Source organism: Schistocerca americana, chromosome 1 (genome assembly GCF_021461395.2).
Source record: "Schistocerca americana isolate TAMUIC-IGC-003095 chromosome 1, iqSchAmer2.1, whole genome shotgun sequence".
NCBI lineage: Eukaryota > Metazoa > Arthropoda > Insecta > Orthoptera > Acrididae > Schistocerca > Schistocerca americana.
This window is the reverse complement of record NC_060119.1, coordinates 339,255,701-339,544,058: the sequence shown is the minus strand read 5'-3', so window position 1 is coordinate 339,544,058 and position 288,358 is coordinate 339,255,701. Positions and strand designations below refer to the sequence as shown.

At 42.2% G+C, this 288,358-nt stretch overlaps 1 protein-coding gene across 1 annotated transcript; it reads left to right on the top strand.

Moving 5' to 3' along the window:
- The first annotated feature begins 50,380 nt into the window (after positions 1 to 50,380).
- LOC124548219 (transcription factor Ken 1-like) lies at positions 50,381 to 256,492 on the top strand. Its single transcript, XM_047125162.1, has 4 exons — positions 50,381 to 50,810; positions 234,659 to 234,984; positions 246,057 to 246,776; positions 254,569 to 256,492. Exons 2-4 carry the CDS (start codon positions 234,688 to 234,690, stop codon positions 255,838 to 255,840), a joined length of 2,289 nt encoding a protein of 762 aa, XP_046981118.1. The 5' UTR covers positions 50,381 to 50,810; positions 234,659 to 234,687; the 3' UTR covers positions 255,841 to 256,492.
- The last annotated feature ends 31,866 nt before the right edge of the window (positions 256,493 to 288,358 follow it).

The following is a 288,358-nucleotide window of genomic DNA, read 5'->3' as shown; positions in this document are numbered from 1 at the left end:
GTCTATACAAGGGCAATGTACTAGAGGGTAATATTATGGAAATGGAACAGGACGAAGATGAAGATGAAATGGGAGATATGATACTGCGTGATGAGTTTGACAGAGCACTAAAAGACCTGAGTCGAAACAAGGCCCCGGGCGTAGACAACAATCCATTAATGACAGCTTTGGGAGAACCATATGGTGGGCAAGATGTATGAGACCGGCGAAATACCCTCAGACTTCAAGAAGAATATAATAATTCTAATCCCAAAGAAAGTTGGTGTTCACATGTGTTAAAATTAACGAACTATCGGTTTAATATGTCACGGCTGCAAAATACACTACTGACCATTAAAATTGTTACACCACGAATATTACGTGCTACCGACGCGAAATTTAACCGACAGGAAGAAGATGCTGTGGTATGATTAGCTTTTCAGAGCATTCACACAAGGTTGGCTCCGGTGTCGACACCTACAACGTGCTGATGTGAGGAAAGTTTCCAACCGATTGCTCACACAAAAACAGCAGTTGACCGGCGTTGCCTGGTGAAACGTTGTTGTGATGCCTCGTGTAAGGAGGAGAAATGCGCACCATCACGTTTCCGACTTTGATAAAGGTCGGATTGTAGCCTATCACGATTGCGATTTATCGTATCGTGGCATTGCTGCTCGCGTTGGTCGAGATCCAATGACTGTTAGCAGAATATGAAATCTGTGGGTTCAGGAGGGTAATACGAAACGCCGTGCTCCATCCCAACGGCCTCGTATCACTAGCAGTCGAGATGACAGGCATCTTATCCGCATGGCTGAAACGGATCGTGCAGCCACGTCTCGATCCCTGAGTCAACAGATGAGGACGTTTGCAAGACAACAACCATATGCACGAACAGTTCGACGACGTTTGCAGCAGCAGAGACTATCAGCTCGGAGACCATGGCTGCGGTTACCCTTGACGCTGCATCACAGACAGGAGCGCCTGCGCTGGTGTACTCAACGACGAACCTGGGCGCACAAAAGGCAAAACGTCATTTATTCGGATGAATCCACGTTCTGTTTACAGCATCATGATGGTCGCATCCGTGTTTGGCGACATCGTGGTGAACGCACATTGGAAGCGTGTATTCGTCATCGCCATACTGGCGTATCACCCGGCGTGATGGTACGGGGTGCCATTGGTTACACGTCTCGGTCACCTCTTGTTCGCATTGACGTCTCTTTGAACAGTGGACGTTACATTTCATATGTGGTACGACCCGTGGCTCTATCCTTCATTCGATCCCTGCGAAAGGCTACATTTCAGCAGGATAATGCACGACCGCATGTTGCAGCTCCTGTACGGGCCTTTCTGGTTACAGAAAATGTTCGACTGATGCCCTGGCCAATACATTCTCCAGATCTCTCACCAACTGAAAACGTCTCGTCAATGGTGGCCGAGTTGGCTCGTCACAATACGCCAGTCACTACTCATGATGAACTATGGTATCGTGTTGAAACTGCATGGGCACCTGTACCTGTATCAAGGCCGTTATTACGGCCAGAGGTGGTTGTTCTGGGTACTGATTTCTCAGGATCTATGCACCCAAATTGGGTGAAAATGTAATCATATGTCAGTTCTAGTATAATATATTTGTCCAATGAATACCTGTTTATCATCTGCATTTCTTCTTAGTGTAGCAATTTTAATGGCCAGTAGTGTACTAACACGAATACTAACGCGATGGAGAATCTTGAAAACCTAAATTTATCTGTTTAACAACAAGAATGCTCAGCCGATATAAAATTCTGGAAAGCCAAAGTAAAAAAAAAAATTGGAAATTTTGGCTATCTACGAAGTTTCATTGCTTAGCGTTCAGAGCAGAGAAGGTGTAAAGGGCAGAAAAATAAAGCTTTTTACATTTAAATAAATCCCTATGTATTTTGAAATTCTCTGCCTTGTGCATGACAGTGTAGTCAGTATAAGCGAATACCCACCCGCAATGGTTAAGTATTGCTTTGCAGGGAGAATCGCCGTGCAAATTGATACTTCCTCGCTCAAGTGACTGGTTTTCTTGAATTCTGTAGAATGATGGAGACAAATCTAATCGCGGTTTTTTAAATTATAGAATTTGGCTAATAACAGACAACGTAGAATCTTATTATCTTTCCAGAACTTCTTCATGCGTTGGCTGATGGCCTACCTCTGTTCATTTGACATTACCCTGTTAGGTCGTGAATTTCGTTGTTGGACAGCACAGTTTGCAGTATTGATCAGCAGCCTGAAACTTTCACTGTTCTGTATGGTGATTTCTAAGACGTTAAGTTTTCTCAAGTCCTTTGTTGTCTCTTCCAGTCATCCCGTGGTGTTGTTTCTTTAATTTGGAAATGAACTGAAAAATTTTCTTCGCTAGCCTATTGTCAATCATTTCCTACGTACACTGAAGAGCCAAAGAAACAGGTACCCCTCCTTAATACCGTGTAAGGCCCCCACGGGTACGCAGAAGTGCTGCAGCATTACGTGGAATGGGCTCGACTAATGTCTAAATTAGTGCTGGAGGCAATTGGCACCATGAATCCTGCAGGGCTGTCCACAAATCCGTAAGAGTACGAGGAGGTGAAGATCTCTTCTGAAGAGCACATTGCAAGGCATCCCAGATATGCTCAATAATGTTAAAGCCTGGGGAGTTTAAAGGCCAGTGGACGTGTTTAAACTGAGAAGAGTGTTCCTGGAACTACCCTGTAGCAATCTCGACGTGTGGTGTGTCGCACTGACATGCTGGAATTGCCCAAGTCCGTCGTGATGCACAAACTCGATGCTTACGTACGTGTCGCCTGTCACAGTCGTATCTAAATGTATCAGGGGCCCGTATCACTCCAACTGCACACACCACACGTCGTTACAGAGCCTCCACCAGCTTGACAGTCCCCTGCTCACATGCAAGGTCCGTGGATTCATGATGTTGTCTCCATACCCGTACACGTCCATTCACTCGATACAATTCGAAACGAGACTCGTCCGACCAGGCAATATGTTCCCAGTCATCAACAGTCCAATGTCGATATTGACGGGTGCAGGCGAGGCGTAAAGCTTTGTGTCGTGCAGTCATCAAGGGAACAAGAGGGAACCTTCGGCTCCGAAAGCCGATATCGATGATGTTTCGTTGACCTGTTCGCATGCTGGCACTTGTTGATGTCCCAGCACTGAAATCTGCAGCAGATTGTGCAAGGGTTGCACTTCCGTCACATTGAACAATTCTCTTCAGTCGTCGTTGGTCCCGTTCTTGCAGGATATTTTCTGGCCCCAGGAATGTCGTAGATTTGATATTTTACCGGATTCCTGATATTCACGGTACACTCGTGAAATAGTTGTACGGGAAAATCCCCACTTCATCGATATCTCGGAGATGCCGAGTCCATCGCTCGTGCACCGACTATAACACCACGTTCAAACTCACATAAATCTTGATAACCTACCATTGTAGCAGCAGTAACCGAACAACTGCGCCAGACACTTGTCTTACACTGGCGTTGCCGACCGCAGCGCCGTATTCTGCCTGTTTATATATCTCTGTATTTGAATACGCATGCCTGTACCAGTTTCTTTGGCACTTCAGTGTATGACCATAAAACTTTAATCTCCTCTTTCTTCTTGTGTCTGTGATTGTTTCTATGTGTCTGTATAGATTTTCATTTCTTCTCTTCGTTCAGTTTCATCTTTGTTCTTTTGTGGTCCTAAAATTTTTCTGAGTATTTTCCTTTCTTTCGTTTCGAGCTCTTCTTGTTCACCTCTTTTATTCAGTGTTAGGTATTCAGATCTATAAAGTACTTCTGGTTTAATTACTGTTGCGTAGTGCTTATTTTTTTCCTGGAATGGTACTCATCTTTTATTATATCGGTTTTGGGTATGTTTGTAAGCTAATTCCATTTTCTTCGGTTTTCCTTTATTTGTAGTGTTATCTAACCCATTAACTTACCAACGCTTGATGTTTCCGTGTCGTATTTGTACATATGAATCCCGTTTTAGCTGAAGATTCGGGAAATGTTTCCATCATTATCTTTGCATCTATTTTGTCCTTATAAATCTCTGCAACATCGTCACCAAAGGCGAGACGTTTCACCTCAGGTCTACTTCCTCCTTGCCCTTCTTGTAGTGCTGTATCCCACTCTGCCACGCGGGGTAGCCGCGACTTGCCACGGTTCGCGCGGCTCCCCTCGTGGGAGGTTCGGGTCCTTCCTCGGGCACGGGCGTGTGTGTTGTCCTTAGAGTAAGTTAGTCTACGTTAGATTAAGTAGTGTGTAAGGCTAGGAACCGATGACCTCAGCAGTTTGGTCTCACAGGAACTTACCACAAATTTCCAATTTCCTATGCCACTCTCTATTGACCTTGTCTAAAACCAAACTGAAGACAGTCGGTGAGAGCGCATCGCCCTGTCGAGCATCTGTTTTAGTTCTGAAGTATTCAGAAACTGCTCTTAGAAATTTACCTTTTGAAGTGGTGTCTATGGGTGTCTGTTCTACTAACCGTCTGATGGTTTTATCGATACTTGCTTCTTCCACTGTTAGGCATACTGTCTGTCTGCAGAATCATAGGTTTTTTTAAAGTCAATCAATGTAATGACTTTGTTAGAGTTCCATATTGTTCTGACCCTGAGGATAGTTTTCAAGTTAAAAATCTGCTCTGAGCACGACCTATTTTTTTCTGAAATCTGCTTCGTAATCGCCAGTTGTGTGTTCCGCTTTGTCTTCTATCTTATAAACACAGTAGAGCTTTGGATATAATTTTGTAGGTGACCGGAAGCAGAGATACGCCTCGGTTTATACGACGTTCCCACGTATACATATGCAGTACCTCTCAGTCCCCGACACTATCACCATCGCAGCAGATATCGATGTTTCGCGTCTATCACGTCAGTTAGACGTAGATATGCCTTGGTATTTTCCCGTTTAGTTCACAAGTGTTCTGTTTCTTATGATCTACATTGCAGGTGAGAATTAAAACACTAATTTATAGAGGAAAACAGTAGTTGCGTCAGATTCCGTTATTTTACTGTTTCAAAGCAAGGACGAAAAGTGGAAAGATCTGTGGCTTCCTATATGCTTATGTATGTGCCCTAAATGCAGTTGTTACCCATTACGACAACTGTACGCCAGCGTGATGTTTGTCAGCACAGACATTGTAAACAAGTCCGTGGGATATCGTTAGTAGTTTCCTGCTGCAATAACGGCGGCTTCCTGCGATTCTTCCACAGAATAAAACTAGCGACAGTAAAAACATCATCAGCTTTAGTATTTCGACCTGACATCAGCGGTAACGTATTCAGTGGACACATTTTCCTAATTTCTCTATTATTTTCGTGTACATCCTCGCACTATACTATGATGACGAGGAGTATCAGAGAATGGAATTTGTGTAAACTGCCAAAATCGTTTCGTGTGCGCAGAAGTAAGTGATACCTTCAGTCGACTATTTCTATGTATTTGCATAACGCAGAGAAATGAAAATGGACAACAGTTAATCGTTTCGTTCCGACATTGTCAAACGAGGTGATGCAGTGATTAGAAGACTGCGAAGTGTTGCTGCCTTCAACGTGGCCGAAGAAATGTTTGTTTTTCACTGATCTTTTCAGCCGTATCCTAGCGATCTGTCGGGAGACATGTGAACGGAGACGGGGAAGCACGTGGGCAACGGGGATCTTTCTCATTATAAATATTTAAGAAGGTTTGCATTACAACTGAGGGTAACAGCCTTACAGATTAGTTCGAAACTGGAGAATTGGAAATACGCTAGTTTGTTGATATGAGAGCACTGCCCCATTCAAAACAACGTTATTTTGTGTGTGTGTGTGTGTGTGTGTCTGTGTGTGTGTGCAGCTTTTCGTGTGAATCAAAGTGAAGGCGACGACTTGCTCGAGGCGCACTGTGCCAAAAATCTCCTGGAACCGCGCGACCGCTACGGTCGCAGGTTAGAATCCTGTCTCGGGCATGGATGTCTGTGATGTCCTTAGGTTACTTAGGTTTAAGTAGTTCTAAGTTCTAGGGGACTGATGACGAAGTTAAGCCCCATAGTGCTCGGAGCCATTTGAACCATTTTGAACCAAAAATCTCAAATCTACCCTCTCCAGTGACCACCCATATCCGCTGGTCATGGAATCGGTGATTTTGGCATAACGCTCTGCCACCTGCTTTTTTTACTCCTCTCATGCCTCCATTGTTACTTCGGTCACGTACTTCGTGATGCTGGTCCACAGCGACACTCTCCCTGCCATGGAAGAGAAAGGTGTTGATTCGCGCCCTGCATTGTAACATAGACTTGTTTCTAGTTCCCTTTTCCAGTAAGAAAATAGTAAAATTAAAGCCAACGCCATTCACTTCCCAATCAAAAAAGGTAAAATGCTATGTTGGTGCTGAAATGAAAATCAGTGAATGCAACAACTCCATGTAGTGTTTCAGTTCAAACTGAACGTAACATCACAATCTTCCTAACGTTAGTCCTAAAATCCACATACTTTTTACAACCGCCAAAGTAACTTGACCAGATTCTGGTTTCAGAAATGAGTACGTCAAAAACACGACCAAAGTGCGAAAGATTAAGACGACGCCCTACATATGATATACTTTTACCAATTCTGGTCACCATCTAACAGGCTACAGATTCCGGTAAATGTTTTCTTTCTACTACCGAGTAACAAATCTAGTCAACTATCTTCTTAATCTCCTTAAATTCCATCAACGTTATTGTCTTCCAACTTATTCATTTGGAAGAGGAGAGAATATTCGCAATCAGTTAAATTTTGACTTCGATTGTACCTAATTTGATCTATTTTGCGCGCTAAAGAGAAGCCGGAAATCTCAGGCGTCACTCTATGACGCCTGACCTAGGGGTGACCTGTTGCTACCCTTGGTTTCCAACGCCGCCCTTTCAATGCTGACCCCGGCGGATATAGACTGAGAAGTTCCATAGCTCTCTACATTTCCTACGGAAATATACAATGTCCAAGAAAGTGTCCTGCAGAGATAACACTGGTCATACCTAGAAGAAAGCTGTCTGAACATCGAGAAACAAGTACGTTTTGACACATGGTCCATCCTACTTATGACGGCATCTATCTGTTGGCACTACAGAAGGGGCTCAATGTGGTGACCGCTCAATCTGACACCGCCTTCACCTCTCCTTCTCAAAAAATAACGTTCACGTGCGGATACCACTTGCTGCTCTCGGATCTCTTAATATGCACGTACTCTTTTCCAATGGGTGTGGTATACACCAATGTTTTTAACTAACCTCTTAGCCAGAAATCGAACGGATTACGGTCAGGTGAACGGAATAACCATGCTACTGGAACTTCTAGATCGATCACTAAACGTACGAGGCGTACAAAGTTGGTGATAAACAGCACCTATTAAATGTTATGTCCCCATAAAATGTAGACTGGCAGTGGAAAGAAAAGCTTTTTTGAAGAAGAGAAATTTGTTAACATCTAATATTGATTACAGTGACAGCAAGTATTTTCTAAAGGTACAGTATTTGTTTTGAGGGTAGCCACCTATGGAAGTGAAACATGGACGGTAACAGGTCAGACAAGAAGAGAATACCAGCTTTTGAAATGTGGTGCGTGCGGAAGATTAGATTGGTAGAACAAGTTCCTAATGAAGAGGTACTTAATAGAATTGGGGAGATAAGAAATTTGTGGTATAACTTGTCTAAAAGGAGGACTCGGTTGATACGACACTGTCTGAAACATCAAGGGAGGACGAATTTACTTTTTGAGGGAAATGTGTGGGGTAAGAAATGCAGAACGAGACCAACAGACGAATACTTTACGCAGGCTCTAAAGGATGTAAATTGCAGTAGTCATTCGTATGTGAAGAGTCTCGGACAAGGCCGACTAGCGTAGAGAGGTGCATCAAACCACTCTTCGGGCTAAAGACCACAAGAACAACACAACACTGTTACTAAAGCGAAACAAAACCATTACTTCCAGGACCGTAACTTCACTCGTGGTTATTGTTGTAATTTATTATCCAGTCTGAGCGAATCCCGATTCATCCGTACACAAAAGTAAATTGCTGACTGCAGATATTCAACATTCCGCCTTAGAATCTACTCGCAGAAATGTAACCTGGCATGGTACGCTTGTGAGTTGAAACGCTATGCACACTGTAAGTCATACGAGAATGTAACGGAACTAAACACGCTAGAACGTGCTCTATGCCTTCAGTAGCTCCATTTTAGCGCAGATTTATTTCAGGATTAGCTTCTGATCATGACATCGTCTCCTCCATAGCCGCGGTGCGACCTCTGGGAATTCTACCTTAGTATTTTGTTCTTGTTACGAAAGATGCGTGTCTGAAACTCGCTGGAACACCGAACTGAACATTTTTGTCACATGGAATGGCGCGTGCATGGCACATGCCCGTCAATTAACGGCCTTAGCTAAACATTAGCGGAATATCATGTCTCGCAGTTCCTGCGTGGAACAATAGAGCATAATTTCACTTTTTGCGTAGCTTACTATCCGCGGAATCACTAATTTTGTTCTGATGACAGCACAAGTTCAAAGCAATGCGTACGAAGTGGCTAATGTGGGAGAGAGTTGCAAGTGTTATGTCTGCCAACCGCAGCACAGTCACTTTTTAAACACCTTGAGTAACATTTGATCTGTTCTATCTTCTGTAAGATGACAGCACACTTTTTCTAAACATCTTGTGTAACCTATCGAGTTGTGAGATTGAGAAGCTCTTCTTATTCTGGGCACTGTTCAAATGTCTCGCAAAAGTGTATGGGTCCTGCCAGGATAGAGTATCATGAGCAGAACTGTTCGACACCCCATTTACACATGCGACTTCGCGTCCACGTGAAAGAAAAGTCGAAAGTGTAATGAGGAAGCGCAGGCAATAAAGTCATGTCTTGAAGCATGCCCAGCAACTTTTGAATTGAACCTTGCTACACGAATTTTATCTATATAGGCAACAACATGGAGCTTAAAAAATCATACGGCTTCTAGTATTTTATTTCTTTAGCGACAATAAATTGCAGAACTGTAGACTCCGAAGGCAGAGTAGTGGAGAGTGAAGAAGAGACAAATGAGATCAAATGGGAAAGATTATGGTTATCAGAAATGTCGCAAAAAAAAAGAAAAGTATTTAAAATCAGTCCACGTTTTTTACAAGAAAGGAACAGAGTAGGCAGAAAATTTTCATATGAATGCCTTATTGAAAACAATAAAACTGCTTTTGTCAGCCTGCGTTTTACATACTATCTATCATAAGTAATTTTACTGCACAAATAGCAGTACTCATCAACTTCTTTTAGAGTCTCCTCACCATCTTCTGATATAAATCGACAACATTCCGTTACCCCTGTTTTGCTGTTCTTCTTATAATCTCCTTTCAAGACACTGATCATTCCATTCAACTGTTCGTCCAAGTCCTTCGTCGTCTCTGACAGAAGCACAATGTCATCAATAAACCTCAAGGTTTTCATTTCTTCCCTCAGAAGTTTAATTCTCTTTCCTAATTTCTTCGTGCTTTCCTTTACTGATTGCACAATGTACAGATTGAATATGCATCTGTAATGTCTCATTGCACAACCAAGTTGCTGTTACTCAAGTCGCCCTCTAAAATTTGGGGAAAATAGATAAAACAATATAATAATTTTTAGCTGGACCTGAGTATTTTAGCAGCAGGATATTGTCATGTGAGGCATCTGACAACATACTTTGAATATGTAAATAATTTGTCGCCACACACACCTAAAAACTAAACTGTGCAGACTGTAGTAATAGTGAATTCTCGAGTAACAAAAGAAATTCTTCACTCCCACTCCATGCCACACTTATTTTTCTCTACTGAAGTTTTGACACGAGACGTAATGTCCTTGTTTCCGTACTGTACAAGAAAATACACCCCCGATCCCAATGAACATTTCATCGTAGACACCAGATTCACATGTTGGACACAAGCTCTATCTCACAGAGCTTCCATTTCCTTTCTTTGCCCTGGCTAGTACTATGGTTCCAGCATTTGCATAGTATAATTCATTCTCAGACGGGAGCGCTAGTTCTCATAGAGCGGCGCTGGCAGAACGCCACACTGTCGCTGAACGTGTCGCAATACTCCTGGTAATATGCACCACAATATTAAGTAACGGGGTTATTTGACTAGCGGCCTTTTGCTCTCTGCTGAGGGTTAAGCAATCCGACTCCTCACAAGGCTGCTTCGAAAGGCAAAGCGGCCTCGATACAATTACCAAATGTCGCGGGCGCTGCTATTTCACGCCCCAGGTCAGTGAGCTCGCTAGCAGGAGGAACCTTGAAAACCGAGGTGCACTCGCAAACAAATATGAGTCAGTGAAAATAATGACAAAAACGGTGGACATTCTGCAGGTGTGTGTTATTATAGGATCTTCTCTGTAATGCATACAAAGACAATGAGCTCCGCAGTATATTACCTAGTAAATGAAAATGTTTTTAGTTTCATTCAACGTATTATACCCATATTTTGGATTTTGCTTCGTGTTCGAGGATGTATTTGGTCTTCTGGTACCGTTATATTAAATTATACTCATGAGTTGGAAAAAAAGTAGGAAATTTGGGTTTAACGTGTCATCCACGACAAAATCGGTAGACAAGGACCACATCTTAGCTTTTCCCATAGCTATGTGCCATCTATGATCACGCAGTGCCATTCGGAATATCCCGCTATTCATAGAAACTAAGAACCATTACCTCGTAACTGTTTAGTAAAGAAAAGAGAGATAAAATAGACTTATGTTCTAATTACTGACGCGATGGATACAGAAAAGTTACCGTTGTTACGTATAGAAATTCAAAACATGCATGTCAATTCTGTAAGCCGAAATGACATATAAACAAAAACGCAGATATACAGTAACGACAGGTCACAGAGAACGTACAATCTATGAATACAAGGTTGTGCAGGATTCATCAGAAATACCATGGCAAACTTTGGATGCTTTGTCCTAGATTAAAAACAAAGAAAAATTAATAAAATGTATGACCGACAATAGTTTTGAAGCTATTTATGGGTAAATATTTTACTAATGTTTCAGGTCAAAACATATAACAAATATTCAAAATTTCTTGGATTTGCTTCCGAAAAAGCATGCTCTCGCCATATTATGGACTATCGCCTGCTTTGTAACACTTCTGGTTACTTTCGAAAGGTTTCTCATCGTGCTATAACATATCGTTGCTTCCCTGCATTTGGAATGTCTGATCTGTTGTTTTACCTGATCCCAGGGACAATAATCAAAAGGACTGAGTCGGAGAACGCGCAGGCCATGACTGATCCATCCTTATCCACGTGTCTTGCTAGATATGTCCAATGCATCTTTAGCGACGTTTCTGAAATACCCACCCTACAGGAACCAAATAGTTCCTCTTGTTAGTGAGAGAATATAATGTAATAATTCTGAAAGAGTATTATCAATAAAATCTTTGCAGACATTCTGAATGAATTCAGTTACAATAAGCCTAGCTCACAAATTAATTTTAGACTATTGCTGATGTCTATCCTGTATAATACTGTCGAGGATTTTCATCCACTCACAAATTAGTGGCTCTAAAATTTACTAATCCATCTCTTCCAAATGTTGCTTTATCTGCATTCATCACTGAAAAAACAAACAACTGATTTTCACTTTGCTCAACACACCAGTGGTATAAGTTCTCCCAAGGTGACAAATGGAGGACTCAGATACGGATACATTAACTGCCATTGAAATGTACTACGTGCAGTGCTGTCTGATAAATCAATGCTGCTCTTACTGCCCGTCAGGAAACAGAAGAAAGTGCTGCAATGACGTCTCGTCAACCTAAACTGGCGCTCTCGTCTTGTACATCAGATGTATCGTGCAGACAAGACTGGTCTTATATCAAAGGACTACGCCCAGGGAGCTTACACTGGTCGTATCGAGCAACTAAATCAAGCCTGGCTATTTTTTTTAATGCGTTTCATTTCCTTCCCCGAAGCGTAAATTGGATTATTTGAAATTTGGCTACTTTCCGAAAATCTTGATTTTTTTTGTTTCTAAAACAATATGTCCCAGACGAAAGTATGAACGCCTAGTGTGTGCAAGGTAGTACCGTCGATTGTTTGTTCGACACGTGCAGGGTAAGTGTCGCCAACACAGACAGTTATTCAGTGAAATATCTGTATTTCATTTTCTACATCTAAAGGTGCCAGGGTCCCTTCAGCCTAGAACCAGATAAGCTGGCAATGTTTTAGAGGGAGTTCCGAATGGGAAGATCTCCAAGTATTTCAGAGACAAGTCCTTGGCTGAAAAACTTCGACAATCACCTATTAGGGAACGACAGAGCCCCAGAATCTCTACTATATTCCATTTTCTGAAGCATAAAAATATAAACGTATACAACCATTCTTGCAAACCGGTTAATATTAAAGCATCATACGCAACATAAATAAAATAAATACGATAAATCCTCTTCGACAAGTAGAAAAAAATGTTCTTCCTGGTCAGTTCCTCGTTCCGTCGTTCCTGACGCTAAAGATCCCAACACAGCAACTCTATATTCCGTGCAGCCTGACATCGATTACTATCCAAGTAACAGTACATAAAAATCATTTCTGCCTTCTCATGCTATTAATATTTGCCTTGGTTAAATACAACATATGTCACAACTTATACACTGGTGAACCATCCGCAAATGTCTGTAAATTTTAAATGCAAACATGTCTCTATAGCAACAGATAAACATCGAGTGCACAGTGAATGCATATGCAGGTTAGTTTGTATCGATATCATCATCAGAATATAAGTTCCAGTTATTTAAATTTATTAAGTTACACTTCATTTGTTGGATATAAATACAAGTAACAGCAAAAAGTCAGCTTTTGAAATTTTGTTTATTCCCATCCACTGGTTATCGAGCCTCTTCAGGCTCAGCTTCAGATGGGGCGCGGAGAAGTAATAACATTGCTTCCATGCCGTGATTCTCGTCACTGGCTCTGTGATAGGACAATAAATAAAAAGACATTAACTTGTCTCCATGACTATATCAACCATGACAGGTGCCGACAAACTTTATACTTATTGCGACAATATGGGCGTCATTGTAATTAGCATCCACCTGGTAACTTCTATTTTAATTGTCTATTGGCCACAGGTTAATCACTTTACACAAGGAGTGTTAATACTGATTGACACAATAAATCAACGCGTATCCTTGCTTAGAAAATATTATTTCGTTTTTGTGCATGTGACACAATCGAAGTGTGGGCTGATAGATTGTTCTAAACTGGTGTTAACGTTTTCTTACAGTAATTACGGGTGCACAAAATTGCAGTTGTTTATATACACAAGCTGTAAACTGGTGTTAACGTTTTCTTACAGTAATTACGGGTTCACAAAATTGCAGTTGTTTATATACACAAGCTGTGCCATTTATATTAACCAGCCCAAATTTTTTTTGGCCACAAGTAAAACGAAAATTGTATCAAGAAAATGCAGTTTATCTACCACAGGGGAATTAAACAGCATGACTGCCTTTCTTGTAGCTAATTACGAAGATACTAACAGAAGTACAGCTTTTTTAAAAACTTTTTTAATTCAGGAATCCACTTTTTGAAGACCTGTTCAAAAACTTATCACAGTGTACCATTCGCGTAATCGTGACGTTATTACAAATGTAACACAAAACTGACTGTCTTTCCCGAATTAACACACAGTGCAGGTACCTGGTGAAACGAACCGCTATATTTCACTAAGGTTAGCGATGTAATTCTTTTTCGGAATGCAAGGTTTACTCTTATGTTAGAATTAATACCTCTTTTTAGTTTCGCACATTGTTTTTAAAAAGTGAACTATGCAGAGTCCGCTTCTTCCTTTTTCTTGCTCGGACAGCCGTACGAGAAGTTATACATAGGATTGTAGTGCAATTTAAGATGAAATAATAATCGATTTCAGCTTAAAAAGTTCTTATTTCATAGTATTTTGTCTAATCAGATGCACTAATAATGTTCAAACCGTCTATATTGTTCAACCTGTTAAATATGTTGGAAATGCTCGGTTTGGTGACGCAACGGTCAGCACCATCAGCGCGCTATCTTTTATAATTAATTTATTTATTTATTTAACCTGATGTCTTACATCGGGTCAGCGTTCATACATGCAGTATCTTTTTTACTCACAGTTATCTAAGAAAAAACAATTTCAGTATGACAAATATTACAGTATTAAAATGATTTGAGTGTATATAGCGACAGTATGAGTTTAAGTGATACCGACTATGAACTAATAAAGTTAAGACTGTCAATATTTGTACTACTGCTGCTGCTGTGCTCACAAATAGTGATGGTAGTAATACTAATGCCAATAATAACAATCACGATAGTGTAAAATATAAAAAGTATTTATAGGCGTACTAGATGTTTTCTGATATAGCGAGTTGTGGGGGAAAGAAATTTAAGGAGACTGCACTAGCTAAGGATACTGAGAAATAAGGAAAATCTAGTTGGAAAGGGCAGTGTACAACGGTAACGAGTGCGTACAGGGAGAATGGTAATTATTACAGTTGCTGTAGTCTATATGTCATTAACTGTATCTTGAAGCTGGAGACGTTGTTTAGTTCCCTAATATAATGCGGGAGGTTATTCCATAGTCGGGTTCCAGTTACTATAAGGACTTCAAGAAGTGGCTGAACGACGGAAAGGATTTTGCTTTGGTGGAAAGAGGTATTTTGCCATGTTGCTCAGACAAAAGCGTTAAGACGGACAGTTTAGTTTGGTAAGACAGTAGAGAAGACAGAGGGTATGGTAATCTCTGCGTCTGTCTGCATGCATTCATCATGATGGTTAAATATGAACAAAGAGTCAATGATCACAGGTATAGCTAACACGGATGTTCACAACCAGCACCGGGTGTCATGAGCCTTCCTGATAAAGGTCTTGCAGAATAACATCGCTGTGATCAATAATTGGAAATGTAAGTTTATTTTCCAGGTCGAGAAGGAAGAGATTCTTAAAACCATTTTTGTAGGATATGGAGAGATGCTGGCGCCTTCTTGCACACTGCAGTTACGTGCTCAGCCCAATTTTGATTTTCATCTGTTATTACTCAAGACTCTTTGCGAAAATAGAGAAGTTGATATTTGTCCCATTTAAGGTTAAAAAGATTGCAGGTAATTTGGGTTAATGATCCTGGAATCACCAACCAATACCGCTTGGGTTTGTATGCGTTGAGCTTTAACACTGTATCGTGTGCCCATTTTGAAAGTACACACTGGCCGGTATTAAGATTCTTCAGGTTTATTGATTTTGCACTCGGACACAACTGGAGGTAACAAGCGTACATGTGGTATTTGCAGTAGGACAAAACTGATGACACATCACTGACATACAGTGAAAAGAGTATAGGACCTAATACCAATCCAGGAGGAAGACTGATACTACCTGCCTCCATTGTGACTTCATGGTGCTGGACTCGACGCACTGCTGGCGAGACGTCAGGTACTACCGAAACTATTGTACTGCACTTGGTGAGAAATTTAGGCTGCTAAATTTGGCAACTAAAATGAAGTCGACGGTATCAAAACTTTGTCAAAGTCCAGAAAGCACATAATAGTCGCCTCTTCCGCATTTGCGGTAAGCTTCAGCTCATCTGTTACCTTTATAAAGGCAGAATTTCTGCTGTGATGTTTACGGAAAACTGACTGGTATTCGTCTAGTAGGTTGTTAACGCATTTTAACATTTGCAGGTCCATTCTGCAATCTCTGTCTTTAACGAAGCCCGATTATTATCATCACGCAAGTCATTTCATTGCATTAAAACTCAACAGTAACACAGTTATGTGTCGCCAAGTTCCCTGCTTACCAACGACGACTCCTGGCATAGAACTACACATCAGCATGGAGAGAAAATTGTTCCATGTACTAAAATCAGGAAGGCTGTAGAGGATAAATTTCATTTAAAGATACCATGCATTATATCTGTACTGCACCGCAAACTGCGGTTGTTTGCTGACGATACCGCGGTGTACAATGTGAAGTAGAATCGGAGCTGTAAAAGCGATATTTTTTTCAATTTTACAATGTCATCGAAAGTGTGAGTGACCTGAAAAATAGAATTGATAATGCCAAAACTCTTAGCGACTGTGAAGCAGTCACGAAGGAAATGTTAACTCGGATTTAAAGCAAACTTTGCAGAAGCACGATTGCTTGTAGAAAAAAGTTGTTACGAAATTGAGTCTCAGTTACAAGAAAAAAGAATAGCATAGAAAAAATGTATGTTCGGTTATGAACAAATTGATGACCCTATGCAGTCTGCTGAAATGCAGTACAGAGTTAGCTTTTTTAACACAATGATAGACACTGTAATAATCGACACTGAATATCGATTCAAAGCACTCAACGAATATTTTGAACCATTTGGTTTTATTTTTATTTACGATATGAATTATTTGAAATCGTTTTCCAAGGACGGCCTTCACAAACACTGTAATGATTTAGGTCCATACTTCGAGAAGTCGAAAATAGTGACATACAGTCCTTCAAACTTTTAAAATCCAACCTACAGGACTCAATCAAAGACGCAAAACAACTTATTCACAACATAAAAGAAAATAATTTGGAAGAAGTATATCCAAATCTTTACATAATAATCAGAATAATGCTCACAGTTCCGATCAGTATAGTTTCTGCCGAGAGACGTTTCTCAAAGTTAACACTGATTAAGACATACTTAAGAAACACGGCGTGCCAAGAAACACTATCTGCGTCGTCAGTCCTATCCGGTTAGAGGCGCCATGTCACTGACTGTGCGGCCCCGCCCGCCGGAGGCTCGAGTCCTCCCTCGGGCATGGGTGTGCGTGTTGTTCTTACCGTTAGCATAAGTTAGTTTAAGCTAGTTTAAGTAGCGTGTAAGTCTGGGGACCAATGACCTAAGCAGTTTGGTCCCTCATAAATTCACACACACACACACACACACACACACACACACACACACACACACGCAGTACAATCAATTGAAGCGGAAATAGCGGCTGGCATTAACTACGACGTAATCTCAAAAAATTTCAGTGGGGCGAAAAGCCGGAAGTTTCGTTTATGTGTGTTTTTTTAATGTAATTTTTGTCATTGGAATAATCCTTGTACATTATAATAATAAAATTTGTATCTAATCATTATTATTACATAATTCAGCTCGTTTAATTTAACATTTTCTTTCTGACTTAAAAATGAAAGGGGCCTCTCAAAGCTGGTTCGTCGCCGACGTTCAGTTTTCGCCTAGCGCCCCCACTGGCAGGTCAGATACCGCATTGACGTCTCAGAGAAACGAAAACAACAAATAAACGTGTGTGAACTATGTTACAAGAGTCAAGACATCCAAAACGTAACGCAGCCTCAAAAAGTTAAAAACATATGTTTTGAAAAAGCACAGAGAAACTGTGTGACTTTGAAACTGTTGCGTTCATTTGTTGCAGCTTATGTGACAAATCATCATTTCCTTGGGAGTGATCCCATTAACATTCATACGAACACCTATATCAGGCAAGAAGGCATATCTCACTGACTTACCAGCCGCACAAATTAGGTGCGTTGATAGGAGATTTCCATCATAGACACACGTACTATCACTAATGCCACGTATGACACACCAGACGCGTTTTCCAGTGGAGGATTAGGTTGACTTGTCGCCTTTCATCAAACGTTTGCGGTTCCCATTCGAAGGCCACTTCCTTTCGGCTACTAATAGAGTAGTTGTGCAACACCGTCTGTCGTTATATGTCCCTACCTTGCACTTACACTTCGCCGTTGCAGCTGGACGTTACACCACGACACAGACACAAATTTGAATACAACGGAAAAAGAGGCACGAGGGAGATTTTAACACGTTTCGCCCGCTAGGCAATCCTACACCGTAATGACGTAACTACGCCGCCATTTGTTTCCCTGCCTGCTGTATAGTGCACTTCCTTTTCTTCTACCGTTCACTGTTTCTCTGTTGCCTTTTTTTCACAGTTCAATGCACTTTATTTCTGTTTTCAAGCTGGATCTATGTTCAGTTTTTGACGGATTGTCCACTGGGCCCTCTTACCATTAAATATGAGGGGGTTTTCCTTGTAGGAAGCCGATTACACAATGTTGCCGAAGCAAGTAGGTATATTGGAAGCAGTTCAACACAGACAACAAGTTTTCCTCAGCAAGTGTACTCAATTCTGTATTATACTGAAGCGAACTCTGAGGAAGAAATTTCTAAGATAATACGTCTGGGGCATGGGTCTGCACGGAAATAAAACGTGACTGCCGAGGAATCTGAAGACGAAAAAACCGAAAGCTTCCGATTTGTAACGAAACAGAAGGACGTTGAAAGGAAGAAAATGTGAGGTAATAGAAACTATGGCTACAGGAAGAAATCGACGCAATCATGCTTGCTAGAAGCAGAAGTACGTAGTGAAGAGACGTGATAACTTCTGTAGGAACAGTTAGCCTACGAGTGGAAGAAGATCCAGGGAAAAGTTTTATATGAGAGAATGATTATAAAATTGAAACCATACTATCCAGTACATTGTGTGTAAGTGATCAGCAGAGATGAAAATCATGTTAACAGACTCTTCCGTCACTTCTTGGTAGAACAACTTCATAATTATAAAAGAAAAGAGGAGCACTTTGAATTTTCTACAGTGCTGTCAGTTAAAGTCTGATGCTGGACTTGTAAGCCGAAAATCTGATAATGAAATAAGTTAACACTGTGGAACATGTACAATTTTGTGCTTTTCAGCTATAAGATATAAAAACATTAGTAAAGAAGTTCAGTTTAACACGGAGAGCTGCATCAAACCAGTCTCAGGACTGAAGACCTCAACAACAACAACAGTAACGAAGAGAAGCCGGCCTCTGTGGCCGAGCGGTTCTAGGCTCTTCAGTCTGGCACCGTGCTGCTGCTACGGTCGCAGGTTCAAATCCTGCCTCGGGCATTGATGTGCGTGATGTCCTTAGGTTAGTTAGGTGTAAATAGTTCTAAGTCTAGGGGACTGGTGACCTCATATGTTAAGCCCCATAGTGCTTAGAGCCATTTGAACCATTTTTGAAAGAAGAGAAATGACAGAAGGTAGAATAAAAACGGAGTCGAAAACTGATCATTCAAAACAATTAATAAATGCTATCGTTCATTTATCATACAGATGTCATCTTGCATGAAAGAATTTAGGAAAAAAAACTGGCTAGCTTTCCATGTCTGTGGTTGTGTTGCTTCTTCAATCAAACATAATTTTCATCTCTGGCAGTAGTACGCGCAATCAGAATGGCTCTGAGCACTATGGAACTTAACATCTGAGGTCATCAGGCCCCTATAACTTAGAACTACTTAAACCTAACTAACCTAAGGACAACACACACATCCATGCCCGAGGTAGGATTCGAACCTGCGACTGTAGCGGTCGCGCGGTTCCGGACTGTAGCGCGCAATCAGAAAAATTAAAAAAAAATAGTTGGAGTCTGACACGGTACTGTTCGTGGTGCGTTTAATATTAGTTGAGACTTTTGACCGTCTGGTACAGACCGAGTGGAGGGAAGCGTAGCAGCCAGCGTGTGCTGAGTGCGTGAGGAGGTAACGATAGTGCCAGGCCTACTCCGCGCGGAACCTGGCAGGCTCGATTGAATGCTTGAACAGCTAGCTGGCCGATCTGCAATCTTTCTCAAACGATTTTAAAGAAACTATTCGATAATAAACTCCGAGTCCCGCACATATTATAACTTCATTTCTCATTCCAGCTCATCTTATAGCTCCATGCGTCAGCTTCTTGATGAATTGGCTATTATTTCGTTAATGGTCATAGCTATTGTGATATTTCGATATTAGGTAAACTACTGCAAAAAAATTTTAAAGTTTACAGTGAAAAAGAGGAGTCACTATGAATTTGCGTTCGGTGCATGTTAGGTCATACATCGCTGCGTATAAAGTTTAGATATCACATGAATTATTCTTCAAAGTTTGAAGGATATCGCTATCTGTCCCCAATGTCGATAAAATTGAATGCTCTGTCACGAAGGCACGTCCCAGTGAGAAAGCCAGAATGAAATATTTATAGATGCCCTGTATCTCAAAACGGTCTGATATATCGAAACAAGCTTTTGGCAAATGGTAGCATGCAAATAAAAAAGTATTTTTCCATATGAGTAACATGTGAAACTTCCATATCAACAACGATATTCAAGCAATTACCATTTTTTTAATGAAATAATCTTACTTTTAAGGATCACCATTAGCTGGTGAAACGAGAGTTGCCGTGGGTCTTGCAGCAATATAAGTGAAAAAGTTACACGTTTATATTTATACTGAGAATGGGCTTTCTCATAACTACTGAGCTGCCTTTACCTCAGCTGCTAGTTTAATAATGCACTTTTACGATTCTGTCGCAATTTCAACCGCATTAGAATGTTCGTGAGATGAACATTTGTGAACACTGCTCTATTAGGCAGAAGAATTAGAGTTTAATAAGGCAATAAAAGAAGTTACGTATTACTCACAACTCGTCACAGTCTTTCAGGAATCCACGTGTCCTCAACTGCCTTCTTGGTAAGCTGACAACCCGAGACCAATCCTATGGTGCAACGCTTGCAGTGGCTTCTCTTGTCAGCATTTCAACCTCAATGAGCGTAAATTTCTTGTTGTTTTTCTGCCACAATACTTTTCACCTATACCCATATATTCTCAGTCGAATTTAAATGAGCATTATACGGAGGAAGCATGATTCAACTATGCCTTTTGCGCTAGCCAATTTGTCGACCTGCTAGCATGGAGTTTTTGTCTTGTAAAGCACTAAGTTCCGTAACTCCGCCTTACATAAGCAAGGTTCAGATTTATCCAGTGAAACATTTCTTTGTACCCACAGCAAAATAATCGCCTTCCTCCACTGCATTGTTGGAGCCAGTCTCTCCAGATTGGGAAAAAAAATTATTGTGTGGAACGTTTGGGGAAACGAAAGCCTTGGAAAAATTTTTTGGGGAAAAAATTTCAGTATTGTGGAAATTGTGGAAGTTTTTTTTGCATAACCATACTACTAACGCCATCTCTGATATTTTAGTGCAAATAACACATATTTAGTTCTATAGATAGGCTCTCTGTCTCGCTCTGTCATGTCTCCAGATCAGTCGATACATCTCTCCTTTTTTGATCTTTGGTGTTTGCTGTCAGTTTCATGTCGATGGCCGCTGGATATACATGCAAGTGTAACACATGTCGATGTCATGGCGTGTTCAAACATTGCTAGCTGAAGCCACCAGCCCATGCAGTACCTGATATGAGTTTTTCTTTCTGTCGTAAGGGACTAAACAGACATTTATGATTATGGTCTATACTTTTGTAGGTGTGAAAGATAGTAAGCAATGATTTCGATCGACATTTGACAAGTGGTTGCCATTTCTCCATACTAAGTACAACAATGCAGTCCTCATTGCAACACATAGCGTCTGTCTCTGGCTACTTCTTAGTGGTTTTTGGGTGTTTTGTTTGTTGTTGTGTTCGCTGATGTGATTTTTTGGTATATAAACTGAAAGAAGGGAAGTAGCTATCTATTACCTAAACTATTTACCATGCAAAGATATCTGCGTGCATGGGGAGCCAAGCCACAATTTTCTGTTAATTTTATGAATTTCCGCGGTTCTGCAAAACACGTTGTACGATGTCACATCATTCCGATACAGCTTATTGAGTGAGATCAGTGTGTACTTAGTGGAGTGCTGAAATATGGAAGGTTGGATTTTTCTTTATTTATTTGTTTATACTGAGTTGGTTCTGTGGGTTTTCGTGTTGTTTTGTACGCCATTAAAATAAGAAGTAACCTAGTATTAATGGTAACTAGTTTTCTGGCGTTATGGGTTTATTTCCGTGTTGATGGACTAATCTGATTCGCTCCCTAATGCGCCTGCAGACGATAAGACCAGCTGATGCCGACCGGCGGATCAAACCACACACCATGGACAGACCAAAAGTACACATAAATCTCTTTCCTGGTTTAGTCTGTGGTCCAGACTTCGCTGTTGTCGTTTGAGAGCCTTTTTACTTGCTTGGCTTTGCCATTAGGGTGTCTCAAGACATAAGCGGCATTTTTTCACGAAATTAAACACATACGCCCTCTAATTTTTTGCTGTTTCATCTTAATAAATCACATAATAAAGATTACTGCGATATTATGATGGTACGAGCTGACTCGATCCCAAACACGAGACATGAAAATTAGTACTAACTTTAGAAGGATTCTAAATTTTAATGTTTATTTGATAAGTGAAACACTAACATCCCCTTTTTTTACTGTTTTGCTTTTTAACATGTAATAAACTTTATTTTTTACAGTTTCTTTTCATACTTGACTTTCTGCGGTCAGGACAAATATTCTGATGGTATTGTACTGCTTTTGTTTCTCCCAAACATTATTAAACGGTGAAAATTTTGCACAGGGCCTAGTTTCGGACAGCACATCCCTCAGAATTTATTTTGAAGGCGATCGAACAAGTTCACTCCGTAAATTTAAAATAGTACACGTGTATTAAATCGCAATGTAACTATAATTTGTCACTGCGCCGGCGCCAGTGACTGTGACAATGGGCGACGAACGTGATATGATGAAATATCTTCACTATGATACATCAATAAATGTTTTATTAATTAAAACTGGACACACGTTCACCGAGTAGCTACAAAGCAACTGATTGAACGTTGCGGCTGGCAGTAGCTGAAAATATGATCTCGTAGTCACGAAGACTACCGACTTGGGCCGATATATCCAGCAGAAGTGGGGAGCAAAGTGGGACTGCTATGGGGATTATGCTAAATCTTGTGTTTTAAAACCTGGAATTCTGAACAGTCTTCAATAAACAACGATTTCTCATTGTAAGTATTTTTCAAAAGTTTTCAAACATCGAAACATGTGATTTTTATGTCTGGGTGGGAGAGAGCGGGTAGGGTGGGGGGAGAGGGTTGTATGGTTGAAAAGGTACGTTCGGCGCTTCCGGCACCGGAAATTTTAGAGGAGGAGGAGGAGGAGGAGGAGGATATTAGTGTTTAACGTCTCGTCGACAGCGAGGTCATTAGAGACGGAGCGCAAGCTCGGGTGAGGGAAGGATGGGGAAGGAAATCGGCCGTGCCCTTTCAAAGGAACCATCCTGGCATTTGCCTGAAGCGATTTAGGGAAATCACGGAAAACCTAAATCAGGATGGCCGGAGACGGGATTGAACCGTCGTCCTCCCGAATGCGAGTCCAGTGTGGAAATTTTAGAATTAAGCACTGGTGTTGCTTCAGCTTTCCTCTTTAGCTGCATCGTTCACTGCCCACAGCGATGAAACCTTCCCTTGGCTTCTTGAAAAAAAACCTTTATTTGGTCGCATAGCAAAGCGTCAGTGGAGAAAAACTGTCATAAATTTTCAGACGATCGAACAATGACTTGCTTCCAACTGGAATGAATTTGTAGAAGTTTCTTTCTAAAATAAAAAAAAGAGGAAGTCATTTGACAAAATGGTGATCTACATAGAAAACTGAAGAGGCATCTTCTGTATTTACTTATTTAACTTATAGTAGAATGGAACTCAGAGTTTTTCCCTCGATGGGATGCAATGTTTACCATGGCCTGATAAATTATCTTTCGTTAATTTTCAATCCTTTTTATTTTATTGTTGATTTACATATCGTCAAACAATGTCAAGACAGAAACTTTAATAGTCAAATACCACAAGTACTGGCTTTTCTTCTGTAAAACCGCTTTTGAGACGCTTTTATCAATTTTTATGTAAGCCAACCATCGACTTCAAAAAGCACAAGTCTTGGTGAGTTGCTTTCACTGCCGGAATAAATTGAATCCATGATTTGATATAGGGTGTCACGATGAACAGGCAAACGTCTAACAGCGCTGCTGCCTTATCCTTGCTAGTAATTTCGTACTGAACACAAACTAATAATATTTCTACAGTGTAAATAGCGTCGTCTTCCGTCGCGCTCGGTTTATTGCACCTGGAGGTCGAATCTTAAATTTTCTGTGTAACTCTGCATAAAAATATCACAGAAATTTCTGTCAACTCTCGATAATCATCTTTGAATAATTCTTTAGTCAGTTAAGTAAAACTCAAGGAGATCGTCAATTTCGGACACCGTCAGGTTGTCTCCGAGTTTTTTTTTTTTTTTATAAGATTATATTTTATCTTGGTCTGTACTTTTCCAGTAATCTCGGAACTTTTTGAAGATTGGAATATCAGGATTTGTTGTCACTTGACCGATTTTGACTTCGAGCAAGCTTTTTAACACCAACACATAGGCCGGCCGGTGTGGCCCAGCGGTTCTAGGCGCTACAGCTGCAGGTTCGAATCCTGCCTCGGGCATGGATGTGTGTGATGTCCTTGGGTTAATTAGGTTTAAGTAGTCCTAAGTTCTAGGGGACTGATGACCTCAGAAGTTAAGTCCCATAGTGCTCAGAACCATTTGAATAAATTCATACACTTGAAGGCGACAAGCAAAAATAACGTCTCTGTCAAATTTTTGTCCAAGAAGCACACACGTACAACTGATTATTCGGTTTGACCAATATTTGAAGCTTTAGTATCACAACAAAGAATTTGCACTTTACCTTCGAGATGTCAGTCTACAACCGCGTTACAAACAGCTTGCTCCTGTTGGCATTGTGAAGAGCTTTCGAGCCTTGGCACAGCCATAAGTTTTCTTTATTCAAATATGAAGTAACTATTGGAAGATATTCTTCTTTTGATTTTCGATCATGTAAAGCAGGCAACAGTTTTCCATCCCAGTGAACAGTTACATCTAGTAACATGTTCTGAAAGTTAGCAAACGCTTCCGCACCCTCTTTCTGTTATTTTGTACGACCTCTTTGAATCGAGAACTTACTTGTGGAAAATTCATCAGTATCGTATCCAAGTGCCTAAATGTAGCTTGAAGTATAAACATGCAATCCTTCGTACTTAACTAGCACCTATCTACTGCTACTAATCTTGCACTAACGATTTTTTCTCGCATAGTTGTTTTACCGGTGCCGAGATGTATGTTCTCGAACAGAGTTGGAAAATCTTCTTGTAGATACATGTCATTTTCGTTAGAACCAGAAGATGAGTCTGTTGTACGTTTTCATAAGATGATGTCGAAGGAATTCGCTTGGAAAACTACTTAACGCGTCATTTTACTTAACAGTTCTGAGCAAGCCCTTTCTTCTTTATTAGCCTGTTTTTCGTCCACTCCAACTACGTGATCAGGCCGACCTGTCTTCGTTAAGCGGCATCGGCTTATGCAGTGTCAAACAAATTGACTAAGTTGTTGACAAACTCTTGTCCGTGCTGCTTAAATGCGTTTTGGGTTTTTTGTGCATTTTTTTTGTAATGCCCTACAAGCTTCACACAATTAGGCAAGGATTTGATTGGCATACTGTGAGATTTGCAGTTTCATTGATAGTTAAAGTCGCTTCACTGATATCATAAAACAAAACTGCCAAAACTTGTCTAGAGAGGCCAAGAGATGGAAAAGAGCCACTGTGGTACAACAACCGAGTTAGAAAACTGCTGCGGAAGCAAAGCGAACTTCACAGCAAACATAAACATAGCCAAAGCCTTGCAGACAAACAAAAATTACGCGAAGCGAAATGTAGTGTGAGGAGGGCTATGCGAGAGGCGTTCAATGAATTCGAAAGTAAAGTTCTATGTACTGACTTGGCAGAAAATCCTAGGAAATTTTGGTCTTATGGCAAAGCGGTAGATAGATCAAAACAAAATGTCCAGATACTCTGTGACCAAAATGGTAATGAAACAGAGGATGATAGACTAAAGGCCGAAATACTAAATGTCTTTTTCCAAAGCTGTTTCACAGAGGAAGATTGCACTGTAGTTCCTTCTCTAGATTGTCGCACAGATGAAAAAAATGGTAGATATCGAAATAGACGACAGAGGGATAGAGAAGCAATTAAAATCGCTCAAAAGACGAAAGGCCGCCGGACCTGATGGGATACCAGTTCGATTTTACACAGAGTACGCGAAGGAACTTGCCCCATTCTTGCAGCGGTGTGCTGTAGGTCTCTAGAAGAGCGTAGCGTTCCAAAGGATTGGAAATGGGCACAGGACATCCCCGTTTTCCAGAAGGGACGTCGAACAGATGTGCAGAACTATAGACCTATATCTCTAACGTCGATCAGTTGTAGAATTTTGGAACATGTATTATGTTCGAGTATAATGACTTTTCTGGAGACTAGAAATCTACTCTGTAGGAATCAGCATGGGTTTCGAAAAAGACGGTCGTGTGAAACCCAGCTCGCGCTATTCGTCCACGAGACTCATAGGGCCATAGACACGGGTTCACAGGTAGATGCTGTGTTTCTTGACTTCCGCAAGGCGTTCGATACAGTTCCCCACAGTTGTTTAATGAACAAAGTAAGAGCATATGGACCATCAGACAAATTGTGTGATTGGATTGAAGAGTTCCTAGATAACAGAACGCAGCATGTCATTCTCAATGGAGAGAAGTCTTCCGAAGTAAGAGCGTTTTCAAGTGTGCCGCAGGGGAGTGTCGTACGGCCGTTGCTATTCACAAGATACGTAAATGACCTTGTGGATTACATCGGAAGTTCCCTGAGGCTTTTTGCGGATGATGCTGTAGTATATCGAGCGGTTGTAACAATGGAAAATTGTACTGAAACGCAGGAGGAATTGCAACGAATTGACGCATGGTGCAGGGAATGGCAATTGAATCTCAATGTAGACAAGTGTAATGTGCTGCGAATACATAGAAAGTAAGATCCTTTATCATTTAGCTACAATATAGCAGGTCAGCAACTGGAAGCAATTAATTCCATAAATTATCTGGGAGTAGGCATTAGGAGTGATTTAAAATGGAATGATCAAATAAAGTTGATCGTCGGTAAAGCAGGTGCCTGACTGAGATTCATTGGAAGAATCCTAAGGAAATGCAATCCGAAAACAAAGGAAGTAGGTTATAGTACACTTGTTCGCCCACTGCTTGAATACTGCTCAGCAGTGTGGGATCCGTACCAGATAGGGTTGATAGAAGAGATAGAGAAGATCCAACGGAGAGCAGCGCGCTTCGTTACAGGATCATTTAGTAATCGCGAAAGCGTTACGGAGATGATAGATAAACTCCAGTGGAAGACTCTGCAGGAGAGACGCGCAGTAGCTCGGTACGGGCTTTTGTCAAAGTTTCGAGAACATACCTTCACCGAAGAGTCAAGCGGTATATTGCTCCCTCCTACGTATATCTCGCGAAGAGACCATGAGGGTAAAATCAGAGAGATTAGAGCCCACACAGAGGCATACCGACAATCTTTCTTTCCACGAACAATACAAGACTGGAATAGAAGGGAGAACCGATAGAGGTACTCAAAGTACAATCCACCACACACCGTCAGGTGGCTTGTGGAGTATGGATGTAGATGTAGATAGATATTGAGCCTTTTATGTGATGTTCTACGCCTCCTATTTAAAACATACACTTTTTAGAACTATTACAACAGCGTGTTAACTTTTAAATGGCAGACTACTCTCTAGTCTTGAATCGGCAGAAGTTGGTAAAAGTCGAACGGCTTTGGCGGATAGTGATTCGTTTTTGGCTGCAGCCAACGTTAGCTATACTCTGTCCATCAAAAGAATAAACCTGATGCAAACATTACGCCATGTATTCTTCCGCGTTTGCTTTCATGTTATTGGATTTCGCTTCACATGGTGTGGAAGCCAAGCTGTGTCCAGTGCAGTTAAGTGTGATCATAAGGATACGTTTTATGCTGTGTTATACGCACATAGGCTGAGCGATAATACGGGACTACAATTTTATTGGCGCATTAAACATGTACAGCATGGCCAGCCAGCTGATCACCTGCAATGAGGTCAGCAGTTGCAGTTCACACGTAAAAGAGACGAGCAAAGGAACAATATAGCTTCGGATGTCATTTAATTTTTAAAGACAATGAAATGATATTCGGCAAAACCGTACTCCTAGGCGACGAGACGGAAAACATAAAATACCCTCTTACTCATCTAACATAGTACCCTAACTACAAACAAGAGTGATGAAAATTATTAAAGTAAGCACAGGGTAATTTTTGTGAGCGAGCTATGTGTGATGCAAAAGCATACTGCACGGATTTCATAGTACTGTTGAATACTGAAGTCACTGCAGGTATTAATTACAGTCATTCGTCTGGTAATTTCTTATCTCCTTCCTTATCCGAGAAATACATTTCAGTTCAGGATTTGTGATCTGCTACATTTATAACTAGTCGATCGACAACAGAATCCACGAAGCCTCCTAAGCGCCGCATTTTCTCCTCTTCTTTTATGACGTGCCTTTCTATATCGCGCCAGCGTTCGGCATTGACGTGTGAAGGAGCTGCGGGCTTAAGTCGCTGTACGTCTTGGAGCGTAACAGTCTTGTAACTTCTCGGATCAAATTCCTTAACTTGGCTTCAGATCAGTGTTTGGGTTCATATTGTAACGGTACAGTGGCAAATGTAAAAATGCTGCATTTGTATGGTGTGCTCGATGCTGTGAAAATGATTGTTTTTCGTGTTTCCACGACACTTATGGCTCTGATTCGTGTGAGACTACATCCGTGGTATAAAACAATGGACATAGTCCAAATAAAGAGTGTTTGGGTTTTTCATTTTTGCCCTAAAAATTAAACTGTTATGCTTTCTTAATTTAAGCAATCTTTCATAAAATATCGATAATTAAGAATTTATATTTGAAATGAAAAGAGGAATTTCGAGTACAATATGTAATTACAAATACGAAAACGTGCGTTATTCATAAAAAGTGATGATGAATTGTAGGTATTTAAAAAAAAAAAATTAAGGCGACATTTGAACCAAAGATCCATGTACTACACTAGGTTATCAATCCAATACGCAACCGGTTCTGCTTTACGCGCAACTTGCTTTTGTTATCTCACCTGTATCAAATACAGTCTCTTGGAAAACTTCAAAGCCGAATTTTTCTGTAAATTTATGAGAAATATTAAGAACAACCTATTTTTCGGCAATTTTTAAGTGTTCCCCTACGGGAACCAGCCACAACCATTTTCATATAGCGTATTAAGAGCGCGACAATCGCAGCACAGCAGTACAGAGACTGTAACTGTACACGATTTTTGAAATAAAAACTAAATAGATTAAGTGTGATTAAGAGCCGGCCGGGGTGGCCGAGCGGTTCTAGGCGCTTCAGTCTGGAACCGCGCGACCGCTACGGTCGCAGGTTCGCATCCTGCCTCGGGCATGGATGTGTGTGATGACCTTAGGTTAGTTAGGTTTAAGTAGTTCTAAGTTCTAGGGGACTGATGACCTCAGACGTTAAGTCCCATAGTGCTCAGAACCATTTGAACTATTTTTTTTTTTGTGATTAAGAAAAGCGGTGATGGCCGTTAATACACTCCTGGAAATTGAAATAAGAACACCGTGAATTCATTGTCCCAGGAAGGGGAAACTTTATTGACACATTCCTGGGGTCAGATACATCACATGATCACACTGACAGAACCACAGGCACATAGACACAGGCAACAGAGCATGCACAATGTCGGCACTACTACAGTGTATATCCACCTTTCGCAGCAATGCAGGCTGCTATTCTCCCATGGAGACGATCGTAGAGATGCTGGATGTAGTCCTGTGGAACGGCTTGCCATGCCATTTCCACCTGGCGCCTCAGTTGGACCAGCGTTCGTGCTGGACGTGCAGACCGCGTGAGACGACGCTTCATCCAGTGCCAAACATGCTCAATGGGGGACAGATCCGGAGATCTTGCTGGCCAGGGTAGTTGACTTACACCTTCTAGAGCACGTTGGGTGGCACGGGATACATGCGGACGTGCATTGTCCTGTTGGAACAGCAAGCTCCCTTGCCGGTCTAGGAATGGTAGAACGATGGGTTCGATGACGGTTTGGATGTACCGTGCACTATTCAGTGTCCCCTCGACGATCACCAGTGGTGTACGGCCAGTGTAGGAGATCGCTCCCCACACCGTGATGCCGGGCGTTGGCCCTGTGTGCCTCGGTCGTATGCAGTCCTGATTGTGGCGCTCACCTGCACGGCGCCAAACACGCATACGACCATCATTGGCACCAAGGCAGAAGCGACTCTCATCGCTGAAGACGACACGTCTCCATTCGTCCCTCCATTCACGCCTGTCGCGACACCACTGGAGGCGGGCTGCACGATGTTGGGGCGTGAGCGGAAGACGGCCTAACGGTGTGCGGGACCGTAGCCCAGCTCCATGGAGACGGTTGCGAATGGTCCTCGCCGGTACCCCAGGAGCAACAGTGTCCCTAATTTGCTGGGAAGTGGCGGTGCGGTCCCCTACGGCACTGCGTAGGATCCTACGGTCTTGGCGTGCATCCGTGCGTCGCTGCGGTCCGGTCCCAGGTCGACGGGCACGTGCACCTTCCGCCGACCACTGGCGACAACATCGATGTACTGTGGAGACCTCACGCCCCACGTGTTGAGCAATTCGGCGGTACGTCCACCCGGCCTCCCGCATGCCCACTATACGCCCTCGCTCAAAGTCCGTCAACTGCACATACGGTTCACGTCCACGCTGTCGCGGCATGCTACCAGTGTTAAAGACTGTGATGGAGCTCCGTATGCCACGGCAAACTGGCTGACACTGACGGCGGCGGTGCACAAATGCTGCGCAGCTAGCGCCATTCGACGGCCAACACCGCGGTTCCTGGTGTGTCCGCTGTGCCGTGCGTGTGATCATTGCTTGTACAGCCCTCTCGCAGTGTCCGGAGCAAGTATGGTGGGTCTGACACACCGGTGTCAATGTGTTCTTTTTTCCATTTCCAGGAGTGTACATTAGAATGTCTTCAAGTTTCATTTACCTTAACTTCATAATAATACATCTAATACAGAAGTAAGACCTACTTCCAAGCGCGTAACGCCACCAGTGTACGTGAGCTGCGCCTTCTGACCAATCAACGCTTTTGTGTTCGTTCACATCATGTTTATTCTTATGATGAACCGAGTATAGCTGACAGTACTGTGTGAGGTATCCATTATTGCCTGCTGTGTTACTTTGTTGCAGTTCAGTGTATTTAGTGTTGTTTCCTTTCTTTGCAATAAGTGCACTAATTGCTGTAGCTGGAATCTGTATTTAACATGTCAATGCATACGATGGTTTCATTTCCGTTTACGAACAGGAATTCAGCGATATTTTACTTCCATGCATAACTTCTGCTTTCACAGAAGCATGTAGTGTAGTTTACGGTGACAGCACTGCAGGGGTAACTTACAGTTAACGCACCGCCATTCCACTGACATGTTTAGTGATTAATAACAATCCGTTTACTAACAATGTTAAAAATGTTTACAACCACGTCAACGTAATACTGTGCGTTCTCCTTACTTACCAAGTACTGAGGTCTTGCAGTACGTCGGCACGAGTTCCGAGGTCCTAGGTTTACGAATTTTATTTACAATTGTTTTTCAAATCGTATCAATGAATTATGAGGATATGCTTTCAACAAAAACGACTTCGACTTTTTTGGAACACCCTAGTTGGCATTAAATATAAATTGCCCTTTCTGGGTAATTACTATTATGTCAATTTGAATATTTGTTTCAGGCTAGTTCACATGTTCAAAAGGCGATGGAACCAAAGAGTTTTGCAAACTGTGGAAATGCACATACAAGCACATAAAAAAGATTTGTCTAACCATGAAAATCGCAAGACGCATTTACAGGCCCTCAAATTTTCGCAAGTCGTTTGCAGCAACTCAAATTTAACAACATTTTATGGTGCCAATACATCTAGAAAAAGAAAAATTGCAGATCTGGAAGTGGTGGTATTCATTGCAGAGCATTGTTTAGCATCAGCAGTAGACCATCTAGGAGATAGTTTCCTGCTTTTGACAAGTCATCTATTGTTCTCTGTGGAATGAAGTTGCATCACAAAAATGTACAGGGCTGATTACTAATGTGATTTCACCATGTTTGCTTGACGATCTCCTGGAAGACACTGGCGATAGTCCTTATTCGATGGTAGCATAGTATGTCCACTGACACCAAGAAAATGTTGTCCATCATCGTGCATTATTTAAGTCAAAACACGAGAAAGATAATAACAAAGTTTTATAGACTGTTGGAAATATAAGGTGGTGATACTGACTCTTTAGCTAATGTGTTCAAAAACACGCAAGCGACAGATGGCCTTGATTTAAATAAGTTAATACGTATAGGTGTGGACGGAGCTAATGTATTGGCAGAGAGCACTATTCAATCTCTTCAATTTTGAAGGAATGTTTGCCTCTTCTCACTACTGTCAAATGCGTGTCACACTCATTGCATCTTGCCGCAGAAAAAAGCTTGCAAAGTATTACCTTCGCATTAGAACACAGTTACAAAAGTTCAGAACTGGTTTCCGTGCAGTACGAAGCGGCAAACAATATACTCTGCTGCATGCAACACTGGCCGAAAAGAAATTGCTCAAAATAGACAAGTTGTCAGGATCGCGCTGGCTGGCTCGCATAGGAGCCTTTACTAAAATTTTAGATCAGTGAGATGCTATAGAGCTTCACTTTAAATTGGCCAAGGGTAAAGAGAGACGCTATCCTGCTGGTCAGTTGCATCTTATGTTATTATCAAAACCCAATAAATTATATCTTATATTTTTGAAACACTTACCATAATCAATCACTGATAATGTTGGTCATCTTACTAAATTATATCTTATATTTTTGAAACACTTACCATAATCAATCACCGATTGTAATCGCATGTTTTAGGCTGATAATGTTGGTCATCTTACGCTGTTATCAGAATTACATACTTTGCTGCTGAACTATCTGTCAATTTTAGTTCTCCTCAATTTAGGATTTAGTTACAATGAAGCGACTGGTGGTATTGACCAAAAAGATTTAAGAGTTATGAACAAGCTGTGTGCATCATTTTTTTTTTTTTCAATTATGCCAAGAAATTCAGAGGAGAATTCCAAAAACATCTAAGGCTTACGGGAAAAATTGCCTGTTTCACACCTGACTCCGCTACGAGCCAAGTCCTACTTGATGTGTGGGATCTAATGGTCAGTTTTAAAGAATTGCTTGGAGATGACATGTTGACAGCGCTTTGGATTAATGGTGAGTTCTCCCTTTCCAGCAATGGAACGATGTTAATTTCACAGCAGAGCCTTTTGGGCGAAGTGTCAGTCTTTGAAGATGCCGCTGGTGAGCAGAAATTCCCGACTATCTGCAAGCTGGTGGCAGGAGTTTTGATTCTGCCGTTCTCTATTGCTAGTGTGGAGAGAGGATTCTCCATAATGAATGTGGTAAAAGACATATTGAAAAACAAAATGCATACAGGCACAGCAGATCACATAATTAATGTGTGGTACACACTAAGCGAGTAATAAATTCGAACCAAACACTAAAATGCTTACCATATTTAAGTCAGAATATGTATATAATACTCACTTCTGACATAAAAATATGGTCCTACTGGTTTTATTGTTGTTGTACTCCAATGCAAATGATAATAAGCAGTGTTTGCACTAGTACAATAATTATAGTAGGCAAACTGCCTATTGGCTTCTGTCTCGGGTTCTTCGGCCGACGTTCATCTAATGATTTTTCTGACGTTTCGCCAGCACGAGTGGCTGGCATTGTCAAAGCTTCACCCTCCATTGCCGGTGGTGAACTGGAGCCGAGCTCGCGGCCGCAGACTATATGTACCTGGCGCGCCAACGTCCGACGGCTTCTCCGCGGTCATTTCCGGTGCGATTCTCCTCTTGCTACCTGCGACGGTCGTTCGCTGCAGTACGGGAAGCCAGGATCCGTTTACCTTAAGGCTTTCCTCTTTCTTGTTCAAACTGTTCGCGTGTTTTTGTATTTCTACAGCTTCTCTGAACAAGCGCGTGTGATAGTGCTTCTCTACAGCCAGAACTTCCGTGTCGGCGAATTTTATTACGTGGTCGGTCTCATTGAGTGCGTGCTCTGCCACGGCCGATTTCTCCACCTGCCCCAACCTACAATGTCGCTTATGCTCGTTGATCCTGGTGTTGATGGATCGTCCAGTCATTCCGACATAAACTTTTCCGCATGTGCGTGGTATACGGTATATTCCCAACATTGCAAGTGGGTCTCTTTTCTCCTTCGCCGATCTAAGACGCTCTTTGATCTTCCTTGTCGGTTTGAAAATCGTCTTTACGCCATGTTTACGCAATATACGGCCGATTCTGTCCGTCACTCTGGGAATGTATGGCAGAAAGGCCGTACCCGACATTTCTTTTTCTGGTTCCTTACTTCGCCGAGTGTTTGGCTCTGTTACACTTCTAATATAATTTTTGGAGTACCCATTGCTCCTCAGGACAGTTTCCAGGTGTTGCATTTCTCGTTTGAGGTGTTGCGGCTCACATATTCGTCCTGCTCTCGTTACGAGCGCACTAATCATGCCTCTTTTCTGGCTCGGGTGGTGGTTTGACAGTTTGTGCAGGTATCGGTCCGTGTGTGTCGGTTTTCGATACACGCTGTGCCCCAGATTTTCGCCGTCCCTTGTGACCAGCACATCTAGAAATGGCAGTTTCTTGTCCTTTTCTACTTCCATGGTAAATGTTATGTTGGCATGGAGGCTGTTCAAGTGTCTTAGGAAGTCACCGAGCTGTTCTTCACCATGGCTCCACACCACGAAAGTATCATCGACGCATCTGTACCACATCTTAGGTTTGCAAGTCGCCGAGTCCAGTGCCTGTGCTTCGAATTGTTCCATGAAGAAGTTGGCCACCACTGGACTGAGAGGACTACCCATGGCGACGCCTTCCAGCTGTTCGTAGAAATCACCATTCCACGTGAAATAGCTCGTGGTGAGACATGCATGGAAGAGCTTTCTGATGTCCTGCGGGAAAATGGAACCGATGTGCTCCAGAGCGTCACTGAGTGGCACTTTCGTAAATAACGAAACAACATCAAAGCTGACCAAGATGCCGTTTGGTGCAAGTTTCAGTTTCTTCAGCTTCTCAATGAAATATCCTGAGTCCTTAATGTATGTGTCGGTCTTCCCACGTGTGGCTGGAGCAGAGAGGCCAAGTGTTTTGCCAGTTTATATGTCGGTGATCCAGGAGCGCTAACGATCGGTCTCAGTGGAACGTTGTTCTTATGGATCTTAGGTAATCCATACAGCCGAGGTGGTAGGGCTTCTGTGTTGCGCAGGTTTCTCTGTATGTCGGCCGTGGCAGAGCACGCACTCAATGAGATCGACCACGTAATAAAATTCGCCGACACGGAAGTTCTGGCTGTAGAGAGTCACTATCACACGCGCTTGTTCAGAGAAGCTGTAGAAATACAAAAACACGCGAACAGTTTGAACAAGAAAGAGGAAAGCCTTAAGGTAAACGGATCCTGGCTTCCCGTACTGCAGCGAACGACCGTCGCAGGTAGCAAGAGGAGAACCGCACCGGAAATGACCGCGGCAATGGAGGGTGAAGCTTTGACAATGCCAGCCACTCGTGCTGGCGAAACGTCAGAAAAATCATTAGATGAACGTCGGCCGAAGAACCCGAGACAGAAGCCAATAGGCAGTTTGTCAACAAGTGGCCACGAAAGCCTTAACAATTTTGAATTATAGTAGGACCACATGTCACATAATTTCATTCATTGCACCACGTAACATGATATCTTTTTGATAGTACATCAAGTACTATAATTTTCAGGCCAATGAAAATTTGTATTTCGATTAGTAAATGTTTAAGAGATTAAAAAATTTTAAATTATGCTGCCGTAATTGTATTTTTGCCACTCACTAAGCCACAGAATAGCTCTTTTATCTATTCCTAAAGTTTCTGTAACTTCTAATGGTAAGCCAATAGCAAAATCAAAAAACATGAAGAAAGCAAATGTGGCGCACATAAGCCATGCTTTATATTTTTTTGGTCAGGCTATCTGTTTTTATTTACAAATTAAAAATTTTAGTTTATGAAGTACTTTTTTTTATATGTGCGATAATTTTACGGTCCTTGACACAATTCTGTCTCTTCATGCTGCCAATACTGATGATAAACATACCTATTCCTTTTAACTATTATTTACGATATTTGGGGAAAAAATGCCAAAATGGCATCATTTTGGGGATTTTTTTGCCTGCTGTGGGGAAATTTAGAAAACTCAATCTGCAAACGCTGGTTGGAGCTTTATCCGTCACAGTGGAGTGGTATGGAGCCATATCCATTACTACTGTCGAATGCGGAGGTATATTTTGCAGCAGAACATTATCTTCACAATCGGTGACTGCTGCAGAACACTTCAACGACGAAAAGTATCACTTTACAACGAGAGATAATGAGCGTAGTTGCATCTAGTGCGCGACACTTCGTGCTACTGTTTATCCAGGAGTGGCAACAGGGCGCTCCGAACTGCTGGCGGCGTGGTAGGGAAAGCTGGCTCGCCATTGGTGTTACCTGGGCAACGGCGTCATGTCCCTTGCAGTGAGCCAAACGTCAAAACTCGATACTAATTTTAAACACACTGCAAGACCCTCTTCCGTCTACCTGACATGTCTCCGAAGGTCTCAGTTGCATACTGCAACAGTTCCGATAACCATGCCGTGGCTGTTTATTTCCCCGATCCTTGTCAAGTGCGACGCAGTTCTTCACTTCTACAGATCTCAATATCGACGGTATGTGAAGCTCTAAATTTCCTCCCCCTCTTCCTTCATAAAATAAAGTTAAAAAATGGATAATTCCTACGCGAAGTTCAGCTGTATTCTTACATATCACCGAAGAATCATACAATCAATGTAACATGCCGCACCATCGTGAAAGTAGTGTAGTATCTCAAATAAACATTAAAAAAAAAAGATTCATAACCTTGAGGAAAGCAGATCTCCAATCAAATGTCCCGACATGAACACGTGTATTCATGACCAATGTGTTAATTACGTTACGCATTCGGTAATACATGCCTAAATTTCCGACTTTTTTTATTTTGCTGTCTACCTATTACCTAAAGACCGACGATTAACATTGTTTCAACGTACTACTTAAGAATACAAACCATTCATCACTGTTGAAACAGGTTACGATTAACGGCACAAATGACTGACATAACGTTTTCTTTTGTAAGGAAGCTCAGAACTAGATCTCCAGTCGCCACTGTGGCAAGATGTGAAGTAGGTAGACAGCATATTACAGCACACTCTATAGTTACAGTAAATTCTGCAGTAAGCATAGAGAGAATTGCAATATTACGCTGTACATTTAATTTCCTTGCGAATACCAGATCTTTTTATTTGAAAATCTCGAAATCTTCTTTCAAATACAAGAATCGTAAAATTGAAATCAATTTTGTTTCTCCCTGGAAACTCCACTCACGAATAAATTCATTGCTATAAATGATTATTAGTCTAGGACACTGAACTTATTAATGGCGCACAACTGGTATTTAGTTACAATATTTATTTTTCCCCACAGTGTGTACGTATTGCCAACCACTCTACTTCTACGTCTACCTCTACTTCTTCTTCTTTCTTCTTCGGGCTTGTGCCGTGCTTACGTCGTTCCCATTTCTGTCCATGATTTGGAACGTCTTTTTCTTTTTCTCTCGCATCATGTGCTCGATAACCCTCATTATCGACACAGTCGTCAGTTAAATTAAGGAAGGAAAGTTACGTGCGTCTCGTATCTATGAATCGTGTAACCTTCATTCTATGTGTTATCACGTTTTAGCTATTTGTGTTCTGTGTTTTCTGAGGCGAAGATCAGGGACTAGCCCAGCATTTGTCTAACGAACGTGGGAAGCTGCCTAACTGTCTAAAAACAACATTCCGACGGGCCAGTGAAACAGGTCAAAGGTCATTAATCCAGCGCGCGTATTCTTTTCGGGTCTAATTCAACTATCAGTATCGCAAGTTAACACAACAGGGCGTTCAGCTTACGAGCAGATATTTATTGCCAAGAAATTCGTAGGTGCCTGTACTTCTGGGTGTGTATGTTAGGTCAGGGAATTACAAGAGCACACCACCTCAAGTAAGGGCATAAAAAATGTTATGTTAAGGCCTCTGCATTAGAGCATCTTTAGTTATGATGTTGTGAGATTAACGTATGGAATGTAAATTAGCGAATTCGTTGTGCATAAAATTCACTGCACTACGTTCCGAATAGGAAAAATGAAATCGAGCTGAAACTAACGTTACTTTCATCACTGCATTTTGGTCTCATCCTGAGAATGTGGGTACTTTATTATTGCGTGAGAAATAGAGGGAATAGAGGAAAGAAACTCAGCCACCATAGCTACAGACAAGAAGCTACTCAAGTTATCTGTTTGACCATATCATTTTAGCAGTCGCGGATAACAAGTACTGATAGAGTGTAATGAGCTGCTGACGATTACTTCATTTGGCACAGACTGCTGCCTGAATGGTAAGTGAATAGAGTACCGAATCGACACTGCCCCACATTGATGCTGACAGAGATACAAACTACAGAGTCCGCCAGAAAAATGTATACACTCTTTGTCAGGCTCTATCGAGATATCGATATTGTCGTTCGATTTGAGTTAAGAGTGTATTATAGTATGGTCTTTGGCTCAACAGATGTACTTTCGTCTCGGTATTGAGAAAACATGATGACTGGAGCACGCTTGACATTCGAGCAACAAAGATGTATTGTGAAGTGGTTTTTCAAGTTTGATAATGCCGTTGAAGTGCATCGTCAGTGGAGGTAGGAGTTTGAAACAGAACTGCCAACCCGCCTAACAATTAACTGCACAATTGACAAGTTTAAACTGCATGGAACGATTTGTGATATTTACAAAGGAATATCAGGAAGACAGCGTACAGCTACAAGTCCTGCTCCGTCGGCTCTCGTCTTGGAAACATTTGTTAATTCTCCGCGGAAGTCTGCTGCGCATTGTGCACGTGAAATAGGGGTTAGCAGCACAACTGTACGAAGAATTCTGAGAGCTGCCAAGTCGAAAGTTTACATTCCACGATTATTGCACGCGATTAATGATGACGATCCTGATCGCCGAATGCAGTTTTGCGAATGGTATCATCAAATGGTAACTGATGACGAACAATTCTTGAGAAAGATAGTGTGGGGTGACGAGGCACAACTTAAACTTAATAGAGCAGTGAATCAGCATAACAGCGTGTATGGGGACCGGGAAATCCGCATGTTTATGTGGATAAAGCGGTCAATCTACCAAGGGTCCATATGTGGCCCGTTTTATTTGATGCTACTGTCACTGGAGAAGTGTACCTGGAAATGTTACGCACATCAATTTTGCCAGGTATACGTGCGCTATGTGGAGCTGCTGAAGAGGTCATCTACCAACAGGACGGGGCTCCACCACACTACCACCTGCGGCCGAGTGCACCAACCCCAGTCAAAAAGCATGATAACCAAGGTCCCGCGATCATGGCTAAAAGTAAATCGCGTTTAAAATGTTTCTGCAGTGCACCAACGTTAATCGCTGGTCAGCAAACCGTCGTCAGACAACTGTGCATTTGACCGCGGTAAACTCTCTATATTGCAATGGAACGTGCCCTGGCGACGCAAAGATGTTAGTAAACATGAAATTGCACAGATAATCTCTGGTACCAAGTTCTGTCTTTGCTGTTTTTTCCGTCGACAAGCAGAAGTGTGTGTACGTACCTCGGTACCTATGTCTGATCTGTTGGTTTCTTTTTTGGAGAACAATGGAGAATAAAAGAAGAACACCGAATTTCTCGAAGTACGAGATAGATGTACTTCTTGAACTGGTGGGTGCAAATGCATCCGTTCTTGAAAATAAGAAAACCGACGGCTGCAGCTTAAAAGAAAAACAGGCTATGTGGTCCCATGTGGAGGCGCAATTTAATTCTACTCCTGGTAAGTTTACTCATAAATGAATAACTTTTCTAGGTTCATCGTAAGCGTAGGATATGGCACACACTGGCTTTTAGTTTGAAATTTGAAACTGTTATTGGCGTACCACTGAAATACGTGATAGGACTATGTACATTTACGATTGTAATTGTTTTGTTAGTTTTAAATTTAAAATCCAATGCCGTGCTACTGTTAACTAAATATTATGTGACTAACGGAAGCTTTTATGTTGAAAATTGTGAACATACGTTTCTCACTTAGCCCTGTGCCGTATTCTTCATATATGCCTATACCACTTTCTTTTTAATGAACTGATATGTAAACAAAAGCCATATACAGATCTTAGATTTTTATTGCAGTTATAAGTTAAGAGCCTCAGAATGCAAAATGGACTTATGAATGTAAATAATATAAGAATTAATTTATGGTACTACAAACTACATTTATTTAATTTCAAGTGTGACAAAAAGATCCTGTGACAGGCTGAAAACCTGTTATGAAAACATGAAAAGAAGACTTCGAAAAGACCTTGCAGAAGAAAACGTGGAAGTGTATAAAACAGGTGGGGGGAAGCCTACCCAAAAAACCAAGATCCATGATCGGGCTAAACTATTAGAAATTGTTGGTTCCTCAGTGAAACCGTTAACAAATGCATATGATTCCGATGCACAGTTTAGCATGATTCTGGATGTTGTCAGCAGGGAGTGCAGTGCAGTGCAGTGCAGTGAGAACACGCCACCTGCTTCAGTTGTCGAGTTAGCAGAGTGCACACAACCTAGCACTTCCCACACACCTGTCGTAATACTAAGTAAAGAGACACCAAATAATGTTCTGGTGGATGTCACCCAGCTGCAGTCTGTTTCACAGTCTCCTGATCAACCCAATGAAAACATCTGCACGCTGAAAAATACATGGCATCGTCGCAGGATGCCTACAAAACCAAGGCCATCAGGTTCGGGAACAGTGATTGAAAATGTGTGCAAGAAGGGAGTGGAACTACTGGAGGCCCAATTACTCATGATGAAGGCAGAGCACCAAAAGGAGCTGAGGATAAAAAATTTAGAGATTCTGGCCCTGAAAGAAAAACTAAAATACTGGAAGAAGAAAAATGCCGGTGACACGTGACTTTTTTTTCCTGTGACAGTGAAATTTTTGTGCTGTGTTGTATTCTGTCTAATGTATTAAAGTTGTCTCACAGTTCAAATTGTTTCTCTGTGTTTGTCCTGTTAGTGATACTGCTACTATCCTAGTTGTTGTCTGTCTAATATCTGCTTACAGCTTATTTGGTCTCGACTAAGTTTCATCCAATCACTTAAAATTAGAATTACTTCATATATAAAAACAGATTAGCAACACTGCAGTTTACACAAGTAAGCTATATGTCAGTTGCAGGCCTGCAGCCATAGCGTCGGGTGCCAATTTCTACTTAAATGACTTAACAATGAGGTAGACTGTTAATGAAACAAAATAATAGTAATAATGCATCCTTGTTACTCTAACTTTGAAATGAACATATGTGCTGTAACAGTTATATACATGAGGCCCAATGTTATCATGTTTTGCATTGTTTGTACCAGAATATCCTAACATTAAATTATGAGGGAAACTGCTCCAAATCATAATTTTGTGTGTGCCATTTTCCGTGCAATACTCTGCACCGGGTAATGTTTATAATGGGAACATATATCTTTTATGACAATACAATTTGAAGTCAGGCATGTTGAGAAATACATTGCTGTGGTGGGTTCTCTTTTCTGCAAAAGTAAGCATAGCATATGTGGCTTTCCTAGCCACACCACTTGGTAATGTGTGTGGTGGAAACCTGTAACATTTATCGTAACAGTATTTGTAGAGAGGCATTATTGAATAATACATTGCTAATATGGACAGTAGTGAGATTAGCATTGTGTGGCTTTTCTAGCAATACTCTGCACCTGTTAATGTTTACAATGTCAGCCCATAACTTTTATCACAACAAAATTTGTAGCAAGATGTTTTCAGAAATGCATTCCTATGAATGTTCAATGTTTTCTGCTATAGTAATCATAGCATGTGTGGCTTTCTTAGCAATACTCTGCACCTGCTAATGTTTATGATGGCAACCTATAACTTCTGCCACAACTGTATTTGTAGTGAGGCATTTTTCTGTGGCACTATGCAATGACAAGGAATTCCCTTCTGTACAGGTGAGCATTAAATATGTGAAAAAACTGCATCAATATCAGTGACAGAGTGAGGGAGGGAGTTTCCCTCAGTAATAACTTAAAGTATGATACTTCGTACCGTCAACCCACAGCATTACGGTTCTGCTTTCATATCTTCCGAAGTAGCACACTCCTTAACTAATTATTGCTCTTGCTCTGATCCCCAAAGTATTAGACATTGCTGACAAAATTCCATTGCCTTTTGTAGCAATGATAACTTTATGGCGGCAATTTCTAAACACAAATTTGTCTTCAGTTTCATGTATTTTTTTTATACCATACAGTTGTACATAATATTGTGTAAAGTGCTGCTACACGCATGACTGACTAGAATTAACAACGTAATTCAATTCTTTGCACAACCTTATAGCCACACACACTTATGTTTAAGAAAATCATATTGTAAATAAAGAGTAGTGATTAATATGGAAACAATTTAACAAATAAACAATCCCAAGCTGACATTTTATGTTATTATACAAACGATTATTTATTTTGTGCCTATGTGTTTACTGCATATTCACAAGTTTAAGCTAATCTAGGTGATAAGACTGCATTAATACTGAGCAGAAGTGCAGTAAAATAATCTCTAAACTGAAAGGTTCTAATAATAAAGAATGTGCTCTTTTAATATTGCAAAACTGTTGGACATTGACATATTTGTTGTTACAGTAGAAAATTTAAGAGATGTTTAGGATCTATAAAGAACATAATACAGAAATATCCATTATATTTTATTCCACTCGCTTTTACTCTCACACTCTCTAAATGTAATGGAGTCATTTGTTGTCAAATTTAAGTACATACCCAGAAACTGAACATGTATATAAATAACAGAGTACTGCATTGCTTTCACAACCAATGAGTTGCAAGAAATATATCTTTAATAATGAATTATCAACAGTTCCACACTAAAAAAATATCTCAGAAAAGCAGCAGCTGGGTAATTGTCTGTAGGCAGCACATCCTGTCCCTGGCACAACAGAACCTCAAATTTCGCATCACACACCCAGTTCAGTGAGTACTTTTATGTTCGCTAGACAGCAGAAACAAAATAGATTACATGCTGAAATAATCTGAAAAATTGAAAATACGGCGAAATCCCATAACTATAATCATAATTTTTCATTACGAACAATGTCTGAATTTATGTTAGATTATCGGAAATGTTCATTAATTATAGCACGGCGAACTGCTCTTCCAGGTAATGTATCATCACGATACATCTGCTGTCCAGGTAGCACTGGTTCGTTGTCTTCAATGTTGGGGCCTCTCTCATCACGTAACTGATTTAAAAGTCGAGAAATTTCAGGATCTTCTGGTGGTTCTTCACTGCCTGTACTCCTCGCAATATTATGCAAGACAGCCGTACCCACAATGATTGACATTGCTTCCTGTGGATTACATCTTATTCCTACAGGTAATATGGGAAATCTTCTCTTCCACATACCGTATTTTCTCTCAACAGTGTTTCTAGTTTTAAAATGAGACCTGTTATATCGATGCTCTGCTTCATTTTGCGGATTTAAAAGTGGAGTTAACAAGTAGGATTTACATGCATAGCCACTATCTCCCAATAAGTGACCTTTTGGTATTTCTCCGTTTTCAAATTGAGCTCTGCGAGCGCAGTTGAGAAATATGGTACTGTCGTGCACAGAGCCCGGCCATCGAGCGACAATATCTCTTATTAACAAATTGTGGTCACTAATGGTTTGACAGTTAAAGGAAAAATATGATTTCCTATTTCGGAAAAGTTCAGCATTATGTCCTCCAGGAGACTGAATTCTTATATGGGTACAATCCAAGGTACCAAGAATGCCAGGAAATCGGTCCAATTGACTATCTTATATGAGTACAATCCAAGGTACCAAGAATGCCAGGAAATCGGTCCAATTGACTAAAACCATACATCACAGAGCGCACTTCTTCTCTCGTAGGCAATTTTATAAAGCGAGGAGACAGTGATGCTATGATGTCTGATACATCACTGATGATTCGTTGTGCTGTTGTACGATGTATATTACTGTTGTCCCTAATAAGAATGTTGAATGCACCTGTTGCATATGCCCTTAAAGTAATCAAAAGTCTGTTTATCGGAGAAACAGGGTTATTCCGATCAGTAGGAAAGTCTAACCTATCATTAATTTGATTTAATAACCACCACACTGTTTCTTTTGACAGACGAAATCTCTCCTCAAACTTCCTGTCACCATAATCTTCAAAAGGGTTTCCCCATTCCACAATCAGTACAACACGATTTCGGTCACGATTTAAATGGTCAAGGTATAACAAATCTTCCTCAATGCCATCCATAACATCAAAACGCGCCGCCATCTTAATATCGTATGCTTCTAAAACTGTGGTTATGTCGAGAAAACCGGGAAAGAGCCCCGGTTAAATATAACCGCAGTCGATTCCTTCGCTTAACTTAGATCGATGATGGTGCACCAGAATACTGTGCTGAACAGGATTATATATCGACGTAACCGCGGTTAACTGTTAATCGAGATTGGTGCACTCGGCCACTAGCGCACGAGCTTTCCTGGATGACAGTTTTCTGAGGCATTGGAAAGGACGAAGAGAACCCATTGAGTTCCCTCCACGGTCGCCAGATCTAACACCTGTGGACTTTTACTTGTGGGGAACTGTGAAAGAAACGTCTGTCGACTTAAGCCACACACGCTGGAGGAACTTCGCCAGGAGATTACAGCGACATGTGCAGCGGTCTCCACAGTAACGTTGACTAACGTAGTTGCGGCGGTATGTGTATAGCCGCCAACGGTGAACATTTTGAACATTTAAAGTAATCATGTGCTAAACTGAAGGTTGTACCACAAGCGTGATCAGTTATTAAATGGAAAACAAACACATAAGTAATACTTTTCGTTCCTTAAAGTGTGTATACATTTTTCTGGCAGACTCTGTACTTGCAGTACCATAGTGTAGAGAATTGTTCTGCTGACAATATGACGCCTGCAGCCGCTGCTTTGATTAATTAAATGAAGACGCAGTAATAAAATTCACGTTGTCTCTACATAGCCGACAAATGCAGGGACGGATTCCTGGCTAGTAATAGACGATAAAGCGTTCTATGAACATGTGTCCGGAAATGGACGGTGTGCGTGCAACAAGAAATCGTCTTGGAACACACTACAGAGTTGCATCGTATCCACCTCAACACATTTGTTCAAAGTGGCCTCCATGGGATGCAATGCAAGCAGTAATCATACAGGACATACATAATCGTACTTCAGGTTACATCATGTTGGCAGGTCACTTGCCTGGAGCTTGTACTAGGGTTCGTCTCGATATCTGTTGACTCCGGTCCTCCAAATCATATGTACGCACAGTCCGCCGCACCTCTGCTTGTTCATTTGTCTGGAGGGACACATGATCACAAAACGCCCAAAAAGGGCTTGAAATGTTGTGTGATGTGGTTGGTGTCTGTAATGGTACTTGTTTTGGTATAGTCGTGCTGCCTCTCGACCATTCCCATCTACTGGGCCGTACACAAACACGTCTCGGCTTGTTCCCGACATGAATACCAGACCATTTTGCTGCTTACAGTACGCTGCGTGAAACACACAGCACCTGGTCAGAGGAGCTTTCGTTCGTCGGTGCCATCTACCGTGGCAACGATGCAACTCCGGACACATGTTTATAGGATCTCTCTTCTTCAATTATCAGTCAGGAATCCAACTCTGTAGTTTGTCGGTTTTATTAATGTTCACCCTGTATAAAAGCCTATGTCCCGACTGATTCATTCACCTGTGATGCCTGACTCTATCGCCCAGCCCAAATCACTTAGGATAGAAACTTGAAATTTGCAGAGGGTGTTGATCTTACACTGTGGGCGGTAAACTGTGGGCGCCGTTTAAGAAGAGATTTTTCAATAGTCAACCCCTAAGGAGGTGAAATGAGGGATGAGAGGTTTTTTGAAAATATGTCGTTTTCAATGCAATTTTGAAGCTAGATCTACGACAATTGGTATTCGGTTTCTCGGTATGAAATAAAGATACATAAATGCAAAACAAACACCATATGTTTTGAAGGTCCAACAATACCGACCGGCCGCCGTGTCATCATCAGGCCTGAGGCGTCGCCGCATGCAGATACGGAGGGGCATGTGGTCAGCACAACGCTCTCCCGGCCGTTGTCACTTTTCGGGACTGGTGCCAGCATTTCTCAATCAAGTATCTCCTCAACTGGCCTAACAGGGGTTGAGTGCAGCCCGTATGCCAACAGCACTGGGCAGATCTAGGCGGCCGGCCGATGTCGCCGACCGGTTCTACGCGCTTCAGTCCGGAACCGCGCTGCTGCTACGGTCGCAGGTTCGAATCCTGCCTTGGGCATGGATATGCGTGATGTCCTTAGTTTAGTTAGGTTTAAGTAGTTCTAAGTTCTAGGGGACTGATGACCTCAGATGTTAAGTCCCATAGTGCACAGAGCCATTTTTTTTTAGATCTAGACGGTTACTCATCCAAGTGTTAGCCAAGCCCGACAGCGCTTAACTTCGGTGTTCTGACGGGAACCGGTGTTACCACTGCGACAATATCGTTGGCAAGAAAGAAATATGTGCTTCAAATTGTTGGAAATTTAATCACAGTGAGGATGAAACTGTAGCTGACAGTTTTTTTGGAAATAAATCATTATTAAAGAACTACTGAAGTATTTTTAAAGCTACGTCTATGCAAACTGGTTTGTGTCTTCTTGGTTACAAGTAAAAAACAGACATGTTCCATTGTTTTTATAAGTTCAACACCTAAGCGGTCAAATTGGGGAAGAAAATTTTTAAGAAAATTTTTAGTTATATTGAAAAAAATTTAAAGCTAAATCTATATTTAGTGTTACACTTCTCGGTTAAATGCAAGGAAATACGCATTAGAGGAGTAAAGTTTCTATGGAAATATCACCACAAGAACAAAAAGGTATGATTAACAAAAACTCCAGACTGCAGCTAACAGAATCGCTTTTTCGTCAGATGTACATTTGTACAAGAGCTTTCTTCTACAAGATTATATAGCGTGAAAACTTCATAAGGTGCTGCAGTTTTTGAAGAATGTAAAAATTTGATTAAAGAAAAACAGAAAAAAATCTGTCGCGAACCACAGAGTCTACGAGAACGAAGCTGTCCGCGCCAGACTAGTTTGGTATATAGAAAGAAGTTTCCTGCTTCGCACTAATATATTTATGATGATCTGTAAATTCAGATATCCGTGAGACACATTGGAAGTCTTGCACTGCGGGAAGCTACACTATGAAATCTGCTGCCTTCCAGAGGCTGCCGAAGATGAGCCAGCAACAGAATAGAAGGGAAAGAAGGAAGGTCAGAAATAGAAGACCCATCGATTAAGGAGGCTAGGACGTCAAACGGGTCGACTTGGAGCAGGAGGGGCATCACAGGACATTTTAATTTCCAGTGTCTATACTCTTACAAATAAATTCATAAAACTTTGTCAGCATCACCAGGAAGGATTCAGGATTCACACTCGTTGCAGTGGAAGTTCGAAAACATAACAAAATAATTTTTTTTACGTGTGAAATTTCATCATTTTTTCACTTACTAATGGCTGCATTTGTTGCTATAGATACACTTTTCTTCATAAGTTACAGAGATCCTTCGATCAATTCTGCACAGTATACATACCATACTTACAGGTGTATGAAACTCTAGAAATTATTTAATTTATGAAAAAACGAATGATCTGTTGTATTTTAAACTTCATGTTTAGAAAAAACACTAATTTTGTAGTTAATTACTTCAATTTTTACCACAGCTTTTAATAGATTTGGAAAATTTTAGAGTTTCATACACCTTTAAGTATGGTTTGTATGCTGTGCAAAATTCATCGAACCATCTCTCTTGATTATGACGGAAAGTGTACCTATAGCAACAAATGCTGACATCAGTAAGTGAAAAAAATGATGAAATTTTACATGTAAAAAAAATTACTTCGTTACGTTTTCGAACTTCCGCTGCTGTGAGTGTGAATTCTGAATCCTTCCTGGTCATGCTGACAAAAGTTTTAAGAATTTATTTGTAAAAGTATAGACAGTGGAGATTAAAATGTCCTGTGGGGCCTCTCCTGCTCCAAGTCGGCCCGTTTGACGTCCTACCTCCCTTAAGTCCATTAGAGAGGGAGGGTAAGCTCATGTTCGACAAGCGAAGTGAAATTATTTGTCCGTGGCGCCGTCATTGTGAAGTGATTTAGTGAAGCTACGCAAAACAAAACCTACATGAGGTTGGCTGGAACGAGATCTGAACCACGGTACTCCCAAAATTAGTCCCAATGTGAGAACCATTACGTCGCTGCGGACTTATTTCATCACGTTTCCTTCGAGTCCTCAGCTTGTTGCTTCGCAGCAGAAGATTCGCCTACTGCCTGTTTACGTCGTACGTCCGCCTGGCGTCCTGACGCGTGACGGAAAAAGAAGTAAAAGGAAAAAAAAAGTCACATTTCCCTAAGCCTTTCAGTGTCGCAATATTCGCACCAAGGACACTTCCAATGAGGCAGTTATAATTTATACGGTCCGCATTACGTAACAGGCTTTTCCTCCGGTCTGGCGGCGGCGTGCAAGTAGATGTTTTCTGCACCGATGATATCACTCGTGTGCGCAGCTCTCCCCTTTTCGCCTTGGTATATTGTGAAAGTGGGCTCCCCTTCCCCTCCGGCGGGCGCCCCTCCCGCCGCTGCGGTCCCCCTCCCGCTGCCCCGGCTGAGCGCTCTCACGCTGCCTCAGGAGGGCCCCCACTCTCCCTCACTCAGTGTCTCCTTCCCCCCCGTCCCCTAGCCCCCCACGGGCCCCCCGCCCCCACCCCGTTTACCGGATCCATGTTAGTGAAAGCAAAGACCGAGCGGAGCAGGCCGTGCTGGACTGTTTGAAGTTTTGCTTCGGCCCCCATTAAGACAACATTTTAACACACACACAGACTCACGCGCGCCAAGTCCAGAACACACACGCACAACAACAGGGGGAGAAGCAGAAGCGGCAGTTCCGTCCAACATCCGGCGGGAAAGAAGAAGGAGGAGGAAGAGGAGGAACAGAAGAAGAAGAAATACGGGCGAAGAGGAAGAGGAGAGTCTGGAGCAGCAGGAAGAAGAACGGCGGCGGCAAGTGTGTGTCTGTGTGTGTGTGTGTGTGTGTGTGTGTGTGTGTGGTGTGGACGAAGAGGGGAACGACGACCGGCCAGCAGACAGACCACAGACGGACTGACGTTGCAGCACAGCGACGAGACCGAGGAGGCGGGTTGACAGCGAGTGCGGAAGCCGGTACGGGAGGGCGCGAGGAAGCGGCGAGCAGTCCAGCACAGCGGCGCGCCGGCACGGTCAGACGTACACGGGGAAGCGTGCGGGCCGCGCTGCAGTCGGCATGAAATGTCACCGGCGGAAGGAGGAAAACAGCCGAGGAAAGCACCAGGACAGCAGCAGCAGCAGCGGCGGCGCCACTAGCGGCCGCACCGCCCCTCAGACAGCAGACGACACACAGGTGGCCAGCCGGTGGTGATGCTCGGCTGCGGGGGTGACCGACCGACGACGCTAAGGACGTAAACATCGCGCCACGCCGAGGGAAATAAACTCACGCGCCACAAGTAACTCGCGGAAAGAAGTGGATCAGTGAACGACAACCCTGTCTCCGAGACGGAACAGCTCTGCACCACCGACACAGCAACTTTCATTATTTTTTTCCTTTTCTTTTCATTTTGACCAGACAGACTGTGCCTGTCTTTCTTGCTCGCAGTTCCAGTTAACGAGTCGCACCGGCACATAGCGCACCTCTGCCAAGAGTGAAAGTGTTTCCTCCAGAGTCGAGCAAACTGCGATTTTGTCCGGCCAGTTCGCTTCTTCTCCCACCTGTTTGTGGAACGCAAAGACCCTTCAAATAAAGTAACCGAAACCAAAGAGCTATCTGTGAATGTGCGTGTTCGTGGATCGTGTGTGCCTCGCCTCGCCGCAAAGTAGGAACGAGAAGAAAACGAAAGCCTGCGCCTCATTTTGGTGACAAGCCTGGCAAGCGGCAGCGACGAGCGGCGGTTTGTCAGCAACGCGGCGAGCCGAGCAGCCAGCGCTCGCTGAAAGCGAAAGTGTTGATCTCGTTTTTCCGTTCTCTCTTCCCTCTCGCCCCGCGCTAAAGTGTGTTTCGCCGTCTGCGCCAGCCGGCAGTGCTGTGGTGTTAACCAAACTTGCTCTCACTCTCGCAAGGGAAGGTAAAAAGAAAAAAAAATTGCGTACCGAAACGCAGTAAACCATATCTGAAGAATAGCACAATTGTGAAACTGTGTGCCTTTAAAAGAAACGAGTGTACCTGTCTCTGTGTTCCCGTAGACTGTTGTTTCCTTTTTTTTGTCTTACGCTTTTTTTTTTTTTTTTTGTTTTGTTTAAGCCGGCTACCGACAGTCGGCAGTGTGCTCTCCTCGCCGTCAAAGTGAAAGTGAGAGGATTTGATAAGATTCCTGCAATGTGAAAACAGATTTTCGATCCAGCTGGATATTGGCCGTGTGTGTTTGTGTGTGTGTGTGTAAAAATATGCTATACATTGGGAAGTGAGAGTACGTTATTACAGGAAGCTTTTTTTTTCCACCCTTCTTTTCGAGACGACTCCCTGTACAGTGCGCCTTGGGTGCCAGTATGGCCACGAGGCGGGTTTTCGAAAGTGGCGTATACGCTAACGATGTTGTCCCGGATGAGTGCTCCGCCCACGCCAACAGCTGCCGCTGCTGCTGCGAAACCTCGCGAGGATTTTGAAACTCTGCCGTACCAGCCCGTGCTGCCTTCTGTAGGATATTTCGGAAGACTGCAGCTGCCCTGATTGCTTCACGTCGCTTCGGTGAGTAAAAAGGCTTTTCTTGGTTGTCGTAAAAGTGAGTACCAACGGCGTTGCCTCATCCGAGACGTATGTGACGGTCTCTGACCTTGTCAGACGCTACTGAAATGTTGACGTTCAGAGGTGCAGTTCCATTTGCGCATGTGTTCTGCATGACTTATAATGGCTTCTGTTGAGATAGAATCAGGCGACGAGTATGGGGTAATGAGACTTTTGGTTGCTGTGACAATTTTGTGGTGGTAGACGTAGATATTGTCTATGGTTGCATCGGTGCAATTGAGTTGGCCACGCAGCGTGAGCGAGTGGCAAACTCGGAATCCGAGCGACTCTGCGTGCAGGGGTGAGCCGCGGGTGGCTGCCTGGTAGGGGTCCGCGCGTTTTTCTTCCTATTGTGGCCCCCTCGCTCGGCGTGTTTTGTTGCGATGCTACCGAGGATCGGCGGGGAGGTCAAGCCGGGGCCTGTGGAGTAGGTTGTCCAGCTGCTGACCTTGAACAGGCTCAAGGCCCTGCCCCCTCCCCCCTCCCGCCACCACGCCCCATCCCGTCCTATCGCGTCCCCGCCCATGCAGGACGCGCGAGCTCTGGGGCCTGCACTCACCCCAACGGCCCGGCTCCCCGGAGTGCAGACAGTGAAAGTGATGGAGGGGCGCGCTTCCCCTCTGCTGTCGGCCACCCCAACCGGCAAGCCACCCTGCTGCCCCGACCGTCTCTCCCCTAAATCGAAATCCCTCTGTAGTCCAGCTTAATAAGCGACTGCCTTTCATAAAAAAGAAGGTCTGAGCCACCAGCGAGAATGTGCTTCCCTCCGTACTGCGTGCTATATCAGCGGCCTTTGACCACTGGTCGTGGCACAAAGAAAGAACAAAAAAAACAGGGGGAGTTGCCAGTGCTTACGACACTCGAAATGTTTGTTCCAGTGGCCTAGTGACCCAGTGATTTCCTGAAGGGAACGTCTCGTCTCTTATCTCGCCGCGATAAGGCATTGTTGTCACACATTCCCAAGGATCACTCAGAGATGTAAACTAGCAACGTCAGTCAGCAGCCAAGGATCATGTTCTTCGGGCGGAACTATACTGTTATCTGCAACAGCGGTATTAACTGAACTTATTACTAGCAGGCTAAAGATAAACAAATCTGTCAGTTCGCATTTTATGCCACTACAACGGCATATTTTGTTATGATCTTGGACCTTCCCCTTTCTGTTTCCCACATTTTTATACACCGATACAACAGAATGCATTTAAACAGTAATTAGTTAATGACCAAAGTTTCTACTATCATCGATTTCTCACGATCCGAACTATAAATTGCATGACAGAAATTGTGCATGCAAGGTAGTGCCAGCTAATTTCTAGAGACAGATTCTCATCTATATACATATTCTATAAATCATTGTAGTGCGTGGCTAACGGTGCTTTACACCATGTATTGAAGTTTATTCCCATCCATTTCCCAAACGAATCGTGGAAAGAACACTTGATTATAATCGATGTAATTATTTGCCATTATTAGGCTTCCTTTTCCTGCAGCCCCCGCACGAGGGATATGTTAAGAAGCTGAAAAAGAAGTTGAAAACCTCCTCTAAAAATTTTCGAGATGCCATAGATTTTACGAAAATAAACATCTTCTTCGAGAACTTTGAACATAGCTGCTAAGGTTCAGTGACCGTGTCGGAATTATATTAGAACAAATAAGTCCTCGGTCACAAATATTAAGTCAAAATTGACCATGTTTCGACGCTACTATGAGCGTCGTCTTCAGAATTAAATTAACTGTTCTAAAACATATTAGGTATATAATACATTAATAAAATTAAAGTTACTCTTGTTGCAACCCTTGTTCACTCAAGTACGAGCAGCCCCTAGCTACTCGCCATCTTATTTGCAACTATTCATGACGTCGCCTTTCCGGCTTAGATTTTTTTTAAATGTGACTTGTAAGTACTGCATCTCTTCCCAGTCAGTACAAACTTTAATTTTATTAATGTATTATATACCTAATATGTTTTAGAACAGTTAATTTAATTCTGAAGACGACGCTCATAGTAGCGTCGAAACCTGATCAATTTTGACTTAATATTTGTGACCGAGGGCTTATTTGTTCTAATATATATCTTCTTCGAGCATTTATTTTACATTCTCCTGTAACTCAACCACACGTGGTCCATTATCGATACTTTTCATTGTATACACCCGGTGCCACCTGTTGCTCCAACCAGATGCGAATTCCACAAACGTTTGCAGTAATCCAGAAGGAGGTTGCAAAAGTGTACTCTAAGGCTAGAAGTGGATAGAATCTCTTCCGTAGATAATCTACTTACTGTACACGCAATTGAGTCTACACTTCACACCCCCAGTCCTCAAAATCTAAATGACACGTTCTGATCTAACCAAAATAGACAATGTACGATAATAGTGGTATACTGTGGCCTAAAATAATGACAAATCACTTCCTATAGATTTTCGAAACGGATTTCTAAATAGTTTTCAAAATGGACGTTCTTATTCGCAGAAATTAAACTACATATACCGAGACTGAACACTTGACAAATTTTTATGGTGGAGAAAGTTCCTATCGTCAAACTCCCCATTATATTTTAGATGTCGTAGCCGCGTTTACGGAAATACAAATGCAGTTGTTCCACCCTACTTACAGCTATTCTCGTCATGCTTTGTCTTTTTGAAACCTCCTTTCAGGTATTTTCGTATTCATAACTCATGGCTCGTAACGATTTCGTTAACTGCTCTCTTTGAGCCTCTCTTGAGTGCTCTTCGTCGGAAAATAAATAGCTAAGCTGTAATTTACATCGTGACAAACAAGCGTTATCATTTTCTCTATCAAATGTAAACGTCTAGCGTAGAGGTTTGGAAATGTAATACCTGTATACATGTAAAAATCGAAGTAAATAGTAATAAACTACAACATCCAGCCAAAAATAATTAATCTTTGGATTGCGACGCTATCTGAAGTGGCTATTAACCTGAAAATATTGAGGTTGGAAACATAATCAGTATGCGGAAATACTTATCTTGGTTGTCCCCACTTCTCTTAGTACATATGGCTAACGTACCGGTGGAGAAGAAATCTCTGTGGAAGAATTTTTTTCTGTGGCTTCATTTTTGCCTGCGTAAAGAGTCACAAAATACACTGAAGCAAAGTCAAACGTTCTATCTTTGCTTGCGTTTCGCATGAGATGTAAGTGCTGTGAAATGTTCACGAACATTATGATTCCTTTTCAAATCCCTTAAAAAGAGGACGTGTGTTGTACGGCATTAAGGAAGCTTGTTATAAAACAGTTAATGTGATAAACAACGTAGTATTAGACAACTGACTTCAAGGCAATTAATTAGCGTCCAGTACCTTCATCCCAAGATATCTACGACTTTTAAAAACATTTTTCTTTCTTGTCTGTGTTTGCGGAAATCAGTGAAATTTGTACAAAGAGACAGACTTACTACGTTCGTTGAAAACGGATTGCGAAACTCGAATGTGTTCAAATAGTCACACTAATAGACATGTAGTCAATAACAGGAGTGTTGCAATGGTTCCAAGAATAGTTATAGAAATACAAAAAAATAATTCCCATGAAACTAAATTACGTGCTCAAAAATCTATGTTCCCACTTCGCCGAATTTATAGCACGTTTCAGTGGTTAAGATGACCATAATGAATTCGAATGCTACCAGCCACCAAGAATAGTGCTATTAATGTCATTTATTTTGGGTCATGGAGTAAAAAGGTGGACGAGTATCTTCTGGAGAACTTCAGCATACGAATTTGCATTCAGCAACCTTGGATGCACACCTGAAGATAATTATTGGTCGAAACAAGTAATTCACAGTGCGAATAAAATTATTTCCCATTACTGAGACAGCTCTTCCGATACTATTAATACGCTCCAAGAAGCATGCCTTACAACAATACATATCAGTTTTCCTAATGTTTTCAGTTGGATCTGAGGCCTTGACCAATGCCCCGGAAACGACTATCGTTCGTGCAAAGGCTTGCCCACGCACTGAAACTAAAAGCTATTACGGAATTCCAGTCGCAGTATTTACTCTTGTCGCAAAATGCCTTCCAAAGAATATATGTAGAGAATGAAAACGTACAAAGCTTCGGAGAGTTAGTCGTCATAAATGAGGAAATCCTCGCGCTGACAGCTGAAAACCATTTAGAGACTCATTGTATGCGCGTAACATGCGTGAAATAATGGGAATTGCTTCCACTATTAAGTCATGGCAACCTGCAGACCGTAGACGACTACATGTGTGTGTGTGTGTGTGGTTTTTTTTTTTTTTTTTTTTTTTTCCTGGCCGTCTTCTTAAGATTCCAGCGGCGTAGCACTCCGCATGCATATGTGATACAGTCAGTATAACTCCCGCACTATGTGCCAAAATGTGAAAAATATTTTTATCTCAATTCTGAACATGTGAATTTTAGTTCTGAATGACTGTGAAAGTACTACTTTACATTTCATTAAAAAATGAAAGGGTTTTAGTCGCCACCACAGTAAACTGAACGGTCAAACAGTCGTGCATGTTCTTGCTTGTGAACTGGAAAGCATTATCAGCCATTAACAAGTATTTCTAGGAGGAGTAATGCATTTTCTAGAATGTTGTCCTAAAGGGGGTTCTCAATGAAAATTTGTAGCGTTTCCAGAGATTCATCACTTGTCATGCTGTTTTGCTACGGTTCTAAAAAAGAAACCAGAGCTGTAGGCAAGCTTCACACAACGAAGAAAACAAAGACGAGGGAGAATATGAAGAGATTAGTACCTAAATGAAACTTGGGCATCTGATTTTACCAAGACGTACCTGCATTCGCTGTTAGCGCGAAGCCAAGCAATCGCTCCCATCGTTTTTAAACCGAGCCCTCCTAGTATCTTCATGATACGTTATCGTCCTAAGTAATCACGAACAAGTTGCTCACGAATGTGCATTGTATTTTTCAGAAATATCAATATAAGTTATGCTGTAAATAGTCTGTTAGAAATTGTTTTGTCAGTAGACAGTGGAACATGCGTCATCTAGAACTGAGAATCTCTTTTAAGTCGAAGTACCGAAAGAAAACTGGAAAGAAATGTTTGAATCATAATGGTATAAATCTCGTAAAAGCAAAAATATTTATTTTTTCACAATAGCGAACAATTATTGACCCTTTTCAGTGTTTTTAAGGAATAGTTTAAAAGGTAAAAGTGCCGGTAAATCGGCTCTTCATTAATCGGCCTTGGAAATGGTGTACTGGGGGTTAAAAAGTCGGACAAACGGTCACAGGAATTAACCAAAAACAGAGCCGGAAGATTCGTAAATGGAATAAGGATGAATCTATGTATCTTACAAACTTGCTCGAGAAACTGGATAAAGCACTGTGCAAATTTTAGTTAAAATACTTTACAGTTGTTTTTGGCCTTGTTGCAGATCTTGTTATTTTGGTTCTGAATACCCAACGACACTATTCTTTTTATCAGTTTCTCCTTGAACACACTATGTCTCGACTGGCGTAACGCTGTCCTTGCTGTTTGGTGCTAATCCCTTCAACTCTTGATAATTTGTTTCACATATTTTAATTTTTCTTTGGCCCTACAATTTTTGCATCTACATCATTCCTTATATCGCTTACCATTCCTTATAAGTTAGTGTACCCCACTAAGGTCTTACATATTCTTTTCACGTCATTTCTCTCAGGTACTTTCGTTTTTTGTTTTACTAGTCTGGCTAATCATTAATGTAATACCCTGCTTTAGCACCATATTTGAAACGCTGTCAGTTCCTTGTTACTCCGTTCTAACATAGTTCGCTTTTCACTTCCTTAGAAATCCTGTGTTTCAGAATCAAAATTCCGGGAACGTTCCGTGTGAATATTTGATATCGAGAGACGTCTTTTATTACGGGAAACGGAAATTACTTGCTTCAAACTATGTACGATTTCTGCTCGCACTTCTCAGCTTAATTTCTGGCATCTTTACATATATACAGATACGTAAAATTAAAGTAAACCAAACTGCTGGCTTGAACGCCAGATTGCCGACAAGAAAAGTGTCAGATAAGAATTACCTATTACCTGACAGTTACAGCAAGCAGTCGATACTGTCAGTTTTAGAGTAGGCCTATCCATGCCTACATCAGAATCGACCAAAATTATGATTACGGAATGCCACATACCTATTACGGAATGTCATTCCCCTGCCGGAAAAAAATTGCGAAAAGCGTTCACCTAATGTATGATTCAAGGTGGACAAGGATAAGAGAGGACTCGGCCACGTATTTAGTCGGACACACACCTGAAGTGCTTAGGTTAAAACGTGGGAAGATTAAATCATGAATATGATTACTTTGATCTAAGCTCTGCAAAACCCAGTACCCCACTCTGTTTCCTTTAAACAGGAGGGAAACTTGGGAACTGGAACAGGAATGTCGCCCGATTACTGTGGTAAACCTCTTAAATTGTCTCGTATATCCGCTTTTATGCAAATGTTCGGGTTCTACACCCCGTCTTCGAATTATGTACTGTGCTCCTCAAACACAAGGTGGTACACTGTTTATACAGTGATAGAGTCATCGATGTTTTCATTTTGTAATTGTATACCAGTTACTTGACAACACACGATGTCGATTACATTTCGGAAGTTACCTTGGACATGTACGTTATGATGTTAAATAAGTTATCATCTGTTGCTTGATGTTAAATAAGTTATCATCTGTTGCTTAATAACAAGAGACATGGTCGGCTAGGGCGTAGGGCTGTTTCGTTAGAAAATCCCTAATCGAGAGTTTGATGGGCCGCTCGTAGCGTAGATAACTCGCTCTTTGATCTCGGCTGGGGCGCTTATCTGTCCGCGAGCCGAGAATGAATAGGAGCGATGCGAGGCGCGGGGAAAGTGGGTCAGTGTGCCCACTCAGCCAACGAAGTCGCTATCAAAAGCCAGGCGCACGCAAAAATATACAGACCTTGACCCGATAAAAGTTTACCAAAGCGTCATCTCCTCCTTATCTGACAGCGTGTGCCGGCTCGTCTGTGCGTACATGATGCGTGTGTGTGTGTGTGTGTGTGTGTGTGTGTGTGTGTGTGGTGCTGACAGAGCGTAGCGCAGAGATAGACGAGCGAGCTCAAGGACGGCACAGATACTCTCCCAACAGCTTGTCCGGCGAAAGCGAAAGTGTGCAGCACAAAAACATAAACCAGCGTAGAACCGTCTACTCGTGCTGCTTCCCTCTCTCATCCAACGAATTCTAAACTGTACTACAAATTGGTGGGATGTAAACCAGTCGATTGACGGAAAATGTCTTACAAGGAAAAAGAAACCTGAAAGACCTGAAGCATTACAGATCAGATAGATATATTACTGATAACAAATAATTTTGAAATGTCACGAAATTGTCGAGATCGTATAGGAAAATTTCATGTACTCTATGTCATTCTAAAAGAAAAGGAACGTACGAATGTAAAAGTAACTTCGTGAGTATCCCAAAGGACTGTTATCGCACCACTACTGTTCGCAGTATATGTAAATGATCTATTGGTTAACTTCGGAAGTGCTGTGAGGCTTTTCGCCAGAGATATTGTTGTATACAAGGTATTCCAGGACACATTTTAAGTATTCAGGGATATGAAAGGATATTATTCGAAGCAAAATGGTCTAGTAAACATGGGGTGTAAAATGCGTAACTTAAGAGCTATGAGTTTGTTTTCATCTTCGCTACTGTGAAATATCTCTCTTCTACTAATCAAGTGCTCACAGCTCTTAATTAAGATATGCATTTTAGAGCCCGCATTTACTTTTTTTTTTGCTTCGAATGACCTTTCCTTTCACATCCCTGAATACTGGCCATTCCTCCTGGAACACACTGTATAAAAATGTCACAGCTCTAGATAACTGTAACGAAATGCAGAGAGACCTCCGGACGATCGACGTTTGGGGTGGAGTTATCAGCTAACTCTCTCAACACAAACAAATGTAACGTGGCGGAAAGACCCGTTATTCTGTGATGACACAATTGCCGAACACTTACTGAACGCAGTCACATTCATTAAATATCTAGAAATATATGTACAGAGAGATTTAAAGTGGAACAACTACAGGAAACTAATCGTAGCAAAGGCAAATGCCAGGCAGAGATTCATTGGAAGAATCCTCGGGAAGTGTTGTCCACCTACGAATGTAACCTACAAAGTCCTCCCTCGACCGATAACTTGAGTATTGCTAATCAGTTTGGGGACCCTTACTACATCAGATTTGCGGATGAAATGGAGAAAATCCGAAGAAAAGTAGCGCGTTTCATCACAAGTTAATTTAACAAGTGCGTAAGCGTATCGCGGAGATGGTTACCAAGTCCAATGGCAGACACAACAAGAGAGATGTCGAGCACAGCAATGTGGCTTTTTGTTAAAATTACTGGATGATACAGTTCAAGAAGACTCAGCCAATATATTCACGCTTCGAAAAGACTAAGACGGCAAAATTAGAAGGATTCCAGCTCGCCCCACGCATCATTCATGACTCGAACAGGGAAGGGGGGTTGGGGTGGGGGTGAAGTGACAGTGGTACGCAAACTATTCTCCGCCATACTTCATAAGGTGGCGTGCGCAGTATAAGTATAGATCTACAATAAAGAGAACACAATGTGTAGCACTTGAAAACATAAGGTAGTAGGCAATACTTACGTTTCGGATTCCTCCCATATAAATAAGTGGATAGGTGTGTATGTCAGTATCGAGCTGGAGGTGTTTAATTCCTTAGTTGTGGCTCAGTCAGCTATGTTTATTGTCGTACTAAGAACGAGAAATGAATGTTACCTTCGCATTAAATTGCTTGATGTTTGGAGGACCCCGCCAGGATTACGACAGGATTACCTCATGCTGAGTGACGCTACTGCACTGTTCGGTATATATGACCAAGTGCACATTAAATATGCGATCCTTCTTGGGGGCTACGATCATGCGACTTAATTCTGTTGTATTTATTTCTGTGGGTTCTGTCAATTGGGCATTTCACGCAATATCTGCCAGTGAACAAGCATCTATTCTCACTCAAGTTGTTGAATGATGAGAGACAACACAAATTATTTCATTTTTGTTTGATTGTGTTTACGGCTGACTTCAGCAGAAATCCGAAGCCTTTGTCCAGCGGAAAGATGGGTGCCTAGTGTGAGACGTACTGAACAATCGGTACAGAAGCTAAACACTTTTGAACATTCGCTCAAATGTTCTTCACATCTTACTTTAACATGAGCAGTCCGATCTCTTACTATTGCCCACTATTTTCGAGTTGCTATGTATGGCCGGCCGTGGTGGCCGAGCGGTTCTAGGCGCTGCAGTCTGGAACCGCGCGACCGCTTCGGTCGTAGGTTCGAATCCTGCCTCGTGCATGGATTTGTGTGATGTCCTTAGGTTAGTTAGGTTTAAGTAGTTCTAAGTTCTAGGGGACTCATGACCTCAGCAGTTAAATCCCATAGTGCTCAGAGCCACTTTTTGCTATGTATGCGCAGAAAACCAATGTACAAGTTATGCTGGACGGGACTTCGTACCAGAATTCATTAGACATTTCTTTTCGTCTTCTATTCGTGAAAATAACGACTGAAAAATTAATGTCACTGCCTCATTATTCGCTAAAATCTCCCTTCTCTTGTTCTTATGATTAAATCGTTTCGAAGTCTATATCAGGTTTACAATCTCCCAAATCACCCACCGGGCTTTCGGGAGAATTAGTCCCTCTTTCTTCTAGCGATTCGACTTAAATTTTGCTAGAATCTTCGTAACACCTAAAGGCCGAATGAACCGATCGTAGCAGTAAACCTCTGATATTCTCCATATTCTTCCTTCACGACCACTTCCTGTGAGTCCCAGTCTCTTGAGCTGTGTCCAAGAATAGGAGCGCCAAAGTACTGCTTGCGGTCTCCTTTGTGGCTGGAGGTACGCTTAAGTAAAATTTCCCCAAAACTTGATTTCTTCCATTTGCTCACTTTACACCTTCTCTCATTCATATTTCTTGTAACATTGCGCATTGCTGTTTCTTCAGTGTAAGCCCAGTGCTTCTATTTTATGTGCATTGCATTGCGTTAATCACGTTTAACGCAAGCTTTTCGTGAATAAAACGCGCTACAAGTATCTCCAATAAACACATAACAAAATATTGTTGGAACACTTGTCTTATTTTCAATAAAGATTGCATTTTCAGTAATGAATGTGCTAGTAATATGTTATTTTCATCTTCTTTACTCATAGCTTTATGCTTACCGCAAAGAACCTCGTTTGACTGCTGTAAGTGAATTTTAAAAATCAATCAAAAAAATACTGCCTATTGTTAAAAGTCAGTATGAATATGTTACGAAGTAAGTTCCCTTAAAATGTCGCATTACAACTTACTAACCAACTAACAACGTAAAATTATCAACATACTTTCCCCATTGCTGAAGATGTTTCCGTGTATTCACACAATGGACATGCTTATAACAGTAATAACGTTGCAAATACATTAACATACAGTATCTACAAAACTATACCTACGGGTTTTCCCACTTGACAGTTCGTCAAAATAGATTAATTGCTGACATATTAAAGATACAACTAAGTGATTTTTAGTCTCCGCCTTTCACATTTCATTTGTGAATTCGTAGAGAGAAAAATAACGATGTCCCTTAGCAGAAATACAGAATTAAAAAGTAGAATCAGTTTAAATTAAAATGGAATATAGGCAGTGTGCAGATTTCACACTCTCGCTCACAGCACTGGCTGATGTGGCTAGCAGTCTTTCGCGACAATAATGAAAATTATGTCGGTATTTGGAAAGTTAAGATTATATCATTTTATCCGTTACGGCTGAAATATTTCGTCATTATTTCGATGATCTAAACATTCTGAAAAGACACTTTGAATGACTACAGTGCCTCAATTTGAGTGTTTTATTGTGTTATTATGAGTTTGCGAATGATTGTGTCTCCTGAAAGTAGGAAAAATTCGTTGTAGAAATTACATTGCTTTAGTTACGACAGTATCTCGACTCAACTGTGAACAAAGATAACTATTCAATACTTGCGTACAAGCACAAACCATATTCACCATAGGAATATGATACTCAGTCTCATAGGGAACGCGGTTGTCCAGATTAATAAGAAATACAGAGTGTATTGTGTGACCTGTGGTTTCAGGAAACAGTGCTTCGTGAGATAACACGTATCACACAACATGCTATGTTTCGTGTTAATTTAGAGAAAGCTCTCTCTCTCTCTCTCTCTCTCTCTCTCTCTCTCTCTGCGTGAGAATACTGTTGAAATTACGCATAAGTAACTTGCACAAGAAATGTATGCGTTCCACTGAAACAGGCAATATGGCTACAGTCTCACTGATTATCTTCGTACAAACACTAACAATTCTTCGTATGTACAAGTTAAACAACAATTACCTAGCAAATAATAATAATTAATAAGATTTGATCTTAACGGTGTCCAGAAATACCAAAAGCAGCCCTTCTGCTCATTAAAGTGGTTACAATTATCTAAATTTAGGGAATCTAATTAACATGTTGTTTCGAGCGTGTGCATAAGCAAAAAGTCCAATCATTGCAATGGGAAGATACGTTCGAAAAACGGAGAAGTGTTTTAAGTGTCCTAAAATCGCTTTGGAGCACCTAACGACGCAGCTCTTGAAGTGAAGAAGCAAATCAAATGGTTGGTTCAAATGGCTCTGAGCACTATGGGACTTAACATCTATGGTCATCAGTCCCCTAGAACTTAGAACTAATTAAACCTAACTAACCTAAGGACAGCACACAACACCCAGCCATCACGAGGCAGAGAAAATCCCTGACCCCGCCAGGAATCGAACCCGGGAACCCGGGCGTGGGAAGCGAGAACGCTACCGCACGACCACGAGATGCGGGCAAGCAAATCAAGAGGGCGAAGAAGAGAGCTCGAGAAGAAGCTACCCAGTTATCCGAGATACCTGTATACGTGGGTGGAATGGTGAAGCTTCATAATAACGGTTATGATTTTGTTACGCTAATGCTACACTCAGAAAATATGAAGAGGACCTTGAGTTATCAGATGAGTCAAGCGCCGGGAAACCAATAGTTGCACAAGAACCGTTACGAAATTGATATTCATGGAGATATCTTAAAATTGATGATGGCAGTAGTTTTCTTCTAGAAGGTGATGGATTAGAGGAGAGGATAGTCGTTTTTAGTGAAAGCAAAGGAAAAGAAAGCTTAAACCCGTTTTCCCATTTTCTTATGGAGGAAATATTTCTGAACTGCACCAAGCAAGCAGTTTGCACAAATCCACACCATACATTTACGTTTAGGAGGCCCAAGTGACGAAACAGACATGCTTCATGTAGTATTTTCCCTGCTCCCTAACAAGACGAAACACACCCATGTTCGCCTCTTTCGTCTGATCAAACATGCAGTACTTCACTTGGATTCGAGAAAAGTAAATGTTGATTTTGAAGCCACTGCGATATCGGCCCTTGGTGAAGTTTCTCCTCAAGTTAAATAAGTGGAAGTTATTTCTATATATTGAGCGGAAATCAATAACGAGCTAAGTGTCAAATTTTTTTGAGTGAGTCCCGCCAAATCAAGTGCCGTTGCCAAAACCTGAAAAGTGGGCTAAGCGCTACGATCACTTCTAGTAGTGCATATAAGGCCCGAAGGATAGCATGAGCAGTTTGTGCCGGCCCACTGGAGAGGATAAGGTGGGCAAGGTGTCACACAGCTTTAAAATTGTCTGCAGCTTGTGACACAGAGATTTTGTTCGGATTGAAAAACATAACAGACCTAAAGAACGTCAGAGTGCCAGGTACCTAAGGAACTTGTAAAACTTATTGGGAATGCGACACCTAACAAACATTTGAGGTTACTGTGATCCAGCTTGGGTATTTTTTGTTTTAAAAAAATAGCCGATACACAAATTATCACAACGAAAATAAATATTTCCCAATGTAGCTGGATCCAAGTGAAAAGAATTGCACCTAGTGTTGTCAAGATGAGGACAATGTTTAGCGAACTTACCTAATTTCTGTCGACAGCCGTATGGCATTTTGCACATTCAGCGTTTTTCAGAATAATATATTTATTTTCATTGATAAAAGGAAGGTAACCTAAAAAAATTTTGCATAGTTGTGCGACTATTACTATAGACGCCAAATAAAAAATATTGATGAGGTTTCTTCATAAAAATATTTTTGTAAAAATAACTTAATAAATCTGAATCGGTCTTTTATTATTTAGCCCGTTAATGATTTCTACTCTACATATGAAGAACAGTTCGCGATATCGGTCTAACTGAAGAGTACAGTCAGAACGAAGATTTGTGATTTCATCTCAGCATGCATGAAATGCTGCCAATTGTAAGTAACTGATATGCTGAGATTCTTGTGCAAGCTCCTGACAACAAATTTTTTCTAAATTTTTTTTTTACGTTATGGATATCTGGTTACAGGATGCTGATACCACCTCGCAATGTGGAATTGGTACGGAAAACTGCACCGAACAACGAATGCTGTTGAGGGGTTTGCACAACAAAATAAATAATATTACGGAAAACTCTCACCCTGGATCAACGATTTATTGGAATGATCGAAGGACGAATCGGTACTCACAAACTGCATGTGCTTGATGCTGGAGATGAATCTTGAAAGGAAAAAGAGGGAAAAAAAGGTTGAACTTGAACGACAGGATAAAGAGAATAAAAAGTTATGAAGACTCTGGCAACATTTCCCTCACTCAGAAATTGGACTAAGATCTATTCACAAGGGGCCGGCCGGAGTGGCCGTGCGGTTCTAGGCGCTACAGTCTGGAACCGAGCGACCGCTACGGTCACAGGTTCGAATCCTGCCTCGGGCATGGATGTGTGTGGTGTCCTTAAGTTAGTTAGGTTTAATTAGTTCTAAGTTCTAGGCGACTGATGAACTCAGAAGTTAAGTCGCATAGTGCTCAGGGCCATTTGAACCATTTTATTCACAAGTGTTATATTATAAAGCTATGAAAACCACTTAGACCTCGCGATTATTTGGTTAAAATTATTAACTTTGTACAAGAAGCACTGTCACTGTTAATTTTAAGTAATTAATATATAAACTGCAATGCAGTTGTAGCATAAAGAATAAGAAGTCTAGAAAAGTATCGCCGATACCGATAATTTCCCAGGGCGCGTAAAGAGTTTTAAAAATAAATTCTATACAATTTACAAAAACTGTGTTTGCTTCCTAATAATGTTAAATATATCCTTGAAGTGATGTACCTTTTACCGTGTTCTAAATGTTTACTTTTCATATTTTCCAATGGCCAAAATAGTTTTTTATATGCGTAGTGCGTGCAGTTTGTTTACCTCGGCTTAACTTTAACGTATACGTATTGCTTATGGAAAGTGGTTTTTCTTGTGTTGCCCACTTATGTATCATGTTGGGTAAGCAGAAAGAATCATTTCCACCAAGAAATTGCTACCAAAAATGGCATTGTGATCTTTAACATGAAAACGCAAATTATTCAAACAACAGTCCATGTTTTATAGTCCATAAACAAGCAGAAAGTGTTGTCTGACCTCATAGTATGTCTGAAATAGCAGTATATGCTTCTATATATGTCTTCGTACTGCACATTTAAAACAAAACACGAACCTAATTCTCAGACAGAATTTTTTTAAATATTATTCTAATCCAAAATTTTTTTGAAGTATAAATCTATGCAATAATAATTGTATTTAACACTTCTGTATGTGGTTAGCAAATCTGGGACATTGCTTTGATTTTTAATATTAAAACACTGTTTTAGTTCGTCGAATTGAATCACAGCAGTATTCCACGTTGCAGCTGTGGATAACTGCTTTCTCTTCCAACAGTACGAGTACATAATTTCATACGCTATCCGGTAGTCTGTAAAAAGCACGTCAGTCTCACGAAATTATCACAAACGGTTAAGGTATCTGGATGGCTCAGATGGCTCTGAGCACTATGGGACTTAACAGCTGAGGTCATCAGTCCCCTAGAACTTAAAACTACTTAAACCTAACTAACCTAAGGACATCACACACATCCATGCCCGAGGCAGGATTCGAACCTGCGACCGTAGCGGTCGCGCGGCTCCAGACTGTAGCGCCTAGAACCACTCGGCCACTCTGGCCGGCAAGGTATCTGGGCGTTCAGCTGTAGCAATACTTCGTTTCGTGACGATGAAAATCTAAATCTGTGTATATTTTAGGCTTTCATCGCTGTATACAAAGCGCGGCAGAAACGAAGAACCGTTTTCAATTGTGCTCCATTGTTGACCGCGGTCACTACATGACACACATGGTGTCCGCAAATCTTCGGCAAGCCCTTCTGTCTTCATATCTCCTCTTCCGCATTTCTCGGGCCTTCATATTAACAAAAGAGAAGCTTTATTTAACCTCTGAATATCGAGAGATGTAATTATGTAGTCTGCAGCCATGCCAAAGGAATTACAATCTGTTTAGAACGCTTACTCATTCGAATTAGATTTACATTTTGTATCTTAGTAGGATTCTGGTTTTGAATGTTTTCTTTTACAATCTAGAAAATCTTGAAAGCTAGATCATTATAGGCAGAAACACAACTGTCTTTCGAAAACGGGGTCACTTGACAACCATTTCATTTGAGAAACCCGTTTGGAGTTTGTCTGTATTGATATTCTGGAACCGAAGAAAGTGGAAATCGGACTTTTTGAAGTTTGTTGACTTCTTTTTAAGCACGACTGAGCTTTATCGGCGTGATTACTAATACCAGTAATGGGAGACCCCGCGTTCTGAAGCTTTTTCATCAAGATGTTCAACGACAGTGACAGAATTTTATTTGATAAAAAATTTTATTTGATAAAAAAGCAGACAAAATCTATTTAAAGAATGTTGTTCATTAAATAAGGTGAATACGATGGTGTACCCTAATAACCTGTACTGCAATCATACGTCTATCATGACTAGTGGTTCTTTATCAGCAATGTGTGACGATTCGTATTATATCAAACTGTGCTCATAATGTATCTTGGATGGGAAATTATTGTGAAAATAATATTATCCTTACCGTATTTTACTGGAGAAACCCAAGCCTTCCTGTGTTTGATCAGACTTGCCTATGAGCTATTAGCTGGTAGATATTCCTACAGCAGACTCCCACAACACAATTCCTTCCGAGAGAAATGGGAAGATTGTATCTGGCAGTTTTTCATCAATCTTTCAGCAGCATTCTTCCCACTCGTGTTGAGCGCTTGTTCCGTTTTTCTCTTTAATTCGTGCATTCTCCATTCGCCCTTACCAAATACTTGGTGTGAAAACCGCCTAATCCCCTGTCTATGCAAACTGAAACGCGTTGTAACTGACGCGCTCTGTCGTGTAGGTAAGTAATATTCAGTTCTTAGCAACAGACGCGTCCCATGCCAAGTGATTCTAGTGTAATCGCCTTTCCTACGACGGATACGCAACACTTGGAGCTGAGTAATCCGTTTCACAGTACATACAGCTTCTGAACGTAAACCTTAAATTATAATCATCCCGTCTAAGGATACATAAACGCGCCTAGGGCGGCTACACAAATATTTATACGGAAAATCCTTGTATATTACCTACTGCTTCTTGGCTTGAATACCTTTAAAAAGCGACGTCTTGTCAGCTTAAATGAATTCGCAACCCTGATAGATGATTTTCAACTGTCACTGCCAACAACTTCATTTCAGAGCTGATGCAGAGACTTTCTCTTTACATTAACGCATACTTTCTGGTGGTACATCATGTATTCAAAGAAAATGTTTGTTATAATTGACTTTTGCATACTTTTGCCAGTGAAGCTTGACAATTGTTATCAGATTACAAACCGATAAACTCTAAGAGCGCAAGTTTAAAAAAAGGACAAATATCTTTACACATCATGAAATTTATTTTTATTGATTGCAATTCACACTTACAACTTACCGCGTCTAGTTGCATATACTTAACCTGTAAATCTATGAATATTCCGAAGTGATCACTTACTTGTAATCTGAGAGAAATAGATGTGATAAAATAAATTATAAGCTTTAAGATACGAGCAATAAAGAAGGGAAAATTGGCGCAGATAGTGGGAGTGACGCGAGGTAGTTGTAAAGGTGCGTTTACACTGCGATTTGTATCGGCACATGTATGAGATACATGTATATACGACTTTGCGACATGTATCGCGACTTGTATGAGTTGACAAGTATCAACCTCATACATGTATGAGCGTGCGTTTACACTGGTTGATATGTATCACTGTGCGATAGCTTCCGACGACGATTTGGAAGTTTTCACATTTTTATGTGCTGATACACTTGCTCTTTTGGAAGATGATAGGAAGAAAAGGCGGAGGAAGCGTAGATGGTGGCACAGAGAGTTTCTCGCTAATTAACGCGATATTTTAGAAATTATGTTAGGATGAGTATGGATGATTTCCGCGGTTTGTTATCACTTGTGGCTCTTCTTGTGTCCAAAACCAACACAAACTTTCGGGAAGCGATTCCACCAGAGGATCAGTTGGCAGTAACACTCCGTTTTTTAGCCACTGGGGATTCCTCGTAAAACGAAGATTTCATGACAAAACATTTGCATTGTCGCGCGATTGCTAATGCCGACGTCTCACACACGATTGTCGGCATCCGTTGTCAACATTATCACGCGAGGCCGCCGGAATAACAGCAAAACATTGATATACGTGCCAGATGCATGAAAAAATTATTTAATGTATGACATACTCTGATATATATAAAACTTTTACCTTCACTTCTTGGGATAAAACTTGCACAATGGCCTCGCAAACACGAAGAATAATGTTGCATATGGCACTTTTTGATATTTTATGCAGATACATTAACGTCGAAACGACAGTCGGCACCTTCAAAACTCAAACAGCCGCCAAAGAGCCTGGTACTACGCATGCGCTAATCGTAGAAATAAGCGGCAGTCGACAAGACGACAGGAAATGATAGTACTGCGCATGCGCGAGTTCTTCAAATGTCGCTCATACATGTCGCGTATATGGCCAAAAAGCGATATACAAAATGTATACGCGACATGTATGAGCTCGAGGGTCCGCATACAAGTTCCGTGAATTTTTGTATGAGGTGATGTATCGCGACATGTCAAATTGACATGTCGCTCATACATGTCGCGATACATGTATCCCAGTGTGAACGTACCTTAAGGTTGAGAATAGGAAGTGGGAGGGGGCATGTTACGTACCGTTTTGAGAGGACATTGCGAATTACTATTAGAACATTACGAGGTTAATACCTATCGCAAGCGCTGCCATGGAAGTAAAACACGAAATGTAACACAATCCAGAAGTTATCATGTATACTAGCTATAAAGTAACCGGTATAACTGTTTTCTACTACATTGCATAGTGTATATACCAGAACTGTATTTCAAATGATTACAGATAGAGTTCTCACTCTACAGCTGCATCTTTTTCATTGAATTTATTTTTACATTTATTTCCTTATTTCCGTATTCATAGTTATGTGGAGAGAGAGAACCTGGAGGCGGATGAAAGAGAGAGAGGGAGAGGGGAGGGGGTGGGTGGAGGAGGGTTACTCTTCAAGAAGGGAGTGGAAATGTTTTCATATGGTTGTTGTTGATTCTGTGAAGCTGTTGGACTGAGAAACAGACGTTAATGGATGCTGAACTGAATTAGTTGCAGCCATTGTCTGCTCCTTCAGCATATCAGCTCTTTGCAAAAACCGGTACCTGTATATTTCGGGTGCCTCTGTTACGTTCAGCTTTTGCAACTGCACATTGCCTGTGAAAGGTTGAGAGTCTTCAGCAATGCCGGACAGGATGTGTTTTCTGCCCGCTGAGTATCTTTCAACATTCAGCTAACGTGTTTGTGGTAAGGTATGCCCCCTCACCCTCCCCCTCCCCCTGTGACGTATAAATTTTCGATGCCTACAGCGTCACGTCTTTAAGTGTCACACAAATTTTTATTTTGAAAGGGGATCACTTAAAACTATTTCCATGGGTTCGCCCCTCAAATTTCTCCCTCATATCACAAAATTGTCGTCTGATGTAGTACAACTGAAAAAATAAATTCCTTTTAAAGCACAGTTTCGTATGTAATTCATATTCAAAACCTTACACCTGTGTCACAGAACAAATCCTACATCGAGAATGCTTTACGCAAGTTTAAGGGAAGAAATGCTTCCGATAATTATTACAGTATTTAAAGAACATCAAAATATGAACAGGCTGAAATGAACAAACAGTACATGAGACTATGTTAATCAATTCAACTGTAAAAAGCTAAGGAGCATATTATTAGCAAAATGAGAAATATGCAAAAGTGAAATGCCAAAATGAACACTTCTCAATTGGAAGTAAATCAAAACAATCAGAATGCATGAAAGGAAGCACAATAACATGAGCCATAAACGAATAAGAGCTAAGCAACTAAGCAAATAAGGGAATAGGCAAAAATTAGATGCCAACAAAATGAGAGATGGCCGAACTCCGTCGGCACTTATATACGGTTGCGCTCGTGGCGGCACCTCGCGGCCCGTACGTAACACGCGCTCATGCTATCGCAATGCACTCTTAGCGCTCGCGGCTCCGTCTAGCGGCTCGTACGCAAGTTTTGCGATTGCTGTAGCAGGTCGACCCTTAATCTATGATATTACACCCCCTCTCCACTTGTTAGGTAAAATTGCGTTTTCCGTGCCTGAAAACAGCATTCACGGACAGCCCGTAACGACGTAACTTCTGTTTAAGAAAGCATTTTGTGCTTGCGCAGTATTACATTGTTTGACCGTATTCCAATATACGGAGCATTAACATTCTAAACTATATAGTAGGATCAGCTTCTCCTGATATGACTGTTTAAATCACTGTTGTGTCTCCATCGATCTGACTGAGTCATCCGTCTTGCAGAGCGATAGGTCTGCCATAATGTTCTGTAAAGATTTCAATGACAGCTGGCGACCTAGTGAACACAAATTATTCTAATATAATTTACCACACTCGCCGAGTCATTGAAGGTAAGACTGACTCTTTTTCTAAAATGTATGATGCAATACGTAGGACTCTGCTGAAGAGGAATCCAAATAGCTGTCCTACTTCTGTTCAAAAATGGTTCAAATGGTTCTGAGCACTATGGGACTTAACTGCTGAGGTCATCAGTCCCCTAGAACTTAGAACTACTTAAACCTAACTAACCTAAGGACATCACACACATCCATGCCTGAGGCAGGATTCGAACCTGCGACCGTAGCGGTCGCGCGGTTCCAGACTGTAGCGCCTAGTTCTGTTCTATGAGAGCGTTTCATGCGTGATAATAAGCAAAGATAAATGGCAGATCCATGCAGCGGAAACGAGATTCCCACGTGCAGTTAAGGGCTGTTCCTTAGGACACCACGTGAGAAAGGTGGATATCACAAACAACTGGACGCCTAGTTTGCAATAGCCAAAATTAATGTATATCAAAATGGTTGAAATGAAATGGTTGAAATGGCTCTGAGCACTATGGGACTTAACTTCTGAGGTCATCAGTCCCCTAGAACTTAGAACTACTTAAACCTAACTAACCTAAGGACATCACACACATCCAAGCCCGAGGCAGGATTCGAACCTGCGACCGTTGCGGTCGCGCAGCTCCAGACTGTAGCGCCTAGAGCCGCTCGGCCACTCCGGCCGGCATCAAAATGGTTCAATCATATGTTGAGAAGGGATGAAAGTAGCGTACCAAACGATACTGCAGATTGCACCTCCTCAGGGCGATGGAGTGTGGGATGTCCCAGAATGACGGAAGAGAGCAGGTTTTCGAGCCCATGAAGGTGGTGATGATGGCGATAATGACCACATTCACCGTTAATGGGTTCCTTTATTCACCACTGCGGCACACCCGGGCACAAAACTGCAATTACCAATGCTGGTTGTAAGATAGACATGTAGATAGGTAGGTACATAGATAGCTCTATTTTTCATTGCATAGATTCATACTGAGCAGACCTTCAAGGATGTAGAACATGTCATACAAACGAAAATATATACGCCGATGTAACAAAAGTCATGGGATGTCTCCTAATATCGTGTCGGACCTCCTTTTCCAGCGTACTGCAGCAACTCGACGTGGCATGGACGCAACAAGTCTTTGGAGGTCTCCTGCAGAAATACTGAACCAAGCTGCCTCTACAGCCGTCAATAATTGCGAAAGTGTTGTCGGTGCAGGATTTTGTGCACGAACTGGTATTTCGATTATGTCCACTGAATTTTCTATGGGATTCATGTCGGACGATCAGGCGGCAAACCATTCGTTCGAATTGTAAAGAATGTTCTTCAAACCAGTCGCGAACAGTTGTGACCCAGTGACACGGCGCACTGTCGTCCATAAAAATTACATCGTTGTTTGGGAACATGAATTCCTTGACTGGCTACCGATGGTCTCCAGCTAGCCGAAAGTAACCATTTCCGGTCAATAATCGGTTTAGATGGACCAGAGACCCATTCCATTCCACGTAAACACAACGATCAACATTAGGGAGCCACCACTAGCGGGCACAGTGCCTTGTCGACATGGGTCAATGGCTTATTGGGGTCTGCGCCACAGTCGAAACATATCATTAGCCCTTACCAACTGGAATCGGAACTCGTTGACCGTGCCACCGTTTTCCAGTCGTCTTGATCTAAGTGGTACGGTCACAAGCACGTAGTGTTAGCAAAGGCACTCGCATCGATCGTCTGCTGCCATAACCCATTAACGCCTAATTTTGTCGCACTGTCCTAACGGATACGTTCGTCGTACGTCCCACATTGATGTCTGCGGTTATTTCACCTAGTGTTGAATTTCTGTTACCACTGACAACTCAACGCAAACGCCGCCGCTCTCGGTTGTTAAATGAAGGGCGTCGGCCACTGCGAATGCCTGAAATTTGGCATTCTCGGCACACTCTTGATACTGTTGATCTCACTATATTGAATTCCCTAACTATTTCCGAGATGGAACGTCCCATGCGTGTAGCTCCAACTACCAGTCCGCGTTCGGAATCTGTCACTTCCCGTCGTGCGGTCATAAAAACGTCGGAAACATTTTCACATGAGTCACCTAAATAAAAGTAACACTTCCGCCAAAGCAGTGTCCTTTTATACCCTCTGTATGTGATACCAAGCCCATCTGTATATGTGCATATCGCTATCCCGTAACTTCTGTCACCTGCGTGTAACGTGTATTTACGAAACACAAATATACTAATGTCTCTCCCACAAGTCGTAAATGAATCGGTGATACAGGTTTTGCAATAGGTACAAATCTAGACCATTTTTTTAAATTTAAAATGTATTACCAAACATATAGATGTGTACAGACTCTAGACTGAAGTGCTTAAACTAATTTTTAATCTACTGTAGCGACGTTCGTAAAGAATGTACAACTTACTTACACAGATCGTATTACTCCACTGAAAAGTCCAGAAGCCAGATTTTAGGGGACACTTACGTTCTTCGATATTATTGATAATATAACATTCATTAATTGGTTCCAGTAAGAAATTCATCATTGGATTAAGAGTTAATTACGAATTAACCTCTTTGTGCTTCGAGTATTTGAAGGTTTTATTGTTGTTGGTAAGTTACTTCATAAACGTATTTTTTAATAATTGACACATTTAGAGGCCAAAGCAGGTGATTTTATTTCTGTATGTGGATTATTCCTATTTCTAGCACTGATTTAATAAACTAAGTTGATGATTCGAAAAAATTATAAAGCTTTTATAACAAACTTCATTAAGGTGTAAAGAAACTGGGAAGTAGTAGTTTTCAGTTTCTTTGATAGGTCTCTGCAAGATGTCCTTGAGTTCACATCAGAAAATAACGCCGCGTATTACATACGTATTTGGACTCGGAAGAACCTTAGCTGGCTGGACGGGATGTCCCAAGAAATGATGATATATGACATTGCGGAATGGAAGTCAACGAAGTATACCAGTCTCTTTTCAGTGTCTACATCACATATACATAAGAGCATACTCATTCATACACTGTTGAGCATTAAACTGCAGCACCACGAAGGCCCCCTGAAACAAACGTTAAGTGGCATGAAGTGTATTGCAAGCTTGGTTGTACAAATGATTAGCATTTCAGCCACATATTGTAGGTATAGTAGATCCATCCACTCTATGCATAATGAAGCTGTACCTTAATGTCGGTGGTTCGAAAGAAGGTCGTGTTGTCCTCAACGGAAGGGGAAGCGTCTACCAGCACGAGGTGGAATTCGACAGCGGCTGAGCCGTGGCCTCCTGCGGTTTGTCCTCCTGCGATACTGCTGCTCATGTTGGTCGGGATCCCATAACTGTCATACTAATATGGAATCGATGAGCGAGGGAGGGTGCCACTCTACGGCATGAAGGTCCTCAACTGCCCCACGTGACTAGCAGCCGAGAGGACAGATATACTGACGGCTCGACCCAGCGGTGTTGTATAGCCACGTCACAGCGACATTACGGAAGCTCCAAGGCACGGATGAAGGGAGCGTTTCAATGTTTAGTTCCTACTATACTTTACACACACAAGAAGTAAAAGTGCGCTATCTGCTATGCTTCCTCGTGTTTCGGTTTAATGGTCAGCAGTGTTACATGGGCGGAGAACGCGGATTTGATGGCGATGACCATGTATTCATTGGACTCGAGGTGCCTGGCCAGAGAACTTCAGTCTCCGTTAGGGCTGGGCAAACAATAGGGCAGTTGGAGCGGGCTCGAGTATTGTCACTGTGGCGAGGAAGGTATACAGTGCCTGTTCGAACTACCAAGTGACATTTGACTCGCGCGGAGCGAATGTTAGCGAAAAGCAAGAGACTACGAAACTACCCACAAGAAACTGTTACTCTGCTTAAAATTTGCAGGTTTTGTGAAACATCTACATCTACATGAGTACTCGGCAGTTCACTTTTAAATGACTGCTCGAGTGTTACATGGCGGGAAATAGCTATAAATGTCACCAATGTATAAGTTCATCTTGTATTTCAACAAATTTCTAATTAAAGTTTTTTATACGGTATTCCAAAAAATGATTCAAATGGCTCTGAGCACTATGGGACTTAACATCTGATGTCATCAGTCCCCTAAAACTTAGAACTACTTAAACCTAACTAACCTAAGGACATCACACACATCCATGCCCGAGGCAGGATTCGAATCTGCGACCTTAGCGGTCGCGCGGTTCCAGACTGTAGCGCCTAGAACCGCTCGGTCACACCGGCCGGCTATACGGTATTTATGAATATATAAACATTTATGGTGATTTTTAATAAAGCCAATAGTCAGGGGCGAAAAGGATCCCATTAAAAAGTATTATTCGATTCTGAACGCAATGCAATATTTTATTTGGTTATTAGAGACTATAATGTTTTACCAGGTGGGTTGCAAATGACCGTTTCCAGTCCCTATTGACATATCAGTGCCTAACACATGAAATAAAACCACATTAAACCGACTGCAACTGAGATCGTGAGAATAAATTACAGTGGCAAGACATGTCGTCGAAAACTACCAACAGAATTCGCGATATCAACCTGCCCTCATACCCGTGCGCGTAAAAGCGCCTTTTCCTGGACGGTGACGTTCGCCGGCCCCAGCTCGAATTCACCCGGCTGACAAAAGACGAAGGTCGGTTTGGCGAATAGCCTAGATGGGGTTTATAGACGGTTTCCCACATCGCATTACGTGAATACCGGACTGGTACCCAAGTCCAGCTTTATTTACACGTTTTCAAAACAATTAGAAAACTTTGGCCCACTTTCAAGTGCATAACACTACGCGCAGACGGCTGTGGTACCCACATTCCGGCCGTCCCTTAAATTAACCATGCGAAATCAGTTAATAACCATCGCGACCCGGCGTCGATGCGGGAATGGGCACAAGAAACAGAAGAAGGTGATTCACTAAATCGCAGTACGAGCAAAAAAGCTACAGATCTGGACTGAATCTATGTTGCAATAATTTATTTATGTATTAGTTGCTATTTTCACACATTACCTGCACCCTGCTTATTTTTATTACTAAAATCCGTAATATATTAATATCGCTGAGGCACGTGGTAGACATAGTACGAGGAGAAGTCTCCAAATCGCTGGGCGATCGCAAACTCGAGCAGAGCCCGAGTATTACCGAACTGTCACGTTGTTGTTGTGGTCTTCAGTCCTGAGACTGGTTTGATGCTGCTGTCCATGCTACTCTATCCTGTGCAAGCTGCTTCATCTCCCAGTACGTACTGCAGCCTACATCCTTCTGAATCTGCTTAGTGTATTCATCTCTTGGTCTCCCTCTGCGATTTTTATCCTCCACGCTGCCCTCCAATACAAAATTGGTGATCCCTTGATGCCTCAGAACATGTCCTACCATCCGATCCCTTCTTCTAGTCAAGTTGTGCCACAAATTTCTCTTCTCCCCAATTCTATTCAATACCTCCTCATTAGTTATGTGATCTACCCATCTAATCTTCAGCATTCTTCTGTAGCACCACATTTCGAAAGCTTCTATTCTCTTCTTGTCCAAACTATTTATTGTCCATGTTTCACTTCCATACATGGCTACACTCCATATAAATACTTTCAGAAACGACTTCCTGACACTTAAATCAATACTCGATGTAAATAAATTTCTCTTCTTCGGAAACGCTTTCCTTGCCATTGCCAGTCTACGTTTTATATCTTCTCTACTTCGACCATCTTCAGTTATTTTGCTCCCCAAATAGCAAAACTCCTTTACTGCTTTAAGTATCTCATTTCCTAATCTAATTCCCTCAGCGTCACCCGACTTAATTTGACTACATTCCGTTATCCTCGTGTTGCTTTTGTTGATGTTCATCTTATACCCTCCTTTCAAGACACTGTCCATTCCGTTCGCTCCTCCAAGTCCTTTGCAGTCCTTTACAGAATTACAATGTCTCCGTTGATTTTAATACCTACTCCGAATTTTTCTTTTGTTTCCTTTATTGCTTTCTCAATATACAGATTGAATAACATTGGGGAGAGGCAAATTACTCAAACTCGGGGCTGTCGAGAAATACGGGCCGTGCAACGAACTTGTGACGTCACACTTTGCGAACCCTCGGTTCTGTGCAGGATCCAAGGGAAATCAGTATCTAATTGGAAAGGCACCCATAAAAGGACCTAAGTTTTTCGTGTGCTGTCGATAACTAGCGTGCATTTAAACAGTGTCACGTGCTGTGACGTACGCGCCGCGCCCTGTCTTTCTCGTAGGCCTTGCTCAAACTTTTGGAGACGCGCTGGAGCACAGCACTAGTGTCAGTTGTGCGGACAGGGGCGCGCGTCGGCCACGGCGGCGAACGACAGGGAAAGTGGCGTGGCCGGCACGCGCGCGGCCCAGTTCCCTTTCGCCGGCCTGCTCCGGTGTCGGCTCCGCGTGACACAACCGCCTCCCCTGGCAGCGCGCGCCGCGCCGCGCCTCCTCCGCCGGCCGCCTCTTTCCTTCCTTTCCCACTCCGGCGCGGCAGCCGGCCAGCTTCCCTCCCCGCCGCCACACGGCTGGTAATTTCTCGGCGACCTTGACCTTCTTCGGCTGCGGCGACTCTCGCTTTCCGCTGTGCTCATCTCGTGGCGCAACAGCCGCGACCCCGCCACAGCCGCTCCGGCTCGCGGGCAAACATCGCGGCCGCGCTTCCGCCACAGCTGGCGGGGCTGTCGACGAGTGTCCGCTTCACCAATCATAGTCCGGCCTCCACTGCTCTTCTGACACTGCCGAGCCAAGTGTTGTAGCAGAAGCACGTGCGGCGAACGTTGCCGCATCTACCAGCTCGCAATAGATTTCGCGCTGCACGTAAAAACTACGGTGCTTGCTTAAAACAAGTTCAGAACTCGTGTTCGTAGCTGCCGGTACCACTACCGCTGTTACCACATGTCAAGGATACGAATTCCCAGAGTATAGTAGAGATTAAACTTTCAAAGTCGTTCCGCCTTTCTTACCTTGTCCTGATAACTTCATTCTTGTTTGTCTTCTTGAGTTATTCGTCCGTTCTCTTTATTCTTCCAAACTGTCGGTTACATTAGCTATTACCGAGCGAATCAGCGCTGCGGTTACAGTACGGGACTTACATTCAGTTGCAGCGAGACTCAGATCTTCGTCCGGGCATCCAGACGTACGTCCTGTGTAATTAACGTAAGTCGATCACGGCAAGTGCAATCACAACTCCGCCTCTGCGGATGTGCGGTCAGCGCGGCGAATGCTAAGTGAAGGGTCCGGGTTTGATTTCCGGCGCCGTCTGGGGTGGCCGAGCGGTTCTAGGCACTACAGTCTGGAACCGCGCTCCACTACGCTTGCAGGTTCGAACCCTGCCTCGGGCATGGATGTGTGTGATTTCCTTAGGTTAGTTAGGTTTAAATTCAAAATGGTTCAAATGGCTCTGAGCACTATGGGACTCAACTGCTGAGGTCATTAGTCCCCTAGAACTTAGAACTAGTTAAACCTAACTAACCTAAGGACATCACAAACATCCATGCCCGAGGCAGGATTCGAACCTGCGACCGTAGCGGTCTTGCGGTTCCAGACTGCAGCGCCTTTTAACCGCACGGCCACTTCGGCCGGGTAGGTTTAAGTAGTTCTAAGTTCTAGGGGACTGATGACGTTAGCAGTTAAGTGCCATAGTGCTCAGAGCGATTTGAACTATTTTTTTGATTCTCGGCCAGGTCGGAGATTTTCTTCGCTCAGGGATTGGGTGTTGTGTTCTCATAAAGTTCGTATCGTCATAATTGGGATTGCACTATTGAGATCGATGAATGGGCACTGCCGGAAAGCCAATAAATTGAAAGTAAAAAAAGTGCCACCACGGTTTTAATGGACACAGCCGAATTCCTTTCTGATCAATGTCGTATCCGACATTGTGCCTCATCTTCAATTTCCCACATCGTCGGCATGTCGCCAATTCCTAAACGCAGTTCCTACACAGTCGGCTACTTGGTTACCTATTTAATACGCCATTGGTCCATGTTTTGAGGGCAATATAGCAGCGATTCTGTGAGTCACGGATTCTATAAGTCCTTGCTAGGTTTCCACAGGCCTGTAGGACCAGACCTTTCTAGACTCTGAAAATCTCATCTGAAGAAACCAGCACGGTTTTAGGAAACAGCGGTCATGCGAGACACAGCTGGCCCTCTTTGTGAATGATCTACAACAGGCTCAAGATACCAGCTCCCAGGTTGATGCCATATTTCTCGACTTTCGAAAGGCGTTCGACTCAGTTCGGCACTGTCGCCTGCCCCAAAAAGTGCGCGCTTACGGTCTGTCCGATGACATATGCGCTTGGATAGAAAGTTTTCTAACAGACAGAGAGTAGTATGTCGTTCTGAATGGGGTGACTTCAACAGAAACAAGCGTAACTTCAGGTGTGCCCCAGGGCAGCATAATAGGTCCGCTGCCTTTCACGAGTTACATAAACGATCTGGTTGATGGTATCGACAGCGGCATTAGACTGTTTCCCAATGATGCTGTAGACTACAGGAGAGTAGTATCACACGAAAATTGTGAACAAATCAATGAGGATTTGCAGAAAATAAATGCGTGGTGTAATGACTGGCAGTTATGTCTCAATATTGGTAAGTGGAACCTACTGCGTGTAACAAAGCGAAAATCCCCATTAATGTACGAGTACAAAACAAATGCCCAGTCTTTGGAAGCGGTAACATCCGTCATGTATCTGGGTGTGACTATTCGAAATGATCTCAAATGGAATGATCAGATTACACAAGTAAAGGGCAAGGCGAACTCTAGATTGCGGTTTCTTGGGAGGATACTGAAGCGATGCAGAGCTTCAATAAAGGAAATTTCTTACAAGACGTTAGTTCGTCCAGTCTTGGAGTATTGTTCGTCTGTATGGGACCCTTACCAGTTGGGTCTGATTCAAGAGATTGAGAAGGTCCAAAGAAGAGCGGCAAGTTTTGTGAGTGGTACATTTAGCCATTGCGAGAGCGTTACAAATCTCATAAAAATTTTGAAGTCGGACATGCTTGCAGATAGACGGCGCTCTAAACGGAAGGATCTGCTCACTAAATTCCAAAATCCGACGAGAATGTAGAGCATATATTATTACCACCGACCTTAATATCGCGGAATGATCACGATACAAAGATAAGCGAAATTAGAGCTTGTACCGAGGTGTTCAGACAGTCGGCTACCGTGGAGTTGCATGTCAATTATATGCGCTGAACGGTGTGCTTCGAAACACTTGTGCCTCTACTTTGCAATTCGGAATCTCAGCAGGGTAAATGAAAATGATGAGTATTAGCTTTTAAAATACATCTCTTCTCCTTTAATTACGAAAACCAACAACCGTGTAATATTTGTCACATCCAGACTTCATCCATTATGCGTTTTATCCGATTACTGCAAACTCAGTTTTCATATTAGTCTTGCTTTGTTAATTTCTTGTTTCTCTGTTGTTATTTGCAGCAAATAACATCCATCATTTTTAAATAGCGATTAACCTTATCACAAACGTTCAAATGTGTGTGAATTCCTAAAGGACCAAACTGCTGAAGTCAGCGGTTCCTGCACTTACACACTACTTAAACTAACTTATGCTATGAACAACAAACATACCCATGCCCGAGGGATGACTCGATTTTCCGGCGGGGGAGGTACGGCGCAATCCGTTACATGGTGCCTCAAACCAAGCGGCCCCTCCGAGCGGCAACTTTATTACATATATGTGGTTTGAGCTGTGGCTAAGCTATTATTGAAAGTAAAAGTTTTAGAAGACTCGTACTTCGTTTTCTTCTGTTATCCATGTTGTTTCTCACGTCCGTGGGGTAGCTACTCCGAGAACCTCCTTGGCACTCGTTACGGCACTGGTAAATCCATCCAGCTTCTGCTGTGACGTAGGGACGTCTGCTGCCGAACTCCTACCGAAGCACACCACCCCAGGAATATCTCAGTCAAATAATGAAAATACAAAGCAAATTTATGAACAAAAATGGTTCAAATGGCTCTGAGCACTATGGGACTTAACATCTATGGTCATCAGTCCCCTAGAACTTAGAACTACTTAAACCTAACTAACCTAAGGACATCACACAACACCCAGCCATCACGAGGCAGAGAAAATCCCTGACCCCGCCGGGAATCGAACCCGGGAACCCGGGCGTGGGATTTATGAACATCTACAGGCCATCATCTACAAATAAATAACTTCTTTCCAAGCTATCTACAATCAGACCCACAACCCAGTCACGTGCTTCCACCACAGACATTACTTTCTTTTATAACAAAACTAACTATACAGAGGCTTGCCCATGTACAGACTGAGGGGGTAGAGAAAATTTCGCACATCTAACAACTGAGAAACTTTCCAAATTAAATTCTCACGAATTCTGTACTCAGTATAACCTGCATTGTACTGTGGCGTCAGGTCTTCCACAGGTCGCTTCCTATCCTGCTTTACAGAGAGGGCGAGCCTCCGTCCCCTACATTCTTCCATAGATGAGCAATCTCTGTTTTATTATATAATGTGCTCGATCATACTACATTTTTCCTCCTAACACCACGAGGAGTTTGCGGCTGGATAAACATAACAGATTCACGTTTCTTCTGCGGCCTTTCGTCCCTTTTTCGAATCTACCAACAACATTAGAGGGCGCGGCGGTTGAAAAGCTAGACTCATATCTATGAGGGTCGGCATTCAGATCGCAAATCTATTAAAGAAATTTAGATTTGCCCATTACGTCCCTATACATCTCCAGACGAATGCGAGTGAACAAATCCGCCAGCGTATTTCTTTCCCTCCTTTGTTCAGAGGATTTTCGCGCTGTCTTTAACGATCGCAACATCGATGCCTCATACCTATCACTCTTCTTTCTTTTGTTGAGTCAGAGATACTTCTAGATCAGAGAAACTAAACTTCTTTGCCAAGATCGCTAGTAATAGTAACCTTCGTTCTCGATAACCGGTTCCGGTAATCAATGTTACCATCTTCAGATCCCGACAGACAGGTTATTGTACATTCCTTAAAAAAGCAGTAAAAGTATTCTTTCACATGAATTGGTAGGTAGGTAACAGATTAGAAGACTGATGCATCGGCGTGTCAGAATTAAAACAGCTATACACACAGTTATTAACCACATACATCTGTCTTACACCGCTCAAGGCAGAGCCTATCATTGCAGCCATGACGCTGCTGGCACCGGTAATTGAGAATAAAAGTTATTATTAGCGACCTTGGCAAACAAAATTAGCTTCAACAAATCATCAATTAAGTTTCCACATCTTGCAGAAAATAAGATCGAAAGTACAACAAAATTGGATTAACGATCTGGTGTACGTCACATCTTGAAGAAAATGGTATACGCCATCTGATCAAAAGTACCGGTACACCTATTAATGGAGGTTGATCTCTGATGTGGACACTTTCAATGAAATTTCTGAACGTCTCTGGAGGAACGACAGCCCATTCTTCTTCAAGAGACGAAATCAGGGAAGGTAGTGTTGTTGGATGCTGGGGCTCAACCGAAGTCGATGCTCTAACTCAACCCAAAGGTGTTACATTGGGTTCAGGTCAGGTCTTTGGACAGGCTAGTCCATTTCAACAACGTTATTGTCCCAAACTATTGTCTCACATATGCTGCCTCATGACGGAATGGGTCACTCTGATACAATCACCGTCTTCTAACTGTTCCTCTACTTTGCGCAGTACACAGTGCCCTAAACTATGCTCATATCCTTCTCGCATTTAGAGTTTTCTTAAGCGAAATAAGGAGAAACATGGTAAACAGAAACAACGCTCCGTTACCGTGACATCGTCACCTCGTTATTTCACTGGTGACACTACATATGATGGCAGGTGACATTCAACTGGCATTCGCCAAATCCAAACCCTCCCATCGTGTAGCCACAGGGTATAGCGTGATTCATCACAGCAAATTATTTGTTTCCAGTGATCCTCTGTGCAGTCTCACGTTGCTCTTTACACCACCACAAGCGTCGCTTAGCACTAACTACAGAAGTGTGTGCCGTATGATGAGTTTTTTTCTTTTTTATGTATGTCATCTACATTACTCCTTGGTCCTTCTCCGTCAGTACATGAGGTTCATTTTATCTTGGTTTACCTGTGGTTGCTCTCTCGCACTTTGACTTCACAATCACGTCAGCAACAGTCGACTTGGGCATCTCTAGAAGCCTAGCCCTAGTTCGAGAGACCCATTCTGCTGTTAGTGCTTTTTCTTTTTTTTTTAATCAAAAATGACAATACTCCCCGCCTCCTGTTATCCTGGCAGGAGACTTCTAGCGGGCAATTTCGCATTACATGCGGTGTCCGGATATTTTCGATCAGATAGTGTCCTCGATCACCTACTTTCATATGAATAGTCCCATTATAACGAAAGTGCTGCAGGGTTCTCTAACCATAAGTAATATGAATCTGTGTTGGCTGAGGCACCATCACTCGCACACGCTAACAATATTTCTCCACCACTCTGTTCAGTGTATGGTCGCTAACAGTGTGTAGAACAGAGAGAGAGAGAGAGAGAGAGAGAGAGAGAGACGTTTCCTCTGGGCGATCAGCTTGCTTTCGGAGAAAATGCTGCCCTCTGTTGACAGAGAAAAGTATCAACTAGAAGAAAAGTTTCGCGTAATAATTTCATCTTTGGTAGATCTACTACTGAAGTGAATACAACAACTAGTTTCACAGCAAAAGGGCAGTCGATAGATAGTAAGTTTAGATCATGTTACTGCGGTGCATCCTTTATTATTCAGAAAATGTTAGCTATTCCTGAATTCAATCAGTTTGTTTGCTGTGATTCCTGTATATCTTGTACTGTCACAGCATAAAAAAGTCTAGCATTATTTGTCGAATATGTAAAAGCTTTCTACAGAAAATAAGCTGTTTCGAAGAACACTCACAGACAACGAGAACGTACGGTAAGAAATGCAGAGATCTAGGCTGCGATATCAAACGTATAACAAGGCTGCTGCAGATATCAGGTGAACAAGGCCGAGGAAGGAATGTCGAAAGGTATTTCCCTTGACGGCGAAGAACACGCAATCGTTTTCTGCTTAACTCTCGACGAAAGTACCATTTTTTACGAAATATCCTCAGTTAATTTATTTAAACTATTTATAACAGCTATATCTCTTCCATCCTCGCGGGACAAATGACGGAGCTGATTTGTGTGTGTGTGTGCGCGCGCGTTTGTTTAGAGAAGCCTGTCAGTATTCTAATAGCCTCAGTGGTGAATTGAAAACGTTTCAAAATTATGTTCATTCACTTACTAAAAAAATGGTTCAAATGGCTCTGAGCACTATGGGACTTAACATCTAAGGTCATCAGTCCCCTAGAACTTAGAACTACTTAAACCTGACTAACCTAAGGACATCACGCACATCCATGCCCGAGGCAGGATTCGAAACTGCGACCGTAGCGGTCGCGCGGTTCCAGACTGTAGCGCCTAGAACCGCTCGGCCACCCTGGCCGGCTCGCTTCCTAACGTTTGCAACTGACCCCTGTCAAATGCTCAGTGTACATCTTTAGGCAAACATTAGGTCAGTCTTTACTGACTTATGTCTGCATATAGAGATGGCGAAGGGGCGGGGAGTGGGGGAGGATGCTTGGTGAGTTGCTAGAAAGGGCGCGCTAAGGGAAGCGTACAAAGTATCAGAGATGAATGGAGAATCATTGTAGCGATGCTATACGGTCCGCAACTGGCAACATTCACTCACATAATAGACTCTGACAAAGCGCAGATTGCTTTGGCAACGTCGAAGCTGGTCGGCTGCTCTCCTGCTGCTGTCGTGAACATCTCTGGAAAGTGGTTGAAGAACGGTCAAAACACGAGCAGGCTGCGAGGTGTTGGACGGTAGACGATACGTCTGAAGATGGTAACATTGATCACCGGAACCGGTTATCGAGAACGAAGGTTACTATTACTAGCGATCTTGGCAAAGAAGTTTAGTTTCTCTGATCTAGAAGTATCTCTGACTCAACAAAAAAAAGAAGAGTGATAGGTATGAGGCATCGATGTTGCGATCGTTAAAGACAGCGCGAAAATCCTCTGAACCAAGGAGGGAAAGAAATACGCTGGCGGATTTGTTCACTCGCATTCGTCTGGAGATGTATAGGGACGTAATGGGCAAATCTAAATTTCTTTAATAGATTTGCGATCTGAATGCCGACCCTCGTAGATATGAGTCTAGCTTTTCAACCGCCGCGCCCTCTAATGTTGTTGGTAGATTCGAAAAAGGAACGAAAGGTCGCAGGAGAAACGTGAATCTGTTATGTTTATCCAGCCGCCAACTCCTCGTGGTGTTAGGAGGAAAAATGTAGTATGATCGAGCACATTATATAATAAAACAGAGATTGCTCATCTATGGAAGAATGTAGGGGACGGAGAATGAAAACACTACTGCAACAGTGCATGAAATGTAAAATTTGATAACTGAAACTGCGCAACAGAGAGAGTGGCCGGGAACTTGTACAGAGTTAACTTACGGCGCGGGGGGTGCAGCGCATGTTGGGACCAGAGCGTTACATAAACTGCCGGCCCAACAGAAGTGGCATTAGGCACGCGTTTTTGAGCGTCCACGGTGCGTGCCAGAACGAAAGAGCGGCCCGCAGAATGGAAGTCGTCTCTGTTACGGCCGCTTCTATTAATAAAGACGCCCACGCCGCCTTCGTGTCTCTTCTCATCTCACACTGGCGACTTGGCCGCCTCGTCACAGGCGCGCCTCCAGTGTGAAAGCGGCGCCATTCCTGGACGCAACGACGCCGCCGTTGCGCAATCGGTGGCTGCCGGCAACGTCTCTCGCACTGACCGGCTTGTCTCCAACGCCAGAGGGAAGGCGGTAGCCGACGAACGCGTTAATCACGTCTACTTTCATTAACCTAGCCACATCTGCGAATCTACAGAGGATTTCTTGAAAAGTGTAAATAGAACTTCATCAAGGTGGCAACGTCTCTCGCACTGAACGGCTCGGGTCCAACGCCAGTGGGACGGCGGCAGCCGACCAACGCGTGAATCATGTCTACTTTCATTAACCTAGCCACATCCGCGGTTAGGTACAGGATTTCTTGAAAGGTGATACACAGAACTTAACTACGGGCGAGTCATCCACAGACTTAGAACTACTTCGAATCTACCGCATTAAAGAGAGATAGTATTACAGTTACAGGAGTTTCACAGTGATATCAAGACACTGTCGGAACGGGGGGGGGGGGGGGGCGTCCGGGGGGACAAATTTCGTTACTTACTGAGCCATAGATTTAATCGGAAACGTTTATTGGTTGGGTCGCTCTACTGCGCAACACAATCAGATCAATTTAAATAAGGTCTTGATGTTGGTTTCATTCTTGGGTTACTGCTTCGTTCTCTTGGTGGTGGTGGTTAGTGTTTAACGTCCCGTCGACAACGAGGTCATTAGAGACGGAGCGCAAGCTCGGGCTAGGGAAGGATTGGGAAGGAAATCGGCCGTGCCCTTTCAAAGGAACCATCTCGGCATTCGCCTGAAACGATTTAGGGAAATCACGGAAAACCTAAATCAGGATGGCCGGAGACGGGATTGAACCGTCGTCCTCCCGAATGCGAGTCCAGTGTGCTAACCACTGCGCCACCTCGCTTGGTTTCGTTCTCTTGTATCTGTTCGTTCTCTTCAAGTGTCCATAGCAGAGACCTCGCCGCCATAAAAGCGAATGATGGACATAGGCCATAACCGAGCGAATCAGCTCACTCGTTAAGGCATTTGAGTTGCATTCTTGTTAGGCGAGGTTCAAATCTTCGCCTGGGCATACAGTTGTATATTATCCTAAGTCGATTAAGGCAGGTGTCATCGCGGTATGACCCGTGAGACAGAGCTAAACTTCTTACTATTCCAAAGTCACTGATCAAAGCCCTGTAGCAATCCAACGACTTTCATAAAGATTCCAAGATCCAAGCACTGGATTGGAATATGTACACCACTTGCGGTTTCTACACCCCTTGCAACTATCTCTTGATAAGTTCCGACGATAATCTTCACATAACAAAGAAGAACACAGTTCTGTGTCAGCAAAGGAAACGTCTCACAAAAACAGATAACACAAATTTCCACCCAAAAAATAGAAAGTGGTGGCTTTAGCTAAACCATGCCAAGCCCGTTTCGATCACTAAAACACTACCGTCCAGCAAACTTTTGGCTTTGCGACCTGATGTAAGCGCTCTGCCTGCCGGCCAGGTGTATGCTCACTGGGGCAACACTCCCCTAGAACACCGGAAAGTGCCTGAGCAAGATTACACAGTGGCTCACGGCAGTGCATCTCCCATTCTGGTAGACTTCCTGTACTGAAAAAATAGCTTGTGTGATCACTCAGGTTTATCAAATCTTGACTTCAGAAATATACTTTACACTACTATCCCCAGCCCAGAATAGACACGACATCACTTACAGCCACAAGGGATGCTCATCGACTCCCTGGTTTACCGAGCTCCACGAAATTAAAACATTTAGATTTTTCAGCCTGTGAGAATAAGGATCAAAGTGCCCCTCTTACCGCCGAAAATTATAGCGCTTCTGTACGGTTCTCCTTCGTGTCAGGACTTTTAGAAGTTTCCCCGCAATAAGTGTGGTCTAACACTGGCCATCATGGCAAAGTCACTCGACCTTGAACCGGCCTTGTATGCCCCGACACCTACCAGTTTAGTGGGATTAGGGAAAGACTGGACCATTACCTCCAGGCGAGAGAAAACTCCTTCTTGGAGTACCCAATAGCAAACAGCCGAAGCCGGGTAATAAGTTACAACTGAACTCGTCCTCTGACAGTCGTTTTTCCCTCGTTCTATTTGCGAGTGCAACAGGAGGGGAAATGACAAGTAGTGGCACAGGATACCATCCGCCACACACCGTACGGTGGCTTGCGAAGTATCTAGGTAGATGCAGATGTAGAAGCTGGTGATCGAAAGCCCGGCCCAGCACTCCAAATTTAGGTCCTCCTTTATGTATCTAAGGCGGTTAAGGCGAATCCTGGGACGGTTTCTTTAAAAACGCACGGTCGATTTCTTTCACTATTCTTCCCCAATCCCAGTTTGTGGTGTCGTCTCTAATGATCCTCTGGTCTACGGCACATTAAACTTACCTCCACTTCCACCTTACCTCTCCTCCTGACGCGGTCATGATGACATGCTACGAAGAGACTAACTAGTGTCGAAAGCGTGGGTACCAGCGCCAACACTCCAGCACGCGGCCAGCATTATCCATCTTCATTGGCCCTAGTCCAGGTCCCTCGAGATTCATCAGAAACACTAAAAATGGCTCTGAGCACTATGGGACTTAACATCTGAGGTCATCAGTCTCCCAGAACTTAGAACTACTTAAACCTAACTAACCAAAGGACTTCACACACATCCATGCCCGAGGCAGGATTCGAACCTGCGACCGTAGCAGTCGTGCGGTTCCAGACTGAAGCGCCTAGGACCGCTCGGCCACTCCAGCCGGCTCAGTAACACTACGAATTCCAAAAAAATTTGTGGTTTCCTTTAATATAAAGGAACAGATACATAGATACAAACGTAAAATAAATAGGACTCTCACCAAAAGCCCCGTTCGATCATTGTTAGGCAGTCTAGGTTGTTTACCAAGTTGCGATAACTCAAGAGATATAAAAGATTCAAAGACGACTCGTCACGGTTAGAGTTGAGAGTGTCATAGAGAAACCGAGCCTTCTTCAGTTGGTAAAACCATTTGTCTAACCGTGCTAGCTCTTACTCTGCGGAATTCTGCATTTCTCTGTACCGTACGACATAGCGTTGTAAGTAACCATTTTTGGCACAAAATTATAAATCTTATTATTTATCTTATATAAATCTTACTATATACGATAAAGTCTGTTCTTTGTGGGTCGTATCTGAACGGCACCTAGTTCCCTAACCAGATGCACAGATTTTTCTGCCTTATTTAAATGTATCCACTCACTAGTCTGAAAATATGTCAGATAACTTCATTTCTTCATTATCAAAACATTAATATGTCTAAGTATTAATTTATAAAAAGTTTTGTACTGATAAACACGGGAAGATGCAACAAAATTGCGAAACCGGTTTTGTGAGTCTTTAACCGACTTCAACAAATACAGCTATTGCAGACTATTGGACTTTTGATTCAGTTTTATATTTTAAAAGTTTTAACACCTGTATGTCAAAGCCAGTGCTGTACTCTGCGAATGGTGGGTCAATCGTGTGTAATTACTGTAGCTGTCCCTGTTTTAATATTATCGAGTGATTTGGAGTAATGAACCACGCTATGTCCTGTGGTAATCCAGTGGAAGGCCTGGACAACCAACTGCCATCATGTGTGGTGCCAGCAGTGAGATACGGAGGAGATGATGTTATGGTATCACAAAATGGTCAGTACGCTAAAATTCATGAAATTCAGGTTCGAACAGAGTCGTACCGGCATTTTTTCTTCCCGTATTCAATACACAAATGGAACTGGAAGGGGAGAGATAATACAGCATCAGTGTATACCACCGACACACATCGTACTGATGTAGATGTGGATACTACAAGGAAACGCAGATTAAATGCTGCGACAGACAACCCACGAAATTTTTATGGGGCTTAATTATTCAAGCTGATGTTTGTAAAGAAATAAACAAACTCAAATGAGGTACAGTATTTCAAATCCCCGCCTCCAGTGTTGTAACAGTTTCCCTCTCCTAATTCACAAAAAACGAAAATAAAAAAAGGAACGTGGCTTTGTGCCGCTCTTCGGATATCGACATATGTTCCAAAGTTAAGCTGCTGCATAAACACACACACACACACACACACACACACACACACACGTGTGTATTTCACACTCTCCCATCTCTCATCACCATCACCGTAACCATCGTACACCACAAACATTACACACACATACAATACATACATGTGGTATTACAAATATTGTAATGGAGCATGTTGCAAATAAATAAACAAAATATAAAACACACTTGAGTATGTGTGTGTAGTTACGTGCTCTGTCTCTCTCTCTCTCTCTCTCTCTCTGTGTGTGTGTGTGTGTGTGTGTGTGTGTGTGTGTGTGTAGTTGCCTGCTAATGAACTACTCTTGTATCGATTAGTGGTCTTTACAACAAGAGCTTTGATAACTGTTATGGAGCCCAGAGACGAAACAACAATAATTTCTCGCGAGCACTGACTTGTGCAGTCAGTCGGTCATGGCCCCTGTTTAAGTCTGATCATCTAATCTGCATTTTTCACGATAAATAAGTCACTGCATCACACTACTGCTGCTTCGTAGCCTATTTTTTCCAAACGTGCTCGGATAAATACGTTCAACGAGGCTATGTTAAGTATCTGAGATGGGCTGCCGAGACGTTTTGGTTCCTATAAATTCGATTCTCAGTATTGTTGTAGAGTGTCTTTTCCAGGCATTAGTTATAATGTTGTATGCTTTAACACGAAGGACTTGACGAGTAATATTCCGTTCTTTCTTAACAGTCACTGTCACTGTCATTTCCGTCTTCTCCTCTTCCTTTATCTATACCTCCTCTGATAACACTAAACATGGCTTCATATGTGCTACGGCAATCTAGATCATTTTAAATGCTCTTTACTGTTATTATTATTGTTATTAGTGCCAATTATTATTATTATTGGGAAGGTTTTGTAATATCATCTGTATGTGTTGTTCCCTGTCAGGTGTAAGAGATGGCCTTAAGGTCCTAATCTGGTCAATCTAAATAAATAATAAATAAGTATATAATATTACGTGAGAACGATTCGGTTAGCCAAGCCGAAGAGTTTTTGACAGATTTTAGTTTGCTTCATACACAGAAATTCATAGCTGCCACTCTCAAAATGTGAAATAGTAGTAGAACTGGTTATAGGATTAATAACTCATGACTGATGTGTCGTGGCGACACCGAGCGACACCAACGGATGAAAATAGGAAATGAAATTATTACACAGGTTCTGTCGTCGGTGACAGACTTGTTTATTGGAATTATCCTGTAATACTTCAGTTTGTTTCCTAAGAAGATTAATTATAAAGCGCTTGTGGAACACTGGCGTACTTGCCGCGTAGTTGGTTGGTCGGTTGATTTGGGGGGAGGGGACCAAACAGCGAGATCATCGGTCCCAACGGATTACGGAAGGATGGGGAAGGAAGTTGGCCGTGCCCTCAAAGGAACCATCCCGGCATTTGCCTGAAGCGATTTTGGGAGATCACGGAAAACCTAAATCAGGATGGGCGGACGCGAGTTTGAACCGTCTTCCTCCCGAATTCGAGTCCAGTCTGCTAACTGCGCCACCTCACCCGGTACCGCCACAAGGAGCAGCAGCAAAGAGGAGCGTTGAGATATGAAAGCAGCATTTTTTTCACACTATAAATGTTAATTGATTGCGAGAAAGTGTATGTTTGCCGACTGCTATTAACTGAGAGATGGCTCACAAGAGGTAGGAGGGAAAATTCCATGTCTCCTCGACATCTACTTTATGAAAGACGGGGCACTACCGCACTCGGACAAAAAAACAGAAAAAAATAGACGTGGTCTTTTGCAAACAGTCATCTAAATATTCGACTGAGGAAGCTTAGAGAAAGATGATCGCACTGTCTTGGTCAGTGTGAGTCCCAGAGTGCATGTATTGCCCTCTTTGCACAATTAGACACCTGATATGTCATACAGAGTTCGCCTGCATCTCGTGTATTGTTTGTGGTGATTCGTGCCCCGCTACTTCCACATTCCAATGAAATTTCTCCTGTGTTATTTATTGTTCTCAGTACATTATCAGAGTTCGTAGGTAACTGTAGGCCATTTCTTTATCCACTGTCGGGTGTCAGACGAGGTTGCAACTCAGGTTCGCATTATCTTACCACGGTATTAACATTTACGGGAAGGACTTACGACGGAGAATCAGTTAAGTTTACCAGTTGTACTATAGATGTTTGAATATTATGAGCTGATGGACAGGGGCAGCAGCGTACTGCGGCTGCTGTTAATGCCTTGGTGCATGGTGAAATGTCATTGATCAGTTACTTTCGGAAAATACAAGGTGACTAATAGAGAATTTCTAGTTTCTGTATTGAGTGGCAGCTTTCTCTAAATGTTGCAAAACTAAGTTAATACAGATGAGTAGGAAAAATAATCCAGTGATATTCGAATACAGTATTAGTGTGTGCTGCCCTCCACGGTCACGTCGATTAGATAGCTAACCGTAAAGTTGCAAAGCGATATGAAATGGAACGAGCACGTTAAGGGCGGTAGTAGGGAAGGTGAAGAATGGTCGTATTCGATTTACTGGGAGAATTTTAGGAAAGTGTAGCTCATCTATAAAGAAGAGCGTGTATAAAACACTGCTGCGGCCATTCTTGAGTACTGCTCGAGAGTTCGGGATCCCCTCTAAGTCGGATTCAAGGAATACACCGAAGCATTCAGAGGAGTGTTGCTAGATTTGTTACCAGTAGATTCGATCAACAAGCAGGTATTACAGAGATGCTACGTGATCTCAAATAGTAATTCCTGAAGGGAATCGACGACCATCTCGCGAAACGCTACTGAAAAAATTTAGAGAACTAACATTTGAGGTTGACTGCAGAACGATTCTATAGCCGCCAAAATAAATTTTGCGTAATGACCACGAAAATACGATAAGGGAAATTAGGGCTCGTACGGAGGTACATAGATACCTGTTTTTCTTTCACTCCATTTGCGAGTAGCAGAGGGAAGGAAATGAATAGTAGAGGTACAAGGTACCATCCGCCATACACCATACGGTGGCTTACCGATGTACACGCAGATCTCAGATTTGCTTCATCTGAAAAGTGTTTCGCTGCTGAAGTCCCTCCTGTTTTTTCGAATAAGATGTAACTCTAAAGTCGGCCCAACGCATATTTATAAATACCTGCTGTTCCAAATATTTTATCTTACTACGCCGTCGTTCAGCTAGTAAAATTACGTAATGGCTCGTACACTTGTTCGATGTATTAAATACGCGTAGAAAAAGAAAAATGTAGCACTGACAGCGTTGCGGTCTCTACTACTGACCTAGCTGCCTCAGACACTCACATGTGCATGCTGTCAAGGCGTGTTTATTTGCACGGAACACAGCGATAATCTGAGACTCGGTAGGTCCACACTTACGTAGCTGGAACACATTTTTCAATCTCATCTCTAAACGCGAGTGATGCAGACGTTTTTCATCTTACTGAGAGTGTTAGCTCGCATTTCGATGAGTGCAAAAACGCATGGATTCTATCAGAGCAGAAAAGAAGAAACAAGCGCCGAAGACACGGAGTAGAACGTATGAGCATCTTCGCCCTTTCTAAATTAGCTGGCGAAATGCGTTTGCTCCGAGCGTCTGCTCACTACATCAGGAAAGCCACGCCCTGCTGAAAGCTGTAAGTGATGCGCACGAAAGCAAACATTCAGTAGGATTCCTTAGAAACACGAGGCAAGAGATATACAAGAAGTTATATCGCAGACAGTTCACCGGACCGTGGCTCTTTGAACTGTCTGAGAGCTATTCTGTGGCTGAAGAGTCAACAGATGTCATCTGCAAATGCCACCACTAAATTCATGGCACTAAAGTACCCATCAGGGGCAGACATACACTCCTGGAAATTGAAATAAGAACACCGTGAATTCATTGTCCCAGGAAGGGGAAACTCTATTGACACATTCCTGGGGTCAGATACATCACATGATCACAATGACATAACCACAGGCACATAGACACAGGCAACAGAGCATGCACAATGTCGGCACTAGTACAGTGTATATCCACCTTTCGCAGCAATGCAGGCTGCTATTCTCCCATGGAGACGATCGTAGAGATGATGGATGTAGTCCTGTGGAACGGCTTGCCATGCCATTTCCACCTGGCGCCTCAGTTGGACCAGCGTTCGTGCTGGACGTGCAGACCGCGTGAGACGACGCTTCATCCAGTCCCAAACATGCTCAATGGGGGACAGATCCGGAGATCTTGCTGGCCAGGGTAGTTGACTTACACCTTCTAGAGCACGTTGGGTGGCACGGGATACATGCGGACGTGCATTGTCCTGTTGGAACAGCAAGTTCCCTTGCCGGTCTAGGAATGGTAGAACGATGGCTTCGATGACGGTTTGGATGTACCGTGCACTATTCAGTGTCCCCTCGACGATCACCAGTGGTGTACGGCCAGTGTAGAAGATCGCTCCCCACACCATGATGCCGGGTGTTGGCCCTGTGTGCCTCGGTCGTATGCAGTCCTGATTGTGGCGCTCACCTGCACGGCGCCAAACACGCATACGACCATCATTGGCACCAAGGCAGAAGCGACTCTCATCGCTGAAGACGACACGTGTCCATTCGTCCCTCCATTCACGCCTGTCGCGACACCACTGGAGGCGGGCTGCACGATGTTGGGGCGTGAGCGGAAGACGGCCTAACGGTGTGCGGGACCGTAGCCCAGCTTCATAGAGACGGTTGCGAATGGTCCTCACCGATACCCCAGGAGCAACAGTGTCCCTAATTTGCTGGGAAGTGGCGGTGCGGTCCCCTACGGCACTGCGTAGGATCCTACGGTCTTGGCGTGCATCCGTGCGTCGCTGCGGTCCGGTCCCAGGTCGACGGGCACGTGCACCTTCCGCCGACCACTGGCGACAACATCGATGTACTGTGGAGACCTCACGCCCCACGTGTTGAGCAATTTGGCGGTACGTCCACCCGGCCTCCCGCATGCCCACTATACGCCCTCGCTCAAAGTCCGTCAGCTGCACATACGGTTCACGTCCACGCTGTCGCGGCATGCTACCAGTGTTAAAGACTGCGATGGAGCTCCGTATGCCACGGCAAACTGGCTGACACTGACGGCGGCGGTGCACAAATGCTGCGCAGCTAGCGCCATTCGACGGCCAACACCGCGGTTCCTGGTGTGTCCGCTGTGCCGTGCGTGTGATCATTGCTTGTACAGCCCTCTCGCAGTGTCCGGAGCAAGTATGGTGGGTCTGACACACCGGTGTCAATGTGTTCTTTTTTCCATTTCCAGGAGTGTATTTTAAAACTGTCTTTTGCTGCGCAGAGAATAAGAAGTTCTGAATAGAAAGTCTAGGATAGGTAATATCGTCAGAGTTTTTTCGATAACAGGCAGATCTGAACATTACCAACCATCGAAAAATTTAGCAAGATGATTCTTTATATACGTTCAGCTTGTACATAAACTACGTATTGCAGACAAGTGTCAGAATGGACTTCTATATCTACATCATACTCCGCACGTCACCTAAAGATGTGTAACGGAGAGTATTTCTGGTGCCACTAACTGATTTCTCCTGCCCCGTTCCACTCGCGAATGGCGCGTGGGAAGAAAGAGTGTCGGTAAGCCTCTTTGTTAGTTCTAGTTTCTCGAATTTTCTCGTCGTGGGGCCGTTTCGCGAGATGTATGTGGGAGGAAGTAATATGTTTTACAACTCATCCCGTGAAGTGCTCTCTTGGAATTTCAATAGTAAATCTCTTCGTGATGCACAACGCCTCTTTTCTAGCGTCTGCCATTGGAGTTTGTTGGGAATCTCTGTAACGCTCTCACGTGGACTAACCGACTTTGTGACGAAACGCGCCGCTTTTCGTTGGTTCGGTCGAACAAGCGCCTTGTAAGCCACTTCCTTCGTGGATGATTTCCATACCCTTAAGATTCTTCCTATGTATTTCACTCTGGCATCTTCCTAACATAGGTTTTATATGGTCACTTCGCTTAAGATTGATCGAGAATTTAAACAACTGACTCTGACTAAGGACCAGATCCAGTGCAAACGACCTAAATCAGAGTGACTAATGAACTAAATTACTTACGATAACGCATACACCAGTTTACCACAATAGCATCCCGGAGATTTGGATAGTTCATAGAAATGCTTCGTGAACTGAAATGGGAATCTCTGGAGGGAATACGACTTTTTTTTTTTCGGGAAACGCTAATTGGGAAAATTTATAGCACCATGGTTTGCAGCTGATTACGGAACGATTCTACTACCGCCAACGTACATTTGGCGTAAGGACCGCGGAAAACAAGATAAGTGACATTAGGGCTCTTGGGGTAGAGAGTTCTCACCTCCATTTACCGTACGGTCGCTTACGCAGTATGTATGTAGATGTAGGTCGTTGTGCGGTAAAATAATGGATGAATGACACCGAAAGATAGATTCAGAGCGTGATGTAAACAGGGCCAGTTTTGACACTAACTGGACATTAACCGGCGACTCCTCACTAACAGGCTATTCCGTTTACTAAATTTCTTTCTTAAATAAATTACTCAGAGAAAGTAATAATTGTTATACATTCTTTAAAAAGCTGTCTACATTTTATTTCATACGTACGTCCCAATACGAACGCAAGCTTTTCGTCTGATGATACAATAATCCTATTATTGATTGCTAAAAGAACTACAACCACTAGAAAATGACCAGAAAATAGAGTATACACTACAGACAGATATATTTATCTGCCTATGTGTGTTGTATCTCAATGTCTCTGGTCACGGAAACTGCTACTGCCGTAAAGCAGTTCGTTCATTTGTGTGGATTATACTGTGAAATGAAACCGTGTGTCGGACCCATATACTTACGCTTCGAGGAGAGTGATCTTTAGACTGAGCTACCCAGTTACCCATTACGAAAAAGCGAAAATAGTGGAACTAATGAAGATGCGCCAGTGACAAGAAAAAGCTTTGAACTCACGAAGCTTCTCAAAGAAATAGCAGGTACAGCAAACGCTATCTATGGAGTTGTTACAGCAATCCTCCAGAAAGCAGTTGTCTGGCTTTGAGTGGCGTGGCTTACAGTTTCAACTTGTCTCAAAGCCCTGTATGCGTTAAGACATCGCAAGAGCTCGTAGCTCTGGACATGTATGACTCGTGGTCTTTGGTCATTCGTTACAGCGGAATTGCATTGCGTTTGATTTCTTACCACTATTTACCTTGTATCCGTATTGCACTGTAAATATTTTCACGGTGGTGTAGCCGGCCGCTGTGACCGAGCGGGTCTAGGCGCTTCAGTCCGGAACCGCGGTGCTGCTACGGTCGCAGGTTCGAATCCTGCCTCGGGCATGGATGTGTGTGATGTCCTTAGGTTTAAGTAGTTCTAAGTCTAGGGGACTGATGACCACAGATGTTCAGTCCCATAGTGCTTCGAGCCATTTGAACCATTTTGAACGGTGGTGTAAATGTCGATAGCATGGGGTGTGCGTATTGTTTGGAAACAAATTTGTTCCATTCGCTCTTGGTAGTTGCCGTTGTGTACAGTATTGCCCACTTTTCTTTTCGGCCGCAGCCTTTCATTGACTACTTACTGCTCCTGCCTGCCTCGGGTTTGTTTTTCCCACAGCAGTACGGATAGATTTACTGATGAAGAGCTGACCGATATGCACATCGTGTATGGGCTCACCATAAGCACTAAGAGAGTGGCAAAAGTACGCTATTCCGAACCGTTCCCGCAGCGATTGCAATTACATCTCGTTACTCTAGCATCGTTCGAGAGTTGTTGCATTCCTCTGTTTTCGTGATGTTTCTTTTTGTGATGGGATATTACTGACCTTTTCACTGCTGTGAAGACGTTTTCAAGAAACAAACGTGGTAACAAACCGAATAAATCGTAGTTTACAATCTGTAGCGAGTCACCGAAGAGAATGGTCCCTTACAGCAAAATCCTCATAAAATATCCCTGAACAGCCTCCGAAGCTTTGTCGTTGGCGCTGTGATGGAACCCTAATATGCAGAAAAAGTATATTTTGATGAAGCGCATAGTTGCAACAAAAGCAAAACTTAATGCATAGAACTGGATACTGCACACTACTATTGCCTATGCCCTCTACAAGCAGAATCCTGCACATTACTATTGCCTATGCCCTCTACAAGCAGAATCCGTCTATTCAGAACCGGTGAACAGTGTTATCAGGCTCGTGGATCTTTTTCCCCCCGAGTCGATGTTTTTAAAAGCTCACTTTTCCGCACTTAAACACGTCTCGCTCAGACCTGCAACAAGTCAAGAACTCGCCACCCCGAGGAACACAGCAGACGCAACACGGAGCACGCTGCTGCCATTAGTTGCAGAAGCACGTGTTCGCCTTCGGCACCTGGACAAATTGGAGCTAGCCGGCGTATTGTCTCAAGGCACACGTCCGGGTGTCAGGTGGCTTTCCTTCCCCGCCGGCAAAAGTTGAGCAATAGTAAAACTGGAGCAAATTTAAATTTTAAATTTTGTCCTCCCGGAGTGCGTTCCCGTGTCGGTTCTCCGAGAATGAGTAATGGTGGCGTCGGCGGCCGAATTCCTCGGCGGTCTGCGCAGGTAGAGCTCTGCGGGGAGCGGCCACCCTTTTGTGTCGGAACAGAACCATTGTGCTCCCCTCCGTGCCAACAGCCAACAAGGGAAACACTTTCCGTCCTTTCACGTGCAGGAATTCTCCCCACTGTCACTTTCGGAGGCCGCGCCAGCCGCGCGGCCAAGAAACGCTTCTGCCGCATTGTCGCAACCTCGGCGCGGCGGCCGCTGCAATGGGCCGAGCCATTATCCTAAAAACAACACGCCGCCGTATTGTCGAAGGCGCCTTTGTAAAACACGAGCCACGCAGCGAGTTCTCACGACAGGCAGCCGCTGAGGGCAGTGCGGAATGTTCGAGGGCCTCGAAATTCCTGGACTTCGCGTATTCGTGAAGTGGAAGTACTCGAATCGAAAGGAAAGCCACATAAAAGCCAGCTACAGCGTGAATCACGTTGCATAATGCTTGAAGAGCCGCCGCTTTTATAGCAAAAGAGAGTGTACCGTAATCCGTTAATCCTCTTAAGGTCTTATTTGAATGCTCCTTGGAGTAATATAGTTCACTGTAATCAGATACTGCCACGTAATGTTGTAACGTCTAAACTGGTCAACTGAGCGGTCACTTCCGACAGCCCCTAATTACCACTGTAGAAGTAAGACTAGGAGTCAGTTCCATGTCACTGAAAGGAGGTCGAGGTCGCTAATGTTTCCCAGGCTGCTGGCAGAGAGCAGGAATGAGCACACTTATTTAGCAATGAAGTTCCTGAATGATTTACAAGTTTTTTCGATTTCTAGCCGAGTTGTAGTTTTCTTCTTCTTCTCCTTCTTCACCTTCTTCACTTCATGTATTAGGTAAATTTCCTGTTACGATATTCCATCTCCTGTATGGTATTCCTACATTTCTTCTTCAATGCATTTATAATTAAGAGCCTTTACCGGAAACTTTTCTTAACGCTGAAAGTCTACATGTTCCTTCCACTTTCTCCTATTTCCCTTTTTCTCCCCTTAGGTTATATATTCTTAAATCTTTCTTTATATGTTCATTTCTTCCTTGATGTTCCGCTCGTCTTAGAAATATCATTTCTTGACCCTGTATTCTACTTTCTCAACCCTTAACTACTATGGTCATTCACAGGAACACAATTACTATGGAGGGATCTCACAGACCGCATTTTTTTTATATATCAAACCAGAATTTTGATAAATATATATAATTTGACTTCCAGTCATTCATTACACTCCTTAGAGGTGGCTTTTGTAGAAATTTGATTTTTTTTTCACACTGCGGTATTTTAAACACTTCCACAATTAAAACAAAGCGAAATCTGGAGTATATTTTTATTTTATGAGTTACGAAAATAACAGCAAATAGTTAGCTCTCTACTCACACAGATTTTCATCAGAGGGATTATATTACAAATTGGCAATATAACTAGGTGGAAAAATCCGACACGACTTACGATAAATTGTGTGCGAAGTCAGCTTTCAGTTTACGACTCACTTTGCAATGTAGAGCGAATATTTCAGTCCATAAGCCTATGAATGGGAAAACTTTGCCACCATTTTACTTCTAAAATTACAAGTAAAAACTAAATACTTGTACTCATGTGCCACTGAATCATACTTCAGTCAATTTCCACCTGCAAACACTTCACGCAGACCTTCCTGGAACACTCCAAACAAATCAGAACACCACGTTGTTGACATGGATACCTTGTTTTCCTCTTCAGACGAGCAGGGCAAAAGGTGCACGTTTTCGATTTTTGAATTCTTCTTTCGGTGTCTGACGCTCATCTTGCAAGTGAAGACATCTGTCTCACATAACACACGTTGCACAGAAGGCCCAGCTTTCCCCGCCATGGAGAAACAGTAGCATGCAATAAAAACGCGGCTCACAAACACTGTGGTACGTCTGTGAGATCTCTCAAGGCTAATAATTACGAAACAAAGAGCAGCAACAATGCAAGAATGCTGGCACGTGTAGATTGACAGCCAATAGGAAGGTACATGGAGGAGTCCATTTGGCTTTGCAGGGGTGTGAGAAATATCTCGACACAAAAATTAGTAGCGGTCTGAGAGACGGTCGATAGTAGTTAAGGATTCGTCTTGTTGTTGCCCATGCTTCAATTCCGTAAGTAAGGGTAACTATAGCTATTGTTTTACAAAACTTCTGCTGGATTTCCTTCCTGGCTTTGTTCTGCAAATTTCTTACGATGGTTCCAAATATGGAAGTAAATTTATTTCACGGTTATATTCGTAAGTGATGTCGCAACCTCGATGTTTAAATTGTTTTGTTTGCTCCAACGTTTTATTATTCGAGGCTATTTTAGATCTTACTGTTTGTCTGCCCTGAAATGCCATCACTTTCGTTTTATCAATCGATAATGTTAGGTTGTAATCTGAGGTTATCGGCTGCAACTTAGACTTCCATCTGAAGGTCATCTTCAGAGAGAGAGAGTGAGTGTGTGTTAGAGAAACACAGCATCCTAGTCGTACCCATTTATCTGTGTTCATTGGCTTTGTCGCTACATTTTCAGCTTCAGAAATGTTTCCTATTTTATACGGGGGGAAGTCAGTATCCGGGACTGAAGTATTGTCGTCTGCAACAATAGTACACAACATGTCACTCTTCTCTCGCGTTAGCCTTTGTATTGTAGGAGACCGTGAAACATGGCAGTTCCATTGTCGACATGCACCAAGGGCGGAAATTATCTGTCGAATGCAAACGCTGAGGAAAATTTGGAAGTCATTGAGGGTATGGTAAAGGAAAACAGACGACTCACAGTGGACGAAACCGGTATGGTAATGGAAAACAGACGACTCACAGTGGACGAAACCACCAACACTTTACATATCAGTCATAGTTCAGCGCATTCCATATTACACGACAGACTAAATTTTCGAAACGTGTGTGCAAGGCGGATACCGAAAGAATTAAAAGCGAAGCACAAGGTGCAAAGGATGGACATCTATCGCAAACATTTGGCCGTTATCATCGCGAGGGAGATGGATTTTTACAGCAAATCGTTACTGTAGACGAAAGTGGGTGCATCATCACGAACCAGGAAGTAAGGCGGCGAGTATTGTTTGGAAACACCCATCATCACCAGGAGCTAAGAAATTTAAACGTCAACTGTCAGCTGGTAAAATTATGCTAACACTATTCTGAGACATGGAAGGTGCAGTGGCCGTTAATTTCACACCAAGAGGCGAAACTGTGAACAATGAGAACTTCTGTTATGTGCGAACTACACTGAAACCAGCAATCGAAACCAAACGTCGAGAAAACTGCGAAAAGGTGTTACCCTGCAGCCACTCGGCCACATTCTGGTAAACGGTCGGTCGAAACAATAAAGGAGTTGCGATTCGTGTGGCTAGAATACCCGGCATACAGTCCAGACCTGGCTCCAAGCGATTTCCATTGCTTGAACCATTGAAGGAAGCGCTCAAGGGAAGAACTGCGACCGGTGCAGAAGTCATTGATGAGGTGCAAAATTGGTTACAGGTGCAACCAAAAAAATTGTTTTTTCGACGGAATCAAAAAACGTCTGAAACGTCGGACAAAGTACGTTGAAGTGTAGGAAGATTATAATAAAAAATAATGTATATTTCAGTTTTCTTTCATTACAATGAATATTCCTTTTCTCAAATGGCCCTTTACTTTTTGACTTCCCTCGTACCTTAAACGTATATATTTATTTGATGAGCAATATTCTCTATAAGCGTTTATGATAGTGAAATTGTTTTCCAGGAGTTGAAGAATCACTTGAATAACGTGACATACTTGCACTGATAAAATCAAGTAAGCATCAACTCACATTAAGTACTGAATTAAAGTGAAAGAAGCTCGAGATTCTTCCACGTGTTTTATGGCTTCTTATAGAAGTTATCAAATATTATGCAAACAATTCATTCATTTACAATGAATAAAGAAAATAGTAATAAGTGCCGTAGAGTACACAACGTTCAGTACTATGGACACTTATCGCCCATGTCCTGACGGGGCATTTTCACGAATTTCGGATGAAACTGTAAATTGGCTGCGCATTTCCGTTTGGCTTGTCCTTTACAAATTACATCTGGAGCATTCTGAGCAATAGTCCGACGGTAATCAGCCAAAACAGCTGGAGGCCACTTTTTCACCATCACTGTAATGTCCTGATGAAATGTTCGTCAGACACTGCCCCGAAATTTTCAGCGAAGAAGCCAAAGTGCACGTGAAGGGAGTATGTTTCAGATACATGTTACAACCACAAGTTTTTCGAACCGTGGTAGGCACTCACCCACAGGCTTATCACAGTTTTGTGTTCTGCTATTCCCTAAGGAACCGAAACAAACGTTTAAAAAATTTTCCCAGCCTTCTCATGGGCGTATAACATTTCATCAAATTGCTTGCCTCTTAGAAACTCTCGAATGTGTAGGACAACGAAGATATACCTTTGACTTTTGATTCAGTCATTCGTGATTCATTTTATTTACAAGATTTTTAATGTGATACGTAAAGATTATTTTAGAATAAAACGTAAGAGTAAACTACAATCACTACCACTAACTGAACCAAATTGTTAAACTGGTATGACCGGAGCGATGAATAATGTTTTCATTACATGGTTTCATTCTTGTCATATGTAGCAATTACACGGATGCTGGCAATAAATTTCTTCTCTTTTCTTTTATGGGTGGAAGCCAGAGTAAATAAAATTAAAGCTAAGTCTCGATTTTATCTGTGATTTTTTTGTCCTTTTTGCGGACCAAACACATGGAAGTGGCAGGGCGCCATGTCCTTCGGTCTATAGTGCAGTTGCTCAAGCTGCCCTCACTAAACTTGGCCATTACTCTTTTTCGTGATCCTGGAGACTTCTCAACGCGCATTTTCGTGGACAGAACACTACGCTGTGAGCAGCCCACGCCGTTTGCTCTTCATGGAGTTGCGTAGGCTACTGACTGTCTCATAGGAAAAGTCACTGTTAATGGTTTGTCCGTTCTCGAGGAATTCGATGAGTATTGGATCTCTGACATCGAAACGGACGGTGAGCTTCACCTTGCCTAATGAGGGCACAGCTTTGAATTTTTTACGAGAGGGGACGACGTGTCCCTCCCTAGATGTCTCACTATCTTTTTCCAAGTCAGCATGTGCAAATATCCACCAGTTTAGTTCTTACGGCGTTTCATAACTTTTATTTGAACACTCCTTGCAAAATGGAATTGATAAGAAATACAAATTACATTTTCACAGTTGAATTGTGTAATGGATGAGAAGTTGTAGAAATATCATGTAAAGAGAAAAAGATAACTTAGTTGTAAACCAAAACTTAGTAAATTTTCAATTTTCTCCAGGACGATCAAACTCCAGAATAAATCTTACCCCAAGGTTGGTTAAAAATTTTTCATGTGTCACCATTTGTGATTGCGCATCGTCTCATATCTGTTCCACTATATGACGCTGCCTTTCAGACGGAACTACAGACTATCGAACATGTCCCTTCAAGTAATGGCTGTTGAGTAGGTGTTTAAGAAGATCAAACCGCGAATGTCATGTCTCCTATACCCTGCCCCCTGGACAGAAATAGTAACAGTGTACCCAGTTCTGTGTACAAGTGTGGAAGTGTACCAAACATTTGCGCAACGTGTATCTGAGACGGAACATGGGAACCAGTCAGGAATTCGGCTAGTGAGATGTGGGAAACCACCTGCAAACCATATCCAGGCTGGCCGGCACACCAACCTCTTATCGTTAACCCTACGGGCGCATTCAATCCAGAGACGGAATTACCCACAAGTCCCGGAAGCGGACGCATTAACAAGTGAGGCAACGCTGATTGATAATAACTACGAAAAAAGAAAATGCCTAAAATTACATCATTTCTGTACGCTGGCCAACAGCAACCAGTCAACAGTTACAGAAACTGGCACATCAATGCAAAATTTGGTAAAATTTCAGATAACCTCGCAAAATTTAAAATGTCGCAACTACGGACTTAAAACACCAACAGCATATTAAAATTTTCATTGAGTAGTAAAGACAAACTGCACCTTTTGGCACGGAGTGGTATGTATAAAATCACAAGCAAACACTGTGGACAGTATGGTATTAGTCACTCAGGCAGAGTTGTGACAGTTAAGCGTGATTAAGAAATAAACATTCAACCTTTACCGATCGCCTTTTAACAAAAAACCAATCATATGATGTAGAATGTAAAATCTTGCATTCTGTTAAGGAAAGGAGGAAATACTGGAAATCACCAAACTTGTTCCAAAACTCTAAATGGGTTTGAAAATAATTCGCTTATTCAATTCTACGATCAATTCCTAATAAATTAGGAGCAGTTGCATTATTTCTATCAATTGCAATCTTAATAATTCTACCATTTTCTGTTCCTATCCCCCTTCAGAATGAAGTGGATAACTTCTCCACCATAATTATCTTTTATTGCCTTGAAGACAGATTATACACATTTATAATATATTTTAACCTTAATGAGTAGTCTCAAGCGGTTCATAAAGTAAAGACTATTGTATTTTTGTAACACTGTTATCCACAGACACACAGGCACGAAATTTGTTTCTAATGGAACATTACTCTGTTTTTGCTGCAGAGCAAAACTGACCCGATTAAATTCTGTCGTGACTCTGAAGCTGTGAACACACTGACGACTTGCGGAATCTTGCCAGCTATTCGTCAAAGTCGGTCAATTAGAAAATATTTGCTGTAAGAAAATTCACTGCGTCACTATGTACAGGGATCGAAACAGATAGATCATTTGCTTTTCGTTGTACTTTTTCATATGTCAAATATAACTAAGATGTAGGAAGAAAATCCTTTGTTAAGTTTCTGTTCTGGTTGCTCATTATTAAATGTACAGTGCGTTACAGGAGCATATTCCTCCTTTCTGCGGCAGCTGAATCAGATTACAAACTAGAAATCAGTTCAGTATTCGCTCATATGAATCTGAAACAACGGTTGGGAAACTAATACATTTTTCTTCGAGTAGCAAACTGAAAATTAGTTACGGAAAATCCTTCATTTTCATTACTGAGTTGACAATGTATTTTAAGCTGGTTATTGATTATGCCCACAGTCTAAATAGTGCAACAGGAGAAGTTTTTAAGAAGGGTGAAATTGTCCCATATGCAAGCACATGTCCGATAGTGGTATATAATTATCTCATTGGAAAAATAAGCAGGTGTATTTTACGTCGATAGCCAACAGAAGGATTTCATCTATAAACCACAATGTATTTTAAGCTGGTTATTGATTATGCCCACAGTCTAAATAGTGCAACAGCAGAAGTTTTTAAGAAGGGAGAAATTGTCCCATATGCAAGCACATGTCCGATAGTGGTATATAATTATCTCATTGGAAAAATAAGCAGGTGTATTTTACGTCGATAGCCAACAGAAGGCTTTCATCTATAAACCACACCCTCGTCCGTTTGTCAGATTTGGAATTCCGATATTTATGAATTCTATATTTTTGGCTGTGAGAATTTCATTTGTTTCTGTAGTGTTTGTTTTAGCAAAAGATTTCAGATCACGTCTTGTATGTAATCAGTGTTTTATCCTTCTGTTGCGACGGTACTGATGCTAGTTTGCCAACATAAACGACTTTTTCCTGCCATATTTCACTGAACGACGCTAATGGTTTTCCATCCCGAACGTGTCAGTTTCTGCGATGTTGTTTTCAGTGAAATATAAATTCCTAAATCCTGGGCACAATTACTTAATACTAAAACTACATGTTACTATAAAATAAAACCTTGGAAGACACAATACTTTGCGTCTCTTCATATCGCATATCAAACTATACAAACAAGAAAATAAAATTATGATGATTTGTGAGCTTGTAAGTTACTTACGCGATTTTGTAAGTATTAACCGTCAGTCACAGAACGCAACACGCTCATGTTTTTGCGTCTCGACACTTGGATGCGGTAAGCATGACTTCTGACAATGGAAGGCCATTGCAGTAACCTTCAATGAACGTTGATAACAGTTTTTGCCGATCAAAACATATCTTTTGCTGAAAAAGAAAGGTACTTCGTACTAACCTCGTAACCATTATCACTTATCTGTGTGTCAATGATATGGCAAACTCTTTGTCGTTAGGATATTAACTGTCGTCCGTGAACCTAACAGACGGGAAGTAGAGCATTACGCTGTGTGCGTAATACAGGTAACGCTGAGGCCCTGGTATCACTTACTGCTCAGCGATTTGTAGACCCAAATATTGTGCGGTTGAGGCATTTCAGTAGTATTGCTGATCCGATATCAACAAGATAGCCGCCATTATATTTTCTGCGTCAGATCAAAATCTCGAGAGCCTTTATTGTTTCGGCTTTTGTAAACGGCCTCAGTTGTAGTAAGACAACACATCTGTTTTTCCAGAAACTTGGTAACCTGAAAAATTCTTGGAAATAACGGAAATGTTTCCTCTTATGAAGCAGTTTGTACCGGATTGTGAATTCGAGCCTTTTATAAATTTCGAAAACTTACATGCGGGTCTGTTTCAGGCGTTAGTATCTGCAGTGGGACAGACGGAGTGGCCGTGCGGTTCTAGGCGCTACAGTCTGGAGCCGAGCGACCGCTCCGGTCGCAGGTTCGAATCCTGCCTCGGGCATAGATGTGCGTGATGTCCTTAGGTTAGTTAGGTTTAATTAATTCTAAGTTCTAGGCGACTGATGACCTCAGAAGTTAAGTCGCATAATGCTCAGAGCCATTATCTGCACTGAATCAACAGTTTGAAGAAATTACTGTCATTACATCACATCATGAGTAAGATTCATTTGCTCCTAAATAATAATTCAGTGCCATGTAATACATACACAAGAGACATCCTGTGCAAAGTGTTGTTTTTCTAAAACGAATAAATTGTATTTTGATGAATTTTTTTCAAATTCTAAGACAAAAAGAAAACACTATGCAAATTAATAGTGCCAGAAAAGCTCTTGGTCAGAGTAAGTGTTACAATGACAGATTACGTCACTGACACATGTGTCTTCTGTGCAGTCGTTTTCAAAAAGCTGCCGACTATCTGCGGAGAACACGCTATCTGCAAGACGGGATAGTAAACATCGTTGCTTATGTAAACAGTCCATTAGTGCTCATGTTGAAGAAAGCGAGAAATAAATAATGGCAGTTTGCCTGCGAAGGAGAACACGTAGATTACGACACGGAAGTACTGATTGAGTTCTCATCTTTTACGCTCTTCTCATTGGCCGCTGATGAAATACACATATTCTCAGTCAGGTAAACCAATGCGAGAACTTTCAAAAACGGGTAATATCGCGCACAGTATTTGTGCCAGTATCGTACGTACCTACATGAACAGTGCTAGTACCGTACGTACTTACGTGAACTGCGATATTTATTGAGTGTTTGGGAGTTGGCGTTCCTTGTTTCCAGAGATGATTCGCTCGGAAAGCTTGATTGTTAGACGACGAAAGTCCACCCACAAACGTGCCGAAGGAAATGTAACATTCCGCTGACTTGTAACTGTTATGGTGAGGAACCATAATGTACGTTTTTCTGTCTTCTTAGCTTAATTACGCAAAAGATTCTTACATACCCTTTCATCAAACTCCTACTGGGGATGGGTGGTAAGAGGGTGTTCTGTTTCTTTCGTTTTAGTGGTCCAAAACCACTCGTCCAGCAGAGTCGTACAGAAAAACCTTACCGAAGAAATTTCTCAAAGAATAAGACCTGTTGACAAGAAGCCTAGTGGGCCCTGGTGGTTAGAATGTCTGCTGCAGTTTTTGATCGAGTGCATCAGTTTTAAAGCAATGTGGTAACAAACGCCTCTTGAGGGTAACAATTAAGTTTGTCATATAACTTCCCCTCGTTGCGCTTACGCGACTGAATGTACAACCATTAAAGTATTATGTTTTTACCTCAACTCAGTGAGATCATCGCCAACTCTAACCTTGCTGTAGTCGTGATGCACAAAAAGTTGCAGACAGTAACAGTCAGTCCATAATAAACATAGAATAGCCACGATATCGGAAGAATACTTTCGAAAGTTTTATCTACAATACGCGATCAGCGACCTCGGATCACAGAATATTACTGCATAATATGATTGCGTGATGAATGTAATCACAAATAATCCAGCTAACAAGGCCACAAAGATAAATGTGGTATTCACACTTGAGGAGCCTTCTGTTATTTAATGTTGTTACGTGGCCTTCGTGTTAATAAACGAGGTTAGAGTTTGCTGTCCCACAAAAACTTGCTTTAGTAATACATGTCTGAAGTCGTTTACGAAATTATGAAATGGAGACGGTAAGTTCCGAAGGCATGCAAATAACTGATTTATGTACCCTTACACAGGTGAAGCTGTCGTTCTACTGGAAATCTCATATTGTCTTCGTTGAATGAAGTAAAAGGGTCTGAAAATTAATCACTTTCAATTGACCACTTTCTCATAGGTATCACGTACGCTTTTGGAAGCCTTATCCGTGCGAATCGCAGTAGTACATTAATTTCTTCTCTTGAATTATACACCTCAACGGACAAAATGGAAAATACTTCGTGCAGTGAGAACCTCAATGAATGTTATGATCGTGAGAGATCACCAGGTTAATGGATCCCATATGACACAGAATAGGGACTGAAAAGTTTTCAACATTATAACTATTTTTCACATACTTTGATGCGAATGTAGGAGGTGACGAAGCTTCTGATTTGTTGTTGCCGTAATCCCAAATCGAATTCTGTGCTATGTGTATTACCTATTAAACAGTTCTTTTCTAATTTTTATTGGTGTCGATTATACAATTTTGGGATTTCTTAATGAGCAGAATACTGTCTCATTTCCATATCCTTATAAGCAGTATTTATCTATAGGTTTTGCAATTGCATCCTCAAAGAAATTGAACTGAGAACTGCCAAGTAACGCTTTTTTAATTACTTACAAAGTGTGACTCGGGCATGGATGTGTATGATGTCTTTAGGTTAGTTAGGTTTAAGTAGTTCTAAGTCTAGGGGACTGAAGACCTCAGATGTTAAGTTCCATAGTGTTTGGAGCCATTTTGAACAAAGTGTAACCAACTGTAGAAATTGTTACAGAGAGAATTCAGTCGTAGTTGGAAATAAAGATGGTTTTATTAATTCTTCATTTGTGACGCGTTTCGCCTGCATTTAAAGATATATTCAGACAATCTGGGAAAATTGCAAAACCCAGTACAAATATAATGGCCATATACGAAAATCTAAAACAACAAACCACATAAAAGTTCTTTAACTCTACAAACATAAAATTTACAGGTCATAAATTACGTTTGGGGCCGGAGTATTTGCTAAAGATGAAATGAGATGATTATTTACCCATAGTTCGGTAAGTGTTGAATTTTTATATTTCTTACTATGGGAGCCAGTACATCCTTCAGCTACCACCCCGCCCCCCCCCCCCCCCTAAACGCAATTTAGGACCTGTAACTTTAATGTTTGTAGAGTTAAAGAACTTTTACGTGCGTTGTTGTTTTAGATTTTTGTATATGGCCATTATATTTGTACTGGCTTTTGTAATTCTCCTAGTTTGTCTGAAGATGTCTTTAAATACAGGCGTGCCGCGTCGCAAGTGAAGAACTAATAGAACCATCTTCATTGCAACTGTGACTGAATTCTCTCTGAAACATAACCACTGTTACTGTACCGGTGCCACAGAGTTTGAGACTGGATTGGAAGGACTTTTGATAGAAATTGTTTTCTTTTTACTATGAAGCCACAAGATATAAATTAGATTTCGTGTTCAGTGTGAACAGAACAGAAATTGTTTTCTTTTTACTATGAAGCCACAAGATATAAATTAGATTTCGTGTTCAGTGTGAACAGAACAGAAATTGTTTTCTTTTTACTATGAAGCCACAAGATATAAATTAGATTTCGTGTTCAGTGTGAACAGAACTGTTTGATAATGCATGAACATTTGTTCACCAAATGTGGCTTTTACCATCTCAAGACGGCTACTGTGGGCGAAACGGGTCAAACAACTTTATAATGTATGAGTCAAATGGCTCTGAGGACTATGGGACTTAACATCTGAGGTCATCGGTCCGCTAGACTTAGAACTACTTAAACCTAACAAACCTAAGGACATCACACACATCCATGCCCGAGGCAGGATTCGAACCTGCGACCGTAGCAGCAGCGCGATTCCGGACTGAAGCGCCTAGAACCGCTCGTCCACAAAGGCCGGCATATACCAGTCAACATCACCTGAAACGAAATGTCATTTTTTCCAAATGCATAAGTGATCAAAAGTATTCGGAAAGTTATAAGCAGCCATTAGTATAGGGTGTATCCACCCTCCGCCTTTATCACGGCTTGAACTCTGCTGATAATTTGAGTGAGGCACCTGTCTGTGGACGAACGGCTGCCCATTCTTCCACAACAGCTGAAACCGGCGAAGGTAGCGATGTTGGACGATGGTCTCTAGGGCAAGGTCGGCGTTCTTACTCATCCCAAAGGCTTTCCACTGGATGCAGGTTGGGACTCTGGACAGGGTGTTTCCTTTTAAGAATGTTATTGTTCATAAACTATTGGCTCACAAATGCTGGGCTAAGAAAGATGGCATTTATCATGCTAATATAAACTATCATTGTCTCCGAACTATTCTTCTAATGTACTCAGTACACAATCCTGTAGACTGCTTCCCGATCCTTCCTCATTTAGCGTTTTCTTAAGTACAATTAGAGTACCACAGCCGTAGCACAAAAAATCCAATATCGTAGCACCAACTCCACCATACTTCACTGTTGGCACTACACGTAATGGCTGGTAACGCTCTCCAGGCATTCACAAAACCCTTCCATCGGCTTGCCACAGGGTATAGCTTGATTTATCATTCCAAACCATTTGCTCCTAGTCACTGCCCATTGACGTCTTTCTTAATACCACTTCAAGCTTCACTTAGCATTGACTACAGAAATGTGTGGTTTATGAGGAGCCCATTATTTTTTTAAACTCAGTATGCACAGTCATTGTGTTAGCCGGATTGCTGGGAACACTTCGGAACTCCTTCCGCTGATTTTATGCGATTTTTTACAACCAACTTCGGGAATGCTCGACGTTCTCTGTCTGTCAGTATTCGAGGTTGCCTGGTCTAGACGTAGAGTTTTTTAAACTCAGTATGCACAGTCATTGTGCTAGCCGGATTGCTGGGAACACTTCGGAACTCCTTCCGCTGATTTTATGCGATTTTTTACAACCAACTTCGGGAATGCTCGACGTTCTCTGTCTGTCAGTATTCGAGGTTGCCTGGTCTAGACGTAGTTGTGATTGTTCCTTCGTGATTCCACTCCGCAGTCACATCACAAACAGTCACTTGAGCTTTAGAAGGGTTAAAAGTCTCTGATGGACATGGTAATCAGGTGACATCCAATGCCTAGTCCACGTTCGACGCAGTGATCTCTCCCGACCGCTCCATTCCGCTGTTACTGGTTTTCTACCGACAACAAAATACTCCGACATCCTTGTATAGTGGCGGTTCCGCCACTGGTGACATCTGGTGGTCAGTTCCGCATTGCATATGGGTGTCCGGATACTTTTGATCAGGTGCTTTCAAGCACTTTAATTCGCGCACAAAAGAGGCGCCGAACCCAAAAAAGTCTGGAAATAGATGCAGCTGCCCGAAACCGGTTTCGGTGTGTTTCCGCACGTGCGATATTAGCTGTCACTCATCTGAACGCATGTACTTCTGCCGCAACCTTCAGCTATTATGTCATTAGTATCGGTTTTGGAGAGAGGTTAAACTTTTTGCGGCCGAGTCAAAACCGAACACTTGGTTAGGCGATTCCACACCAGTGTGTGCCGCCGCCAGCTGGGACTTGGCGCGAGGCCAGCCGAGTGTGACGCAACGGCGCGAGGCGGACGCGTCCCGCCGCGTCGTCACAGACACACACAACACGAAAGGAGGTCCACCGGCTTATCGGCGCGTCTCGCTGTCCGGCTAATGACTTGTAAACGACACCTCCTTGTTCGTCGCATGCGCAACAAGCTCAGACTACGTCACGTTTAGTCGGATACGCAACTCGCTTACACCACGACGTTTCAGATCTAGTAGATAGCTGCGGGACACAAACACCGTTTTTGCGGGTCAACTGTCTCACGACCCTCAGGACACTGTGTTCATTATCCTCAAGCGAAATAAATTCTCACTGCCCCCTTTTTTGGCTTCATGTTACTGGAAGTGTCGTGGATAGCCATCGCAACACTGCTCCTGTATGATATTTGTCCAGCTGGATACGAGTTTTCTGCATACTGAGACGTTCGCGATACGCCATACAAGTAGGGAAGGATGAGTAATGGTACCAGAAGTACTGACAGACGACCATCGTATGGTGGCTTGGGGATTGCAAATTTAGATGTGGAATGAGCTAACTCCTGGAATTTCTTTGTTAAAATTCATGATGAACCCCTTTGTTTTGCACAATGCGCTTTGCTACTAGTTTTGGACAAACGACCATAATGAAGCGTCGGCCGAAGTGGCCGTGCGGTTAAAGGCGCTGCAGTCTGGAACCGCAAGACCGCTACGGTCGCAGGTTCGAATCCTGCCTCGGGCATGGCTGTTTGTGATGTCCTTAGGTTAGTTAGGTTTAACTTGTTCTAAGTTCTAGGGGACTAATGACCTCAGCAGTTGAGTCCCATAGTGCTCAGAGTCATTTGAACCATTTTTGCCATAATGAAGCAACCGCGCGGGGTAGCCACGCGATCTATGGCGCCTTACCACGGTTCGCGCTGCTGCCCCCGTCGGAGGTTCGAGTCCGCCCTCGGGCATGGATGTGTGTGTTGTTCTTAGCGTAACGTAGCTTAAGTTGTACCGTAGTAACTTTCCAGCCGTTCATGCCACCTTATGCTTGATAATGGTCATGTGACCGAAACTAATATCGAAGCGCATTGTTGAGAATAAAGGACAGTTGAAGGTTCACCATGAATTTTAACAATTATTTGGCGGCTGAATATCTCCACCTACAAACATACATAAATCCTGGTATTTCCCAGTCAGCATTGCCAATATAACGATTGGGTTTGGTTTTGCGGACTGTCGTGAGTGCCAGAGGGATGCGGCGGAGAGACAGTAGTGTCCGTCCGGTATGGCGGCCGACGTGGCGACACGGCGCAGCGCGGTGTCCAGGTGATTAGTAGTTGCGAGGCGTGCCCGGGTGAAAGCGTTCACGCTTCGCCAGCCGCCGGCAGCAGGCGGTCCTCCCGCAATCCCGCGCCATGCTGCGGCTGCGGCTGCGTGCCTACCGGCGAAAGGCGCAACTCCGCTGCTACGCGCTTTCAGCAGCCGAGCCTGACTGTCACCTCGCGGTTCTTCGGGCAAGGGCAATTCTCGAGTCGGACACCGCCTCTTAATGTATGCTGTGCGACGAATCGCGAAGTGTGGCTGGTCCTGTTAACTGCCCCTCTAATGTTACTGGCTGTGGATCCTGGACTACCGAAGGCACCAATGGATGTCACACGGCGCTAGCTATCCTAGCGGACGTTTCCTTAATTGCACGTGTCACGAGAGCTATTATGGCTCTCCTCTTTTCAAAGATATACGACTGCCTGAAGAACTTGGGAGACGCCATATTGGATTTCGCCGGTTTTAGCTGAATCATATTCGGTTGGTTTTACGAGTATATTCCGTTGGTGCGTACGTTCGTACGGTTTTTCCTCCACAACAGATACACATGATAGAAACATAAGTCACCAACAACACATTGTCCTTCACTATTAACAACAGTCTGCCAACGCTGGAACAACTTTTCGATTCCGTGACTGCAGAAATCTCATGGCTTTGAGGCGAAGAACTTTTCGAGTCATGTTCGGAGCGCGTTTTCATCCGGAAAGAAGTCCCTTGAAGATTGGTGAATAGAGAGTAGAAAAGGTGAAAATCCGACGGCACCAGATCAGGTGAATACACTACTGGCCATTAAAACTGCGACACAAAGAAGAAATGCAGATGATAAACGAGTATTCATTGGACACATATATTATACTAGAACTGAGATGTGATTACATTTTCACCCAATTTGGGTGCATAGATCCTGAGAAATTAGTACCCAGAACAACCACCTCTGGCCGTAATAACGGCCTTGATACGCCTGGGCATTCAGTCAAACAGAGCTTGGATGGCGTGTACAGGTACAGCTGCCCAGCTGCCCATGCAGCTTCAACACGATACCACAGTTCATCAAGAGTAGTAACTGGCGTATTGTGACGAGCCAGTTGCTCGGCCACCATTGACCAGACGTTTTCAATTGGTGAGAGATCTGGAGAATGTGCTGGCCAGGGCAGCAGTCGAACATTTTCTGTATCCAGAAAGGCCCGTAGGACCTGCAACATGCGGCCGTGCATTATCTTGCTGAAATGTAGGGTTTCGCAGGGATTGAATGAAGGGTAGAGCCACGGGTCGTAACACATCTGAAATGTAACGTCCACCGTTCGAAGTGCCGTCATTGCGAGCAAGAGGTGACCGAGACGTGTAACCAATGGCACCCCATATCATCATGCCGTGTGATACGCCAGTATGGCGATGACGAATACACGCTTCCAATGTGCGTTCACCGCGATGTCGCCAAACACGGATGCGACCATCATGATACTGTAAACAGAACCTGGATTCATTCGATAAAATGACGTTTTGCCATTCGTGCACCTTGGTTCGTCGTTGAGTACACCATCGCAAGCGATCCTGTCTGTGATGCAGCGTCAGGGATAACTGCAGCCATGGTCTCCGAGCTGATAGTCTATGCTGCTGCAAACGCCGTCGAACTGTTCGTGCAGATGGTTGTTGTCTTGCAAACGTCCACATCTGCTGACTCAGGGATCGAGACGTGGCTGCACGATCCGTTACAGTCATGCGGATAAGATGCCTGTCATCTCGACTGCTAGTGATACGAGGCCGTTGGGATCCAGCACGACGTTCCGTACTACCCTCCTGAACCCACCGATTCCATATTCTGCTAACAGTCATTGGATCACGAGCAACTCGAGCAGCAATGTCGCGATATGATAGACCGCGATCGCTATAGGCTACAATCCGACCTTTATCAAAGTCGGAAACGTGATGGGACGCATTTCTCCTCCTTACATGATGCATCACAACATCGTTTCACCAGGCAACGCCGTCAACTGCTGTTTGTGTATGAGAAATCGGTTGGAAACTTTCCTCATGTCAGCACGTTGTAGGTGTCGCCACCAGCGCCAACCTTGTGTGAATGCTCTGAAAAGCTAATCATTTGCCAATCACAGCATCTTCTTCCTGTCGGTTAAATTTCGGGTCTGTAACACGTCATCTTCGTGGTGTAGCAATTTTAATGGCCAGTAGTGCAAGGTGGATGCTGAACACAGCTCCGGTATAGTGCGTTTTGTCAGTCCAGCAGAATGCGGGCGAGCGTTATGGTGGAGTAACATCGCTTCACGCAGTCTTCCTTGTCGTTGTGCTTGGACGGCGTCTGCAAAACGTCTCAGTTGTAGACAATAAATGTCAGCAGCTATGCTTACGCCTCGGAGAGGCAATTCGTAGTACATCATCTTCGCTGTTCCACCAGATACGTACCTTTATCTTTTATCGATGTGCGTGCAGTTGACGACGAACAAGCAGAGATGCACGTATGGCTACCCGCTGATTTTTTTATTTTGTCTTATAGCATGCGATAGCCACACACACTATTTTTTAACCTTCCCCTTTGCATTGCGAACGCCGCACGGCGACGGAATTATCACATTTCATCACATTTGCCAGTTATCGAATACACTGTCGTGGATCATTGTGGATTAATGCGTTTCACTGATATTCAGCAATACCAAAGGTCTTCCTGAATGTGGAGTTTTACTAATGTCAAAACGATCCTCCCTAAAACGAGAAAACCGTTTTCATGTCGTGCTCTGTCCAATGGTACTACCATATACACGTCGCAAATGTTTCTGTTTGCGTCCGCTGATGTCACCTCTCTACTGAACTCAAACAGAAGACTACGTCGGAAAAGTTCCGATTTCTCCATATGGCACTCCATTTTGTAACATCCGCAGCTCCATTCACTGTCTCCAAATGACTAAATGACAATATGTAAACTCAAACAGCAATAATCAACTACAAATAAAATATGACAATCAATAAATAAACTCGTAGCAACCAGAATACCAACATGCAAAACAAAAACCTTATGAAATTATACACTAACCTAATTCTGAAACTTATGTCCTACGAACATATACTGTTCAAAATACCAGCTCAGTGAGACTATCAGCAGGTTATGTAGTACACGATCACAAATTGCACATGTTCACCTTGGTATAGTGGTTAGAGGCATAGACTTACATAGAAAATGTCTAAAGCTGGTACTTTGCGTCCTACTACTTCCAAATACTTGTTATTCACCTTTGCATTTCTGAAAGACTCTGCGACTTTAATTATAATAGAGGTATGTTCTGCGTTATTCGATATAATGTACTTATAGGTGTGCTCACTCAGGAGTCAGTTGTCATTGTCCATAACTTATAAATTAAGCGTAAAGCACCCAAATTCGAGTAAATATTTGGAACACGTTGATCATCTGGTAAAAAAGACTACCACTCAGAAAAAAAACCATACAACAGACTGACGCATTTGAGAAATAACTGAAAGGTAACTTAGTCTTAACTGTCTACAAAGTATAAAAGAAAATTTACAAGCTAGTTGTTTTAGGAGCTTTCTTATGCAGACAAGACCGTCTTGAATTAAAGTACATGTGCAGGCGAAATATACTCCGGCACCGGTATAGGAATGTTCCTGCTGCTGTTTTTTCTCTTTGTTTCAGTTACTTTCAAGTGCAAAGTAAGAAGTTTATTTTTCTCGCAGTGGATTGTAATTTTTTGCACAGATTGGAACACACTTTACACAACCAGCACACGTGTTTATCATCGGGGGGGGGGGGGGGGGGGGGGGGGAGGGGGAGAAGGTGGGAGAGAATGTTTATCGTTAAATAATTTTCGTAATAAGTGTAAGTAAGGTGTAGTAAATAAGGTGTATGAAGATGGTACGTTCTCACTTTCAAAGAAATAAAATGCAGAAATAGTTTTCAAAATTGCAATTAATGTATGAACTAAGGATATACCGAGGTGTTGCTTTCATTCGTGTATATGAATGGCTGACGCAGTAATGATGATACCGTGACAACAGAGACTTCTATGAGTGCCTTCGAGAAAACTAAAGTATATCTCTCAAAGGACCAGAGCCACAGTACCTTTCGTAACGTACATAGAAATAAGAAGACGTTTGTAGCAGATGAAGTGAAGCAACAATCGTCAAATGTCACTTTCATTGCAATTTTGAAATTTATTACTGCATTTTCTTGCTTCGCAACTGAGAAGTTTCCAACTTCATTATCACGACTTGCATGAGTTTCATAGTTTCCCCATAAGTAAAAGACGGCATGCCTATGTTTAACTGATTAGAGCTTGTCGATTTCGGCGCCCCGGTTAGTAAATACTACACAAATAATCTAGAAGTCTAGGATTTAATCTCGCATTGATCCTACGCTAGTTTTTTCATTTATCGCTTTTTTCACGTCTGGTGACGATTTGCTAACGTGAAAACTTCGAAGTTGCACAGAGGTACGGAATCCATGTTAAACTGGAGAAGCCAGTTGTTGGTTAGGTTAGTATCCCATGTAAGGGCATTTCGTATGGGCCACGTACGTTTGAAAAATATCCAAAGATGTGACGGATGAGTGTTTTGTAAGCAGTCTACGTCGTAGACAGCCTGTTAAATTGCTCTTTGAGCCTTTCACTTTAAAATCCTGGAATTAGTCTTCTTTTAATTTCGACCTATCATTTTTTCAAAGTTTGCACTGTCTGATCTCAAAGTCTCTGCATAGTAATCCCATGCTAGTGGTAACGGAATGCGAAGGGAATAATATCCTAAGCAATTTGCAAAGACTGCAGAGACATATATCATTCCGTGCTTAACGACGAAGTTGCCTTTCTTATGACGTTATGAAAGTTAGCCAATCAGCATAACAAGTACAAGATGCAGCCACTCTCTCCCGAAGAGTAGGTGTAGTCTGTCATTCAGTATAAGGACTCTCTCTCTCTCTCTCTCTCTCTCTCTCTCTCTGCATTCTTCCTTTACCGTCGCGTGAGGCTAGTTTATCTGCCTACAGTAGCTGCTGGTCTATAAGTTTAGCTCTGCGCTAATACGGTAAGCATAATTCATTTCCGTCTTCAGACGTCTGTCTTGTTATAGGTCGTAGACGAAAGACGTACGGATTGAAATCGGCACTTAATCGCGACTAAGTGGCAGTCAATAGGTCTGACTCACGTACAGAAGGCTCTGGTTTGCTCCCCGTACCTACCCATGATTTTTCTCTCTGTCTGAGTTCCAACACGATATCCTACCGTACGAGGGCGAGTGAAACGCTATCTGAAGGAGAAATAGCTTCTCTACATTCAAAAGTTGACATTAAAGGGCGAGAGAGATGGCGTAACAACGTGTCCTTCGTTTAGTGTTAATCAATTACACATTAGGCATTGCTTCAAGCAACGGCTTGTTGACACGTTCGCACAGAGTTCTGGGTCCGATCAGGGAGTTACATTACGCTGTATGTAGACCTACAGGCTTTCGTGTCCATCGTCACTCAAGGTAAAGGATTTTTTCTAGAAGATCGTCGTTTCGAGTCCTATCCAGGGATCTTCTTCAGGATGATCTGGTGTTTCTTGTAAGCTGAACACTACATTACGTTATATTCCCCTTTCTCGCGAATCTAGCTTACCAGCATAACACCTTTGAGACTTTTTCGTTATTAGAAACCCGTCAATGTTAAACTACAAATACAGAGACTATATCGACAAACTGCAGATAAATGATTTATCCGCGACCAACAGGAAGTATATGCAGTACTGTTCAGCAGTGATTCTGCATATTGTCATTCTGCTTCATACCCTTCAATTCCATTAGCAAAATTCTAAGAGAGGAGAGGGGAGAACTCAGATACCGAAATGCGCAACACGCTTCTGATCACATCTGCTAATCAGTGTAGGGTCATTATTAGCAAAGAATTTATTAACCATAAATCTGTTTAGACCACCAAGATGTCAGCAATGTACTGCAGAGATAGTACGTCCAAACCTTTTACAAATAAAGGCAAAGGAAAATCATCCTGAAGGAAAAGTGAAACGATACATTTTTATTCATAAGGGAGTATATGCTAAGACAAGATAAAATCGATATCGTTGACTGACAACTGGCATTCGTCGACGATGAATCATCAGTTTTGCGTTGTCCAACACCGAACGCACTCTCTGAATATCTGGACACTTGTTCTGTCCACATATTCCAAACTACAGTTATCGGTGCCAACACCTGCGATGCAGAAGGAGCTTCAGTTAGTTGGACGAGAACAATCTGTAGATAAGGCACATTCCGTCAACAGGCTGTGCTAACCCCCTCCTGCATATAGGACGAATATGATCCCAGAATGTGATTAGCGAACTTACTACCTGTTAGTATGAAAAATGGTTCAAATGGCTCTGAGGACTATGGGACTTAACATCTATGGTCATCAGTCCCCTAGAACTTAGAACTACTTACACCTAACTAACCTAAGGACAGCACACAACACCCAGTCATCACGAGGCAGAGAAAATCCCTGACCCCGCCGGGAATCGAACCTGGGAACCTGGGCGTGAGAAACGAGAACGCTACCGCACGACCACGAGCTGCCGACTGTTAGTATGACCACGGGAGGAAACGAAGTGGACAGAGCCTCCGCGATCCTTTTGAGATATTGTGAGTGCCGTGTGCCGGATTGTCACTCGAACCTGGAACGTTTGCCTTTGGTGGGCAAGCGCTGTAATGACTGAGCTATCCAAGCACGGCTCATGACTTACACCCACAGCTTTACTTCCACTAATACCTACATTCCCACATTCCAAACTTCACAGAAGTTCGCCAGCTTTAATTGTGAGAACAGCACTCCTTGACGAAAGGATACTGCGGAGACGTGGCTTAGCCAAGCGTGGGGGACTGTTCCCAGAATGAATTTTCACTTTGGAGCGTAGTGTGTGCTTCTTTGAAACTCACTGGCAGACTAAAACTGCGTGCGGCACCGGGACACGAAGCTCGGACCTTTGACTTGCGCGGGCAAGTGGTCTACCGACTGCACTACCCAAGTACTCCTATGACTCACGACCGGCCGCACTAGCGGAATTAAAGCTGTGAGGACGGGTCGTCAGTCGTGCTTAGGCAGCTCACTCGGTAGGGTACTAGCCCGCGAAAGGCAGAGGTCCGAGGTTTTAATCTTCCACCAATTTCAAATCAGCACATGACGTGGCTGTACAAGGAACATTTCGCTGTCGACGGAACATTTCGCTGTAGACGCGTTTCACTCTAATAAGGAAAGAAAGAGGTCTTCAACTTCTAGTATCACACTAGAGCACTATTCCAAAATGCTGCAAAGTGTGCATTTAACATCCGGTGTAACAATACTGCTTGTATGAATTCTGAAGAATCGGATGAAACGTACTTAAACTATCAACTTGGCCCGTCCTAGTACTTTTACTGATGACGGCTCATTCTGTACAGCATCTGGAAAAAATAAAATAAAAAAAATCTGACACTTTGTTGTTCGCTTGTAAGATGTACAACCCATTAGGCTCATGAATATACCATCAAAATTCAGAAGATACAGCAGAAGTTCTTCTAGAGAGGTGTTTCTCATGCACACTGGCTGAACTACAGTTCCTTAAATTTACCTGAGTGTAGCCGAGAAAAAGTGGGACTGTAGTATTAGCAAAAAACTGTCTTTACGCAACAAAAAATGGCATACACTTTCAAAATATTCAAGGACCTGAGCCGAACAAATAAGGTTACGATTTCAAAACAGGCTGTCTACAAATTTGTCCATTTCTTGTTAGTGGCACCGATGTAATAGGCTTATTATGGAAGAATGAAAGGCGATTTTGATTCGGTCGACCTTCATGGAAAATTTTCAGTTGTCAAATATCAAAGGGCCGTCGTAGTAATCTTGAACAGAAACTAGGAACATATCTCACTACTGAAAGGAACATAACCGTTTAGTTTAATGAGGAGAATAAAAATTGTTGTCGCCTGCTTTCCATAGCTTTTTATTTATCGTTTTCTAATTTTCTTGTGTTCTCGAAAAGTCTCCACACCTGCCTTGGTAGACAGTGTCGAGCTGCTGCCTGCTGCTTTCAGTGGACTGCTGGTTCTGGTATTTTGATTGTCCCTGGAGGGTGTATCACATTACACACTTCCTCTTCCATGGGTGTCGAGTCACTCTTACGTAATCACTCGTAGTTATGCAATCCATCTTCTGAACACTACTCTCCACTTTTTTTTCTTCACTCCGCTTTCTGAAGTCTAGTTTGTAAGTCACCTCACAAACCATTTTCAGCACAGTAATTGCAGCTTCGCTATTGCTGTCAGAGTGTACTGTGTAATGTTGTCATCCACATTCACAAGGAAAAAAGAAAAGAAACAACCTATACTAGGGCACATGTTTGAAATAAAACTACTGCATTTTGCGCTTAGGTAAGAGTAAATGACTGTTTCAAGAATTAATGTTTATCTTTGCAGATTATATTCATGACACCTGGGAAATCGTTGGAAGTCTCCAAAAGACTCCGCCCGACCTTTCTGCTGTGCCATAATACAACTTGCTTTGCATAAGTGCCTTTAACAATGTCTATCCTATTATGAATATTAACATATTTCTGCTGAATGTGTATTCAATAACTAAAGAACCTCTTCTTCCTAATGTGATCGAACAGTTGCTGTCCAATCGCTGCCTTATTGTTACACTTGTGACACATATAACAGGCCATGCAATGTCAAGAGCAGCGTATCTAACAATAGCAAATTGATATTGAATTTAGTTAACATTTGCACCTAATGCAAACCATCAACAAGAGAGACTTTTTTTTCAACATTGATGACCGGGTTCTACTGGCCGTTTCCTCCATCTTTAACTATTCAAATATAAGCTAGAGAAACTGCCGAATCCGATCAAGGAAAATCTGGGGAATGCTGGAATTTTAATTTTTGTTTTGTAGTCAAGAGTCCAGTAGAAAACTGTTAGTTATATAACTTGAAACCAATATATGGAATAGTTAAGTGCTTGACTTGGAAACCAAGAGGTCGCGATATCGAATCCCAGTCGGATCTTGGGGTTTTCAGTCAGCGATACCCTCTCAACGATATGAGGAGTCGCCAGGAAGACACGTGGTTCAGATTCCACGTTAAATTGTAGGTCCCCTTTCGCGTTGGGATGATTGGGGTAAGTTAGGGACACACAAGTCGCCGAAGCGGCGTCCAATTGAAATCTTGTACCAGCCAGTGAGCTACATGAAATTATTATTATTAGACGGCATAACAGCTACCTAGAGGTACTTCTCGACCAGAAACATGTCTTTAAGAAACTCTGGAATAATACAAAACTGAAACCTAATACGGCCAAATTAGGAGCGAATGTTTTTCCAGCCTGCCTAAATGGGTTCACATTAACACTTTCGATTATCTACGACGTTTCGTTGCCATACAATAGTTACAGCCCACACTGGACCTCTGTGAGAAACTGCATTTTAATTATAATCAATCGGTACTTTCCGAACAATGAACGCTTCCAAAAGTTCAGCTAATAGAAAGTTTCAGGGCATCTGGCTCTTGCAGAGAACATGTATTTTAGTAAACGGATGAAACGGTGCACGATTCCAGTTTCAAGTTGCCTGTATAATGGCTTCCAGCGGTAGTAAAAAGTTAATTTTCAATATTTTATATAATTATTGAGTGAATTTAAAAATTTGAAACGCTCTTATAACCCACTCATTACAAATATTACAGTTAGAAACTATGAATTTGCCCTGAGACATCATAGTCACAACACGCAAATTATCCAGATTAAAACTTCCTGGCAGATTAAAACTGTGTGCCCGACCGAGACTCGAACTCGGGACCTTTGCCTTTCGCGGGCAAGTGCTCTACCATCTGAGCCACCGAAGCATGACTCACGCACGGTACTCACAGCTGTACTTCTGCCAGAGTGAAAATCTCATTATCAAGACTATGTCCATCCAGTGCTCGCTAATGTCCGATTAGCGATGTCCAACGAATTTTAAACATGATTTCAAACCATTTCTATGGATTTTTCGCTTGCACGTTTAACGTCAGATATTTAATACATTAACTCATTTATAAAGAAATCAAAGTGTACAGCTGTATTGTACAAGAGTGTTCGATTTTTAAAGAATCGGGAAGAGAGAATTACTGATTTAGTTTAAAAATGTGTAGTGATATCAAGGTAGCTGAGCACTGAGTGCCAAACCTATTACCTCTAATTTTGGTGTGTTTGTTTTTGGATGCGTCTGCTCATAAAATATTCAGTGCTAAATAATTATGAGGTCTTTAGTATTGTTCATCGTAACGTAGTAAGACTGAATTTAATATTGCTGAAATGAAAACAAAACCGAAAGACTCGAGAACATAACAAGCCACCGCTTCTTGTATGTATTCAGAAACGAAAGTAAAATCTAACGTTTAGAAAGGGGCATCGAAAAGGAATCAATCGTTTATTAAAATCAGTTACACAGGATATGCCATCATTTATCACGAAAAATGCACGACACACGTCGCTTTACCTTCTTACTGAGTTCCATCACGCACATAAGTGCTACATTATCTAACAACAGACATCGCAAAGAAATCTGCATCGATTGTCAGGTGCGAAGATAGTTACAGAGTAGTTTTAAGTCTATTGGTGACAGTGCTCTAAAACTAGTGTAGAGCTTTTTAGCAGAATACTTGGTTCGTCGTTTGTTCACCTTTGGATCCTAAGAAAATCGATTAAGAAGAACAAGTATGTTGCCTGATCACTTTTCAAGGACATTGAACGCTCTGTCCGTATTATTTGAACAACTGTCGTTGGATTTTATGTAAGTCCAGTAGAAGCGTCATCAGTAAACCTCTCCTTAACCTGTAACATAGGAGTCTTACGTTTTTAACGCGTAGAAGTTTCCATTGCGACTTTCCGCCAGCTTCTGCAGTACAACAAAATGTGAAAGTATGCTGCTGCCAGGCACACACTTTGCCTCGTGTCATTTGAAAGGCTGCGAGCAAAGCAAGCACACAGGCGTGTTCAATGTCAGAACTCCGAAGGCTGTTTGAAACATGGTCGCCTATCTCGGCTCTCATCAACGTCATATAACAGTCATAGAAACAACCTTTCAATCTTGCTTTCACTGGATAAGGACGCACGTCGTTCTCGTATTCTATTTGAGTGTGGCAGTGTTCACGATGGCAGTCCTCTGGGGCTGTGACAGCAGAACATCGTTTAAGGTCCGTACTCAGCGTTTTGGCTCTTGGTCCCAATCCCAGTCTGAGAAAGATAAATGACCACTCCAACTCTTTTTAGCGTAGAGGCTTGTAAAAACTGTTCCATTGAAGTATGTCGTAAATACACGTTGAAGTAGCACTATTTTGGCAGAAGTCGAAGTAGCACTATTTTGGCAACGTGTATGATGGAAGAAGTCTTGAACGCTAAGACAAAAAAATTTAATTACTTGCAGACTCTGCTCCGGCCAATGAATGCCACAGGAGATTTTATCCTGTGTAACTGGGGTAGCCATCCGTTCCGATACATAGCAACCTTCACCTTCTTCTCCCGACAAGAAACAATTTTGTCCCGATTTTGAAAAATTATGTTTCGAGCTCGGCTCGTGTGCGGAAGTAACGCCGTAGTTAGTGCAACATTAAATGCAGCCTCAGTTTTTATTTTATTTCATTTATTTTATTACTCGGAAGATTGGAAGCCGTGGAAGAAAGGTGGATTCACTTTCTTAAGGAAACCGAAAACCCTGAACGCAAATGCCAACTGCTAAAATTATGCGAGTATGTATTTTCTATTCTCTCACAACGCCACTGCGGAAAGAGTATTTTCTCTGATGTCGGCCCAATGGACTGATGAAAGAATTAGACTGCTGCCAGTGACTGTGGAATCAGTCTTACAGTGGCAGTTTAACTACAAGCTGATGTTCATGGAATTTTATAATTACGTAAAAGAGAAAAAAAAAACTTGATGAGAAAGGTAAAATCTTCCGAAAAATATGATATACTATTTCTGCCGCAGTAAGTTCCATGTAACAGAGTTGTAAATAAAAAGTAATTATATTAAATAAACGTTTTACTTAATTTGTTCACCTCCATCTCAGAATGTCCCGACAAGATCCCATCTGGATATGGCAATCTTGTCTGTAACAAAACTACATAATTTTAAACAAAACAATAACAATAGGCATATACGTATGTTCAGGCTATTAACGAGGCATATACATGGTGGCCAAAAACAGTCTGAAAAGCTTGTAAAGGAGTTGCAGGATGGATTGTCATGAGAAATACCCGTTAGAGAAAAAATTCGATGCGTTGCGCCGTTTCCGAGTTAATTAGCATTGAAGTTAGCCAGTCAGGCTGTTGCGGACGCACATTCAAGCAGCCCGCCAGAGACGGTGTGGCGAAGCGCGTCCTTCGTTTGGTTTGTTAACGCCGAACAAGACACGGATACAAAAATTAGACGTGGGACGGTAGTAAGGATCGAACCCAAGCCAAAGGCTGAGCAGTCTCTTGCGCTATCAGTTACGCTATGGGAGCAACTGATACCAATTGTATCAGACGGGCCTCTTGAATATGCGCCCGCAACTGCCTGATTGGCTAACTTCAACGTATCGGTTTTTTTCTTAACAATTGTTTCTCAGCACAACGTAGCTTGCGACATCCTTATAACGTATTCACATTGTTTCTGAGGACACTTAAATATGTTCCGGCCGATGAGTACATTCGTACCATATTTACTTACAAAGTGAGGGTGAACGTTCCTTAATTTCCATTTTTTTGGTACGTACATAAAAACATACGAGGCGTATTTTTTAAGTAAGTACCGTTTTGAAATTAAAAAAAGACGTGCTAACAATGATTTTATTTTTACATGAAAGCCTGTACCTTAATCTACTTTTCTACATATTTCCGTCAATACTGAGGCACTTTTCATAGCGTTGTACCAGTTCCTGAATACCCTCCTCATAGAAGTCTGCCGCCTGACTTGTCAACCACTGCATCACCACTGTTTTGACTTCGTCTTCATCTTGAAGACGCTGTCCGCCCAGGTGTTTCTTCAAGTGCAGGAACAAATGGTAGTCACTGAGCGCAAGATCGAGGCTGTACGGAGTATGATCTAGAGTTTCCCATCGAAAAGATGTGATGAGATCCTTGGTCTGATTCGCCACATGCGGACGGGCATTGTCTTGCAGCAAAACGATGCCCTTGCTCAACTTGTCACGTCTTTTGTTCTGAAACGAACGGCGCAGAGTGTGCAATGTCGTACAGTAAGCTGCTGCATTGATTGTCTCATTACGAGCCAGAAATTCCACAAGCAGTACTCCTTTTCTGTCCCAAAAAACTGTGCACATGATTTTCTGGGCAGAAATTGTTTGCTTAAACTTCACTTTTCTGGGTGAATCTGAATGCCGTCATTCCATGGACTGTTGCTTTGATTCTGGTGTGACGTAGGCCACTTATGTTTCATCGCTCGTAACAATTTGGCTTAAGAAATCATCACCGTCGTTGTGGTACCGCTCAAGGAAAGTCAGTGCACTGTCTAAATGTTTGGTTTTGTGCACATCCGTCAACATTTTCGGTACCCAACGTGCGCACAATTCTCGGTAATTCAAGTGCTCGGTCACAATGCCACACAAAACACTATGAGAAACATTAGGAAAGTCATCCCGCAAGAAGGAAATCGTAAAGCCTCTGTTTTCTCTCACCTTATTGTCCACTTCCTGCACCAAACTTTTTTAACGACCGAAGGTCGCCCACTCCGTTGTTCATCATGCACATTAGTGGGCCATCTTTAAATGCTCTCACCCACTTTCTTACCATTCCATCACTCATAATGTATTCTTCGTAAACTGCACAGGTCTCACGATGAATATCGATCGCTTTTAGGCCTTTAGCACTAAGAAATCTTGCAACAGCCGTACTTCACAGTCGGCGGGACTCACGATTATCGGAGGCATCTTTAAACACAACGTAAACAAGGAAGAATGAGACTGTAATGGCGTCAGTGCTTAGATTAAGGTAAAGGATTTCATGTAAAAATAAAATTATTGAGATATCTTAGCACGTCTTTCTTTAATTTCAAAACGGTACTTACTTAAAAAACACGCCTCGTACAACTAAACTTCCCTCACGTGTAGACTGTTCTATGAATTTTCAGGAGAGCCGCCGGACATGAGTAATTTTTGCCACGATATTTTGGCACAGTCTTACGGCCATCTTTAGATGTGTAGTGACCACGGTATACCGGGCCCTATTTAAGATAGCGTTGGTGCATAGCAAAATAAATAAATATAACGATAAACAATTTCTCAATAGTCGTAGAAACCGGTTAGCACATTGAAGTACAGTAATGATAATTGGAGAAGAACAATGAAAGCAGTAGCGTGAAACATATGACCTTTGCTACATGCACAATAACGCAGTATTACCATCAAAGCCGCAGTACTATGGGGACTAAAGGACAATGACGATGGAAGCGCCATGACGCTTTCAAAGAGTGATGAGGCAGAAGACATTGAGAACAAGTTCTGCTAAATACAGGAAACACGCCATAACAAGCGGAATAATTGCGGAGGAGGAAGAACATACGCTGATGAAATTTAGGTTGAGTATGTAAAAGATAAGGCATGTGCAGTCTTTAATGCTTGTCACTTGTGCCCATACTTCACTCTGTAATAATTGACACCCAAAATAACAGAATAAGAGACGGGGAAAACGATGCACATTTGCCACAAGGGCACGATGGCCAATCGCTATTATTTCGTTAGAATACGCCGTTAGAATGCGCCACCGGCCAAAAAGGTTAGCCGCAACAATACTATAGTAGTGCAGTTACATTGTCGAGTGAGGAAGGGCACACATTTTGTTTTCTTTCTACTGATAGCGAATTTTGTTTCTCCAGTTATTTTGTTGCCTTCCTCAAGACAGTGCTCTTACTAAACAAGTAAGTACAACGATTAAAGTCCTTCGATTAATGATTATTTCGACACTGTATCAGGCGATAAATTATGTATACAACGTTTTCGTAAACGAATTAAAGTAAGTCCAGTATCGCGATGGGACACAATGCGCCACCTGCATAAGGACATGTCGGCCTACGTGGCCAATCTGCCCGTCTTTTTGCAAGTAAGTACACGTATTAACTTTAATAGATCCAACGTCATCGAAGTCTAGATCACATTCACTGTAATTGTTACGTAAGTAAATTGTTTCCAGCACTGGTAGCTTCTGTGTGATGCTTGACTTTTTTCCTTCCAAAACCTGTAACTTCTGTTCATGTTTTCAGCTAAAACGATTGTAGTGTAAATTTCAAATAATTACGTATAAGACACGGCGGGACTAATATTTTCATGTATCAAATCTACGTGCATCTTCTAATACAGTCATAATTTTACTCATCGTTTTTCAGGCGTTTTAGTTTCACCATGGTTCGAATTTATGAAAAGAAAACCGTATGATGCAATGTTTTCGATGCAGATATGAGATTAACTATGACAGAAGTAAAATGACGTGAAATACCAGTTGTGGAACTGGGCAAAGAGTTTAACATTACAAGATATACATAAGTGAGGTACTGCAACAATTCAAAGATTTAGAGCTTGCTGAAACGGCATGTTCTGCGTAATAATGTGTTTAAAAAAAAATTTGACCGTGGTTAAGCTAAATCACATGATTAAACTCCTCAAATAAAGCTCAGAAAGAAAGTAAGCATTGTTAAGAAGGTTCTGCAGTACGAAGATGAGGCTGCCCTCTGTCTTTGGCGTCTTAGACTGTTTTCTCACAGAAATCCTTGTGATGAATCGATTTAGTGCACAAGCTGTTGGTAGCGGTGGGCACATCTGTAATGCTTTAAAAATGATATGAAAGGACTTTTCAATGAATGTTTGAACTGTGTAGGTCCTATCGCGCATTCAGACGAAGATCAATAATAATTTAGGACAAACTTCTTTGTCAAACTCTTATTATAACAAAGATACAATTTATGATTGTAGTTTTTATCATAAAGCTGTAGAAATTTGTATCAACATAAAATGTGAGTAATAAAACTGATGCATTTTCAATTCAATAACTAATGTCGAAACTAAACTAAATGATAAAATCGTATGGGAGAATTTGACCGAATGGCTGCGCCAGGTTGCCACGTAGGTGGGGCAGACCCATGTGGTGCACTAAATATTTTTTATGACTAGGTAAACAGTGAAAGCCGTTAAATACTTTGTTCTAAAGGTGCTTAAGCAATTTACCACATGTTTCCGCTAAAAGAGATCAACGAAAACATTAAAATACAAGCTGGTAAATAAATTAAGAAAGAAGTGGGCCACTTGCCTCGATCTCCCCTATTTCTGAATTATTATTATGAACTGCAACGAGGTTGCACGTATTCCATACCTTTACTTGAACTGTTCCGACAAGAATTATGTTGCACGTCATTACTGCTCAATATTCGTTTCCTTTGTGTCTTTGTCTATCTTATCCTACCAAAAACTGAAAGAGATTACTATTTATCACTTGTCTCCCATTTAGAATGAATTCAGCGAATCCTATTTTGTATATCGGAAGAATGAAGCACCAGAAGGGTTGACCCGTAGATAATTTTCACCGATGACTTGAAAAATCTGCTTTATCTCTTGAAACTGGCTTGAACAAACGTTAAGTACCTTCCGTCGCAAGGATTCGGCCTGGTTTCTCACCTCATACTTGAGCAAATTAACTGACAATTCTGAGGCATCAAGGGATCACCAATTTAGTATTGGAGGGCAGCGTGGAGGGTAAAAATCGTAGAGGGAGACCAAGAGATGAATACACTAAGCGGATTCAGAAGGATATAGGTTGCAGTAGTTACTGGGAGATGAAGATGCTTGCACATGATAGAGTAGCATGGAGAGCTGCATCAAACCAGTCTCAGGACTGAAGACCACAACAATTACAACGTAGACACAGTTTCGTGTTTGTGCTTTTTAATAAACTTTGAGCTGATTTCAGCCTCTTGTTGAGCTATGTTAAAATGCATATCAACGAACAGCTACGTAACCGACATATGCCATGATGCGCCGTGTGCTTTACTTCACACGGACGGACGCTCGTACGTTCTTCTGGACGACCATTCTTACCTTAGTTGTTTATTATTCCGCTTTCCCCGTTTGTGTACCGCCCCCAGTTTTTTCTCCTTGTACTGAAGGACCCTCGTAACCCTCAACATCCGGCCGCGTGATCTCTACCATCCGCTGTCCATTCACTTTCTTTGCTTTCATCCCCCCACCCCAGCAGACGGGAAACATGGCGCAGCACGACACATCCTGCCTTACAAGGGGAGGCCACGACGTTTGGAACGCGGATTTACTTCAGATTTCGTACACTCGTAGTACTCCATTAGGACAACAAAATGTGAAAACAGTAGCGTGTACTTCTCAAGCGTTATTGAGAAAATCGCAAGATAATTTCGGTCGTCAAATATATACCAGTGCGTGGCCGTTTTTACCAGGAAGCGGCGGTAGCCGAGTGGATAGCCCCTTAATCGCTCGATCGAGTCCCGTTCGTCAGCTTTTTTTATTTGTAACACAGTCATTTTCTTTACTATTTATATTACAATTGATATAATGGGAAAAATACGTGTAATCGGATGAACGCTTATTACATTTACAATGTTATTTGACGCTCTACAAATTTTTATTATCACAAATAATATAATATTCATAACTATCGACTAATAAACAACCAAACGCGTAAACTGATATTGAAAATGTATGCTTTTCCGTGTCTTCAAAATTGTTCGTATTTTATCGAAAAAGAACGAGAAATTGCTTCTCGTGAAGACGCTGTTAAAATACACTCGGTACTGCATGATCAGTTATCAGCGCCGATATTTGAGGAAATGCTGCGTTATGCATGGTTTACTTCCAAATTATCGGGTGAAAGAGAGGTTTTTGAAAATATTAACGAGGTTTGTTTTTCCACGGAAAACCTCAAAAGACCTTGCGTATGCGGAAGCAGCATTTATTCAATGAGGCTGGTGCCGTTTAACTTTATGTTTTCCATGTTTTTACGAAAAATACCATCCTGCCATTGTACTCGTAATGTCGAAAGGGACGATTAATTGTACATCTTTCGAAAGCCGTCTGTGCCGCTCAAAACTTGGAGGTAACAAGTAGTTTCGGGCTCCTTCCAGATATGGGGATTTCTCAAACCACGGACAAGTATACATTTTCAGTACCACTTTATGCCTTTCGTCTTTTACTAGTCGATAGTTATGAATGTATATTATTTGTGATAATAAAAATTTGTAGACTGCCAAATAACATTGTAAATTTAATAAAAGTTCATCCGATTACACGTATTTTCCCCATTATATCAATTGTAATATAAATAGTAAAGAAAATGACTGTGTTAGAAATGAAAAAAACTGACGAACGGGACTCGATCCAGCAATTAAGGAGCTACTCACTCGGCTACCGCCGCTTCCTGGTAAAAACGGCCACGCTCAGGAATATATTTGACGACCGAAATTATCTTGCGATTTTCTCAATAACGCTTGAGAAGTACACGCTACTGCTTTCATATTTTGTTGTCCTAATGGAGTACTACGAGTGTACGAAGTTTGAAGTATATCCGCGTTCCAAACGTCGTAGCCTCCCCGTCTTAGAGTACCCTTGCCTTTTCCATTTCCTTGTTACTTAAAAGAGACATCACGCTTCAGAGAAAAATCTCGATTAGGTGGAGGATGACAGGTTTCCAAGTTACAGTACACGTCCCCCTATACTTGTTTGGCGAGTCAGTTAAGTGATCAGAGACCAGGCTATACGCACAGTAATTTGATTGTTAGCTATGCACCGTGTTGCGATGAAACCTCAAGCGTGTAACTGCCTTACTTTACTTGCAAAAGATCTAGAGAAACGAGTGCAGACGAAAGTGAGATATTAAGAACCGCGCGATTCCGCGAAGTGAGTAAGACAGCAAACTCGAATTTGGGAAGACTGATGTCAGATCCCCAGTCTGCCATCCTGGCGTTTCTGTATCTACCAAAGCTAGTGTCAGAATGCTTTTTGTAACGACTACCAGGGTTAAATGCGTTTTCATTTTTTGGCCATCAGAAAAAAGCGCTCGTACCTTCAGCGATATGGTCTGATTCAGTGGTCGTCAAACTGCGGACCGCGCGCAGCACGCGGCCCGAATAGAGTATTTGAGCGGCCCGCAGTTCTCAGCCGAATTTTATAATAATGTGCATCTAGCTACTAACAGGCGAATCCAGAAACGTCAACTAACGTTAAGAGCTTTTTAATGTGTACTTTTCCTGCTCAATAATAAACTGAAGTATTTACAGAGATGGTTATATCTTAAGATGTGCTCAATTTTAATTGATTTTGATACTTTCGGTCGTGAGCTAACAAAGTTGGTCACTTACCCATGAAGCAGGGGGGAAATAGTGCGGACACTGCGGGGTTGGAGGATGTGAGAAGGGAAATGTTTTCTTGTTTTCGGCCAATACTGACAACCTGCGGGCGTGCGCGCCTCTTACCTATCACATCCTATCGTATAAACTTTCACACAGAAGTATCATGGAGTGGTGAATGCGCATTATAGTCTCTATAGTAAATAAAAACTGTTGTGGAACAATAAAATGAGTAAAAGAAAGATGACATTATGAATATTAAGTAAGCATTTGCGATCGTGTTTCATATTTCATAAAGCATTTGAAAAAAGTATAATTGCTATTATTAATCAATTAATCATCTGCTCACTCAGGCAACATAAAACGTCGTCAGGCAGATTGCAGTGTCACAACTTTGGGGTCGGTGAGGACCACAGCAATCTGAAACGGAGAGCAAAATGGGTCAAACGGCTCTGAGTACTATGGGACTTAACTTCTAAGGTCATCAGACCCCTAGAACTTAGAACTACTTAAACCTAACTAACCTAAGGACATCACACACATCCATGCCCTAGGCAGGATTCGAACCTGCATTTGCCTTTGGGAATAACGTGATTTGCTTCATAGATCAGCTCCTCTGGTTCTGTCTGTGTAAAATAATCATACTGATTCTTTATTCTACAATATGTTCGATTTCTTCCATCGTCAGTAGCGAATTTGAGGCGCTGTAACTCTTTCACTGGGTTGTCTACTGCGGTACGAGAAGTCGACATTAATACGCGATGAGTGTAAGTCTGTTGCGGTGTAACTGCTTTTTCATTTAGATACAAAGTGAGCTGACGTTACAATGTTCACTATCTATTGGAAGATGGTTCGTCGAAGTCACTAATGATTGACCTCTAATTCACTATGAGAAGGATAAGGGAAGGAGTCGGGTGTGGCTTGTAGAAAACGTTATCCTGAAGTCTGATTGAGATGAGTTAGAGAAACTACAAAATACAAATCAGAACAGACCGGCGTCAAGTATGCGTTACAAAGATCGAAGTGGTTTACGTTCACCACAGTTAGGTATCATTTGCTATGCTTCTTCCGAGTTTAAGAGAGCTCACTCTTTCTAAAACAATCTAAGATACTCTTTTTTTAAAAACAACATCACTCACTCTAAAACAAATGCTCTTTTTGCTTAGTTTCTGTTCATTTGATCGGACGTGCTTCCTGTCGCAACAACGTAGCCTCATCCCATACTCAGAAGTGAGTTCACTTAGGGATAGTCTAATAACGAAATGATTATCCGTATGCCCCTCTTCCAGACACTCAAATTGCAACTCGTCCTAGAAATGTATCTTGTCAACCGGATTTCGTCATACACGCGATTTTTTTGGCGTTAACGTTGGGTGAGAACTAAGTACTGAAATACTGTTAGTATCAGATGATATATCCGATATTTTGAGCTTGGACACAGCGCAAAGTAAAGGTCAGAAATAACCATACATACGCAAGTCAGCTCAGAGATGTGTTTTAGTAGAATGTTTCATTTAACTGTCTTCAACAACGAGTGGTTAGCTTGGGACGTCTGTGTAATTATGCAAAGCATGCGTGTTTCTGTGTGTCCTTCCTAAATGCGAATTCGTCATATTGTGTAATCTGGCCGACCCATTCCCAGTTGCAGATTGCCTTCCAACGGCAATATAAATTTGATATTCAGTATTTCAGTACCGAATTTAAAAATGTGAAATGTTTCCTGAAACTGCTTATTAAGAGCTATAGTCTTACGTTAAAGGTTTGACACAGCAAGTCAAGTATTGAAGTTATTACCCCTTGAAATAGCCCCGAGTGAGATGGCGCAGTGGTTAGCACACTGGACTCGCATTCGGGAGGACGACAGTTCAAACCCACGTCCAACCATGCTGATTTAGGTTTCCCGTGATTTCTCTAAATCGCTGCAGGCATAAGCCGGGATGGTTGCTTTCAAAAGGCACGGCCGATTTCCTTCCCCATCCTTGGCACAATCCGGGTTTCTGCACCGTCTCTAATGACCTCGATGTCATCCTTAGGATTTCTTCCTTCCTTGAAGCAGCGTAACTCACGGTGAGCAAATTATCAAGCCTGTATTCTTCCAGTATTTGAGAATGAGAGTACGTAAGCAACTTCCAAACTGCAACTAGGGCTGCGGGAAAAATCGAAGGCCAATAAAAACCACCATCATTTGAATACTGCTTTTGAACGATAAACGCTTTGCATGTTTGACGACGCATATTTAAGACGGAAACTCATTTGTGAGCTTTTTTGTACATGGGAGAGTTCACTTGTTTATACAGTCAGGTGTGGTTGGTTGGGTGTGTAGTTATCGGTGATCTGATATTCTGTTAACATTGTAGCATGTACTTAAAATGGGATATGTTTGATTCGAATAATACCACTAATGTTTTGCATGATCATTGCATCAAAATTAAAAACCAAAAAAATGCTCTCAGTATGTGTGCTAGCTTAGTAGTAGTTCAGACTATTTTGTCCTCGGAGTAGAGGAAGCGATACCGTTACGTATAAGCAAAGCTATGGTCGCTTAGCTGAAATGTAAATGGTACCATATATGTCTGTGAACAGTGCCAGCTTGGGCGGCAGCGCAGCGTTCGTCTGTCCGAGTGGGGAATACCGCGTGGAAGCCTGACTGAGAATGATAGCGACACAAGTGCCTGGCGATCTGAACGGCGCAACGCCGCAGCTCCCCCATCAGAAACAACTACTGAATGGTCTCCACGCAAGCAGTGGTAAGCACGCTTTCTGTTACTTCCGATGAGGCAAATAGCTGTGTTGGTGAGACGATAGCTTCCGCGGTGTCAATTAGCGATCCCTATCCGACCTTTCCTTTTTAAATATTTCCTCTTTGCGTCCAGTCACCTAAAGAAGTTGGTCTTCGATAATAGCCTGAAATTCCAGCGACAAAAAATATGGTTTTTACATATTTTGATTGTTAGTGACTAATCTGTGAGGCGTATCCTTCTATTACGCGGACAGGAAATATCACGGTGATTCTCAACGCAAAGCTACGAACAAGTGTTGCCGTGAAGGTGTGCCGTATCAGCAGGTCGGTGTGCGCTGCTGCCGGTAAACAGTGAGTGAACAGGTCCCAGTGTGCCGTGGGAAGTGTGTCACGGACGCGACCAGATCCGCGTGGCGCTGCTGGAGCGCGTCGTCTGCCCTACTAGTAGTTCCACCACACAGGCCTGTGACGTTCACAATTATAGAAATCTCTCGCATCAGTAGGGTAGCTTGACACGACAAGACGATTTTAAGATTTATCTTTTCTTTTTACAGACGTAAGTCGTCTGTGTTGAGAATTGGTAACACTAAGTGCCTATTCTTTCACATGCGTCTGAGTGGTCTAGCTGCATGCTTTGATGCCGCGCGGAGTGGCCGCGAGGTTTGAGGCGCCTTATCACTGATTGCGTCGCCCCTCCAGCCGGAGTTTCGAGTCCTGTCTCGGGCATGGCTGTGTGTGTTGTTCTTAGCATGAGTTAGTTTAAGTAGTGTGTAAGTCTAGGGACCGATGACCTCAGCAGTATGGTCCCTTAGGAATTCACACACATTTTTGCATGCTTTGATAGTCTCTCGAAGTTCCCACTATCAAAAATGTTCAAATGTGTGTGAAATCTTATGGGACTTAACTGCTAAGGTCATCAGTCCCTAAGCTTACACACCACTTAACCTAAATTATCCTAAGGACAAATACACACACCCCTCGCGGAGTTCCCATTATCAAAAATGTTCAAATGTGTGTGAAATCTTATGGGACTTAACTGATAAGGTGATCAGTCCCTAAGCTTACACACCACTTAACCTAAATTATCCTAAGGACAAACACACACACCCGTGCCCGAGAGAGGACTCGAATCTCCGCCGCGACCAGCCGCACAGTCTATGACTGCAATGCCCTAGACCGCTCGGCTAATCTCGCGCGACTTCCCTCTATTGATTCCGTCTTGATTCTTCCGCCGAAAGTCAGGAACTACGTATTCAGAAAGCCAGTTGAATAAATAAATAAATCAGCGCCACCCACCTTAATTACAGAAAAATTATTAATTGCACTAAAATTATGTGAATCGATAAATGGGCATGAAATCAGTGAAGTCGTAACGACATCAGTGGAAACCGTCAAGATATAGTAAAACGTAAATATAATAAATATTAAAAATAAAAGTGCGACTATAGACTAAAGCAAATTATGTATTTTTTGTAATTGTGTTGGCCACTGTTCCAACTGACAGTATGCCAGGATATGAATAAATATGTATTCGTAATAGAAAATTTGAGCTACAGCAGGACTCGAAAGCAGATTTCCTGTCATAAGCGTTCATTACATTACTGCATTACGTAGCAGGTTCAGCATAACTGAACGATTTGCACTGATATCATTTCATATCGGTGCACCTTCACTGATTTCATCCACATCGACTAGTTCGTTTCATTTTAGTTCATTTAATTCATTTCATGCACCAAAAAAAAATGGTTCAAAGAGTACTATGGGACTTAACTTCTGAGGTCATAAGTCCCCTAGAACTTAGAACTATTTAAACCTAACTAACCTAAGAACATCACACACATCCATGCCCGAGGCAGGATTCGAACCTGCGACGTAGCGGTCGCGTGGTTCCAGACTGTAGCGCCTAGAACCGATCGGTCACCACGGCCGGCTTTCATGCACACCGCCTGTGATGAGGTAAGCCACGTTTCTCAACCGATTATCTATTCCCCCAGTCGTGCTGTTTTCACACGCACCGTGTGAGAAGCTCTTGGTAGTAGTGTTCTGCAATCATAGATTGAAATATCAGCGAGAATGAAAGTCTGAGTCAGTCGCGTAGGTGTACACAGATTTTACGGGGACTGCTCATGACAATTAAGAAAATGAATTCAAATCCCCGTGTGGCTCAAATTTTCGACTCGTCACTACGCAGTCACGCAAATACCAGTTACTATCGCTTTCACTTCTGATGATATGTTTTGTGTGTGAAAATTCCCCATAGTTCTGGGCGCGATTATTCACACTTCGTAGGAAGGAAAGAGATGGAAAACCAACCTCGATAATGCGAGTTGGTTTTAGAAATGGACAGATATATGTGTCTATGAACCCATGTATAATAAGACTGATTGCTGGCCGGCCGATGTGGCCGAGCGGTTCTAGGCGCTTCAGTCCGGAACCGCGCGACTGCTACGATCGCAGGTTCGCATCCTGCCTCGGGCATGGATGTGTGTGATGTTCTTAGGTTAGTTAGGTTTAAGTATTTCTAAGTTCCAGGGGACTGATGACATCAGATGATAAGTCCTATAGTGCTCAGAGCCGTTTGAACCATTTTAACTGATTACTGATAACAGTTCATGGGTGATTTGTGCAGAAATTCAATTATAAAATAAATAAATACATCTTCATTTGATAAATTCGTAAAACTTCCTCTGTGAGATACGTATCTTTATTAATTCATGCTAAACATATTTGTAAGAAGGATTAAAAAGGATATAATCTTTAAAAATCCTTCTTATAATGGTTCAGAATTCGTCAATTTTCTACCAAGTACGTCTGACTACGCCACAAATTTCAGTTCTGAAAATTTAATAAATGTTAAATGTGCGTTGTCCCAGCTAAATCACTGAAGTTTCTAATAAATATACAAGAATGAAAAAGAAATATCCATTTTTTATGCTGTTTGGATTGGATTGTTTGGGGGAAGAGACCAAACTGCGAGGTCATCGGTCTCATCGGACTAGGGAAGGATGGGGAAGGAAGTCGGCCGTGCCCTTTCAAAGGAACCATCCCAGCATTTGCCTGGGGCGATTTAGGGAAATCACGGAAAACCTAAATCAGGATGGCCGGACGCGGGATTGAACCGTCGTCCTCCCGAATGCGAGTCCAGTGTGCTACCACTGCGCCACCTCGCTCGGTTTTTATGCTGTCATTCATGATTTAGGACCTACATATATTCTAATATTTCGTGCTTCTAATATTACCTGGAATAATCCAGAATTGTAAACAACCACCGTTCCGATACCACAGAGAACACGCGGGCTAGATTTGACTTTTTTTTTTTTTTTTTTTTAAACTTCTTGTATGACAGTAGCTTGGTGGAAACTTCATTGACCACAGATTTAATTGCGACTGCTGTCACACGTCTAAACAAGACAGCATTCTTTGCGATAGATAAGACCAGTGTTACCTTACTTAAGCTTTCCTGTTTGTCTTTTCATTCGGTTAGAGTGTTCAAGTGTCCTTTAACATGCTCTTGTCCATAAACTGAGGATTATCGCCATAAGTCTAGGAAGGTAGAAGCTCGTAACATTACGAACGCCGCTGTTTCGCGCTGCTCTGTTTCCTTTCACGCAAAAGGACGCGTTTAACCACCTAGTCCAGCTAGCCGTAGTGTCCTTGATAGAGCAAACTAATGAAACAATAAGTTTGTCGGTGACGAAACGACGGCCTTGAATTTAATAGGCGTGTACGCACGCAAGGCTACGACTCCCTGCGTGGAACCGCTACTCGACAGCTGCTTTTGTGCGTGTCACGACCCGCACGCACTGCGTGCGGGGTCGCACGCGGCAAGCGTTGCGTAAGTCTTACACGTGTCTCCCTGCGGGGGAGGAGCTTCCTGACTCAACGCGTGCCGTGTCGGAGCTGATTACCTCCAGCGATGACGCGGGATGCCTTCCAGGATCGGCTGACAGCTGCTAACGCAAGAGCTTCGGATGGGTGATGCCATGCCAGTCGACTGCGGCTATGGGTGTTTACAAAATGAGTGAAAAAAAGTACGATGCGGTAAAACTACAACTGTGATTGTAGTATCTAACATTCGTTCAAGCTACTGATGCAAGTTTGTGAAAACTCGGCAGTGGGAAATAGCAATGTTTAGAATAGACTTCACAAGAAAACCGCGTTTCGGGCAGCTACACAGAGCAACCATTCTACGTAACCAAGAATCTATCGATCAGTTTGTTACTGATGATCAATTATGTCCATCGTATATTTGTGTGAGACGTTATTGGCGTCATGATGTTTAAATCAACGTCCAAAATACAGGATACTGGCGGCTTACACAAAAAAACTTGTCTATCGTCGCTCGGGCAAGGTCATTGCATAAGCCATAAACCAGTTTCTCAGTTATGAGACCTTCTTCTTCTTCTTCTTCTTCTTCCACGTGCGCTGAACTTTTTACGTTTAAGTGTGGTCTCTAACTTTCAAGGCGCTGCATCACATTGTCGCTACAGTCAATAGACCTTTTCTTGATGGCGATTATAGTTTCTCAGCAATTTCCAGTTCTCCTCTCCCCGCTAAATAGGTAAGGTGAACTTCGCCGGCCGCGGTGGTCTAGCGGTTCTAGGCGCTCAGTCCGGAACCGCGCGACTGCTACGGTCGCAGGTTCGAATCCTGCCTCGGGCATGGATGTGTGTGATGTCCTTAGGTTAGTTAGGCTTAAGTAGTTCTAAGTTCTAGGGGACTGATGACCACAGATGTTAAGTCCCATAGTCCTCAGAGCCATTTGGACATTTTTTCGGTGAACTTCGTTGTAAATCAGGGAAAACGTAAGCGCACTGTAATTTGGATTTAAGTACTTTGGTGTTGTTTAAGGTCTCTTGGGATATCTAGGTTCTTAGAGTTTTCTGTCATGTTTGGTACCTTATTATCACATCATAGACAATGTGAGGTGCTGTACAAACGAGCATATGTACACCTGCCCTTGAAAATGCACGAACTGTTGACATTTGCCAGCAGTACCAAATAAAGCTTTTTTTAAAAAACATAAACTGACTGCCTCAATGTAAAAAGGGTTACTTTTAAATGATTTATACTGGATGTGTACGATGATAAGAACACTTGTCAGGCATTTGTCAAAATTCTTAATACAATTTAATAGTGGAGGAGGAGGAGATTAGTGTTTAACGTCCCGTCGACAACGAGGTCATTAGAGACGGAGCGCAAGCACGGGTGAGGGAAGGATGGGGAAGGAAATCGGCCGTGCCCTTTCAAAGGAACCATCCCGGCATTTGCCTGAAGCGATTTAGGGAAATCACGGAAAACCTAAATCAGGATGGCCGGAGACGGGATTGAACCGTCGTCCTCCCGAATGCGAGTCCAATGTGCTAACCACTGCGCCACCTCGCTCGGTGATTTAATAGTGGTCGACTGCAAATGACAAATGAATCATATACAACAATGCCTAAGGTCGACGTCTAATCAATTCGTTTCCTCCCTCTACCAGGTTGCATATCAAAAGAACCCGTATTTTCGAATTTCCGAATCATTTTCTCCAGAGCCACGGCAGTCATCGGATCGAAGTCTTTTTCCAAACCTTTCAGTGTCGGGAACTTCTGCAGAGCGACATGTGCGCAGTCATCATTCTTGTAATACAGCTCCACAACCAGAGCGCGATCCTGCATTGAGACAGCCACGGCGAACGTCGCAGACGTGAAAGGAGGAAAAGCCGTGCACCCGGCGTGTTTATTCCAACTTCAGTGGGTCTTGCGCATGACAGGTGTTCACCACTCGTCAGAATGACGTCAAATTGCAGCGGAATATTATCGGAGAAGAGGGAAAAACGTATGGCGGAAGAAAAATAAATAGTTACACAATGTAGCAATAGATGGCTCTTTAACCAGCATAATTTAACAGTGATCGACTACAAATGACAAATGAATGATACAACAATGCCTAAGTTGTATATTTGATGTTAATTAAACTGTACTACTAAGTGTGCATGGGTGTACAGGTGTAATTCTGTTAGTTGCGTAAGCCCATCCACCACGGCAAGGTCATATCACATCGGATGGGAAAAGTCGGTTTTCAATTGTCCTGAGGCCAAAAACCGCATAAAAAGCATCACTCACATCAGTTTTTAATTGTCTTGAAGCCAAAAACCGTATAAAAAGCATCAGTCACATCGATGTTTAATTGTCCTGAGACCAAAAACCGCACACTGTGTTTTTTTCTTCTGCAATCCATTTTCCCCCTTCTTCGATTATATTCCGTTGCTATTTGAAGTCGTTCTGACCAGTGGTGTTATTTATGTAGCGTTTTGAAAGTTCAACTTAAATTATAACCTCTCTGTATATTCGATGTGAACACATTTCTGTTCTTCAGAAACTCCTTCTTGCCACTGCCAGTCTACATTTTATATCTTCTCTACTTCGACCATCATCAGTTATTTTGGTGCCCAAATAGCAAAACCCATCTCTTACTTTATTGTTGATGTTCGTCTTACATCCTCCTTTCAAGACAGTGTTCATTACGTTCAACTGCTCTCCCAAGCCCTTTGTTGTCTCTAACAGAATTGCAATGTCATAGACAAACCTCAAAAGTTTCATTCCTTCTCCTTGGACTTTAATTCCTACTTCAAATTTTTCTTGTGTTTCCTGTACTGCTTGCTCAGTATACAGATTGAATAACATCGGGGATATGCTACAAACTTGTCACACTCTCTTCTCAGCCACTGCTTCCGTACCATGCCCCTCGGCTCTTATAAATGCCATCTGATTTCTGTACAATTTGTAAATAGACTTACACTTTCTGTATTTTACTCCTGCCACCTTTAGAATTTGAAGTATAGTGCAGTCACCACTGTCAAAAGCTTAAGTCCACAAATGCTATTAACGTAGGTTTGCTTTCCTTTAACCTACCTTTAATGAGAAGTCGCAGTGTCTGAACTGCCTCGCATGTTTATAACCTACATTTCTCCAGAATTCAAACTTATATTCCCTGATGTCGGCTTCTGCCCTTTTTCCATTCTTTTGTAGAGAATTCGTGTTATTATTTTGCAGCAGTCACTTAAAAAGTAATAGTCAGCAACTGCTTTCTTTGGAATTGGAGTTATTATATTCGTCTTGAAGTCTGAGGGTATTTCACCTGTCTCACACATCTTGCTCCCCAGATGGAAGAGTTTTTGTCATGCCGGCCGAAGTGGCCGTGCGGTTAAAGGCGCTGCAGTCTGGAACCGCAAGACCGCTACGGTCGCAGGTTCGAATCCTGCCTCGGGCATGGATGTTTGTGATCTCCTTAGGTTAGTTAGGTTTAACTAGTTCTAAGTTCTAGGGGACTAATGACCTCAGCAGTTGAGTCCCATAGTGCTCAGAGCCATTTGAACCATTTTAGTTTTTGTCATGATTGGCTCTCCCAAGGCCATCAGTAGATATAATGGAATGTTGACTACTCCCAGGGCCTTGTTTGACTTAGGTCTTTCAGTGCTCTGTCAAATTCTTCACACAGTATCAAATCTTCCATCTCGCTTTCATCTCCGTCCTCTTCCAGTTCCTATAATATTGCCCTCATGTACATCTCCTTTATACAGAATCTCTATACAGTTCTTCCACCTTTCTGCTTTCCCTTCTTTGCTTAGGACTGGTTTTCCATCTGAGTTATTGATATACATGCAGGTGGTTCTCTTTTCTCCAAAGGTCTCTTTTAATTTTCGTGTAGGCGGTATATATCTTTCCCCTAATGCTATCTACTTCTAAATCCTTACATTTGTCCTCTAGCCATTCCTGCTTGGCCATTTTGTACTTCCAGTCAGTCTTATTTTTAGACGTTTGTATTTCCTTCCGTCTGTTTCATTTACTGATTTTTTGTATTTTCTCCTTTCATCAGTTAAATTTAATACATTTTGCGTTACCCACGGATTTTTACTAGCCTTTGTCTTCTTACCAACTTGATTCTCTGCTGCCTTCACAATTTCCTCCCTCAAATCTACCCATGCTTCTTCTGCGTATTCCTTCTCCTGTTATAGTCAATCATTACCTAATGCTCCCTGTAAAACTCTCAACATTCTGTGGTTCGTTCTGTTTATCTAGGCCCCATCTCCTACCATTTTGCAGTTTCTTCAGTTTTAATCTTCAGTTCATAGCAATAAATTGTGGTCAGAGTCCACATCGGCCCCTGAAAGTATCTTACAATTTAAAATCTGGTTCCGAAATCTATGTCTTACCATATACAATCAATCTGAAATCTTTTGGTATCTCCAGGTCTCTTCCACGTGTACAACCTTCTTCCATGATTCTTAAACCAGATGCTAGCTGGGATTAAATTATGCCCTGTGCAAAATTTTACCAGGCGGCTTCCTCTTTCTTTTCTTTCTCGCGGTCCACATTCACCTACTATTTATCCTACTCTTCCTCATCCCACTATCGAATACCAGTCCCCCATGACTATTAGATTTTCGTCTCCCTTGACTATCTGAATAATCCATTTTATCTCATCCCACATTTCTTTAATCTCTTCATCATCTGCTGAACTAGTTGACATATAAACTTGTATTATTGTGGTGGGTGTGGTCATCGTGTCTGTCTTGGCTACAGTAATGCGTTCACTGTGCTGTTCATAGTAGCTTATCCACGTTCCTATTTATTCAACATTAAATCTACTCCTGCATTGCCCCTATTTGATTTTGTTTTTATAACCCTTTATTCACCTGACCAGAAGCCCTGTTCCTCCTGCCACCTAACTTCAGTATCTCCCAAAAAAATTTCTAATCATCCTGTCCGATTAAGGGATTTAACATTCCACGCTCCGTCCCATAGAACGCCAGTTTTGTTTCTCCTGGTAACGACATCTTCCTGAGTACAGAATGTCAACTATACAAATTGTTATTTTATTCGACTACCAGTATCGGTGATGTATTTCGCCATCTTCATGCCCCCTAACCGGCGTGTAGGAGGATTTCCACCTTTGGTCTAGACAAAATAGGAGCAAACATTCAGACTTTTGAGACAGCGATCACTTCAGACATCAAATGCCGGCAGTTGGTCAAAGGTGGGAAGCCTACACGCTGGTCTGGAGGCCTGAAGATGACACAATATATCGCCGAAACTGTAAGCCCAATGAAATAACAATTTAGATGGTTGATAGGCGTTTGACTTGACTTTCTGTACTGAACAGTCGAGATCCCGGAACCGTCTGTGAAACGATGGACATACAGAGAGCTCTTCCTGAGTAGACACTGTCCGGAGATTCGAATGGGGGACTATTTTACCTCCGGAATATTTTACCTAAGAGGATACCATCATAAACGATGTGAATTCAAAATTGCTACTGCGAACGCTTTAGGCTTCACGGCGCTGAAAAGCTGTAGCTTCCATGGATTACGGGATGACATTCATTCTCAGGAGATTCACATCGTCTGCGATCTGCGGATTACAGACCGGCAATTCGAGCTGCTGAACCTATTGAAAGTGCTGTTGTCGACGGCTATAAACTGCAGGGTCCCCTTGTGTTCGTCCTCCGGCAGCGCAGAACGGTTCTCGTGAATGTGAAGGTCCAGATCAACGATTTTGTTTTGTGTCGAAGACGACTAACGAAATGTTTTTGACGGACTTGGCGTCGCTGAGATGCTTCCGCCTCTTTAGCTATCACTAGAAGGCCTTGACAGGCAGTTCAAAGACGTGACGTCTGGTGGAATAAGTTGATAGGGTCAATGTGCGGTGACCCACCGCAAAGGCACTCAACCTCTCACCGCGGCTGCAGTCGCCTTTGCAGCAACCACTTGCATTTCGCAGCTTTCATAATTTCACATCCCATCATGATGAAACTTTTTAATAATGAACAATGCCTCGTATACACATGAACTATGCCCTTCGTCTTTTTGCAACGGGTTCCTGACGTCATACGTAGACATAGTATATCTATGAACCCTAGCGTCAACTATTCAAAGCTGTCCACGGAAATTTGCGAGTTCTTTTGCATAAGGACCTCGTGATTCACGTTTACTAGATGCAAACCAAGCCCATTTCGTCTGGTATTTTACCGAAACTGCTCTTGTGTCCATGTGCACAAAATGCTTGTCATGCTTACAAAAAAAAAAAAAAAAAAATTTACTCACAGGAGGCTGTTGAAAACTGTTTCCTTTTAGCAGACATCTTGAAGTACAGTTTGAGGATCCCTGGATTGATCGTAGAGGCATTTTTTTCTAATCTCTGAACAGTACAGTCATCCGGTGTGACACCTGAACGATTTCTTCTTCTGGGACCAGTAAAAATACTAGTTTACGCGACTGCAGTCGACACTCGCGTGGGCGTTGTTACTATGACTGTCGCAGCTGCCGAAGTTGGCCGTCTTCCCCTTGAGACCACGGAGCGTGTGTAAAATTGATGATACATCACATTTTAGTCGTGATCATAGTGGTTGACACTTTCAGTAGTTGCTTTACAATTCTTTGCGGCAACATAGCATATATTGCATGTAGTCGCATTAAGTCGGGTGATGCTGAGGGAATTAGATAAGGAAATGAGACACTTAAAGTAGTAAAGGAGTTTTGCTATTTGGGGAGCAAAATAACTGATGATGGTCGAAGTAGAGAGGATATAAAATGTAGACTGGCAATGGCAAGGAAAGCGTTTCTGAAGAAGAGAAATTTGTTAACATCGAGTATAGATTTAAATGTCATGAAGTCGTTACTGAAAGTATTTGTATAGAGTGTAGCCATGTATGGAAGTGAAACGTGGACGATAAATAGTTTAGACAATAAGAGAATAGAAGCTTTCGAAATGTGGTGCTACAGAAGAATGCTGAAGATTAGATGGGTAGATCACATAACTAATGAGGAGGTATTGAATAGAATTGGGGAGAAGAGGAGCTTGTGGCACAACTTGACTAGAAGAAGGGATCGGTTGGTAGGACATGTTCTGAGACATCAAGGGATCACCAATTTAGTATTGGAGGGCAGCGTGGAGGGTAAAAATCGTAGAGGGAGACCAAGAGATGAATACACGAAGCAAATTCAGAAGGATGTAGGCTGCAGTAGGTACTGGGAGATGAAGAAGCTTGCACAGGATAGAGTAGCATGGAAGGCTGCATCAAACCAGTCTCAGGACTGAAGACCACAACAACAACAGCATATATTGAACGGTAGTAAATCAGATTTACGTGTGGTTTGTTTGAGGGCTGTTATAAAGCAATTTCAATTTGAATTACTTAGTTTTTGGTGATCAGTTCCTGTACTCATCTACCGGACAAGTAGATGAACCGATTTGATTTTAATATTTTAATCGATAATCACTGCCAGAAGGGTATTAAATTTCTAACCATCGCTTGGCGATATACAACTTAAGGCCGAAGGCGAAAAAAATGGCCCTATTGTTGAAGGCGAGCCACAAAGTATTGATCGTGTGGGGTCGTATATTGCCATGGATATCCCTCTTACTTCAGTCAAACGATGCAAGATAGTCTCCGTTCCTGGAGTGAGGGGAAAGAAAATAGGGCAGAGAGGAAGCTAAATACGTGATCGAAGGCGAGTTTGGTGCATCATTCTGCCAGTTTCAGGGTAGACGAAGGACATGGCCGAGATCGTTCTGGACTCGCATTTGATCTTCGCCTGTATATCAATGTCGACAAGAATGTGAACCTGATTCTCGGTGATTTCGAGTGAAGAATTATTCTCGATCTTGTCTTTGTAACGGAAAAAAGATGTAAAATTTGCAGCTATCATGCAAACTACCTGGAAATGGAAAACTGTGAAGAAACGGTAAGACCCTTACAGAGAAGGTCGCGTTTAAGTAAAAACGAATATGATACGTGAATGTCAAAAGTTAATTGCCCAATCTGTCAGCCACCAACACTGTTTTCGTTTGGTACGTCGATAAGGATTTTCAAAAGAGTTAACTTTATCCAAGAAATGTCGTAGAAGTGGTACGGCTCACTTTTCCCCCCTCGGTGCTATGTATACATTGTCCAAGTTAATATATACATTGTCCAAGTTTTATTCTGGCGTATCGACGTCAGTGAAGGTAACTACGACTGTAAATAATGGGTGTGTATTCGACCAGTCAGTTATAATTTGACAATGTTAAGTATTTTTTTTCTATGGACAGCAAAGACCGTACAGTCAACAGTAGTTACAAAAGTACCATGTTAACATAATTGTAGTTTCCACATTAGAACAATAAACAGGTCGATATACAAACACAAGCCTAAGTTCTAAAAGACGAACACCATAGAGCCAGCAGCAGTTACAACAGTGTTAAGTTAACATCAGTACAATTTTTGCAATAGAACAATAATAAGAGTGCGAAGTACAACGATAAGTTCGTTATGCAAATTAATAACACGAAATTACGACCAAGGGTTCGAATCGAACTGGTGCGAGAGGACAATGACATTCACTGCAACTTATAATTGAAGGCTGCACAATGACGTCGTTTACAAAAGTACGTTCATAATGCAAAATAGAAACACAAACAGACGTCCCGGATTTCGAACGGGTCTGATTCAACAAGAGGACAAAGTCCACACAACTTGTAGGTCAGAGTTGGATACTGGCTTCTTTTAAATAGTTCTTGAGCTAATAATACCTATATATGTCGAATCAGCGAAGTAAAGCAGATACCCGTGTAGGGAGGGGGTAGCTCCTCGCAAAAAACTTTTTTATAAGGCCGCCTGTGCGGCCGAGTACTTGGTACACGGCAGTATAACGTGGTTCAGATCTTCCACAGCCGTCGCATCCTGATCAGAGCGTCCAGAAATGATTTTCAGTCGGTACAGATGGGGGGAGGGGGAGGGGTAACACCCGTGTCCCAGTCTCACGGCGATGGAGGAGGTAACATGACGTCTATTAAGCTTCACCAACATGAACCATGGCTGAGAAGAGACGTTCGGTTGTATAATCGCCAGGATGTCGCTCATGTAGTGCTGGGATACGTGCCATTCTCGGTTCCAGTCGTGAGAGGCAACTTGCTTGACTGTCGAGGCGATATCCATAAAAGGAATCGGTGTTGGACACAACTGTCCTTCCGTAGTGCTCCCCTTAGCGGGGCGATCAACAGTTTCATTATAGAGAATGCCTTGATGCTCTTTTATCCAAAGTAAGCGGACGTCAATACCCAATGTCCGCGAGTGTGTTATGGCCTCCAAGACATATCTGTTTGTCTATTATAAGCCGGATGTTGTAGCTTATGTTAACACTTTGTGGGTTCGTGAGGATCAATAATCAATACGAGCCGGAAAGTCTGCGAGCCATAATAAATAGCCTCCCTGATGGCCAGTAACTTCGCCTTGTAGATAGACGATTAAGAGAGTTGAAGAGGCCGTATCCAATATCCGCCTCAGTTTTAGAGTCCAACATTTGGTAAGAATGAGCTCCAGGTCAATAAATGTTCGTTTCCGTTCTGAAATCGAAAGGCAGGAACGACACCGGGGCTGGGGTGAAGAAAGTACCAAACGGAGAAAGAAACCAAGGGAGTTCCGACTTTTGACGGGCTAGCGGTAAAAAATGTCTCTATTTCTTGCAGCTGCGGATTAGTAAGGGAGTTCGGTTCATCCTTCGTCTGTGAGAAGCCTGTGTAAGCCCGTAAAATTGAACCACCGCCTTGGGGCAGGCGCAGTCAGATATGGAAGAGCGACTAAAGAGAAAATTATTTGACATCTGCCGACGTATGGTGAGCGGCATTGCAGATGCTTTCATTAACAGTGTATTGGGGGGCGTAGATTTCATGAGTCCAAGAAAGAGACGAAACATGCTGTAATGGAAACATCGAGTTTATGTAAAGTCGTTTTCGTCGCGTCGTCATAGACAAGGCTGCCATAATCGAAGACAGATGGGTTCAAGACCTCATACAGAGTTAAGAAGACTGTCGGTTCCCCTCCGCACCGAACTCTATCAAGCATACGCAATATATTCGCAGTGTTTCCACCTTGTGTATGAGGTACGTAACATGAAGTGTCCACGTCAGTTGCCAGTCAAAGCAGACGCCAAGTAACTTACCGTGTGACTGAAGACTATAAAGGCCAAGCTGAAGTTCAGATGAGAAGTAATTGCATCGTTCTCTCGTGAATATCACCAATGCAGATTTTTCGGGCGAGTAACTGAGTCAATTCTCTAACTCCCAAGTGTCTCATGCGTCATGAAGCCATAACCTTGCGCCCCGAACGCACGGCACCTGTGCTTCTATAGGCAAACGTAGTCCGTGCACTGAAGAACTTCGACGTTGGGGCTAAATGGTGTCTCCAGGTCGGCCACATAAGAGGTATATAGTAGCAATGTGAAGCAGTGGACATGCGTCCGTAGTGTGTCAGCGTTGTTATATCACAAATCGGCAATGGAGCAGTATCTCTAAATCAACAGTTCAACACATTCTCCAGAATGTTGTGATGCAGATAAAAGTGTGTACGAAGTTTGATCCGCGCATCCTGACTGCCATCAAAACTACGAGTGGACGCCTGTCGCTAATTTTTTTATTATTATTATTTCTTTATTTTGATTGCCGATACTTGATTGAAATGCAAAATGCCGACAATCCTTTTCTGGAGAAAATCATCGCGGGTAACAAAGACTTTGTTTTGTCAGCATGAATCTATTATAAAACGACAAAGTGCAGAAATTCACATGAAGGGTTAGCGCTTTGACTACCTACCGACATTCAAGCTAAGGTGACACGCGATATAAACAACATCTGAAAGGAAGACATTTCTGACATTTCCACGTGGTTGTATTGAAAGTTCTGCGCGTTGAATCCAAACATTAATAAAACAACAACTTTAACGTTTCTCTATTTATTATTAATCCGTTCTCTAAGCTTTTTGGACTGTTGAGTACGTAAACCGTGACGATCATCGTTTCTAAAGTCAAGGTCGGTTCGACACTAAACCAGAATATTTCAGTGTCTTTTATTTTCGCCAATCGCGCACCAGTCCACAAAGGTAATTGTTTCACTGAAGTTCAGCCTGTCATATAATGCAGGATATATGAAAATGATACGTGCTGCCAGGTACGAAATATTGCTGGCAATACAGCATAAATAGCAAGTAGAACACGATCGTTTCACAAAATCTCCTTCAAGTTGTGCTCCACATCATTTAGAAAAGACGTTGCAATATCACCGCAACAGATACTAAATTTTGTGTTCTTCTGCAGTTAATTTCGAAATTCTTTTTGGTCGACTGGCAGACTAAAATTTTAAAATGGCGTACACTACACGTCTATAACTTCAAAATATGTTAAATATCTACTTCGCGTTGTGACAGTAGGTGGCACTACGCCATTTTAAAATATGCCAGCTGATGACATTAATGGTAGCATTAATTCCAGAATAATACAAATTTTAGCGCGTTTATGGCAGTTTTACATCAAGATTACAGCTTTATTTTATTCTTAATGGAAATATCCACACGTGTAGTTTTCAAACGTAAATTAAACCTGCTTACTCGTATTGTTGTAGCATCGAACTGACATGGACTTTTTCGAAGCTCTCACCACGCTAAAAACAAGTTACAGTTGTATTTTAGAATATTGGCTAAAATTTAGTTACGTGTCCGAGAACCATCTACAAATTGTCTCCATTTCAACGTCAATAGCTGTCGTCTTCCAAACAATATCATGATGATCCATATTGCTTGTGGTGTCTTTCCTAATCCTAACATTTATTTACCGCAACAGATAGCTTCATTTGAAGGATACGGAGTAAACGCTGTTATCATTGGCGCACAAAGTGAAACAGCGAAGGTTTCCTCCAAGAAAAGTATCGGTTTCCCGAAGGACGCCGTTGTTGTGCACCTGTGTACCCACCGTGCACTCCTGTTTTGGATTTCAACCGCAGGTGTTCCGCTCAGCCGTATGGTTTGCTTAACATCAGCAAACCCAACTCGAGAGTTCTTCAGCTTCTTCTCATCTCCAACGCTCGCCATTTCACAAGAAAAGCCATTAAGACAGCGTGTTTACAGTTGCACATAAAAACAGAAGTTGAAACGTGTCGAAGCGTCACCAAGGGGGACTGGTTTATAATTTCGCTAAGACTTTACTTCGGTATTTTGTGCAATTCCAATTTGCGCTGTCCATCACTTATCTACACTTCCTTCATAGCTGAAGTCGTTACACAGAAGTGAAATCGTGGTTTCGTCGTAAGACGAATCCAAATATGCAGAAATAATTTCAGTTACGGGAGTCTTACTAGGAAGACCAGGAGGGTATGAGCAACGTATCTCCCGAGCACCAGATACTGAACCAGTGTTTTGGTTTGAATCGCAGACTTCAAAAATACCGGTGAGAGTGGTGAGATTCAACGTTGCAGAGGCCTCGGTTATAATTACTGTTTTAACGCTCACGACTGCGAAGGACGAACATGACGTCCCATTTCTGGATCAACGTTGTCTGAAATGGAATTTTCATATTAAGATATGCCGTTGTCAATATAATTTGCATCAGTTTTGTTATTAAAGACAGTGAGCGAAACATCGTCACGCTACTCCAAACATATATATAGCCTCATAAAGTTATTATCACTTTTCACCTGAATGGAAATCTCATGTTTATCAGCTGTTGAGACATTAGGCATGGAAATTAAGTTTAGTTTAACAAGAAATTACTCTCTGGATGCCCAGGCTACAACTAACACATGTATGAACTTGAAATACTATTAATTATAAGGTCTACCAATTCTCAAACAGAAAGATACCCTTTGCTTTTCCTGTACGATTGCCCAGTTTCTCCGTAATCACATCATTGTTCCAGTCAACTATATTGATACGATGCAGTTAGTCACTGATGCAATGCTGGTAATTAATTCCATTGTGCGTTGTATCTGGCACGGGACTGTATCAATCATGTTTGTGTGTAGCCGTTACATGTCACATGCGGAGGACCATGTAAGGTTTAATGATGGTTTGGAAGCATTGCATCTAATCCGTCGCTCAAGGAAGAAACTGGGACGGAAAGAAGATTACAGATTAACATCCCGTCGACAACGAGGTCATTAGAGGCACATCATAAGATTTTAACGAGGAAAGGATAAGAAAGGAAATCAATTCTGTCCTTTTCAAAGGTACGAACCCGTTATTTGCCTTACGCAATTTAGGAGAACCACGGGGAACTTAAATCAGTACGGCCGGATGATGATTTAAACCTATGTCATCCCTAACAAACCTAATCTCTCTTTAAATTTGACGATGTTGCTACTTATTGCCAAACTGCAAGATGTTTACTGTTTGAGGCTCTTTTACATGTGTTATTATATCGGTTTAGGGTGGACCGTTTGCGGAATGTGACGATAAGAGATTGTATGGGAGACCAACAACGCAACGGAAACAACTGAAACAAAGCGTCTTCTTTGGTTGGGACTTCCCAAGAGATTATATGACAGGAGACGGCTGAAAATAATGTTAAAAGAGAAATTAACCAAAGTGGTCCACTTAGAAACTAGTGTGAAGGCGGCAGTGCGATGAGTGCTGAAGGATTGCTATAGCGTGACTGGGCAGATAAAAATTGACGAACGGCTAGTGAATACTGAACAGCGGAGTAGTTAACACTGACTTAATCTTGAGTCCAATCGTTTTAAGGTGAATGGTAAAAACTATGGACATAGTTGGGCCCCATTTGCAGAAATGATCGACCACCAGGCTCCTCAGAATACGCTGTACGCCATCTGATACAGCTAATTGAATATGGCTTTAATGATAAACCTTTAGAAGAAAATGCTTCACTTAGATTTTAAGCTAGCTGTGTCGATGTTTAGGGTTCTAAAAACTAAATGATTGCTGTAATAACAATGTCATTACCGGTAACTGAAATATTAGCAGTTTGGTTACGACCCGCACTGTCTGCAGATCTTCAGATGCTGCTGTAGCAAATTAAAACAAATATTTTATTTCAGAAGTAAATTTCAAATAAATCCTACTGTAACTTCTACAATTATGCTTCCGTTTCTTAATTTCTTCCCCATAGAGTTTTCAGAGTCCTAGTAAATAATTGAAAACCTGAGTGAAACATAATTATTGTATTTATCCTAGTTGCAGTTGCTAACTAAGAGTCTGAAGTGTCTCAACATCAAAGATCATCAGTATCTTCATTTCCTCCGCCCACTCCCCCTATCGGGACGTACCCTGTAAACCCCATCTACCCATCACCGGACTCTGAAGTTAATCTTATGTGCAAGGGTGAGAAAGTGTTCTGAATGTCTGCGTAACGTGTGCCTGGAGCGGGACTTGGTTAGCAACCCGGTATTCACATTATGAAATGTGGGGAAACAGTCTAAAAACCGCATACGGAGTGGCCGGCTCACCAACCCTCGTCGTTAATTTGCGAGGCGGATTCGATCCGGGTCAGCCCCCCTCCCCCAGAGAGCGGGAAGCTGCGCGTTACCACACGCGTCTCTCCGGGCGGGTATGTATTTACTGTTGCTGTTGTCGTTTATCAAGATAACCATTAACGATCGCTCTGTTACCGATTAAATACTAAACTCGATAACGGGAATTGCGGAATATTGTGGAAACATGCCAGAACGGCCTCAATCAATCTAGGCATTTGTTGTGTCTTCGTTCTCATGCAGCGCTTAGTCCAAGTTCCGTAACGGCCTTCGTTTAGTCACAATCAGACTAACGTGCTATTTGTTGCAAACTGCAACTAAAAAAATTTGTTTGAGTCATGTATTTGAATACTCGTTACGTTAGATTTCACAACTTCACCGTAACAGCTTTGAGTTTTGCCCCTGTCAGAATGATGTCTCTGAGCTTTGCTATACAGATCCGGATGGTCTGGTAAGAGCGGGGAGGCGGTAACGCTGTCGAATGCCCAGTGTCGCTACGTCATTCTACTTGGACGGCGTTGTGACTATTGTGAGATTTTTTTCCCATTCTTTCTTTTTTCGGTCACTGGTTGTTTAGAAAGGCGGAAGGAGTCGTCTGAGACCTTGCTGGAGAGCTGTTATGGTTACTAAACTCCTTCACTCACTGAAAGCTCACTAGTGATTGACGGCGACCGTTCATATCCGAGCCGTAAGGACTCTTGAGTATTCTGCGAACTCGTGACTGCTCGCTTAGCATTCGCTGTTGCTCATTAGAACCAGTTCTGTCACGCCTTTCTTGAGCATTATTCCTAATTACGTTAATTACTTAAATTACATCTTGTATCCCCGTTATCTTTCCTGTTTACTGTATAGATCTGGGCAATCTGCATAACTGTTAAATGAGATGATTTTGACACTTCTCGCAATTTGCGGTCGATTCATATCGGCCTACACTCAGCCGAAGGAGCCCGTCTCTTTTCCTTTCTCGTAGGAGTGCCAGTCACGCAGAACTTTCGGCAGCCGCTTTCGAGATGTCGCAACCAGTCGTAAAAAAAACGATAGGCGTGGTTCCTTACCGTGCCGTATGTTGCGGTAGCTCAGCCGGTGAAGAAAGATTCGCTTCAGGTTAGACAGCACCACGGGCCATTCATATCAACCGTTTCTAAGCCACGGCCACGTCAATCGGAATTCCTCTCGTATAATAAATAAAAAAAATCGTTAAGCTTGTCTGAATAGGATGAGCCTAGAGCAGAAATGACAGAAGTGAGGCGGTGCAACAATTACAGGGGCTTTTCTCCATTTTGGTATAGTAATAAATAAAGTAGTGACGCATCGGTTGGGGGACTCTGAAGATCAGTTTCATCCGCCTAATATGAAAGGCTTTCCTGTCCTTCGCACACAATGGCACCTTTGATTCGCGAAGTGTGAGAGTTGTATGTTATAAGTGTATCTCATAGGTGTAGGTGACTGTAATGGGTGGATGTAGTGTGGTGTCATGTTTGTGTTGGATGATAATGACGGAAGAGAGAGGCTGAAAGCCGTTTCCGCCACACAATCTACTTCTCTCGAATAGCACTATGGGGGCCGCCGGGCTTAACGCCCCACCCGATGGAAGTATCGCCTTCAACAACACTGTCACATACCCTCGCTTCATGAGATACTGAGGAGAGATTTCTAATTTAATCCAGGACATTGGCCCAAGGACTGGTGATGATAAGTGACTCTGCGGCTCCGCACCCCCCCCCCCCCCCCTCCTTTGCCGTAAAGGCAAATGCAAAACAGCCAACAGCACGTGGCGTACCAGGCGGATATCCGTCCAAGTACTGCCCATGCACAGCGCTGCTTAGCTTCGGTGACCTGACAAGAACCACTGTATACAACGAGGCAAGGCCGTTGTCTGCAATTGCGGGCCATATTTCGAACCATTCAGAAGACTGTCAGAACTTCTGTCTCAGGTTCGAAACCCGCCAGCGCTTAAATTTTGATTAATAATCAGCATTGGCGGCAGAAGACTTCCGGCAAAAGAAGTCACTCTCATTTTGCCAACGGCCTTGTCAAAGAGGGCGGAGGAGCGCAGAGATTCTGGGCACTCCATTGTCCTTCGGTTGGGAAACTGTCCATAGAGACGGAATAATCAGCAATGATAAACGACATGCGGATGCTGAAGGCAGTGGACTGCATTAGAGGCACAAAACGTGTATTCACAGAACATGTGGCCTGTAATTGAAAAACTGTTATGATGATCTCTCCATTGGCAAAAGATTCCGGAAAAGTTCCGCATTCGGATCTCCGGGAAGCGGGAGGTGACCATGAGTAAAAGATTGAATAACCAACCAAAGGATAATGTTCTACGAGTCATTTGGATGAAGTTAAGGGATTCTGCTACCTAGGCAGCAAGATAACCACTCACGGACGGAGCAAGGACGACATCAAAAGCAGACTAACATAGACAAAAGGGGCATTTCTGGCGAAGAGAAGTTAACTAGTATCAAACATAGACCGTAATTTGAAAAAGAAATTTCTGAGAATGTACGGTTGGAACACAGCATTGTATCGTAGTGAAACATGGACTGCGGGAAAACCGGAACAATAAGGAATCGAAGCATTTGAGATGTGGTACTACAGATGAATCTTGAAAATTAGGTGGACTGATAAAGTAAGCAATGAGGAGGTTCTGCGAAGAATCGGAGAGGAAAGGAATATATGGGAAACACTGACAAGGAGAAGGTACAGGATGATAGGACATCTGTTAAGAATCAGGGAATGATTTCCATGGTACTACAGGGAACAGTAGAGGGGAAAAACTATAGAGGAAGACAGAGATTGGAATGCATCCAACAAATAATTGAGACTTTTTTCTCGATTGCTCTTGCACTGAGACAGTGCTTGTTCTCCAATTACATCGACGATGACGTGAACACCAAAAGTGTCTGAAAGAATTTACCATTCTGCACTGTAGTATACGTTTGTTCGAAACGTTACAGATTACAGCTACGTGCGAGATCGGTACTAGTTGGGATTAGCTATTCTCTCCACTAAATTCTACGGAGGAAACTAGCAAGTGGAATCTATGGGAGATGCACTGACGTAGAAGAACATTGACTATTATATCACTTTTCGCCGTAAACAGCCTCTGCTAGAATCAGCTGCGGTGGCCAACAAAGAGGCTGTTGTAATGGATGCCCGTACTTTGTCTTGTTTACTGCAAGAGTGATTAGACGACTACTTGTGCAGCGTTTATGTAGGCAATCTAATACTGGTTGACGACTGGTTGTCAGAAGCCATAAGACCCAAATTCACTGCATCGCTATAGGGCACAGTGATTAGCATGGGCGCAGGAAACCAATCACTGAATGCGCGAAGCGTGGTAAACATTACCTAGATACAGCTTCGTAAACTGCTACGGTAGAGCCCGAGTACGTCGAACTCGTCACGAGCCTATGTATTTCGCTTATCAAGAGACGGCATTGTCCACGCCTAGTACAGGTATTCTTGTGTGTGTGTGTGTGTGTGTGTGTGTGTGTGTGTGTGTGTGTGTGTTTGCTTGCACATGATAGGATGGGCCCCGAAACGTCTGTCAGATGTCGTGTATCTTTAGCAAGAGAATTTATCAGTCCATCTCTCCCTAACTGAAGGAGAGAAGGAATGAAGATCAGGTTTTAACATCCCGTTGATATTGAGGTCATTAGTGACGGATTACAATCTCGAAATTTTTCAAGTATGGGGAACGAAATCAAACCCTTTCAAAGGAACTATCCGGGTGTTTGAGGCGGATTAGGAGAATCACAGAAAACCTAAATCTGGATATTCGGTTGCATATTTGAACCGTCGCCCTCGGGGCGACCCGTGCTCAGCTCGAATGATTCTCCTAGTGTTGTCGGCTGCAGTTGAGAGTCTGTCTGTGCCACCTGCAGCCCATGCCAATACGCGTTGCCTGCGATAAGAGGTTTCATACACTTATGAGTACCTGTTTCTAATTAAGTTGTTCGTGAGCGCAATTTCTCTTTAGTCTTACTTATAGGAAGTGTCACTCTTAAGAATATATTGCTGCGACGAAAGGTACGCATCTCCTGACAGCTTCAAAGGGGCGTAGCTTGAGAAAATATCTTGACACACAGCTTTGAAGGGTTCCGATCTACATTTACCTAAGCTAGTCGAGAAGTTTACAGTCTTTATCAGTAGGCCAACTTTCTTTGGATCAGTATATTAGGAAACAATGGCTCTAATCATAAAACACTGCAGCCATTATATATTATTATATATAATGTATGTAATGTATGCAATATATTAGAAGAACGTTTACTGCCCGAACTGTTACTAACTGTACATATACATCACAATTGTGATTTCGGCCTGTTATATAATTTTCAAGTGACAAATGGTTCAAGGGGCTCTGACCACTATGCGACTTAACTTCTGAGGTCTTTAGTCGCCTAGAACTTAGAACTAATTAAACCTAACTAACCTAAGGACATCACACACATCCATGCCCGAGGCAGGGTTCGAACCTGCGACCGTAGCGGTCGCTCGGCTGCAGACTGTAGCGCCTAGAACCGTACGGCCACTATGACCGGCTTCAAGTGACAGCTCACTACGAAGTGTACTGATGACTCTGCCTCCCATCAAACATTTTGTACATTGCATGTGTATAATGAGGCTAGTATCTTTGTCATTTATACATTTATAATTACAGCAAGTGCTACGTTGTCTTACATATGCAAGTGATGCAATTCCCGTCTTATTATATACCTGGGATATATAAACACAGATGACACAAGGAGGATGTTCACTTTTTTATGAGATATGTTTATATTGTGTTATCACAAGGAAATGGCAAACAGGTCGAAAGCACAATCCAAGCAGAAAATGTTGTCCTTTTTAAATAATATATCTTTTACTTGGGTGTTCCAGATGTATAGGTATTATACAGAGCGTAACCAGCATAAGTACAGATATTTCTATTTGTGACTGAGAGCAGTGTACTGAATAACATTACGTCAGTATCTACTCCATTTGCGAATTAAAACTATAGCTATTAGGGGTAGTGTGCATTTATGTTGGTAAGTACTTCCAAGTACATGCGGCAAGAGCAGCAGGTCGTGTGATGATGTGTGGACGCGTGGACGCAAAACGTAAGTCTGTACTGACAGGCATAGTCCCATTAGTGCTGAAGTTACGACCGCGCAGAAAACATCGCAATCGTAAAGTTTGTGACGTGCTTGTGGGAGGACTGTTTGACACAGAGAAAAACCAACCAACACACTGATGTGTGTGCACAATAAGGTACCACGTATAAAAAATCTGCTCTTATACCCGTTACATACAGTATACTCAAAATTTCTGGAGTTACAGGGACGCCGGCAGGTGTGGCCGAGCGGTTCTAGGCGCTTCAGTCTGGAACCGCGCGACCGCTACGGTCGCAGGTTCGAATCCTGCCTCGGGCATGGATGTGTGTGATGTCCTTAGGTTAGTTAGGTTTAAGTAGTTCTAAGTTCTAGGGGACTGATGACCTCAGATGTTAAGTCCCATAGTACTCAGAGCCATTTGAACCATTTGAAGTTACAGGTACATTTTAATAGACAGCGACATTCGTTCCGGTGCAGCATAAAAGACATTCGGAGGTGTCACAATCCTTTTCTTTTTTCACCTTTTCGCTAGAGATTGGTAACATTACTTGGCGCTGTGTGGCAGATGTTTACGACTCGGTCCACATGCCATTCTGCCGGCGGAGGCTGTGCCGCCCCAGCTGATGGCATTGTGTCGCGTGTCCCCTGCCACTCCCCGCAATAGGGCTCGCACTCACCCCAGATCCCCTCCACAGGAGGCAAGCGGGTGACTAAGCCGCTCATCGACCGCCTCTCTGGTGCTGACAGAGTGTCTCACTGGGGTCAGGGCGCAGTCATCACTTCGGGACAGCTTTCTGTTATGCCAAGCATGCAGCGAGCCTCACAGGCGGAATTTCAGCATCTTGGAGGAGATCATCCCACTACATAGAAAGCCCAGCCTGCCAACTCGTTTACCTCACCAAACCCACCACTCCTACCCTCTCCTGCTCCCATTAATTTGTATCCATCGTAACTGTCCCCTCTAACCTAGAGATAATTAAACTGTGAAATTCATGGAGTTATCTCGACGAGCCAAATAACTTTTTGTCCAGATCAAGAATAAAAAGAAAACTTATCAAGCAAATTTTTAGGTACCAAGGCCTACGTTAATTCCGTTCATTACAATGACATGTTTTGAGTTTGGTTTGTACCTCCAGATACATGTGGCAAGAGCAAGCCATTAATGCTTATTTTACCCTGGGCAGCAGGCTAAGTGTTGCAGTGTGGATGCGTGGATGCAAAACGTCAGTCTATACGGACAGGCGTAGTCCACTTAGTGGTACAAATGGCTCTGAGCACTATGCGACTTAACTTCTGAGATCATCAGTCGCCTAGAACTTAGAACTAATTAAACCTAACTAACCTAAGGACATCACACACATCCATGCCCGAGGCAGGATTCGAATCTGCGACCGTAGAGGTCGCTCGGCTACAGACTGTAGCGCCTAGAACCGCACCGCCAATCCGGCCGGCTTGATAGAGGTGCAGTTACGACCATGTGTTTGTAGTACGTTTTTTAAATAACACAATGCATTTTTTATTCAGTAATCCACTCCTTACCCTCAAGATAACCAAAACTACATCACAGTTTATTCACATAAACATGAAGTTATTAAAAACGTAACACAAAATTAGCTTTGGCTCTCCAGTACTAGCACATGACGCAAGTACCTGGGGTAAAGTAGCTCGTCCACTTTCTAGAGTGGACAAATGGAAATCCAAGGAAAATGCCCACCAATCATTCAGTCAACCGGCTTTGATTGCAGGATTGTGAGTACAATGTGCACCAACTTTGAAAAATGCAATGAGACTACAACGTGTACCACAGAACGCCACGTTGTTAATTCTGAGGCTAAAGTTACGCTAATTATGGTAAGCAGCGGAAACAAAATTAGACGCGCGTGCTACTGTTTCAGACTTGCAGTAACTATATTCTCAAACCCAGTCAAATCGGCGTGGTAGTTTCATAGGAATACAGCGCGCGCTGCATACGACTGAAATACGTCCCGAAACATGTCTTGGAACAAAAAGGCAGAATATTTGTTTTGCACATAGCTGAGCTATAAAGATGGGAACTGTAAATACGCGGGTTGGAACTTTAATAGTGGTAACTATTTATTTACAGCTCTTACAAAATAGGTACGTGTTTCAAAGTTTTACTGACCTTCAAAGTAGTCACCAGCATTGTGTATAACCCATTGACAGCGAGGTGGAAGTCGTAGGATACTCTTAGCAGTGCCAGTTGTGTTGTCAGTTCGAGCGGTGCGGTCTGTTGCCCGACGAATTTGTAGCAGTTCTGAAGCGAATGCAGTGAAGTGTTTCCTTCAGTGGTCGTGCGGTTCTAGGCACTTCAGTCTGGAACCGCGTGACCGCTACGGTCGCAGGCTCGAATCCTGCCTCGGGCATGGACGTGTGTGATGTCCTTAGGTTAGTTAGGTTTAAGTAGTTCTAAGTTCTAGGGGACTGATGACCACAGATGTTAAGTCCCATAGTGCTCAGAGCCATTTGAACCATTTTTTTGTTTCCTTCAGTTTAGAAATCGAGTTGAACTCACGAGGGCTTAAGTCAGGGGAGTGCAGTAGGTGGTACAGCACTTAGCAGTCTCATCAGTCAAACAAATCAGTAGCAGCTTGCACTGTACGTGTTTGAGCATCGTCCTGCAAAATGATGGTTAGGTCCTGCAGAAAGTGTCATCACTTTTGTCTCTGTGCTGTTCATTTTTGGAATACAACCTACGACTCTTCTCTAACACTGCATAAAAATTTGAGATTGTACGAATTGTCCCCCAATCGGCCTTTCTCGTCCTTCGTTGACTAGGTTATACGTTTACGGCAAAACAGTTTGCAACATTCCGAGCGAGCTGTTGCAGTGGATGAGGTACTAAACTCACGTTGAGAAGATAGAATGTGCAAGTCTCCGACCGACCATCTAGATTTACTCCCGTGTTTCTCAAAACCAATTAAGGCCAAAGTCGGGTTCATTCCTCTGAAAATGACGTGGCCAATTTCCTTCGTCTTCCTACTGAATCCGAGCGATGCCTAGTCTTTAATGACCTTATGGTCGATTGAACGCTAAACGCTTTCGTGAGATTTTCTGAAATTTAGTTCCGTAAGTGCAAGTGTGGTATGGAGGCTTTAATGCGGCATAAAAAACAGAAACAGAAAATGGTGGATAGTTGGTAGTTCATTGTAATAATGTGAGGCCAGTATCGAAATCCGAAAAGGCTACATTGATTACTACAGAAAATCAGCCGTTATGTCGTGAAAATCCACAAGACACCATGCACCCGTTGATACCATTTACAGCATCTCGTTTAACCGCACTAAGTGAGAACGAAGTCATCCGGGTAATCGGAAATCCGGATAAGCCGGAAAGTCAGGAAATATAGAATTACATGGATTGAATGCTGTAAACAAACACTCTATTTCCAGGTGGAGACACAAACTATACCTTATTTTCAGATGTTGAGAAAAATGAATTTTATGTCAATATAATAATCAGAAAATGTCTTTTGAGCCAGATTCGTTTTCCCTGAATTTGTTTATCAGCTGTCATGACGCGTTTCGCGTTTAACTCGTCATATGGTGACATATTATAAACAGATAACGTAACAGTATATATTTGTAAACATCTGTTACTTCGTCTGTTTGTAGTAAGTCCTCAGATGATAGGTTAGACTTGAAACGCGTTATGACAATTTATGAACAAAATTCAGAGAAAACCAGCCGCTGTTTTTAAGCAACCACGCTATTTTTTGAAGCCCTTCCAGTAACTATACGCAGGCGCTTCAGTAGCATTAGCTCGGACGAAGTTGCTTTCTTCTGGCGTTCGACATAAACGATTATTTTGTGCAGCTGCGTTGTTACCCATGTGATGTGTATCATAATGTTCTGAAACAGAACGACTGTTTCGTCATGTAACTCATCACACGATCGTAGTTGCCCGCAGACAAACAGACGCCAATAATTTGCTCATCAGAAATTGTCCTTTTGCAACCAGTCATTTACGTCTATGACACCCATGTCTCAGCATCTTGGAATCGTGGCAAATGTTTCAACACCATATTCAGCAGTTATGTCTTTCAACGACTTTCCTTGATCCATCCTGTGCAGTGCAACTGCCTTTTTCTTCATGGACACTACCATCTTCTTTTTCTTTCACGACGTTTTACACTCGCAACAAACAGGGGCGATACAGTACTGTGCAGCGCAATGTCGATTTGTAGACTGGCGCCTTGCCAGGACTCTGTGTTTGGCCGTTGGTTGAATTCAAATTTAATTGTTGTCGTCGTCAATAGCTATTGCTATTACTTCCAGAATATAAGATGATGAACAGTTAACATAAAAGAGAGAGAGAGAGAGATCCGAACTAATGGTGGCCGGATAAGTGAAAATGAGACTGTGGGGCTACACTGTCTCCATATACGTTACTGTTAATGTACAGTATTAAGGTGCTGATGTTAATATAATTCTGCGCCATATTTATTTTTTCCTAGGGACAATGACGTCGGCCAAATGTTTAATTTGCTAGGTGGGACACTTGGTAATAGCCTCAATCGCACATAGGAAATATTCAAGTGGTCCTCGCTGCCACCCTTTACAGCTTGCAATTACTTTCGCAACAGTTTTTCGGTGATACCTATGAACAAACTGCGCTGCACGTTTTCCAGATGTCACTAATTACGTTGTGTTGAAACGGATTAATTAATTCTTGTCAGACGCCGTAGGCCAACGGGAGAGTGCACGGATTGCGGTAGAAAGCACCCGGAGCATATGGCTCAGCGGGCGCCAAAATAGTGAACCGGTTTGTGAGGGAGGCCTTCGGAAAGCGAAAGTGCGTGCTCGCCGAGCAAACACAACGCGACATGGGACGGACCACGCTGGCTTTCTCCAAGCCGCGCTGCAGTTGCCATGGCGCCTGGCAGGCTCCGCTATACCCTATGCGGGCTGTCTTTCTGGGTTCTTGTTCCCAACTCACCAACACAGCTTGCTATCAGGCAGTTTCATGTGGTATCAGCGTTCACATTTTAACTGCTAGTGAGGCATCGTAGGTCCTCGAACTTCCAGATGGTACCATTTTCAGCGTCCAGAATTCTAATTATACCTGGGTTATATCACACATCGACTGTCTACTATGATTATTATTATTGTTATTATTCAAGACCACGTGAAACAGCTGATTTATGACATCATATTCGTTTCCTCTTTTTGGCATAGAAATATTTCTTCATCCTCGCACAATGTTGTTTTCTTGTTTCTTCTATCCATGTCCCCCCTCTCTCCTTTTGTGTTTTCTTCAGGAAGCCCTATTTGCACCTTTTCCCTGAATTCATGTCTGTTATTTATGTCTTTGTCTGCTATTTCCAACTTTTTTTAGACCTCTTTTGACTTATTTAAACCACGAAATTTGAGGTTTTTTTTATTTCTGCCAAAGAAGCTGAACATCTTTTGTGAGCCTCTTGTTATCTTTTCTTTTTTACGTGGCATGAAATGGAATCTGTTGTAGTTACATCACATTCTCAGTTTCTATATACGGCTTCTTATTGCTTCTGAATTTCGAATCCTCTTTTCATACTTTGGACGCTAATTTTTTCGAATTCTTTCCTCTCCAAGTAGTTTATACATTTGGCTTTGTTGTTGTTGTTGTTGTTCATTTTTTTAATTTGTGGTAAGGACTATGGGACCAAACTGCTGTGGTCATCGGTCCCTAGGCTTACGCACTACTTAATTTAACTTACGCTAAGGACAACACACACACCCATGCCCGAGAGAGGACTTGAACCGCCGACGGGGGGTTGGCTTTGTTTACGGCGAGTTTTCTAAAGGATAATTACCACATTGTGACGGATAAATTTTGCCTTAAGAGATAAACTTTTTGATTGTTCGTTTTCTTTGTTGAGCAAAATGCCTGTTTCCACTTTTTTCGGCTGTATTTATGTTAGCTGTTTTGTCCAGATCATTTGGCTGAAGTAATTCTTCCAAGTTTTTAAATTATCACCAATGTTACCATGGTTATTATTATTATTACTATTCTTTTCTGAAGAACAATGATCTTTATAACTGTACGAGCGATTGTTGAAAGATTCGAAGAAGAGAATGACGAGTCTCGGAGCGCAGTGCGGGCAGATTTATAGCCTGCTGCCGTAGCAGATGCTGTCACATCCCTGTTCAACGGCTGGATCTGTCGTATAGAATTCAACAGGGCCGTGAAAATTTGATTTCTCTAATATTTTGGGGAAGCGTATCGTACTAGAGCAGTCTTTGTTAAATCTAATAACGTGCTACAGTCGTCTGGAAGGTGAATAAAATCGGTAACCCACAGAGTGTATGGTTGCCTTGTGAGTGCTCCAGCTACAAAGTTGACCGCAACAGCTAATGTGCATCTTAGATGTCACTGGTATCTCAGTTTTATTCCAAGTATATCCCTATAACAAGGCGACTGTTTGTCCGGCAATACAAAGACTTCATGCGTAACTTTTTAAACCGGCAGTCGGCAGTCGACCATAATGACGTCGCTTATTGGAACTTTCTGCCGGCCCTTAGAGTTTAATTGAGGAAGAGGACGAGCACCCTGCGCGAGGGCTAACCACAGCACCGATTCCGGTCAGCGGTGCCCCGCTGTTTGGGGGCAGCGTTGCTTGGCGAACAATAGCCTCGCAGACTGCGTGTTTCATAACGCGGCTCACTTGGCTGGCGGCGCCGCGCCGCGTGTTGCGAGTGCGTGGCGAGTGCGTGGCGCGTGTCTTGCCGATGATGTATGGCACGGAGGGCACGCACCGCCCGCGCCCGCTTTCTCCGCCGGCTCGCCTCTTACCCCTGGCGCCCGGCTTTCTCGCACTCGCGCTGGCCCCTCACTGCCGGTACTGAGCTGCGTGTCAGCTCTGTTTGGCAGAGAGAACACTCAAACATCTCCTACCTTGCTGCTTCCCTTAACGTTCAATAATTTTGCATCCGAACACAAAACATTTCCACACAGAATGTAAACCAAGCAAACAAGATTCTTAACGAGAGTATACGAAGCAAACACAAGCAAATATTTACATTACTGGCCATTAAAATTGCTATGCCAAGAAGAAATGCAGTTGATAAACGGGTATTCATTGGACAGATATATTATGCTAGAACTGGCATGTGATTACATTTTCACGCAATTTGGGTGCATAGATCCTGAGAAATCAGTACCCAGAACAACCACCTCTGGCCGTATTAACGGCCTTTTGATACCCCTGGGCATTGAGTCAAACAGAGCTTGGATGGCGTGTACAGGTACAGCTGCCCATGCGGCTTCAACACGATACCACAGTTCATCAAGTGTAGTGACTGGCGTATTGTGACGAGCCAGCTGCTCGGCCACCATTGGCCAGACGTTTTCAATTGGTGAGAAATCTGGAGAATGTGCTGGCCAGGCCAGCAGTCGAACATTTTCTGTATCCAGAAAGGCCCGTAACGGACCTGCAACATGCGGTCGTACATTATCCTGCTGAAATGTAGGGTTTCGCAGGGATCGAATGAAGGGTAGAGCCACAGGTCGTAACACATATGAAATGTAACGTCCACTGTTCAAAGTGTCGTCAGTGCGAACAAGAGGTGACCGAGGCGTGTAACCAATGGCACCCCATACCATGACGACGGTGGATACGCCAGTATGGCGATGGCGAATACACGCTTCCAATGTGCGTTCACCGCGATGTCACCAAACACGCCAAACACACAACCATCATGATGCTGTAAACAGAACCTGGATTCATTCGAAAAAATGACGTTTTGCCATTCGTGCACCCACGTTCGTCGTTGACTACACCATCGCAGGCGATCCTGTCTGTGATGCAGCGTCAAGGGTAACCGCAGCCATGGTCTCCGAGCTGATAATCCATGCTGCTGCAAACCTCGTCGAACTGTTCGTGCATATGGTTGTATTGCAAACGTCCCCATCTGTTGACTCAGGGATCGAGACGTAACTGCACGAACCGTTACAGCCATGCGGATAAGATACCTGGCATCTCGACTGCTAGTGTTACGAGGCCGTTGGTATCCAGCACGACGTTCCGTATTACCCTCCTGAACCCACCGATTCCATATTCTGCTAACAGTCATTGGATCTCGACCAACACGAGCAGCAATGTTGCGATACGATAAACCGCAATCGCGATAGGCTACAATCCGACCTTTATCAAAGTCGGAATCGTGCTGGTACGCATTTCTCCTCCTTACACGAGGCATCAAAACAACGTTTCACCAGGCAAGGCCGGTCAACTGCTGTTTGTGTATGAGAAATCGGTTGGAAACTTTCCTCATGTCAGCACGTTGTAGGTGTCGCCACCGGCCCCAACCTAGTGTGAATGCTCTGAAAAGCTAATCATTGCATATCACAGCATCTTTTTCGTGTCGGTTAAATTTCGCGTCTGTAGCACGTCATCTTCATGGTGTAGCAATTTTAATGGCCAGTAGTGTAATACCAGCGCCAAAATGTTCCCATCGCAGCACAAAAAATGTGAATATATTCCTGTTAATGTAAAAGTCTCTCACTGAAAAATAGGATACTAGAAGCCTCATTCTACACTGAAGAGCCAAAGAAACTGGGACACCTGCCTAATATCGTGTACGGCCTCTGCGAGCACGCAGAAGTGCCGCAACACGACGTGGAATGGTTACTATGGGACTTCGCATCTGAGGTCATCAGTCTGCTACAACTTAGAACTACTTAAACCTATCTAACCGAAGGACATCACATACATCCATGCCCGAGGCAGGATTTGAACCTGCGACCGTAGCAGTCGCGCGGTTCCGGACTGAAGCACCTAGAACCGCTCGGTCACCGTCGCCGGCAACACGACGTGGACTGGCTGGCTGGCTCTGAGCACTATGGGACTTAACATCTATGGTCATCAGTCCCCTAGAACTTAGACCTACTTAAACCTAACTAACCTAAGGACATCACACAACACCCAGCCATCACGAGGCAGAGAAAATCCCTGACCCCGCCGGGAATCGAACCCGGGAACCCGGGCGTGGGAAGCGAGAACGCTACCGCACGACCACGAGATGCGGGCTCGACGTGGACTCGACTAATGTCTGAAGTAGTGCTGGAGAGAATTGACAGGATGAATCCTGCAGGGCTGTCCATCAATCCGTAGGAGTACGAGTGGGTTTAGATCTCTTCTGAACAGCACGCTGTAAGGCATCACAAATATGCTCAATAATGTTCTTGATTGGGGAGTTTGGTGGCCAGCAGAGGTGCTCAAAGTCAGAAGAGTGCTCCTGGAGCCACTCTGTAGCAATTCTGGACGTATGGAGTGTCGCATTGTCATCCTGGAATTACTCAAGTCTGTCGGAATGCACAATGGACATAACTGGAAGCAGATGATGAGACAGGATGCTTACGTACTTTTCAACTCTCAGAGTCGTATCTAGACGTACCAGGGATCCCTTATGACGCCAACTGCACACGGCCCACACCGTTATAGATCCTCCACCAGCTTGAACAGTCCCTTGATGACATGCAGGGTCCATAGATTCATGAGGTTGTCTCCATACGCGTACACGTCCATCCGCTCGATACAATTTAAAACGAAACTCGTCCGACTAGGCAACGTGTTTGCAGTCATCAACAGTCCAATGTCGGTGTTGGCGGGTATAGGCGAGGCGTAAAACGGTTCAAATGGCTCTGAGCACTATGGGACTTAACTACTGAGGTCATCAGTCCCCTAGAACTTAGAACTACTTAGGGAGTCCTAAGGTCCACAAAGAGGAGGTACCTATGAGCCCGATTGTCAGCAACATTAGGGCACCTACTTACTTGCTGGCAAAATATATGGCTGAATTACTTAGCCCCTATGTAGGTAAATGCCCTCACCATATCCGTAATTCCGTGGATTTCGTGAAACTTCTCGACAACTTCAGACTGAAAGACATATCCTAGTGAGCTTCGACGTGGTTTCACTATGCACCAGGGTGCCTCTACGAGAGTCAGCCGAGCTTATTGGGCAGAAATTTGACGAGAAGACCACCGAACTCTTTAGGCATGTCTTGACCTCAGTATATTTTCTGTTGCAATGGGAAGCCCACTCTCGCACAAGGTGGTCGCGAATTTGTACATGGAGTACTTCGAGGAGGAAGCCTTGGCGTCATCCAATTGGAAACCTACTTGTTTCTTCCGTTACGTCGATGACACGTTCGTCATCTGGCCCCATGGTAGGGACAAGCTCCTGGATTTCCTTACACACCTAAACTCCATACATCCAAACATCAGATTCACTATGGAGACCGAAGCAGAAGGAAGATTACCATTCCTGGACGTCATGGTCAAGAGAAGAGCTAATGGTACCCTGAGCCACGGTGTGTACAGGAAGAAAACGCACACTGACCTGTACCTGCATGCAGACAGCTGCCACCACCATTCTCAGAGGAATGAAGTACTAAAAACACTAGTACACAGGGCGCGCAGCATCTCAGACGCAGAGAATATGCCCCAGGAATTGGAACACCTCAAAACCGTGTTCCGAAAAAACGGGTACTCGGAATGGCAGATTAGACGCGCTCTCCGTCCCACCACCACAGCACAACCTGTGGAGACGGATGACGTCACGGAAGAAGAGGTAGCCACTGCCTTTATTCCGTACAGTGGCGCACTATCGGGGAAAATCGGCCGTGTATTAAAAAAAAACACCGAGTTAAAACCGTCTTTTGCGCGCCCAATAAAACACGGGCATTACTGGAAAGTGTGAAAGATGACGTCTGTTTGAGAAAGGCCGGCATATACCAAATTCCCTGTGAGTGTGGGAAGACTTACATCGGACAAACAGTACGCACAATCGAAGATCGTTGCCGAGAACATCAAAGGCACACTCGACTGAAACATCCAAATAAGTCGGCGTTAACAGAGCACTGTTTGTCCGAGAAACACGAGATGGGTTATGAGCGTACCAAGATCCTGGCTCAGACCTCTAAATATTGGGACAGCGTTATAAGGGAGGCTATCGAAATCCGCACCAGGGAAGATCTTATCAACCGAGATTGCGGCTACAATCTCAGCAAGGCTTGGGACCCGGCATTGAATGTAATTAAGAAGACTCTCAGCAAGAAGTACGAACTGGCGACTAGGGCAGACGTAGCAAGCACATCGACGCCTACGACAGATTCCGACGCCCACGTCTTCGCGACCGCCGGCGCGCGGGCGCGGACGGCGAAGAGAGCGGCCCGCGGGGCGAGGGGATTTAAATCGGCCGCCCGCCCTCAGGAGCTCAGTTCGTCAGCGCACCTGACGATGGCGACATGTCTGATCGCCGAAATATTGTGCCCGTTGAACACTATGAACCGCCAGTATACCCGTGGACTGTTCTAGCAAGTATGTTGATGTTTCCAGTTCCTGGCCATCGCATTCTCTTATTCCCAATATATCTCATTCTTGTCATCTACAGCATTGTGAATCTTTCCTCCCTGGCTCATCGTCCTGACGTTCCGTTTTCCAATTTTGATTTTAGCTTGATATTTCGATCTTCCTATTTGTGCGCTTGTAACTGCCACTCCCGGAGATCCGATTGAGGGGCTTACTCCGGATGCTGATTTAGCTGCAAGCATAACCATAGTGATTACTATGACGTATCCATCCTGGATCTTTAATGAGGTGAGTGTCCAGTCTGCTTCCTCATCCTTATGCCTTTGGTCACATTCTGCAGTTCATCCGCCTTCGGAATCAGTTTCCTGACATCAGGGCAAAAGAGTCCCCTTCTCTTGTTGGTTCTTCCATCCGAAGATGTTGTCCAGCGAGAGATTTTTGTTCTCTGTTAATTAAACCCCTTGACTGTTGAGGAGTATTTCCTTCTTCCACGCCTGGAACCGTCGGACATCCGATGCAGTCACAGCCGCCCCACTCCCGTTGCTGCCTCCCGCGTTGTGAACTATACTTGGCTTCCCCTTATCTCTTAACAGCCGGCAAGCATGCTTACCCGGTTGATCGTCTGGTTCATTGAGTTCTGAGCCCTACCACCACATCAAGGTGATAGTTCCTGGGAGGGCTAATTAATTATTAATTTAAAAATTTAAAATTTCAGGACACTTAGAGGGATTCACAACTGCCAACCTCTGGCCTATCATAAAGAACTCTTTACCCCCTACACTACACCACTGATTGGGATAACACAATTAATCATAATGCTCTAGAGCAGCAATCGTCAACCTGGTCCGTACTGGTCACTAGTAGGCGTTCCAGCTTTCGTAGTGGGCGGTGGGCGGTTGGGGTTTGCAGATATTTTCATTCGGTTTTCATAAGACTTTGAGTTTAAGTATTTGGTAAGTAATTTTTATTGTGTGCTTTAACTTACTGCAAGTCTGCTTTGTAAATTTTATATCGTAACGTTACTTCCCTACTTTACAAATAGCCGTAACTGTGAAAATGGTGGGCTATTATAAAATTTTACTGCTAACAGACACAAACGAAGGCGGTAGGTAAAACAGGTTGACTACCGCTACTCTAGAGCACCAAGCAAAATTTCTGTTGTTTGCACGTCCGGAATATTTAGGCGTTTTAAGTGCCCAAAATGTTTGATTACAATAATTTTCAACTAGTGATGACTTCGCAATTATTTTCAATAATGCGCCTGATCTGGCGGGAGTAATACAACATTATCGTACGGATAAGATTTCTGAACATCTCCTCTTGAACAGCCTCCTCTCTGGATTTTTTAAAAAAGAAAAAGAACTAAAGAGGCGCTGACACTTACTTCACAGGATACACCATTCCCGTTTGACAAGTGATACTCGGAAACCGATATTTGATCAGATTAGCGAAATAGTCAGATATAACATGTAAACACGACAGCGAACATCGCATTCGGATTTCGAAGTTAGATTTTCGTGTTTCGCAAATTGTTTCGCTTCTGAACGTGGTGATAACCAGGCAGCATGGAGACAGATGTAACATGTAAACACGACAGCGAACATCGCATTCGGATTTCTAAATTAGATTTTCGTCTTCCGCAAATTGTTTCGCTTCTGAACGTGGTGATAACCAGGCAGCGTGTGGCAGCGCACCACTTGTAAAAATAATAGAGCGTACGTCATTATTACTTCCCCTTCCATGTCTCTCGGGCGTAAACACACAATGGAGATTAGCTGTGACGATAGGTGGAAGAAGGAAGTGGTAGTTCAGCTCTGTTTAAATAGGAGACGTGTACAGGCTCCATTAACTATGTATATGTTGATGAAGAACCACAACTATATTAACAGAGAAGCCCACAGATTGAATAGGATAAAAGCACTGAAATATGTGGTAAAAGTGCCTAGATGAGAGTAGCTATTACTGCACCTAGAGAGAACGCTCAATCACCCGAGAAAAACTGTCACATAATGTAAACAGAGGTCACAAAATGGAGGAGTAAAACACTTAGTTGGAGGCGGGCGAGAGAAATACTGTCTAACTATGGCACAGGGCAGTAGAACGTGGCAGCTTAGCCTTAGTGCCGGCATAGAGACATCGATGTTCCGGAGTGTTATCGTAATTACGACTTGTCATCACAATTCCGGATGATGTGATTCGCAGTTAGCTAACAACAAGGATCGTTAACTCTTTCTCCGTGTAACTGACAACCTTCCACAGACCTTTCTGATGTTTGTACATATCACTTAACGCTGTCTCAACATGCCGCCTTAACGGTACGGTCTTGTGGTCCATAGACAGAGTGTACCAACCACGTAAACGGTCTCAGTGAGGTAGAGTTGTTGCTATGGCATTATTTAAAACTTCGGGTACGGAAGAAAATGACCGACTGCGCAGAGGGCTCCATTTTTGATAGCCAACGCAATGTTGCCCGCTTGCACAGTTTTGGGCAGGTTGCTTAGTTGCGTTAGGTTCCCTGACACTAACTTTTTCTAACGCCCAGCACTGCTTGTCCGGCACCTCTCTGGTGCACTCTTGTACGAAGAACCTTTCAAACGTAGAACATCACGAATCAAATTATAATAAAAGTTGTTTAATACCATTTCTAGCCCCAAAGGCTTGGTTAAAATAGCTCTGAGCACTATGGGACTTAACTTCTGAGGTCATCAGTCCCCTAGAACTTAGAACTACGTAAACCTAACTAACCTAAGGACATCACACACATCCATGCCCGAGGTAGGATTCGAACCTGCGACCGTAGCGGCCGGCCCCAAAGGCTTGTTAAACGCTAATTAACTTAATTTTAATGAAAGGAGGATATAAGATGAACATCAACAATAGCAAAACGAGGATGATGGAATGTAGTCGAATTACGTTGGGTGATGCTGAAGGAATTAGATTAGGAAATGAGACACTTAAAGTAGTAAAGGAGTTTTGCTATTTGGAGAGCAAAATAACTGATGATGGTCGAAGTAGAGAGGATATAAAATGTAGACTGGCAACGGCAAGGAAAGCGTTTCTGAAGAAGAGAAATTTGTTAACATCGAGTATAGATTTAAGTGTCAGGAAGTCGTTTCTGAAAGTATTTGTATGGAGTGTAGCCATGTATGGAAGTGAAACAAGGACGATAACTAGTTTGGACAAGAAGAGAATAGAAGCTTTCGAAATGTGGTGCTACAGAAGAATGCTGAAGATTAGATGGGTAGATCACATAACTAATGAGGAAGTATTGAATAGGATTGGGGAGAAGAGAAGTTTGTGGCACAACTTGACTAGAAGAAGGGATCGGTTGGTAGGACATGTTCTGAGGCATCAAGGGATCACCAATTTGGTATTGGAGTGCAGCGTGGAGGGTAAAAATCGTAGATGGAGACCAAGAGATGAATACACTAAACAGATACAGAAGGATGTAGGCTGCAGTAGGTACTGGGAGATGAAGAAGCTTGCACAGGATAGAGAAGCATGGAGATCTGCATCAAACCAGTCTCAGGACTGAAGACCACAACAACAACAAAAACATCAACAATGTGGCAATAACGGTTTGCCAACTCTGGCAAGTATAGCATCTCGTGATGACAGTGCCGTATGCAACTAAATAGAACGTAAGAAGAGGAAGGAAAAAATGTTGGCTTTTCATGTAGCGTCGACATCAAAATACTTACATATAATGCTAGCTTTTTGGATGAGGAAAAGCTGGCCGCGCTTTCTTTAAAGGAATCATATCCATATTTGCCTAAAATACCATACAGGAAAGCGTGGCAATGGTCGTTAGCCATTTGAACCTCGGTCCCGTGGAAACGTGTGTTTATCGCTGGTCCACATTACTCGGTTTGACCCTGACAGGCGTTTGATGTGCTGCTGGAGCGCTGCGTGCCAGACTGCTTACATTCATTTGCACTTCATTGGTACCGAGCTCTGCAGAACGCTGGGGAGTAAAAAATTCCGAGTTATCGAGTCCTATACGTGTCCAGTAGGTAGACAAAACTCGATGGCGCTGTCATTCAGACATTTCCTACGCTGGACGAAGCTCCATGCTTTACTTAAATCGTCTGAGGCAAATGGAGGGATGCTTCCTGAAGCGGCCTACATCCTTGCCCATTTTTATCCAATCGGAGCTCTTTGGTTCGTTTATACTGACGTCGACATCGACAAGACATAAGCCTAAACCGCGTTTCTTTCAGGTGGGAGATACGCCGTAAAGGAGAAAGAGAGAAGCTTTTTGAAACGTGTTTTCTCCACGCAAACGCGATGATATTTCCTTGGAAAGGACACGGTTAATTTCTTTATCCCGTCCTTGAATGAGTCGTAGCTTATGTTCTATCTCTAATGACCTCGATGTTGACGGGACGTTAAACCCTAATCATCCATTTTTTTAAAAATCTGCTTCCTTTGTTGATGGTTTGCGAGGAAGATGGATATTGGTCACAAGTTTCTATCCGTGTTTAGTTTGGCCATCAGTCAATTCGTAGGGCACAGACCAAGGAAAGAGCTTCCGGTTGCCAAATTTTTGTGAATTATCGCCTTAACATAGTTGTCCATTATCACTAGACTCTTTCTGGCCCCAAACGAGTTTTCTAACTAGCCAGCGCATTGGTTGAGACACTGTACTCTCATTCGAGAGGAGCACAGCCCAAACCCCCACACGGCCATCCTGATTCATGTTTTCCTTTAAAACCCAAAATCACAGAAGGGAGATGCCGGGATAGCTCCCCTAAAAGAACACGGTCGGTTTGCTTCGCTGACACGGCCAAATTAGAGCTTGTGCTTAATTTATAACGCGTTCGCCACCGACAGAATGTTAATCCCAACGTTTCTTCCTATTTTCCGAAAGAGTTGCGTATCGTAAAATATTTTCTGCGGATGATTTCTGCTTCACACGCTTACACCAAGAAAGCATGCATTCCACTTTTCATTATCAGCTACGAATGTTTGTGTTTATGTGATCCATAATTAACTACGTGAGTTTTTACACTCACTACGATAAGTCTGCAGCAACATACGAATGTGTTTCGGCTTTGAGTATAGACGCCGTTTGGAGCTTCGCAACAGCTTCTGCACACGTGCACGAATTGTAAACACGCGCGTTTATTTACATATCAGTTGATTCGTCTAACGTTTGTCCGACTACTTTCTCAAGGCGGTTGCTGCTGTTGAGTCTGCAAGCGTTGATCGCCGATAGACCCGAGCCCCTCCGTAGGTTACTTTACGTACCTTAGCGATCAGTTACTGAATGACGATGCCAGCGAATCTCCCGGTCATTTGATCTGTCTCCTCAAAACTGTACCACAACTGTAGGAGAGGAAACATTCGCAAATTTCCTTAGGTTGCTCCAATTTCTTTTTATTTTCCGGATCTTCTCGCGGTACGGTCTCGAATTCCAGCAAGGCAACACGGATACTATCATCACTAAAATACATTTTTTTCTGTCTTTAATGTTGAAAATCGTTACTCGTTTACTAGCCCGAGTGACGTTGCCTTCAAAGCAATTTATTATCGGGAGTCACACGGCACTGTTATTGTAGCACTTTTAGCACGAGAGAGACCGTTTTGATGATACCGTGGACAGTCTACACCTAGATATAATTCTCGTAATTTTTGCTATCTCGGTGTCACTAAAGCACGTAACGTGTAGATACTCTCATTGACAGAACTACGACAAGCTTTGGAAAATCCTTTGCCCGAATTGGGATGGATGATAAACTCGTGCCCCAGAAGTGGGTCCTATACTTGTAGGCTTTATCATTGTGAAATAATTTTGCAAAACAAGAGCAATGACTCATGCTTTCCACGTACAGTGCTTGTTGTCTATTCAGTAATATTCTTGGAAGAACAGAATGAGAAACAGAATATTTCTCTCGAAGATCAATGGTATAGACGCAATTCCGAAAGAGAAGCGTTTTCGACACCTGGGATATGTTCGCTGAATGGACTCAGTCTACCCCTAAAGGATGATGGTAAGCTCGGAAATGTTGTAAACCCAAGCACCGTTTGTATGCCCCACGTTCTGGCTAACGGCTCTTGGAAGAGTAACAGAGGAGAGGTTTGACATGAGCCCTAACAGCTCGACAGTGATTAAACCGCTGCTTTAGATACCTAGGTTACACGAACTAAAGGAGAAACGATTTCACAACATCGCCAGTTTCCTCAAAAATAGTGTTTGCTGTGCAAAGAATGTGTGAAGATGCACAGTGCTTTCAGACTGTCATTATTTTCGTTATTATCTGCCTATGGTAACTAATCTCTTGAAATACACAAAAGTTTAAAGAAATCGTGGAATGTCTGTACAGTTTACTGTTCTTCGTTATTGTGCTGTCTGCTGCCTTAGCTATTAAAATATAGTACCAACCAAACATAAGGGTCCCTTTTGTCCTATTCATGGTCTTATTGTTTCAGTTGCTTCTCTTAACCAATTATTGTATCTTACCACATCTTCTCGAAGGCATCCAAATACTTTTTGTTTCTCTAGTAACCGGCCTCTGTGGCCGAGCGGTTCTAGGCGCTTCAGTCCGGAACCGCGCTGCTGCTGCTGCGCTCACAGGTTCGAAACCTGCCTCGGGCATGGATGTGTGTGATGTCCTTAGTTTCGTTAGGTTTAAGTAGTTCTAAGTCTAGGGGACTGATGACCTCAGATGTTAAGTTCCATAGTGCTTAGAGCCACTTGGACCATTTTTTTCTCTAGTATATTCCATTTACATCTTTATACTATTTTTCTGTTTAATAGTTGTCTCGCTCCGTTTGATATTTGACTATGTTTTGCTGCCTCAGTACTGTATGTGTAAGGACCTTTCGTTAAGTAATTACCACTTTTGTCTTGGTATTTCTATGTTGCTGACACTCGTGTGGTCTACAGCTGTCACACCATCTAATAACCAAGATACGAGCGTACAGAGTATCTCCACTGATAGGAGATCGTTCCATGAGTTTTTTATAAACAGAACCAAATATAGAACATAAAAGTAACATCGAATGTGACCGAGTGAAGTAAATCTCAAACGTTCTTATTATGTTAGTGTTATGGCAGAAATGGAACGAATTCATATTGGAATAGCGCATACCAAAGTATAGCAGAGATGCATGGTGACCTTCAGTGGGAAACTTTGAAATGAAAAACAACAAGTTTCTCGCGAAACATTGTAAGGTAAAGTTAGAGAATCGATATGTGACGAAGACTGCGGTAGCTCTGCTGGCACCAGCATATGTCTCACTTAGGACCGTAAGAATAACATGAGACAGGTCAGGTGATGTATAGAAGCACGTAGACATTTTTTCCTCACTTGTTCCGTGAGTGGGATAGTACAGAAACTCGCCAGTATTGGTGCCAGGTACCCACCGCCAAACACTGTACGGTGCTTGCGGTGCATGCATGGCGTCATAAAAAAAATTCCATATTTCGAGAGGTGTAAGTGTGGAACAAAATAAGATAAAAATGTCTAGTAAGCTTGGGCTCTAAAAGGCATATGTCAAGCTTTACGAACGCTTGTTAATCTTCGCTACTGTAAAACACATATCCTCTACTGAACAAATGCTCATCGCCTTTGAGGTAAGTATTTTAGAGCTCATGTTACTGGAAATTTTTTCTTGTTTTGATCCATGCTTAAGATATGAAATACGTGGGTTGGAACTCAAATAGTGGCAACTATTTATTCACAACCGATACAGAAGAGTTACATGTTTGCATCTGTTTCTCTCCTTCAGAGAAGTCACCAGCGTTGTTTAGAACCCGTTGCCAGCAATAGGGAAGGCGTGTTCTGTTGACGTTGCAAATGGAGCGGTCTACTGACTGTCGAATCTCCGGAACAGTTCTGAAGCGAATGCCACGGAGTGGTTACTTCATCTTCGGAATCAAATCAAAGTCACAAGGACTTAAATTCGGTGAGTATGGCAGATGGTACATTACTTCCCAGTCCCATCAACCGAACAGAGCAGCCACAACTTGCGCTGTATGCGCCCGCGTTGTCGTGCAAAATGATGGGTGGGTTGCACAGAAAGTGTCGCCGCTTCTTTCGCAAAGCTGGTCGCAGGTGATGCTCCAAAAACGAACAGTAATACTGTGCATTGACGGTCTGCCGTGGAGGAACGTAAATGCGATAGGATAACATCATCACAATCGTACACGAGAATAACCATAACTTTAGACCGCTCCATTCGCACCATCAACAGAACAGGCTGTGCTAACGGTATACTACGCCTTCCACATCGCTGGCAACGGGTTCTACGCAACGCTGGTGACTACTTTGAAGGACAGTAACAGGTGCAAACATGTAACTCTTCTGTATTGGTTGTGAATTAATAGTTGCCGCTATTTAAGTTCCAACCCTCGTACTTTTTTTAACAGCTTGTATATGTAGATGTCGCATTGCCTTAGGACTATTACCAAGCAAGTCGGTGCAGTGTTAGTACAATGGACTCGCATTCGGCAGAACGACGATTCATATCCGCTTTCGACCAAATTGAATTATGGTTTCCATGACTTCCTTAAATCCAGACGCATGCTGGGATGGTATCTCTCTGAAAGGGCACGGCAGATTTTCTTCCCCATTCTTGAATCATTCTGAGCTTATGCTCCGTCCCTTTGACTTCGATGTCGACGGGACGTTAAACCCTACTCTTCCTTCCTTTAGGACGTAAACGCAGATGTGACACCTCTAACTGGAACTCACCGTTACCTTAATCGTCAATAAGGACGCTGTGGCCTTGTACATAATATACGTAGGCATTACGTCGCTCCTGCAATATTTCAGTCACGATTTTCGAAAGGAAAGATACCCCAAAGCTGACGTAATCTCTGTTTTGAAAACAACAGTGTTCTTAGTGCAATTTGGCGTGCTCCCTGCCAGTAAGGCCACGAGGCCGGGACACGGCGGCCTGCGCGATGACCCGTAGCAGACCCAACGACTGGGTGGTATCCCTCGCGGGCAGCGATGCGTGCAGCGACTTTGTATGCAGATTAGTTTCCCGGCAGGCGTGTGTGCCTCGCGCTTTTCTTCTGCTCTTACCCTCAACCGGACGGGTCTTCCTCGTCGCTGAGAACGAGACATGCGAGTCAATGACTAAGTGAAAAAGTACCCAGAGCCCTGGCACAATTCGCCCTACCTCCTATCATGGACGAGTGCGGATGTTGGTGTCATTACATCTCAGCTGACAAAGGTCATGGGCTATCTCCCAGCAACGTGTCGGACCACCTCTTGTCCGGCGTAGTGCAGCAACTCAACTTGGCATGGACTCAACAATTCGTTAGAAGCCCTCTGCAGAAACAGTGTACCATGCTGCCTCTACAGCCGTCCATAATTGCGAATGTGTTGCCGTTGCAGGATTTTGTGCACGAACTGACCTCTCGATTTGCCGGCCGGAGTGGCCATGCGGTTCTAGGCGCTACAGCCTGGAACCGAGCGACCGCTACGGTCGCAGGTTCGAATCCTGCCTCGGGCATCGATGTGTGTGATGTCCTTAGGTTAATTAGGTTTAATTAGTTCTAAGTTCTAGGCGACTGATGACCCCAGAAGTTAAGTCGCATAGTGCTCAGAGCCATTTGAACCTGTCGATTATGTCTCATAAACCTTCGATGGGATTCATGACGGGTGAGCCGGTTGGCCAGATTCGCTCGAATTGTCAAAAAGGTGCTTCAAACAGGTGACATGGCGCGTTGTCATCCATAAAAAATTCATCGTTGTTTGCAAACTTGGAGTCCATGAATGACTGCAGATGGTCTCCAAATAGCTTAACATAACCATTTCCAGTTAATGGTCGGTTCACTTAGACCAGAGGACCCGGTCCGGTCCATTCCATGCAAATACAGCCCACACCATTATGGAAACATCACCAGCTTGCACAGGGCCTTCTTGACAACTGGGGTCCATGGCTTCTTTGAGTCTGCGCGACACTCGAACCCCACCATCAGCTCTTACCACCTAGAATGGGGACTCATCACGCCACAGTTTTCTAGTCGTCTAGGACTGAACCGATACGGTCACGAGCGCAGAAGAGGCATTGCAGGCGACGTTGTGCTGACAGCAAAGACACTCGTGTCTGTCGTCTGCTGCCATAGTCCATTAATGCCCAATTTCGCCGCACTGCCCTAATGGATACGTTCGTCGTACGTCCCACATAGATTTCTGCTGTTATTTCATGCAGCGCCACTTGTCCGTTAGAACTGACAACTCTATGCAAAAGCCGCTGCTCTCGGTCATTAAGTGAAGATCGTCGGCCACTGCGTTGGCCGTTGTTAGAGCTAATGCCTGAAATTGGGTATTCTCGGCACAAATTTCGGAATGTTGGATTCTTAACGATTTCCGAGATGGAATGTCCAATACGTCTAGTTCCAACAACCATTCCGCTTTCAAAGTCTGTCAATTCCCGTCGTGCTTCTACAATCACGTCGGAAATCTTTCCTCATGAATCAACTGAGTACAGATCACAGCTCCGCCAATGTACCCTTTTATACCTTGTGTACGCGGTACCACCTCCATCTGTACGTGTGCATATCGCTATCACATGACTTTGTCACATCAGTGTATTATTATTAACATTATTGTTATATATTTAATAGACTCTTTTAGACGAACACGTCTGCAGTTATAAGATTCGTAGGACACGAAGGGAAGACAGCAATCAAAAATCTACGAAGATTAGTGTTCTTCAGTCGCTTACCACCAGGCAACGCTGAACAGAATGTTGCCAGAATTCTTTGGTCGATATTTGTCATCCGTTTTTCTCCGTTACCCGTCCAGAGCCAGGTGTGTCATTTACTTCTAAATGTGGCAGCCAAATATTGGGTAGAGTAATTAAAAAAGTAGATAGGTAATGTGTCGTAATGTAAATGGTTTCTGCTTGACGCAGATCTCTTTCGCAAGCATCGGCCAAGTGATGTCCAGGTGCCTTTACTGTCCAGCTAGGGCGAAGTACTTTTTCATGTCGTCGCCTTGGCCTCACGAGACCCCAGTGATTTCACTTTTACTTTCGGCTGCAGTGAAGTGAAACCAAAAGGCTCTTCTCGTCATGTGTTATCGTAATTAGCCCACTAAGTTTTCGTGTCGTGTGGCTCTTGTGTTACTTAATCATCTGATACAGCACCACCTCTGAAGACATCTGGCATTTTAATACTACTTTATAATGTAAATAGAATGCTCAGAGTACTCTGTCCTGACTTAAGATGTACTTTAGATATACAGTTATTCAGAATAAGAAAAATCTGTATGAAAATTCAGTTTTCTTAAAACTCGGCGCTACAAGTTACAGTCGGTTACTTAAGATACTCTTCAAATCGAAATGCATCCTCTAAGAAAGTAAATTCCCTGTAGAATTAATATTTCGTTGTTTTCCTACTATGTTAATTTTTTCATGTATTTAATAGGATATTTCACAATCGACAATGACCTGTAGTTATAAAATTACCTCCATACGACTCATCCCAGCTTCAAAACTGTTGGTTAGCATGAGGACGTTACGAGCGCCCTAATGACACATAATTCGGGCTACTGCTCCACCAGTGTAGCACGAAAATGTAGAGCACAATACGGAATACTAAAATTTACAAGGATAAAGTTACAGTTCGTATGCCACAGCCAATGTCATTTATAATTTTTCTGGTTTTCGGTGACTGCAGACGTCTTTCATTTAATATTATCGCATCCGATTTATTTTTCGTCGCTAGTTAAGCCCAAGATGTATCGTCAGTGATTTTCTGCACTGCTGGGAAACTGCAATTTAACACGGGAAAAAGATGTAGAAACAACATTCTAGAACAGTGGTAGTCAACCAGGCTCCTACTGCCCATCGGTGAACATTCCAGCTTTCATGGCGAGCTTTAGGTGTAGCGGTTTTGAAAATATTTTCATTAGATTTCCATAAATTTTTGACAGAAAATATTTATTAAGTAATTACTGTTATGTGCTTTAACTTGCTGTAACTGTGCATCATAAATTTTGTAAAGTTAAAGTTATTTCCCTACTTTATAATTTTTCATTGCTGAGGAACCAGTGGGCGGCTAGAAAATTTTACAACTAATAGAGATACAAAAATTCGCAGTGGACAAAACAGATTGACAAGCCCTATTCTAGAACAACCTCGGAACACCAGTACTGAGGAAGAACGTTTTCAGTAGATACACGTATAATTGCTTTGCTGAAGACAGATGAATTTTGCCGTTTTGTGAGGATATACCCATTTGACGTCGCGGAAAACATTCCTTACGACAGCGTGACTACAAAGGAGGTAACATGTAGTTTGAGAACACATATGCAGTATGGGTCAGTGCTCTACACAGATGCCAAGAGCTGTCAAACGGCCAGTTTTGTAGTGAGTTCTGTACTTATGGCTGCCGCGAATGATGATGATGATGATGTTTGGTTCGTGGGGCGCTCAACTGCGTGGTTATCAGCGCCCGTACAATTATCCAATCTTTGCTCAGTCCAATTTCGCCACTTTCCTGGATGATGATGAAATGATGAGGACAACACAAACACCCAGTCATCTCGGGCTGCCGCGAAGTCGAATACAGTGCTCTCGAGTGTCCGCTCTCATTCAGTTTTGAGTGCGACTCGTTCGCTTATCTCCACCCGTTACAGCTCGTATAATGATTTGAGCTTTAAGACGCTGCTTCAGTTAACAGTCATCGATTTGACATGCAAGCCGAGTGAGCAATGATTTAACAATAAATGTTTATCCCCACTTGTTTTCGTTAATAAGTCATCAAATAAGAATAATATGAAAGTTTTAGCGCAAGATGGAAATCAGATGTGTCAACAAAAATGCCTGCCTCTTCCAACGGCTTTGCTCACCAGCCAGAACCTTATCAGAAATGTAGCATATCTTTTTGTAAAGGCCGGCTCGTGTGGCCGAGCGGTTCTAGGCGCTTCAGTCTGGAACCGCGCGACCTCTATGGTCGCAGGTTCGAATCCTGCCTCGGGCATGGATGTGTGTGATGTCCTTAGGTTAGTTAGGTTTAAGTAGTTCTAAGTTCTAGGGGACTGATGACCTCAGATGTTGAGTCCCATAGTGCTCAGAGACTTGTTTTTTTTTTTTTTTTTTTTTTTTTTTTTTTTTTTTTTTTTTTTTGAAGAGATCTTTCTTCCGACTGGTTTAGTCACGTCCTCAATCTCCCCATCTATACATACATATTAAACATCCACGACAACTTGTTTTAGGTGTTCTCATCTTTTATCTTCGGCAAAAAGTCCCTCCGCACCCGCTCTCAGTGCCAAGCTGACAATTATTGGATATTTTATCGCGTATCCCCATAACCTGTCTCTCTTCCTGATGAGAGCTTTTCATAGACATGTTTCCTTGGTAATTCGACGTATAGAATGAGTCATAAGTCTCCACACATAGTGAAAGCGCCGACTAATGTTTATTTTTTTCATAGAGATAGTATTGTATGGTGCTACAGTTACCGGGTGTATTTCGCATCCCTCACTTTTTAGTTGCTCTAACCAATTCTGGTGAAAAAGTGATAATATTTCTCCTGTTATTTGTTGGCAAGGTAATCCGATTCTTCTTTTAAGGTGGTTCAGATTCTGGGTTTTCTGCTGGTTCATAGTTAATTTTATTGATCTCGCAGATAAAAGTCCATTGATCTGGCGATGTGGTTGGCCACTCCACCGGACCACGTCTAACGATCAGTGCCCCAGGAAACCGCTGGGTCAACCGTTGGCGTACTTCAGTGCTGTATTGCGGTGGCGCCATGTCTTAAAGTCAGAACGCGGGCGAAGTCCCACCTTCCCCCAGGATTGGCATGAAGATGTCATTTTTCGACATGTCGAGAAAGGCGTTTTTAGGTTTCCTTCAATGAAAAACGGACGAACAGTCCTATTACCCCAAGTCTATCACCACATTATGAGTTCCTCCACACCTTGGCTTTTACAGTCCGACATCCAGTGTGGAATCCTATCACTCCAGAACGTGGTATTTTGTATGTGCACTTAATAACTTACGTAAAAATTTGCCTCATCTGAAAAAAAATGAAACTAAGAAAGCCAGGCACATTCCCGTGAATGCTAAGTACCCGCTCATAGAACTCCATCCGAGTGTCATGATCGTCCTCTGCTAGATGTTGCAACATCTGCAGCATATATGGATGCCACGAGTCAGTCCGCAGAATGCGCATCACACTGCTTTGACTGATTGCCATTTGCGCATTTCCACGTCGGGTTCCCAAGGTCGGAGTCCTGGCCACAACTGCTAGCACCTTGGTTGACGTACCTTCATCTGGTGCTGTCATTGGTCTTCCAGATATGCTCCCATCGGCAACGAAACCTGTCGTTTGGAATTTCTAGATCAGTTTTGTGACAATGTCGCGTGTTATCTGCGTTCTGTGCGTTGAACTAACATTATGCGCTACTTGACGTGTGGTGCTACTCGTAGCCAATAGAATGTCAGCCGTTCTTCCTTCGTTAATGGCATTTATTTTCAGTTGGGTCACCTTTCTGAGAACGAAGAAGAAATGAGTCACCGCTGTCATCATTTGTATGGAGACTCACGACTCAGACTTTACTCTAACATCTATTCATTCCGTATTTTATCTGCACACTTACGTGACATTGCCTTATCGCTTGTGTATTAAGTCCTCAATCTACCGCCAAGTTCAACGCCATCTTCGAATTTTGTCGTATTCCTTTCATTTCAGTATATCTATCACATATTAGTTCCCAGCACCTCTTCATTCTTCTTCAGCCAATCTAGTATTAGGCATTATGGTCTGTTACGGCATCACCATCTCTTCCTTGGCTTTGACACACTCCTCGACGGGACTGTATTCCATCACATGTCGAGGGAGTCTCTGAGATCATACAATAATACATGCTCTTTCCAATAACACCTTCAGTTAATGGCTGAACCCCCTCCAATTCTCGACATATTTCTTCATTTCTTAATTAGTCTTTTCTTGTGCAGCCTTCTATTGATCTGAGGAATTTCATTGCTAAATTTTCAAGTTGTCTTAGACATTTTGATCTTAATCTACAACTTTCTGCTCGATATAGTGGGTAGTGTCATGACTTTATAAAATTTCATATGGATTTCTCTTCTCGTTTTACTCTTTAGTGTTCTCCTTATGGTGCCATACATATGTTGATAGATGCTAATTTTCTTATTTATGTACTTTCTCTTATTCAGGACTCATGTCACATCCTCGATACTGGAAATGGGACACCTGTTCTGTTACTGTGTTGCCGATTGTTATTGTGGTCTTTATGTGGTATTTCCCTAAAAAGACCGTTGTTTTTGTTTTCGTTGTTAATATCTTCAGGCTATAATGTAATCTTATACTGTTTCGTATGTGTCGCTATTTGTAATTTTTCTTCAGAGTCCTTTGTTATTACCTGGTCAACAGTAAAAAGCATCGTATTTAAAAAATTTCCTAGCCCATTTCTTATACCTTGAAGTATTCTTTCCTTCATCCATTCCCTGATTAGGTCGTCGATGTAGATGTTGAACAGTGTTTGAGACATTCTACAGCCTTGCGTTACTCCCTGGTTTATCTCAGTTGTTTGCCAGTATCTGTTCTTATTTTAGTATTTTTGTATAAACCTTGACATTTTTATCAGGCGCATGGGAAGCTCTTTCCTGCATTATTGACCAGAGCATTTTTGACTGTGGATACAGTCGCATGCTTTTTCATAGTCGATAATTGCTAGGTGTGTTTCCAAATTGAATTGCCGTCTTTTTCGTTTAACTTGTTTTCAGAGTGAAATGATCGTCGGCATAAGATCTTCTTTTACGGCAGGCTGCTTGCTGTTCTAATAAAATTGAATCTGATGTTTCGAAGCCTTTCATTAATTATTTTCATATAGTTTTATAAGAAACATTCACGAGACTGATTCCTGTAATTAGTAACTGCAATCTCCTCATTTCATACTTCATCTGTCGACTTGTTTCTTATCGCGCTTCTTCGGAACAATGTAAGTATGTGCAGAGCAGTGATACAGTACCGAAGTAAATATTCTGAAGCCAATAACGCTATGAAGATGTCAGTAAATATACGATTAGGATCGTGCTTTATATGCTGACGCCAGAACATCATTGATTTATCGTGGATGAAAGTCTCGCTAGGCACTAGGTAATTCAGTTGTTGGGGAAGAGGAGAATAATAAACGTCAGCAGTAAATGTCCTTTATTACAGACAGTGGCAGTTTACGAGCGCTATTAAAGAGTCGTGAGGCAACGACGAACATTTGTCTCGGGCGGGCACGGTGATACGGCGGCGGTATTTGCATCGGGCGGTGTCTGCGCGCCGGGCGCCCACGGGAAAAACAGGGAGGAGAAGCGAGCAACAGCTGCCCGGACCGGGACCGCCACAGGAAGCAGCCGCCACCGAGGGGCGCCGGGGCGCAGGAACCAGATGGCGATGATGGCACGCTCACACCACCCTGCTGGCTGCTCAGTTCGCCCACACTCTCTACATTCACGACCAGCTGTCCAGAGAAGGAAAGTGGGTGCCAGCGTAATTCATCAGGCCACTGACGGATGCTGCTCGGAAGATAAAACTGTCGTACGCTTATGCATTGAAAGCATTCAGTTAAACACCACAATATTTTGTCGTAGGCCGTTCTATCTTACTTTCCTCATCCAGCCAGGGCTGGTTCGAGAACTTTCCCACACAAGCGACGTATCGTTTGACGCCTCTCCCCCTCCCGCCCACGCCCTCCACACTCCCCTCGAACATTAATTGCCTTTTCTTACTCTCTCTTAGAGCTAAATCTAGCGATCATCGAAACATTTTTTTTTCTTTTAAAATAAGCATAACTTGGATACTCCTCTGTAACACAAATGCATTTATGTTTTATAGATATAGGCACAATATTGGTTATGTTCTACAGTATTAATATAGTTTTCGGGTTTCTAGACCACCACCAGACTTTACCTGAGTATCGTCACCAAAGAATGTGCAGTATTCGTGAACAACATTGAAAGAGATGTACAACGAGGCACGAACACAGAATAAATGTCCGCCCCCTCAGCTGAGTGATCAGCCATGTAGCGGTCCCGGGTTCGATTACCGGCCGGATTGGAGATTTTCTCTTCTCGAAGACTGGCTCTCGTGTTGACCTCATCATCATCGACATGCAAGTCGCCCAGTGTGAAATCAACAGAAAAGTTTACATCTCGGCGGCGGAACTTCCCCAGGTGTGGACTCCCGGCCATCTTGACAGTGTAGTTGTATTGCAATTAAAAAAGCTACACTGTAATTAAAGTGAGCAAATCAGAAAAAAGACTTTAACACTAAACTTGAAAAATCCAGTGCCTGTATAACTATTTACATTAACTTCACAATCTCGATAAAACGAAAAATTACTACTGCTCAAGAGAATTAAATAATAGTTTGAAGAGGTAATTCAGATGGAATGTCTACAGAAACAAAGTAAAAGACAAGTGGGGACTCCCGGCGATCTATGTCATACGACCACTCATTTCACAGAGTAAATGTCGTCTTTGGCAATGTAGTGGTATTGCAATTAAAAAGTTACACAGTAAATAAATACAAAGTGAGCAAGTCACAAAAAACATCAATACTAAACTCGAAAAACTCAGTGCCTATGCAATAATTGAAATTAACTTAACAATCTCGATAAAACGAAATTACTACTGCATAGGAGTACTGAAGAACAGTTTGAAGAGGTAATTCATTTGTAAAGTTTACAGAAACAAAGTAAAAGACAGAAATGACAAATGTAACAACAGAATATATTTAAGATGTAAATAATCACAATAAAATTAAATAAAATACAGGGAAAAAGGAACAGTATGAAAAAAAAAACACTGTGGAAACATTGCAGAGCTGTGAGGATTACGTGAAATCTAAAAGACGGGAAATATTGAGCTTTGTTTGGTCATTCACTACTAAATCAAGACTGTGGGTCACATATTTCTTGGTCCCCATGGTTTTCAACGCGTTATTTTAATTAATTTACCACTACAGTGTCAAAGGCAACATTTACTCTGTGTTCGTGCCTCACTCTGCTGAGTAACAGCTTTTTCAATGTTGTTCACGAATATTTGCTTTCTTTGACGACGATCGCCTGTTAGGTCTGATGATAGCCTCTAAGTCGAAAACTCGTAAACAAAAAAAATAACTTCTGTAGAAGTTTCTCGATAATGTGTTTTTTATTTACAATTATGTTGTTCTAACGAGAAGCGACAGTACTGTCAATTAAGATGTCTAAATTTATTACAATGCCAGATATTAAAAGAAGAAACAATTTTTCTTTCATGTAAGGTAATTCCTCAGATCTTGAAGGCCGTTAGTGAACGCAGAAAGAACGAAGCACGCAGTATTCCTCTAGTTTCAATCAACATGTTCTATCTTTTAAACTGAGCGGAAAGACTGAAAATATAAAATTTCTGGTGCTTTTAGTTTAATAATAAGAGTTATTAATTCCATAATTTACAACTTATTTCATTTTCCATCGGAAAAATGGGACAGAAATATAAAACACTACGACTTATTTTTATATGGACGTGTTAAACACGAGAAACCGTTTAGCTGAGTAAGCTGTATGTTACATGTGAAGAACATTAACCAGTATGTAGTTCAATTTAGAAAATCTGCCTTGAAAGCCCTTGAAATCAGATAAACATGGTCAAAAATTTTATGTACATAACTGAAAAGGAACACACTAAAGTCAGGTATAATTTATAGGGTTGTTCATTATCTATACGACCATTGATACTGTTGACGAACTGGAGCAGCAAGTTGTACCGGCTGTGAAGACTTACGAGACGGTCCGGGTGAGTTTAAAACAATTCGTAACTCACTGCAGAGGCGAAGTCAGCGCTGCCTCTAAATAAGATGACGACATGTCTGACACGTTCTTCAGTCCAGTGACCGAGGCAAAATTACGCGAAAAAATCCATATAGTCGCAAATATTTGTACAGTGGTAGGATGGAGTGTCATGAACAACATACTAGAAGTCCTCACCGATGGAATGTGAGCATTGGGGTGGGGTGAGGGTTTAGAGGTCCCTTTTTTCAGTTTTTCTTGAATATCTTGGAAACCGGAACGATAAGTGTAACGGGTCGAAGATGGTGGTGTGCATAGGGTAGAAGCGCGAGGCAAGGTAGGTCGCCGGTTGTGTTCACGCACATCCCTCCTTCATAGGTATGCAGACTGAAGGTCGAGCAGGTGATACCCCACTATATCTAATCCCTATTACGTCACAAGAAGCAACCAAGGGTGTTTCACAAAGTTACACTGACCCTCAACGGTTTGCCTTACGAAACAGAGGCAGCGCATTGCGCACATGATGCCTTGCGGGGGAGGGGGGGGGGGGGGGAGGGGACGAGTGCATGGATTGCAGATGTGAATTATTAAAAACACTAATGCAAGAAACATGTATAGACCGAATTTACACTGTTGTACTCTGCTAGAGGGGAAATTGATTCTTGGTAATCCTGTGCGGCAGCTGTCGTGTTCTTCCGCGAAAGACGACTTCCTCCACCAGGCGCGCTGTTCTATTTGCAGTTGTTCCTGTGACGTAGTGTGATAGGTACGATCAGAAATCATCTGCTAGATCTTCAGTTTGCAGACCTATGAAGCGGGGAAGAGTATGAACACAATACAGCGACGTACCTTCCCTCGTGCTGCTTCCCCACACGGCATCCCCCGTCCCCCTCCCCCACCCATCGGAACACAATTCATCCGTTAATAGGGTTCTACTGCACTTAAAGTGGTACACAATTTTAATATTTGCTTTAAACCCACTTCATTTAAAGATAAACATTAATTTTATACCATGAAAACACTATTTTTAATAGTTACCGATTTTACCACCCCCTGCAACGCGGAAACTTTTAGTCCTAGAAAGAAAATGTACATGGCTTTTTTGTAGTAAATTTAATATAGTGTAATTGTATACTGGGAAATATTTTCGATAGAAGCCGCGGTATTCGAGTTATTCAAGAGAAACAAAGAATAGTGACTTCTAAACGCCCACATCCCCACACTCAACACTTCATCTGTCTCGATTTTTAGTATGTTGATCATGGCACTTCGTCCTCACTTCGTCCTACCGTTGCACAAAAATTGGCGACTGCACGAATTCCGCCCCCCCCCCCCCCCCCATCTCCCATGTACATTTTTTGATCTTCATTGACTGGGCTACTTTAACGGGTAGGACTTACAGTAAAATGTAACAAGTAACATACTGTAGTAGTATTTCTTATGAAATTTGACCCCAGTCAGATGGGGACTCAATCGATAAGTTTACACTGCAAAGACATTTGTACTAAGACAATATTTGATACTGAAGTCAGTGGAATGTTTTTGCGTTCATTGTCATATGCTTGCGACCATATGTGTTTTCTTTATACTACAATGCGCAATTCCATTCTTGAATCCTCTGCCGAATAGCTACTTCGAGCACCTCCGTAAAGTTTCCTTCCTTATTAAACAAGTTGGTCTCAAACTGCGCTGATGTTAAAGTCTCATCCTCTCAACTCATTTACACTTTTTAATTACGCACACCTGAATAATGCTCGATAATGGATTCCGACGATCTTACGAGACGATCTGTACTCCCTGAACATTCGCGCAATGAACAGCTATCTAGAACTTGCCTTTGCCTTCTCAATATATACGTGATTCGTATACGTTAAGGCTCTTGGAACGCGTATTCCAAAACGTAACAGAATTAAGCACTGACTGTTGATGCGCTCTAACGAAATTACGACTTCTGGCAACCCATGGCACTATGTTGTACATCCATGCTCCGCAAGCTTACATTGATTATCTTCAGGATCAAATATTAGTTAGCACACTAGATAGTGGGCTTCTGTATACGTCTCGAAACTTCAGAAGTCTTTCGTCGGATGCTGTTTTCTCAGTCCTTGACCGTCTCGACTTGAAGGCCTCCGTGGTGATGTATATTGCAAATCATAAACTAGTATTTCTCAGAAGCACTCTTCATTTCACATTGGTTTCCGGTGCAATTTTCATATGCAAACTGACAACTAGTCACTAATACCTCAACACAATCTTTAGTCTGGTTAGATATTCTGCAACATACTGTTATTTGTTCTTAATATTGGAAGAAAATCTATAATTCACATCCCTTTGGCTCATAAGGCTTCAGTAATTTATCGAATAGTATCTTTCATTAATCAAAAGCTTTAAGTATAGCGGCATATAGTTCCGTGACGCAGTAACTCGTTTTTCTGATGACCAACGGTCTATCATGCCAACCAGAAGACTTTAGCAACTCTAACAGACGGATGTGATTTACAAGGCAAAATAACTTTTCTTTTTGTCAGGTGAAAAATGTTTCACAGATGTTCACTGGATTCTGGACACTGAGAATACTCCACATGATTACGACTTTGGGACGAGAAGAGACCTATGGCAGAATTTTGTTCCGAACTTCATTCCTCAGGCACTTTCCATTCATTATTCGAATAAAACAATGTTCAAATGCTGAAGGTAGTACTATAGCACCTTCTGTAAACATTGTAATCTGCGTTGCGAAATAAAGAAACTTTTATACAATTTCCCGTATTCATTTTCGGTGGCTCAGTGGTGAACTAGCAGGTTACGAATCAAAAAGTCTCAAGTTCGATCCTCAGTCAGTAATCGAATTTTTATCTGTCATTTAACACTTCTTTGTATGTTAAATCAGAACATTTACAGTTGCACTGTGGTTCAGTATTCACGTTAAATGTAAGTCCCTCTGTAGCTGACTGTGTAAGTTAGTTCGAAGGTCGGAGGAAGACAACAGCATACCACCTCCAATATAATCGTGCTTAGTGCAGCACAACTTTTGGGTTAATGACAGCTTTACCTTCTCTATTTCTCAATTAACTGGCCTCACAGACAGCTGAGTGCACGTCTGGTTTGAGATTGACCCCGAAATAGTGATCGGTATATATTCAAAGCACGATAAGAGTGTATCATAAAAATAGTGCAAAAATGGTTCAAATGGCTCTGAGCACTATGGGACTCAACTGCTGAGGTCATTAGTCCCCTAGAACTTAGAACTAGTTAAACCTAACTAACCTAAGGACATCACAAACATCCATGCCCGAGGCAGGATTCGAACCTGCGACCGTAGCGGTCTTGCGGTTCCAGACTGCAGCGCCTTTAACCGCACGGCCACTTCGGCCGGCAAAAATAGTGCACTTTCTACTCTTGCCCAGGTGTTTTGGCACTGAAACGTTTTCAAAACACCTAAATAATGAGTATTGTACTTAGAGGCACTTAACAATCCTATGGCGAAGAAGGGCAAAATTGACTTCCAGACGATGAGGTGAGTCGTCTTTTCTTGTACAACCTGGGGTGAACCGTGGCGGTACGTTGCGTACTTCTATACGAAAAAGTAAACGGAACCAAGGGCTGCTGTTCGCTGTCAGCAGAAATTAAAGGGCAGACCTACTTTTAGCGTGTTTTTACATTCGTGAGGGTGAAATGAGTTGTAAACCAGAGCATTTACCACGATCGCTTATTGTCTTCGGAAGAACAGAGTGGAATAAAGTGTAAGCTTGCAGACGCGCTGTACCGAATGACTATTTCCGAGACGCTGCATCACCAACAGAGGAGCCATGAAAAGATTCTGGACGCGACTGTCGAACTGGTTGGAGCTCTTTGTGTCCGAGCCGCGCGTCCTTAACCCAGAAACCCAGTGCATCCCCCGTGCATCATTTAGACTGTGGCTTGACCGGTTCCTAACCGCCCGAGAGAGGTGTTGCTTTGATCCCCCCATCATGTGAATGAATCTGAAATTCTGCAGGCTGCCGCGGTGCCTCGTCATGGTAAAGCAGTGAGATGCCAGACGATCTTCCATAAGTTGCTTTCCAAAATCCACTATTTAGATTTTTTAAATTAGATTTTTTTTCGCCTATACTTCATTGATAACGCTGACGTCTCGAGAGACGAAGCGACATTTGTCTTCACAAATGTGTCTCTGGTAAAATTATGTGTAAGATATTCTAGATGTCATCAGCACCAACATTCAGCTTCAGTGGCTAGCAACAATATGATGGTCTCCGTCTAGTGTCTTACTCTTGACATCCTTAACAAATGGTTCAAATGGCTCTGAGCACTATGGGACTTAACATCTGAGGTCATCAGTCCCCTAGAACTTAGATCTACATAAACATAACTAACCTAAGGACATCACACACATCCAGGATTCGAACCTGCGACCGTAGTGACATCCTTAACAAGTCTAAATTGTTTACCCATGCAGTATTCGATGACTGATGAGAGACTGCAACGAAAATGCTGGGAAATGTCGCATTATCAAGGATCCATCAACACAGGTACGAGTGCAATGTTTCACAAATTATGCATATAGTTTTTGCTATCACACCCACATAGTTATGGAAAAAACGTTCATGAATTTAAACAAGATAGATCATAATGGTTCCTAAGCAACTCACTCGTACCGTCAGTGTAATAGAGAAAAAATCTTAGTACATAATTTAGATTCTCAAACATTCTAAGGCTTTGAGTACGTACGGACGTCAAAACAGCGTAAAAGCTATGTCATGATTTGATGGTAGTGAAGACAACGTGTGGTGGGACAATAACTCCACACGAGATGAATAAGTTCATTGTGTAACCTTGTAAGAATGGCATTATTGTTAACCAGAAGGCTTCAGTTCGTACGCGCCTTAACCACTGCAGGAGCACGCTCATCCACCAATGCTCTAGATTTGCATTCAGCAGGAGCAAGAGTCAGAATCGCGTCGATCCATTCACCTTTGTGAGTTTGGAAATCATGTACGAGGGAAGCCGTGTTGATACCTTTCTCTATATAGCACCTCATAAATGGAGCCCAGACACGTGGATTTTGAGCGGTTGCGCATTTCCTCCAGAGATACGAGCCCTGGTTCTGGTGCCACCATTATACATTTTATTATCCTTTCACACCCAACGCTGGTATAGGTGACAATACATAGAAAGGAAGACAGTCCTGCCGTTTCAGTTTCTCATACTTTTATATCCTCCTCCTACATAATCTGATCCAATGAATAGGCCTTGTTGGATAAATTTGGAGGACCTGTGTTCTAATAATACTGCACGACTATTCTGCTGCCACCATTGTAAACTACGTAGTTGAATATAATAGGTAGATTAGTGCTGAGCATGTGAAGCACGCGACGTTGTACATATATTTAGAGGGGGAAATAGTAAGAACCGACATGAAATGGGAAAACTGGGCAAAATGAGTAGTAGGAAAGACGAATGGAAGATTTGTTAAAAATGATGAAATTCCTCCAGCTGTATTAAGGTGTTGATTTTATTGGCAACTAGTTTCGATGTTGTTACATCATCTTCTTCAGGCCCATACTTGTTGACAGCAACCGTATGTGTCTAACACTAGTATTCAGTGGTGAGATAGGCGTGTTCCATGCGTAAGGCGAGTAGTAACTGATATCAATCTATATCAATTACTACTTGCCTTCCGCGTGGAAGACGCCTATGTCGCCACTGACTACCAAGACACATAAGGTTGCTGTCAACAAGTATGGGCCTGAAGATGATGGTGTAACAACATCGAAACTAGTTGCCCATAAAACCAACACAACAACATCGAAACTAGTTGCCAATAAAACCAACACCTTAATACAGATGGAGGAATTTCATCATTTTTTAACATATATTATACTAGCTGACGTCCCAAGTCGTCCATTTCAATTATGGATATACGAAAATGGAAGATTTAGTTTAGTTTAAAGGTTCTAGTCAAATGCCGTCAATACATATATAAAAGAAACTACACACGAGACGCTACTGCGATCAACTCTGTTTCTCCAGCGTTTGAAGTCCTTACCAAATACAAAGAACACAGGACCTCGATCAAACTCAGAGACGCCCGGTTAGGATCGTAAGAGATTCGGAATCGCCCATATAATAATGTAAGAGAGACGCTCGGGGGAATTGAAGAGGGATCCAAGGATGAAAGACAAAGCGGTTCTCGCGAAACCTTGTTAGATACATTTGGAGAACCTGTGTTCTAATATGACGGCACGACTATTCTGCTGTCACCATTTTATACAGTATCTAGCAAAGAAATCATGCCTACAGAGGTATGTTGGTTGTCGTTTCTCCCCTCCAGTACGTGAATGGAATAGGACAAGGAATCCTTAATATTGGTTCGAAATATCCTCCGTTGTACACTGTACAGTGGGTCCCGGGGTACATACTTAGATGCAGATGTAGCTCTGTTCCATCGTATACTTTACAGTTGATAAGGAATAAATATGTAGATGCAAATGAATGATTCCAATGTTAAGAAAAGCTATAATAAAAGTCGTCCAGCATGTGGACTGGGAAAATCGTACACAGCACTAGAGACAGCCTTGTTCGGTGGAACAGAGCACGGAGGCGACAGTGACGTGTGCGTCAGGTTGCGGGTTGCGGCGGGTAGAGTCTGCTGGACACGGGCTGCAAAGTGCCTGCGTGTACGGCGGCGCCGGCGGCTGCTGCGTGCGCCTGGGTGGGAACCCGTTTGTGGAACAGGCAGGGCGGCATTGTGGGCACCCGTTGGGAAACTGGTCCAGCCGACAGCCGACAGCCACCAGCCCCGCGCCTTGCACAACGGCCGCCGCTGCGCCGTGCCGCACCGCGCAGGGCAGCGCGGAGAAACCAGCGCACGCGCAGCTCGCCCCAGCCTCAGCACGCCATAAACCACGGCCCGCGGCGTGCGGGCTGCGACGCTCTGGCGCCCAACTTACCTATGGTAGGCGAACAATCACCCACATTCATATCCTTCAACCACTGTCCAGTGCATGGCAGAGCGTACTTCCCATTGTACCAGTTATTACGGGGGTGCCCCATTGCATTTGTCTGCCTTGTATGTGAAGGCTAATCTCAGGATCTACTGTATGGATTTTGATACGGTTTTCACAAATGGACAAAGTGATTTACGAGGATGGTTTGTGTACATAATTTATTACGCCTGCGCCAGACACGTGTCCGGCCGTAGTTACTCTTGCGAAACCGGAGCGCGTTGCTAATTTAGTCTAATCTTGTCTTCACGATCACCACGTATGAAGTTGTAGTATAGTCCTAGAGTCATCACTTAAATTTGGTTCTCGGAACTTTTCGAGTAGGCTCGGGATCGTTGGCATCTATCTTCAAGCATTTGCCAGTTCAGTATTTTCAGCATCTCTGTGACATTCTCCCATGGGCCAAACAAACCTATAACCGTGCGTGCTGCCATTCTTTCTATATGTTCAATAGCCCTGGCATCAGTCCCAAGTACTTGAGTAATAGTCGAGGATGGGTCATACGAGTGTCTTGTAAGCAATCACCTTTGTAGACTGACAAAATTTCCGTAGTATTCTACCAATGAACCGAAGTCAGCCACCTCCCTTACCAACGATCGAGCCCGTGTCACCATTCCAAGCCGCGCGGAGTAGCCACGTGGTCATAGGCGCTTTACCATGGTTCGCGTGCCTCCTTCTCCCCCCCCCCCCCCCCCCTCGGATGTTCGAGTCCTCCCTCGGGTATGGGCGTGTGTTGTGCTTAGCGCAAGTAATTTTAAGTAAGATTAAGTAGTGTGTAAGCCTAGGGACCGATGTCCTCAGCACTTTGGTCCCACAGTAACTTACCACAAATTTTCAGTTTTTCACTATTCCATTTCATAGCCCGATAAATTGTTACCCTCGTCTATCTATACGAACTGAACGATTACAACTGTGACACCCGGCTTTTTTACGCATAGGATTCTACGATTTTTCATTTTCTGAAGTGCCAAATTCCACATTTCCGAACATTTAGAGCAACCTGTCAATCTATTCACCACTTTGAAATCGCTTCTGCATCTGACTGATTATAGCTTAAATTGGAATGATCACATATACAGGGCGTCACACTAACTATTGCCACCTAGAATAACTCCGAAAGCATGATAGTAGCTGAAAAGTTTGTGGGACAGATTTGTATTGGACAACGGGGCCCATAATATGACGTTGGTTTTTTGTTGTTAGGAGGGGTCGCGTCAGAGATATGAATGTCAACTTTGTTTTTTTTTTCTTTTTGTTTTTTAAATTGGATGCTATAGTTTGGTACTTATTTTCTGATGACGGTTATCGAGACGAATCCAAAGATGTGGAACAGAAAGGTCTTTGAAGATCAGCGAAGGTCAAAATGGTGGCATGAACGTCCATTTACAGAAGGTGTTCGAAGTGATGACCATTGGTATAAGTGCAGTGCTGCAATCTTCTTATCATGGATTGAGTGGTATTCCTTATCACATCGGCGCTTATCGAAGGACATGCTCTGACAATTCTTTCTCGCATATCTTCAGGTGTAGTTCTAACGTCTTTATAAACAATGTCTTTTACGAGTCCCCACAAGGAAAAAATCCAGAGGCGTCAAGTCTGACAAACGAGCCGGCCACGACACATCTCCTGTGAAGTGATAAGGAATACCACTTTGACCTTCAAAGACCTTACTGTTGCACATCTTTGGATTCGTCTCGATAGTCGTCATCAGAAAATAAGTACCAAACTATAGCATCCAATAAAAAAAAAATTGACATTCGTATCTCTGACGCGACCCCACCTAGCAACAAAAAATCAACGTCATGTTATGGCCCCCTTTGTGCCGTATAACTTTTATCCCACAAACTTCTCAGCTCCTATTATACTGTCGGAGTTATTCTAAGTGGCAATAGTTAGTGACTCACCATGTATAGCTGTGGGGAAAGCAAATCAGAGACTGTGATTTATTCGTAGAACACTTTGTAAATGTAACTGGTCTATTAAAGAGACTGCTGACACTGCGCTTGTTCGACCTCTTGTGGAGTACTGCTGTGCGATCTGCACCAGGTAAGATTGACTGAGAACATCGAAAAAGTTCAGAAAAGGGCAGTTCGTTTTGTATTGTCGCAAAATAATGGAAATAGTGCCACGAATGTGATATATTATTTGGGGTGGCAGTCATTAAAACAAACACGTTTTTCCGCTTTAGAAGGACCTTCTCATGAAATTTCAATCACCAGTTTTCTCCTCAGAGTATGGAAGTATTTTATTGGCGCCAACCTACATAGGGAGAAATTATCGTTATAACAAAATACGAGAAATCAGAGCTCGCTGGGAAAGATTTAAGTGTTCGTTTTTCCCGCACCCTGTTCGAGAGTAGAACGATATAGAAGTAGCTTAAAGGTGGTTCGATAAGCCCTTTGTTAGGCACATAATTGTGAATTGCAGAGTAATCGTGTGGATCGAGATTATTTGTGCATCTGTTTTTGGGAAGTATTTCATTACAGATAACTGCATCTTCTGCAAAAACCTGAGGTTACTATTAATACTGTCTGCAGGAACATTAATATAAAATATAAGCAGCAGGAGTTAACTCACATCGGCGTGATGCTGCAAAATGTAGTAAACTTGCCTTAGTAGCCGTACTTCTTTCTTTTTCTTACATTTCCTTAGCGTGTATCCCTTCTAGTAAGGGGTCAGCATTTTCAGGATTCAGTAAATGTTTTATATTATTACTAGCCTTTTCCTTGCAGCTACTCCGTGTTCACCGGTTCCTCCCTTTGTCTGTCTACCTCATCCTCCCACCCCCTCCCCCATCCGTCTTTCTCCTCCTCACCACTCTGTCTCTTCATCTCCTCATCCCCCTCTGCCCTGTCTCTCTAACTATATCTTTCTCTCCCTCCTTCTGACCATATCCTCTTCCCTCTTCTGTTTCCATTTCTGCCTCCCACTTTTGCTTTTTCATCTCCCCAATACCCCTCTACACCTTCCAGCTGTCCATGCATCTCTTCCTCCTTCCCTCTCTCCATCCGTTTCCTCCTCCCATCTTGCGCTGTCCATCCCCTCCTTTATCCACAACAACGCGTCCCCAGCCATGTTCATTGGCACATGTAGCCCCTGTAATACATTTCAATAAAGCTGGCTGGTACTACTCCCACAACATGCATGTCATACTTGGCAAGCTACATACCAAGGCTTTACAAACATTTATGTACCCCCAACATATGGGCAGTCATGCAGAGCAGGTTTATAAAGCACGGTGATATTATACCCTAACATGTACGCTGACCCTTAAAGCAGTTTGATTTGGCTGGGTGATAAAGTTACCACACTAACATGCCTTTCATGCATTGTAGCCTATATACCAGGGGCTGGAAGAAACATGTATTTGCTTTTATCTCCGCCCCTATTCGAGCTAGGAGGTTTTAAACCTCGCAGTTCTGATACTTATGAGGCTCGCTGCTTCTGTGCCAAATTTGGTCGAAATTGTGAGGAGATCCTGGGCATACACACATATACTCTGCTTTATATATATAACTAAATTAACAGATAACAGATTTAACTTTATAACCAGACACCCTTCCTGATACCACAGTTGTCAATGTACCCTAGGAGAAGCAATTCATGCGCAGTGTCACTTTGTGGAATGTGCAGAATTCGTTCCGTGCGTGATGGTATTGTAACTGTTTGTGTATCGTATTGTCTAATTCTCTGAGTCGTGTTTTCTGCATTCGGGATCCCATCGGCAAAGAGTTACCATACGTTAATCGACGACAAACGAGTATTTCTGTTCAAAATGGCTCTGAGCACTATGGGATTTAACAGCTATGGTCATCAGTTCCCTAGAACTTAGAACTACTTAAACCTAACTAACCTAAGGACATCACACAACACCCAGTCATCACGAGGCAGAGAAGTAGTTCTGTTACTTCTTTTAAAGTCCCCTAGAGACTGAGAGCACTAGCTCAAATGAGGAAAGCAGGTATGTTGTTGCCTTATCGAAAAATTATCGGAGTATTCGTCTGAAATGGACTAATGCAGCGACGGAAGGCCTCATTCAGGATCTGCATTCCACTTCACGCGGATGCGGGCCCAATAGTGAATCCCCTATGTGACTCGTTCACCCTATTATTTTTATGCTTACATGCTGTGGCCAGTACCTCTTCTCCCAATCTACCATTATCATGAAAATGTTGTCATAGTGGTAGGACTACCATTTTATCGCTCATCAAATACTATTGAACTGGTTCATCGTTCAATCGTGCTTTCTTAATACCTCTGTCGCCTTCGACCGTATTTACATGCCGTCGTTGTGGTCGCCCGCTTGTTCTACTATCACATACACGCTTCTGTTAGGCAGAGTCCCTCAGTGGTCTCCTCGTTGTCTCGTTGATGATGACTTCACAACATCCTGCACTCCGTTCATACTAAGTTTACATCCCTCTAGCTGGGTAATTCCCACTCTGACTCAACATCCGTATTTCTCCGCTGTTAAGTGCTCACTCAGAAGGACAATGTTATTGATGAAAGCGAGACCAACTATGGGTCACACGTTGTGTTCGGGAAACTGTCATTGTGAAGTGAATGAACGACATAGAAACTTCCAGTAGTGACTCTGGCCTTAGAAGTTTGGACGAGTTATTCTCATACACTGCCCGAGGCTTTCTGAAAACACATTCATTGTTTTGACTTTTTCACAAAATGTCCTTCATTAAAGAAGTTAGTAGCGCATCTTCTTTCCAAATTAAGCTTGATTAAGACGCATGGTTCTCGGGAAGAGAGAGATTCAAACTCTCATCTAGCCGTACTGATCCAGTACGGTGACGACTGATTATATCCGCCATTTTTAATGAACTAGTAGCTTTGCTTCTGTGGACACTTTGAAGATTTAAAAATATTTCCTTAGACGTATCAGGCACGTGCAGTGTATTATCTTTTTCCATTTGAGAATACATTCAAAATTTATTATATACAGTAAACATTCTATTTCATGCATTGACGATAACAGCAATGGTCGAAATAAAGTCGCTCTGTTTCAAGACCTCTGTTGCTGGTAAGAAATAAGATTCCGACGTTCCCGACAATGTGCAGCATTGCAAGACCTTATTCTAACGATTAGGCATTTGCAAGAGGCGTTCAATAAGTAATGAAGTACATTTTTTTGTCTCGGTCAGTTTAGGTTCAAAAAGTGGGGAGTTTGTTGTGGGATACCCGATTCAGCCCCTGTAGTTTCATGAAGTTCCGATTTTGGCGGCGGTATACATAGGCCCAAGAATGGCGCCTGTAACAGAGGTGCATTCCAACCAGAGATCTGTGACTTACTTTCCTCTGCGGAAAACCAGAACACAGCAGACATGCATAGGCGCTTGTAGAATGTCTACGGAGACTAATAGTGAAGAAGCACGGTAAGTAGTTAGGCAAGGCGTCTGCCATCATCGCAACAAGGTCAGGCAAACCTGTCCGGTCTACCACGTGCAAGCCGGCCGCACCCAACTATGACTCCTGCAATGTGGAACGTGCGGACACTCACATTCGAGGTGATCGAACATGTTCGTGACCTCGCTGCTCACTGGACGTCTCTATTGGTAGTGCTGACACATTCGTTCGCCAGTCCCGACAGCTGAGACACTCTGAAGTGTGTTCGCGCTGGGTTCTTCGCCCAGAAAGAGCGGTACCATCTGTGCGGAATTGCTTGCGATTACGAGGCTGATCTTGTCGAACATCGTCACTAGCGATGAAACATGGGTTGATCTTTTCGAACTCTAAACAAAACGGCAATCTATGGAGTAGCGCCACACCACCTCTCCTCCGAAGAAAAAGTTCAGAGCCGCACCCTCAGCCGATAAAAAAAATGGTTCAAATGGCTCTAAGCCCTCAACCGGTAAAGTCATGGTGACGGTCTTCTGGGACTCTGATGGGGTTATGTCCTCCCTCATGGTGCAGCGCTCAACTTTGAAGTGTGTTGTGCTACCCTCAGGAAATTGAAGAAACGACTTCAGGATGTTCGTCGCCATAAAAATGCCACAAACCTTCTCTTTCTCCAAGTCTGCGCACCCGAGAGCAGCTCACAAATATCCATTGGACTGTTCTGCCTCAAGCACACTACAGCCCCGATCTCGCACTTAGCGACTTCCATCTGTTCGGCCCAACGATGGATGCACTCTGCGGGAAGCAGTACGTGCATTGTGGGGAGGTTATTGATGCACCAAGATGTTGGTTCCGACCTCGACCAGTAGAGCGGTACCATGCGAGCATACGGATCTTCCGAGTAAAGTGGCGTAAGGCTGTCCCTTGAATGGAGGTTACGTTGAAAAACAGGCTATTGCAACCAAAAGAGTGGAGACAGATTTGGTGTACTGGAATTCTGAATGAAAATCAACCTACTTTCAGAAAAAAATTTATTACATTACTTATTGAACGCTCGTCGTGTTAGTATATAGTAAAACAAGTGTAAAAAAGCACGTTACATTTCTGCTGTGTCTGTCTCCGTAGTTGAGAGGTCAGGTCAGTTGACTGCCATGCGGGAGACCCGCGTTCGATTCCCGGTACTACAGCGATTTTTCCTTGCAGGGAGGATTGGTACAGGGCGCACTCTGCCTAATTAGGAGCTGCTCTACCGACTGGCAGTGTTTCTTAAGTCAAGGAGTCCGACAACGCCGGGAGAGTGGTGTGCCGAACACTCGCCCCTCCATAAACATACAATGACGCCATTGGCACAAGACCGCCGCCGATCTCTCGGGCCCGAATGGCCCGTCTAGGGCTACAACCCGCGACCTTGCTTGCCTTACTACATTTTCTGCTGTAACGTTAATTCGATGCGAAAGCAGCACGATAAGGAAAAAGAAGTACACTTCTGGCCATTAAAATTGCTACACCACGAAGATCACGTGCTACAGACGCGAAATTTAACCGACAGGAAGAAGATGCTGTGATACGCAAATGATGAGCTTTTCAGAGCATTCACACAAGGTTGGCGCCGGTGGCGACACCTACAACGTGCTGACATGAGGAAAGTTTCCAACCGATTTCTCATACACAAATAGCAATTGACCGGCGTTGCCTGGTGAAACGTTGTTGTGATGCCTCGTGTAATGAGGAGAGATGCGTATCATCATGTTTCCGACTTTGATAAAGGTCGGATTGTAGCCTATCGCAATTGCGGTTTATCGTATCGCCACATTGCTGCCCACGTTGGTCAAGATCCAATGACTGTTAGCAGAATATGGGATCGGTGGGTTCAGGAGGGTAATACGGAACGCCGTGCTGGATCCCAACGGCCTCGTATCACTAGCAGTCGAGATGACAGGCGTCTTATCCGCAGGGCTGTAACGGTTCGTGCAGCCACGTCTCGATCCTTGAGTCAACAAATGGGGACGTTTGCAAGACAACAACCATCAGCACGAACAGTTCGACGACGTTTGCAACAGCATGGACTATCAGCTCGGAGACCGTGGCTGCGGTTACCCTTGTCGCTGCATCGCAGACAGGAGCGCCTGCGATGGTGTACTCGACGACGAACGTGGGTGCACGAATGGCAAAACGTCATTTTTTCGGATGAATCCAGGTTCTGTTTACAGCATCATGATGGTCGCATCCGTGTTTGGCGACATCGCGGTGAACGCACATCGGAAGCGTGTATTCGTTATCGCCATACTGGCGTATCACCCGGCGTGATGGTATGGGGTGCATTTGGTTACACGTGTCGGTCACCTCTTGTTCGCATTGACGGCACTTTGAACAGTGGACGTTACATTTCAGCTGTGTTACGACCCGTGGCTCTACCCTTCATTCGATCCCTGCGAAACCCTACATTTCAGCAGGATAATACACGACCGCACGTTGCAGGTCCTGTACGGGTCTTTCAGGATATAGAAAATGTTCGATTGCTGCCCTGGCCAGTACATTCTCCAGATCTCTCACTAATTGGAAACGTCTGGTCAATGGTGGCCGAGCAACTGGCTCGTCACAATACGCAAGTCACTACTCTTGGTGAACTGTGGTATCGTGCTGAAGCTGCATGGGCAGCTGCACCTGTACACGCCATCCAAGCTCTGTTTGACTCAATGCCCAGGCGTATCAAGGCCGTTATTACGGCCAGAGGTGGTGGTTCTCGGTACTGATTTCTAAGGATCTATGCACCCAAATTGCATGAAAATCTAATCACGTGTCAGTTGTAGTATGATATATTTGTCCAATGAATACCCGTTTATCATCTGCACTTCTTCTTGGTGTAGCAACTTTAATGGCCAGTAGTGTATGGTTTTGCTGTCTTCACGGGCACTCCGCACCAAGCAACAGCCAGTTACTATGTACCTTGGAATGACTGCGAAAGAAGTCGCTTTACAAATGCCGCGGACGAGAGAGGAATAAGAAGTGGTTCGAGCACCGGCGCCTCTGTCGCACTGGCCCTCCAGGAAACGTGGATGACGCTCCTCGCCAGCTTCACTCCGGTCACCTGCTCCGTCTGAATACTGAAGAACGGGCCGTTAGGGAAACAACGCTCTTTGCGCAGCCATTAGGCGCTTCTTTTATCTCAGTTTTCCTGCTGCCGGAGACGCAAACACGGAACTCTCTTAACTTTCACTTTCGCTGCCCTCTCCAAAACACGCGTCCGGCGTATTTACATTATGCATAGCGTCGCCCGTGCTCTAATGGACTAACAAGAGGGATCCTGGAATACGAGACGCTACACTCTGTCGACGAGGCCGCACAAGCGTTCGCTTCCGGCGATACGTGACGGACCACAACTTTCTAGTTCTTTTTCGTTGTTACTTGAATGCAAGTCACAATTTCTCGACAGACTAATAATAGCTTTTTTGCCTCACCTATCTCTTTTAATGCACGCCTCGCATATCTTTACAGGACGTAACACACCAGATTTTATTTTTCGTTTCAGTATGACACTGTCCTATATAGTCGAGCGACCGTCGAGAGACAATTTTTTTTTCCCTCACTATCTGTCTGGATTCCAACACATATAAAAGATGGATTTCAGAGCAGACACAGCTATCGTGTGTTGTGATCTACAGCCCTGGTGTCATGGAACTCTGTACCTCTCCACGTCCGTCTGTCCTGTGCAAGCTTATTTATCCACGCATAGCTACTGCGACTTACATCCATTTCAATCTGCGTCGCCGCGCGTTCTAGGGCACCGGCTCCCTACGTCGGAAGTTCGAGTCCTCCCTCGGGCATGGATGTGTTTTGTCCATAGCGTAAGTTAGTTTAAGTTAGATTAAGAAGTGTCTAGGCGTAGGGACCGATGACCTTAGCAGTTTGGTCCCATAAGATCTTACCACAAATTTCCAAATATTCCAACCTGGGCCTCTTGTCAAGCCTTGGTCCCCCCGTACAATTCGATTCAGTACCACTTCATTAGTTATCCCATCTATCTGCCCTACAGTATTTTTTCTGTGCCCTACATTTCAAAAGCTTCTATTCTCTTCTTGTTTGAAATATTTACCACCCAGGTGTCTCTCCGGTACAGAGTATAATATAGTTAAACACGTTCAGAAAAGACTTCCTAACACATCATTTAGGATGAAAAGAAATAGAATTTATAACATCGTCCACAATCGGGCGTTGAAATGAATTTGGTGACGACAAGTCACAATTTGTTCCCGACCGGGACTCGAACCCCAATTTCCCGCCTTACGGCGAGCGATCGCGTTAAGCGGTTCGTATATCCGAGCACTCTTCCCACACACCCTCCGCCACACACCGTCAGGTGGCTTGCGGAGTATGGATGTAGATGTAGATGTAGATTCCCAACTTGTCGCACATGACTGACGTAACGCCCCCTGTGCACCGTAGTCATTGCTTGGAACCTTACGCTGGTTCCTCCAAGTTTGTTTTTCTTTCTTTTTCGGTGAGTGACCATTCAGCTATCTCAACAAAGGAAATGTTGTATGACAATTTCTTTTGACGAATCATGGAAGACATTATTTGAAGTCGTTCGCTGGTACTAAGTTACATAGGATTACTGAAGGATTGATTCCACACAAAACAAGATCTACAGAGTATACTAAAACGAGTAAACGGGACGAAAGTGGAACACAGGATACACAGTGGTAATATACTATAAAAATCCTACTGGTAAGACAATAAGAAATGACAATATGCATTTTTTATATTCTCAATTAAGGCCATATTAATGACTATATATCTAAAGTAACAACAAAATGTTCATTGTATGTCCCGTGAAAATTGTTTCAAAAGCGGCGGATAGCGAATTGAATATTTGTGCAGGTCTATAAGTACCATGTAGACAGAACTGGAGAATAGAACTGGAGAATAGTTTACAAGAATCAGAGTTGTGTGTTGCAGCCACACGTGCAGCTACACGAGTGTTCAGACACACACACACACACACACACACACATATATATATATATATATATATATATATATATATATATATATATATATATATATATATATATAAGAGGTATAAAGTGAAATACATTTAGAGGCTGAGCGTTCCATATTCTGCAGAGTAGCACGAGGGGGTATAGACACCTAATTCAGCTTTTGGTCTACCTCTGGCATTGTAAGTCCCGAGGACAGTAGATTATTATCAGCTATATCTAGATGTTGGCACTACTGACGAACTCGTAGCTCATATGTTGCTATATCGTTGGATCCCGAAAGAGTTCGGGTGGGAGTGCATCGGCACGGAAATGATCTTTAATGGTCGTCAAGGCGTATAAAAAATGGTTCAAATGGCTCTGAGCACTATGGGACTCAACTTCTGAGGTCATCAGTCCCCTAGAACTTAAAACTACTTAAACCTAACTAACCTAAGGACATCACACACATCCATGCCCGAGGCAGGATTCAAACCTACGACCGTAGCGGTCGCGCGGTCCCAGACTGTAGCGCCTAGAACCGCTCGGCCACCCCGGCCGGCAAGGCGCATATATTTATACATACGGACATGTCCGAAAGTACAGACACAACACACACGTGCATCTTGGCAAATCGAAACCAGATTGATTTTTAATTGCTAAGAGGGCATGTGTGGATTGTGACATTCATTACACAAATATTTTATAAAGCATGTGTTGCCACTCTGGTGTTTACCATTAAGATCAGGCACTGTCAGTGCAGCCTCAGTAGGCCAGACCTGAAAATCGACTTGTAAAGTTTGAAACTAGTCACCAAATGCAAGTACTGCAACTGTTGACAGAATTGTTTATAAGCGCTTTATGAAAATTAAAACGATTTAACCATCTTCAGCTCAAAGGTAACGGATATGAGGACTAGAAAATCACAATGTTGTTAACTGGTTTCGGAATACAGAACAGATATCGTGGCAGTCACTCATAGAAATGTAATATAACAAGCTGACTACGAAATGACTAATTACATAAAAAGAAACCATACCGTGTGGAAGGGTGACACATGCCTCTTTGCCTTCAACACTGCATTTTGTATTATTGTTGCTTTTTTTCCTTGTGATACCTCAGCTCCTCCAGAGGAACGTGTGACTCAACGTTTAATTGCACATGACAGTAATGTGGAAGTATGCCACACCAACGTGAAACAGGAGGAGCTGCCGTCTTGGGTGTTGGGCAGGGCTCGCGAGGCGGAAGAAATGACCGTGGACAAGAGCAGACGGCATGCATTTCTCTAGCGACTGGCACCGCCCATGCATCGTCGCAGAGACTGCAAATGAGATAAATTGGAAATATTCCAAGGCATCACGGATTAGTAGGCTAAAGTTGCTGCTGGGAAGCCGGACTCACGGCCCTAGGACTGACAAAGAGAAATTGTAATCTCATGCGTTTCCTCCACTGGATTAGGCAAATGATACGACCTTTTGTCATTGCGTCTGCTGTGCAGGAGCGGCGGCGGCTCATTTGGATTTTTCTTCGCTTAATTTGTCTGATGTGCTCCGTCCGAACATCGCTGTGTTAGGATATCATGAAGGCCAATGATCAGAATTTAGAAATTAGCGATTTGCAACTACAGCGCGGCACACATCCAATGGCAATATTGCCAGCATTGACGAAGAGTTGTTAGGTGTACGAAATCGATCGTAGTTCCTTAAGCTCCTTACTCATGGAGATTATGGGCACATTTTATGAACTTTAATCTCCAAGTTTCATTGATTTGTGATGTAATTGAAAAAGTATTAGAACATGCGTCTTTCGTACACAGATATGTATATATACGGCCATTTCATTTTCAATCACCTAAATTCTTGGTAAAGAATTGACTCGCACAGCTGAAGAGGCAAAATGGAAGGAACTCAATCCTGAAAGAAATCGCTGTTATATATAAATGGCTTCGAATACTTCAAAATATATTTTTGTTAAATTAACATGAAACTCACAGAATATCTTACAAACGCAAAGGTGAAAAAATTTAGCAGCACATGAGCCCACTTCCTTCTATTTCATAACTCCAAGCTTCCATCACTATGCCATACTGAGTTAATACAACTTCAGGTATTTTGTTCACCTTACGTTGTCCTGAAGGCTAGTACCACCAATGTGTCGTTAACTGAAATTTAATTATAAGAAACGATGCGAAGAGAGACGTGTTTGTGATAAATCTTCAACAGGCCCTCATGCTGAAACAGCTACTGCCATAACACGCAAGTTATAATATGATAACAATGAAATGTGCAAATCCTATATGGTGTCTGCAAAGTTCTTCATCTGTCGACTGCTATCGGGTTTCGTGTTCGCACCTAGTTTTATCGAAGATAAGTTATACAAGGAGAAACGACATGGAGAAGCGAATGTCTCTCTTTGTAAAGTGGAGATGGGTTGCGCCATTTTGTATTCCGCCTCTACGGCGTATTACAGTAATGTAGTGTATACCACGGCTGTAGACACGTACTTGTATACACACAAAATTTTACTTACATAACTGTATTTGTCTGAGGTGATAATTAAAGCTTAATGACTACTCCCCTGAAACTTCGTCTTAGTGTTAAACCTCGGTTTCTAACGCTGGAAGAAATACATAAATTATAGAAAGTATGCATTGTTGTCTCTAAATTGTGACGGAAGCGTTAGATTAAAATATAGGGTGTCCGGGCTAGATGTGTGTAAAAACAAATGCTTATATCAAAAGAAATCGATGTTATATGTTGAAAGCTAAATGCGTAATCGATAGAGACACTCTCCAAGATCATCTCCATTTCATGAACACCGCTGAGTCGTATGGCACATGCGCAAATGTGTACTGTGCAGCCGGCAGAAGTACTCCTCATAGCAACGTGTGAATGTCCCAAAGAAAGGTGCAGCACCTGCTACGGTTAGCGGAGTTGAGCGGCGTGCAAATACAGAATGGAACGTAAATCATCCCACACGTAAATCCATTTATCAGAGGGACAGAACTCTTCGAGAAATGGACAACATCCTAATACGCACCTGAATGAAGACACTGAGGAACGTGCGCACGAAGTATTTGCTAGAAGCCCACCTAAACCCATTAGACAAGTTAGTGGGGATCTAGATGTCCCCGGTTCGATGGAGCACGACATCGTGCATAAACGTGTTCGGTTGCGTGCTACCACGAACTCCAACCTTTGCGACACATTAACCCTGAGGATCATTTGGACGATGTGATTTTGTTGTTGAAATGTTGCATTGTTAATATGACTATAACGACTACCTCAATGCAGTGCTGTTCAGTGACGAATCTACCTTCCACGTCTATGGCAAAGTTAAACAATTAACTGTCGAATATGGGGATGTGAGACTCCAGGAGAAGTGACTGAGTACCAGAAGTTAATGTGTGGTTGGGATTACATATACATGGTGATAAGTCCACTTTTTTATGGAGTCTACAGAGACAGGGCACACCTATCTCGACATGCTGGCGATCTATGCGTTTCCATATACGTATCCTGACGTCATTTCCAGCGGGATTGTAACCCAACGACTGTCATGGGGATGTTACCCATTTCTCTATAAAATGTTTCCTGAGCGTTGGATTAGAAGGAGCGGTCCCATCACCTGGCACCCTCGGTCTCCCAATGTCACTCCTGTGAATTTTAGTGCGTGGGGGTTTATCAAGGACATTACTAACAGAACCAAGGTTAGAGAACTGGTAGATTTGAAACAACGCCGCAGTAGAAGCTATAATCCCTGGCATGTTTATAAACATGTGGCGAGAAGTGGAATACCGTTTCGCTATCCGTAGAGCTACAAACGGTGTCTCCATTGAGCTGTGCCAACACGAATAAAACCGTTTGCCTTCCTGTGTACAGTTTGGGACAAATTAAGTTGTAAACCTTAATAACTACTGAAATATGAACAAATGTTTCTGTGTGTCTCTAGCCCGGGCATCCTATACAAAAATGACACATTCCTTTATGACAGCTGACACGTGCGGAGACTCCTACCTCTTTGACGAAGGATTACATCAGGCAATTTGCGGAAACAGATTTGAGCGGAAAAGTTGCCTGTGGAGAATTACCTCTTTATCTAGAATCTGTAAGCCTTGTTGAAGGTCGGATCCTGCAGAAAAGCAGCTGAGAATTCCTCTATCCCTTCTAATTACTTGGCGTTTCCTTGTGCTAGCGCACACGCCGAGAGACAAAAGTAGCTTAAGGCACGCTATTCTCACAACTCCTGGAAGGCATAAGAGTAACTCTTTCTTCCGCCAGACACTAACGTTTTCCCGTCTCTCTCGAAACATGAAAATTAATGTATCGTACACAAGAACTGGTGGCTTTCTCATGCAAATACAACTTGTACTATCCCGGTATGCACTCATCGCTCATCTGCTTCGGTTGCCGCAATTTATTCGTGCAACGCGAGCAGCTGTGTCGTCTTAGACGGTGCCTAAACCAATTCTGCGTTCCGCCTTTGTGGGACCATTCACTCTGCGTCCTACGGACGCTACGTTGCACATTGCACGATATTAACTTCTTATTTAATATTTGCATGAATACTCACTTACCTCATATTTCAGTTGAAGTAAGGAAGGCAGATCGGCGAGACCACTATCATTCCGCGAAATCTACTGAGTGCTTCATACCTCCTGTACACATATCCGCTATTGTACACCCCATAAACAGGAATCGTCACCAGCTATTTACAGTATATGATCAAGTTTGCTACTCTCCTGAAAGATGTACTCCCTTTCGTGATTCATTATCACACTGCATTTTTCAAAGAGCTTGCTCAGTGACGGACAAGCGCGTAAAGATAAAATTTATATATGTGTAATGGACGATATTTTTAAAAGTAGCGTCTTTCTCGAAGGTAGGAAGTATTCTAATAATTTACAAAAAAATATTTTGGAATTCAAACGAACAAATGTAAAATATGCCGGAATATATTTCACAAATGAATTTCGTTAGTACAAATCGTTCAAATCGCGTGTAATCCGTGGTGTAATATTTGCTAGAATCGCAGAGATGGGTTAGTGCACATCTTTGGTTCGCTCTTTCAACTTGCCTGTGCGAAACGAAACAATGTTAGAACACCAACTGCGAATCAAACAATAAAAACATAAATCTTAATTGTTTCAACTGTATACGGATGATAAGAAATTACTGAAATGTAAGTTATGCGAGGAAACGATAATGTAACCTTCTAATTCAATAGAAGTTTCATCTTTAGGTTCTGACGTAACTGACGTTGTAAAAAAAAAGATATAACCAAAAACCAGTTGTTTCAGCGATAACCGCCATCCCCAGATAAACATTTTAATAACTCTAGAGAATTTGATCGTCAAAGAGCGGCTACAACTGTGTGTGGCAAACCGGAAGAAACTTGTAGACTGCATTTCGGTGCATTGAAGTCATTACAAACGCTAGAAATGGTATTACACAACATTAAAGTGACTTCTTCTGTGATGTGAGTAATTTTTTGGCCGGTGTCCTCATCAGCCACATTTTCTCTTACGTATCGCAGGACCGCCGCGGTCGACTTGCCTTCCGCCATCCGCAAATGGGACGGAACCGAGTCTGTGCGCAAGAGGGCGTGCGCGCGGCCGCCTCCCGTCAACTGTGTCGCGCTTTCAATGCTACCATTGTGTTGCATGATTATTGTATGCAAATAGGCGTGACAGACGCTCCGGACGATCTGATACAGGCGCACACACGTGCCCCTGGCGGGCCGCCGCTGATTCCTGCCGGCGCGGCGTCCTTAACCAGATAATTATCAGCACCGCCTGTTGACAGGTACATGCGCTGACGGTGTCAGACTACTGCTCCCTCCTTTACAGCTGTAAAGCGTGTGCTAAATACAGCTCATTGTAGTATCACTGCGGTAAAGCGTCTGCGGATTTGCAGTCGGTGACTTGCTTCCGGAAGAAAAGGTTCTGCTCTTCAATATAAGAAACAAAATACGCAATTTTACGAGGAGCGTTTGAAAAGTCTGTACAAAGTCCGAGAGATGGCACCACCGGCGGGTATCGAGGTCATGTTTAGTTGGTAGCATCTTTGGAAAGAACGCACACCAATTTTCAGCCATATTGGTCTATTTCTTTGTGCTCGGCATTCGTGTGAATCAAGGAAGTCGAGTGATTGTAAAAAAATGGACGGAAGAGGAATTCCTTTATGATAGGCAAAACGCATCAGGAGACTAAAGAGAAGCTTGATAAACATTATGGCGACTGTCTTTTGGGATTCGCAAGGGATGATCCTGATCGGCTATCTGGAAAAGGGTAAAACTATTACAGGTGCATAATATTCATCGTTATTGGACCGTTTGAAAACCGAGCGGCAAGCAAAACTCCCGCTGTAAGACCGCAAAAAAAGTCCTTTTCCACGACACTGTACCAGCACACACCTCAGCAGTTGTGGTCGCAAAATTTATGGAAATAGCATTCCAACTCGTTTCACATCTCCCCTATTCTCCAGGCTTGGCTCCCTCGGACTACTATTTGTTCCCCAATTTGAAGAAATGGCTTGCGGGACAAAACTTTTATTCAAACGAGGAGGTGATTGCAGCAACTAATAGCTATCTTGCATACTTGGACAATTCGTATTATTCGGAAGGGATCAACAAATTAGAACAGCGTTGGACGAAGTGTATAAGTCTAAAAGGGGACTATGTCGAAAAATGAAAAAGGTTTATCCCAAACACGTAAGTAGTTTTTTTTCCCCCCAGACTTTTCAAACGCCCTCGTAGTCACGAAGGAAATTCTGAGTCGGTGCTAAGAGAGGTAACAAGTGCAAAATACTATCAGAAAGCCACAAAAAAATTATAAATTTTCTCAAGGCACGATCGCGAAACTTAGTAACGTATTTAACCCTAAAAAAAAAAAAATTCAACTATCACAGTACATAATCTTTGCGTGTCGAAGCTCGTTGGATAGTCTTGTTGACTGTGATGTCAAGTTCCATAAAGATAGTAGCAAGAAATGAACTGTTACATTTTAACCCACTAGAATACCATTTTCCACATACCAGCAATAAAAAATAAGATAGGATTTAGTTTTCTAACAATCATATGCGAGGGGTTTCCTTTAAGAAGCGTTTTGGCTCAAATGGCTCTGAGCACTATGGGACTCAACTGCTGAGGTCATTAGTCCCCTAGAACTTAGAACTAGTTAAACCTAACTAACCTAAGGACATCACAAACATCCATGCCCGAGGCAGGATTCGAACCTGCGACCGTAGCGGTCTTGCGGTTCCAGACTGCAGCGCCTTTAACCGCACGGCCACTTCGGCCGGCTAAGAAGCGTTTTCTCTTGCTTTTCGACAGATATCTGCAATTTCGTTTTTGCAGTGTGTAGCTGGAGCCAGCCCAAACAAATACTGCTTATCACTTCTTTCATGCGACGCCGATTGTCGACGGAAATCGTCGGGTTGTTTCCCATTACAGCCGGCAGCTGTGACCGAACGTTCTAGGCGATTCAGTCCGGAACCGCGTTTCTGCTACGGTCGCAGCTTCGAATCCTGCCTCGGGCTTGAATGTGTGTGATGTCCTTAGGTTTAAGTAGTTCTAAGTCTAGGGGACTGATGACCTCAGATGTTAAGTCCCATACTGCTCACAGCCATTAGAGCCATGTTTTTCGCATTACAAAGAAATCTATGTTTAAAGCGGAATTTTACGTGCCCATTCGACAGAGCGGCTCCAAAGAGATCTAATGTGATATTTGTTTTATCGATATGTATTAACAGAGACAGTAAAACACGAAGACTAACCAGTACTCTAACAGCGACTAAGCAGCAGTCCTGCAAGTTAGTAATAGCGCGGGTTATGACGCACCAGTATGGAGATCTTAGCGACAGGTCACGGACATTCTGGTGGATTCTTGAAGACCTGCAATCTCCGCTTGCGCGTTAGTGGAAGTATAATCAGAAAATGGTTCAAATGGCTCTAAGCACTATGGGACTTAACATCTGAGGTCATCAGTCCCCTAGACTTAGAACTACATAAACCTAACTAACCTAAGGACATCACACACATCCATGCCCGAGGCAGGATTCGAACCTGCGACCGTAGCACCCGCGTGGTTCCTAACTGAAGCGCCCAGAAACGCTCGGTCACAGCGGCCGGCAAGGCATAACCTTGAAAGCCTTACTCACAGCTCTCGAAACTGCCGATCCAGCCCCTCAGCAGGTACACACGGTCGGATTTCTGCGACGGGCCTCGTTCAGCGAAGTCTGTCATTCTTCCTCCAGCCAGTGGCTCACGTACTGCTCTGGCAGAACGGCGCGCTGACATCGGCTACCCAGCAAACTTTCTCACACGGTTTTAAAGGAACTATTTGGTATAAACTTGGGTTCTGCGTCAGTGCTAGTTTCGTATGTTAGCTTCATGATGAATTGCCCATCATATCGCTAACGGTCATAGTTATTGTGATACTTTAAATATAAGTAACACACTTGGTGAAATACAATAAGTTTGCAATTAAAATAGAAGTCGCTATGAAATGGCGTTTAGTGCATGTTAGATCATGTATTACTGCGTGTGAAATGTAGCTAATATACTGAAATTTTCTTCACATTTGGGAGGAGGTCTCTAGCAATCACCATTCTCGAGAAAATTTGTATTATGCGCACTCATTTTCGATCGCCCGCCCTTTTGGCCGTGCGGTCTAACGTAAGGCTTTGCGGGCGGGAAGGAGTGCCGGTCCCCGGCATGAATCCTCCTGACGGATTCGTGTCGAGGTCCGGTGAACCGGCCAATCTGTGGATGGTTTTTAGGAGGTTTTTCCATCTGCCTCGGCAAATGCGGGCTGGTTCCCCTTATTCCGCCTCAGCTACACTATGTTGGCGATTGCTGCGCAAACAAGTTCTCCACGTACGCGTACACCACCATTACTCTACCACGCAAACATAGGGGTTACACTCGTCTGGGGAGGTCGACCGGGGGCCGAACCGCACAATAACCCTGGGTTCGGTGTGGGGCGGCGGAGGGGTGAAGTGGACTGCGGTAGTCGTCGTGGGGTTGCGGACCACTGCGGCTGCGGCGGGGACGGAGCCTCTCCGTCGTTTCTAGGTCCTTGGTTAATATAACATAACATAACATTTTCGATCGCGCGTACCAGCTATAAAGCCACGAGGAGCATACATATTTCTTTTCTGAAAAAAAAGTCAGTTTTATTCAGTATTTCAGTACATAATATTATTTCCCACTCTTTTGGCTACAAAATCGTTTTTTTTTTCTTCTATATAATCTCCATTCAATGCGACGGTCTTACGCCACCTAACTGAGAGGGCCTGTATGACGGTCTAGTACCACTCTGCAGATCGTCTGGTTAACATTTCAAATACGTTAGTACTAACTAGAGCAGTATTTGAAATTGTAGTCTGTGGCACCTCACAGTCACACATACGGTCGCTTGTGCACTCACGTTTACTGACAAGTTTTTGCTTCTCTATTAATTTTCATACACTCCTTGCTTACATGGTATCCAGTGTTACGTGTATACCCTTAATATTTCAAAAGCGTTCGCGTTATCGAAAAAGACTATATTTGACAGATGCAAAAGTGCAAATATTTTTTGTGATTATTTCTTATTACTTGTTTATCTATCGAGATATCGAAGCTACTACTCGTATATTTATGTAGCACTTTGTACCTGTTACATCATGTCTCCATAGCAGGAGATAATAGTACAATGATTATTGATAGAACATAGTCAGTATACATAGAGGCACAAATTTACTTCGGTAAAATCATGCCTTGGCATAAGCACCACAAAAAATATACTAACATAGACATCGCCCGAAAATTTGATTGAGAAACAGGGTGTAATAAATTATTACGTCTTATTACTGTGTACTTTCAGCCAAGTGATAATAGAGGCGACATAAACCTCTGATTCACTGGCGTGAAAGCTTGACCAAACAAATTGATCGTTGCCGCTCTTACGGAAAATTGCAATGATAGACGCAAACGCGAGGAGAAACACGCTTTTCGGTTCTGTGGCTCTCCGGTCCGTGATTTCTGCGAGGCCGCCCACGGTCCAACGCTTGTACGCCGTTGCAAAAACCGGGAAAATGGCAGCGGTAGCAAAAATCGCGGAAAGCTTCGGTTGCTAAAACGTGCCTGAAAAATCTCTCGTAGTGTAAGATACATGGCGTCATCTACACTGTCTAACTTCTTGTCGGCTCTGATTATTGGTGCTGACTACTGATGCGATAATCAGAAGTTCGATTCTTGATTACCAGCTTAGATTTTGTTGTGTTGGACGGGCCCCGTGTAGGACCACATAAGCATGATGAGAATCTGCCCATTTTAAATAGGCATCGAAATCAGCGTGCAGTCCATTAGATTGAAGCGCTTACATCTAACCAACATTGATTCATTTCTTGTGTAAACTAGATACCATTATACGATGGGCGATGTCAACAAAAGATCAGAGAGAAAACAAGCAGCAGCAGGGAGACTACTGTGTTAAAGAAACAGAAAGACTACTAGCTATAGGGAAGAAAAACAACTAATATTACACAGTGAGATCAAAAGTATTCTGACACCCGGCTGAAAATGGCTTACAAGTTAGTGGCGCCCTCCATCGGTAATGCTGGAGTTAAGTATGGTGTTGGCCCAGCCTTAGCCTTGATGGCAGCTTCCACTCTCGCAGGCATACGTTCAATCAGGTGCTTGAAGGTTTCTTATGGAATGGCAGCCTATTCTTCACGGAGTGCTGCACTGAGGAGAGGTATCGATGTTGATCGATGAGGCCGGGCACGAAGTCGGCGTTCCAAAACATCCCAAAGGTGTTCTATAGGATTCAGGTCAGGACTGTGTGCAGGCCACTCCATTGCAGGGATGTTATTGTCGTGCAACCACTCCGCCACAGGCCTTACATTATCAACAGGTGCTCGATCGTGTCGAAAGATGCAGTCGCCATCCCCGAATTGCTCTTCAACTGTGGGAAGCAAGAAGATGCTTAAAACATCATTGTAGACCTGTGCTGTGATAGTGCCATGCAAAACAACAAGGGGTGCAAGCCCCCTCCATGAAAATCCCGACCAACCATTACAACACCGCCTCTGAATTTTACTGTCTTCACTACACGCACTGGAATTACGTTCACCGGGCATTCGCCATACCCCCACCATGCCATCGGATCGCCACATTGTGTACCGTGATTCGTCACTCCATACAACGTTTTTCCATTGTTCATTCGTCCAATGTTTACGCTTCTTACACCAAGCGAGGCGTCGTTTGGCATTTACCGGTGTGGTGTGTGGCTTATGAGCAGCCGCTCGACCATGAAATCCAAGTTTTCTCACCTCCCGCCTAAGTGTCATAGTACTTGCAGTGGATCCTAATGCAGTTTGGATGGTCTGGATAGGTGCCTACCTATTACACATTACGACCCTCTTCAACTGTCGCTGGTCTCAGTCAGTCAACAGACGAGGTCGACCTGTATGCTTTTGTGCTGTACGTGTCCCTTCAAGTGTCCACTTCACTATCACATCAGAAACAGTGGACCTAGGGATGTTTAGGAGTGTGGAAATCTCGCGTAGAGACGTATGACACAAGTGGCACCCAATCACCTGACCACGTTCGAAGCCCGTGTATTCCGCGGAGCGCCCCTTTCTGCTCTCTCACGATGTCTAATGACTACTGAGGTCGCTGATTTGGAGTACCTGGCAGATGGCAGCAATATGCCTCTGATATGGAAAACGTTTGTTTTAGGGGTGTCCAGATACTTTTGATCACATAGTGGATGTATAAATGAAGAAAGGGATGGTCAAATGATAGAATATAAAGGAATTCTAATCGGGGAGAGTGAACGATGACTTTTTCCTCATTATGGAGACTAAACGTTCAGTGACAGTACCAAGGAAGTGCTTCTCCAGTGCTTAGTGATATCATTTATGTAAATTGCCTGGTAATTCTTTACGGACTGAGACAGTAATATACCAGTTTTCATACACATGTTTTATGTGCGAGTTTGACACATATCATCTTCAGTTAATCGTGATGAAACCATATGGTAATGTCTGAAATAAGGGCCCCAGAGGCATTCTAGTTGAGAAACTGCTAAAGACATGGCGTGTTGCAAAAAATGGTTCAAATGGCTCTGAGCACTATGGGACTTAACTACTGAGGTCATCAGTTCCCTAGAACTTAGAACTACTTAAACCTAACTAACCTAAGGACATCACACACATCCATGTCCGAGGCAGGATTCGAACCTGCGACCGTAGCGGTCACGCGGCTCCAAACTGACGCGCTTAGAACCGCACGGCCACACCGGGCGGCGGCGTGTTGCACATCCACCACACACACACTGCTTTATCAGAAGTATCCGCAACATATTAGCGGACAACAAAATGCGGTGTGTCCGCTCTTCGCCTTTATGACTGCTTCACCTCTGCTGACACTGTCAGTGAGGTATCTGAATGTCTGTGAAGGAATGACAGCCCATTCGTCCGCAAGAGAGAGGGTAGTGTGCTGCTGGACTCTAGAGTCTGGTGCAAAATCGACATTCTAACTCATCCCAAGCGGGCTCGATTACGTACAGATTGGACTCTGGGTAGGGCAGTCGATTTAATGAATTTCATGGTCAGAAACCATTGCCTCGCGCTGCTTTATGGCACATTTCGGTATTATGCCAATACAAACAGTTATCCCGTCAGAACTGTTCTCCCACTGCACACGGTACACATTGGTGTAAATGTTTTCATATGCTTACGCATTTAGCGTTTTCTTAAGCGCAATAACGAGACCACACCCAAACCACGAGAAACACCTCTACACCCTACCAACACCACCTCTCCATACTTCACCGATGGCACTACGCATGATGGCAAGTAACGCTCTCCAGCTGTTCGCCAAACCCAAACCTTTCCATGGGGTTCCCATAGGGTGTATCATGAACCATCACACCAAATCACTCGTTTCCAATCATCCACCGTCCAATGACGTCGCTCATCACACCTTCTCAAGCGTCGCGAAGCACTGACTATAGAAATGTGTGGCTTATTGAGGAGCCGCTCAACGAGTGTATCCCATTCTTTTTAGCTCCATACCCACAGTCACTTTGCTAGATGGACTGCTAGTAGGACTTCGGAACTCACCAATGATTCCACGGGCAGGTTCCATCAGATTTGTTACAGCCACCCTCTCTACATGACGTTTGGTGTTCAACGCCGAATTGCATATGGGTGTCCTGATACTTTTGATCAGATAGTGCTAGTGACTGCTTCTAAACATAATTAGACTAAAAGAAATGAGAGCACTATGGGACTTAACTTCTGAGGTCATCAGTTCCCTAGACTTAGCACTACTTAAACCTAACTAACCTAAGGACATCACACACATCCATGCCCGAGGCAGGATTCGAACCTGCGACCGTAGCAGCAGCGCGGTTCCGGACTGGAGCGCCTAGAACCGCTCGGCCACAACGGCCGGCAAGGAAATGAGAGATCTAATATTTCAAACGGTCCATATTCTCCAGGATAACTATTCTCCTACAAAGCGCAAGATTAGGTTTTAACATTCCATCGACGGCTACGTCGTTTCTACGGAAACGTGCTCCTGATGATATAGTAAATGGCCCTTGTACTTTTTCAAGGGAACCATCCCTCTGTTTGCTTTAACTGATTTAGGGAAGCCGCGGAAAACATAAGTCTGTATATATCCAGATGGAGATTCGAACCGCCTTGCTCCTAGATTTGGGTTCAGTATCTAATCACTGAGAGTTCAAACTGCGCCTTCATTTGGAGCAAGGACTATTCTCACAAACATTATAGTTTAATAATTGATGGTTTGTCCCAGGAAACAGTGATCTCCGTTGGTATAATGAATGAAAAAAAACACAGTATGGACTATTATTTTTTTATATTAATGATGATCGGTTTCTGACTAGCAGATCACTTTCAGTTCCAGTGCTGCAATGTGCAGTTTGATACCAGTGGGAAGAATGTAACACTCTTTATGTTACATTCTTACCAGTGCTGACAAACATCATATTGCAGCGCTAGAACTGAAGATGGGCTGGCCGGCCGCGGTGGTCTAGCGGTTCTAGGCGCTCAGTCCGGAACCGCGCGACTGCTACGGTCGCAGGTTCGAATCCTGCCTCGGGCATGGATGTGTGTGGTGTCCTTAGGTTAGTTAGGTTTAAGTAGTTCTAAGTTCTAGGGGACTGATGACCACAGATGTTAAGTCCCATAGTGCTCAGAGCCATTTGAACCATTTTTTGAAGATGGGCTGCAAGTCAGATTGAAGCCGGCCACAATCAATTTTAAAAAAGTTGTTCGTACGGTGTTTTTTTTATTATTGTTTAATGGTTTAAACAGCCTGACGTACTGGAAGGACATTTTAAGAAGTTAGACACAAGCAGAATCGACGCTAGGTTTGATCGATCAATGCATTTGTGGTAAGTCTCTCGCTTTCTAGTGTCGTTTTGCACATACTTGACCACTAACTGACTACAGAAGGAGGACGTTCTCTGACGATGCACCTCTTGCAGAGAAGAGAGGGAATACCTTTAATATTCGTAAAATTCAATAGTTCTCTTTTTGTCCTTTGAATGTTATTTTACATCCTGGAGATGTATGACTGTTTTAGTAAACGCTAATTTTTGCGTTATTGTTGCGTAGCCGTCTTGTAAAACGTCGTTCAGTATAAGGGCAGTCAAATGAAAACGAAGCAGATGGGAAAAAGTAAGTCAGGCATGCACCTCCTTTTCCGAATAAAATCGACAGCCACGAATGTCTTTCTTCGGGGTTCCAAAAATATGCAAATACCTTGGGGAGAGATCTGGACAGATGGACGATCTTTAAGGACTTCCCGGGAAACTTCTGTGACGTAGTTGAAACAAACTTGGCAATACATAAGCGAGCATATCTGTCGAAGACAAATTTTTGGTGCCCTGAGAAAAGTCATTCCTAGCCGTCGATTTGCTTCGGACCAAGAGGTGTACTCCAGGGCACAATCATGGTTTTGTAGACAAGCGCAAACATTTTTCCATGGAGACATTCACCGTCTTATAGTACAGTGGGATAAATGTATTAACATTTATGGCGATTACTTTTGTAAAAACAAACAGTTTACTTTTTTCATGTGTCTAGTTTTCGTTTGACGCTCCTTGTATATTCTGCCGCATAATGATATCATCAGCCGGCCACGGTGACCGAGCGGTTCTAGGCGCTCCAGTCTGGAACCGCGCGACTGCTACGGTCGCAAGTTCGAATCCTGCCTCGGGAATGAATGTGTGTAATGCCCTTAGGTTAAGTTCTAGGGGACTGATGACCTCAGATGTTAAGTCCCATAGTGCTCAGAGCCATTTGAACCATTTGAATGATATCATCTCATCTAACTAAACTTCTAAGAGCCTGAGACATTTCGCTAGCTTGTAAAAATGACGATTAATACCATGATCTAGAAATATATAAAGACAATCGAAGTATAACGTTGCTAAATAAGTGTTAAGAAAGTGTAGATTTTTTAAATTTATTAATGACATCACCCATACAGCTAGCCTCAGAACGATTTTTAGCATTTAAATGTATAATAGCTTGAACCGTTGAAAATAGTAATCATCCGTTACATTCATTTACCTGAAATCAAGTCAGTGATCTAAGAAAATTAAAATACTTTAATTAATATGAAAGGAGGGTTGATAACATAAATTATGCCTATTCATATGCTATATTATAATGGAAAAAAGTCGTACGTACAAACTGTAGAAAATAAATGTTGTCAGCATTTGTTATTGTTAAGAGATGAATGACTAGATGAAAAAGTTGCCACAGTCAACAGTCGTATACACTGAGAACGTACATAGACCATTCACGATTATAGGAACTCACAAGAGGGTCAACTGTGGTGGTATCTCGTCCATCTACTCAAAACTGTATGTTTCTCGCCGTTCTTTTTCTGACCTATCAGACGCTCGCCACCCCTTGACGTTAGATTTGTTGAAGATGAATAACTTGGCGGACGCGCAGCGAAATCTGTCAGTTAATTTATCCTTGCGAGTGTGGTCTTATGCAAGCCTTATTAAAGCTAATGACGATATCTGCTGTAATTGTACGACTGCTGCCGGCGTAGTTGCGAAATGGCGCCTGTGGAAGAAAGGCCACATTCCAAACGGGCTGACGATTCAGCCACAGGTATTGTGTAAAAACCTATCTACACCACGGCAATGTCATCTGTCGACCGTAGTGTTACAAAAGCAACGGACGCTTGTCTTTGGCATTCTCTAGTGAGCAAATTTTGGAGGCACAAATACCGCACAGCATTTCCATGAAAAAGACTTCGAGTTCCAGACACTGGGCTCATGACTGAGAAGTGTGGGGTCGAATATCCGTCCAAACACTCCTATTTAAGTTTTCTGTGGTTTCTCATAATCCCTTAGGGCGAGTACCAAAAAGTTGGGGATCGTGGATGATTTTATTTTCCTTTCCTGTCCGACGCCAGCTTGTATTCTCTCTTTAATAGCCTCGATGTTAACGGAACTTAAACTCTAAGGTTACCTCCTCTCTTTCAATAGCTAAACGCATAGTGATGACATTATCAAAAACTATAATGTCGTAATGACACGCATAATGCAGTCTAGGAAATGCGAATGCGAGACTTAGATGTATAGCAGTGAGTAAAAGTGCTACAGTTCGCCACAATTTCGTCATCTTATCCGTTCATTTTCCCGTTCGTAGTTCTGGGAGTAATTTATCTCCGGAAAGTAACATGCATTTCTTACGTAGGTTTTCATATTTGTCATGGTTTGTCATGCAACAGGAAACGCAGACAGAAATTTGTCTTCTGTCCTGGTGGAGATAAAAAACTATTACTCTTTATCAGAAAAACGGTAAATTGCATAACCAAAGCTTTCATTTGAAGGAAGGATGATTTAAACAACATCCCGTCGATGACGTGGTCTTTAGAGAAGGAGAATAAGCGTGGACTGGTGAAGGAAGGTGAAAGAACTCGGTGATGACCTTTCAAAGGGAGTTGAACCGTTATCGTCCTAAGTACGAGTTTTCGTTCGAAGAAACCGTGACAGCCTTCAATGTATTTGCTCATTATTATACGGCTGAACGGGCACTGCGGTCTCACACTATCACAGATAAAATGAATGTATTTGTGTCCTCGGAATCTTTCGCGACAGGTGTTCTGTTCTTAGACATCGCTTCATTGTCCTGGAGAAAACAAGCCATGTAATTAAAGGTGTCTTGCTATTATTCTGACTGAGAAGCATAGCCAGAAATACACCGGGTTTCCACAGGCATGAATTTCTTACACTAGCATCCCCCCCCCCCCCTCCAATAATCTTACATACAATTTAGCGTTTCGAGACGCCGAAGTTAGAAATGTCTTTCGCCTTTCAAGATGGCGACAAATGAAATTATTCGCTCGGGAGTTGCGCAGCTTTCAACAGAAGAGCTTACAGTCACGTTGATGAACAAAAAGCGGGCCCAAAAATGTTGGATATGGAAATGGACGTCTCGTATGAATCATTTGGGAGCATACAACACACTAATAAGGGAGATATCTGCCGAGGACTATGTCTCGTACGAAAATCATTTTCGATTGATTTCAATCAATTGTGCAATCTTTTTGGGGCGTATTTCTGGCTCTGTACAAAAGTGTGATACACGTATGCCAACTCGCCTTAAATTACAAACTAACGTCGAAATTTCTGACAACGGTAGTCACTGCAGTATGCGTATTGCATTCCAAAAAGCTTTGTATCTAATTTTTTATATTACCTACAGTACGCTGAGGGTATACCGGGCGACAACCCGTCTCGTTTTTGTTATCCACAAGGATAGCAGCGCCCCAAGCGGCCAGCAAGCGACACTTCAGAAAGAAAAAAAAAAGTGTGTGAATTGCTAAGGGACCAAACTGCTGAGTCATCGAAATGTTCAAATGTGTGTGAAATCTTATGGGACTTAACTGCTAAGGTCATCAGTGACTAAGCTTACACATTACTTAACCTAAATTATCCTAAGGCCAAACACACACACCCACGCCCGAGGGAGGACTCGAACCTCCGCCGGGACCAGCCGCACAGTCCACGACTGCAGCGCCTAAGACGCGGCGCTGAGGTCATCGATCCCTAGACTTACACACTACTTAAACTAACTTATGCTAAGAGCAACATACACACCCATGCTCGAGGGAGGATTCGAACCTTCGGCACGAGGGGAAGCGGCCACTTCGCGTGGCGACGCTTCTGAATTCGATATCGGACGAATGGGAACACTACGGGTTACATTGATTTGTAACATAGTTTTAACAATATGAAGTGTATGTAGGGACATAAAAATCGGCAATAACTAAAAACTGACTCAATATTTGTCATTAGTCATTTTCCTACTACGGATCTTGGGAGGTTCGTAACGGGGTATATCACGGGACAGTTTGTATACGACTCTCTTCTGACGTACACATAATTATTGAATAATGTCGTTTTCTAACAACAAAAATTGCTATTAAACACCAGGAGACCTGCCCTTTTGCGGAAAGACGTTCGTGTACTACCCAACAACGAGGAATTATGTTCGCTACACTTTCAGCCAAATCAGTGAATGTGGAACCTGTGTGGAGTATAATACCACATTATTTTACGTACCAAATAAGCCATCACTCCCGTAGCTTAACTGAAGACCACACAGACGTGACGGAAAATAGTCAAAAGCAACAAAACTGTTTTCCAACACAGTAGAAACCAATCCCACAATTGTTACTAAATCTGAGCCATAAACGTCAAGGATTCTCAACACATTCACTTTTGAAGCAAACGTAATTACATGTACAGAAATATTCGTGTCTTAGAAAGGCGAGAGAAGTGAGAAAAGGTTTGAAACATTAGACCCCGCCGGCCGCTGTGGCAGAGCGGTTCTAGGCGCTTCAGTCCTGAACCGCACTGCTGCTGAGGTCGCAGGTTCGAATCCTGCCTCGGGCATGGACATGTGTGATGTCCTTAGGTTAGTTTAAGTTTAAGTAGTTCTAAGTGTAGGGGACTGATTACCTCAGATGTTAAGTCCTATAGTGCTTGGATCCATTTCAACCGTTAGACACCATGAAACTTTTTTTAAGTGCCTATCATAATACTTGTAACAACAGAAATATATGTTTCTCAGCCATGAAACAAGTGTTCACATTATCTTGCTTTCAGCGGAGAAAGCAGCAAATATACACATTCGAAAGCATTTCTTCATGAATAAGTTGTTGCTTTTGTCATTGAATCGATGTGATTCACCTGTTTTTACATATTTTTTCACGATAATTCATCATTGAATCGGTGTGATTCACCTGTTTTTACATGTGTGTCACGATAATTCATGTTCCTCGGTAATTTACTAACACACGGAACGCAAAAGTATAACAACTGTTTTGTTAATTAAGTAGAAAATAACTAACAACGAACATTATCCTTACGACGCGTGTGATTATCTGCTTTCTCACCGCTTGGAGCGCTAGAGTCGCACTAGCTGTCAAATGGTAACAACTTTCCCACCGGAGAGCGTCGTGACTGTATGTGTCAGTGTGTGGGATGACAGTGTTTTCAGTATTCGATGTAAACCTCAAAATTATTTTATTGCTTGCTTCGGTAGTTTTTAAAAAGAGCGAGTCAACAGGCCACGTTCTGTTTCGTCTTTCAGTTGGCTGTCCTTTTGTAATCACGGAGTCCACTCTCTGGGGCACAGAACCTTCCATATGTTTTGGGGTGGTCCTCGACGGGCACCAGTAAAAAGACGACGGCGTCCGTAAAGCTGACTGGCTGAACCCCCAACCAATGAATTAACCTGAGCGCAGCCTCCGGCTACGGCGCCCACTTAGCAGGCAGCTTATCGCCGACGGATCACGACCGAAATGAATCGGCCGCGCCTTTAATAAAGCGGCCGGCTAAACCGATAAACTCGGAATAGAAAAAACTGGTTTGGACCTCGGTGGCGGCGGCGACCTCGCGCGGCGCTCAGTGCTGCCAAGACAGAAAGTCCGTTTGCGTGGCCACAGGCGGGGGCAACGCGCCCGTTTCCCCACACAGTTACCCAACTAACTCAGCCCGCCACGTCGCTAGGGGACCCGCCAGCTGTTCGTTACACACCGCGACGCCCCGCTCCTCTCACCGCTGGCTGGTGTTGATCTCGCTTTAGCAACGGATCTGTGAATCAAGTCATTAGCTGACAACTGACCTTAAGTGACCCATGAAAATGTCGAAGTGTGGTATTCTTTCCTATCATTAGCGTAGTGTTACTACTTTTTCTTCAACTAACCGAGTGTAATGATAGTTTCAGCAATACGCTGTTACGTCTGTGTTCTTATTTGTTCTTGATGTTGTAGTCTTCAGTCTAGTTGGACACATTTCTCCATGACAGTTTATCCTGTCCAAGCCTTTTCATTTCTACATAGTAGTTTACGTTGAGGTGACCAGAACTCATGGTATAGCGATGTGCACATCTACAGTTAGCAGTAGTATCACGTACACAATATATAAAAGGGCAGTGCGTTGACGGAGCTGTTATTTGTACTCAGGTGATTCATGTGAAAACGTTTTCGACCTGATTATGCCGCATGACAAGAATTAACAAACTTTGAAAGCGGGATGGTTAGTTGGAGCTAGACGCATGGGACATTCCATTTCGGAAATCGTTAGGGAATTCAATATTCCGGGATCCACAATGTCAAGAGTTTACCGAGAATACCAGATTTCAGGCATTACCTATCATCAAGAAGAACGTACTCGCCAACAGCCTTCATTTAACGACTGAGGGCAGCGGCGTTTCCGTGGAGTTGTCAGTGCTAACAGACAAGCAAAACTGCTTGACATAACCGCAGAAATCAATGTGGAACGTACGACGAACGTATCCGTTGGAACAGTGCGACGAAATTCGACGTTAATTGGCTATGGCAGCAGACGACCGACGCGAGTGCCTTTGCTAACAGCACGACATAGCCTGCACCGCGACTCCTGCGCTCGTAACCAGTAGGTTGGACCCTGGACGACTCGACGACCGTGGCCTGATCACATGAGTCCAGATTTCAGTTGTTGGTGAGAGCTGATGGTAGGATTCAAGTGTGGCGCAGACCCCACAAAGCTGTGGACCTAAGTTGTCAACAAGGCAGTCTGTAAGCTGGTGATGGTCCGATAAAGGTGTGTGCTGTGTTAACATTGAATGGACTGCTACTTGGAGATGGTTTGTAGCCATTCTTGGACTTCACGTTCCCAAAGAAAGATGGAATTTTTACGGATGACAATGCACCAGGTCACCGAGCCACAGTCGTTACCGATTGATTTGAAGAACTTTCAGGACAATTCAGGCGAATGATTTGGCCACATAGATCAACCGACATGAATCCTATCGAACATGTATGGGGCATAAAGCAGAGGTCAGTTCGTCCACAAAACCCTTTCACTATTATGGACGGCTATAGAGGCAGCGTGGCTCAATATTTCTACAGGGGACTTCCAGCGACTTGTTAAGTCCACGCCACGTTGAGTTGCTGCCGGGCAAAAGTAAGTCCGACACGATATTAGGAGGTATCCCATGACTTTTTTCGCCTCAGTGTTTATTTGAACCTGCTTGCAGCCGTAAAGGCTTTGCTCTGCCGATACCTTTTTTAGCCTCCTTACCGCCCCCTACACACACTCACACACACACAAACACACACACACACATACTCACACACACATACGCACACGCACACTCACTCGCACACGCACACGCACACTCACTCGCACACGCACACACACACGCACACGCACACGAAACACGACACGCACACACACACACACACACACACACACACACACACACACACACACACACACACACACACACACGAACACGGAACACGCACACGAACACGGAACACGAACACGCACATGCACATGCACACGAACACGCACACGCACACACACGCGCGCACGCACACACACACACACACACACACACACACACACACACACACACACGCACACACACACACACACGCACACAAACCCACTTCCCTCCATTGCGACATTGGTAATTCCTTGATGCCTCAGGATGTGCCTGTCCTTTTAGTCAACTCGGGCCATAAATTTGTTTTCCCCTCAATCCCATTCACTATTCCTTCATTACAAAACCGTTGAGGCTTTCTGGACACTTGTTGACGTGTTTAAAGTCCAAGTAGTCCCATACCCAGGAAATTAGCGAAGAGAAATAGATGCTTAAATGGATGGACGAATTTAAAATAGTAGATTGCTAAACAGCTTCGTCATCAGTGCACTTCCGATAGATCACGGTCCTGTTATCTAGAAGCGAGCTCTAATGTTGATACTGAATTAGTGTTTCTGTCCTTTGTCTAAACCTCATCGGCCTGTTTCCCGTTCTCCAAAGTGTTGCCCTTTTCTAACTCTCCTCACTGAAGTTTTCAATCAGTTTTCGTATGCACTCCGTTAATGTTTTTATTGACACAATACAGCGACCGTGTGTTTCACTACAGCGAAATTCCAAGTAATCGCGTAACCATTTGCCAGATTGCCACTGTTATCATAGGTAAGAGTCTTCCAAGAATTAAAGCCACTTTATGGATAAATAAAGTTCAAATACCAGTCAGGGAACGAAAGTAGATACCAGTTTTAGAGACAGCACTGTTCAGTTACTGTTAGGTGGAGTGACATTGTTAAAGGAATCATTCCACCGTTTCTATTTTAACCATGCTAAGCTTTGATCGAAGTGGTTCTACGATTATTGGAATTCCGTTTCTTCTGCAAACTTATCCATTATCTTTGGCAGTACGACATTTCACTCGATTAGGATTTCTACCTCGAGATGACTGGGTGTGTGTGTTGTCCTCATAATTTTATCATCATTCATGAAAGTGGCAGATTGGACAGAGCAAAGGTTGGGAATTTGTACGGGCGTTCATAACCGCGCAGTTGAGCGCCCCACAACCAAAACATCATCATCATCGATTAGGATTTGTGATCTGACGCATGTTCAGCGAGTTACCAAGCGACACTATAAGGTAAACGTGTGATGTATAAAATATATCCATTCAGACATCAGGATTGTTTGTGTCCTACAGTCTACTTTTTTTCGAACGGACTAATCTATAGGGTGCATCTCTGCTACAGAATTAGCATTTCAGATTAGCTAGTGGCTACAGTGATATATCTCAGAGACATGTCAACACTAATGTTAGTGGCTTCATTCTTAACAGAAAACTCAGCGGTGTACTGCCTTACATCACAATCGTTGCTTTGTGATAACCAAGTACATACGAGTTACCAGATTTCTAGGGGACTTCACTGCCGCATGACATCGATTGGAAAAGCTGAATGTAGGGTCTATTTCATGAATTTGTCAATTAGTTTCAGCTTTGGAGACGTAACCAAGGAACAAATATTACGTGTAATTGCGATTGTTATGATCCAGAAGCAGCGTCGTCTTGTACTTTGATGGCACTTCAGCAGTTTACCTATTCTTGTCCGAGCTCGACAGCAGGTTTTAACTCTAACAAGTTATCAACTGCACGGTCCCACTATTAGTATCACTCCCAGTACCAGGAAAACCAGTTTTCAGGGACCTCTGTTACCACAACTTACTTTTGCGTGTCGCAAACCCTAACGAGCAAGTCCACCAAGATATGGTTACTAAAGATGATACTTAAATGGAGAGACCTCCGTGGTTATCGGGTGTGCGATTGCAAGAGAGTGCCCGTACGTGAAAGCCCCCTCTTCAGCCCGAAGGGAAAGTGACTGTACGTGCGGCAATAGCCTGAATATCGCTACGGGGCGTTGTGTAACATGATACTCCTCGCAGCCAAAGCTAAGGAAAACGAACAACCTTGAGGTGGATATAGCTTAATGTTTCCACATAGGTGACCGGCCTTTCAAAATAACATATTTTCAGCATAATTACTGAACTGTGCACACCAGATCTTCTGGAACTACTGTGATGAACCAGAACAATGTTCCCACCACCCGCTGCGACACTAAGTGCCATCTGGTAACGTTGCAGGCGTTTGATGCGGTAAGGGAAGTTTAAAGGTGGAGCAGAGAAGAAATGGGAATCATTTTAGTTGCGATACGAGCCGCAAATGGAGAAATGTACTGAGATAACCAACACTGAAAACGGCAGATTATTATGTATATGGCCCGGCGACTGGGAACGAGAATCTCGGAAGCAGCCACACTGGTCGGCTGGCAGATGTTATGACAGTACAGTGCTGGTACAGGCACAAGTGTTTCGGAGAAAAACGTACAGCGCATAATTTTGAATATGGAGCACCACAGTAGACGACTTCTATGTGCTCCCACGTTGAGCCAACGACTTCGTCAGTTACGGTTGCAGTGGGCGGCGGGATCACCAACATTAGACCGTGGTTGAGAGGAAAAGTGTGTTGTCGGATGAATCACGTTTTCTTGTTACAACAGGCCGGTCGATAGTTGTTCTAAACATGGATCACGCCTCAACACAAAGCGGATGGGAACAATATTCTGGTTTGGCGGACATTCATCTAGACTTCCATGTGACATGTAGTAGTAATCGAAAGAACCATGACGCCTGTGGACTACTTGAATCCCTTGGTGTTTGAGGTCGTCCACAAAGGTGACGTCATCTTCGATCAGTATAACTGTTCGCGTCACAATGCCAGAATCGCCCTACAGTGTTTTAAGGAAGACGATAGTGAACTCACGTTGATGTCTTGCCCGCCAAATTCCTCTGATGTGAACCCGAAGAAACACACCTGAGACGTATCGGGCACCATCTCCGAGCCCACAAACCACCGGTTGGTAATTTACGGGAATTGCTTGACCTGTGCCTAGACACCTGGTGCCATATGCTTTAGAAAACCTACCGAGGACTTGTCGAATACATGCCGTGCAGAATAGGTGTTCTAGTGCGTTGCAGAGGCGGACCAACGCTATGCTTCGTCAGTGTACGTGAGCTCTGAGAGAGTCCAGAGAATGTGCCAAACTATCTGTGAACTGTTTGTGTTGTTGTTATTTGTATCAAATGCTCGGGGATCGTTTGGTTGTTGTATCGTGTTTGTGCGCAGGAAAACTTGTATCTGTACCGACCCTCAGGATTATTTCTGCTGGGACATGTTCGAAATGAGCATCGTGAGAACAAACAAGAGCATCGACCCAGAAAACAAAAATGTAATTTACTCTACTGGCCTAAGTGAAGGTAGGGTGTAAGCGCCCGAAACGGCTCATTGAGAAAATAAAAATGGCTGACGGAGATAATTGTTTTACGAACAGACTCAGGTTCTGATCTATAGACCGACATGGACTGGTGGAAGTGACGTCATGATGTTGTTGTGGTCTTCAGTTCGAAGACTGGTTTGATGCAGATCCCTTCGCTATTCTGTCCAGTGCAAGCCTCTTCATCTTCGAATAACTTCGTCTCAATTTTTTCTTCCCATATTTTCCTTCAGTACTAAATTGGTGATCACTGGATGTTTCAGAACGTGTCCGATCAACCGATCACTTCCTTCAGTTCAGTTGTACCACAAATTTCCTTACTGCCCAATAGTGTTCAGGCCCACATCAAAGTTAACATGATCTACTCATCTAATCTTCACAATTCTTTTGTAGCAACACATTTATAAACCTTCTATCTTCTTGCTGTCTGAACTGTTTATCGTCCACGTCTTACTTCTACCGAAATCAAAACTAATGTTATCTTCGCCGTCTGAAGGTCACATCTTCAGATTTCAAAGTATAAAAATTTTGTGCTGCCCTAGTTTTACCAGTATTTCGATGTTATTTGTACGTTCTTATTTTTTTTTTCCCCAGCCTCCGGTAAGGGTCGCGAAATAGAAATCACAGTGAAAACGAAAAATGTGTCCAGCTACTTTTGTAATTCCGACTCTGACGTTTCACAAAGCGCTGTAGCAACTTTCCAGTACCATCTTCACGGAAGGCAATCGCCTGTGCTTTTCGCCACTTCCCTTTGCTGGTCTGAAGCTTTGTGTTTGCGCCAAAATCAGTCATAGCCAGTTTCTGTTAGCAAAGAAATGAAAATCGGATGGAACCAAGTCGGGCTGTATGGTTGGTGGTCAAACACTTGCCGTCCAAAACGCTTTAGGAGTGTCTTTGTTGCACATACAGTGCGTGGCTGAGGATTGTCGTGAAGACGGACAGGTTATGTGGGCAGCATGAAATCAGGCTGAACCCTACAGGATGCATTTCACACTTGGCGGGAGACACTTTGATCTAGGCACCTTTTTGTGCTCACAGGGTACAGATAACTAACAAGTGCGAAGTGACGCATTTGACGGACATACTACACTGCGGAATAGAATTAAAGGATAACTTTTTCGGAACGGCATAACTGCCTCTCTTTGAGAGGAAAAAGTTTTAAACTTCGCTGAAAGGTGCCTACGACCTTTGACAGTAATAGTGCAAAAGGTATCGTCACACGCGCAAAAAAGTTCACAGCTCAGAGGTTGATGTGAGCTGTAAGGTGATTAATGACGTCATATTGGCAGTAAATTTCACCACAATTCTGGCAACGCCCCCGTGAACGTGTCACACGACGAGAATGTCGTCACGGGCCCTCTTACCCATATCTTACTCCTTCTTTTGGCGTCTCTGCGATGGAGGTCAGAATCTCGACATTCAGTGTTGAAATCACGCGGTCTTCTGATCGATGGCCGAGGAAAACGTTTCAGACGCACCACGCTCAGAACCGACACGAAAAGGCTTCAGGGGGTGACATAAAGTGTGTCACCGATCGATGAAACCACGCCTTTCCCACACATTCCGCGGTCGGAAACGTCAGTTCGGAGCGCGATGGCCAACAGGACACCTTTTGACACTGGTTACGTGTCAGCCCTTGTCTAACAACATTGTGGGGCTGCATCCCCACTGAACATGATCGCATCCCTGTGGAGTGCAGCGCGACCGCAATTTTTGCTGTCGTGCCAGGATGAGACCACTAGGGACCTTTCAAAACCATTCGACGAAATTTGAAGGTGATCAGAAGCACTAAAGGGTACTTACGCTTTTTCAACCCTCTTGTTTTCCACCTTCTGTTGCCATAACTGGCGGAAGTGGGACACTAACATGTGCTTAAATAAAATGGCAAAGAGTCCTTTCGTTGGGCACGTTAGAAATTTACCTGTCCGAACTTTCGACACGAAACCAGACTGGCGTCTGCTGTAGTGCCAGACGGTTAGGCAACCTCTTCGACACCGTTGGGTGCGGTTTGCCTAGTACAAGGGTCACTCCAAAAGAAATGCACACAATTTTTTTTTTAATCCATCTTTTATTCTACATGTCTGAAAGTTTTACAGTGTGTAGATACATCCTTTAGGAACAATATTTTCGTTTCTTCACATAATTTCCACCCCTCTCAATTGCCTTACGCCATCTTGGAACCAGCGCCTGTATACCCACACGGTAAAATACTGGACCAACCTGTTGGAGCCACTGTTTGGCAGCGTGCACAAGGGAGTCTTCATCTTCGAACCTTGTTCCACCAAGAGAGTCTTTCAATTTCCCAAAGAGATGATAGTCACATGGAGCCAGGTCAAGACTGTAAGGCGGGTGTTTCAGTGTTGTCCGTCCGAGTTTTGTGATCGCTTCCATGGTTTTTTGGCTGACATGTGGCCGTGCGTTGTCGTGCAACAGCAAAACATCTTGTTTTTGCCGATGTGGTCGAACACGACTCAGTCGAGCTTGAAGTTTCTTGAGTGTCGTCACGTATGCATCAGAATTTATGGTGGTTCCACTTGGCATGATGTCCACAAGCAAGAGTCCTTCGGAATCGAAAAACATCGTAGCCATAACTTTTCCAGCAGAATGTGTGGTTTTGAATTTATTTTTCCTCGGGTGAATTTGCATGATGCTTTTCCATTGATTGCTTCTTCGTCTTTGGTGAAAAATGATGGAGCCATGTTTCATTACCTGTCACTATTCTTCCAAGAAATTCATCTCCACCATTCTCGTACTGTTCCAAATGTTCGCTGCATACAGTTTTTCTTGTTTCTTTGTGAGCAACTGTCAACATCCTGGGAGTCCACCTGGCACAAACCTTTTTTAACTCCAACAGTTTCAGTAATCTGCAAACACTTCCTTCCCATAACCCAACGTAGCGTGATTCGTTCACTGTGATGCGTCTGTCAGCAGTCACCAATTCGTTGACTCTCTGCACGTTGTCTGGAGAGTGTGTAGTACGAGGCCTGCCGCTGCGTGGACAATCCTCAATATTGCCGTGCCCGCTTTCATCACGTAACCTGCTTGCCCACGGACTAACTGTACTGCGATCGACAGCAGCATCTCCATACACCTTTTTCAATCTCTTGTGGATGTTTCCCCCTGTCTCGTTTCCGCAGCACAGGAATTCTACGACAGCACGTTGCTTCTGAAGAACGTCAAGTGTAGCAGACATCTTGAAGACATGCTGTGAGGGCGCCACTCACGGGAACAGGTTGAACTAAATTTGAAAAGTAGCGGGAAGGATGCCTCTCCTCACTGTAAAACTTTCACACATGCTGAATGAAAACTGTATTTTTACAAAAATGGTGTGCATTTCGTTTGGAGTGACCCTCGTATATCTGCGTAAAGTTTCTTCGGATTTCAACTGTAGTTTTAATTTCGCGACCCATTAGCGGTTGAAAAAAAGTAGCCCCTGTGTATATTAGGTTTTGGCTTCGGTTGACGTGACGTGGCGTGTGGTGTTGCAGGCGAGAGGAGGAGTCGCGCGCCGGCGGCGATGCTGGACAGCAGCGGCCTGCTGACGCTGCACTACGGGCGGCACGGCGCGGGCGTGCTGGACGAGGTGCGCTCGTGGTGGGACGCGGGCCACGGCGCCGACCTGTCGCTGGTGTGCGACGGCGGGCACGCGCTGCCCGCGCACCGCCTCGTGCTGGCCGCCGCCTCGCCGCTGCTGCGCCGCGCGCTGCGCGACGCGCCGCCGCACTGCCCGGCCGCCGTCTCGCTGCCCGGCGTGCACGCGCGCACCGCCGCCCACCTGCTCACCTTCCTCTACACCGGGGAGGCCTGCGTGCAGGTCCGTACCAGCCTCACCAATTGCTGTCTGGCCTGTGGGAGAACAAGTCACAGTCGCGGGAGTTCCATACGTTTCCGTCCTAGGCCCAACACTTTCCTCGAGATATCAGTGACCTTCCGATTTGCAACTGACAAAGCCGTTAATTAGTTACTTTTTAGCATATCCCGTGACTCATAGTAGCTTTCTCTCGCAATGATGCGGAACTATTCGGTTCACAATTCTAATACATTTTCTCTGTGAAAATGATAGCAACACACTACAGACTAACTTGCAAACTAATTGACGGAGTTGTCTCATTTTTGGTGAAAGTATAGCTTAAAGTCCAACTTAAAGATATCACTGTAGGTGTTCTAAATGATCACCATTAACATCCACACACAAACGATGCCACCGAACTGCAGCGCGAACTTCTGACTGCAACGTGTTCAGTCGGATATTTGCACATGAATGTACGATGGATTCTCGAATTTCATCCAATGTGCGTGGCTTTTGTCGATAAACGACGTCCTTTAGTGTTCCCCGCAAGTGAAAGTCCAGAGGAGTTAGGTCTGGGGAACGTGGTGGATATTCCACGGCACCTCTACGGCCTATCCCTAACACGATTTTGGTAGTGGGCTGGGGCACCATCTTGTTGAAAGTAAACTCTTCCGTCTCCATGCAAGTCTTGGATGGTAGGTAAAATGGATGTCTGAAGCTTTTGAAGGTACACTTCACCAGTAACTGTGCTGTCAAAGAAGAATGGCCCAATCAAGCCCCGGTAAAACAGCCCACACCACACATTTACTCCTGGCAAATTCACGGCTTTGCCTACAAGGACGTTCGGATTTTCGGCGGCCTAGTAAATGCAATTGTGGCGATTTACTGTACCATTGAGTTTGCACTGTGACTCATCAGACCACACAATCATCTCTGCAAACTCTTCATCGTTGCGCACCATGTTAGTAAACCACCCGCAGTACTCCACTCTACGATCTGTGTCGTCCTCGTTCGTTGCGTGTAGCAATCGTGGGATGTAGCACTTCCACTTGGCTATATTCAAAATTCGCCGAACACTTGAGCGACTCACTCCAGTTTCACGGGCACACTGTCTCACAGACTTCTGTGGTGAGCGAGTGAATTGTTGTAACACACGACGGGAGTTAGCGGGACTTGTTACTGTTACAGGTCGTCCAGATCGTTGTTTGTGTGCATCTTTAACACAGCCTTCGGCTTCAAATTTGTCTCGAATGCGACGAATCGTTAAACGTGTCGGTGGCTCTGTTTGATACTCATTTCGCCATTGCCGTTGAACCTCATTAATGTTTTCGTACTTAAAATACCACTTCAAAACTGACTTCCTTTCATCGAATGTAAGCCTTGCGCCAGCCATGTTTACTCGAGTAACTAGGTGCAACTAAGAACAAAACACTATCTGGCGACTGTCATCTGACAAAACAAAACAACACAATACAACGCTTGTGTGGCGATTGCCGGAACTACAAACTATTACACTACCAAAGATGAGACAGCTCCGTCAATTAGTTCGCCAGTTATGGACTTTTAAACAGTGGATACATTTTTTTGGACCCCTCTGTATATACCTGAATGTCTTTTACATCAATGATTATGTCATTTTAGTTATTTTTGTAAAGCGATTTCCGTACCAGACTTACTACTACTACTCCTACTACTACTGCTGCTGCTGCTGCCGCTAATGCTTTTTTTTTTTTTTCCATCAGTCTACTGACTGGTTTGATGCGGCCCGCCACAAATTCCTTTCCTGTGCCAACCTCTTCATCTCAGAGTAGCACTTGCAACCTACGTCCTCAATTATTTGCTTGACGTATTCCAATCTCTGTCTTCCTCTACAGTTTTTGCCCTCTACAGCTCCCTCTAGTACCATGGAAGTCATTCCCTCATGTCTTAGCAGATGTCCTATCATCCTGTCTCTTCTCCTTATCAGTGTTTTCCACATATTCCTTTCCTCTACGATTCTGCGTAGAACCTCCTCATTCCTTACCTTATCAGTCCACCTAATTTTCAACATTCGTCTATAGCACCACATTTCAAATGCTTCGATTCTCTTCTGTTCCGGTTTTCCCACAGTCCATGTTTCACTACCATACAAAGCTGTACTCCAGACGTACATCCTCAGAAATTTCTTCCTCAAATTAAGGCCGGTATTTGATATTAGTAGACTTCTCTTGGTCAGAAGTGCCTTTTTTGCCATAGCGAGTCTGCTTTTGATGCCCTCCTTGCTCCGTCCGTCATTGGTTATTTTACTGCCTAGGTAGCAGAATTCCTTAACTTCATTGACTTCGTGACCATCAATCCTGATGTTAAGTTTCTCGCTGTTCTCATTTCTACTACTTCTCATTACCTTCGTCTTTCTCCGATTTACTCTCAAACCATACTGTGTACTCATTAGACTGTTCATTCCGTTCAGCAGATCATTTAATTCTTCTTCACTTACACTCAGGATAGCAATGTCATCAGCGAATCGTATCATTTATATCCTTTCACCTTGTATTTTAATTCCACTCCTGAACCTTTCTTTTATTTCCATCATTGCTTCCTCGATGTACAGATTGAAGAGTAGCGGCGAAAGGCTACAGCCTTGTCTTACACCCTTCTTAATACGAGCACTTCGTTCTTGATCGTCCACGCCTATTATTCCCTCCTGGTTGTTGTACATATTGTATATGACCCGTCTCTCCCTATAGCTTACCCCTACTTTTTTCAGAATCTCGAACAGCTTGCACCATTTTATGTTGTCGAACGCTTTTTCCAGGCCGATAAATCCTATGAAAGTGTCTTGATTTTTCTTTAGCCTTGCTTCCATTGTTAGCCGTAACATCAGAATTGCCTCTCTCGTCCCTTTACTTTTCCTAAAGCCAAACTGATCGTCACCTAGCGCATTCTCAGTTTTCCTTTCCATTCTTCTGTATATTATTCTTGTAAGCAGCTTCGATGCATGAGCTGTTAAGCTGATTGTGCGATAATTGTCGCACTTGTCAGCTCTTGCCGTCTTCGGAATTGTGTGGATGATGCTTTTCCGAAAGTCAGATGGTATATCACCAGACTCATATATTCTACACACCAACATGAATAGTCGTTTTGTTGCCACTTCCCCCAATAATTTTAGGAATTCTGATGGAATGTTATCTATCCCTTCGGCCTTATTTGACCGTAAGTCCTCCAAAGCTCTTTTAAATTCCGATTCTAATACTGGATCCCCTATCTCTTCTAAATCGACTCCTGTTTCTTCTTCTATCACATCAGACAAATCTTCACCCTCATAGAGGCTTTCAATGTATTCTTTCCACCTATCTGCTCTCTCCTCTGCATTTAACAGTGGAATTCCCGTTGCACTCTTAATGTTACCACCGTTGCTTTTAATGTCACCAAAGGTTATTTTGACATTCCTGTATGCTGAGTCTGTCCTTCCGACAATCATATCTTTTTCGATGTCTTCACATTTTTCCTGCAGCCATTTCGTCTTAGCTTCCCTGCACTTCCTATTTATTTCATTCCTCAGCGACTTGAATTTCTGTATTCCTGATTTTCCCGGAACATGTTTGTACTTCCTCCTTTCATCAATCAACTGAAGTATTTCTTCTGTTACCCATGGTTTCTTCGCAGCTACCTTCTTTGTACCTATGTTTTCCTTCCCAACTTCTGTGGTGGCCCTTTTTAGAGATGTCCATTCCTCTTCAACTGTACTGCCTACTGCGCTATTCCTTATTGCTGTATCTATAGCGTTAGAGAACTTCAAATGTATCTCGTCATTCCTTAGTACTTCCGTATCCCACTTCTTTGCGTATTGATTCTTCCTGACTAATGTCTTGAACTTCAGCCTACTCTTCATCACTACTATATTGTGATCTGAGTCTATATCTGCTCCTGGGTACGCCTTACAATCCAGTATCTGATTTCGGAATCTCTGTCTGACCATGATGTAATCTAATTGAAATCTTCCCGTATCTCCCGGCCTTTTCCAAGTATACCTCCTCCTCTTGTGATTCTTGAACAGGGTATTCGCTATTACTAGCTGAAACTTGTTACAGAACTCAATTAGTCTTTCTCCTCTTTCATTCCTTGTCCCAAGCCCATATTCTCCTGTAACCTTTTCTTCTACTCCTTCCCCTACAACTGCATTCCAGTCGCCCATGACTATTAGATTTTCGCCCCCCTTTACATACTGCATTACCCTTTCAATATCCTCATACACTTTCTCTATCTGTTCATCTTCAGCTAGCGACGTCGGCATGTATACCTGAACTATCGTTGTCGGTGTTGGTCTGCTGTCGATTCTGATTAGAACAACCCGGTCACTGAACTGTTCACAGTAACACACCCTCTGCCCTACCTTCCTATTCATAACGAGTCCTACACTTGTTATACCATTTTCTGCTGCTGTTGATATTACCCGATTCTCATCTGACCAGAAATCCTTGTCTTCCTTCCACTTCACTTCACTGACCCCTACTATATCTAGATTGAGCCTTTGCATTTCCCTTTTCAGATTTTCTAGTTTCCCTACCACGTTCAAGCTTCTGACATTCCACGCCCCGACTCCTAGAACGTTATCCTTTCGTAGATTATTCAATCTTTTTCTCATGGTAACCTCCCCCTTGGCAGTCCCCTCCCGGAGATCCGAATGGGGGACTATTCCGGAATCTTTTGCCAATGGAGAGATCATCATGACACTTCTTCAATTACAAGCCACATGTCCTGTGGATACACGTTACGTGTCTTTAATGCTGTGGTTTCCATTGCCTTCTGCATCCTCATGTCGTTGATCATTGCTGATTCTTCCGCCTTTAGGGGCAATTTCCCACCCCTAGGACAAGAGAGTGCCCTGAACCTCTATCCGCTCCACCGCCCTCTTTGACAAGGACGTTGGCAGAATGAGGCTGGCTTCTTACACCGGAAGTCTTCGGCCGCCAATGCTGATTATTTTTCAAAATTTAGGCAGTGGCGGGGATCGAACCCCGGACCGAAGACGTTTTGATTATGAATCAAAGACGCTACCCCTAGACCATGGGTACTACGGTACCGTTACGTCACTTCATCTGCTTTCTAATATAGGGAGGGCTGCACGGCTAATGGAATTCCGCAAGTTTCTATACTACGTTGAATACTTTTTCCCATACTTCAGTGACTTTCCAGTTTCCAAGTAATATAGCCCTTACTTAGTTATTGTCATATTCAGTAGATCAATAGAGTTCATGGAATGTCCCAGGCGTCAGAATACTGCACACCTTTCTGCACAAAAGTGAAGGGTGTGCGATCCAAATGCAGATTGGATTTCCGGTTACCTAACTGAGTGAAAGCTGCTAATTCTTCGGAATTAGATTATGTTGTTGACAATAAATGGCATTAAAGGAAATAAATCTTGAGATGCCAGTCTCAGAATTCTCAGACCTCAGCAGGGGTCGCTAAGAGGTCCGCGAATTTACACAAAATATTACTCGAACTGCCCGTTCCTGAGCCAAAAATACCGTTTGTGGAGGGGAAGAGTTACCTCAGAATAAATGCCGTATGTCATAACCAATGAAAATGAACGAAGTTGACTAATTTTCATGTTGAACCATCGCCTTCTGTAGGTACTGCTCTAATGATAAATAAAGCAGAATTCAGTTTTTGTACAAAATCCCGAACATAGTCTTCCCGTGGCAGTTTGCTATCTACGTGAACACCTAGAAATTTGAATTATTCAGATTCACAAATTATATGCCCATTTTGTGTAATCACAATGTCAGTTTTAGTCAGATTGTGTTTAGAAACTGTGAAGTCGAAGTGTCACTATAATTTCACATAAATTTATTTTCCGGAAGCCATGAAGTTATGTCCTGAAAAGCAGTATTTGATACTTCATCTATGTTGCGCTCAACTTCCTTCATTATTAAGCCAGTGTCATCAGCAAACAGAAATATTTTAGAGTCATCAGTCATATTCGATGGTATATCATACTGCGATCTACATACACCTAAACTACTTTATTGAGTCATAAAATCTGAACTAGTAATGACTCATATTTCCAATTTTTGGAGATTATAATAAACAATTGGGAGATTACTTATGTACGACTGTACTCGTTTCATCGTATTCCGCGACGTTCCGTTAATTGTATTCTCGCCAATGTTGGCTGTTTCGTGTGTTCTGGCTCCACGGAGTTCTGCAGTGTTGTCCGTGGTATATTCTTGTACACTCGGCTTTTAAGGTACCTCGACGAGGTAAAAATCTGGAGGGGGTGGGGGGAGGGGGAGGCGAGCGGGGGTGTAGGTCAGGTGTTTAGGGGGAAGCCACAAATCTTTTGAGATTATTCGGTCATGAAAGAAACTGGCTACAGTTGCATGGAGGCGTTAGGCGTGTGACACGTGGAAATAACTTTTTGTGAGCTGGTCGGTCGTCATCCAGCTGCTCCACAAATGTATTGAAGAAGCCCGCGTGAAATGAAATCTCTACGGCTGTGTCGAAGAAAGTGGGGCCAACAATCCTGGAAGCTGACATCGCGCATTACACTCCAACCTTTTCCTCATGTGATGGTATTTCGTGGATGATGTGGGGGTTTACACCAGCTCAGCATCTGCTGTGTTTGTGTGTTGGTGTAACGTGACAGATGGAACCATGCCTCATCTGTAAACCAGGTTATGGAGATGATGTCTGAACATTGAATAAGAAACCCCTGAAACCATCGACAGTGACGCATTCTTTTCTCATGATCTATTTCTTGCAATGCTTGCATCATGTACCCACAGTATGGTCGCAGTGCCGATTTCTTCGCAGCTCCCTGACATGTGCCATATGAAATGCCTGTCTCCTGGCGCAACTGACGCAAGGATTTCTTTGGAGAGTTCTCCAAGCTCCTTCGAACATTATCAATAACCTCTGCGCTCAGTGGAATGACAACTGCCAATTACATAATTCGAATAAGAGGCAAGAAATCGTGGTGGCTTCTCTTCACCAACTTGGTAGGCAGTGTAATTGTGAACTCATACCGAGCGAGGTGGCGCAGTGGTTAGCACACTGGACTAGCATTCGGGAGGACGACAGTTCAATCCCCATCCTGATTTCGGTTTTCTGTGATTTCCCTAAATCGCTTCAGGCAAATGCCGGGATGGTTCCTTTGAGAGGGAACGGCCAAATTCCTTCCCCATCCTTCCCTAATCCGATGAGACCGATGACCTCGCAGTTCGGTCTCCTCCCCCCAAATCAACCGCTCTGGACGAGTTCTGAGTTCTGTGAATTCATGGAAAATATACAATCTTGCAAATGAAGGAAATGTGTTACAACTTGAATTTCGATCATACTTACGCATGCCCCTAACGAAATCAGAAGGTACTGGAGTCGAGAATGAAGGAAAGAGAAAAACTGCAACTCTTCAGGACAGAGGAAAATGCACTTACGGACGTCCCTCCAAATGCTCTCTTTCGAAAGAAATACGCTATGACGATGTAGGCCACATAATAATAGAGGAGGAAGACAAAGCAAGAATAAGATGTAGGTTTTGTAAAAGTGCAACAATTTACAGATTCAAAAAATGTAATGTGCATCTCCATTCAAACTGTTTTCAAACATTTCATAAGAGAACGAAATAAGACTCCTTATAGTCCCAAAGTTGCGTAAATACAACATTTCGCTGTACCTTAATTAGGACCTGTATATTTTTTTGTATATTTATGTCTATATTAGTGTACAATTAGATCAAATAAACATTATTTTCAAATTTTTTTATTATTCTAATGCTTGGTCCTTAATGGGTTAGGTAGGTTATTAATCATATTAATTTACTGAAATAGCGTTAAAAATGGTGGACCTGCCTTAAATGTGCCCAAAAGTATTTCGTTGTTTGGATAAGCGCCTTGTCTTAAATATCTCCAAAGCTATCTTCATTTTTGGATAAGCTTCTCATAACTCACACTTTGAAGCAGCCTTCAAAATATCCAAATAGGAAACTGTCAATGCTCTTCATCATCCACTACACCGTAGTGAAGTGACAGGGCGAGTTCGGTTGTTGAACAAGAGCTAATTGTATAGGCGGTAGCTGTGTTCACCAAGTACATCGTTGCCGCACAAATTACGTTAGCGATAGACGTCTCTTCGGTAGTAGGCATTTCTTTCTGACGCTACTTGGACGAAATGACACTGTGACAACAGTGTGCGTATAGGGTCGGTTCGATGGAAAGCCATCTTCTTGTAGAGAGCAGATAGGATCACGATGGGTAAGAGAACCGACGTAACCTCTCGCAATTAACTCTAAAAAAGTCTTATTTTTGGCTTCTTCGTCCAGTTTTTGCACCTCCTCTGTGCCCCCTTTTGGCGGTGGCCTGTCCCGCTACGCATTCGATACGCTCTTGACTAGCATTGGTCTCTCCACTGATTTCATAGTAAGAAAAGAAAAGAAAGAGCAACGCAAACCCAAAACAGTAGCATTGATAGCGGCTGCAGCCGAATTCCTTGCTTAGGATGCCAGTGTGGTTAAACGTGATGTTCAGGCCCGGTCTTAAGCGGCAAATTACGTAGCACTACCCATCTAAAACTGTCCGCAGCTATGGTGTTCGAAAATACCCTTGCGACGATGAGTATGGAACACAGTGCACTATAAGACAAAAAAAAAAAACGACATATCACGAAGGAATTATCCGAAGGGAACGGAGATTGGCTGATGTGATGCACATCTGCCGACAAACAAGTAATTACAGTTTCAAAAAAAAAAAAAAAAAAAAAAAAAAAAAAAGATTGGATGATTTATTCAAGAGACGAAATTACACAAATTGAGGAAGTCAGTATGCTTTAATCCAGCTCTGGGTCTTGTTGTTGTTGTGGTCTTCAGTCCAGAGAGTGGTTTCATGCAGCTCTCCGTGCTACTCTATCCTGTGCAAGCTTCATCATTCCCAGTACGTAGTGCAACCTACATCCTTATGAATCTGCTTAGTGTATTCATCTCTTGGTTTTTCCTTGTCATTGCCAGTATACATTTTATATCCTCTCTACTTCGACCATCATGGGTTACTTTGCTCCCCAAATAGCAAAACAAATTTACTACTTTAAGCATCTCCTTTCGTAATCTAATTCCAGCAGCATCACCCGATTTAATTCGACTACATTCCATTATCCTCGTTTTGCTTTTGTTGATGTTCATCTTATATCCTTCTTTCAAGACACTGTCCATTCCGTTCAGCTGCTCTTCCAGGTCCTATGCTGTCTCTGACAGAATTACAATGTCATCGCCGAACCTCAAAGTTTTTATTTCTTCTCCATGGATTTTAATTCCTAGTCCGAATTTTACTTTTGTTTCCTTTACTGCTTGCTCAATATACAGACTGAATAACATCGGGGATAGGCTACAACCCTGTCTCACTCCCTTCCCAACCACTGCTTCCCTTTCATGTCCCTCGACTCTTATAACTGCCATCTGGTTTCTGTACAAATTGTAAATAGCCTTTCGCTCCCTGTATTTACCCCTGCCACCTTCAGAATTTGAAAGAGAGTATTCCAGTCAACATTGTCAAAAGCTTTCTCTAAGTCTACAAATACTAGAAGCGTACGTTTGCCTTTCCTTAAGCTATCTTCTAAGATAAGTCGTAGGGTCAGTATTGCCTCACGTGTTGCAACATTTCTACGGAATCCAAACTGATCTTTTCCTAGGTCAGCTTCTACCAGTTTTTCCATTCGTCGGTAAAGAATTCGTGTTAGTATTTTGCAGCCGTGGCTTATTAAACTGATAGTTCGGTAATTTTCACATCTGTCAACACCTGCTTTCTTTGGTATTGGAATTATTATATTCTTCTTGAAGTCTAAGGGTATTTCGCCCGTCTCATACATCTTGCTCACTAGATGGTAGAGTTTTGTTAGTCCTGGCTGTCCCACGGCTGTCAGTAGTCTAATGGAATGTTGTCTACTCCCGGGGCCTTGTCTCGACTTAGACCTGGATCTTATACAAGCAATTATTCGGAGTAGTATTGATTTATACAATATTGAATATCCTCCTTAGTGATATTGTGCCAGATTCTGTCCAATTGGCGCCTTAGTTTGTCAAAATCCCGAGCTGATTGGAGGGCTCCGCCCATAACGCTACAATCGTTGTCAATTGGGGAGCAATCCGACTACCATGCTGGCAAAGGTAGGACTTGGCTAACACGACGGCAAGTAATAAAAAGTAGGAACTCTCGCCACGTGCGGGCGGGTATTACCTTTCTGAAAGGTGAGCCCAGGAAGGCTTGCCATGAAGGCCAGTAAATGGCACCCCAGACCACCATTCCTGGTTTCCGCGCCGTATGGCGGACTACAGTCAGATTGGTATCCCACAACAGTCGGGAGCGTCAGCGTCTCTGGACACGCCTTCAAGCCTGTAATCCCCCCCCCCTCCCCCCCCCCTCCCCGACAGCGGTGGAAAGCCAACCTGACTGTCGACTGCCGTACTGCCCGCCAACCAGGATTGATGGTTAGGAGTGCCATTTTCTTTTTTATCGCAGGACCCTTTGGTTTTCATCTGCAGCGCCTGTACAACACAGCGATATGTTGACGATATTCTATGTCCCGTTTTGTTGCTCTTGAAGACAAGCCATCCTGGGCTTACATTTCAGCAAGATAATTCCAGACTGCACACGGCCAGAGTTTCTACTGCTTGTCTTCAAGCTTGCCGAGTCCTAGCTAGACCAGCATGGTCGCCGGATCTCTCCCCCCAATCGAGAACGTTTGGAGCATTATCGGTAGTGCATTTCAATTACCTCGAGATTTTGACGATGTAACGCGCCAGTTGGACCGAATTTGGGACAAAAGGACATACAGGAACTCTATCACTGATGCCAGGACGGCTAGCTGGTTGTGTAAGGGCCAGGGGTGTACCTACGCTTACTGACTTTCTCAATTTGTGTAGCTCTTTCTCTTGAATAAATCATTCCTGTTTTCTGAAATTATAATCATTTGTTTGTCTGTACATTTACCTGACACCTATCTGCTTCCATCCCATCCGGATAATTCCTTCATAGTGCATCGATATTTTTCTTTCTTTTTTCTTTTTTTTTTTAAGTGTGTTCACGCCCAGACCCGACTCATTCTATACCTCGATATTGTCTCTGTTTCAGGCGGGTGACATTGCCAGCCTTCAGGAACTAATTACCTTACTCGAAATAAAATCGGACTTCGTCCACGAAGAAAAAAAGGCGGAAGAAGATGGCGCCAGAATCGAGGAAGCTGGCTGCTCCTCCGCTACTCGAAGGCGGACGTTGGGCTCGAGTCCGGTCCCTGCGGCCGCACCTGCGGTCGCTGACTCCCCCCAGGGAAGTCCCGACAGCGATGCGGGGGTGGCGACGGCGGCCGTCGCGGCGGAGGCGGCAGCGGCGCCGCCGCCGCCTCCACTCGACCCTGCTACCGAGAGCGGGCCGCAGCTCCCCGGCGCTGCGCAGGTAGCCATAAAGCAGGAGCTGCACTCGGACACGGACGCGGAGGAGGATGCCAATGCGGAAGACGCCGATGCCGAGGGAGATGGCGAGGACTCGGCGGCGCAGGCGGGCAGCGGCGGGCGCACCGACAGCGAGGACGAGAGTCGCGAGGGCTACGGCGTAGGCGGGGGCGGCGCGACGCCGACACCCCCAGCGGGCGGCATCCCGCAGCGGCGCCGCAGCTCGCTCAACCCCGTCAACCTGTCTCTGGCCGACGCCGAGCGCGCACATTCGCGCAGCCCACTGCGCAACTCCAGGTCCTCCGAGTCGGCACCAGACGCGGACAGGGACACCGGCGAGGGCGAAGGCGAGGGCGACAGCCGTGGGGCTGACGAAGCGGACAGCAGGGATGGCGTGCCAGAGGTTAGCTGCGGTGCCGACCTGAATATCGCATTATTTCGCCAGTTCCTTTTTTTCCCATCTCTTTCCATATTTCATCTACTACTGCAGCTGGTACAACATGTCTTTGTATAAGTCCCTGCTCTGCATTACTGAATGTTCCAACAACTTAAGGGAATGCAGCCAGATAGCACCCTTGACACTCTCCAGTATTTCCACGAACAAAAAGCTCATCATTTTCAAGGCAAAAGGAAACAAAAGATTACTGTGCACAGCAACTGAATATCTCATTGAGCTGAGCTACAGAAACCAGGAAACCAAAAGAGAAGATATACAGAAAAACACCCCCCACCCCCCCTACACACACAAATGTAAAGAATTACCATAGAAATAATGTTAACCAACAACAGGTGAGCCAGTAGCGTCTGTCTCTGTTGTTAAATGTCAGTGAGCTAGTACTGCAGAGAGGCAGTTTCTAAATGCTGCATTTGTCTCCAAATCAAGGGAACTCTCCCAAAAATACTGCCCGAAATGTGGATACTGAGTCATTTTGAAGTATTTATAATGATGGCATTGAGATCTATGAATTTCTTCGTATTTATTTTCTACACGTTCAAAATACACTGCCAGACACATTAATGTGACTATTCTGTCAGAAGCCTGACTAACTGCCATTTGCAGCAAGGACCACTGTGAGACATGCAGGGAGAGAGTCAGTGAGTTCTGGAAGGCACTGCAGGGATATCAGCGCTGTGGCCAGCTGTCCCACAAATTCTCAATTGCCCAAATCATCACCAAACCCCCGCCACATTTCATTCTTGGAATATAAACTCAGTCAGAAGTTGGAAACAATGTGAAACAGGATTCATCTAACCAAATGACATTCTTCACATGCAGCATAGTCCAGGTTTTACGGCCCTGGCACCCAATTTTCCTGTTACGATCAGTTCCATTACTGATGAAGGGTTTTGTAACTCCAGCTCACCCCACAGCTTCTTGTTGTGGAGTTCCCTCAATCAGCTCCAACATAATGCACTTGCAGCTACACAGAACAATGTTCTGACCATGACTGACACTTGCAATATATTGAGGACATTGTACAAATTCCATCCATTGTCAGATATAACAGTGCCATCTGCAGCCTTGGCAAGCGTATGTATTTATATCCAAGCATACATTTCACATGGTGTTTCCAGAGCTTTGTCCAATCCCTGTATTTTGGTATCAGAATGATCCATAAACAAACATCCATGAAACTTGAACTTTCATGTTTGAGCTAATGACTACAGATTTCCAGACCTTCAGTATTGTGTATTTTAGACTTTGATTTCAAAAGTTTTCTGATTTCATATTGTGTTGCTGTTTGTGGTACCTTCATATGCATTTTTGCCAATAGACGTTTGATCAGGCTAAGGACTGGCGGTAGTGGAGTCTTTGGGGCAGCTCAGATACATTACGTTTCGAGTCGTTACCTTGCTGGAAGATCAGAAGGCCTTTGGGATCTGATTCCTGAACATTCTTCCTCAAACAGCCCTACAATATACCCATATGGATTTGTGCATTCATTTAATTACATATGACAACCAAGGATCAGATGTTGGAGCAGTGTAGGTAACGCTGAAACACTGTGGCTTCTATTGGCATCATACATCATAGATGTCTCTTTCTGTCTATCTCTTTAGCTCTTCTTCAATTTCATTAATTCTGGAGGACAGGATATTTCAATGTGAGTCCAGCCAGTAACGAAACATATAACTGTGCAATTGTAATTACTATTGTGTTGGTTTTTCTACATGATAAACAATCCACATGCTCACTGCTATTCTTTACTTCAGCTATAGATGACTGACCCACCTACAAAAATGTGGACTACCATTAATGCACACAATAGTTGATTTTAGGTCACAGTGATCTGCTGTAACTGTGACAAGCCCCTATAAAATAATGAAGCAATAAAAGGCAAACAGGTGGTCTACTGGCACTAAATACTGTATATTACCTGCTTATAAATTTAGTCACAGCATTCATGTGTCCATATTCTAAGGACACTGCACATTTCCAAGTAGTTCCACGTAGCCTTTGTAAGACCTTATTTATTTATCATGAATATAGGCCCCAAACTTCGAAACTAAAATATAAGTGTACCTTAAGTTTTACTGTAACTATTGCTCTACAATAGTACAATAACTATGTATATGACTTTTTTATGTTTTTCCATAATCACCCTCATAAGAAGTTGTACTAAGGCTTCAGTCCTTTATTAAATGTTACAGTCGTTTATATCGTGAGATATTCATGAAGAAATGCATTAACAATAATTATTTTTATTATTTTATTAATTCACCAGATGTCTTTCATCAATTCACTGTTTTTAGCATGGAACTCACTGACTTTGGCACCTGTCGTTCAGTAGTCATGTCGGGGAGTCCCAAATTTTAGGTTCTACATCCATTTCCTCTGGATCTTTTTGGATGTTCATGGACCACAGTAGCATTACTTTACATCAAGTTAATACTTGTTTCATAGATCATGAATAAAACATTTTGTAATGATGTAATGTGGAACATGTCAGTTTAAAATAAACTTTCTTCACTTCTTAATATCTAAAAGTTTGTCTACTGAGTAGAAGGAGCTGTGATTCAGAAATTCTTTTACTTTGTTTTTAAATGTCGGTTAGCTATCTGCCAGACTTTTAATGCTGGTTGGGAAATGACCAAAGATGTTTGTGGCAGCATAATTCACCCTGTTCCGTGCCAAAGTCAGGTTTAACCCAGAATAGTGAAGATCATGATTTCTTCTACTGTTGTAGCTATGTACTGTGCTATTATTTTTGAACTGGGATGAGCTATTAATAACAAATTTCATAAGTGAATATACATATTGCAAAGATACTGTGAATATCACTAGTTCCTTAAATAAATGTCTTTAAGGTGATCTTGGGTGGGCCCCAGCTATTATTCTGCTTATACATGTTTGTGCAATAAATACCTTTTTTGTTAATAATGAATTACCCCAAAATATGATGCCATGTGAAAGCAGTGAATGAAAATAGGCATAGTAGGCTAATTTGCTGATAAGTTGATCACCAAAATTTGCAGTAACCCCAATAGCATATGTAGCTGAACCTAACCATTTCAGCAGATTATCAATGTTCCTTCCAACATCTATGCTCACACCCAGAAATTTTGAACATTCCACCTTACCAACAGGCTTCTGTTCACATTCTATATTTATCAATGTTGTTATGACATTTACTGCACAGAATTATATGTACTGTGTTTTCTCAAAATTTAGTGACATTCCATTTGCAGAGAAGCACTTAATAATTTTCTGAAACACATTATTTACAATTTCCTCAGCTGATTCTTGTTTCTTGGGTCTGATTACTACACTTGTATCATCAACAAAAGAACCAGCTTTACATGTTCATGATTATAGATGATTATAGAGTGGCAAGTCATTAACCCTTTAACTGCTCTGGACGTGTTAACGCGCACGCCTTTGTGCCTGCCCCTGTGTGCTCTGTTTGCATGTTAACACGTCTAGAGCAGTTAAAGGGTTAATATTTGTTAGGAACAATAAGGGACCCAAAGCGGAACCATGTGGGACACCATTCTTGTTACCTCCCCAGTTAGAGGAGTATGCTGATTTTAGAAAGCCATCTGTACTGTTAATTTCAATCTTCTAGATTCTTCCAGTTAAATGTGAATTACATCATTTGTGTGTTGCCCCCCCCCCCATACCACATTACTTAAACTTATCTAGAAGAATTTCATGATTCACACAGCCTTTGAGAGATCATAAAATATCCCAATGTGATGTTCAATTATTCAGAGCATTTAATACAAGGTATGTTTTTTAAGTAAGGTCCATTTTGTTGTTGACACTAGTAGTTCTTGCGCATACCGCAACAAGCATGTGCATTGTGTACCAGCATGCCTCGGGGACAATTGTGCTCAGTTTCAGCGCTGTAGCTGATCTGTACGGTTCTGTTCTGTACTTTCAAAATGTTTAAGATTATCAACTCGCCTGCTGCGTGTGAGGTATGCTCAGTGATACCGTTTTTGTCAGCAAGAAATTCATCAACAGATTTGCAAAGTGTATGGTGATACTGTTATGAGTGAAAGCAAAGTGCGTAAGTGGGTATGAAAATTCAAAGATGGCCGTGACAATGTCCTTGATGAGGACCGCACCAATCACCCTTCTTTGATTACAGACAATTTGGTGGCTTCAGTTGAAGCAAGGATTCATGAGAACAGGCACTTCACAATAACAGGTCTCTTAATCAAATTTCGTGACATGTTGAGATCAGTGCTTTACAATATTGTTTCTGAACAACTGTGCTCCCATTGGGTCCCAAAACTCATAACAGAGGACCACAAAAACCAAAGATTTGAGTGTGCGATGAAGTTCTTGACTCATTATCACTAAGAAGGTGACAGCATCTTGAGTCAGATTGTAACTGGAGACAAAACATGGGTTTTGCATATCACGCCTGACTCGAAACAACAGAGCATGGAATGGAGACACACACACTTGCCTGTAAAGGTGAAGGCCAAACAGACCCTGTCCCAGCACAAAATCATGGCGTCGGTGTTTTGGGATAGGCGTGGTGTCAACTTCATGCAACGAGGAACCACTATCAATGCAGAAGCATACTGTCAAACCCTGAGAAAGCTACGCAGAACGATTAAACGAAAGATGCGGCATGCTGTCAAAGGGAATTGTCCTTCTCCATGACAATGCAAGACCTCACACTGCAGGTCAGACCCACGATTTATTGAACAGTTTTAGCTGGGAAGTTTTAGACCACCCACGTACAGTCCTGATTTTGCACCGAGCGATTACCATCTGTTCCTCCACTTCAAACAACACCTCAGTGGCAGCTGTTACAATGATGACGACGATGTGGAAATGGCAGTGAACTCTTGGTTATTGGAGCAGGCGGCAAGTTTTTTTGATGAGGGTATTTTAAAATTGGTTGAGATGTATGATACATGTTTGAACAAACTTGGCAACTATGTCGAAAAATGGAGTGAAGTATGTACTTTCTGAAAATAAATTTACTTTTTTGAAATAACCTTTTGTTGTGTACTTATGTTCAAATGTACCTTACTTAAAACACACGCCTTGTATTTGATTAGGAAAGCTTATATGGCATTTTCTGTTAAAAAGTCTTTTTGAAAACCAAACTGATGTTTTGTTAGTACTTGGTTTTAACAAATATGTGATGCTATTCTTGAATACATTCCTTTTTTAAGAATTTTGGACAAAGCTGTCAGAAGTGGTATTGGGCAGTTCCTCTTGATTTTAAGTCAAATATGTTGACAATACATTTCGCCCATTTGCAACCATTCATTCTGCTTATGTGCTCACAAAATTGAAGTTACTGTTTGTGTTGTGGGTTGGTAGGAGAGCCAACACCGGGTTACTAGAGGAAGCCGAAAGGCACGCGTTTTAGCTCACGCAGGCTAGCGTGAGGTCTGGAACAGGTCAAGGAAATTAGAATTTAGAAAAACGGACGTAGCTGGTGGAGTACTTAACTTTAATCCATTAATGATGAGCGTCACTCTTGACTGTACATGATTCATAATATCAATAGTAACTGAACATGGCGCCTTGCTAGGTCGTAGCAAATGACGTAGCTGAAGGCTATGCTAACTATCGTCTCAGCAAATGAGAGCGTATTTTATCAGTGAACCATCACTAGCAAAGTCTGTTGTACACCTGGGGCGAGTGCTAGGAAGTCTCTCTAGACCTGGCGTGTGGCGGCGCTCGGTCTGCAATCACTGATAGTGGCGACACGCAGGTCCGACGTATACTAACGGACCATGGCCGATTTAAAGGCTACCACCTAGCAAGTGTGGTGTCTGGCGGTGACACCACAGTTTGTGCATCATGTCTGTGCATTTTTCTGTTTAAGAATACTTTTGTTGTTTTAACATTTTATGTTAGTCCCATTTTTAACTATTTGAACCAATTACATTGTGAAAGATCTTTCCATCTTTTCTTCCTTATTCTCCTGAAACATCTGTCCAATATGTTAAAACACTCAAATGCATATAGACACAATGCTTTTATTACAGAATTGTAATGATTAATTTGAGTATTTATGGAAGATACCTTTTGTAAGCTGTTTTGTCTGTCTTGCAGAACTATTTCCATTTCTCTGGCACTTATTTTCAAGGTTTCTTTATCTGGCCCATACTCTGTAATCCATTCACTCAAATATTTAAAGCTATCCAACACTTTAATGTCATGAGCCTGTTGTTTAATGTTGATATTTGACTATATCCATGTTTTTTTGGAAATATTTTCAAGCCAGTTTGCTCTGCTACTTCTTTCAGCATATTAATTTCTTCAGTTACTGTTTCAAAATATTCTTTCATTATGACTATGTTATCTACAAAAACTAGATTGTTTATTTTCACCCCACTCTTTTTGCTGTTAACCACTAAAGGTTCAAAAAAAGTCCAAGATTTTGATTCCATGTAACTTGTTGTATCCTTTCCCTCAATACACAGTTGAAAGAGAGTGATGGGAGCCCATTTCCCTGTGAAATTGCTGTTGTAATTTCAAAGGATTTAGAGAGACACTTAACATTTCATTTGAAAGATTGTGTGTGTCACAGCTGTTCAATAATCCTTATTAGATTTTCATCAACTTCTATTTCTGCCAGTATGTTACGTAATGTAACAGCGTCAATGATGTTTTATGTCTTTTTAAAAGCTATGAACATTGATATGTATTGTCCTCCTCTGGGCAAAACAAAACTGGCCAGGAAATTATCTACAGTAAAATTGGCATGGATTGAACCTTGTTAACGTACATCATGAAAATGTTGGAAATGGCGACCATTGACATTTGTTCGGTGCTGCACTCAATTTTCAGATTGAGATACACGCATAGCAGCTCTGCCTGAGGGGTAGCAGCAACAGCATTTTCAGTGTTCTGATGTAGCTCTGCCAGTCTGTGAGGGTTACTTGAGCACACATGACCCTTCAACTTGCCTCATTAGTAAATTACACAGGGAGAAAGTTCAGATGATTAAGGTGGTCAGGAAATTGCACTGCCTCTGCTGATTGTCTTCTTCTCACCCAACATCACATGCTCTCATGACAGAGTTATCAAGGCAATGCATGCTGTTGCTCCACTTTGCTGAAATTTTCCATACAGTCATTTGTCTCTCGTGATGTGACTCTCATTTGTAATGAACACTTTCTGGACGTACCAGGTAGCATTAACAGTTTGGTAATGCATTGTGTTACAATGCAGACGTCAGACATTATGCAGTAAACAACAATGGCCCTTCCAAGTACTGATGGAGATTTTTCTTTTCCAAGTAAGTCAATATTTACAATAAGAGCTTCAAAAGTGCACACATTTATACTACAGTAAAGGCACCAGAACAGTCCAGCATCTCACATGTAGCAAACATCATTCCAAAAATGTTGGGCTACATGAAAAACAAACTTGATAATGGAAATTATTTCCAGAAATACATCATGCAGTAAACAAAAAAGGAAAATTGTTATTGATAGCAGAGTTTTTTGTTACAAACAAAACTGTCACATCTGTTCTATTGGTGACAAACCATTTTAGAATCCTATTTGATATCTTCCCAGTTTACACTTGACTTGTTGTTATACTTGTTTTTAGATGAGTCATGATACGATCTTGTAGGTTAATAGGCCATTACTACTACTATTATTTGTATTATTATTACCATTATATTACGTGCAGCTTATATTTTTCTCCCAAGTTCTATGCTGAAATTACCCTAACAGCTAAATAAAGGAGTTCCTTTCCTCTGCAGATGCCGTGCAAGAGACGCCCGAGCAGCGCCCCAGCCCAGCCACAGGAGAACTCCCGAGACAGATTGAATGAAAGTGAGATACGTCAGCAGACAGTCCAACACACAATCCTGCACCACCACCACCAACATCACCACCACCAACAGCCGCAACACCATCAGGACTACAAGAGGCAGCTGCTGGTGGCGGCGCAGCGTGTCAAACGGAAACAGATGTTTGGAGACGTGTATAGTGACCCGGATGTGGATGTCAGGGTGGCAGCCGATGATGATGCACCACTCATCCGCACATCGCCTGAGAACTATGTGGTGACCCCTCACCGCAAGCGCCGGCCAGGTTTTCACAACTCGCCAGCACAGAACCCGCCCTTCGTGCCGTTGTGCCCATCCTACCTGGATGACGTGCCACATCACAGGCACCTGCACAGCAGCCCCAGCCCACGCCTGCTGCCGGCACCCCCACCCCCACCGCCACCATATTTACCTGCTCCACCCCCGACGGCTGTCGCTGCTCCCGATCGCTCATCTCCAGGGCCTGATGACAAGTATCACCACCACCAGCAGCAACATCACCACCACCACCACCAGCAGCGGCACCATCACCACCATCACCACACCCACCAGCAGGCAGCACCACCACCACAGCCGCCTCCACCCCCTGGTGGAGGGCAGCAGCCACTGGATCTGGTGCCACGTGGGGAGGTCCCGCACTGGAGCTCGTGGTCTCTGGTAGCCGCAGGTGCGGGCACCGCGGCAACAGCAGCAGTAGACGATGGGAGTGGCACACCTGGAGGTGGCACCGCAGGTTTTGTGTCTGCACTGGCGGCAGCAGCAGCTCGCTCTGCTGGAGGTGGCTGTGGTACTGGTGCTGGCACTGGGGCTACAGCAGACAGTGAGTCAGGCACCACGGCATCTGCCGCAGCAGCCGATGTCAAGCCTGTGGTTGCATCCAACAACAAAGTGGTCGCTGTGCGTGAGTACCGCTGCCAGTACTGTGGCAAGCAGTTTGGTATGAGCTGGAACCTAAAGACACATTTGCGAGTGCACACTGGAGAGAAGCCGTTCGCTTGTCGTCTGTGTGTTGCTATGTTCAAGCAGAAGGCTCACCTCCTCAAGCATTTGTGTTCTGTGCATAGGAATGTCATCAACGAAGGTGGTGAAGGCCGCTTCAGCTGCTGTTTCTGCCAGATGTCATTTGAAACACTACAAGAGCTCATACGACACTTGTCAGGACCCCACAATAATTTGCTGTTGAGCAAAAACCTCCATGGATAGGATGTGTCGCATCCTGTGCTCCACTAGTCACCATTTGTGGTGGGCTACTGCTTCTTATGTTCAGAGTGATATGATACAGGGTAAATTAATAAGCAGTGCGGAGCAAATTCCAACTGTTTTCATACTGTGAATACCTGTAAATGTACCACATTGCTCTGAAAATTACTGCTTTCACAGTTGAAGCTGCAGTTTTGTAAACACGTTTTTGTCACTTAGATTACTTTCTGGTGAGTTTATAAGAGGGAACCTGAGAATTAAGGGAAAACAAACTGAAAAAAATAGTAAACAGGGACAATGGTTCTTATAATCATTTATTTAAAAATATTGATGCCTGTCTTGAAGGCAACTGCTAATTGTGTGTGATTTATTTTTCTTCTTAAAAATGATAAATTAGCACCAGCTTGCTAACCAAAATTATGCAGTAGAAATTTAAAGAACAGATTAAGGAGTAAGGGTACGAGCCTCCAATTTCCCAAAATCAAATTCATGTAGGAGAGTGGCAGGAGGACTTTGGAGCCCCTTAATTTCTAAAATTGCTTGTCTCTTGAAATACTCACTGTATCAGATTTACAAATATTGATTTGTAATATTTATTTGTGTTTTTCTTCTATGGGACCAAAACCATTTTAGCTTTGGGCTGGAAAAATTGAAGCATTAGGGTACAGGATCCCAATGCAGTCTATTCAGGCACACATTCACATGATCACATGAGATAGCAGGACTGTATTCATAGAAACCTATGTTTTTCTCAGTGTTCCATTAGTGATATAGCAAAGATGGCAGGACTCCAAACAAATGCATTTGATAAATTAGCCTAGCATTTGCACTGGTTGTGCATAATAAATTACATGGCTCACATGAAAAGTGTTGATTGGAAAAGTAAAGCAACAAGCTTTGTTTATTTGTTCATGTTGCCAATAGCTAAAGCCAGAAAACTGTAAGTTGTTGAGAACCTACACAACCACATATAAAACAAGGTAGTTCCTTATATTATATAGTCAACTTTATAATGCATGAAGAATCAACAATAAAATCACATTTTGCCTCTCTGTTTGTCACTATGGACTACAATAACACATAGGCTATAAGCAAAAGTTGCATAGCGTATGAAATTCAAGGATTTGAATAACAGCTGTTTCTCACAAGATTGGGGCCTCAGATCTTACAATGTGATGCATGTTACATGACACTCAAAATCTGATCAGCAGCTACTGCTTGAAATGATAACATATTGTTTATGGTTTTGTACCTGTTTAGTAAATGAGAAGTGCCTTGTGATACTTCAGTTTCTCCCAGCATACTTCATGATGAAAGAGTTCACCCCTGAACTCTTTCATCGAGAAGTGCCTTAATTCTAAATGTAATGTTCCATACTATTAGATGTATGTATATGTGCAGTGTATTACTATGATGGCTGTGTTGAATACCTCAGTAGTTTCCAAAAGCAATATTTTATTCTGTATCATATAGGACTGAATTCAGAAAGCACAGGATGCGATTATTAATATAAATTGGTGCCCTAGTGGCCCTAAAGAACAATAGAAGATGTTGTTTGAATTGTGCATAGTGTCACACTCAAAGGAAATATTTTGTAGTGTTCAGTACCCCGTACTGATAATTTATACCTCATTTTCAGTCTACAAGAACTTATATTTCACCCAATGAATAATTTATATCATGTGAATAGACAGTACAACATGATTTGAACTCAGCGAAAGAGTGAATTATCTTGTTAAATTGTTAAGGAAATGTTGTTATGTTAGATGTTCTAATGTTTTTCTTGTGGGATTATTTTAGAAACATTGCTTTCTTAGGAGAATAGTGACATAAAGGTAAAGACTGCGTGCAGCTTAGCCTCTAAAGGTAACTCATTTATCTTTGTAGCACCAATGGACTAATAATATTTAAAGTGTGTTGATCAAGGATACATCGCAAATGATGGCTACCACACTTTTACATGGCCAGATTTTAAAGTTTCATCCAAAAAATTAGTTTTAAATTGAGTTTTCATTTCTTTTTCTTTCTTTAGTTTTGTCCTTTTGCCAGTACTGTGAATAATAGCATATACTTTTTAGCTGTGTACGTAATAGTAACATGAGAGCACTCTTGTGTACATCATTTTCTCTTGACAACCTATTGTGTTCAGCTGAATCTGCACTTCAACTATCACTGCCATTTCTACCAGAAGATAAACTTGACAGGTTTTCTCACTCTTAAATAGTCTTAGCAAACAATAATTTATGAAATTGTAGATGAAAAAAATGATTTCATACTTCAGAATAGTGTACTGTTTCTCTTATTGTTCTAATTTTTCTTGGTGAAGGTTAGTGAATAAGGTACAAGTGATGAACTATTTATAATGTATTCTTGAAATAATGAGTGCAAAATAAGTGGCCTTTACCATAAAAAAATATTTTTAAGAAGAACATTTTTAGACTCGCTGTTAAAATAATGACCTAAATCAGAAATGGTAAAGTGCCTTCAAGTAGTGAATTAAACAAAAACTGTCATAAATTATTACAGATGAAATTTATGATTTAAAAATTTTTGTTGAAAGATGCTGATAATGTGAATGAGTATTATTGATTGACAAAGTATTCTTTTTTTTTTAAAAAAAAAAGCAAGTGAATTTTTCTTCTGATACAAAACAAAGAACTAAATGCTGCCATGAAACAACAAACTTTAAAAAATCAGGTTTTTAAATTTAAATTTTTATTTTCAGTGGATCAAAAAATTCAATGTCATCTCTCTAATTTTTATTTGGTACTGTTGAGTGATAATTCACCATCATATTACATGGAAGGCAGCTTAATGTAATGTCAAACTGGCTTCAGTTTCAAATTCACCCACAGCCTCCCTACAATATAAATTTTTCAAAACACCTGACTTTTTTTGCATAGGTATTCTTTTGGTTCAACATCAATAATTATATTACAAGCTTTCTGCTTCTTGGTGTTTTTGTGGCAGCATTCTGTTTCTATCTCTGTTTTTTTTTAGTTTTTCCTGAATGTTAATGCTGTAAATAAAACTTACATGATGTCACTTAGGAGTAATGTAGTAGCAAGTCATTGTCAACAGGTAGTTTGCAACTTCATTTCAGCCTTGCCATGAAAGCTGCTTTGCTTTTCAAAGAAATTAATTTCCTTCTTTGAGCCTGAAAACTGAGGAAACATTCTGTTTAACGTAAAGTGAGACCAGTTTCTAGAGAAATAGTTTTCGTAATTGAGAACTTGTTGATTTTCCTTTCACTTTGCTCTTATTTTAGGTAGTGTGGAATCAAAGAACAGAAAACTCCCACCGATTGGATTCCATTACTACTGCATATGCATCACAGTGCAGCAAGGCTAATCTGATCTCTTCTGTTATTTGCAGTTGATGTACTGAGGAAATAATGAATTGGCAATGTTCCAAAATTATTATTACTGTTATTATTTAAATCTGGATAGCTGTAGGGGGTCAGGCTCTCTCATAATTAAAGATTTAAGTTGATTCAACAACATTTTTACCTGTTGACATCAATATTGACAAACATGTTTGGACCAACCCTGATCATGTGGCTGGTGCAAAACATATCATGTTACAAATGTATATTTCATTTGCACCAAAGATTTTAGTTTTAATAAAATTATTGTAAAATGTACATATTTTTACAGTGGACTATCTGCACAAATTGCAATTAATAATGTAACATTCTGAACTTAATGCAGAGAATAAGGTGACATTTTACTGAAGCTGTTTCTTATGCAGCAGTGAATTAGAACAGATACCCTGAAAATTTTTAGCTGGTACACTGACAGATTCTCTAATACCGAAACAACCAGATGCTTACAGTAATTCACAGGATACACTTCCTCTCTCAGAAGAAATAAACAATCTCTTTTTTCCTTTATTGCTCACTATTTCAACAGTGTGAATTGCAAAATCTTTAAGGATCAACTCATCTTACAAACTGAGAATTGATGGTCTTTTCTTTTCTTTTACATTCTTTAATGTAACTTATATTAGGTGCTGAGTAGTATACAACATGTTTTGAAAGTCAAGGAGCCATGCAGTTTTTGTACCTGCAGAGATAATGTAAGAACTACTTTCAGTGGTTTCATTATGCTGTATTTTGATGACTCCATAATGAATGTTATGAAGAATTCTTGAAACTTGTGACATTAAATAGAGTTATTCAGGATTCTATCTCTTGAAAAAAATCTGTTGCATTATGACAGACCACATAGTTTACCTAGTGGGTAAACTGGTTCTAAGATGACAGAATCATAAATCTGTTCTGTTCAACTATTGCAGATTGGAGTCCATTTGTTACATTAAGAGGAAGTATTTTAAGCAGAATGCAAGTCCGGTTCTTTTATGTAGTTTCTCCTACTGGCGTACAAATGCAATGAAATTCTGCAAAGCTGTTGCTGGTTGCCTTTATTTTCCAAGTAAGTCACAGAGCAGGAAGCAGAAATATTCTGAAATAGGGAGGAGCTGTATTAATGGTGCCAATTATTGGTTGATGAAGACGGAAAGTAATATTGTCTCTGTTCGTTTGTTCAGTCATTCATTCATATGCCTTGTTCTGCAAATCCCATCTTGTAGGAAAGCCTTCAGGGCTATAGAATGAGTGAAATCTTACATTAATAAGCAGAAGCAACCACAGAATCACAGAATGCTAGTTCTGTAGGTATCATATGTGTGAATGTGTGACCCTGACAGAGAGAGAGAGAGAGAGAGAGAGAGAGAGAGAGAGAGAGAGAGAGAGAGAGATCTTATCATTAATACAAAATTCAAGGCAATTTTTTTTATTTGTGAAATTTTTGGAGTCTTACATGATCTCAGTATAAGTTTGAGAAAATATTGGGGACTCATTTTGAAACAATTTAGTGATTCCCAATAATTATATAATTTTTTCATTACTACTTCTGTGGTCTCTTCATGTCCCACTCTATTTCTGAGAGTATGTTGCTTTATTAGTTCAGTTGCCCATGTGCCTAATGAACAAAATCAAATTTTCCATCATTCAGCAACCTTTTATTTTGGAACATTAACAGCTTACCATACTATCTGTCATGAATCATGTATGGAAGATATGATCAATAGTTATCACAATGAAAAAGATGCAGGTATTTCAAATTGGTGTTTACTGTTTGCTTCAAAGTTTACAGAAGTTTAAATAAATGGAGAAACTGGATATATTTCTTGTTGCACACTGTTCACTCTGTTTTTTGCTTTATCCTTGTACCCACCTGCCTTCATAATATAGTGGTGGAATTTTTTAAAATTTTCTCATTCTTGACCACTTAGCATTATGCAGAACATCCAGTGAACCTCTGGAAAATAATAAACTTGGAATAAAATAATTCAGTCACCAAGGAGGATACATTTTTCTGCTTTAAGGGAAACAATGAGTAGGCCTGCTTGGAACTAAAAGAATGAATGCAATGAAAATTTTGTTGTTTGATATTTTGCTTTGTCATTGGCTTACTTTATATATAACACCATCAGGGGTTAAGTGTTGTGAGGTGAGCTGGCACTTAAATACGCTTCTGAATGTTCATGAAATAAGCTAGTGATGATGATCTGATTGCATTAGTACTGTATACATATTTGAAATGATAGTTGTAATGTCAGAAATTATCTTTTAATGAACTGTTTCCATCATCCTGAAATAATGACAGAAACAAAGAAGGCAAAATTTATTTTTATTACAACAATTAAAGCAGTCTTTTATAAGACATTTTTATAATATGTTACAAATGAGAAATGTTCCATATCAGCAATCAGTTTCATGACTGAGATAAAAAATTAAATGGATCTATTTTTTGTAAGTATAAAAAAACAGTAAAATTTGAACTTTATCCTGAATAAGACAACTTAAGCAGTAAAGATTTTTGTGTTTCACAGTACAACTTAAAGCAGTGATTAATATTTATTTAATGTATATCTAATGCTTAGTGTTATACTTTTGGTTGTAAATAAATTCCAAGAACATGTTCTCTTTGTAAATATTGTATGTACAGGATGATGAATGTAAAATAAAACAGAAGCTGTTGCACTTTGAGTTGCTTTTAATTACAGTAACTTCTGTTTCCTTTGTGAGACCTCATGACATCTAATTATCATGGTTCAAGTTATTAAATAGCTCCTTATGGCTGCAGTGAAATTTTTATTGCCTACAGTTTCTATCTTAATCCATGATTGAACCAACACATTTAAAACATTATTTTACTACATTTAAATGCTACTCTCTTTATTGTCTCCTCTGTGGTCTGTAACTGAAGATATCACCACTTTTATCAAAGAACAGCTACATTTTGATTTACTGTCATACACCTTGGACCCTAAACCATTGCTTTCTAGCTAAGTGATTTGTTCTAAATGTCATTATAGGCATCATAGTATCAAATATGAGGCTGCCCAATACTGCAAGCAGTGTATACCAACGCTGCTGATGGATCTATCAGCCCATTTGTGAGATGAAAACTGACCACATTCTACTCCAAACATTTTGCTTGCCATTGAAGGAAGGTTACACATGTTGAGTGATATGATCGTTATTTAGTTTGACATCCCATCTTTGGGGCATCTGACCAGGACTTTTGGAACAATGTTTGATAATAGAAGCAACATAGAAAGAGAAGCATGTACAAGGTTTCATACATCAGTTTGGTGCATCCTTTTTGTAGCTTCACTACAACCACTTAGTTCTTTCATATATCTGGAAGTAATGCTCACATCTGGAAGGAAAACAAAATGACTAACCCCAAAGGCAATATTTAACATAGATGTTTGTGTACAGAGAATGAATCTATGTTATGAAGCATTTAAAAGATGTAATAAATGAGAAATTTATATAAAAATGTTTATATATGTTAAGCAGAATGCAGAACAGGACACATGAGAAATCAAAATAAATATCTTGTGTCAGTATGAATGGAAAGAAGTAATGAAGGAGTATACCTACAACTGCATGTAAAATGAAGCCAAGTTTTTCCTTCAGACCCCACAGACACCAAAATTCAGCCACTGGTAGGAAATATGATTGATATTATATAAATGGAATGACAATTTATTACTTAATTTGTTTCAAATATACATTATAAAGGTGTGAGTTTTTTAACTTGTGATGCCTGCAATGAATAAGAACTGTAATAACTTTCAAAAAGTACTTCACTGACTTACTTCAAAGTTCTTGACCAATTTATTTCAAATTTCTACATTCAGATGAAACTACAAAGAAAGTTGATGAAAAATTAAATGCCTAACAAAGAAAATATATCTTGGTAAAGTGAATGTGCTTCCTACTGTGAGAATAAAATACAGTGGCAATATCTTTCTTAGAGATAGTACCATCAGACATCACTAGAGTGTGGGATGAGCAAAATTTCAAGAATTTGTCAGAAAAATGCAAACTCTTATTTGTCCATTAGTTACCATTGTTACATGTGACATGTACCCTAGAAGACAATAGTCTATGTTTCACAGTTACTTTTATTACTAAAATCCACAGTGACATACACGGCAGATATTAAACCCCTCAGGCAACGCTGGACACAGACACTAAAACAAAATAAGCTCTCACAACCCAGAGATTAGTTTGAACACAAGACTCTGGTTTTCCTAGTTAGCAGGTTCGAACACCAAGGTGCTTTACTGGCAATGTGCCTATTGCAGGTGACTTGCCAAACTTGACCTGTAAAATGGAAGAACAGTTATAGGGGTATCTGCAGATAAAATACATATCGTGAATAAAAAGATGGCATACTGATTTGGTTTATTTCAGGTAAGAAGTATCTCATCATGTGTGTAACACAAGTATCACATGTTATTGTCAATTCCATGTTCTAGTCATTGTGCTTTTATGTGAGTGAGTTGTTCCAGTGGATGATACTACTGCCACATACAAAATGACATATTTTTTTACAAATAAGGCAATAGCACACCTGCATGATAGAATAAGAAGCTAATCGTGACATTAACACTTGAGTATGGTATTTATATGCCAGAATATCTCAATTTTACCCAAGATACATGAACACATATCCCAAAGAACTAAGAAATATCCAGCCAATATTTTTTTGTGTGTTGATTACTTTGATGTATGAAAGATACACATTATTAACATAAAGGTGTACAAAATACAGCCTTTTCTTGTACATTAATATGATTGTTGGTGGAAATTTTTTATTCTAATAGTTTGAAGTTACATCCTCTTATAAGTAAAACCTACAATAATCCACAAAATGTTCCAAAACTTGGGAAATAAAGTTAGAAAATATTAACAATGGAAATTTTTATTCATACACAAGTATTGTCATCTGGGATTAGTGTCTTTGACTGGCAATTACAGAAATGTCCTGGGTTCAACCCCAGCCACTGATCAGATTTTGAATGAAAAATGATCACAGGTAATAGGTTACATACTACTCCCCCATTCAGATCTCTGTGAGGCATTTTCAGCAATACCCATAATACTTTAAAATTTTTATTTCAATTCTATCTACCAGTGTTTCATTGGCCTTCATTCTAGCTCCTACCCTATCATTAATTATTTTCTTGATTCTTGATATTCTGGCATTCCTTTGTAACTAATCCATTTCCACAACTATTAGTTGTCTTTTGAGTAAGCATTTAAAATCCATGATTCTGATCCATAGTGTTGGACAGATTCAACCATTGTCTACAGACTCTTTTCTTACAGTTGTTACAAATGTTCTTGACTCATCAAACAGAATACATACAGCCTATTACTTTCCTGCTTTGCTGTATTCTGTGTTTTACTTCAATAGACTGTATCCACTTTTGTCAATATATGCCCCTAGACATGTGGATTTTTCTACCTGTTTGATACCTTCTGAATCACTGATGTGTGCTTCAAATCTAGTGTAACTATGCACTGCCAGATTTTTTGTCTGCGCAAACAAAGTCGACACTTGGAGAGGTGGCTGATGGGAGTGACTGTAAATGGGAAATGCCTTTATGGTTGATCCAAGAGTAGTCAACTTTGTTTGCACGTTTAGTACATGGTTTTTGTTAGACTCATCTGTAGTTCCCATTTGTCATGTTTCTGATAGAAATGTAACATCCATGAGATCAAGATTTTATTACATCTTGCGCTAGAATGACTTGACCACCAGCAAAACTTAATGAAAATACCTGTACTTCATTAAAAATAATTTTGATTCCTCTGCAGCATTTTCTCCATTTTTGGGAGAGCCACTTCTATGTATAAATTGAAGAAGATGGATGATTTACTGCAACCTTGTCTCAGCCCTTTTGTGATATAAATAGGTTCCAATAATTTTTGACCCTCTTTTACTACAGAGTATTGCAGAGTATAATCTACCCCTCCCTCACATCATTTGTTGAATGCCACTGTCTTTATGGTTAACTATTTTAATAAGTTTGAGAGGAGTAAGATTTACAATCAACTTTTCACTTATCTTATTTTCTCAAATTTGGTTCCATTTCTTCACATCTAGGGGCTGATTCTTGAAGCTGAAATTTTTGGCATTATAGGTTCTCACAGTTCCAATAGATGTAATAAATGTGAAGTGAGCCTGTGCTGTAATTTACTCAGAATTTTATTCTCTCACATTTTTGTATATCACACAGTCTTTACAACTTCCATATCAACAAAGTTGAAAATTACATTTTTCTTCCCAAAAATAAGAACACATCTGATTACATCAGAGGCATGCCCACTACCACTTCACTCTGCAGTAACAACATTCCAAAGAGCGTACAAATTCTCTTGACGAATGCAATTCTATTAATTTGCAAATGAATCCAGAAATAAATTTAATAAACAGTGCCAAATTGCATAATCAATAATAGAAATTTTAAGTGTGCCAAATATTTTGTATTTCAAATGTTTCTGAAAAAAAAAAAAATTACTATACATTCAGAGTTCGTACACATCGATTGTAAAATGAAAATGGATTTTAGCCTGAAATATGCTACATCGTGAACAAAATCATATGAAATTCTTTTAGAAAAACAGCTGAGATATTGTTAACCTTTTAAAAATTCAAAAAAATATTTTTGGTATCGACTACTTCTGCTCAGGAAAAGTAATGCTAGAGGAGGGTGTCCCTTTGCAATATCTCCCACACAAAATATGGAAACAATGTGTTTACAATATTTTGTGACTTACTATCAGGTTTGCCAAACAGTGTACAAAATGATGCCAAAAGATGGAATACAGATGTATCGAAGTATCTGACACATAATATATTACAGAAAACTTAAGAAAAATATCTATGTTACAAGCCATAATTTATACACATTCAGATTTATAGAACTGGAACACAAGACATTTGATACAAAGTCAAAACTACTACACTAGAGCACTAAACTATAGAGATAAATGCAGAGACAAGAACTTACTAGAATTGCAAATTGCAAGTTTACATCCATAAGGTCACATCTTCAAAATCTTCAAAAGAGAAGAGAGAAAAAGTTCAGACCTTAAGTGTATGATGAGTGAGCCAACTCAAAAAACTCACAACGACAGGTACAGACCTGAAGAATATACTCAATCATGAGGAGAAATATAGCACAAAATTAATCAGCTACATAAAACAAAGTATTTAAGGATATGTTGACTCATGGAAGGACAAAATAATGAAAAAATATTTGTATCTAAGCTTACAATATGCGGACCGACACATGAATCCAAACCTCACCAGTTATAAACCATCAAAAAATGTTTAGACACAACAAAATGAATAAAGTTCATAATCACATCAATAAGTCAGTCATATGTAAAGAGTAATTATAAGAAGCGTCTGGCCTCAATCAATAGTTGCACACTCTCTTTGAGTACACACACACACAGTTGTGATGACCAGGGGTACCCAAAACAGAGTGAAGCATGAGTTTGCCCACAACTCAAGTTCCTATAAGATACAATATTACAGTACTCAGGATAAATAGAGCTAAACAGTCATAATTACTTTTGAATAATGATATAATTGAGTAACTTGAGGACCGAAATCATTTCATTTCATTTCATTTCATTTTATTATCTTCCTGTATATCATTTACATGATGTAGGAATTGTCACAACAAAGTTATCATACTAGTACAAGTACTACAGACATAATAATGGAATATCACTTTCGAGGCATTTTTTAAAAGTACAAATTTAGACATATAAATTAAAATTTTTGGCAATAAATTTACACACAATCAAAGTACTCATCTACGTCATAGAAAGTTTTGCTTAAAAGGTAACTTTTAAGCTCAGTCTTAAATTTTACTTCATCTATTATTGCCTTCATGTACACTGGCAGAGCATTGTAGACTTTTATTCCAAAATAACTTACATGCTTTTGGGTTTGTGTTGTCCTTACCCTTTCTACATACAAATTCTTACAAGTTCTAGTATTATAATTATGGCAGTCCTCATTTGTATGTAGATTTTTCATATGTGCTCTTGTACACAGAATGCTTTTAAAAATATACAGTGATGGTATTGTGAGTATTTGCAGTTCTTTGAAAAGGGGCCTACAATGAGTTCTTGGAGAGTTATGTGTTATGATTCATATAGCTCTTTTCTGAAATTTGAAGATATCTGTTAAGCTTGATTTAGTTTTACCCCAGAACACTATGCCGTAAGACACGATGGACTGAAAGTAAGCAAAATACACTAGTCTAGTACAGTCTGTGCTGCATACTCTAGATAATATCCTCAATGCGAAACATGCCGAATTGAGCCTTTGGGATAAGTACTTGAGATGGTCTTTCCAGCTTAAGTTTTGATCAATGTGCATTCCCAAAAACTTTGTGGATTGTACACTCTCTATCTTCTTATCCATTAGTTTTAACTGGAGGTCCATATCTTGAGTTGCTTTGCCATACTGTATATAATTAGTTTTACTTAGATTAAGTGTTAACTCATTAGCATTAAACCAGCGTATGAAATCAGACATGTATACATTTTGTTACACTGTGTATAACAGTAAATGTCTTCCACACTATTTGCTAATTGTTCTCACCAACTAACTAACCTACATATGTAGAGGCCTATAAGATTAATTTACAATTCATAAAAAATACATACTGATTTAATGTTACATAATGTATTGGGAAGTCAATCCCCCTAGTTGAAAAAACATACATTTATGTGGAATAACACTGTCTTTGGCATTCTTGGCTAACAATTTACAAATATCAGTCACAACACTGATGAAGTTGACAGATGCATGAGTATCTTACCCAGCACCTGCAATCTCTTGTAAGTCATCTGGTCCAGAAGGGTACACCCAAACAGCTGTGTAGTAGTGGATCCACCCACATATTTTAGTTCCTTCCCTAGATTCCTCATCACACAGTGCAACTGATAGGTACTTCCTGTCTAGCACGCACATCAAATCCTGAAACATTGTCCTGTGTATTAAATATGCTGTTTAATTCCTTCCCCAGATGACAAGGCATATGCTCTTCCTATTTATATTGCAAAAGCAAGTACATATGATTTACGTCAGATAGGATTAAAAAGTGTTCATGTACGAAATTTTCATAAACAGAGTTAAATGCAATGATAAAATTAACTAATAAGGTGATACACACAGATATATTACGGTACTATTCCTAATTTTTTCAGTACAGAATATGAGGACTCAGTCCCAATTCAAAACTGTAAAATGATCTAATCATTTAGTCTCAGAGGGATATATGTATCAAATTCTAAAGCACAAATCTATTACAAAACATAATTATACAGTTGTATGAACCTATAAATATAGTGTATCATAGTTTTGAACTCAGTCAATAGATAAGACAGAATGTTAGAAATCACATTATCTTGCTTACTTCTTTCCTGATAAACAAAACATACAGTCACATGTATCTGCAAACATAGTGTATATTTTCTTCTAGAGTAAGGATCATTATGCACCCATGTTCAAAGGTATCTTCTATACTAAACATTAACAGTACTTGACATTTTACATACTTACTTTTCTTACCAGTAGCTCCTCTTATCTTTACACATATGATGGACATTTCCACAAAATTCAGACTATACTGAATCTTGTCTCTAAATTGTTCAGATATACCACAAATTTGGCTACCTGCATCAATCAGTTACCTTACCACTGATCGATCTTAATTTTAATGTATGGAAACCCAAAATCTGAATCATCTTCTCTGTTAAAAAGACACTTCATGCAAAAGATCACTTTCAATTTCATCAAATGTCCACACTTTCTTTACAGGGTTTCATCAGTTATACTGGTATCATAGCATTACTTTGTTCACTTATGTTGTCACATAAAGATTGAACACAATGAATGGATTCCATGGCACAACTAACATCACTTATCACTTATTACAGATGGAACACAAAATATATTACTGTCAAAATTACACTTGCTACTTCGATCTTCTTTCACTTCATTCCACCAATCTGGATACAAATTCTGACTAACCACAGCTAACTTATTCCACTTATTCCAGAATGCCCATTTGTCTATGTTATCATCAATCTGGGGAAAAAAAAAAAAAAGTTTTCACCTTTATTCTCCAAGCTCACAGATAACTCACCTTTACTATTTTGATCATTACTCTGCATGATATTAATGAAAAACTGTTTTGACTGGGCTGGTATCCCATGACTCTCACTTACATCATCACATGCATTACTTACCTTACCTGTAGTATCAACATCATTCACAAATAACTCTGAAACTTGATTATTCTTAAACTTCACAAATACCTGATACTCATTATCATAATCATATTCTTCCAAAATAAATTCATCAACAACATCATTAACAACACAAGTCTCGTCTCCATCAAAGTCACTTATCTCACCTACATCAATTTTCAATAATCCACTAGTCCGACTTACCAACATCAGTTATTTCACAGCTCTCATTCACATCTACATCAAAAATATCACCTACTTCAGACCCAATACAGTCATCACCTGATTTACATACATCAATAACACTGTTTTCCAACCAAGAGAAGAAGTCATTAGCCCGAACACTACATCAAAGTTCTCGCCACTCTCACATTCTGGTTTATGATAAGCACATACAGCACTATAATGAAGCATAGTATGCCAAAACTTTTGATAAAAACATAAATGAGAAATCTGATATTCCTTCTGTTCAATTCCAAATACATTAACACTGTTATTATTGTCTAACTGCAAGTGTAACTTGTGGGTCCTGTGCTTGTTGTGTCTCCTTGCCCCAAGACTGTGGACCTTCATTGAGGCAAACAGCTGTTTCCCAAGTGGTTACTTCTATGATTGTTTCTTCTATTAACATTTTGATCCTGACAGAGGTTACCATTATCTCTGTTTCTGTAGTTATTCCTGTTGTGATTAATGTCATCCCAATTATTATGGTACATACTTTTTTCTACTGCTCTATCCAGTCTGTCAACATATTGTAAAAATTCTTCAAGAAAATCATCAGATCCATGTACTAAATCCCACTGTAACCTTTCTTGTAATCTCCTTTTAAGTGCGTTAGTCAATGTCATTTCGTCAAATGGTTTGCCAGGGTGTGTTAATTTTTTAAGTTGATTCTTACAAAACTCTTTCAAAGTACCATCCCTATTCCTATAATTAGGATCATTCAAAAATTCACCTTTAATTCTCCCCTTTTCAGCTTCTGACCAAAATTTATTTAAAAAACTTTTATTGAAACTTTGATATGTTTCTTACTGATTTAAATTTAAATTTACCCATGATACAGCTTTGCATTCAAGACATCTTTTAACAAATTTAATTTTTTGATTGTCATTCATGCCTGAGACAAAACTCTCTCTACAATGATGCAGAAAATCCACTGGATGTAAATTGTCTGATGGAAAACTTTTGATAGGAGTGTTGGACCACACAATATCATCGTTTGAATATAGATTTTTGTGAATATAATTTTCCTGAACTGCTGAAATTTTTTGATCTAAAACATTTACATTAGTTTATGTTTTGTTTTCAACATTTAAAATTTTTTGATCTAAATTGGCAATGTTTTGTTCCATTTTTTTCTGCTACGGGCTTCTGTTCAACTCAGATGTCATTAATGTTCTTCTATTGTCTTGCCGATTCACTTACTATCTCATTTTCCAAAACAATAACTTTATTTTTTTAAAACATCAACTTTTTCATTTGCACTTTTTAAACACTCTGACAACCCATTTTTTAGCTCTGAAACTTGATTACTAAGCTGATCCATTTGCTCTTTGATCCCTTCCATTTTACTATTGTTTTCATTTCTTATTTCAGGTAACTGGTCAATAACTGCAATAAATTTTCTTTTGTTATCTGTGTTCATTTCCTCACCAAAATTAACTGCAAAATATCAGATTTCACTGTTACTTTTCTGACTACGATTTCACTCAGTACAGACATGTGCTGGATGGATCCTACAGTTTTCACTTCTACCTTGCTCCTACCCTCATCTCTATTCATTTTGTTAACAAACAAAGAAACAAATTAATTTCACAAATAGTTTGTACTTATCTTTCCTTTTCAATGCTCCTGATTGTAGTTGTAAAGTCCTCTTTCATTTGATCTGGTCTGTCATTTGTTGGTAGCACATTGTCAGTGTTGATGCGAGTTTGTTGGGCAGCTCTTGGTCTTCTTTACTCAGGTGATCGGAAATCCATTCATACACAAACTGCAAATGACACAAATCACTCTCCCTTATTCTGCAAAAGACAAAACTTCATTCTGGATGACACCACCACTTGTAATCTACCCCTCCCTCACATCATTTGTTGATTGTCACTGTCTTTATGGTTAACTCTTTTAATAAGCTTTGCGAGGAATAAGATTTACAAGACACTTTTTACTTATCTTCTTTTCTCTCCAGTTCTTCACGGCTGATGCTTCAAGCTGAAATTTTTGACATATTAGGTTCTCATGGTTCCAATTGATGTAATAAATTTGAAGTGAGCCTATGCTGCATTTTTAGTTTTACTCAAAATTTTACTCTCTCAAATTTGTCTACATCACTCTGTCTTTACAATTTCCACGTCAACAATACCAAAAATTACATTGTTCTTCCCAAAAACAAAAACATGTCTGATCACATCAGAGGCATACCCACTACCACTTCACTCTGCTGTAACAACAACATTCCAAAGAGCTTGCAAATTCTCTTGACAAATGAATTTCTATTAATTTACAAATGAATCCAGAAATAAACTTAATAAATAGCATCAAATTGCGTAGTTAATAACAGAAATTTGAAGTGTGCCAAATATTTCTTAATTTAAAATATTTCTAAAAAAAAAAATTAAAAAAAATAACTGTACATTCTGAGCTAGTACATATCAGTTGTAAAAACGAAAATAAAGTAATTTCTTTTTATGGTATTTAGCCTGAAATGCACAAAATCATATGAAATTATTTTAGAAAAGTAGCTGCGATATTGTTAACCTTTACAAAACTAAAAAAAATATTTTTGGTATCAACTACTTCTGTTGAGGAAAAGAAATGCTAGAGAAGGGTGTCCCTTTACAACAGCGTGCAAGGAGTGTGCCCTGATAGAGAGAGCTGATAGAAGATGACAGGAAAACTGCAAACTGTTGTTATTAATTGATCTTTTCATTAGTTAATACTGTAATAGTACACACATAAAAAAATTTTTTGAATCACCCCAGTTCCCAGAACACCTGAAGATATACATTGACTGTGTATATTGTATCACAGACACAGTCCCTTTGACTGTTCAGAGATGTCATTAAACCCAACCAAAGATGTAAACAACCATGCATGAGCAGTGCCTATTACACAGATGGAGTCCCACAGCCGATAAGTTCCAGCCATTCCACCAGGAATGAGGTACATGGCTCATATTGTCTGTAGTTCAACCATGCCTAGACAGTCAATACCACGGTACGATCATGACCGCTTTGTTTCCTTGTGCCAGGAAGGGCTCTTAACAAGGGAAGTGTCCAGGCATCTCGGAGTGAACTAAAGTGATGTTGTTCGGACATGGAGGAGACACAGAAAGACAGGAACTGTCAATGGCATGCCTTGCTCTGATAGCCCAAGGGCTGCTACTGCAGCAGATGACTGCTACCTACGGATTATGGCTTTGAGGAACCCTAACAGCAATGTCACCATGTGGAATAATGCTCAGGATTGGCATCATGTTCTCTTCACCAATGAGTGTCACATTTGCTTCAACCAGACAGTCGTCGGAAAAGTGTTTGGAGGCAACTTGGTCAGGCTGAACACCTTAGGCATACTGTCCAGTGAGTGTAGCAAAGGTGGCGGTTCCCTGCTGTTTTGGGGTGGCATTATGTGGGGCTGACGTTCACTGCTGGTGGCCATGGAAAGTGCCAAAATGGCTGTATGATACGTGACTGTCATCCTCCGACCTATATGGATGACAATTCGTGCCCCCATCAAACATGCCTGGGATAGATTGAAAAGGGCTGTTTATGGACAACATGACCCACCAGACACTCTTAGGGATACAAAATTTTTTGAAAAACACCTTGTCCCTTGTGACACCGTAACCTAGGTTACAAATTAATTGTGTTCGCCACCGAGGGCTGTGTTTTTCAAAAAATTTTGTATTATACAACAGCAGCTGATTGACAGCCATGTTAAGAACCTTACTCTTAGCGATCTATGCCGAATTGCCATTGAGGAGTAGGACAATCTGGACCAACAGTGCCTTGATTAACATGTGGTTAGTATGTCACGACGAATACAGGTGTGCTTCAATGCAAGAGGATGTTCTGCTAGGTATTAGAGGTACTGGTGTGTACAGCAATCTGGACCACCACCTCTGAAGGTCTGACTGTATGGTGGTACAACATGCAGTAAGTGATTTTCATGAGCAATAAAAAGGGCAGAAATGATGTTTATGTTGATCTCTATTCCAATTTTCTGTACACTTTCCTGAACTCTCGGAACTGAGGTGATGAAAAACTTTTTTTGATGTATGTCGTAGTACTAGTACTAGTAATAGTAATAATAATACTTGTTGTTGTTTAAGTCATCATCATTACTCATCTGGACTGATGACATTACACTGACTTGAATGTACATAGATTTTCAGCTAATAAATATATTGTTTTCATCTGCAATGGTTCCACGTTTCTGGTTTTCCATGTACTTGACAGACATTCTGCTTCCATTGCACCAGCAGCTGCCGTAAGTGTGGGTCATTCTTGTTTCTTGTTTCTTGTTTCTGTCACTCCCAGAATTACTGAAAGATTCCATGAAACAAAATGAAGTCTGTTGTAGGGCACTGTATTAATTGAAATCTTTGCTTCACAATCTGACTCCTGTTTGCATATCACATACTACAAAAACTGTTCAGTATAAAATTATTGAATTTATCAAAATTCCCTTTAAATATGTTTACACATGGACACTGCAATATTTATTACACTGAGAACTGAGCTTGTCAATTAATTTGATTTTATGATGAATTAAAATACATTTGATACATCAACTATGTGGTTAACATTTAACATTATGCAATACTTAATAACAACTAATAATATTACTTGAAAATGTTGAGGAAATGTTCCACAGGAAATTAATGAAATTCATTTCAGTAATTATGACAGAAAGCAGTACCTTAAGGAAAATGTCATGAATATGACAAACAATGTTTTATTAATATGTAGCCATTATTTTCCTTTACATTCTTGGTCTAAGGAACCTAAATTCAGTTCAGGGGATTCAGTGTTTTAAACACGTTAATGTGATTTATCGTACAACCCTTATGGCACAATGCACTGTTTATCACAGAGGAAAGACAGATACTCCGTAATCACTTGAGTGTTCAAAATTGCAGTCCATGCTAGATCATTGTAAATTATAGAACACACCTGGAGAATGATCCTATAGTCCAGGGCACAATAAATCCATCAAAATCTGTTGAACAACAATCCAAATTGTTGACGTTAGTGGCCAGGCTCATATGACAGCCCTCTGGTGCCTCTTACTGGCTGGCAGGGGACTCATTGATAACAAACATGGCAGGATATTGATGTCACTGTGATATAAGATAGCTTTCCCCCCCCCCCCCCCCCCCCCACCTCCCCCTTAATCCATGTAGTGCCAGAAGTGTCCTTGTGGGTATCACGATTGATGTATCAATCAGGATAAGGTATGGGTGGACAAGCCAGTTAAGGATGTGAAACTTCTTAAAAGATTAAAACTGTGTGCTGGACCGAGACTCAAACTTGAGACCCTTGCCTTTCATGGGCAAGTGCTGTACCACCTGAGCTACCCAAGCACAACTCAAAACCAATCCTCACAGCTTCACTTCTGCCAGTACCTTATCTTCTATCTACTAAACTTCACAGAAGCTCTTATGCAAAACTTGCAAGACTGGCACTCCTGGAAGAAAGTTTATTGTGGAGACATGGCTTAGTCACAGCCTAGGGGATGTGCCCAGAATGAAATTTTTACTCTGCAATGGAGTATGCATGCTGTGAAACTTCGTGGCACACTCCACTGAAGGGCGTAAATTTCATTCTGGAAACATCCCCAAGGGTGTGGCTAAGACAAGTCCCTGGAATATCCTTTCTTTCAGGAGTGCTTGTCCTGCAAGTTTTGCAGGAGAGTTTCTGTGAAGTCTGGCAGGTAGAAGATGAGGTACTGGTGGATGTAAGGCTGTTAGGGTGGGTCAGGAGTCATGCTGGGGTATCTCAGATGGTAGAGCACTTGAGCGTGAAAGGCAACGGTCCCAAGTTTGTGTGTTCTTCTGCCAAGAAGTTTCATATCACTGCACACTCTACTGTAGAGTGGAAATTTCATTCCAACTAAATATCTGCGATCTAACTTGATGTCTGGTGTCACTGTGTTGGGGGTGGGGACATGGGTCTGTGGTGGTGATGTGGATCTGTCCCTGGCAATTCTGATGATGCCTGTCATATGTCCTGTGCCACATGAGTAGTGAGAGCAATATTTGGGATGACATGGGCATGTTGTAGGTCTAAGGAGGTCCCAGGGGGTCAGGTGTTGGTGGTCATGCAGCAGTTCTGCTGGAGTATGCCCCTGTATCATTGTGGTTCTGTAGGTCAGAAATTATGTCAGGACCTCAGCCTTGGGTGCAGCTGACAGAATCTTCCATGTGTGCATCTTAAGGTGCAGGTGAATCACTTTTCTTGTAGATAACTAAATAACAATATAGTCTGCTTCCCAGGATAGCTGCTTTCTTCTTCAGTCTTGCAAGGTATTCTGGCATGTCCAGTTCCCTTACACATCCATGCAGTGCGTGGAATAGGACTCCTAAGCTTAAATGATTATAGTGTAACATGTCATTGTCTTTGAAATGGTTTGGTCATTCTCTGTGTCTTTCAGGTGTAAGTTGTTGTTGTTGTTGGGAACCACATTGTCAGTAAGCCATGTTCTGCAATTGATTTAACTGGTGTTGTGCTATCATTTTGTATTTGCAAACATAAAAATCAAAACACTGTGTCAAATGGTACCACTGTCAGGAGCATTATGCCATTCTGAGATCAGTAATCCTGAAATACAATGGATGAAAATTGAGGGCCATTGGCTAATACAGTTTTTGGGGGCTCCTTCAATCATAAAAATTTTCTGCAAGGGACTCATTGTCTTCACTGCTGTGCTCTTGACATTTGAACTACATAAGAAAATTTGGAAAGAGACTCTGTGATGATGAACCACATCTCTCTCAGGAAGGGCCCAGGGAAGACCACATGGATATACTCCCTTGGGCATCGTGGTCTTGGTTAAATGTACTACCTAAATTCTGTTCCTTGTCTGCCAATCTATGACACATCAAAATCATCTTGGTCTGTGATGCGTCTCAACATGGCATTGGGGTCATTCTTTCTCACAAAAGTGATGATAAGCATGAACTATCCACCACATACACACCTAAAATGCTCACTTCAGTCAGATCAATTACTCACATACTGAAAAAGAAGCACTGGCTATCATATTTGACATCCAAAAATTCCACACAATTTCACCTCATAACAGACAATAAACCATCAATTTCCTTGTTCAGTCCTAAGAACCACCTTCCAGAAAAAAAAAACAGAACAATATGTACTAAGCTCAGCCTTCTTCCTTACCAATTACAATTGTTCAGTTCTCTACCAGCTGGCAGCACGACATGCTAATGTCGATACCTTGCCCATACTAACTTTGGGACCGCAGCCCAGATCTGACTCTTGGGAAACATTGAGCTTCCAAAGAGACGACACCTTACAAAACTGCCTACAGGAATTTCCTGTGATTATATCTGTAAATGTGAGTGATATAGTTGAGGACCTCATCTTCAAACAAGTTATTAAATATACCCACCAAGGTTGACTGGAACATGTCCCAGTTCACTTTGTACATATTTTTCTCTAAAAAACAGGATCCATTTGTTTAGAGAGTATTAATGCTAACATCAGATGATGATGCCTGTGGGTGGACATTCCACTTTCACTGTGTCACAGTGCCCTAAACTTCTTGACAGAGTGAGGTGGTGCAGTGGTCAGCGCACTGGACTAGCTTTCAGGAGGATGGAAGTTCAAATCTGTCTCTGCCCATCCAGATTTAGGTTTTCCGTATTTCCCTAAATTGATCCAGGCAAATGCCAGGATGGTTCCTTTGGAAGGGCATGGCCAGTTTTCTTTCCCCATCCTTGATACAAACCAAGCTTGTAGTCTTACTTCCCCACTTTATCTTGACAACCTGGGCGGCATTTGGTATAAATTTTGCATAATTATTTATTTTTCCAAGAAATGACTGAATGTCTTTTAGGTTTGTAGACACCTGGATTTTTCCTGTGGCTCCCACATATTGTTGAGTTAAACAAAGACCTTCCTGACTCAGTATGTGGCCTAAGTACTCCACTTGTTCTTCAAAGATTTCATACTTTTCTTAGGGTGCACTTTAGACCACTTTGTTTCAGTGTCTGGAAGAGTAGATTTAAGTTGGCAAGATGTTGTTCTCTTTTAGCACCACTTACCAAGATATCATCCTAATAACTGACTGGTTTCAGAAAATCTGAATCAGCTTCTCCAAAAAATAATGGAAAATTACTGCTGCACTAACAATTCCAAATGCAGTTGTTGTATCCGTGCAATCCAAATGGAGAGGTTGATGACCATGAGTTGGCAGGACTGTTTGTCTAACAGCAGTTGTAAGTAGCTTTGGATACATTAATTTTGGAGAAGTACTGTTCACCTGATAATTTGACACAAGCTCTTCTGGTCTTGGAATGGTATAGATGTCAATCTCTGATTGTACATTTATCATTACTATAAAGTTACCACAAACACACAAGGAGCCATTTCCTTCTCATAAAACTTTCAGTGCTGTTGCTCCTTGACAGTGTGGTGAGTGTGAAGATGTCTTGTTGCATCAAATGATGTAATTCAGACTTCAGGTCGTCTTGCAATGCTACAGGCACTTGTCTAGCTCTAACATAGTGAGCTGCTAAAGAAGACTTTAGCTGAATGTGAGCCACATAATTATTTGCACACACTAAACCTGTTTGAAAGTAAGTCTAAAAATTCAGTGAATCAAGGTTATCAAATGGTACAACTGCTGATAAAATGTTGACTCATGAATTACCTTAAAACCAAAGATGAAGAAGCATTCATCTCAAAAATGTTTTGTGCTTGATGTGATGAAACATCTAATAAAGTTATCAGATGGCTCACTTTTTTGTATAATGCCATTACTGGGCATTTACTATGCAAAGATACAACGAGGTGACAAAAGTCACAGGACAGCAATATGCACATATGCCAATGGTGGTAGTGTTGTGTACATGAGGTATGAAAGAACAGCGCATTAGCAGAGCTGACATTTGTGTTCAGGTGATTCATGTGTAAACGTTTCTGATGTGATTCTGGCCACATGATGAGAATTAACAGACTTTTGATGTGGAATGGCAGTCGGAGCTAGAGGCATGGGACATTCCATTTTGGAAATTGTTCAGTAATTCAATATTCTGAGATCAAGCATGCTGAGAAAACTGCATTTCAGGCATTACCTCTCGCCATGGGCAATACAGTGGTTTACAGCCTTCACTTAATAACCGAGAGCAGCAGCATTTGCGTAGAGTTGTTAGTGCTAACAAACAAGCAACACTGCATAAAATAATCACAAGAATCAATGTGGGATGTACAATGAACATATCCATTAGGACAGTGCAGCAAAATTTGGCATCAATGGCAGCAGATGACCAATGCGAGTGCCTTTGCTAACAGTATGACATCTCCCGCAGTGCCTCTCCTGGCCTTGTGACCACATCAGTTGGACACCAGATGGCTGAAAAACTGTGGTCTGGTGAGATGAGTCATGATTTCAGTTGGTAAGAGCTGATGGTAAGGTTTGATTCAAGCACATCGTCCAACAGCAGCAACACTTTCGCAATTATGGGCAGCTATAGAGGCAGCATCGACTACGCTCGGCAAAAGGAGATCTGACGTGATATTCTGAGGTGTCCCATGACTTTTGACACCTCAGCGCTGGATTGTAACCTTGGTGATGACAGATGCACAGCATTAGAGGCCACAGCTGTGCTTCGAAGGAATAGGACTGCAGAGGACAGGAACCCTAAGTATAGCCTTGTGCACAGAATTGCATAAACAGGCTGCTGTGAAGCCTAGAATGAGTGAGTCAAAACAAGGATCAATAAACCGCACCTGTGCCAGAACACAAACAGGCTTAACAAAATCCCTGGAGTGCAAATAAATTCCAATAAATGCAAGCTCAAGTCAGAGCCAAGATTAGGTTCCCAGTACTTTATACAGTTTCTTACGAAGTAACACTCAAAATTTAATGGTCTTCTAATAAGTTAGCAGAAAATTTAAGACACCACTTATAGTTGGCTTATGGAAATTTGAGAATTAAACAGTTATACTAAATCCTGCTGATCAAATGATTAAGCCAACCCCAAGCCAGTTGCCTCAAATTCTGTGACTCCTGAGTTTGCAGACAGTCCAGGGCGAGCACAGAACAGATAATGTGTCCTAAAACAAATTGAAATTTCCATATAAATGACGTAAATAAAACAAGCACATGATATGCATAACCTGAGGCAGAATAAACAGTGCATTAGCCTCAATGAAACCACTTAAACATACATAAATTTTACACTGCCAACAAACTTCACAATAAGCTTCCTTGTGGAGGCAGATCTAGCATCAACCCAAATTAAAAGTGCCACAGACACTTAAAATTCACAGATCAAACTTACAATAAGATGCAGTGTAGAAAGATCTAATTAGAATATTTAACACATCTTTTTAATAAATAAATCCTTGTTCATACAATTCAGCCTGCAGATTCCATGAAGGCATGGGCTTCAGTACCAATAAACAGAACCAGAGCATCCAGAAATTCTGGTAAACATGCCTCTGACACCTCAATGTATTTTTAATAATCCACTCCTGCGGTTACTTGACCCTAAAAGCCAAACACAGGCCAACATGATCCCTGCATATCCTTCCCAGTTTACGCCAACTTAGAGACAGATTGGTGGCGACAAAAGACCTCATTTCTGCTTGGTTGCTCCACTGATTCTCCCTTCATCATGCTAACTGTCACACTGCTTTGTCGGCTCAGCAAGCCAACTTTCCAGGCCATGCCAGACGGAGCTCCACTCACTGGGCAACATCTTAGAGCCAAATATAAGAGCGTATCAATATTGGTACAGTACGACAACCTGCCACAGCTCACTACATTCAAAATTTTAAGCAGTTTAATGGAAAATACACTGCTTTTCTCAAAATAGTGCAGTGCTGCATCTAATATTCAAAAGATTTTGCTGTTTTCAACATTTCTTTGAGAGTAGGATTTCTTAATTTATATATCTATGCAAAAACTTATTTATCATGTTCCTAAGTTATTATTACATCATACACTAATGGTTGTTTACAGGTTTGATTTTCAGACAAAAGATGACACTGTTCAGCCCCTTGTGTTCAACTGCTCAATCAACATGTGTCTGATGCAATTACTTGCAAGAATGAAAATATACCAAACTAGCTACTACAGCATGTGTTTGCTGCTCATAATGCTTAGAGAGCAAACTATGGATTTCAGCAAATCCATATATTCAGGTTTATGAAGAAGACATCATTTTTGTAGAAGACAGTATTTGGGAGTTAGTAGATACCAGAAAGGCACTCTGTTTAGCAATGTCAATCATGCTACTCACCTGGAAGTGGAGCTGCAGATGCTTGTGGTATGTGTCCCACTCCTCGTCTTCTGGATGAAATACAAATGGTGGTGGTGGATGCAGTTCTAGCTTGATGAGCATCTGTAGCATTATCTGTTGCTGCTATTGTTCCAGAATCTGCTTTTCTTCTTATCATACCTGATACTTAAATGTGAAATTGGAGCTGTTGCTTGTTCTTTTTGTTGTGCCTAGTGTCATACTTGAAATTGCAGCTGTTGCTTTTGTAATTCTTCTTATCATACCTAGTATTGCATTTCAAGTTCCTGTGCTGCTTTCATTGTTCTTATTGTTGTGCCTGTTGTTGCTACAAGTTTAACGAATTCCAGATTCGAGATAACTATACTTAGTCTGTTGTCCTCACACACACTCTAATGTAGAATCCCTGTCACCAATATTACACCCACTGCGGTGCAACATACTCATTGCTATACAGAAAATATGGATTCACTGTAATTGCTTGATAGTTCACCATTATTCCAGTCTGTGCCAGATCACTGTAAACTGTAGAACACACAAAGAGAATAATCCCAGAGTACAGGGTCAAAGAAATTCATTAATAATCCATAGAACAGCAATCCAAAATGTAGTCAGTTGAAATATAGTAAAAATAATCCATAGAACAGCTATCCAAAATGTAGCAAGTTGAAATTCAGTAAACAGTCATGTCACAAAATTACAGTATAAATAAGGCAGAGACTTGATCTTAGAATGATTAAAAGTGTCTTACTGTGGTCCAGGTACAAGGTTTTATCTCTGCCTTGATGCCTGCCACCAGCCTGGCACCTCTTACCAGCCACTGGAGGGATCATAGCAGTGGACATCAGAGAGTATCGACCTCACTGCCAGATAACAGATCTACAACAGTTAGTATCTATGGATGAGGCTGTGGATCCAGATAGAAAGACTTGTGGATGCATATAAGGAACTTAAAGATGTGGTGCAGATGTGGATAGCATTTGTCTTACCTATGTAGACTTCTACTGAAAGATGACTTCTTAGTGATCAGTAATCATAAAAAAGAGTGAAAAACCACAAATCAGTATTTTGTAGTGAAGTCATAAAATATGAAAATTAAAATTAAAAGGGTGAAATTATATACAGTAGAGACAAGAGAAATGGGATAGCAATAATTTAAGAATTTATGGTGTGGTGGTTATAGGGTAATGCCAATCAGAAAAATGGAGTAATGTATGTTTAGTTATCAATAGTAAGGAATGGTAAAGAACATTCTGAACAGATCAGAACCAAAGCCAAATAAATGTCCATAATTATTGTCAGCTATATATATGAAATGACTGACACAAGATGATAGAAAAATATAAGGGAAAGGAAAAGTTTACTCAATATGTAAAGAGAAATATAAATCTAAGTCATGGGAGACTGAAATACTACAGTAGATCAAGGATAAAAAACAGATTACAGGAGAATACACACTCAGCAGTAGGAATGAGGGAATAGAAATAATCCTTGAATTCTGCAGTAATATTCAACTGGTAATAGCAAATACATTGTTCAGATCACAAGAGAAGGAGATATGCTTGCAAATGGCCAAGATACTTAGGAAGATATCAGCTGGATGACATCATGTTAAGAAAGAGTGTTAAGAATGTATTGTAATCGTGTACAGGAACAGTTACACTAAGATTATTATTAATTAATGGTGAAGAGTAGACTGAAGTTTAAAACAGAGTCATTATACTAGTATGTTGGACACAAAAGAATTGATAAGTAATGGTGTGTGTTCAAAGTTCCCAGAGACCACAGACACTATTATATTGAATACCACAGCAGGTAGGTTAAGAGGAATTGACATCACTAAAATGAATAATCATGGAAGCTGGACGGACAGTTATAGGTATAAGAAAGGTAACTGCAAAGAAATTATGGGTAACAGAAGATACCAATAGCTGTGATGGATCTTATTTTGGTTTAGGCATAAAGTATATGCCATTTAATAAGCACAGGAACACTGTGCTGGGCAAAGAAATAATATAAACATGCCCATATCAAAAAGAGATGTGTATGGAAAGTAAGATTAACATATATCTGTTTCCAAGGTTTTGTTAAGTCAGTATCAAATTTTTCACTCTTCAACTATTGTTCCCTTCATATCCATGATTCTGGGTGGAGATATTGTGCATACGCCAGACAACAGTATATATTTGTGTAAAAGCTTATACAATATAGCTTCTGGAAACGAAGATAGTTTCTTTCATTTCTAAATTGCTTCAGCCTCCTGAATTCCAGCCCAAGATGCTGGAGTTGACAGTCATGTGTGCATGAGGTGTGCTTGCTTGTGTCTGTGAATGGCGTGTGTCTCTCTTTTAGAGATGAAGCATGTGGCTGAAAGCTGTGTCTTTTAATTGTGCCTGTCTGCAACTTGACGTTTCTTCTTTATGGTAAGTAGCAATCTATCTTTTCCTACATTGGTGCTTCCTCCGGAAAATAGTACCTGGATCACCATAGCCTGCAAATTTTGTAAAACCTGGTGACATTATTTATGCTGCATTCTTTATCATGGAGCTGGATGCTTCATATTCTTCTCCAAGAAAGAAGAGGTAAATATTACTCAGTTCAAAGGAGAGTTAATGTATCAATCAATTTAGACTGTTAGAGTGGTAATTGTAGTGAGAGACTGTGGAGAGGTGTGAACTCAAATGCGTGAACTGCTGCTGATGAAAATATCCAGCAGCCACACACCACAAAGTAATCCACTTTATTCACATCATTATGGGGTCAGTTCTTACATACCAGTGTATAACCAACTCACACCCAGTTCAATAGAGAATCAAACTCTCATGTACAAAACAGCTTCAAACATGTGATTACTTTACAAATAAGTTAATGCATTAATTATATGATGTTAAACATGTAAAAACTTTAATGCTGAAGATGCAAAACTCTACTATGTTGGTTTTATTATTTTCAGATTATTCACCCATGGACTAAAACTGTTTTCCTTTCATTATTTTTCAGGGTCGTAAGCAAGGAAACATTTAGATAAGGTCTGAAATTAAGTACTTTCATTGTCATACACTGAATGAGTATAGTCTGTGTAATTTACATTCAATTTGAAGAAAAGCTAATTTTTCACACATCTTAATGATTATGACATAATATATCCTGAACTATGGCACACAAGTACATGATTTTGCACATAGATTCAGTGGTATATATGGATACTATTTGCAAAATTGGTATGAATTTTGAATTAATTAGTAGTAAATATCTAATAAACTAAAATGTCATATCTGGCATTGAAGTTTTACTGTGTGCACAGTGAAAATGTAGTAAGTGATCAACTCTTTTTCTTGCTTTATTTTGTAAGAGCTGTGAGTAAAAGAAAAAGTTTCTAAAAGTTGTGAAATTATGTTTGAAGTCTGTTGGAAGTTGCTAAGACTCCTCACTCTAATATACGGGATGAATAGAGTCTGAGTAAGTTGCATGCCATGAGTTATGCTTCTTCAAGCCATATGCACATTCTAACTTCAATACTTGACTTGTTGTGTAAAACCTTCAACACAAGCTTATACTTCTTAATAAGCAGATTATTGCAGCATTTTAAATTTTGGTCAATAATTATATGAAATATGGAAAAACAAATTAGATACACACTCTGCAATTGGGACTAAGTGACCCAGAGTGTGTTTTACCTGTTTAGTAATATCAATACATCAGTTGATCAATGAAAGAAGGATGTAAAAAACTGTTCTGGGACATAAAAGAACACAGCAATTTAAGTCACTTCAAAATGACATCAGTAAGATAGTAGTAAGTAAAAAATAGTCATTATGACAGATGTAACAATTAGAAAAATCAAAATAATTTTCAGAGAATTTAAAAGTGAAGTCAATAAAGTAAAATGAATTGCAGGTGAAGCAATTTTCCTTATTCAAAACAAGAAAATATTTACAAAAATAATCGATTTTGAACTATTATGATCATTTAACATCCATGCATTCAAGGTGAAATGCATCAACTGAGATCTGTAATCAAAACTTAAAATTAATTTCATTAGACAATCTTAATGATCATGCCTACATAAGGAAATCTGCTGATACACTGATACTCTGAATAGTGATGTGTTTTTATGGAAAAATTTCTATATTTGATGTTTAGTGTATGTTTCAGATTAATCTGTCATTAATGTTTTGTGCTTGTAATAGCAAATGGAAGCTAATTAGTAGAAATCCACTTAATTTAAGACATTTTGTAAGTGATTATTTTCAGTTATTGCAGAGAAACTGAAACTAAATTTCTCATTCTAAATTATGAAGTCAAAACTATGAAGTATAGCGCAAAAGAAAATGAAGTCAAGAAGATAGTACAAGAATTGAATAATAAGAATCAGTAATGATATTAGAGAAGGAAAGTTGCTACTCACCATATAGCGGAGATGTTGAGTTACAATAGGCCCCAGAAAAAGATTCACACAATTATAGCTTATGGCCATTAAAGCCCTTGTCAACAATAGACACACATACAAACATGTGCACACACACGCACACTCACCCAAACACAACTCGCAGGCATGTGTGAAGACTCATGCAACTGAAGCCACACTGCAAGCACCAGCACCAGTGCTTGATGGGAGTGGCAACTGGGTGGGGGTAAGGAGGAGGTGGGGGCAGGGAGGGATAGTATGGTGGGGTGACAGACAGTGAAATGCTGCAGTTCAGATGGAGGGCAGGAGAGATGGTGGGGAGGGAAAGTGGGCGGCAGAAGTAGTGGAAAGTAGAGAAATAAAAATAAATTAGAAGACTGGGTGTGGTGGTAAAATGACAGCTGTGTAGTGCTGGGATGGGAACAGGGAGGGGACTGGATGGGTGAGGACAGTGACTCACGAAGGTTGAGGCCAGGAGGATTATGGGAACGTAGGATATATTGCAGGGAAAGTTCCCATCCGCACAATTCAGAAAAGCTAGTGTGGGTGGGAAGGATCCATAGGGCACAGGCTGTGAAGCAGTCACTGAAATGAGGGATATCACAAGAAACTTCCTGGCAGATTAAAACGTTGTGCCGGACCGAGACTCGAACTCGAGACCTTGCCTTTCGCGGGCAAGGGCTCTATTCTAGAGGGATATCACATTTGGCAGCGTGTATAGCAACAGGGTGGTCCACTTGTTTCTTGGCCACAGTTTGACTGTGGCCATTCATGCGGACAGACAGCTTGTTGGTTGTCATGCCTACATAGAATGCATCACAGTGGTTGCAGCTTAGCTTTTAAATCACATGACTGGCTTCGCAGGTAGCCCTGCCTTTGATGGGATAGGTGATGTTAATGACTGGATTGGAGTAGGTGGTTATAAGAGGATGTATGGGACAGGTCTTGCAGCTAGGGCTAATACAGGGCTATGAGCCATGAGGTAAGGGATTGGGAGCAGGGGTTGTGTAAGGATGGACAAATATTGTGTAGGTTCGGTGGATGGTGAAATATCATGTAGGGAGGGTGGGAAGGATAGTGGGCAGAACATTTCTCATTTCAGGTCATGACTAGGGTAATCAAAACCCTGGAGGAGAATGTAATTCAGTTGCTCCAGTCCTGGATGGTACTGAGTTATAAGGAGAATTCTCTTCTGTGGCTGGACTGTGGGACTTTGGGAGGTGGTGGGAGACTGGAAAGATAAGGCATGGCAGATATGTTTTTGTACAAGATTGGGAGGATAATTACTGTCAGTGAAGGCTACAGTGAGACTCTTGGTATATTTTGAGGGGGACTGCTCATCACTGCATATGCGATTACCATGGGTGGCTAGGCTGTACGGAAGGGACTTCTTGGTATGGAATGGGTGGCAGCTGTTGAAGTGGAGGTATTGCTGGTATTTAGTAGGTTTGATATGGACAGAAGTACTGATGTAGCCATCGCTGCGGTGGAAGTCAGCCTCTACGTAGGTAGCTTGTTGGGTTGAGTAGGACCAGGTGAAGCAAATGGGTTAGAAGTTGTTGAGGTTCTGGAGGAATGTGGATAGGGTGTCTTCACATTCGATCCAGATAGCAAAGATGTCGTCAATGAATCTGAACCAGGTGAGGGTTTAGGATTCTGGGATTTTAGGAAGGATTCCTGTAGATGACCCATGAATTGGTTGGCATAGAATGGTGCCATGCAGGTGCCCATAGCCGTACACTGGATTTGTTTGTATGTGATGCCTCCAAAGGAGACGTAATTGTGTGTGATGATATAGTTGGTAATGGCGACTAGGAAGGAGGTTGTTGGTTTGGAATTCATAAGGTGTTTGGAAAGGTAGTGTACCGAGTATCTCACTGAAGCCTTCACTGACCATAATTATCCTCCCAACCCTGTACAAAAACAAATCTGCCGTGCCTTATCTTTTCAGTCTCTCACCATTGCCTATTGTGACTTGGCATCTTTGCTATATTGTGAGTAGCAACTCTCCTTCTCTAATATTGTTACATTTCATCCTGGATTTTCCATTGTTTGAATAATAAGAATCTTCAGATTGAGACAAGGTGTCACTCTCTCTTCTGAACACATGCACAGACATCAGCCAAACTCCATTAACAAACGTAATACCATAAATGAATCTTCTTGTTCAGGTATTTTGTCAGAGTATTCGAAGCACACGTGAGTTGTGGCCCTACCAAAGGAAGGTAATGTATAAAATATTGAGAACTATAAACTATTTTCCATACACTCATGGTTCAAAAAAATAATAAAATTGATCAGGAAACACTGACTAATGAGCTACCTGATTAAATATACCTTAAGCACAGTTTGGCTTTCAAGGTAGTAGAAATACAGTATTGGTCATGAGAAGGTACACAAAAGTGATACTGGTAGTTCTCAGCAGAGATGACTATGTTACAGGCTCCTTTTTATTCCTGCCCAAGGTTTCTGAGACTGTTGGTCATAAAATACCTAAAGAAATTGAAGTACCAATGGGAATAGCTAATGACTCTTCCTAATTACGCCTGGATGACAGGTCGTAAAAATAGTGGTAGACAACACTTCTGATTATGCTGAAGTTTTAGTGAAACAACTGTCAGACTGTTAACATATTAACATAGAAGTTTCTCAGGATAGTATGTTAGGACCCACTTACAGTTCCATCAGTCGAGATAGTGTCATGTCCTTTTCTTTGTGTCTACTGGCAATATCAAATATTTTGTCTGTTGAAGGTAAGTGATGGTCAGTAATTCAGCCTCATAATTTTATAGTTTTCTCAGGTGAGTCTTCTTTTTAATAGGATTAAAACAAGATCACCATAATGTCTCCAGCTTCATGCATTTTTGTGCTATTGTAACAGAGAGCTGTAGAATTTGCAATTCTGATACAGCATCAAGAACAGTGTTGTCAGCTTGTTTGGAGTGGGAATGTATCAACTGCTGATCACTACATTTTTTGAACT

What these genes read in the sequence shown, in the direction of transcription:
- LOC124548219 (XM_047125162.1), top strand. Translation starts at nt 234,688, where the DNA reads ATGCTGGACAGCAGCGGCCTGCTGACGCTGCACTACGGGCGGCACGGC. An exon ending in CCGGGGAGGCCTGCGTGCAG is followed by an intron (nt 234,985 to 246,056) that starts GTCCGTACCAGC and finishes TCTCTGTTTCAG; the next exon opens with GCGGGTGACATTGCCAGCCT. An exon ending in GCAGGGATGGCGTGCCAGAG is followed by an intron (nt 246,777 to 254,568) that starts GTTAGCTGCGGT and finishes TTTCCTCTGCAG; the next exon opens with ATGCCGTGCAAGAGACGCCC.